This window comes from Podarcis cretensis (assembly GCF_951804945.1).
Source record: "Podarcis cretensis genome assembly, chromosome: 1".
NCBI classification, from domain to species: Eukaryota; Metazoa; Chordata; class Lepidosauria; order Squamata; family Lacertidae; genus Podarcis; species Podarcis cretensis.
Window position 1 is genome coordinate 32,740,104 of NC_137170.1, and position 288,358 is coordinate 33,028,461.

Sequence of the window (288,358 nt, forward strand, 5' to 3'; positions counted from 1 at the left end):
CCCACTTCTGGTTGTATGGAGGCTGCAGAGGCTGTGGCGGCGGACACCAGGCTACCACAGAAGAGGCAAGATGGCTGAAGCAGGACATCCGGGATGTCAAATAGAAGCCGGGCTGCTTCTGTAAATCTGGAGTGTCCCACTCCAAGTAGGACTGTTGGTTAGTATGTGATTGCACACCCACCTTTCTGCAGGAATTCTGGTTATACATGCAGAGTCTATATGTGCGTACAAGTTGTCAGTTGATATATGAGATGTTGGACCCTGTCACTGTGACCCTAAATCCTCTCCTTAATTTGTCCCCTGAGCAGAGCCAGATTGCAAGAGCTCAACGCTTTTCATGTAGTCTAGCGTTTACTTTGCTAATGCAAGCCACAGCTTGGAGTTGACACAGGTGATGATGTTTGCAAAGTCCTCAGTCCATTGGAAGGGAAGCAGGAACAATACAGAACCCACTTCTGCTACTTATAGATGGGGATCTGTGTGTACAATGTCTGTTTAGGGGATTGCCACACATTAAATGGCCTTGGACATTTCCCTTGACTACTTCACATATCAGTATTCTTCTTTGCCAATACGTCAGGAGAACACATTCTCCCTCAATCATCAAGCTAAAACCGATGGGATATTTGTACAGCATGCTTCTGCAATGGTGTAGACCTGCATGGTGCAACCGTACTAATCAGGCAGGGCATGATGGGAGTTGTAGTACAAAACCACCAGAGGGTGCCTGGTTGGCAAAGGTTGATCTTATCTGTAATTCTTTACCTGTGCCTTTGCTTCCATCATCCTTTACCACTGACTAAGCTAGATGAGGATGAAGAGCCTTGGAGTCCTGACAACATCCGGGGACCCAAAGTTGAAGAACACTGCTCACAAGCAACCATAAACAAGTATGCTCCATCATCTACAGTGGTACCTCGCAAGACGAATGCCTCGTAAAACGAAAAACTCGCAAAATGAAAGAGTTTTTCGTTTTTTGAGTTGCTTCGCAAGACTGATTTCCCTATGGGCTTGCTTCGTAAGACAAAAACGTCTTGCAAGTTTGTTTCCTTTGTCTTGCAAGTTTGTTTCCTTTTTCTTAAAACCGTGCATTCACTTCGAGGAGCAACTCATAGCCCGTGGTGTGGTAGCCTTTTTTGAGGTTTTTGAAGACTTTGGTGATTTTTGAAGCTTTTCCAAAGTCCGTGCTTCGCAAGATGAAAAAATCCAAGACCAAAAAACTAGCGGAACGAATTAATTTCGTCTTGCGAGGCACCACTGTATGTAGAAACCATTCAAATATTTGGAGATGGCTAACATATCACCTCTTAATTGTCTCTTCTCAAGTGCAACCATACCCAGCGTATTCCACCTTTCCTCATAGAACTTGGTCACCAAGCCCTTCACCATTGCCCTTCTCTGGACACATTCTATTTTTTTTTTTTTTAATAAAGATTTTTATTGATTTCCAATTTTTTAACATAAACAAAAACAACATAAAAACAAACACAAAAAACTCATATTTTCTTAACCTTATTTCCATAACCCTCTTTTCCCGGACTTCCCCATACCTTTCCCTTTTTGCATCCTTAATTTAGAACCATTATTCAGCAACCCTTCTTAACCAATTAAATATAAATTCATTCTCTTTTTCGATTCCACCCTAAAATTAAACACAATTTTCTGCTGCAATTCTACGTCTTCTTTTCCCTCAGCATTTTAGCACTCCTCAATTTTGTAATAATTCTTAAGATACATCTTAAATTTCTTCCAATCTTCTTCCACAGTCTCTTTCTCTTGGTCGCGGATTCTGCCGGTCATTTCTTCCAGTCCCATAAAGTCAATCACTTTCGCCTGCCATTCCTCCAGCGTGGGTAGCTCTTGTGTCTTCCAATACTTTGCTAGAAGAATCCTTGCTGCCGTAGTAGCGTACAAAAAGAAATTCTTATCCTTCTTCGGCACCAACTGGCCGACCATACCCAAGAGAAATGCCTCTGGTTTCTTGTTAAAGGTGCACTTAAGCACTTTCTTAATTTCATTATAAATCATTTCCCAGAAGGCCTTAATCTTTGGGCAGGTCCACCAGAGGTGGAAAAAGGTACCTTCAGTCTCTTTACATTTCCAACATTTGTTATTGGGCAAATGATAAATCTTCGCAAGCTTGACTGGGGTCATGTACCACCTGTAAATCATTTTCATAATGTTTTCTCGTAAGGCATTACATGCCGTAAATTTAATACCTGTGGTCCATAACTGCTCCCAGTCAGCAAACATAATGTCATGACCTATGTCCTGTGCCCATTTAACCATAGCAGACTTCACTGTCTCATCTAATGTATTCCACTTCAACAGCAAGTTGTACATTCTTGATAAATTCTTAGTATTGGGTTCTAACAGTTCTGTTTCTAATTTCGATTTCTCCACCTGGAAACCAATTTTCCTGTCTTGTTTGAAAGCCTCCATTATTTGAAAATAATGGAGCCAATCTCGTACCTTGGACTTTATTTTCTCATAACTTTGTAGTTTAAATTCACCACCTTCTTGTTCTAAAATTTCAGAATATTTCGGCCAATTGGTTCTCATATTAAGTTTCTTTACCTCCTTGGCCTCCATAGGTGAAAGCCACCTGGGAGTTCTATTTTCCAATAAATCTTTGTACCGTATCCAAACATTATATAGTGCTTTCCTGACAATGTGATTTTTAAAACCCTTATACACTTTAACCTTGTCATACCAGATATATGCATGCCAACCAAAGTTATTATCAAATCCTTCCAAATCTAGAATGTCTGCATTTTCAAGAAGTAGCCAATCTTTTAACCAGCAGAAAGCTGCCGATTCATAGTAGAGTCTTAAGTCCGGCAGGGCAAACCCCCCTCTTTCTTTAGAATCGGTAAGTATCTTAAACTTAATTCTGGGCTTTTTGCCCTGCCAGACAAATTTAGATATATCTTTCTGCCACTTCTTGAAACAGTCCAGTTTATCAACAATTTGTAATGTCTGAAACAAAAATAACATTCTAGGCAATACATTCATTTTGATTACTGCAATTCGACCTAACAAGGAAAGCTTCAGGTTTGACCATGTTTCTAAATCTTTCTTTATCTCAGTCCAGCACTTATCATAGTTGTCCTTAAATAAGTTTACATTCTTAGATGTCATGTTAATCCCCAGGTATTTTACACTCTTTGCCACCACTAACCCAGTTTCCTCTTGGAATCTATCCCTTTCAACATTTGTTAAGTTTTTTTCCAGTACCTTAGTTTTTTGTTTGTTCAACTTAAATCCTGCGACCTGGCCGAATACTTGAATTAGTTCTAGAGCTCTTTTGGTACTAGTGTCTGGCTCTTGCAAGGTCAATACTAAGTCATCTGCAAAGGCCTTTAATTTGTAATGTCTGGCTCCGACCTGAATCCCTTTTACCAGCTGGTCCCCCCTAATCATATTTAACAGGACCTCCAGGACCGATATAAAAAGTAGTGGGGATATTGGGCACCCCTGACGTGTCCCTTTTTCTATAGGTAATTCATCCATAACCACATTATTTACAATTAGCTTTGCCTTTTGCTCAGAATAAATTGCACTTATACCATTTTCAAACCTTTAGCCTACCCCCATCCCGTGGAGATTCTTTTTCATAAATTTCCAAGATATATTGTCAAAGGCTTTCTCCGCGTCCACAAAAATTAAAACTGCCTTCGTATTAATGTTCACTGTCAACATTTCTATAATGTCAATTATATTCCTTACATTGGTAGATATATGCCTACCCGGGAGAAAGCCTGCCTGATCTTTATGGATCTCCTCCACCAGCACCTTCTTTAATCTTTTTGCCAAAATGTCTGCAAAAATTTTGTAATCTCTGGACACATTCTAGAGTTTCATACAATAACCTTTTTTGAGTCCTTGTGGGAGAAGGCAGGATGAAAATAAAAGTGTGTCATAAGAAGGACAGCCCCACCCCCCACCCCCAAAAGAAAACAAACCCAAGAAGCTTGTGGATTCAGCATTTGTTCCTTAATGACTCAAAGTAACAGTAAGTTACGCACTGTAGACGTCTAGTAAAAACTATAAAATGACATTTCCCCCTGCTTGCATAGTTTAATTTTGCTGCAAGGCAAGAAGCTTGCTCTAAAAGAGGCTGACAATATTTAAAAAACGGTTTCCCACTAATAATGTGAATTTCTGTTCATCCCAGAAGGGCAGAGCTATGTGAGAGCATTCCCATGGGAAACATTGCAAAACTGAGTGTACCAGCTAGAAACCGTCTGGAGGGGAGAACAGTGGAAATTGAAATCCATAGAATCAGCATGGTGGCTGCCTTGGAATAACTTATTATAGACTCTGAGCGTCTGCTGCATCCCCTGGAGCAAAGAGAAAAGAAGCAAAGGAGAGAAAAACAAGTGTCTAGGTAAGTGGCAGCTTCATGAGTTTGCTCAGACTTTGAAAAACTCTTTGAAAATGGAAATCCAGCCCCAAGGACTCTTGTTTCTTAACCTGCAGCCCAGACACCCGCCATCTCCCACAAGCTGTACTCTTTGAGGCTGGGTAACAAGACGCACAAGAGAATCATAAATATTTGCACACCACTTGGCCATTCGCAGCATCTCTCTGCGAGGCAGGTCAGTATTATTGTTCCCAAATGGCTGGCTGTGGGCTGAAAGAGAGTGGCTCCTCACAAAGGCATGTACGTGAGATCAATGCTGAGATTGGATTTGAACGGAGGCATAAAGCTCCTAAGTAGATACTTACTTTTGTCCATGTGAAATGGCTGAAAAACAGGCAAGAGGGAGGGGGGAATCCATACAAACAAATTTTCCCAAATACCTTGAAAACTTGGGACATCTTCCCTAACAAATCCAGCATCTTCTTCCTGCAAAAAACCAAAAAAAACCACCAACCTCATATTTCTACTCAAAAGTGTCTATTTTTGTGACTTACATATGTGCCTGTCAAGTTACTGTTATTGATTATCAGGGATGCGGGTGGCACTGTGGTCTAAAACACTGAGCCTCTTGGGCTTGCCGATCGGAAGGTCAGCGGTTCAAATCCCTGCAACAGGGTGAGCTCCCGTTGCTCTGTCCCAGCTCCTGTCAACCTAGCAGTTTGAAAGCATACCAGTGCTAGTAGATAAATAGGTACCACTGCAGCAGGAAGGTAAATGGTGTTTCCATGCGCTTTGGTTTCCATCACAGTGTCCCGTTGCACCAGAAGTGGTTTAGTCATGCTCGCCACATGACCCGGAAAGCTGTCTGTGGACAAACACCAGCTCCCTCAGCCTGAAAACAAGATGAGTGCCGCAACCTCTTAGTCGCCTTTGATGGGACGTAACCATCCAGTGGTCCTTTACCTTTACCTTACCTTTATTGTTATTGATTATGTTAAATTTCACATACCACCTATTACCAAAATAGGGTTATAAGAGGTTTACAAAAATAAAAACTGATTTATGCACACATTAAAATATAAACATGCATAATCAAAACACACAGTAAAACAATACAATTAGAACAGTACAGCAATTAAAATCATGAAAAACTAACTGGAAGAATCACAATTCTGTCAACTCTTTCTGAGGAACAACCTTGGACCACTTTTCCAATTACTTTTGTTTCAATTAACTTACAAATACAGTGGTACCTCGGGTTACATAGGCTTCAGGTTACAGACTCCGCTAACCCAGAAATAGTACCTCGGGTTAAGAACTTTGCCTCAGGATGAGAACAGAAATCGTGCTCCGGTGGCGCGGCGGCAGCAGGATGCCCCATTAGCTAAAGTGGTGCTTCAGGTTAAGAACAGTTTCATGTTAAGAACAGACCTCCGGAACAAATTAAGTACTTAACCCAAGGTACCACTGTAAAGTTGCCCCACCCTGAAGGCATCATCCAGCTGGACAGGTTCATTCTACTACTTTCGCATCAAGATTTCCCGTCCGCTTTAGAACCCTGCAAATTCAAGGTTCTAAATTATATGGGGAGCTTCCACAGGAAGAGGAATGCTCATCACAAGAAAAGGCAGAAATAAGATCTCAGCATCTCAAATTTGGGTAAGTTTCCACTTTACCAGTGTTGTATCTATCATTGCTTGTTTTAGCGCATATAAAATTCCCCATGGTATCAGAAGCTAGGCTAAAAATACAGGCCACACAATAATGTCCCTGGCTGCTTTAGAACTGGCGAAGTTGCAGATTTAAGTTTTCATTATCTATCTCTCACAGGAAGCCATCTTAACCCCATTTGAGCCAATTCAATTACAATTTTGTATTTTTGCTGAGAAGTGTCTTTCAGAATTATACCTGTATTAGAATATATTTTCATATATGTTGTCCAGGGTTTTTTTAAAATCTACTCCAGCTTTTTAAAATGGGGTGATATATCCTGACACTGACGTATAGTTAGTGTCATATAAATGATTAAATGGGTGTCATATAAGAACAGTAATATACAGTAGTAGTTAATCCAGTACCTTAATATTTAGTCCTACCTGTATTAACTGAATTTACTTCCCTGACAAAGGGACTCAAGGTTATATCAGCTCCTAATTGCTGCCACTTCAAAGCAGAAGCCAATTAGTTGTCTTTATGCTAATGACATGTATCTAAATATTTTTCTTCCTGACTATCGCTGTGCTAAATCTTCTGCAGATCAAAGACCTGTGTTTCAGAGTTCATTATTTTATAAATTCACTTCTATCTGATGAAAAGGACATGCCACTTAATAAAGGTTTTCCTTAAAGGTAAACCTGAAATGGCCTATAATGCTGTCAGATGGCAGGAGCTGTGGAGAGTAAATGTCCTCTCAGGTTTTTGCTTTTCGCATTTTCAGTGCTGAGGCAATCTGATATTGCCATCCTACCAGAAGGCAGTTTTGATATTGTTTGCCTTCTGTAGCTATGCAGATATCCTGAAACTGCAGTAATCATGTAAGGTAAATGCTTGGCTTCTTCCTTTATTAATATATTATATAGTGCAGTCAGTCCAGGAAGATACCATGTTCCATGGTATCAAAAGCTACAGAGAGACTGAGAAGGAGCAAGGTCACACTTCCCTTGTTTTGTTCTAAGTATAGGTGACCAAGGCTGACTCAGTCCCATGGCCAGACCTAAACCCAGATTAGAATGGGTCTAGTTAATCTGTATCACCCAAGAGTGCTTGCAGTTGCCCCCACCTCAAGCCTCTCCACCACCTTCTCTAGAAAGCGGATATCTGGGACTAGTTGGTAGTCTGTCCAAAACAATGGGTCCAGTTCTGGTGTCTTTAGGGGGGAGGGGGCATTTTGGTTTGTTTTTTCGTTCTTGTTTTTCACATGTATTTTGTGCTTTATATTGTATTTTTATGTTGTGAATGGCACCCTGAGATCTGTAAAGGACAAATTTAATAGAGGAGGAGGAGGAGGAGGAGGAGGAAGAAGACCACTCCCTCACATAGTGAAGCATTAACCATGCTCCAAGACCCAGCCAGTCAACCCCTCTCCATAACTGCACATTACATTTTATATGAATCTCAAGGAAAGGAAGAGGAGATAAGTCCTCATTAGCCTCTTCAGTGTTCAGATTCAGAAAGTTGAAATAAGAATTGTTGTGTACTGTCCATAGTTATTAATAGCCTCTCTCATAATGGTAGTGGCTCTGTATACCTGAAGGAGCATCTTCACTTCCATCATTCAGCACAGACACTGAGGTCCAACTCCAAGGGCCTTCTGGCGGTTCCTTCACTGCAAGAAGTGAAGTTACAGGGAACCAGGCAAAGGGCCTTCTCAGCAGTGGTGCCTGCCCTGTGGAACACCCTCCCATCAGATGTCGAGGAGATAAACAAGTACACTACTTTCCAAAGACATCTGAAAGCAGCCCTGGATCAGGAAGTTTTTAATGTTTGATATTTTGTTGGGTTTTTATTATGTTGGAAGTACAAGTAATATTATTATTACTTGGGATATAAGTAATATTATTATTTGATGTTGTTCTTGTTATGGTTTCTCAAAGGATCCTTGAACACAAGTGTTACCCTGCTCACAAACTGCAATACTCACAAAAATGGCGAGGGCAAAATAAACTCTCTAGCCCACAGAGTATGGAGTAGACAACATTGCCATATGTTACCATATGTTGTACATAATCACATGACTGACTCAACACAAGCACAGCATTGTGCACACTTACCAACAATATGGATGTCAGCAGTGCTTGGGCTGAACTAAGGCCTCAGAACATGTTATAAGAACAGCAACAATGCATGTGTAAATAGCACTACACCAATTGTGCAAAAGTTCCCAGTAAACATAGCATAGATATCCACAATAACTGGTTAGTGGTCTCAGAGTCCTTCTTTGTAGAAGGAAATAAGAGAATCAACAGGCAGTGGCAGATACTGATTTATATTGAGCATTATGGTGGGTTTTGTCCTAGCAATAAAGCTGAAATATCTGACCTCTGAACTCAGCTAGGATATCAGAGACACTTGAGGATACTGAAATAATAAGTGAGGTAAAAATAACAGTTGTTTGTTTTCCTCTCCAACAATACTGCTGCTGTTACACTCACAAAATGAGAGATGAGAATGGCATTGACAGGTCAAGGCAAAAAACAGGTCAAGACCTTTATTCTTCTGGGACAGCTTTTGAAACCACAATTCATAGGAAGAGTTGAGCAATAGCTGCCGATCAGCTGCTGGGTCACGTTCGACATCTTGTTGTTAATATATAAACTACTGAACAGCTCAGGAACAGGTTACCTGAAAGACCTTCCCCTGCATAGACCTGTAAGATCACTTAGATCATATGGAAAAATACTGCTTGTGACTCTACACCCTGTTGTTGTTGTTGTTGTTGTTGTTGTTTAGTCGTTTAGCCGTGTCCGACTCTTTGTGACCCCCTGGACCAGAGCATGCCAGGCACTTCTGTCTTCCACTGCCTCCCGCTGTTTGGTCAAACTCATGCTGGCAGGTTCGAGAACACTGTCCAACCATCTCATCCTCTGTCGTCCCCTTCTCCTTGTGCCCTCCATCTTTCCCAACATCAGGGTCTTTTCCAGGGAGTCTTCTCTTCTCATGAGGTGGCCAAAGTATTGGAGCCTCAGCTTCATGATCTGTCCTTCCAGTGAGCACTCAGGGCTGATTTCCTTCAGAATGGAGAGGTTTGATCTTCTTGCAGTCCATGGGACTCTCAAGAGTCTCCTCCAGCACCGTAATTCAAAAGCATCAATTCTTCGGCAATCAGCCTTCTTTATGGTCCAGCTCTCACCTCCATACATCACTACTGGGAAAACCATAGCTTTACAGAATATCATATGGCAGTGACCTAAAAGGCATTTTCTGTGGCAACCAGCCCCTCCCATCCCATCCCGCCCAGCCCCCCCCCCCAGGCTTTCCTTGATCCATAAGACTGGACCCTGTTTTCTGTCTTTGAATCTTCTGAAGTTCTGTTTTATTCACTTTAATCTGTTTTTATATTGCTGTTTTACTAGTTTGAGGTTCTGTTTTTCTTTTAACATTTTAATGATGCATTGCTTTTTAGCCAGTGCATCACTTAGAGATTTTCAAAATATTAAGAGTTTTGTAAATTAAATAAAGCAGATTTCCTAGATGAAATATTGTCTGTGTTTAAGCCTGAAAGTCTTCAAGGCGTTCTGTAGTGCCATCAGCTCCTTCTCCCACTGACCTGCAACCAACTCATTATTCCAGCTCTTTTGAGGTAGCTGTGCAGAAAGCTTCCTTCTGTTTTTCATTTGTTTGTCTTTTCCTCTCCCTTCTTCTACTGAAAAGCTCAGCCGGCATCCCTCCTCCTATCTATCCCTTTATCTTGTTTCTGTAATTTCAAGTTGTACTCCAAATTACCGGTTTTTTAATCTAAGAGAGTGTCTCCCTCCTGAGATGGGGACTTGTCGATGAGAGATCTCTTTTATCTGTCCCGAGTTTGCTTTGTGTGCTGCTGCCTATTAGGAGCCGATGAAAACAGAAAGTTATCAAAGGGAAACATGCTGCTTTGTCTGACACAGATCTAAGATACTGACACAGCTGAGCCAGGCTGACACCCAGGGCTTCCTGCCTCCCTTTCTTCATGCTAGTCTTCACCTTGGCAGGCTGCCCCAGATGACTTCATACAGACAGGAAGGGAAGCTGCTTACAGATCCCAGTCTTTTTAGAAGCCAGGGCGCAGGGGCCAGTTGCTTGAATCATTCTTCTTCCCTTGATCTGCTTTGGTTTTAGCCTCACTCACCAAAGAACATTAGGTGAAGGCAGTTGGCACGTGCTGTCCATTGCAGCATTTCACCAGTTCTTCTCCTGTGAATGACAGCTCTGGAATCTAAACTACTTTCTCCCCAGAAAAGGGACATCAATCATGTGTGTAAGCTTTCTGGCATTCCATGTTCTTTGTGTATATCACTCAGATTAAAATACGAGGGAGCTGCAGGCTTTTCAACTCAGACACAGATCTTGTTTTATTTTTTAACCCCAGCTATATCGCTTTGCCTCTCACGAGCAAAAGCTCTGAATTTTTATTTCTTTTATTTCTCGTCTGCCAGAAGAAGAAGCCTCAGAGCCAGGGCAGTGGTGGTGGGATGGTGACGAGTGGTCAGAGGGAGAAGAGGGAACAGACTGGAAGGAGGACAAACAGAAGGAAGGAACAGGATGTCAACCATTCCTCAGCATCCTGCGAGCCTATGACACCTTGTAGCAAGGTTTCTCTACTCTCAAGCATTACAGTGGTACCTCTGGATGCGAACGGGATCCATTCCGGAGCCCCGTTCGCATCCTGAAGGGAACGCAACCTGCATCTGCGCATGCGTGGGTCGCAATTCGCTGCTTCTGTGCATGCGCATGATGTCATTTTGAGTGTCTGCGCATGTGCGAGAGGCAAAACCCAGAAGTAACGCGTTCTGTTACTTCTGGGTCACTGCAGAGCGCAACCCGAAAACGCTCAACCTGAAGCAACTTACAGGGTTGCTTTCAGATGTCTTCTAAAAGTCAGATACAGTCATACCTCAGATTACAGACGCTACAGGTTGCTTTTTGGGGGGGGGGGTTACGGACACGCCGAAACCTGGAAGTACCGGAACGGGTTACTTCCAGGTTTTGGCAGTCGCACATGCACGGAAGTGCTAAATCACACTTTGCCAATGCACAGAAGCACCGAATCACAACCCGGCATGTGCGCAGACGAGGCGCTGTGGGTTTGCGAACGTGCCTCCCACACGGATCACGTTCACAACCTGAGCGTCCACTGTAGTTGTTTATCGCTTTGACATCTGATGGGAGGGCGTTCCACAAGGCAGGCGCCACTACCGAGAAGGCCCTCTGCCTGGTTCCTGTAACTTCACTTCTCGCTGTGAAGGAACCGCCAGAAGGCCCTTGGAGCTGGACCTCAGTGTCCGGGCTGAACGACGGGGGTGGAGACGCTCCTTCAGGTATTCTTGTCACACCACAAGCCTGCAGTTGTGACTAATGCACTGATAATGCTCAAAGCATATTAGGTGATACCCAATGTTAGTCATATTCAGAGTAGAGCCATGGACTTTAGTGCATTGATTTTTATGAGTCTGCTCTGACTAGAACTTAAATATTACCCATTGCTTTTCTTTCGTCACCTGAAAAACTCTGTTGGAATATGGAAATACCAAGATGTCATTTAGAAAGCATAGAGAATCATCATTCCACAAGAACATACATTCCTTAGCCTGAGAAACTATGAGGAACAATCACAACTGTGAACCAGTAGTTGATCCTCATATATATACCCCACAATTCAGTCTTCCTTTGAGTACTTAGGAACCCACTGAGAGAACTGGAGAACACAGACAGCTCTGATCACTAGAGCTTTATTTTAATCTGTAGTATTACCATTAATTAGCTAATCATGCTGATTAATCAATTAATATTTTCAGCTTACTACACCAGATAATTAATTGTCAGCATCATTTGATTTGCAGCGCTCACTCTTCAGCCAGCAGATAAGATGAATGAATACATTTCCCAATCTAGTTAAATCAAGCATATTTCACTGTGCTCCTCTGCATGATCAATCAGCAGAATAGCTGATTTTCTTCTTAACTGCAGTTGTGTGGAAATATCCTTGACTTGTCATACTCATTCCACTAATGAATGAAACCTGTGGCGGGGTGGGGGAGCAATTCGTTTATTGCTTCGCTTGTCTTGTGTGTCCAAATGCTTTCTTGCATTTTTAACGAGGTGAAGAGGTGGGTAAGTGGAAGGTAAAAACAGAGGTTCTCGTGAGCTGTGAAACACACTGGCCAGATAAACCCTGCCAAAATGAATCAGAGGCATCCCAGCAAAGCCTTTGAGGATGCCTCCTATTCTTGTTCTGCAGGTATAATGGAGTTTGGACATCAAACAATGCCGAGAGGGTCTTGCACTGCGCTCCTCCATTCTGTCCATCACCACAGAACCTCAAACAACATTCTATCTTAATTTCAAAACCCGCTGGAGAGAGAAGAACTACAGAGAAAGAAGTGTGGGCAAGAGGTGGGGGGAATGCTTTTTCAATCAATATTTTCCTTTCACAGGCGGCCAGAGTAGAAGTGCCTCATTATCATAGGGATGGATTCGCCATTGCTGTAGCAAAATAGAGTCTTTCGAAGCACAGCCACCTGCCCTCTTCCTTTCTACTTCCCACCCTGCCTCCTTGCTGCTTCTCTTTCCACCACAGCCTGCAGTCAAGAGGAACAGCAGAGGCTCAGCCTGTGGCACTGCCATCTCTCTGGAGACCAGAGGCAGAGGATTTACACACAGAGAAGCCAATTACCAGCCGCCATTCAAGCCTCCACTGCTGTAAAACCAGGAAAGTCGTTATTGCCTCTTTCCCAAAGGACCGAGGCCATGACCTTTCTGTGTAAAAACTTCCAGGAGCAGGAGCAGCTGCCGAGTGCCAGTGACTGGCTGGCTGTAAGCAGACTGAAGCTCTCCATAGCTACCAAAAAATAGGGGGGGCATGTGGTCATTCTGCATATTATTATTTTTCTGTTTGTTAAATGTGTATCCAGCCTGTGCATCAAGTATGACTCAAAGCAGTAGTAAATACTTCTGAAAACCAGCTCCTGGAAACCAGAGGAGGGGAGACTGTGCTTGTGCTCAGGCACAAGGTGCAGATTCCCACAGACCTCTGGTTGGTCACTGTAAGAACAGAAGGCTGGATGAGATGAACAATTGGCTGGATCCAGTAGGCTCTTCGTGCGACAGCTAGTTCCTCTCCATAGCTCATATTCCCTAAACATCTGCCCCAACATACCTATCCACCCACCCCCACAAATATTCATGAAACCCATTCATCCAGCCTGGGCAACTTTGGACCACTCATTATCCCTCCATGTAATCTGGCAGGGGGTTGGACTCGATGGCCCTTGTGGTCTCTTCCAACTCTATGATTCTATGATTCTATGATTCTATGATTCTATGATTCTAATCTTATCTCCCAGGGTTGCTGTGAAGATAAAGGGGAGGGTATGTGGAAAGGTGAAGCTCCTTAGAGGAAAAGTGAGATATAGAAATGCAACTACAGTGGAACCTTGGTTCTCGAACAGCTTAGTTGACGAACTAATCGGCTCCCAAACACCAAAAACCTGGAAGTAAGTGTTCCGGGGGGTTTTGGAAACCAAATGTCCGACGCGGCTTCCTCATGAGTGCAGGAAGCTCTTGCAACCAATCAAAAGATGCACCTTGGTTTTTGAACAGTTTCAGGAGTTGAACGGACTCCCGGAATGGATTAAGTTTGAGAACCAAGGTTCCACTGTATTTAATAATAGTGTTTAGCCAGTCTGTGATGGAAACAAAACCAGTTATGCAACCAACATTAAAGAAATACACCACATAAGGAAATTAATGTGCCTCTCATTTGTGTTATATTTTCCGCTCAAAGAACTTGAGTTATATGTTTATGTCATTCTGGCCTTTATTAGTTCCGTATTATAGACTCCTCTTATCATGAGTCACAAGGTTCTAGCAAACAACCTCCCAGATTACACACTACACTCTACACTGGAGACTAAGAAAGATGAAGTTCAAGAGCTAAAAGCCTGCACTTAGTGCCAAGGGCCTCTCATACTCTCCCCATCTCTTCTAAAAGCCTGTGTGATTAGGGAGTGAAGCACTTCATAAGGAAGGCGAGGAGATGACAGTAATTTCAGCTTCCTTCTTACAAGCTCACCAAGAGCCAATTAATTGCACAGATGAATCTATTTCCACTGGAGAGGTTGTCATCTCAGGGGTTATGTCAGCCATAGATGTGATCTGTGACCAGCAGTTAATATTGGCCGTAATGAGAGGCCAACTTCTTCTTTGAATCTAAGCATCTGTGTCCTCGTAAGAAGAGCCCTGCTGGATCAGACCAAAGGCCCATCTAGTCACAGAACCATAGAATCGTAGATTTGGAAGGGATCCCAAGGGTCATCTAGTCCAACACCCTACAAGGCAGGAATCTCAATTTAAGTATCCATGGCAGACGACCATCCAACCTCTGCTTAAAAACCTCCTAGGAAGGAGAGTCCACCACTTCCCGAGGGAGACTGTTCCACCGTCGAACAGCTCTTACTGTCAGAAAGTCCCGTCCCCCCGAATGTTTAGTTGGAATCTCCTTTCTTGTAACTTGAAGTCAGTGGTTCGAGTCCTACCCTCCGGAGGAGAAAACAAGCTGTCTTCCATTGACAGCCCTTTAGATATCTGACTCCTTCTGTTCTCACAGTGACCAAATAGATGTCTATGGGGTAACCCACATGCAGGTTCTGAGCACTCTCCCCAATCGTGCTTCCCAACAACTGGCCTTCAGAGGTAAACTACCTCTGATCTTGGAGGTGATACACAGCTATCATGATTAGAATCCATTGATTGCCTTAGCCTCTATTAATTTGTCTAATATCCTTTTAAAGGCATCCAAATTGGTGGGCATCACATGGAGGTGGGGGCTTGATTTGGCTGCATTTCATGCAGTAGGGCATGAAGTCTGTATTGGACTTTACCATGCATGTCAAAACAATACTAATTCCAGAACACCCACTCACACCCCTGCAACATTCAAGAGGTTTTTTTCCTGGAACTTCCATGTGATATGAATAACTGAGGCTTATATCTTATAAGAGCATATTTAGTCCTTGTTTGAGGTGAGAGGTGGAGCCTCTCATTTACTGACTGATCCTACTGGGTGTTACAAATACTATATTTTATGTTATAGTATTTTAAAAGTTATTTTGTTAGTCGTGCTGTTTGGGCCTAAACATAGTTGTTCAGAAGTTTCACTGCAGCCTTAATTGGGCCAGTTGCACTGTGGTCTAAACCACTGAGGCTCTTGGGCTTGCCGATCAGAAGGTTGGCGGTTCGAATCCCCGTGACAGGGTGAGCTCCCGTTACTCCATCCCTGCTCCTACCCACCTAGCAGTTCAAAAGCATGTCAAAGTGCAAGTAGATAAATAGGTACCACTCTGGCGGGAAGGTAAACGGTGTTTCCGTGCACTGATCTGGTTCGCCAGAAGCAGCTTAGTCATGCTGGCCACATGACCCGGAAGCTGTCTGCGGACAAACACTGGCTCCCTCGGCCAGTAAAGCGAGATGAGCGCTGCAAACCCAGAGTCGTCCGCAACTGGACTTAACAGTCAGGGGTCCCTTTACCTTTACAATGCAACAAAAGTGATGCTTATGGTTTCGATTCTATACACACCATTAAACTCAGTGGGATTGACTTCTGACAAGTCACAAACATGGTTGTGCTGTTACTTCCAAGATGCAGAATTAGGCTCAAGTCTGAGGCATACTTAGGCACATGACTGAAACACATGGCAGCACATTGTTAAACTATGGAACTCACTGGCCACCAACTTGGATAGCTTTAAAAGAATGCTATGCATACTTTCTTAAGGTAATTCCTTTTAAAATCCACAGGACCTCTGTGTAAATACACTTATTAAGGGCTATTAAATTCTATTTCATTGCTTTCAGTAGCACTTAGTCAGGAGCTAAGGAAGAGGGAAGGTTAGACAACATGTCCACTGAGATCACTTCCAGCCCTGTGATTCCACATGGTTTTAAACTGAGTGAGATCAAGACTGTGGCTGTTCTTCATGTTTACACTTTCAGGGCCTCACCTGAGCTGGCAAAGAGACCCCTGGGAAAACAGCTGTGGAAAAAATATATTCAGCTCCATCTCCCCATGTCTTTTCCCTGATCTCCCTGCCAGATCCTGGGCCAAGGAAGAGAGCCGAGTGAGCCCTAAACACTAATCTAAGCAGACATCTGTCACATACTGTGGAGTGTAATAGGGGATCAGTGTGTAAAAAGGATGCCCATTGCCCTGTACTCCATGGGACGCTCCTGCCAAAAGGAATCAAGCCAGGAAGATGCTGGAAGCATAATTCATTTTTGTTTATTTGCTGCACGTCAAATATAATAAAAAGAAGAAAAACTGCAGCTGAGAAAAACAAGAGAATCTTAATGCAAAAACCCTCTGAATAGCAGCTTCTCTAAAAGACACAATGACTTCCTGACTGCATTCATCGTCCCTCCATTAACTTTCTAAACAGCCTGGAGCTTTTACCTCTCCTGCATAAATAACAGAACAGTGACCTAGAATCCTAATGGGAAGAAGTTTGGATAATGTGACACTTTCAGCCTGTTTTAGACTCTCTCAAGGACCATTTCCCATTCACCCCATTATCATACAACCTTCCTTGGATCTCAACACACTATTCCTCTCTCTTCCTCCTTTATTTAATGTGTGACCTCTTTCAGACAAAAGGAAGTACTTCTTCACTCAGTGCATAGTTAAACTGTGGATGGCATTCACTCCCCTAAGGTGTAGCAATGGCCACCAACTTGCCTCCAGAAATCCAATGTCCTGTGTCTTGAGAGTGAACAGCAGAGCCAGCAAGATGAAGTTAAAGAGCCCATCACCAAAAAGTTATGTGTTCCAGGTATCCTCTGCGCCCACATCTCTGCAGTTCAAACACTGCCCAGAATCCAGTTCTCACTTTGGCATTTGGGCTGTTTGTTCCCATCACCTTCCATTCAATCTCACTCTCCTGACTGCTTGCAGTTGGGTGGTTCGTGGTTTGTGTGCTCCTTACTCCCTTTTCCCTCAGGGCTGCTGCTCTTTTCACCTCCCCAGGCCAAAGAGGGGCAGCAGCTGTGCCTCAGGGGATTGCAGGTCTTTTAACTGGCCAGAGGCAGAGAATGACACCTTGGGTACAGAAGCAGTTCCTTTTGTGTCCTTAATCTGCTGCCAATCAGGGTTTCTGGATGACTCCTAGGGCCTAGTTGCAGTGGAGGGATGGAGAGACTGCGGCTGTCCAGATTTGTCTTGTTTTTAGCACAGCAGGGATGAAGAACCCACCCTCCAGTTAATGTTGGACTGCAATTCCCATCATCCCTGACCATTGGAGCCCAACACCATCTGAAGGGCAGTCAGTTGTACAGTACTGAAAACAAAGCAAATTCTATATGCATCTCACCCTTAAAGTGCTGCATTTGTTTGTGTTTGGGTGGGGAAGGGCCCCTTTATATCCTGAGGGAATGCGGGGCCTATGAATTGGATTAGGAGGCTCTTATCTCTCTCTCTCTCTCTCGCCCATACCTAGCCTGCCTGTTTTAAGTAGCATGACAAATGGGGATGAATGTGAATTAGGTAAGCTTCTGGGCTGCTAAATCAGAAGCAAGCAGGCAAGCTCCTGGGTGTGGGTGGTTTGTATTGTTTTTTAAAAAACAAAACTCTTCCCTCTTCGCTCTACACCTCTCTCGCCCCCCCCTCCCCAAACTCCTGCATTTTAATCTCTTTTTACTGTTTTCATTTCCTCCTTTGCTGGGGCTTGTGTTTTTAAGTACCATCCTGTGAGGGATTTCGCAGGTGACACTCGAACTAAATCTTATTCCATCCCTATGAAGGGAGAGATTTATTGGGCCAAGTCTGACAGCAATGTGAGGAGCAGCTGGGGCTGTTTGAAATTCATCTCTTCCCCCGTCAGCTCAATGAGAGTTCAGTGTGATGGGGATAAATTGTATGTTGTGTTTTCCCCCCCAATTAGTCTCCACTCAGCCACAAACTACCTCAATAAATAAAAAACACCCACAACTGAACGTTTAACGCCAGGGAACCATCTCTGTCCACGTCGTCCTGGATGGGCTGTGGCAATAAAATACCACCTCATTACAGTGAAACTGGGAAGGCAACAAAATGGCAGTGAGGAAAGGCAAGGCTGGCTTGTCAGGAAACATCCAGGTGACAAGTCTCATTTAAGGGATTAGATGGGCTATTGGCGCTTAATCCTCACGGAGTGCTTGCCCCATGCTGCTATCCCACTTGTCCACAAGATGGCTGGCGCCACAACATGTGCGCTCAATTTTGGACCTGAGATCAGATTGTGGAATATCTGCACTAATAATTTAAACCCATGTCAAGCTTGGAAAAATAAGAAGGTGCCTTATGCTGAATCAGGCCCATCTAGATCGGTATTGTCTACACCAGCCTTTCTCAACCTTGGTTCCCCAGATGATGTTGGACCACAACTCCCAGCATCCCTGACCACTGGTCCTGCTAGCTAGGGATGATGGGAGTTGTAGTCCAACATCATCTGGGGAACCAAGGTTGACTGACTGACTGACTGCAGCTCTCTGGGATTTCAAACTGGGAGTCTCTCCCAGCATTGCTTGGGAGATACCATGGATCTAGCTATCAACACAAGTCAGGTATCTGGAAACATAACAAATTTAAATCAATGAGCCTGCAGAATAAATCCTCCAGTTTTCAAATAATGCCTACAAGAGGGGGGCATGTTGTTAAGTTTGTTCCAAGCCTTAAATAAAAGGTGTGTGAGCACTTGCTACCTACAAAACCAGTGCTGGATTTATGTATAAGCTAAACAAGCTATAGCTTAGGGTCCCACTCTCTTGCCCCCCCCCAAAAAAAATAAAGAAAAAAACTGGATGTACATTTCCAAAATATAAGATTAAAAAACAAATAAAATAAAAGCTACATAGTTTTGTGATGTGTAGGCTCCTATGATGTAAGTAATGGCCCCCACCTGCTCCCTAAAATATCACTGGTTTGCTCATTTCTATATACAGGGTGCCTACGTTCTGCATGGACTGGTTGCATGGCAACATGTGCAAATGGCTTTAGATACCTATTAGGTCCATAAATTACCATATAGCATATATTCAACACAAAAAACAGCAACAATTTTTTGTTGACAAAGGACAGCTGGACATATAAAGGGCCCCATTACCTTCAGTAGCTTAGGGCCTCATCAAACCTAAATCCTGCCCTGTACAAAGCCAAAAGGCTTCTGACTCTTCACTTGATCAGGTCAGCAGGAACCATGCAAATTCTCTGCTAGCAACCAATGGCAATACAGGCAACACAAGAACTTCCTGCTGGATCAGGCCAGTGGCCTGCCTAGTCCATCTTCCTGCTCTTACAGTGGCCAACCAGATGCCTGTGGGAAACCTGTAAACAGGATCTGAGCACAACAGCAAGTAGTACACCTCCACGGTCAATTGTAAAAATGCAGACGTGCCATTTGAGCTGGTAAATATGGTTGGGAAAACAAAAGGGAATTATTCTGCCCCTTTTTAGTGTTATGTTCAGGGTCCAAAATGCCCAGTAATGGAAAAGGACTAAACTGCAATATGGACAAAAGTATAGACAAAAATACTTTTGACTGGAGCCCCCAAGCACCCTACGAGCACCTGTCAGTCCCGGATCAAATCATTCGAAAATCAGCATCTAAGCTTGGCGTCAACATGTCCTGTTACTGTCTAGAGACCTCATGCAGTTGTTTAACCATGAGCTTATGTCATGGTGCTATAGTCTCCCTAGAGAGGGAGGCATAGACAAAGCCTAAGGCAGGGAAAGCATATTTGTTTCCACTAGTGCATCTGTTTGGGCACAGGAGTCTTTCTGTCACCAGAAATTGTCCAACATCCTTTATGTTAAAGGATGCTAGTTATAGGAAAGGGTCGTTTTAGGGCATCAAATGCCTGTATATTATGGCTGCCACTTATTTCCACATTTCACATAACATGGTGGATAGATGACTCTTGTTTTAAACAACACAGATCCAAGGCATTTTATTTTAAATCTGGCAACGTTATCCAACAGAAACAGCATATGTCTGGATTGAATGTCCGGCTATTTCTATGACCATTCAGCTGCATTCTGACAAGAATGGCTTCCTGCACGCGACAATGGCAGACCCAGATGGTGGCAAACCCAAATTCACAAAAATCAGGAGCCCCAGGTGACCTCAATGGTTGGGAGTGCCTTTTATCAGCTTTGGCTAGAAGGACAGCTATGGCCATTTCTCAGCCAGGATAGCTTGACCACTGTCATCCATGTGATGGTGGTCTCCCAAGTCGCCATGTTATATTGGTCTCAACCAGGGCCAGAGCCTTCTCAGTACTGGCCCCAACTTGGTGGAACGCTCTGTCACAAGAGACTAGGGCCCTGCGGGACTTGAAATCTTTCCGCAGGGCCTGCAAGACAGAGCTGTTCCACCTGGCCTTTGGTTTGGACTCAGTCTGACCCTTATGTTTCTCTCCCCTTATGGTTTTGATCTATGGGCTACTATTAAAATGAGGCTGCATTTTAAATTACATTGCAACCTGTATTTTAAATTGGGTTTTTCCCCCCTGTTATATTTTTACTGTAATTTTACTGGTGTTAGCTGCCCTGAGCCCAGCTCTGGCTGGGGAGGGCGGGGTATAAATAAAATTTATTATTGTTATTTGTTGTTGTTGTTGTTGTTATAATATACCCAGTCACTGTGTTTTGCACAGTGCCTCTTGCCAATGCCATGTTATCAGGTCTGTGGGGTATATGGGGTGTTGGGGAGGGGTAAGGGGTAATACCTCTGGTAGGGGACAAGTCATGCTCCTTCTGGGATATTTTCCTTCCTTTGGTTCTCATCCTGTATTCACTCTCTCACCTGTGGCTCCTAGAAGCTGTCAGCATGTGACAGCGGCCACACCCTGGGAAATGGCTTTGATTGGCTGGCTAAACCAAGTGAGGGTAGCCAATGAGTAAGAAAACAGGAAAGGTGGAAGAATGGCCAAGCTGAGAAGTGTCTAGCATAAGCGCAATCCAGACCAATCACTTAAAAGCCTTCAAGCCCCCTCATTTTTGACAAAGTTCCCACACTTAGAAAAGGATGCTGTGATCACCAAGACCAAGCATGGGTTTCACAAAAGCAAGTCATCGCCCGCTATTTAACTCTGATGTACCCTTTCCGTCCTCCATTTTTGTTTCTTAAAAATTATGTTGCCCAAAGGTGGTTGTAAAAAATTGGCACAGATGACTAGACCACATTATTCAACTAATTTTCCCACCCTGCTATTATCAGTTGTAAATAATATGGTCTCAAAAGGTCTTTCAAATACAAAATTAATAGCCTGGGCTACAATTCTCCTACACACACTTTCTTGGGAGTTAAGTCCATTTAACACAGTGGGGCTTACTGCTTTGCAGATTGTGTGTAGGGCTGGGATGCCAGAAATTTCCCAAAGGAACAGAGCTATCATGCGGGTCCCCGTGCATGGGCTGAAGGCACACGATGAAGCAAACTTTCTGAAGCTAAGCAAGTCTGAGTATCCATGAAAGACAAGCATGTGTTTGACATCTTGATAGAAGAAACACAGAAAAAAATAATGGAATAATTAAATGCCAAAAGAGTAAGAGGAAAGGACTGACAACAGTGATAAGTAATTCTATGTGCGTTTACCAGAGAGAATATGCAATAAATCTTTCAACAGAAGGCTATGCAGCATCCACCAAGCTTTTTTTAAAAAAGGCACATGCTAGCTCCCAGCCAAGGTAATCTATAATTATCACCCAGGGGATTTCTTGTAACTTCTTCTGAATACCAGGCCACTTGTAAGAGGAAGATAGGGAACTAGGTGGCCTACGTGACATCCCATCTCTGCATCTCCAGTGTGCAATGCTAGTAGCCAAGCAAAAAAGGAGGGGCTCTAAGGACCACAACCTCTTTTGGTATGTCTAGATGCAGGTTATTCTATGTGGCAATGGTGGGAAAAATTTATAGCAGGGAGAGATTTGATTGCTGCACCATCTGCTTAGGGCCTCGGGGAAACACATTTGGATAAAGTCAATTGCATGAGAAATTAGTCAGTTGCCTATGCTGGATGAGGTTGCACATGCCCTGAAGGAGCAGGTTTGCAGTCTGGGGCTCAGGTAGCCTCAGTGACTGGGAGCACCTTTCACCAGCTGTGACTGGTACAACAGCTTCAATCATTCCTGGACTATGAAAGCTTGGCAGCAGTAGTTCATGCGCTGGTTACTTCAAGGCTGGATTACTATGCACTTGATTCAAAAGCTGCCACATTGCTGCAGAATGCTGCAGCATGATTGCTGATAGGAGACCCTGTTGGCAAATCATGCCTGTGCTCAGAGACCTGCACTGGTTGCTGATTTGCTACCAGCCCAGGTTCAAGGTGTTACTATTGGTATATAAGGGACGCAGGTGGCGCTGTGGGTTAAACCACAGAGCCTAGGACTTGCCGATCAGAAGGTCGCGGTTCAAATCCCCGTGACAGGGTGAGTTCCCGTTGCTCAGTCCCAGCTCCTGCCAACCTAGCAGTTCGAAAGCACGTCAAAGTGCAAGTAGATAAATAGGTACCACTCTGGCGGGAAGGTAAACGGCATTTCTGTGTGCTGCTCTGGTTCACCAGAAGCGGCTTAGTCATGCTGGCCACATGACCCGGAAACTGTACACTGGCTCCCTCGGCCAATAAAGTGAGATGAGCGCCACAACCCCAGAGTCAGTCACGACTGGACCTAATGGTCAGGGGTCCCTTTACCTTTACCTATTGGTATATAAAGACCTGAGCAACTTGGGATCAGATTACCTGTGAGATCACTTTACCCCGTCTGATCGCTTCAATCTATAGAACTGACATTGTTACAGGTACCACATAATATTCATTCCTCATCTGTAAGAATTCAATCCCACACTTTGGAACTCCCTGCCTATTGCTATCAAGCAGGCACCTTCACTGCACTCTTCTCGGCACCGGCTAAAAACATTCTTGTTTCAAAAAGCCTGTCCAGGTGCTTAGGAAATTGAGATAATTTTAATCTGGTTTAGTACTTTTTGTATGTTTTAAAGCAAGGTTGTAATTTTTTTTCTTGATTTTATCTTATCTTTTTATAAACTACTTTGAGGGGTTTTTTTGGGGGGGGGTTACACATGATGTATAAATTTTATGAAACATATAAATAAAATATTAAGATGTGTGTTATGGATTTGTTCCCAGGGGAAGATGCAAAACTCTGCAAGCCGGTGCAGAGAAGGCACAGTATCCCTGGGAAGACAGATTCATATGCTACCCTCCAACATTACATGTTGGGGCTGGGAGTGGGACTCAGTAGGATCAAGGGTTGGGGCTCATATTGTGGGGGGCAGCCATGAGGTGTCAGATTACTCAGCCTCTTTCTCTTTCCTGGTCCCAGTGAAATAAAATACAGAAATAGATAACAGCTCACTTGGGAGTCCAGATGTCAATTTTATAGCAGCTGTTCTGCCACTGCAGCAAACAGATGAACTTACAGAGCCTCCGGCGCAGAGTTTACAGACATGGATAATCATTCTAGAGTAATTACCAGTTTGCTCCCCCAGAGGAATTCACCTGTGAGAAGTCGCTGGGAACTAATTACTCCAATTACTCCCTTGATGCAGGCAGCCTCAGTGAGTGAGAAGGTGCTGCTGGTACTAGCTCAAAGCCACCTTCTTTCCAGAGCTGCAAAAGGCTTCTTCATGTTGAATCCTAAATCTCTCTGCCCATCTATAAGAACTATATGGCTTTCCAGTACCTATATTGTAGCACAGCCCTAAGCAATGCAGATTTTGCTGTTGTGTAGGCATTTCCTGACCCCCAAGCTTTCCGCTGCGCATACTCTTCTGCTGCACCAACTATAACACAAGTTACACTCTTACATGCCTGGGGCATGCCCTCCAATATTTCTCCGATGAAAATGTTGTTTTACTATTTATACTCCGCCCATCTAACTGGGTTGCCCCAGCCAACCCAAGTGGCTTCCAACATACCGTATAGAAGAAGAAGAAGAGGAGGAGGAGGAGGAGGAGTTTGGATTTGATATCCCGCTTTATCACTACCCGAAGGAGTCTCAAAGCGGCTAACATTCTCCTTTCCCTTCCTCCCCCACAACAAACACTCTGGGAGGTGAGTGAGGCTGAGAGACTTCAGAGAAGTGTAACTAGCCCAAGGTCACCCAGCAGCTGCATGTGGAGGAGCGGAGACGCGAACCCGGTTCACCAGATTACAAGACTACTGCTCTTAACCACTATACCACACTGGCTCTCTTAATCATAAACACATGATTAATTATTTTAAAAAACTTCTCTGTACAAAGCTCCTTCAGAGGTCTTCTAAAGGTTGTACAGTTACTTATCTCCTTTTTATTTTATTTATTCCAAAGTTACAATACACTTTTGTCCACTGCCATACGATCACAGAATGATCACTCCAATCCTCAGTCCTCAGTTACATATCTCCTTGGCTCAGGGGTTGCATAACTCAATACTCTCCGACATTTCTCTGATGAAAATAGGTACATCCTAAGGAAAAGCGGGACATTCTGGGATCAAATCAGAAACCGGGCCAGCTTCTGTAAATCTGGGACTGTCCCTGGAAAATAGGGACACTGAGGGTCTGCTGGGAGTAAACCCAGTTAGTTTACAAAATTACAGAAACCACCTGGAATAACTGCAAATGGGCATTGCACTATTAAGGGTCCAGGCATATGTGCCATTGCCAGAACAAAGCATGTAAAAAGACAATTTCACACTGCTATGAAATCAATTAAAAGCTGGATTCCCTAAGGCTGCTCTGTGTGGTTTCAGGGGCCGAGTGAAAGGAGTTTGGTAGAAAGCCAAAAACCCCAAGTAAATGTTCTGTCTCCTGTTTGCTTCCAAGGATTTGAACTCTTGTTTGGTCTGATCTTGCAGGGTTGCTTTTATGTTATTTGCAAGAGGCGTTTCCCAGCTTGAAACCAGAGACACCTTCCTCTGTGGAAAGATGGCACTAGTAGGTGCATTTCTTAAAGAGGAAGAAGCGCCTCCATATGCCTTTTTGGGGTGATGCCCTGAATTTGTCTTGCCTTAAAGAATAAAAATGTCATTTTTTAAAAAAAGTCTATTTCTGCTCTCCCACCCTGGATTTTCACAATACCATTGTTTTCACTTAGGCATGAAATACATCGGATCATTTTTTTTTAAAAAAGTTTTTGTTTCTGGTCCTCGTAGTAGGTATAATCTTGAGAAAAAGAGACTGTATTCTTTTTTAATGTAAGAGTTCCCCCTATTTTATTTCCAAACATCATGGCCTTGAAGTATCTCTTAATACTAATGCTTACAGTGCAATCCTATGCACACAGTGGGCCCACCACTTACCTGAGGGTTTGGTGTCAGAGGACTGCAATCAAAGGCAAAATCACACAACGCCAGGAACCCTCAGACCTTTAAAGACATAGAATCGTAGAATTGTAGAGTTGGAAGGTATTAAGTAGTGAGTGGACATAGCAGACGACACAGAGATTTCTCCAAGTAATTCTTTATAAGTAAGCTGGAAATGAACTGAATTGCAAACAGCTCAGCCGGCCTGCTTTTATAGGCAGCCGGCTGTCAACACTGCAACAACAACCCCGGGTTTCCTGCCTAAATTAACTTATGTGGACTTGAGTGAAAACTATATACACAATACCCCTGGTGGCCAGGGTGAGAACTTCAATACATAACAGAAGGGACCCCAAGGGTCATCTAGTCCAACCCCCTACAATGCAGGAATCTCAGCTAAAGTATCCATATGCTGAAGAATGGTTGGGCCTAAGAAACTCTCAGAAACCAGATTTTTTGCAGATTTGTTTAAACTGAATCATTGTGGAAAGTTGTGTGGGATTAGGCTGCAATTTTATGCACGCTCACCTGTGAGCGAAGCTCAACGAACACAACACAGTAAGACTTATTTCTGAGTAAAGGACATCGGATCCGCATTTTTTTTTCCTTGGTGCTGAATTTTGGGCAAAGTAAAAAACCACAGCAGAAAGGAATAGGCTGAGCTGAATAGCCCCACATTCACCAGACTTCAGTCGAGGGCCTTGGGGGTCACTTTCGGCACCCCTTGCAGAGCTAGCCTTTGCCCTGCAGACTTTGTGTCCATCTGGTTCTCTGTGGCATGAAATACAGCAAGACTGTGAGAAGAGCACCAGGGGAAACAGACCAAAGTTAAAGCAAGTCCATACCTAGAGGCCTTTTTCAGTTCTTCTCTTTGGGACACAGGCAGGCAGAAGCAGTGCTGGGGCAGCCCAGTTCTCCCTCCTTCACCCTCCTCCCTTTAAAAATAACTTTGCTTACAGGGCAGTGAGACTACAGACAACCACCAACGCTAGTTTTCTCAGAGGCACTCCCCGTTTATGGAAATTTGGGCTTCAAATCTCCTTTAAGTACCAAACCACGCCCCTGCATACAGGCAACAGCTTCCCATACTTCTAAGATCTGAAATTTATTTATTGGTTTCATAAAAATTATACACAGCTCAATTGTAAAAACAACCACCACCACCTCAGAGCAGTTTACAAAAAAGATTTTTTTAAATTACAACACAACTTCTAAACATACGGAAGTGAAAATACTAAAACTGATTAAAATCACCTCAACTTTCTAAGCAGCTAGATAGACTTGTCTAAACAAGAATGTTTTAAGCAGGGGACAAAAAGAGTACAGTGAAGGCACCTGCTTGATTTCAATAAGCGGGGAGTTCCAAACTGCAGGTGCTGCCACACTAAATGATGCGATGGCACATGTGGCATAAGGCAATCTCGAAGGTAAACTGATCCAATGCTGTTAAGGACTGCAACCATGTTAATAGCCTGTTAAGAGCCTATGGAAAATGTACCATTTCCCCAAAAGGACAAATCCACTTACTAAAGGAAGCCAGCCAAGTGTATTGCCAACTACACAATATAGCTCCGCTCCCTATTGGGCACATAAATGTAGGAGGAAGCAGCACAGCATGTTGTTCCTTAGACTGGGCTGAGCTGTACAAATGCTGCGCTGAAAACAGTATTTCCACTCCCAATAGCTGTTAACAGGCAGACATACGTAGCTCTCTTTTCTTGTATATACAGAAAAATTATCTAGGAGCAGGAGAGGAAATGGAAGTAAGAGAACTGTGCATTTAAAAAACCAGCAGCAAGCATTTATCAATCCCGCACTACAAGAGTGCCACCTGCTGGGTCCGATCAGATTCTACTTGTGAAAATTTTTTACCATTTGGTATCAACGACAAAAACAATTATAGGAATTCGACAATGAAGAACTATGTAAGATTTTAGAGCAAGAGTAGCTACCCTGTGGCACTTCAGATACTGTTGGACTCCAAAATCCCATCAACCCCAGCCCAATCAATGATGAAGGGTGAGGGCAGTTGCTGGCGTCCGTCTGCCTCGGGAGACAATAGTGTGTGCCTTCAGTGGCAAAGTCAAACTGAAGTGACCTCTCTGGGGCACAAGTCTGGGCAGGGCTTATGGAGGTCCTGGGCTGCCCAGATGACGACCCCTCTCTAGGGCTCCAAAGGAAAGTAGAGCAATATGTTTGGCACCAGTCTGGCTGCAGGCATTGCAGGAAGGAGGCATGCAAGAGGCCATCCAACTATCTTAGGGTCTCCACTCCAGACTTGTGTAGGATTTACTAGTTAGCCTTTTTGTCTCCTGAAAAAGTCCCACAAGGCAGAGGAAGCTGAGGATCAGTTTCCTTTCTCCTAGATAGGCTACCTTCCCAAGCTGACGAGCCTCCTCACTTCCCTCTACAGCACGTGCAGAAACCGCCTTCTTGACCATTGGACCCGCTTTTGGTCTCATCCGCTCAATCTGCCGGATCCTGCATTTGCCTGCAGGGCAAGTCCTAACTCACCAAGGGACTGAGGCTCATTGGCTACCCTAACTTGGTTTAGCTGGCCAGTTGAAGCCATTTCTGGGGTGCAGCCACCGCCACATGCCGACATGTTCTAGTGGAGAGCTGAGTGCAGGGTGGGGACCAAAGATGGACAAACTACCCCAGAAGGAGCGTGATGTTGTCTTGCACCAGAGGTACTACCCCTTTCCTAACACCCCATCCACCCCAGGCTTGTAATCCAACAATATTAGAGGGCCACGCGTTGGCTACCTTGTACAGTCGTACCTTGGCTCCTGAACGCCGCAAACCTGGAAGTGATTGTTCCAGTTTGTGAACGTTCTTTGGAACCCGAACGTCCGATGGGGCTTCCGCAGCTTCTGAAGCCATGATTTGGTTTTAGAAGTAGAACGGACTTCCGCTCGACTTTCAAGGTATGACTATATAGGAACTCACTGTGAAGGACAACTCAACCCAGCTCACCCTTTTGCAAATGGGCACTAATTAGTCAGAAGTTATATGGAAATATTCTATGCTTCATGAATATCTAAACATTGCTGTCCTTAGGCTTCTCAGTCACGTCCCCTGACCTGCTCAAGCATTTAGCATAGAAGATTATTGATAGTTGTAGGACAGGGATGGAGAAATTCAGGCAGGAGCCAAGTGCAGTCCCCCAGGCCTCTCTAGCTGACCTTCAGGCCTCTGCCCAGACCACACTCCCCTGCCAAGGCACACTCCTCCTTCCCAGGCCACATCTCTCACTGGTTCATCCTTTGCAGCATCATGGAATGTTTGTGCCTGGCTGGAAGGCATCTGTGAACTCCAACTATGCTTTTTGCTTGCTTTGGATGGAGAACAGAAAGGTGGGTGGGTGGGTGGGTGGGTGTGTAGAAAACTAAGCTGCTGTAGAAAGGTAAAATCCATGTTTGTTCCTTTGCCCACTTTTGCCTTTGTACTCACCCACTACTGGCATGGAAAGTTGCTCAAAAGAAAAAGCAGCAGAAAAATGTCCTCCACTTCTGTTCTAGAACAATGGGGGGGTTTGCTCATGCACACAGGGAGCATTTTAAAAGGAGAAATATGTAGCACACTTCCCTCCCAGGAAGAAGTAAAGCAGAATATGTATTCAGTTCTCAATGTCATTATTGTTCAGAAACCACATGTGCGAATGTTTCCAAACTGACAGGAGCTTTGTGGGTGACTCAGGGTACCAGCAAGGGGTGCACATGGCACAGAAGGGTTTAAAAAAGAAGGACCACCCATTTCTGGATTGTGCATTATTATTTCCCAGAGTCACTGAAACAAAAGCACACATTTTTACTGTGGGAAATAGTCAAAGTTTGAGAGCTACAAATTTCACACATCAGTGCCACATCATGGCTGCCCACCTTCTTCTATGTGGGCTGGGATGTGCCAGGAAAGATAAGCATGTATGCCCTTCCTTCCTCCCAAATTGTGCTTGCCTTGGCTGCTCCTATTGCCTCTGCCAGTTTCAACGTGGCTCAGAAAGCAGGCAAAGAGGAAGATTCCCATAACCTGGGTCTGGTTAATCTACATCATGTCAGAAGACCACATGTCTCCAAATTGGGCCCTGCGCTCTAAATTACCATATCTCTAAATCTGGTTTTGGGAGTTTAGAATTCCTCTATCATAATACACTGCAACAGTTTTTATTTCCATTTTTGAGGTTTTAATGACTTTCTTCCACTTGTATCACACATTAACAGGCAGGAGATTTTGCAGCTTTATGCTGTGCAACATAGAACGTGCATTATGCCTAGGAGTGGAGTGGCTGAATCCAGCTCACTAACAGAGTGCACACCTTTCAAGACATTCGTCTATTGTTTGTTGATCTGTTTTCGCTGCCTTGCTGAAGACTCCTCCTTGTACTTCTCGGTTTTCCTGGAATATGTCACTGTCAGCACAAGATATGCATTTGTTTTATTTGCCATCTGATGCCTCTACAATATTACTATTCTTGAGCCAGTCACTGCCACCTTTTTTGAGGACTCTGGAGGGTGATGCTAGGGTTTTTGTTTCCTTTGTATTCCTTTCCTGAAAGAATTTTTTTTAAACAAAATAAAGAACAAAACAGGGTGCACACCTGGATCTGGGCGTAATTCACTGCCCTTAAGATTGTGGCTCATAATCACATTAAAGAAATAAGGCACATTTCACAGTCCACCTACAGCAGCATTAGAGATCCCAGAGACTCCCCTTCTCTACCACCACCAAGTTTATCTGTCCTATTCACTAAGAAGAAGAAAAGCATATATTTCATTATGGGCAACTCAGGAGCCCAACAAAAAACCAGCACCTTATGCCCATCATCCTCCCTGCCTTTTTCCACTCCTCCAGCGGCTGAGACTTTGCAAAGTTGGTCTCCAACTCTGGAAACCAAGAAAATAAAAAAAGAGAAAAATAACTACTTGAGAGAGGTTGCATTTCCCACTGATGAGATGACAGCAACTTCCAACAGCAGACTGGCAAGGGTCGTGACTAGCCTCAGGCATCCACCAGCGTCAGTCCATCGTGCAAGGCACGTTTCCACATGTAGTAAGTGGAACGTGCCGTCAAGGGGAAATGAGCTCTGAACTCTTTGTACGTTGGGAAGGTCTTTGACTCAAAGCGCTGCTGGAGAAACAGCTTGGCCTGGGCTTTGAACTGAGCCGTGGCAATCACATCCATCACAAACATGCTGTTGTTCTCTGCCATTTGGTAGCCTGGTATCACAGCGCTGTAGGGCTTGGGAGGCTGCTTGTCTACGAGCACTAGAGCACTCTCCTTTTGCTGCAGTGGGCGCAGTTCAAGTTCTGCCTTCCCACTAGTCTCAGCGGTTTTCTTTTCAAAGTTTTCGGAAAGCCCGTTTAAGGTAAGGCCGTGCTTCTTGGTTGCTTGGCTGCCGCTTCTCCTCCAAAACCAATAGGCTGTGGAAGAAAGGCTTGGGTAGCGCAGGCGGAACTTGCAGAAGGGCATTTTCCACTGACAGACACGTTTCTTGGCCAAGTGGCGAAGGTGCTTTTGCCAGATGTGTAGAGATGGGTTGATGCGCATGATAATACGGGACCCTGGATGGTGTCCATTGATCATCTTCTCACTAGGGAGGCTCCCTGGCTTGAATGGCAGGAATGGCTTCTTGTTCATAAGGGGGTTCTGGTTGACGGAAACAGGCTGGGAAGGCATGAAGCTGGGGTTCTCGTTGATGGCCTTTCTTCTCCAGTTGTAGTAGGTGGACCTGGAGATGCCAGGAAAGCAGCACTTGAAGCTCCTGTAGGGCAGAACAGTATTCATGGAAATGCACCTCTCCAGGTAGGACTTGGCTCCTTGCATGGAAGTCCCATTTTGGTTGGAATTCAAGAGCAGGCTTTTGGGCCCTAGGCCGCCTTCAGACTTTATTGCACCGTATTTGCCTGCAGGGAGATTCTCCTGTTTGTGCACCTGAGGATCCTTTGGCAGCACAACTTCCGCAGGGGAAGAGGCCCTGCCATTTGTCCCATTTTGCATCTCGTGCTTCCAGGCATAGTAAGTGGAGCGAGAGATTTCTGGGAACATTTGTCGGAAGTGCTGAAGAGGGACCACCTTGCCCTCTCGGAAGCAGGACTGCAGGAACTGTTTGGCCGCAAATCTGGCAGCCGCCTTCTTCCTATGCTCTTGAGACTGGCGCTTCCATCGATAGAAAGTACTTTTGGTGATGCATAGGTTCGAATGAGTCACCTGGGGATCCCTAGGCAGCAGCTCCAAGGTATTCACCGGTTGCACGGGAGGCTCTGGAGCTGGGCTTGTGGCTTCCAGCTCCTCGAGGCCGACCACAGGCACAAAGTACTGAGCTCTGAACAGCTGGGACGAGAGCTGCTGCCCTGACCACATGATATGCAGCGTGGAAACTTGCAAGCCGCACCCCCTGGGTCGGATCAGTCGGTTGAAGTACGGCCGGATCTTTAGGTTGCTCATTGGGTATATGGAATAGATGTTGCACTGCAGCACCGACGCCAGGGCATACATGTGCCACATGTTGGCAAAAGTGCCAGGGAAGCAGGTGGCTTTGATGTCCGCATCAAAAATGGCCTCTAGGATGGCCAAGGGCAAGTTAGTCATCTCAGGGGATTCCTCCGTGCAAAGGGAGTAGCGAGCTGCCTGCAACATCACTTTGGAATCGATCATGCCGTGCAGGTAATACTGCTTGTGCAGCAACATCTCCACCGCTGTGCGCACCTGCAGCTCCAGGCTTAGGCTGGTGTTCCCCCACAGCAGCACGCTGGCAGCCTCAAACAGGTGATTCCCTTCGCCTTTGCAAACCAAAGGCAGCATATTGCAGGGAGCATCTTCTGGGTAGAGGCTTTTGGCAACCCGGTCAACTTCCAGCTCTTCCTGGAACGGCCTCTCACGGTAGCCAGGTAAGGAGAACGAGGACAAAGTCCTCTCGGCTTCTAGGGTTGCGCTGGTGAGTCCCTCCAGCCCAAAGCATTCGGCCGCCTCTTGCAGTTCCTGAAGCACAGACTGCACCAGCTGGTGTCGCTGGATCATCCTGAAAACCACAGAAGAGTTCAGACAATGACGCTGTCACACATTCAGCATTTCCCCATGCACTTTCTTTGGCATTTGGCCTCAGTTACCAAGACTATTGTATTCTAGTTAAAAATAAATGGGTCAGTGAGCCTGGCTGTTAACCAGGAGGTTGGTGGTTCAAGCCCACCCAGGTATAGCTGTGGCAGGATTCCTGCATAGCAGGGGGTTGGACTAGATGACCCTCAAGGTCCCTTACAACTCCACAATTCTGTACTCTATGCTTCTATGAAATCAGGTCTTGCAGCAGCCCCAAAATCTGGCCCCCAGTGATCTAAAGCCAACGTTTCCCTGAGAGTCCCTCCTTCTAGTTTTGTTCCTGACCTTTAGATTTTTCTTACTGGCAGGCAATCAAGGGGAAACTTTTTAACTGGTCCAGGAATTATGGAAAGCAAATGATTTTTGAAACTGCTTACTGGCTTGATTTTTCCTGCCTTGAAACCCTGAAAAGGCCTCTTGCTAAGCTGCACACACTGGGAAAATCAGAAATTATGCCTCAGCCAGCCAGCCAGCTTATTGTAGTGTGCTCAGAAGTGTTTCTATTCCTCTAGGGCTGTTTTCATCCTTTATACAAATTTATTAAATAATCATCATCCTTTGCCACCAAGTACTCAATAAAAAGAATAAAAGGTTGCTACCATGCTTGTGAGTATAATGAATGCTTTAAAAGAGTGAAGGGTAACTCATGGGATATTTTTTTCAGATCACTTTTAAGTTTTCTCTTTATTTCACCTGAACTGCATAATAAACACACTCTTAATTTATACTGCAGGCAAACAAAAAATGCCTGGCTGGGTAGAGAACACAACCCATACTGGAAAGCAGAGCAAAGAAAAATACAATGGGTGGAGTCTATATGTAGCCCACAATTACCATATAGGCTGTTTTTTCAGTTTCACTTAAGTGATTATAGGGCGACTGTGATCATGAAAAATCCACCCACAGGAAGGGGAAGTCTTTAGTTAGTAGGCTATTCAGGAGCCTCCATATGAAGTTTTTGTTGTGAACTCACCTGGCTTATTCCCTTATTTTTTCAGAGGGTCCTATTCTTTAATTGCTCCTGTGGTGGTGCATTGTGGTTACTAAGGCTTTCATCATGTGTCACGTCACAAATTAAAAAGAAAATTTTCCAAAAACATCTTTTTTTTTGGGGGGGGGAGCACAGCTCTGGGGTCAGTGCACCCATTTGTTCCACCCTGCCTACAGGGCTGCCTTCACATCTGAGTTTGTGTTTTAGTTACTTAATTACTCACTGCACCTTTTAATTGCTAATCTGTTTAGAACAGCAAGCCTTCTTTCAAGAGACAACCTCAGACTGTACTACTATATTCCAGGCTTTTTACAAGCTGCAGAAGCCTATTTTCATATGACGCTATATTTCACACTCCCAGTCTCCTCCGTCTCAGATATTCTTAGGCCCTAGCACCCAGCATAGAAGATCAAAATATTTGCATAGCAGATCCTTTTTCCTTCTGCTGAAAATAATGAAGAGAAACAGGACTTTGTGCTAGGCAGTAACAACCTTTATTTATATTTACCAGAAGCAGCACTAAAATCTGCATTCAGACAGCAACAGAATAGGGTCTCAAAGGTGTCCTGGAAAATATATATTCACAAAGGCTGGTTTGGGGACAAAAGTCTTGTCACATGCAACATACAGCAAGCTTCTAGGACAGTAATGGGGAACCTGTAGCCCCCCAGATGTTCTCAGACTCCAACTCCCATTGGCCTCAGACAGTATGGCCAATGTTAAGTAACAGTAACCTCCGGAGGGCGACAGGTTCGTCATCATAGCTCCAGGACAAAAGGCACAGGGAACCCTAGAACAGGGGTCAGCAAACTTTTTCAGCAGGGGGCCAGTCCACTGTCCCTCAGACATTGTGGGGGGCCGGACTATATTGCAGGGTGGGGGGTGAACAAATTCCTATGCCCCACAAATAACCTAGAGATGCATTTTAAATAAAAGCACACATTCTACTCATGTAAAAACATGCTGATTCCCAGACCGTCCGTGGGCCGGATTTAGAAGGCGATTGGGCCGGATCTGGCCCCTGGGCCTTAGTTTGCCTTAGAACCTACTTACAGCTTCATGTCACAATACTGCCATGTTTTTTAGGGTCACATCAATTCAAACTCATAGTTGACAGTATAGCTTCCAATATTATGCAAAATCCTGGATATCTGTAAATTTTATCCAGTTCTTCCCAGTACAGAGGGACATTATTCTGTTTCCATGCAGGCCCACTTTGGGGGTAATTTAAAGCTTCTCTATTCATCCTGAATCTCTTAGGGCATTAATTAAAGCAGGCTTCCTCAACCTCAGCCCTCCAGATGTTTTTGGCCTACAACTCCCATGATCCCTAGCTAGCAGGACCAGTGGTCAGGGATGATGGGAATTGTAGTCTCAAAACATCTGGAGGGCCGAAGTGGACGAAGCCGGAATTGAAGCATAGTCACAGAAGGCTATACAAATCCTAAGGTTCTTTTAAAAGTTCATTATTACAGTAGCTTGGTAAGAGTGGTGAATGCAGCAGCCCCAAAAGCAGGATGCAACAACACCTGACTCCCCTGTCAAGTGTGTAATACAGTGATACCTCGGGTTACATACGCTTCAGGTTACATATGCTTCAGGTTACAGACTTCGCTAACCCAGAAATAGTGCTTCAGGTTAAGAACTTTGCTTCAGGATGAGTACATAAATCGTGCTCCGGCGGCACGGCAGCAGCAGCAGGAGGCCCCATTAGCTAAAGTGGTGCTTCAGGTTAAGAACAGTTTCAGGCTAAGTACGGACCTCTGGAACGAATTAAGTACTGAACCCGAGGTACCACTGTATACAATCGACCCTTCAGACATTAAATAGCAGCACGACTGGCAGCACAAGGCACACACATTCTGTTCATGGTGGATGTCTTCTTCATTTATCAGGCCCCCCTCCTCCCTAAAAGGCATTTCAAGTGCCAATAGCAGGGAATCAAACATCTCTCTCTCTTAGGAAAAGATGGCACTCAAATATATTGCAATGTTTTAACCCCAGGGATCCAACCAGGGGTGCCATTTAGGATGGCTGTATATCCTTCTCTACCCTTTTGTATTTCCAACTACCCTTCATTATTTCTCAAAAGCATGCCTATATCAAGTCAGCTGACTAGTTCTTTTATGCACTGAACAATCTAACCATTTATAACAGCCTCTGCAGTAGGTATATGTGCTAAAAGTATAAATCCCTTTGCCTAAAAAACACCCCAAATTACCATTTCACCCATGCTGATAATATTGCTGTAGTTGTCATGAGGTATGGCTGGCCTGCCAATCAGACTGGTCAAATATTATCAGCTGAAAATCATTATTTGACTGCAGCTCATGATGCCTGGAGGATTGGTCTGCGGCCTACTTTCCAAAAATGCCTTTTAAAAAAACATTTGGTTTTGAATAGTGGCTGCTAGCTGGCCTTTAAAAAATAGTTTTGTAATTGAAGGCCGACACTGATGTTCTAGGATAAGTGAAAGAGAAGACCTGTGTTGTCAATCATCACACATGTATAAACTCCTCACCTAACATTAAGGTTTTATTTATTAAAATAACTACTTAACAGAAGTTTTCATGCTGATGCTTGACGAGTGAACTAACCAAATATTTTACTTTCTTGTCAGATACTCAATACTTTCTTAAATATAGAAGATATAAAAAACACAATGAATACACTTAAAAGTGCTTTTTTGTTTTGTTTAATGTTGAACATATCCAAGGATGAAATTTGAAACTATAGCATTAGTCTCAATTTCACTTTCCTTCCTCCCTTCTATGGAAATGGTACCATTTCCAGCTAATACTGGTGAACTAGACACCTTCCTACTTTTAGTCTACAATATTTCAGGCCTTTAAAATAATTTCCATTGTCTGGGCCTTTTAGTTTTTTAATGTATATTTTTTATTTTATTTTTTGGAGAGGAGATATCACAATTTTTAGATTTTTAGTTTCGCCTGTATGCTTTATCCTGTGTTCACTTTATTTTTTACTTTTTTATTGTCAGCTGCCAAGAAAACTTCATGTTATGCGGTAGCATCCAAAGCTAAAAATAAGTACATTTCAGAATACTTGAGCACTATTGCTGACATTACTTTTTGACCTGGTCATAGTATTGAAGAATAGCCATGCTAAATCTTTCACTGCAAAAAGGCAATGCCTGCAGCATCTTCGAGGACTATGTTTTATTCATTAGAAGTGTGAACTGAGAAAGTTGATTTAGTTTACCCCTTACTTTTCTTCAACCCACCAGTTTATATAACTCACTTTTGCTAACTCACATAAACAGCAAAACAGAATTGTGCCAATGGAACCTACTGCCACAACAACCCCTCTGTATATTTTCCCCAAAATTACTTTATCACATACAGCGACATTAGGATGTGCTTGCTCAGGAGTCCCATCCAATTCTGTGGGACTAAGACAGCAAGCCTAACCCCATTTACCTGGGAGTAAGCCCTACTGAAGTCAATAGGACTACGTTTAGAGTAGACATGGTTAGGTTTGCAGCATTAAATTTTTTGGGGGGTGGGGTATGGCAGCTCATCTGCTGATTTGGCATGAAAGGTGAAGAGACAGTACAAAACAGTATAATGAATTAAATTAAGAGAAAAAGAGAAAACATTTCGAGTCCCAACGTTTCTCTGAGTGCACGCAAGCATTCTAAGTTGGAACCCAAAAAAGTATAGCGCAGGTGTTAAGAGTTATTCTTGCTGGATCCCACCAGATTTTCATCAACAGCACAAAAGTCAGATCGCGGCCAGCCAGGGCCTTGGAAAACTCCATGTTTCCTTCCAGTCCAAGGACAATCTTAAATGAGGTCATGAGTGAAGCCCAGCCAAAGAACTAAGCGCTGTGCCCCCTCTGCCGGCCAGTCTCGCTCGTCCTAAAGTACCGCGGAGAAGCCATCTTTCCAAAGATGGTGGACGCACAGGAATAAACTTGGGAATGAGCTTGATGAGCGGTTGTTACCCAGTTAAAGATACATAAGGGCACCAATAAAAAGGGGGTGGAGGAAGGAAAGGAAAAACATGCTCCTTCAAACAAGAACAGGGTTTTCTATTAAAAAAAGAACCTACAGGAAATTGCCCAGGGCTTAACCCCAAGACGGATTCCCTGCTCTGCTGAAGAGATAATGGGAGGTTTGTGGGGCGGGACCTAGCAGAGGGCAGCCAAAAGTTGCCTCAGGAGATCCTCTGTTAACAAAAGACTATCTTTGGAGAGAGAAGTTGAAAGAGGGAGTGCGCGGGGTGGGGGGGAGAGAGATTTGGATCAGCAAACCAAAGACGTGGAGCAAATGGAGGCGACTCTGAATTAAGCAGCTGTATATAGAAAGGGGAGGTAATAACGCGCAGCGCAACTCTGTGCATGTTTACTCTGCCGAGTTCATGGGACCTGCTTCCTAAGGTTGCAGGATATTTCCCTAGGTTTGCAGCCCTCATTATATAACCTGGCTGGTGCTCAAGCCTTCCTTGGGTTTGAGTTTGCACTGGCCTACTTTACTGGAATTCAGCGGAGTCTTTTGGAGGGGTTTAGCGTTCTCTCCAGAAACCGGTTTGCAGACTTCGGAAGTTCCCTCCAACTCACCTTTGCTTGTTGGGCAAAGCCCTGGTGTTGACCCCAACCCGTCCTAAGCAGCTCCTGCTCCTTCCTCCTCTCTCTGCAAAGCTGTTTCCTGGACATTTAAATCCTGGAGCAGGAAGCGTAGCGAGCTCCCCTTTCTCAGCTGTGAGCCTGTGTCCCACATTCAGACTAGAACTGGTTTCAAATCTGGAGTGAACCAATTGGAGTGATTGACTTGTGTGAAAGGATCTCGGCTCCACCCCTCCCCCTCCCCACCAGGAAATAGTCCATCCCCAAGTGTTCTTGTCTATAAGATGAAAGGAGTGCAGATGTAAGGGGTCACTTCCAAAGTTAAAGTGATCCTTGCGATTATCGAAGACACTTAAAGAGACAAGCACTTCCACTGTTAAAATATCACAATTATTTTCAGAACCTGAGCAAAAAAAAGCCGGGAGGGAAGCCAAAATGCAAAGGTAGAAATTATGCTCATAGGTAGAAACCATGTAAAGGGAAATTGGTTTGGACACAATATTTGTACTTGCTCATACTGTATTGTTTCTGCAAATATATAAGAAAGGGAGAAGCAAAGAATCATAACTTTATTGTGTACCTGACTCAAAACACAGATGCACAGGATAACAAAACTGATTGCATTCTGGTTGAAGAAGTGAAAACAAATTGGCAACAGCCTTGCATTTCTAGGAAAGGCATGATGAGTCCACCTAAATTGTATTTTTGCTCTGATTCATCATATTTCTTTATAAAATGCAAACCTAGAATCATTTCAAAATAGCTGTAGTTGCTCTAGCTTCACTTAAAGTGGTAATTCAGCAATGCAACAGAACCAATATAGCCAGGGTCTACTCTAACCCTAACTCTGGGTTTCTCTTTTTGCAAAGTCTGTTTTGAAAAGGTCTGACCCAGTTTAAGACTTTCCTGCACCATCATATCAAATAGCTTAAGTCCATCCAGAGTTTTCACAGCTATGGAGGGATTTGAAGTTAGGCCTTTCTGGTTCTAGTTATGAAAATAATAATATGCACTCTTACTGGACTCCTGGCCCTGAACCCTTATACTGCAGCTAGTTCCTTAACTTTTCTTGGGAATAACTAGAGATTTGGTTGCTGAGACATAAGAATCTGCCTGTCACAGAGCTGCCTGTAAGCATTTTGAGGCATAGAACAAATGCTAAAATTGGACTACCTGGGGGGGGGGTCGTTTCAATCATAGCATATAATCATTATTCTGAAAATGTTATTGGTATGGAAAGGCTTAAGAGTGCTGGAAGAAATTTGTGAGGAAGAACATCACTTGGTTATCACATAACAGATTGGATGATGAGGGTCTTACCTAAATTATTACTGAGATCCCATGTAGTATAGAAAACAAAATATAGTATTGGCTTGTGTTCAGATCCTTGCACAGCCTTGGTCTTACAAGGTCACTTTGAACAAATCTGTATAAGATCTAGGAATGTAAAATATTAATGCCCAACTCTGCTGTGCAGGTGGACAAAATAAGGATTGTAAAACTCTTTGAAATGGAAAATAAAGCAAATCCATTTGAAATCAGAAGTGCAGTGCTTTAAAATCAGTAGAGACAGAACCTTATAGGATTTGAACAGTTTGGTCAGTGAAACATTATTGATAGAGAACACTTTTCATTATCATAATTATTAATAATAAAAATGTTTGTTGCAGCAGTGCCTACACAAGGACTCAGTGTGCTATGCAGTTCACACACAGAGATTACTAAGTGTTCAGAGGCAAGGATAGCGCTGAGTCAGCTAGGTTGGTAATTAACATAGGTGCTGGAAAAGACACAAAAGAGACTCTCTGAGTCATTCTGTTATGCGGATTGCTAGATACATGAGGAACTCAATGAATAAACAAGTAGCACTTTTTGTCACTGGTCTTTCATCCATTAGATTTGAGATAAGCATATTCTGTCTCTTGATTTTGAGGTATGGGGGTTGCATGGTGACGAAACATAGTCTGCTTATCAACCAACTAGATGTTTTGTATGCATTTGTGGTACAGTATGTTTTTCTTGAGAAAGCACATCGCTCTTCAACAAATTTTGGTGCACAATCCCTCAGCGTGACTTGATTTCCTGTTCTGGATCTCGCTCAAACCTTCTCTTAAGAATAGAATATTGCTTTCTACAACATAAACGCATACTTACCAATTCCTTACATGTCACAAACACATACTAAGCATACTACAAAATATGTAGTTACACATACTGACTAATTTGTTCTGCTTTGATAGTAGCAAGGATCCTTAGCAGGGCACTGGAGCCTCAACCCTCTGTACAGTGGTACCTCCGGTTAAGTACCGTACTTAATTTGTTCCGGAGGTCCGTACTTATCCTGAAACTTTTCTTAACCTAAAGCACCACTTTAGATAATGGGGCCTCCTGCTGCTGCTGCCGTGCCGCCGGAGCACAATTTCTGTTCTCATCCTGAAGCAAAGTTCTTAACCTGAAGCACTATTTCTGGGTTAGCGGAGTCTGTAACCTGAAGCGTATGTAACCTGAAGCGTATGTAACCCGAGGTATCACTGTACAGGAAATTCCTCTGACATCAAAGATTTTGCAGAGTGCCTCCAAATCTCCAGGTTTATCGTTACCGTTTTAAGGGCTTAGAACCTTGCTTTAAAAGGGATAAGAGAGCTGAGTTTTTCAGAAATTCTACTGCAATAATAACTTGTCTGCTTTCTCTGCACATGTGCAGAATCCCACTAGGAGTTACACACAACAGATAACAAAAATGAGAACAGAGCTGACCAATACAGGGCATCAACACTTAGGCTTCAGTGTTGACACTAGAAACTCTGCTTTCACCTCAGGTAGAGCAGGGACTGGGTGGTTTCAAGTCCCCCCCCCCCCCCCCGCAACCTACTTTTCCATAACTAGTAAGAGGTGGATGGAGGATTTGGGAAGGAATCAGGAAGATGAGGAAAGTTTTCCCTTCATCTCTCCCTCCCCTCCCTACTGTAGAAGATTAGGGTTGGTAAAATATATGAGATAAGTTTCACTTCCTCCATGGACTCATTGTGTGGCATTCACCAAGTACAGCACAGCCTTTGTTCTTCATCTGTGAATAGTGTCCTGCTCACCAGTAGAGGAAGAATTCTATGGCACCTTGAAACTAATGGCAGCTATTATTATGCAAGACTGGAAATAATTTACAAACTAGAAATGCAATATATATATAAACAATTATATAAATATATAGCTAAGTATTTGCCAGCAGCAACCTGTAGAAAAATTGCAAGAGTCATAGACCAGAGCAGGCTTCCTCAACCTCGGCCCTCCAGATGTTTTTGGCCTACAACTCCCATGATCCCTAGCTAGCAGGACCAGTGGTCAGGGATTATGGGAATTGTAGTCTCAAAACATCTGGAGGGCCGAGGTTGAGGAAGCCTGGACTAGAACAAGCTCAATGTTGATGTCAGTCATTGCTCCTGGTTGTTTGACAGAATAGAATAAATATAATTAATCAGTCCTGATTTAAATCATTTAAAATTTGAACATGCTGAGGATAGTGCAGGAAATTTTGGAAAATAATTAAGGGATTTGGATGGCCAGAGGAATAAACTCTCCATTGCAAACATTACATTACATACAAATATTGCAGCCAGTTTGCAGCAAATCCATCAGTGGGACACAATATCTGAGGAGGTCAAATGGGACTCCCCCCCCCAAAAAAAATATTCATTTTATAACACAAATAAAAAACACAAACAGTAAAGACAAACAATACAAAAAATTCTTGTCATATCCTTATTTTTCTAAACATTGTTAAGTGGGCTTCCCCAAGTCCCACCTATCTGATTTTCATTTTACTTCATCTTTAGCAGTTTATATATTATAATTTCTAACCATCTTTTTTTTTAATCACACTTAAAATAACTTCACATTTTATCACTTATAAATAATACTATTTTAAAATACACTATCTTCTACTTCTAACCCTACAGCATTTATCCACTTCCAAAGCTATTCTAAGGTTTAAATATTAACATATTTTTTCAAATATTCCTTAAACTTCTTCCAATCTTCTTCCACCGCCTTTTCTCTCTGGTCTCGGAGTCTCCCGGTCAGTTCGGCAAGTTCCATATGGTCCATCATCTTCATCTGCCATTCTTTGATAGTTGGTAAATCTTGTTTCTTCCAATTCTTCGCTAACAATATTCTCGCCACTATTGTGGCATATAGAAAAGAAATAACATCCTTTCTGGAGATTTCAACCCCCACTATACCAAGTAAAAAGGCTTCTGGTTTTTTAATAAATGTGTTTTTCAACACTTTTTTCAATTCATTAAAAATCCTTTCCCAGGAGTCTTTTACCTTGGGGCACGTCCACCACATGTGGTAAAAGGTTCCTTCTTTTTCTCTACACTTCCAGCATTTATTATCATGAGAATGATACATTTTTGCTAACTTCACTGGTGTTATATACCATCTGTACATCATTTTCATCAAATTTTCTCTTAATACATTACAAGCTGTAAATTTGATTCCCTTTTTCCACAATTTCTCCCAATCCACCATCATGATATTGTGCCCCACATCCCTGGCCCATTCAATCATTACAGATTTCACTTGTTCATCTTTCGTATGCCATTCCAGCAATAAATTATACATCTTAGATAGGTTTTTGCCATTCCTTAAAACAATTCAATTTATCAATGATAGGAAGTACTTGGAACAAAAATAACAACTTAGGCAATACATTCATCTTCATCTCAGAAATTCGGCCCAGCAAAGATAGTTTCAACCTTGTCCAGATATCCAAATCTCTCTTGATATCTTTCCATAACTTTTCATAGTTATCTTTGTACAAATTCAATTTTTTTGCAGTCATATTTACACCCAGATAGTTCACTTTTTTCACAAACTTCAGCCCTGTGGTTTCCTCTAAATTAAGTTTTTCAGGTATCGTTAATTTTTTTCTAAAACTTTGGTTTTATTCTTATTCAATTTGAAACCTGCAACTTGTCCGAACTCTTGAATTATTTTCAGTACTTTGATTGCACTGGTCTCAGGGTCCTGTAAAGTCATACCAAATCAGCAGCAAAGGCTTTTAATTTATATTGTTTAGTTCCAACTACTATGCCTTTAACTTCCTCATCTTTCCTTATCATATTCAACAAATGGGACTTATTTGGTCCAGTGGGCGCAGGGACACCAGGCAGGGTTGTTTTTTTATTATTATTTCCCACAGTTTTTGGCTCTCTGCAGAAATGCAGGAACCGTTAAAGGGCTGGGGCTCTGCCAAGCAGTCTAGGCGAGACAGGTACAGGAGCCTGAGAGAACAAAACATTGGCAATGCAAATAGATGGAAGGGAGTCAGCATATCCAGCTGGCCCTGCCTGCCTACCCCAACTTCCCCTGAACCTTCTACTGGGGTTTCTCCCTTCTTCCAACCACCTCCCACTAGTAACTGCCTTTTTTCCCCTCAGCCACCCTGTCCATTTGTGACATCACAGGAAGTTTGTAGCCAGCGGCAACTGCTGGAGATGCATCTGCACAGCCTCCCATCCTGGTACTGGAAAGGGGAATGTCATGAACGTTACTTAGATGTATTTAGAAATACATTGATTTAGAAGTAGAAGATGGCTTGCTTAAGCTCTGCTGTCCCCTTCATTGCTGCTTTCGGGGAAAGCTTCATCGGCTTCTGACATCCATGAAAGGCAAACACAGATACGGTGAGAGGAATATTCCAGCCCTCGTTCAACAGTATCATCCGGCCACCTCCACTGGCCAGCCTGCCAACCTCTGCTGGCTTCCACCCATGAATATCCAGTGGTTCATTCACCCAGAGCCTGGAGGGCAGCCTACACCGCTATCTGAACATGCAATTCCCAGGCATACCGTATCTGGTGGGTGACCTATGTCCACTCTCCATTCATACTTACACCAGCATCAATCCACAAATATCCGCACAGCTTTTGTCAACAGCCTTCTGAAGGTGAATTTCAATCAGCTTACATACACAAACTTCAGCCTCCTTCAGCCCTGCGGCATCCCGGGCATCCACATGCTAATCACAGCTTCCACCCACCAACAACTACCAGCTTCTGCCAGGTCCATCGCCAGCTTCCAACCATAGATATCTGCTGCTTTCAAGCCACGGTCCTGCTCAGCAGGTACACTTGCGTTCTCGTTGCTCCACAGCATCTCATTGACGGATGATGGCCTCCTTCCATTTGCCACTTTGCCTCCATGTGGAAGGAGACCACCAAGTACTGAATAACACAGCTGTTGTCCACTGTGTCCTCTTCAAGCTTTTGCCTTGGGTTTCCCCTTGGACCACTTTTGTATATCCACTGAGTTGCCATGTGCTTTTATGACATCACAGGGCGTCCACAGCCAATCACAGCAGCTGGAGAGGCACCATCATCATCACCTCCTCAGGCCTCACAATGGTGGGTGCAGCTCAGCAGCCATTTCCCCTTTGCTTGTTAGTATGTACAGCTCACTCCTTATCTGTAATGACACCAGAGGAAGGCATGCCATAAATTGTGGGGGGTCATTTTTCATCCTGGCAGCTGCATTTCCTTGGGTCAGATTTTCCATGTATGGGGGCCAACTCCTAAGGGCCAAGGTCCCTTCACCTCCCCCCCCCAAATATTGATTAGTTGATTAGTTGCATCAGGTGTGCTTGAGAAAACACCTGTTTTCGTGCTGTTGTGAGGGATTCTATTCAAGGGGTTGAATACAGTGAATGCTTGGGTTGCGAACGTGATCCGTGCAGGAGGCACGTTCGCAACCCACAGTGTTCGCAACCCACAGCACCACATCTTTGCATGTGCGGGTTGCGATTCAGTGCTTCTGCGCGTGCGCAAAGAAGTAACCTGTTCTGGTACTTCCAGATTCGGCGTGGTGCACAACCCGAAAACGCGTAACCCGAAGCGTCTGTAACCCGAGGTATAACTGTAATAGACTGGAGACAGGGGCGTATGAAGGGGGCGGGTCGCCCCTAGTACCACTCTGGGGGGGTGACAAGATGGCCCACTGCCCCCCCCCAGCTGTAGAGCGGCCAAGGGGGTGCGCGCAGTCAGCATAGATGCCGCTCATGCAGTGTCTGTACGGGCTGCCCCCCACGTGTTCCATTCATACAGGTGCCCATACGGGCTGCTGCTTGCAAGGCGACCGTACAGCTGCCGCACGTGCACCGCCTGCCAGTTCTCCCCACCCCTCAGTGTCCCACCCCAGATGCCAGAGACGGTTCCTCCGCCACTGACTGGAGAAGCCAGTATAAGTTGCAATTCAGCTGAATTTGGGGGAACCACTTGAAGCATCTGCTGTGTTGAGCTATTTAATAAAATAAAAAGGGACTTGTTTTAAAATAATTAATAATTATTTCTTCCCATTGGAGGCTATCCTGAGTATTAAAGAAGTATATATAAGCCAAATGACTCTCCAAAACCAATGACATGGTTGCACCTGCGTTATGTGAAAACAGTTGTTTACTATAATATAAACTTCAGATAAAGATTTGGTAGTGATAATAGAAATTTAAGTTATAACCCAATAAAGTTTAACACTGTTATTACCTCAGCTTCTTATGGGTAGCTGTAAACATCTCCACTGTTGTGGATTTGGCATTGATAACACGTGTCTACTCAGAAGCAAATCCTACTGAATTCAATGGGGCTTAAAGATAAAGGTAGAGGGACCCCTGACCATTACCATTATGTCCTGTGACTGACGACTCTGGGGTTGCGGCGCTCATCTCGCTTTACTGGCCAAGGGAGCTGGCATACAGCTTCCGGGTCACGTGGCCAGCATGACTAAGCCGCTTCTGGCGAACCAGAGCAGCGCACGGAAACGCAATTTACCTTCCCGCCAGAGTGGTACCTACCGTATTTATCTACTTACACTTCGTGCTTTCGAATTGCTAGGTTGGCAGGGTCAATGGGACTTACTCTTCAGTAATTGGGAAATAGCACTGCAGAATAAAGTTGCAATCTATACATGCTTATATGTGGATAAACCTGCAATTCTAAATACAGTTCTTGGGGAGAGTAAGCTCTTTTGAGTGAAATGGGACTTTTGTCTGTTTAGGATTGCAGTGTTTCTCAAACAGCATGAGGTTGTAGATAGATCAAATTAATGCTTTTGGTTTAATCAGCATACCTTCCCCCTGACTAGATAATTGAATCAGTCATTTATTTACTTCAGCATGATTGTTCAGTGCAGCACAGAGATCAAAAACCTGTTTGGAAAGGAAACTCATCGATTGCGTGCTGAAAAATTGCCCTGTCTTTCTAGCAAAGGCGGAAGGTTGCAGCTAGATAAAGTATAGAAAGCTAAAGGGTTCTTGGTGAATTACTGATAGACTGGCTGCTTCTCATTACAAAGTTTCAGGCACATCCATGTAAGAAATGACATTCAACCTATGTATAGATTGTCGTGTGTGACAATTCCCACAACTCTGCATGTATGGAGAGAAGGGTGTGAAAATGATTTCAGAAGGCTTTGGTTTGATCTCTTTCTGCTTCTGCCTGCTTCTTGGAAGAACTATATGCAGGGAGTTCGATATTGTGAAGCCATCTTTCTCAGACTTTTTAAACCTGTTCTGCCTTCTCCCCACCTCCTGCCCATTCAGCACCAACTATTTAGTCCACAACAGAGCAGACAGAAATTATTGTATACAGTCATGTGTATGTAAGTTGCTGTATTAGTGTGAATTGGGGCACTAACTCAATGGAGGCATTAGAACAGGTGTCAGCAAACTTTTTCAGCAAGGGGCCAGTACACTGTTCCTTAGACCTTGTGGAGGGCCGGACTATATTTTGAAAAATAATAATAATGAGCAAATTCCTATGTCCCACAAATAACCCAGAGATGCATTTTAAACAAAAGCACACATTCTACTCATGTAAAAACACCAGGCAGGCCCCACAAATAACCCAGAGATGCATTTTAAATAAAAGGGCACATTCTACTCATATAAAAACACAATGATTCCTGGACCGTCTGCGAGCCGGATTTAGAAGGCGATTGGGCCAGGTCCAGCCCCAGGCCTTAGGTTGCCTACGCATGCATTAGAAAGACCTAGTAGATTCAGTGGGATACAGGATTTTAGAGTGTATGACTAAGATCAGTGAGGCCTAAATTCAAACCCCCTACTCAGCCGTGAAACTTACTTAGGCTGGCCACTGTTTTTCACCTTAAATTTGTTGTGAAAGGGAGCACCATACAGGCATGTCCAAAGTCCGTTTTGGGGGCCTAATCCAGCCTGTCAGTCGATTTAATCCAGCCCCCGTGGCAGTATATGTCCTGAGGTAAAATCCTAAAAAAAGCACAAAACTCCAATCCTAAAAAAAGCATGTTCACTTCATCAAATGTGGCCCTCTTTGAAAAAAGTTTGGGCACCCCTGATTGTATGTAGCATTGAGCCATCTTGAGGAAAGGCAAGATTTAAAAAATAGATAAATACCTGACCTATTTAAACCACACTCTAGAAAGCATTACTAGAACACAGCAGTACAGATGGGATGATAAGATAAACTGTACATATTCAGTGCTAAAGGACATTCAACCCATTTCTGTCTTAGCCGGTAAAGATTTTTCTGATGTGGGAAGTGACACAATACAGTATGGAGTGAAAATTAAGTGTTCACAGAATCAGTTATCTGGCATGAAATAGTAAACTGCATCTGACGTGAGGCAGATTATTTTTCTGTCAGTCCCATAAAGATCCAACCCCCCCCCCCACACACACACACACCCAGCCTGCAATGTGGGGCTTATTTATGCTGCAGAGAGCTGTTTGCAAAGCAAATATCCTCGAGATGACTCAAGAGAACATGCTTAGCAGATTTCTGCAGTTAGACCAACGCACTCACCCTTCCCTCAGAGTCACTTGTCATAAAATTGTAGAACTGTAGAGTTGGAAGGGATCTCGAGGGCCATCTAGTCCAACACATTACAATGCAGGAATCTCATCTAGGCTGTATTCAAGCTATGTCTTGAAGGCACGTTTGAATCACATGCTTTCCCTCAAATAATTCTGGGAACTGTGGTTTGTTAAGATTTGCTAGGAATTTTAACTCTGTAAAAGATAAACCAGAGTGCCCAGAATTCATTGAGGGAATTCCTTCATTTGATGAGTCAACCCCTGGGCATGAACAACGTCCCTCCAGTAGGTCTTCTTGGATGGATTTTTTTTTTCATACTCCGTGAAATTATAACAGTGTGTTGTCCTTTTCCACCTTGAAGATGTGTGGTCAGTATGTTTTCATTGTTGTTTATGTGTTAAAATGTATCCCAATAAACATTTAGCCATTGCAAATTCAAAATGAGAAAGCAACATATGTTCTTCCAAATTTCCCAATAATATTTTGATTAGAAGGGCAATAGTAGATCTGATGTACAGAGCGATCCTTTAAGACAACACCATTAACAAAAGTGTTGTCTATGTATGGGCTACTACCCCCCACCCCACATTTTCTTTCTCTCTCCTCTCTCCCCCCCCCCACTTCTCTCTCCCCCCAACCTCACCACCATGCATAGGACAGCAATGTCTCACATCAAATGTTACTGACACATAGAAAGGACTGAAAGGACTGAAAACAGAGACTTTATATGTACAGTGGTACCTCAGGTTACATACGCTTCAGGTTACAGACTCCGCTAACCCAGAAATAGTGCTTCAGGTTAAGAACTTTGCTTCAGGATGAGAACAGAAATCGTGCTCTGGCGGCGCAGCGGCAGGAGGAGGCCCCATTAGCTAAAGTGGTGCTTCAGGTTAAGAACAGTTTCAGGTTAAGAACAGACCTCCGGAACGAATTAAGTACTTAACCCGAGGTACCTCTGTACCTTTGTTATCTATGAATATCTTTTAATAACAACACTTTTTTTAAGTCCGTGTGATTTGATGTTTTTATGCCATCACATTACGAGCTGGTAATGCATATGTAATAATGTGCAGAACTCTGGAACCAACGAGGCACTAGATTATTACGTTAAAAGAAAGGGGGGGGACCCAACTGTGATTATAGGACAAAAATAATGTGTGTTTGATAAGGAGTCATATAAGCTTTTATATTCAGCTCGATCTAGGCTAAGTACACACCATATATTTAAAGTGCATTTTCCCTCCCAAAGAATCATAGGAAGTATAGTTTAAGAGTGCTGGGAATTGTATCATTTTGGGGGGTAAACAACAGTTCTCAAGATTCTCAGGAGGGGTGTGCGAATCCTGCATGCTTTAATGTGCTTTAAATGTACTCCCTAATCCTGTAAGAGGTGGGGCATCCTCAGCAGCTTGCAGAATTGAGCATTTAAGTGGAATAGTTCACGTCCACAACATACATTTAAAGGACTTTTAAAGGTCATGGCTTCACCCCAATAATCCTGGGAATGGCAATTTGTTAAAAGTTGCTTGGAACTGTAGCTTGGTGAGGGGTAAACAGTTCCCGATAGTCTTGTGGGGGAGCCATGTGCTTTAATTGTATGGTGTGGGTGTTAGAGAGACGGGAGGGGAGGAATTGGTTGAATAGTGACTTTTGCAGCATACTAATTTGCACAATGTCACGACACAAAACTATAATAGGGCATTATGACACCAGATTCAAGAAAGGTGAAGGAGCCTCTCTGAACAGCTATTGTGTTTAGTTCCACCCTTTGTTACCTGAGGAGATATTGACAAATCAGAGGGCTCAAAGTCTGGACAAAGCTGCTGAAATGCTGATGTGAGTGATTTATAGCAAAAGATTGAATTAGTTTATTTAGCCTATCTGTGTCTAAATGATGACTGAAAGGGAAGGAAAAGAGAATTTCTGGAAGGCGTAAATCTTTAAAGCGGCTAGGAGAATTTATTACGAGTGAGCAATATACAGTTCATGGAGTATAACAAAGAAACAAAAAACAACAACCAGTGACTGAATTTTAGAATAAAGACAAGCGTGAGTTGAGAAATCAGATATCCCAATGAAAAAGGCGGAACAAAGGAGGAAAAACTCATTTTTACAGTAAAAAAAGATTTGATTTTGCAGCCTTCAAAGCACTTTTTTAGGATCCAATTGCTTATTTTTAAAGTGGGGTAAATTACAGTACTAGTCCTCGCACTGCAGAGAACTGTTTGAAAATGATATGCTGGTTTTCACTAATATTTTATTCTATGAAAGCCTCTAGTATATTTACATTTGCATCTGATAACATCTTACTGATATTAGCTCTACTTCCCAGGTTTCGTTCCCCTCAGCACAGGTACCAAACACTAGTAAACAATTCAGAAGTCCTCTTCTCCCCACCCCCACCACTTCCTCCTGCTCCACTTTTAGAATGGGTTCTTATATTTTCTGAAATTGTTTTTTTTTTAATCTGATTGTGCACACAGCAACATAAACATCAAACAGATTCTAGAGCCTATTCCTTGTTCAATTTGTGCATCACTTTGATAGTATTAAACAAAGTCATCTTTTAATACATTTTCCCTTCCTCCCTTCAGATTTTGCACACTCTTGCACAATTAACAATGTAAAAATAATAAAAAGCACATATTTAGCATTATTTATGTTTTTAAAAAATAAGGTGCTCTTCCCATGGGGAAAGCAATTTTTTATTGGGAGTGTGTAACTGCCTTGCCTGGTTTCAGGGTGTGAAAGTTCTGAACATCAGTTTTTTCTACTGTGAAATGGGTATCTTGTAGTGCCCACAGCAACTTTCCAAATGTGCTCCTGGGCTCAAAAAGGTTGGACAGAGAGGAAAGGTGCTTCCAGACAACCTGTTTATTGAGCATTCATCCTGATTTGTTTGCAGGGAGATAAGATGACATTAGCTATTTACTGAGCACTCATTTTTCGCAATACGTTTAATCTTTTGGGGAAGCAGGTTTGTTGCACAAGAGCTGCCAATCAGCTATAATTGTGCCCCCTGAAATTGTTGGTATGTGATTGAATCCCACCCCAAAATAGCTATAGTCTGGACACACTGCAGTCAGAGAATGAGAAAGATTATCAAAGAAAGAAGTTTTTTCCCTTTTCTGGGATGAGATTCTTACCACATTTTTAAAGTGGTAACAGTTCATCACAAGATTGTATAATTGATCAACACAGCTACCTGCAGTTTTGGACTGTCATGGCGACTGTCGTGATCACAGAATTGTAGAGTTGGATGGGACTCACAAGGGTCATCTAGTCCAACCCCCTGCAGTGCAGGAACGACGAGCTCCTGCACTTCAAATTTCACCACTGCGCCACTAATGCCAATGCAGGATTAATGTACATTACCGGAACTCTTGCATTACATTGTTTGGGGTTCCTGTTTTGGAAGAAAAGTGGAATATAAATTTAAAAGTAAATAAAATATTTATTTGTTTTATTGAAAATATGTTAACCTGCCCTACCATGCAAGGCAAAATAAAAACTAACAGAACGTAAACAGAAACCATAAATGAGAGCAGATGAATGACGCAGAATCAGTAACCAAACAAGATGGCAACAGCAACAAAGGTTCAAAGTCAAGATCAAAGTGTTTCCCCTCCGAATTGCTCCAGCTGTTTTGCCCTCCTATATGCCCATAAAAGCTGAGAGGACTCAGCAGGATCACAGCTCTGCATGGGGTTGGGCACTTCTTTCCCCCCTTTGCCTTTCCTGTGCTATCAGCAGCTCCATCCGAAAACGCTGTGGAAACCTGGGAACGCACTCCTTTCACATTTCCCACTGTTCAAAGGGCAGGGCACTTTTCAGATGGGTTCCAAAATGATAACAGATTGTTCTGTTTGCTGGACTGTTATAAGAATTTTAGTGTCAAAGTGGGAAACCTCCCCATTGTCTCTTTCCTCACAAATCTTGTCCTCAGAAATCCTGTCTTAAGGGCACATTCAAGATATGAACAGGGTGTGAGCCTGTGACCTGTGACCTAGCTGCCTTGCTTCTCAATATTCTCTGGTTGGCCTCTGTTATTCTCTCCTACCGATAGAGAACATAAAAAGACTACTCTATATGGGCTCTTGGGTACCCCATAAGGGGAAAAGAGCAGTTTTTTTCTTATAACATGGACCAATAGAATATTTTACTGGACGAAGCTGATGAAATGAGCTCCCCTAGAAAAACCTATGCAGTAGGGATAGTTTAGGTGGTAGAGCATGAGACTCTTAATCTCATGGTTGTGGGTTCAAGCCCCACATCAAGCCCCTTCCTGCATTACAGTTCCCTGTGTATATCACTGCATACAAAACAATCTACTCGGAAGACAGAGAAATCTTGAGAAACAAGTCCACTAGTTGAAAGACAGTGATACTTTGGTGTTTTCTAGGGACAAAAGAACCAAAGCATAATGCATCGGCCCTGCCCCACTTCTGAAATCTCTTCATAGAATCATAGAACTGTAGAATTCAAGGGACTCTGAGGGGCATCTAGTCCAACCCTCTGCAGTGCAGGAACCCACCAATCTTCTGGTTAACAGCCAGACACACAGACCCCTTGCTCAACAAGATGTGCAGCACTAACTGGAGATCCAGAGTGGTATATTGAGATGGGAATGCTTGATGAGGACTGGGAAGACTTAAGTTGAAATCGCCACTCAGCCATTAAGCTTGTTGGTGGTTGACTTTGCGCTTGGCACTCTCTCAACCTAACCTACCTCCCAGGTTGTTGTGATGATAAAATGAGCCTATACATTGCTTTCAGCTCCTTTGAGAAAAAAGGTGGGGTATAAATGAGCAAGGACACTGAATAGGTGAAGAACAATAAATGCATTTTTCAGCATTTAGTTCTAGACAATTGGTTTCAGTGCAATAAACACACAGTTCTTATCCATTTAACTTGCAAGCAATTAATTCCTTCTGAAATGTGCTTCTTCTGCAGCGATATCGCATTATTTAAATACTCAAGCTAGTGTTTAGTCGGTGGAAAAATGAGGTTTTTCTCCACAGGTAGTGTATCCATTGCTGTCGCAATTTCTCTGTACAGCAGGACTGCTAGTTTTGTTTTTTGTTTTTTTTATATATATATATTTATTAAGATTTTTAAATACAAATACAGAAATAATAAACAATATAACATAGTTTCATAACTTCTTTGGACTCCCTCGCGTCTCCCGCTCCCACTTACATCATTGTAAATTTTGCCAGCAATTTATCATCTTGTTTAGATTCTTGTATCCCATTCATTTGAATATAATCTAATAATTCTCCAAAAGGTTTATATTTTCCTCAATCTCACTTATCGTCCTAATTCCGCCTAATTTGGTGGTGCTCAATTATTTATGATCTAGCATCCTCCTTAACATTCAACCAAATTACAGTATTTTTGTAAATAAATCTTAAATTTCTTCCAATCTTCTTCAGCTCTCTCCTCTCCGAGGTAGTTTTGTTAGCTATTGTCTAAGAGGCATCCTTTGTGTTATTGTCTACATATAGACAGGCACATAACTCCTACCCACCGTACTCCTACACACATCCATTCTTTTTGTGACTCAATTTGAAAATATATATATATATTCAGCAATTTTAGTGAGTGCTTGCGTTTTCCTCAGAGTGCTATAATGTACTTTTCTACATGGTGGCAGCGCCACATAGAGAAGAAAAATAGCAACTATGCTGTGTGAAAGAGACATACGATATCATCCAAACCGTGAGCTTATGTAGCCATGTTCTGGTACTGTGTAGTTATGAAAATGTTCCTTTTGTCATATATATAGCATATTGAACTAGTTTTCTGAATGCTCCAATACATTTTTGCTGTTCTGACCAGTAGACAAAGCAAAAGAGATAAAGGTTCCCGTGGTGCTCTCATTGCGAGAAAAAGATCGGATGCTTTAGCCTTGCCGTATGGTGTGTCCTTTGGTGACGGAGATGGGCAAGCAGGGGGAAGGGCGTTGTGTTGTAAAATATGTAAACGTTTCGGTTCTGTGCCGGGCTCCAAGGGTCTAGGACACCAGTTCTTGGGGGAGGAGGAGGAAGCTGAAAGAGAGGCTCAGAAAATGCGCCTGTCCTTTGTTCTTGGATTTGGATGTGTCAGGAGGGGCCATGGAAATTTTTGGAACTTAGACACTAAATGGAGCTCACAGCAGGTGCTTCATCTGGCATGAAGAGGACAAAAGGACGGGTGGGGAAGTGTTTGGAGTGGACAATTGCAGCTCAGCATGTCCTGAGTGTGTCAAATCCCTCAGCTTCCATGGAGCTGATGCCTCATCCATAGTGGTCCAGTTTTTTCACAACAAGGCTGTGCATATCAAAGGGGCCTGATCTCCCGAAAGGGATGAGGGAGTACAAAAGAGCTGGGTCAGAATGGCAGCTCAGATGGGAGGTGCTTCATTTGCAGGAGGTAATAAGGACAAGGCAGGCCGCAACTCAAAACATGCTTTCAAATGGTCACAGAAAATCACGCACTAAGTTACCCCAGAGCCGTTATTGTACAATATACATTTAGTAATAGAAGGTAGAGACATGTGTGAAGACTTTTTCTCCCAATTTATGCAGACCAGTTAACTCCACCTACTCACAAACTGATTGCCACTTTAATACGTTTGTTATGTGGTTATTGAATCCTCACAGAACCCTGTTGGTTCATGAAGTGAAGCCATATTGGGTTGGTGGTTGAAGACCAATTATATTTTTGTCAGTCTCCCCAACATTTTGGGGTAATCCTGGGCTCATGTTTCACATAAAATCCATAATTCTGTTCCATCCAATAATTGGAGCATATTAAATGCATAAATACGTGTTATTATCACCTCTTTCAGATGCAGGATTGAGGCTGAGAGAATGTGCCCCTGGTTCACAGCTCAATCTCATAACCATAATACAACCCTATTTATCTGTTCTAATCTATAATTTATCTATCAGCTTAATCATTGAAAGGACTATTTGTATATTTTATTTATTTCTTAAATTTTATATACCACTTGATCGTTTACAAAAGCGCTTTCAAAGTTCACACAGATGCTCCTTGGGAGATTTTGAACAAGAGTGAATTATAATTGCAATAAAACTCTTAATAGAGAAATGTCTGAGGAGAAAGAATTGAGAACTTTCGAAAACAATGCAGGAGATAGTAATGATAGCAAGATATAAAGTGTGTGTGTGTGTACACACATCTGAGTCTCCAGCAAGAAAAACTTGTGTAAGCCAAGCACAGCTATAAACCACTCCCATGTTCTTATTTGCCTCAGCATTTATTTATAAAACTTAAATCTGAGCTATTGGAAAGAGGTCAAGTGACTGTAGGCATTATGTTAATCTGTTTCTTTGTTTTTTGTTTTAATGATGAGACATAGAGCAACAACATCAGAAACTGAAAGGAGCAAGGTCAGAAAAGAGAATTGTTGCAGAAGTAAAACTGCTTCTTGTGTGAGAAAAGAAGGCTGGCTTCTAGCACAGGCTGAAAGTGGGGAAAGCAAAGACAAGTTGTAAAGAGGAAACGAGGTCCCTAAATCCAGTTGTGTAGTCTAGTAGCCATTATTCCTGTATCTTATTTGGGCTTGTCTACACCAGAGTAACGGGACACAGGTGGCGCTGTGGGTTAAACCACAGAGCCTAGGACTTGCCGATCGAAAGGTCGACGGTTTGAATCCCTGCGACAGGGTGAGCTCCCGTTGCTCGGTCCCTGTTCCTCCCAACCTAGCAGTTTGAAAGCACGTCAAAGTGCAAGTAGATAAATAGGTACCGCCCCAGCGGGAAGGTAAACGGCGTTTCCGCGCGTTGCTCTGGTTCGCCAGAAGCAGCTTAGTCATGCTGGCCACATGACCCAGAAGCTGTATGCCGGCTCCCTCGGCCAATAAAGCGAGATGAGCGCCGCAACCCCAGAGTCGGCCACGACTGGACCTAATAGTCAGGGTCCCTTTACCTTTACCTTTTACACCAGAGTAAAATGTGGATACTCATCTCAGTGTTCTCCTGGACTAGATGACCATAATGATCCCTACCAGCTCTATGATTCTGTGATTTTATGGTGGAATCTACACACATATAAAAAACTCTGCGAAAATGTTTTTTAAGGAAAATTTTGAAAAACACATTGAATTTTATGTAGCTCACTGTCGCCATCTAGTGTCACATTTGTATATTGCACTTTACAACACATTTTAAAACGTTTTATTTGCAGCTGTATGTCCTATGTGCAGCAAAATGCAGCAAGGTTGTTTTCCTCTGCTGTGTTTCAAGTCACATTTGCACATGGCTGTACACACCACAGACAGGGTGGGGATGTTTTCACCCGATGCACATTATCAGTTTAGTTTCCTTGCCCCTCCAAACCACCACGCCCAACTCATTTTCATGAAGTGGTCATCTGCACAATGGCTGCCTCAAATGGACACGCCTCAGTTTAGCTGCAAAGGGAATGTGGATTAAAGGCTCCCCCACACTTCTGCTTGTCCTATGATTTCCAGGCATGGGTTCAAGAGATTTTTCAACAGGTTTTCCCAGGGATAGCAGCGAGACAAATGAAAAACCTCTCAGACCTGTGCCTGGAAATCGTGGGGCAAACGCAAGTGTAGATGAGTCTCAAAAAACCACAATATAGTTCTGCATAATGTGTAACGTTCTGTGTACATGGATTCAAAGGCCATCGGTGGGAGCGCCCTGGAGCCAGAGTAGATGGCAATGTGCACACAGCCATTGATTGGGAAATGAAATCACAACAGAACAAGACTGTGAGGGTGGGCGCAAGTTTCCACTAACTTATCTGTGCAAAAAGAAGCTGGGGTGGGGTGGGGTTATGTATTTGCAGCAGTGACTCAGCTGGGAAAGAAAGGCAACTCGCTGTTTGTTGCTGGGATCTTATTATCAACCAAACCCCCATTGGTTTCGTCCATTGTTTTTTGTACCGTTCTTAAAACTATTTTTAGCTCTTTTATGGCATGTCTGTAAATCAACTTTTGGTGCTTGCCAGTGTAATGAGGGCCTAAAATATTACTGCAAAAGAAAAACACCATTCCCAGGTAATGCGACAAAGCTGCTTTTCAGAGTCGCATGCATATGACAAAAATTAACAAATATATAGTGCTGTTAGATGGGAGCTTGGCTCAGCTTGGATAATTTATTTCTATATACTAGAAATGTGTGGCGAGAGTAGAACAGTATGCTGAGTTGTGACTTGCTCTGCAGTATTTTTGCTCTCTTTAAATGTTCCACTTGCCACATACTGAGTAAACTGTTGGGGAACAACAGCAAACATTTTTGCTTCAAAGGCAGCATTTTTCTCCTTGTGAAATGTGCCTTATCTAATGGGTTCAAGTGTGAAATACCTTAGGCTGCTGTTATCAAGCACAAATCTCACTCCCGCTTCAAAGTGATAGGAACAAAGTCTCCCCTGGGCAGCTTCTAAAACCCACAACTGGATTTTGCTGTGGGTTTTGGATGCTGCAGTAAACAGCTAGAAGTGTACTCCATCTAATTAAAACTTTTACTAAAGTGCTTTCAGGGCTTAATTTCAGCCAAAGCTCCTACGGAAAAACTCTTTTAGATTTTACCTCTTTTAGATTTTAGAAGTCAGCTGTAAATAGGTAGAGGTCTCTGCGCATGTTCAAAGTGAATTATCCTCATCACAGATCTAGAATTAGGAAAAAGGGCTTTTAGGTCAGATGGTACACTTTCCAAGCAGCCTTGAGAAATTGAATATGCATTTGTGAATTGACTAAATGTTTGTCAATTTGGCAGAAATGCCAAAACCAATAAAATAACTGGCATTTCTGAGGAATTACAAGCAAGGGCGTCCACAGGAATTTTTACAGGGTGGCAGAAGGCAGTAAGCACTCCAAATAAATAAGTAAGGGGGGGGGGGTTAACCAGAGTTAGAAATATCATACTCCTCTCTTTGTTTTCACCTTTTGTTTTTGGGTAGGCACACTAATGTCTAATCACAGCTGCACTAAAATCTGGGATATCTGATTGTTTTCTCTGGGTCAGCAATTATTTCTCTTCCAGGGAAAAGCAAACAGAAATACAAATGAACCAATAAGTTCTTTATCCAGACAACGGGTGTGTCACTCCAACTCCTCTTTGTCTAACTTCTCATCTCCTTTCCTAAATGTCAATCATTGCTATAACTTCATTCATTGGCTAAAAAAAAACTGAAGTGATTAGGCTAGTTTTTTTAAAAAAACACCAAATGAACAGAATAGTACCTGCATATGTTTGCCTCGTCATCTGGGTTCTACAAAGGCTAGATATTTGCTGTTTATTCATTTATTTGTAATAAAAGGGAGGTGGAACCCATGGATTAGGGTTCATCAGGGCAGGAAGCCTTCCCCCTTGTGGGTGACAATAACTGGAAGCTGTAACGACAAAATGAAATAAGTATAATGTAGCAGCACTTTTATATGTGTTTTAGAGAAACAGATTTCATAGGGATTTACACCAGCGAACTGCATTGCATCAGTGACTAATGGGATCAAGAAATGTTATGAAAGAGATTGGGGTTGCGATAAAAAGCTAACTTAGAATATTAAGAACATAGGAACAGCCTACTAGATCAGTCTAGTGCAGTATCATGTTTTTACAATGGCCAAATAGACGCCTGTTGGAAACCTGCACGCAGGACCCAGGAACAAGTGCCCTCTGCCCTCCTGTTGTTTCCAGCAACTGGTGTTCAGACACTACTGCCTCTGACTGTTAGGGCACAGCCATCATGGCCAGTAGCCACTGATATCCTTTTCCATTTTTTCCATTTTTTCCATCCCTTTTTCAGGCCATCTTAAGTTTGTGGCCATCACTGCCTCCTGTAGTGTTCCATAGTTTAATTATGCACTATGCAAAGAAGCACTTTATTTCATCTGCCCTGAAACTTAAAACAGGATGTGCTGTAGCACTAATTAAAAGTAGAACACAGAAAACAAATATCATACCAAGCTACTACTGAGCCGTTTACTTCAGTATTGTTGACACCGATTGGCACTGTGTTATGCTGTAGGAGAGCTGCAATAAAATGCTGGTTTATCCCCTAACAATTTAACTACAAGTAAGAACGCTCTCTGTGCCCAAAGGATGCATGCTGATAACAAGTCCTGGCATTTGAAGAGAACCCTTCCATTTCGATAAAAAAACACACATTTTATTCTGGGCTCGTATCCTAGATTTTGAATGTTATGCTGTCCATGTACGTTTAGGATGGTGGAAGGTGCTCTACTTTTTCTACTTTTTCTCTCTCCCAACAGGCAGCCAAGCAAGAAAGCCACACGGGGCTCCCTTTTCCTGTTCCCAGTGTCGTCCATGGAATCTTCCATGTGCGGGGCAAGAGCGGCGAGAGCACATTGCAATCAATGTAAATAAAGTTCATATAAAACAGCACCAGCTCTCTGTGTACATATTTATACGTGCATACTTGGATAATAAAAACAGTGTTAGAGACTTTTTTCGGTTGCAGCGCTTTGAGATAAACACGCAGTTCTTAAAAGTTATTTTAGCAATCGGTGAGTGCAGAAAGGGTAGACAGGTTTAAAGGAAGGGATAAGGTAAAGGTAAAGGTACCCCTGCCCGTACGGGCCAGTCTTGACAAACTCTAGGGTTGTGCGCTCATCTCACTCTAGAGGCCGGGAGCTAGCGCTGTCCAGAGACACTTCCGGGTCACGTGGCCAGCGTGACGAAGCTGCTCTGGTGAGCCAGCGCAGCACACTGAACGCCGTTTACCTTCCCGCTAGTAAGCGGTACCTATTTATCTACTTGCACTTAAGGGTTCTTTGGAACTGCTAGGTGGGCAGGAGCTGGGACCGAACGACGGGAGCTCACCCCGCCGCGGGGATTCGAACCGCCGACCATGCTATGGGCAAGTCCTAGGCGCTGAGGTTTTACCCACAGCGCCACCCGCGTACCTGCTGCTGGCAAATACAGGTTTAAAGGAAGAATCTAGTGAAAGTTTTTAAGCAGCGAAAGTTCGTTTTGGAAACTCGGCGATCCTGTCTCTTCCTAATCCACATCATAAGGCTGTTCTATGTACTTCCACCACTTCTGCCCCGCACATGAAGAATCCTAAAATGTGCAACCGGGAACCGGACGTATAGGTTAAATTATGCAGCGAGGTCTCCCTCTAGCCTCCGCTACCTGTTTCGTTTCTAATGGAACCACCAGCAGAGACCGCGGTGAACAGGGTTTGCCGTAGAGATAGGGAAAAACGCACGCGCGCCTAGACACACGGACCTGTTTGACTTGTTGCTCTCGCTCTCGCTCTCTTTGGTTGAGGAGGAGCCATACTTTGAGCTCCTCCCTTGTCTCCAGCCGCGCTCCGCCTTCCCGTTTTCCGAGCCGCTCTAGCCGCCCTGGCCCCACCTCTGTCTCACCGAGCGTGACGGATGCTCCCTCTTTGCTTGAGCGGCCTTTGTCGCTGCTGTCGGCGTGTCGCCCGCGCGCAGTCATGAATAGTCAAGAAGGGTAATGAATATTCACCAGCTCCTCGAGCCCCGGCGAGCCAGAGCATAGCGGAGCGCGCGAGGGGGTGGGTGCTCGGACGTGGCTGGCCGGGACTTTGCCCCTGGGGAGACACTTCTGGTCCGGGCGCAGCTCGCTCATGGCTCCCAGGGCAGCAGCGCCGGGAAGCGCCCGGTGAGCGCGGCGGGGCGCGGTGAGGGCACCGGGCGGAGGGTTTGGGGTGCTGGGCGCAGGTGTGAGGGGATCGTGACCCCCCATTTATTAGGAATCAGGCTGCAGAAAAGGAGCGGAGGCTGCAGAGGGGCGAAAATCTCCCCATAAACTGCAGGGTCCTCACGCCCAGGTACTCTGGCTTTGTTTTTGTTTTTTGTTTAGAGATTTCTGTACAGTACCACCAAAATATTTATATATATATATATATATATATATATATGCATATATGTGTGTGCGCGTGTTTGTATTTTTTTGGCGTGGCAGCAGCTAGACTTCGGAACTCCCTGCCTATTGATATCAGGCAGGTGGTTTCACTCCTGTTTTGGGGGTCTGCTTAAAACATTTTTGCATAGGCAGGCCTACCCAATATATGTAGGGCGTTGGATGTGTGTTTTAATCTGTTTTTAGTTCATTTTAATTTAGTTTTGAAAGTTTTAAATTGTTGCTTTTAACTGTTTTTATCAACAATTTTATTGTTTAGTTCATTTTCGTAAACTGCTTTGAGAGTTCTTTTTTTCTTTTGCAGTTGAGCGGTGTATATATGAAGTAAATAGTGCACAATAAACAAAATGATTAAAATAAAATCCACATCAAGTTATGTAAACAGGATGATTAAAAACACCATAAAGGTGATGCAACCCATTTTTAAGTAAAAGCCCAGCAAAAAAGTTGGGTTTCTGTCTGGTGTCTGAAAGAATACAAAGGGCGGTTGCAGGTTGTCCCCCTTTTGGGGTGGGATTGAGTCGCATACCAGTAAATTCAGGTTGCACAATTGTATCTGATTGGGAGGTCTTGCAGACCAAATCCGCTTCCTCAGAAGATCAGACTTTTGTGATAAGGACAGTAAATGAGGAAAATGGACTAGGAAGCTTGAGATAACTTGCTCTAATGCAACGTCATATCGGCCCCCTGCAAACAGATCAGAGTGAATGCTCATTAAACATTGCTTAATCTCCCTGCAAACAAATCAGAATGAATGCTCAATAAATGCCCATCTGGAAGTACATGTCGGAACTATCCCTGAGTTTGCCAAATTCCCCCTTAAAACCATCTGAGTGGGTGGTCATCACCACACTCCTGAGGCAGTAGTACACTTCAGGTGCTCAGTGTGCTTCAGGTACATTCTTTCCTTGTAATGTTTAAAACAGCCCTGTAAGGTAGGTCAGTGCTATTATCTCAATGTTGCATATGGAGCTGTAGAGGCTGAGAATCTATTGCCTAGTAAATCTGTGACCAATGTCGACTGAAACTTCCTGGTTCATAGCTCAGTCTGTTAGCTGCCACACTACACTGCACTACACCTGTCAGTATGCATTGAAGGATGTGATATGGTACCAACATGTTTGAGATTACCAAAGGGTGGCTTGAGGGTGTTAAGGGGTGCATTAAGTGCTTTCAAATCTAGGTGAGGAATTATGGGGCACCTCTGGTTTGAAGGGTATCTAGGAGGTTCAAATAGTATAATGGTAAATGCTAGGAATGCACACGGTACCCAAGACAGCTTAATGTAGATTATTTGCCCATTAAGCATGCTTTATAACCACTTAGGTGTGCTCATAATTATGTATAAATGTAGTAAGCAGTAGCTTTCACTGGAGTTTTCTTACAGGTGAAATAGATATTCTGTTTGCGAGCACTTAACTGTGAATGATGGTGGTAATCATCCCAGATAAAAATATAGGGCCTGATTCAATTAAATAGTCACACCAGCAGGAGCCACACAACAAGGCTCATTAGTACAATCGGGCTTCCCCCTTCTCCCTCCCACCCCGGCCAGATTGCTTCTGCAGGGCCAGAAGAACCCCCAGAATAACAGCAGGCAGGAAAAGGAAACATGGTTCTACCTGACAAGCGGAAATGTTTTCCCAGACAGAATGATTGCAATAGTGCAATGTTGAATTGCGCCCACAGACTCCAAGGATATCATTGGTCTCATTCAAATTCAATACCTGCTCTTTACCAGCAGGTCCCAGCATGGGTTACAGCAATTTAAAATTCAGAATTAAACAGCTAAAATAGAGTGGGACCTGAAAATATACATCTCAGATGTCAAAGACCAAGGCAAAGAGGATACATCTTCAGCATTTTCCGAAAGCTGTACAGTGGTACCTCGGGTTAAGAACTTAATTCCTTCCGGAGGTCCGTTCTTAACCTGAAACTGTTCTTAACCTGAAGCACCACTTTAGCTAATGGGGCCTCCCGCTGCCACTGCGCCGCTGCTCCGTGATTTCTGTTCTCATCCTGAAGCAAAGTTCTTAACCCGAGGTACTATTTCTGGGTTAGCAGAGTTTGTAACCTGAAGCATCTGTAACCTGAGGTACCACTGTATAGTGAAGAAGCAGGAAGAGGAGACAAGAGTTAGGAAGAAAAGATGGAAAGGAAATTAGGAAAGAGATACGCTTTGGGGTGGAGTTCTGGGGCTATCGTATGACTGCTATGAAACCTAATCATGTTTAGGTTTAGAAGACTTGTAGGTGAGATGCAGAATGGAACATCAGGCTAATGCAAGGAGAGAATGAGATCCCTTAGTAAGGCCACAGGGCAACCACTGAAAATAACGAAACAGAAACAAGAACTCGGGACATAATGGTGGTATTCACAGGACAGTCACTCCCATGTGCTTAGGAAAGAGGAGCTGAAAATAATATTTAAAAAGCAAAGGAATCAAGCTTAGGTATTCATCCTTTGATATCTCCCATGAAGAGTTGTGCATCTCTCAGCAAAACCCTCCCAGTGAACTATCAGAAAGTAACAGTGTCATTTTAACTTACAGCTCGAGCACAGTTTGGCTTATCTATTTATTTCAGCTACTTGAAAGAAAGCTGAAGTTCTTCTAGTTTCAGTAGTGTAAGTAGAATAAAACTAGTAAAGGTGGCAAATCTGTTCGGAACATTTCCTTAGATGCTGGTGCTGCAGGTTTCTTGCAGTCGGAAGTAGGAAAAGTGTGTGATGCAGGGAGGGAGTTGCGGCAAAGAAGTTTAATTTATGAAAAACTTAATTTAAGCTTCAACAAATTAGTTGAAAGATCAAGTCATGCAACAGGTTATCTTTTCCCAAGGAGAAACAAATAATTCCCCCATTGATCCCTGCATTTGCTTAGGAAGACGGCTGTGTGGTGCTCTTTTTGTTACTGTGAAGAATTATAGATTTTTCACACATTTTTCATTTATTGCATTTCTATCCCACCTTTTTATTCATGGGGCTCCAGGTGGGATACACGGCTTTCCTCCTCATTTGTTCCCCACAACAACACTGTGAGAGGTAGTGACTGGCCCAAGATCACCCAGTAAGAGCTTCATGGCTGAGTGGGAATTCGAACTCTGCTCTCCCAAGTCCTAGTCCAACACTCTAACCACCACACACTGTCTCTTCCCAACATACTATGCACTAAGCTCCTGAAAGAAGGATAGCATACACATCAGATGGTTAAAAATCCACATGGCTCTTCCTTGTCTGAATCTACCCTTAGATTCCTTCCTGGTATGGAATCAGGACCCACACAATGAGCTCTGGATTTCTTTTCTAGAGCACTTTAGTGCATTTCCAACTGAGGATACACCTCTGGCCTTCAAAAAAAAAGATCCATGCTAACAGAGAACATTCTTCATTATTGCCATAGGTTACTATTGGAGTATCGGGGTGAAATCTCTCCCATTCCTGTTTTCAGAGGGCGATCCCAGAATTTCATTTGGTTATAGTCAGTCTGAACTGAGCAGACCTTTGTGTGTGGCTTGCGTGCTAGCTTGATAACCTGGCTGTTCTCGAATCTGTTCCTTCCAGGCCTCGGCCCCAGCTGGACCGGCAGTTTCTCCAGCGTTTTCTGAAGATCCAAGAAATTTTATTTCCTGCATGCTGCTCCAAGAATGTACTGATGTTCCTAACCTTGCTCATGGTTGCTCTGTTGGGTAAGTGAGTCGATGGCTAAGAAGGATGATATCAAGCGAGTCCTTTTGTGATGTGCCAGGACTCTTGTTGATGTATATGGGAGCACCCTTGGAGTTCATCCTTTTTCTCTTCACCACCCTTTACCTCCCCTAGAGCAGCTGGTCATTTACCAGGTGGGACTGATTCCCAGCCAGTATTATGGAGTTCTGGGGAACAAAGACTTCCGTGGATTCCAGCAAGTGACAGCAGTTGCACTGATTCTTATTCTACTGAACTCTATGGTAAGTGAAACCTCTTTTTCTTACAAGGAGACAAGAGCACATGCAATGCAATTTGTCATGGATGCTTTAGTGGAGATTCCTGCATTGTACTAGGTTGGACTAGATGACCCTTGAGGTCCCCCCACCTCTAAAATTCTATGATCCTGTGATACTGCCTTGCTCTGCACATGTGTATCCTGAGGGCCAAACGACATGTTAGCTAACGGCTAATCACACTTTTTCAAGGCTTGCTTATCACTGTCACTTTTATTTTGTTTATTTATTTTATTTCAACTGTTAAAGGTCTTCATTTTACTATAAATAACGTGTGTGTGTTTTTTTGTAATGTTTCCATCGTGTGATAAATTTGGGCTGCTTTATTACCTCACAAAAGTGGCTATCCCCAGGGATGGTGTAGTTAAGCCAGGACAGTCAAGTCACTGATTCTAGCCATAGCAATTCAAAAGTTTCTAAGGCACATCTTCACCTTGCGAACTGCCCTAAGATCTTGTGATAAAGGGTGACATAAAATAAAACAACAACAACAAGAGAGTAACTTTCTAACTCTTCCCTCGCAGTTTCTAAGCTGCAATGGAAAAAGCTAATCTGGCTTGGGCCTCTCAGCACTGTTTTCTGACCACTCTCTGTTCTGGAAGGTTCTGTTTACTGTAAACCCGTCTGGACTGTTAGCTGTTGTGAAGAGCTTTTTATGTCAGCAGTCGGACAAGGGGGGATTCATCTAATGCTTTAAATCAGTTGCTTTGAGCAGAGGATGTCTTCAGACTAGAAGTCTTTATTTGGGTCAGTGTGTTCATGCAATCCATGGTTGGGGAATCTCTGGGCTGCGAGCTAAATTAGCCCCACCAGTTTCACATGCCCATTCCATTTGTTATGGATGGGGCTTATATCTCACGCTGTTTAAATTTGGTGCAAGCCTGCTGGGATTGGCTCCGCTCAGGAACGTGGGAACATACCCACTTGATGTCATATGACATCGTAAGTGCAGTTGTTGGACCACAAGAGTAGCCATAAATGCTTTTCTTGCCTTATTCTCATCTTGTCTCCCCATTGTGAGTCTCACTTCTCTCTCTTCTCAGCTGAAGAGCTTTGACCAGTTCATCCGCAACCTGATGTATGTGAGCTGGAGGAAGACTCTCACAGAATACCTCCATGGCTACTACTTTCAGGGCCAGGTGTATTATACCTTGAATATTCTGCATGAGGAAATCGATAATCCGTAGGTGGCCGGACATGATTCGAACTCCTCCTGGCACCTTCTAGCATATTTTGTACACCATCTGCCTTGATGAGGGCTGGCTTTGTTGCTCCGCATATATGTTGACCTTCTTTGTTTTTCTCTCCCTAGGGCAGAGCTTTCCAAACTGTGTCACGACACGTTAGACACCTGCACAGAATTTTGCTTAATCGGTTGCCATTAATTTGATTTTAATTAATTTTTATAATGAAATATTTTTAGAATGTGTGATTATTTGATTGTTTGATTATTTGATTATTGTTAGCCACCCTGAGCCCGGCTTCGGCTGGGGAGGGCAGGATATAAAATTTATTATTATTATTATTATTATTATTATTATTATTATTATTATTAGTGTGTCGGATGCAATGTGTAGGTGTGTCACGGGAATGCTCCCCATGCTCCTCCCAGGGCTGGAAAGGGGTTAGTTTAACCCAGGCATCCCTAAACTTGGCCCTCCAGATATTTTTGGGACTACAGTTCCCATCATCCCTGACCACTGGTCCTGTTAGCTAGGGGTGATGGGAGTTGTAGTCCCAAAAACATCTGGAGGGCCAAGTTTGGGGGTGCCTGGTTTAACCTCCCGTTTGCTAGGAAAATTGAATTACTGAGTCGCAAAATGATGCATGTCTAAAAAGTGTGTCACCAAAATGAAAAGTTTGGAAAACTCTGCTCTAGGGAGCCATGGGCTTTTCTTTAGATGCGCAGGGAAGTAGTTTGAATATCCAGCCAGATGGGCGGGGCATAAATAATAAAATTATTATAATTATTATGATGATGATTACATTTTGAATACATGCTCTGTGCTCCAGGCACTGGGTTTTAGCCAGTGTTAGTCCTGCTCAGAGTAGACCAACTGAAATTCATGGATGCAACTAACATTGGCCCATTAATTTTAAAGGGTCTACTCTGAGTAAGGCATAGTTGGCTGCAACCCACCAGGCAGGACTCAAAGCAGTAGTTGTGTTAGCAGAAGTCGGCGCAGTGTGTCCCACTAGTGCTACAGAGCTCCTCCCACTGAATGTCCTAACCATTGGCATGAGTGGGGGTTCAGGAGAGCCCCCGGAACAGCACCTAGGGTGGGAGTGGGGGCGGGAATCAGTCTGGCAATTGGAAATGCTTGGCCTGACAGACTGACCCCCCTAGCACAATGCTGAATTCCACCCACTATATTTAAAACTGAAATGCAAACTGCAACAAACAAATGTGGGGTGGGGTTTTTTATCCATATCTAATTGGAGATGAGAAGGGACGTGGGTTAAACCGCAGAGCCTAGGACTTGCCGATCAGAAGGTCGGCGGTTCGAATCCCCGCGACGGGGTGAGCTCCTGTTGCTCGGTCCCAGCTCCTGCCCACCTAGCAGTCAAAGTGCAAGTAGATAAATAGGTACTGCTTTGGCAGGAAGGTAAACAGCATTTCCGTGCACTGCTCTGGTTCGCCAAAAGCTGCTTAGTCATGCTGGCCACATGACCCGAAAGCTGTACGCCGGCTCCCTCGGCCAATAAAGTGAGATGAGTGCCGCAACCCCAGAGTCGGCCACAACTGGACCTAATGGTCAGGGGTACCTTTACCTTTACCTTTAGTTGGAGATGTGTAAAGAGGCTAACAATAGCAAGATGTGAAAGGGCTCCAGTTATTTAAACTATTTAAATTTAAACTGCTTTAGAGGAATGTTTCCCTGTGTTGCTTTAGTTTGTGGTTTTTGAAACACTAGAATCACATTAGGACGCTAATCCCTCGAGATTCTAGTGCCCTCGATAAGTTTTGGACCACATCTCCCATCAGGCCAGGTGAACATGGATGATGGGATTTGTGACCTTGCAACAACTGGACGGCACCAGGTTAGGGGAGGCTGTTGTTTTATAAGACAAAATGGATCTGCTTGTGAGAAGAAAATTGAAGAGTACTGGTAACTGGATTAAAGTACAATTTGATTAAAGTATAGGCTATCTGGCATTGTGGTGTGATCCTTGGGTTGCAGCACAATTAGCATTTGCCTTGTTCATAGTATGGAACAACTATAGGTGCAATTCTGTAGCTGTTTAGATAACTCGCAAGAGATGTTTAAGGTTGGAGTTGCAAAGGGGAAGCTACAAACACAATAATGACTTTATTTGACTTGACGTTGTGCAACAGGAATTCTAAAAATGCAGCTTTTGGTTCCTGAAAATAACCAGCAGTTGAATTACTCCAATTCTTGGGTAATGTCAACTCAGCAGTGATTGCAGCAAACTGATACAAAAAACAAGCACTTGTATAGAGCACTGGAATCAGTGCTCTGCTGGAGGACTCTAATATTTTAATATTTGAGGAAGGAGAAGATGGAGTGTCCCAACAAGAGGTTTTATAAGATAAGGCTGGGAGGCTCCCCATTGGAGCTGTTGTAACATCTGATTTCTTGCATGCAGGAGGAGGTTGCACTGACTGACTTTGAGATCCCTTCTGACTCTGTGATTTTGTGCCAGTAACCAAGCTGGTATTTTTGCCAGCTGTTGTTTAGCATTGATTTGCAAGCTAATAATTAAAAAAGAAAATACTTCACCAGCCTTAAAACTGCATAACTACCCAGCTCTGATTCTGTGTGGACGAACTGTTCTGTTCCTAACATGTTAACTTTTCTTATGCTTTGCTCTTTCTGTCATAGCAGTCGATGCAAATTTAAATATCCTTTTTATCGTGCAGGGATCAAAGAATCAGCCAGGATGTGGAGAGGTTCTGCAAGCAGCTGAGCTCCATGGCCAGTAAGCTCATCATCTCTCCCTTCACGCTTGCTTACTACACCTATCAGTGCTTTTACAGGTAGGGGCAGTCTTCACCTAGGGAAGAGGGATGGCCACATGCTCAGAGGCTGCCCTAACTTTTCTCCCAACTGGAGTACAGCATAGATGAGCCTCTAATATATTAGAAGGCAGCCTTCTGCTGACAGTTTCTCTAATCTCTCTCCATTTCTCTTGCCTAGCACTGGCTGGATGGGCCCAGTGAGTATTTTTGGATATTTTATCATGGGCACAATTGTTAACAAGATCCTAATGAGCCCCATTGTTTCAAAGCTGGTGCAGCAGGAGAAGCTGGAAGGTGATTTCAGGTGAGTTTATTCAGCAGGTCTCATGATCCGTTTGACCCTGAAAATAGCTATAGTCTGAAATGATGTGTTCGCCACTGTTCTTTTCTCGTTTGCTGGTTGTGATTTGTGTTAAGAGAATCCTTTATAGAAGTCTTCTTAGGATATGAACTTCCTGATGGCTCACAAATGGAATGCACATTGCAAACCAGATAGGCTGCTGCTGAGGATGAGGTTGTTCATACACATAAACCTGGCTGTTAAGTCCTTTGCTGTCTCTTGCGATAGTAGAGTTCTGTGTCTGCTCTCCAGCCTAAGTGATGTATATGGTTTGGGGAAGGGGCCTTGGCTCAGCGGTAGAGCCTCTGATTTATATGCAGAAGGCCCCAGGTTCAATCCCTGGCATCTCCAGGTAGAGCCAGGATAGATCCTGTGTCTGAAACCCTGGAGAGCTGCTACCAGTCAGTGGTGATAATATTGAGTTCAGTGGACCAGTGGCCTGAGTCATTCTAAGGCAGAAATAAGAATGGGTTTTGCAGAGACGCTGATTACGCAATCTGAAAAAAATGATCATTGAAGCAAGTGTTTTCTGAATTTAACAGGTTTAAACATATGCAGCTACGGGTGAATGCCGAATCTGCTGCTTTTTACAGGTAAGTAAGTGGACATCTCAATTTTTAGTATATCTTTTCTGTGACGCCTTTGGTTCCTGCGAGTATTGCACGGTTTGTGTTGAAGTGTATCCCACAAACATCTCGAATAATTAGCATTTCTTCCCATCTCCTGTTCCCAGTTGGGTTCCACCTTGGTGGTGTTCAGGTTTGTTTGTTTGTTTGTTTGTTTGTTTGTTTGTTGTTTTACGTGTAAGATTGTTGTTGTCGTTTAGTCGTTTAGTCTTGTCCAACTCTTTGTGACCCCATGGACCAGAGCACGCCAGGCACTCCTGTCTTCCACTGCTTCCCACAGTTTGGTCAGACTTATGTTTGTAGCTTTCAGAACACTGTCCAACCATCTCGCCCTCTGTCGTCCCTTTCTCCTTGTGCCCTCCATCTTTCCCAACATCAGGGTCTTTTCCAGGGAGTCTTCTCTTCTCATGAGGTGGCCAAAGTATTGGAGCCTCAGCTTCACAATCTGTCCTTCCAGTGAGCACTCAGGGCTGATTTCCTTCAGAATGGAGAGGTTTGTTCTTCTTGCAGTCCATGGGACTCTCAAGAGTCTCCTCCAGCACCATAATTCAAAAGCATCAATTCTTCGGCGATCAGCCTTCTTTATGGTCCAGCTCTCACTTCCATACATCACTACTGGGAAAAAGTGTAAGATTAGTATTCATCATTACATAGTTCACTTTGATAATTTGGCTAGATAGCAGGATGTCTATCCATTCTGTTCTCTATTCTCCACACACACACACACACCAGTTCACCCATTGTTGTTGTTTGTCGCTTACTTGGCTCACAGAACACCCCACAGTTATGAAAGCAAGAAGAGGAGGAATAACACCAGCAGAATTGCGGCGGGGTGGGGAGAGAAAGGCAAGCAGGAAAAAACAGAAGGAAAACAACACACGCCATGGCTGCTTTTTGCCACATGAGGTCACTGTTGTCGTTGGAAATCTCACAAGAGTTCAGAAAGTGTGGATTAGGTGTATCAGTTGGTTGTCTCCTCTTCACCACTTTCCTGGGAGAAGTTGTATTCACGCAGCAACCCATCACCACCACCCGTTTGTCATCCTCTAAATGCGCACACATGCATCTTACCCCCAGGTCCGTGGGAATGATCACTGTCCAGACTGACTGTGCGCTACTGTCCTGCTTTTCAGAGCTGGGGAAGTTGAGCACATGAGAACCAACCGCAGGCTGCAAACCCTCCTGCAGACCCAGAGGGAGCTGATAGGCAAGGAGCTGTGGTTGTACAGTAAGCAGAACTGGTTTCCTTCATCCCCTCCTTCACTCCTTACACAGGGAAGGAAGCTTCTAGATTTCTGCCATGCAGAAAAGACATTTGGGAAGTGACTGTTCAAATGGGAACAGAGAACAAGTTGATGAACCGATGAGGGAGAAAATGGGTTCTACTGGAATCCAGACCAAAATGGGGTCATTCTGGGCCTTCACAGGAGTGCCTAAATAGGCCAAACAACAAGGCCTTGAGACTGAACTCTGGGAAGGAATAGTAGCAGCAAGGAAGTAGGCCAAGCAGCACTTGGGCCTCGTGGATTTTGCTATCTCAGGCTCTGTCTGCCAGAGAAGCTGTCTAAACATTTTGTTATTGGGTACTGAGTGCTGAACTGAAATAGATTGACGTTCTAATTGACAGTTATTATCTTGAGTAGCACTGTTAACTGGCTTTGTTTCCAGAGCATATGTTCCTGATAAACTTTTAAAACATAACACAAAAAACTGTGTAGATGTAATAATGGAATACTGAATGGTTTCGTTTATGTAAAATATGTAGGGATTTATGATATGCAAAATGAACCATGGAAAGAGAAGGGAAGTCATTGATATTTTAAGGATGTTTAAATGAGTATTCTAAATTGTAAAACAGAAAATTTAGCAAGAATTTTGTACATATCTACATATACCATATTTTTCGCTCTATTGGACAAGGTTTTTCCCCTCCAAAAATTGAGGGGAAATGTGTGTGCGTCCTATGGAGCGAATGCAGGCTTGTTCCATAGCCGTGCGCAACCCCTCCGGCAGGGAGAGGCTGCAGGGGCTATGGCTTCTTTAGCCCTGCGCAGCGTCTCCCAGCAAGGAGAGGCTGCACGGGGCTAAAGGGGAAGCCAAAGCAGCGAGCGGGATCCATCCCGCTCACTGCCTTGCCTTCTTCCATAGCTGCACGCAACCCCTCCGGCAGGGAGAGGTTGTGTGCAGCCTGTACGTTGCTCTTTGGGGCTGGGGGGGGGGAATATTTTTTTTTCTTGATTTCCCCCCCTAAAAACTGGGTGCGCCCTATGGTCCGGTGCGCCCTATGGTGCGAAAAATACGGTATATGTTTAAAAAAAACAAAAAACTGTGTAGATGGAGGTCCTAGATTAACTGATCTGCCGGCATTACCACTGTATTGTCTTTTTCCCACTTAGTTGGAATCAACACTTTTGACTATCTGGGCAGTATCCTGAGTTATGTGGTGATTGCCATTCCCATTTTCAATGGAGTTTACGCTGATCTGGATCCAGCAGGACTGAGCTCTTTGGTTAGCAAGGTAAGCTTTTTGCAGCGGCATAGCTCGGTGCTAGAGCACATAATGTTTTGAATGCAGAAGGTCCCAGGTCTGATATTCCTACACACTGACCTGTGGTGTCCTGTAGGCTGTAGTGCCAGGAGTAATATTTCCTCCGTGATCTTACTGGTCTACAGGGAAGAAATTGGTCCTTCATTTAACTTGGCCCTGAGTTGTTCAGAGCTTTAAACGTTAGTAACAAGAGCTTAAGTGTAGCCTGATAGCTGATCGGCAGTCAGTGACGTTCCCTCAGTCCAGGTGGAATATGTGGGAGCTCAGGTGTTCTAGCCACCTCTGTGTTGTTGCTGCCCCGTCTAACACTGCAAACTGTTATGCTTTCCTGGCATGGGGCTTTTGACCACATAATAGCCTTAAACGGCTCAGGACCGCAATACCTCAAGAACCGCCTCTCCTCGTATGAACCAACCCAGACCCTGCAATCATCATCTGAGGCCCTTCTTTGTGTGCCTCCTTTGTGAGAGGTCCGGAGGATGGCAACACAAGAACAGGCCTTTGCAATGGTGGCTCCCCGCTTGTGGAATGCTCTCCCCCCAGGGTAGCACACCTGGAGCCTTTATTATTATTATTATTATTATTATTATTATTATTATTATTATGGAATGCTCTCCCCCCAGGGTAGCACACCTGGAGCCATTATTATTATTATTATTATTATTATTATTTAATCTTTATTAATTTAAACGCAGGTGGGACGCAGGTGGCGCTGTGGGTTAAAGCCTCAGCGCCTAGGGCTTGCCGATCGAAAGGTCAGCGGTTCGAATCCCTGCGGCGGGGTGTGCTCCCGCTGCTCGGTCCCAGTGCCTGCCAACCTAGCAGTTCGAAAGCACCCCCGGGTGCAAGTAGATAAATAGGGACCGCTTACCAGCGGGAAGGTAAACGGCGTTTCCGTGTGCGGCTCTGGCTCGCCAGAGCAGCGATGTCACGCTGGCCACGTGACCCGGAAGTGTCTCCGGACAGCGCTGGCCCCTGGCCTCTTAAGTGAGATGGGCGCACAACCCCAGAGTCTGTCAAGACTGGTCCGTACGGGCAGGGGTACCTTTACCTTTACCTAATTTAAAATAAATACATTTATGAAAAAAACAGACGAACAAATAAATAAACAAACATACATACAATCAAACAAACAAATAATAGAAGAATCAAACAAACAACCATGCTATAAGAAACAACAAGATTAATATAACTGTCATCATTTATACTCCTGGTACTGGTATAGTACTCCTGGTACTATAAAACTTATAGAGAAGAAAATTAAAAATGACTTCCAATTAATCTCACTGTACTTTATCTATCCATGACCTTACACCGCACAGTTACATATTTCTTAGATAGTTTCTTTTTACCTCCCTACAAACTTATATTTATACAATACAATACAAGGATCAGGGAAGCTCACCTGGAGCCTTTCTTACATATCTTTTGGCGTCAGGCAAAACGATTGTTTTCGCTTGTTGCTATGTTATGTATTGTTGTGTTTTTTATATTGTAACCGGCCCTGTGACCCTCGGATGAATGGCGGCATAGAAATTTAAGAAATAGTAAATAATAAGTAGTAATTGGAAGTGACGAAGAGCAAGTCAGTCCTAAGACAGGGCCAGACCACCATAAAGAGAGAACAAATGTGATACCTCGAGCGCTACTGGTGGCGGTTTTATTGGTCTTTTGGGGAGATGGCACTGTTTTTAGGGATGCTGTCCCTTGATATCCCAAGTAGAAGCTAGGAAGGAGACCAGCAAGAGCACACAACTCTGCCACAGGGTGTGTGTTGCGCCAGCACCCTAAAACACTGCACACCGCCATACATAGGTGCATACACAGAAGCACACACAATCTGCACTCCACATTTTTAAGGAGTTTAGTCCACATGTTGAATTTTAAATTCACCATGCAATGCAGTCATTCACATAGATGCCTGCACCTGTGTATAGCGTAATGTGTGAATAGCCTTCCTGCTGGGAGTTTGCAGGTACAGGGCAGCAAGCTTATCGTGCAGAGAGTTAAGGCAGCAAATTTATTGCTTCATCTGTCGTGGCATGAGATCCTTCCCTCTGTAAACAAGATGCAGCCTAATTCAGGCCTGGGAGCGAGCCTGCCATAACAGAATCCATTTAGCCCAACCAAACAGTCAGGAACTAATCGCAGAGGGATAAAAATAGTTGAGCCTGGCATTCCTCACTGTGCAGCAAGAGGCTTCTTTAGAACAGGTCTGGCAGCCTCATGGGAGCAAAGGTGGACCTTGGCAAGATCAGCCTGAAGCCAGATTGGAAAAGCTGTAGGCTGTTGTTTATATGTGTATATATATGTGTGTGTGTGTGCGTGCGTGTAAGTGTATATATGAGGGACGCAGGTGGCGCTGTTGGTTAAACCACAGAGCCTAGGACTTGCCGATCAGATCGGCGGTTCGAATCCCCGCGACACGGTGAGCTCCCATTCCTCGGTCCCTGCTCCCGCCAACCTAGCAGTTCGAAAGCACATCAAAGTGCAAGTAGATAAATAGGTACCGCTCCGGCAGGAAGGTAAATGGCGTTTCCGTACGCTGCTCTGGTTCGCCAGAAGCGGCTTAGTCATGCTGGCCACATGACCTGGAAGCTGTACGCTGGCTCCCTCGGCCAGTAAAGCGAGACGAGCGCCGCAACCCCAGAGTCGGCCACGACTGGACCTAATGGTCAGGGGTCCCTTTACCTATGTGTGTATGTATATGTATATATATATATGTGTGTGTGTATACACACACACACACACACACACACACACATATATATATACACATATACATTTGCTTCTTCCTTGCTGGCTTACTCAGCAAGCCCTTTGTAGCTGAGCTCATGCATGCGTACTTGCTGGTGAGTGGGCCAGATACCAGAATCCCTGCTCCCTGGGGCAGCTGTGTTTCCGTGTTACTCGTTTGCAATAAATCAACAAACCTGAGAATCTCAGTGCTTCTCTTTTTGCCTTTACCCTCCTAACTGTGGTCAGTGTTTGCTGAAAGCTTAGAAGACAACAGGAGGCTTTTGCAGGTCGCTTGAACAGATTCCTGCCATTACCCTCACCACCTACCCACCCCAAGTTTTATTTTCCTTTACCAAAAATGGCTATCAGACTGCTAAGGTTTTGCAAAAGTTTTGACCCACGTAATTGCTTTTGCAAAATGATCAGTCCACCTCAGGGATCAGATAATGGTTAATTCTGCTACCAGCCAGGGAGACAAACCACTCCCCCAGCTGATTTTGAGGCATGAAAATGTGGGAGCTCCTTCTTGTATGTTTTTGATTCCCAGCCCTTGCTAATGCTTGGCTTGTGTGTGATTTGTCTTGCAGAATGCCTTTGTCTCTCTTTACCTCATTGGCTGCTTTAGCCAGCTCATTGACCTCTCCACCACCGTGTCTGACGTAGCTGGCTATACACACAGGTAAGTCCTCTTGCCTGCTTGAGGGGCACCTATGTCATAATAGTGAGGGCCTGTGTGTGTTAAAAAAAGAGCATGAGCATCTGCTTCTTATGGATCCATCAAAGGTAATAAACAATGCAGGAGACTCCTGTGTCCCAGTATGGGTGCACTAAGTCGGTCTCTTTTCAGAGGCATCCTTTCAAAAGAAACAAACAAGGAATCTCCTTTCCCCGTTAGGCATAGAATGTCAAATATATTTTGTTGTAATCTTTGTGTCTGCTGCAGTGGAGAGAATCTGAATTTTTCCTCTCAGATCAATTAGCAGGTATTTCAGCCCATGTGACATTTGTGTCCAGACTATGTACGTTAGGTGACCATTACTATCCTGCAAACAATAATTCACTGCTTACCAGGTTTTAGTAATATGTTAATAAACCTTTTTCTTTTCCCTTGTGGATATTAGGCTTCTGGTTCTTGTCATTCAGGCTAGTTTGCTGCTTTGGGGCATCACTGCTACTCCTTTATTAGCAACTTTCTTGTGGGTTTTTTTTTTTTTTTTTTTTTGTAGAATTGGGGAGTTGCTGGAGATGCTGCTGAAACTTTCCAGGAAGCAAAATGACTGTGACTCGCCAGGCAAATGGGAATTCAACAGGTGAGTATCTCTAGCTAACATCAAGCGTGGGACGACAGTTTTCCTGTTTTTGCTATGGTGTTTCTTGTACCACCGAGTGGTGGACCCAAAAAAAAGGCAGTCAAACACCTTGGCCACTGAGCTGTGATGTTTCCTTCTACTTACGTTTCCTCCTTTCTTGTGGTGGGGGCACTGATGCCATCAGCGTTTCCAAAGAGGAGGTGGTCTCAAGCGACACAGCTTTCCTCCTGGAGAAAATCTCTCTCTCTGCTCCCTCTGAGAAGCTGCTCATTAAGGATCTAAACCTGAGAGTCACGCAGGGGAACAATCTACTGATCACCGGGAACACAGGGACAGGGAAGACATCTTTGCTGCGTGTCCTCGGTGGCCTTTGGGAGAGCAAGCAGGGTGAGTTCATCAGCCTCCCTGAAACATTCCTTTGGTGAAAGGGGGCCCTTGCAGCAGATTGGAGGGTAGAACTCTGTTTTCCCATAGGTTTGTGAGGCAAATGCTGGATTTGGACGGTTCAGGAACCCAGATGTAGTCTCTTTCGTGCTTGAGTTCTTAGTGATATTGCCCTCCCCAGTGCAGACTTAATGGTGGCCTCGGCCCAGTATACCTGAAGGAGTGTCTCCACCCCCATCGTCCAACCCAGACACTGAGGTCCAGTGCCAAGGGCCTTCTGGCGGTTGCCTCGCTGTGGGAACCAGGCAGAGGGCCTTCTCAATAGTGGCACCCACTCTGTGGAACACCCTCCCATCAGATATCAAAGAAATAAGCAACTATTTGACGTTTAGAAGACATCTGAAGGCAACCCTGTTTAGGGAAGTTTTTAATGACTGATGTTTTAATGTATTTTTAATCTTTTGTTGGAAGCCGCCCAGAGTGGCTGGAGAAACCCAGCCAGATGGGCGGGGTATAAATATTTATTTATTTGTTTGTTTGTTTGTTTGTTTGTTTGTTTATTCATTCATTCATTCATTCATTCATGGCCACTGCCATAGATGTTGCATGGCACTGCAGAACTAGGCAAACTACTGCCCCTTAGCCCCCATCTCTCTCTTCCCCTCTGCCACCCCAATATGGGGATTTATACTAGCCTGCTATGCAAGGTTGTTGTAGGAAGTATTGAGATAGTGGCCTTGGCACATTCAAATTGTGGCTTATTAAGCCAGGTTGTGCATGAGCTCCATGCACCCGCCCACAGCTCCTTCATGCAAGTGGCAATATGAGCCAGACATGGGTTCATATTACAGGCAGACTGGGAAGCTACAATTAATGGCTTTCAAGCGAACCAAGCTGTGAAGCCAAGGTTTAAAGTTAGCTTACAAATCCTCCCTGGTTTGAAAGCTATTAACCATAGTTCCTGGTTTGCATATAATGGGAGGTTCTGGTTTCCTGTTGTTTCTTGGCTTGCTTCACCACTTGCACGAAGGGAGGAACAAAGCAAGAGTGAAGGGGCTTTAATGCAGGTGCACAGAGCTGGTTTATATTCTGGTTTATTAGGCCAGGGTATGATTGCGCAGACTAGATCAAATCCAAGTGTTCATTTCAAGTTTGTTACCGAAGTGTTGGCTCATAGACTTATGTCTCTGTGATTCCTTCTGCTGGGTCTCTGCAGGGGACGTCCACATGCTGACTTGCTTTGGCCCCCATGGGGTGGTTATCCTGCCACAGCGGCCATTCTTCACAGATGGGACCCTGCGGGAACAGGTAAGTCACCTCGGTGCCAGATTCCCAGGGTGGGGGGGTGGTCCTTTGCTCACCCACAGACTAGTTTGGTAACAGTGGCAATTCTAAAAACAACAACAACCAAACCTGTTACAATTGCTGCAAGCTGAGTTGCCAGGAAATGGCCTGCCTTAATTCATTACATGGGGCCAGAGTCCTATTAATGTTTATTAGAAAGCTCTTATCAGAGAGAGTATTGTGGCTGCTTCCATCTTCGTACGACTGCGGTGGAGACTCTCATTTGGAGTATGTGTCTGGTTTATTTGATTTAGGTGATATACCCTCTGAAGGAAATCTATCCAGTTTCGGGTGAGTGGAAATGCACTGGAACTCTTGTGCCCAAATGGGCTCAGATTGCTTCAGCTTTTCCTGTGCTTCTGTTCTTCTCTGCAGTGTGTGTGTGTGTGTGTGTGTCCACGCTGCATGAATCAGCATTGCGCTTGCCTGGGTCGTCTTTCAGTAGCTTTATCTGTTTTCCTGCAAAACTTAGCTGAACCAGGATATTAATCGCAGGGGAGTGTTCGGTATGTGGAGTGGTGCAAAATGTACATTCTTGTGCTTACTCGGCATGGAGGCTGTGAAGCGAAAGGAACCTTTCCGTTTCTTATATGCGCCCATTAGGTCTTGCCCAAACTTCAGCTTGATCCGAGCAGTTTTCTGCTTGTCCCATGCTTTCTGGGCACAGATCCCAGAGGTTTTCTGTTTGCCCTGCCGTGCTTGCTTTCCCCAAGAAAAAAACCCCTTTACCGCTGAATTGCAGCAAACGTCAATCCGCAGAAAGGCGGTAAAAATCAGGTTTTCCTGGGGGAAAGCAGGACAAGCGGAAGGCTGGATGAGCCTCTAATGTAGCAGGATCAAATGAGTATTTTGCCTGTGCGAAGCAGTCCTAGCAATGATCAAATGGTGCCGCTGTGGTGGAGAAAGCTAACTTTGTTTGGGCTGTCTGAAAGTAAAACTAGCCTTTATTAGTGAAAATGAAGTTCTCAGACCAACTGGAGCCCCTAGGGAGACATGTTCTCTAAATAAAACAATATAAAGATGCATCTGTTCCCTGCTTCCAGATAGTCTGGAAGATCATCTGAATATAAACCAAATTAATATATGGTAAATAGAAGCTCACAGTTACTTTGTAGGTTGTCAGGCCTTCTGCTTTGCTTCTGTCTCAGTGATTACTAACTCCCCTATTTGGATTAAGTTGTTCCTCCAATAGATGCATCTTCAATTTTGCTAATTTCTTAGATCACTCCTGTTCTCCAATTGCCTACATCTTCATATTGGGATACCTAAATCAAAGGGTTGGTGTGATATAAATGCAATGCTAACAAATGTTTTAACCATGTTTCAAAGATAGTTTTAGATTCCATCTTAAAGAGGAATGCTGAATAAACCTGTTTGGTTTATGTTCATTAAAGGTTTTTAAGCAGATATTGGATGGTCACCTGTCAGGGATGTTGTAGTAGAAAATTTCCTGCATTGGCAGGGGGTTGGATTAGGTGATCTTCCTCCTCTCTGATTCTTTGTTGTTGCCAGTGTTGACACTCAGTATTATGGAGTGCCCTGCTGCTTGCCCCACACACCAACACCCATCTCAGTTTCCCTCTCCAAGATGACAACATCTTCCTGCTCCCAGTCTCAGTTTTCCTTAGGACTGCTATTCATCCCTGCCTCCGTTTCCCTTCCTCATAATTTCCCTCTTTGTGACCCAACATCTCCAAGACCACAGCATTTTCTTCCTGAGCTTCCAAACCTGCAAAAGAGTCATGGGGGAGGGGGGAAGAGACCCACCTACAGCTTCCCACCAAAAGAACTACAATATTTTTCTCCACCTCCACCTAACAGAAAAAGCCTGTTGAATTTGCAGTGTCCCAAGCACAGCGGAATGATGAGGAGTATGTGCCACATACTCTATATTACTTTATTTACACTTCAAAGCTGGTAGATTACAGAAAAACATCTTGCCTCTGCCGGAGCAGAGAAAGCAACCTCTCTCCTCTGAAGCACGGAGAGAAAAAAACTGTGAAAAACAGGAAACCAGTGTACGTCACATCCAGTCTCCTTTCCCATGGGAAAACCCAACAGCACAGACTGTGGAATGTAAACATTGTCTTGTGACAAGCATTTCGCTGCACAGTGAAGAGAGCAGAAACCAACATCCTCCCCCTTTCTGTGAACATCACTGGGCAGCGTGTTCGTACAATATCAGTACAAACCCAACTTCTGCACATAGGTACAGTGTTGATACAATCTTGGACAATACATCAGCAGGAATTTCATTACCTGGCATATAGGACACCGTTACGAGTCCCTTCTGAATACGTTCCCTAGCATGTTGCAACTTTAATTGCAAGTGTTTCGTGCTTTGCTTACAACCTTCAGAATTCAGCAAAGCCAAACATGCTTTCTTGTCCTGGTAAACCTGGATTGGACATTTGACAGGAATTTTCATGTCTTTGCACAATTGTAACAACCATTCACAATCCTTAAGTGAATAAGACAGTGCATTCAGTTCAGCTTCACAAGTACTTAAGCTAACTGTTGTTTGCTTCTTGCATGACCAATCAAATAGACCCTGATTGTACATATAGCAAACTCCAGACGTGCTTTTCCTGTCTGTAGTGTCACTTCCAAAACTTGCATCTGCAAATATCTCAAGACCACCAGATTTCTGATTGTTAAATCTCAGTCTGTAATGCATAGTGCCTTTCAAATAGCGCGCTACGCGTTTCAGAGCTTTCCAATCCTTAACAGTAGGATTGTTGACTTGTCTGCTTAGCAAATTACAGCTAACAGCAATGTCTGGTCTTGAACATCTGGCAATAAAATTTAGCTTGCCTAGCACACTTCTGTACAGTGTAGTGTCAGAAAATGCTTCTTCAGTGTCATCTATCTGATAACCTGTTGTCATCGGTGTGTCTATGGGGTTAGCATCCATCAGGTTTAGTTTGCTTAACACATCAGCAATTTTCCGTGACTGGTGTACTAGAATGTTACCATCTTGATCTCTCTCTATTTCAAGAGATAGGTAGTTGTTTACCTCACCAAGATCTTTCATGTCAAAGTGTTCTTTCAGTTGAGCTAGGGCGTTATTGTACATTGTGACATCATCCCAAAAGAATAAAAGATCAGCAACATAAAACAAACAATACAGTTTCTTTTGCCCCTCCTCTTTGACAAATACACATGGATCAGCTTTCCCTTGTTTAAAACCTAGAGAAAACAATACTTCAGTGAGTTTTGTGTGCCAACACCGTGCACTTTGTTTGAGACCATAAAGGGACTTTTTCAGAGCACAAACAAATCCCTGTTTTACCTGTACGCCATCAGGTGGAAGCATATAAAGTGATTCACCTAGAGATCCGTACAGAAAAGCTGTATTCACATCGTGGTGACTAATGTGTAGATTCTCCTCTGCAGCTAGCTTGAGCATAAGCCTAATGCTCTCATACCTCACTGTGGGTGAGTAGGTCTCGTGATAGTCTTCACCTGGTACCTGTGCAAAACCTCTGGCTACCAATCTGGCTTTGTGTCTGACTATCTTGCCATTTTGATCTGTCTTCGCTTTGAAGACCCATTTGCTTCCAAGCAGTTTCATTCCTGGAACTACTGGAACAAGGTCCCATGTTTTGTTCCTTTCTAAGGAATCAAGCTCAGCTTTCATGGCATTTAACCATGGCTCAGCTTCCTTTGAATCCAAATCCTGGATTTCTTGGAAACTTGAAGGTTCAAATACCTTCTTGGAGCTTTTAACAGCTGTTACTGCTATCTTAGCAAACTCATCAGCAAATCTCTTTGGAGGTCTGCCTTTTGTGGCTCTCTGTGACCTACGAATTAGCCTTAAGTCTTCAACACTCTCCTCTTCCTTCTTGGGAGAAAAGTGACCTGTTGTGAACAATGGTTCCTCCAATTCTTGATCAGAGCTTTCAGAGGGTCGCATAGAGGCTTTTGCACTCTTGAAATCCTCTGAATCACCCGATTCAGTTTCAGACTCAGAATCAGAACCTTCATCAGTGGGTGTGGGTTGCTGTGGCTGCTTTTGACTATCCTCAGTCTCATCACTGTCATCAGGATAACATTGGAAAATTCCCACATTCTCCCCCCACTTGGCATTGTACTCAACACTTCTTGTGAGCTTAATTGTCTTAGAGTCAGTCATCATTATTCTGTAAGAACCTTTCTGATAACCTAGAAAGATACCATGCAAACCACGCTTGTCTAACTTGGACTTTTGTGGTGAGTGAACCCACATGTCAGAACCAAAAATTCTCATGTGTTTGATGTATGGCTTCTTGCCAAACATCTTCTCATAGGGGGTACAACCAATCGCTGAAGATAACCTGCGATTATAACTGTAAGTAAAACACGAGAGAGCTTCGGCCCAATAACTCTCTGGAAGATTTGCATCATGCAGCAAGGTTTTTAACCCTTGAAGCAATGTTTGATTTGCCCTCTCGCAAAGTCCATTCTGCCATGGCGAGCGAGGACTAGACAAATCGTGTTGAATTCCTTTCTCAGTCAGAAAAGCTTCAAACTGCTGAGAAGTGAATTCCCCCCCCGCGATCAGTGAAAAGAATTTTTATCTTCTTACCATGCACATTTTCCAACCAAGCACAGAATTCCTTGAACCTTGGAAAAGCCTCTGATTTCTGCTTGAGATTATACACATAAATATATCTGGAAAATGCATCAATGAGAACCATGAAGTACCTGTTTCCACCCAAAGAGGATGCTAGTGGTCCAACCAAATCAGCATGAACAATTTGGTATGGTTCTGTAGCTTGCCTACTAGACACCTTACCTTTCGCAGCCATTTTCACCTTGTTTGCTGCGCATGCCTTGCACTTCATGTGGTACCTGCAGGGTTTAATAGTCATACCTTCAACCAAGGCAGGCATTTTAGATACTGCCTCAAAATTCAAATGACCAAATTTTCGGTGAAAATCATGAATACATCCTGCATGCAAACTTTTGTTAGAACCTGCAATGCAACAAGTGTCATCCTGCACAACATCATCATAATACAAAACATACAAACGATCAACATATTCAGCATGCAATACATAATCATTTTTCTTTGTGATGATGCACCTTTTGTTCTTAAAGGAAACGTCAATTTTCCGCTCATTCAGCTGTCCAACGCTGAGCAGATTATGTTTGGCATCTGGTACGTAAAGCACATCTTTTATCGATAAGTCCAAACTGTGAAGAACAACAGTTCCGTAGCCTTTACTGGGGATTGTGTGGTCATCCGCCTGGTGAATCGCACCTTCCTGCAGTGTAAAAGACACGAACAGTCGCTTATCGTTGCACATGTGGTGCGTTGCAGCCGAATCAACAACGAAGAAAGATCTAGACGTCTTCTGGACCTTTGCAACCTCTGGAGCGAAGCGTGAGACCATTGCCTTGTGCTGCGTTGTCCTGGACACCGGACCTTTGCCTTTGCTCTGGCCTTTTCCACGCGGTGAGCTTCCGCTGCGCTGCTCTGCCTTGGCCCTGGGATATTTGCATTCCCCCTTCATATGGCCTAGACGTCCACACGAGTAGCATTTCACTGCCTTCAAAGCTTTGGCGCCATCTGGTGGTTCCACTGTACTCTGGGATGACGTCTGTGAAGACTCCCCCTTACCCATGCAGCTGTCACCCTGGCGTTCTGCTTCATTCTGAATCATGGCAGTATCACAGGCTACTCTGAGCTGAGCATGTGGCTGATTGGCATCAGATTCCCCACTTGCATCAGCCAGCCTTCTGCAGCTAGCCATCATGACTCTGGCATTAGCCTTCTGCATCATCTCTGCTGCTTTAAACAAGCTGCTTTATACAAGCTGCGTCTCTGCTGCTTCAAGCCCCATTCCAAAGGCAAGTTCAAAAGTGCTTTCTTTCTGCTGCCTTAAATCAAGCTGCGTCACTGTTTTCTGCAGCTGCTTTATTCCAAAAGCACTTTTAAAAGTTACTTTCGGTTTCCCCCAGCATAGGAGCTTGTTCCTTTGAACCTTTGCCTGTGCCCGGCAAAATGGCCATAAAAGTTCAGAGTCCAGCCATAAAGCCATTAATTAGAAGCTGGCAGGCTGCCCGGAGCATGAGCACATACCTCATCAATCATCTTGACGCGCAGAGCAGATACCGTCCGATCCGTCCCTCTGCATTCCGATCCTTTTGCCGGCATTCAGATGATTGCGTCTTTCTGGGCCCATAACCAGGAATGTTGAATTTGCAGTGTCCCAAGCACAGCGGAATGATGAGGAGTACGTGCCACATACTCTATATTGCTTTATTTACACTTCAAAGCTGGTAGATTACAGAAAAACATCTTGCCTCTGCCGGAGCAGAGAAAGCAACCTCTCTCCTCTGAAGCACGGAAAGAAAAAAACTGTGAAAAACAGGAAACCAGTGTACGTCACATCCAGTCTCCTTTCCCGTGGGAAAACCCAAGAGCACAGACTGTGGAATGTAAACATTGTCTTGTGACAAGCATTTCGCTGCACAGTGAAAAGAGCAGAAACCAACAAGTTTTCCTTAGGACTGCTATTCATCCCTGCCTCCGTTTCCCTTCCTCATAATTTCCCTCTTTGTGACCCAACATCTCCAAGACCACAGCATTTTCTTCCTGAGCTTCCAAACCTGCAAAAGAGTCATGGGGGAGGGGGGAAGAGACCCACCTACAGCTTCCCACCAAAAGAACTACAATATTTTTCTCCACCTCCACCTAACAGAAAAAGCCTTCCGTGGTGTCAGGAAGAAAGAGGAGGATGAAAGTACTATTCCTAAAAGTTCTTCCCATAGGAGATAGACTTCTAGAGTAAGCTCAGAAGATGTCCGCATGGAGGACTTCCGGTTGGCGCCGGCGCTAATGGCGGCTCGCTCTCCGTTCTCCGGAGAGAGAGCTGCTCCGCGAGTTCGGGTCTGACCGCTACGGCGAAGCGGGGACCCCTAAAATCACAGGCGCGGAAGCCTGTGAGCAAGGAGACTCGGTGGGCATCGTTTGCGCCCCCTTTTACTGCGAAAGAGCCTTTTTAAAGGCTCCGGAGGAGCATCGGGGGAGCGCAGAGCTGAGAGTCGCTACCCAGCTCGTGGAGTGAAGCCGCATCGCCATTAGCGGAGAGCGCCAACTTCTTCCTGTTATTTGGACTGAAAGAGATTCCCGTGAGTAGGATTGGCAACCCTTTCGGGACTTTAAATTCAACTTCTTTTAAAATTTGGCCGAAAGTGGGGACGGTAAACAAAGGAAGTCTGCCTTCCCCAGATTGCATGACTGCTAAAGCAACGGACTTGGTAAGCTGCAATTGATATCTTTTAAGGGAAATTTAAAAAAAAAAAGGATTAACCCCAGCATTGACTTAAGTCCTCCCCCCTAGGGAGCAGGAACGGGGGGGGGGGTGAAAAAGAAAGGAAACCTGCAGGAAAACTTTTTAAGGGACAATCTACCGCAGACTCTATCTCTGGGAACGGACTGCCTGAGTGATACACTTTGACAGGGAGCTGTCAAAGACATTGCAAAGAGGAGACTTTATTTGCTACAATTTATTGAGACTTTGTAAAAATTATATGGTTGCAACTAAAAGACTGAGAGAAGTTTTTAGTAACTTTTCCCTCTGAGGGCCTTTGGATTCATTGTTTCTTTGCTATATTGAAGGTCTCAGCTCCCTCTAGAGGGCTGGAAGTAACAGTTGCAACACGATTGTTAGTCACTGGCTTTTTCCATTCAAACCTGTTCCTGTGAGAACGACCTTGGGACATGAGCGGCCCTGGAGACGAGATAGCAACAAGATCCAAGTCTAAGGCAGCACACAAGAAAAGGGGCTCTTTATCAGGACTATTGCCAACAGGCCCAGGTGGACAGGAAAAGGGAATAAGTGCATTCATGGAGTCAGTGACGCAGGCATTATTGAAGATAAATGAATCTTTAGAAAGATTGAATAAACAGAGTACAGAAAATACCAAGCAATTGGCAGATCTAACGGCAAAATTGGAATTGAACACGAAGAGCGTAACGTCTAATACACAGATTATACAACAGTTGGTAGAGGAGAACGCCACAATAAGGAAAATTGCAGAAGAGGCTAAATCTACTGCGGAATCTACACAGGAAAATTTAGTTCCTGTTTGTAGGAGGCTTGACCAGCATGAGGCGACCCTTTCTTTGTGGGACATGCAGCGTAAGGAGAAGAACTTAAGACTTAGGTTGGTTCCTGAGAGTGAGGGGGACAACCTAGTGGACTTTCTCACAAAAGAAATTTCAGACTTTTGGCAGGAAAATCTAGAGGGAACAGAATTTGAGATTACAACCGCCTTCAGATTGGGTAGAAGGCAAGGCAGGAAGATTCCAAGGGACTGCCTGATTACATTGAGGTCGAAAGAGGAGAGAGACAAGATACTTAGTTTGCATTACCAGAAAACACTCCAGATTCAAAACGTCTCTGTGCAAATCTACAGGGATATCCCAAAATACATTTTGGAGGTGAGAACTCAGTTCAAGACTCTGGTGGACCTGCTGAAGAAGAACAACATACCTTTCAGGTGGGAATTTCCACAGGGTTTGTCTTTCAACTTCCAAGGAAAGAAAGTCAAGATAAAAACTGTACAAGATAAAGAACAGTTCCTACACAAACACGGAGAAGACTTGGTGAAAGGGGTCCTCAACTCAACTGCAGATACAGACTTGGGGAATTTGACATTTGGACTCAAATCACCAACGGACGAAGAACAGCTGCAGGGTGCAGTTGGAGGTAACTAATTAACAATGTCTCTGAGAATTTTAACTTGGAACTGTAACGGACTGAACCTTCCCAGGAAAAGGCGTGAGGTTTTTCATATTTTGAAGAAAGAACAATTGGATCTGATTTGCTTACAAGAAACCCACGTGACAAGAGCACACAGAAGATTACTTATAAATAAAAGATTGGGACAAGAATTTATTTCATCAGATAAAGTTAAGAAAAGAGGAGTGGTGATATACGCAAAAGAGAAATTGGCTCCAAGACAGATTTTTAAAGATGAACAGGGTAGAATCTTGGCAATTGAGATACAGATCCAAGGAGAAAAAATTTTGATACTTGGAATCTATGCACCAAATGAAGGGAAGGCAGAATTTTATAAGAAATTACATGAGACATTAACAAATTATCTGGATTACAAGGTGATTTTATTAGGCGATATGAATGGGGTTGTCTCTACAAATATGGACAAAGCGCAAAGACAGGTGATCTCCAAGGACGGGAGACTACCTAAGACTTTTTTTGAAATGACTGACAACTTGGACTTGATCGACATTTGGAGAATAAGAAACCCCCTCGAGAGGGAGGGAACATTCTTTTCAGAATCACAGATGACCTGGACAAGAATAGATCAAATATGGATTACTAGTGGGATGGCTCCTAAGATAAAGAAAGTGGAAATCTGCCCAAAGACATGCTCCGACCACAATGCAGTAAAGATGGAAATGAAAACAACAACAGCTGGCTCTTTCAGATGGAGAATGAATGACACCCTATTTAAAGATCCAGAGGTGTACCAAAAGGCCCAAAAGACTTTGAAGGACTATTTTGAGATAAACCTAAGGACAGAAGTGGAGAAACGAGTGATCTGGGACGCAAGCAAGGCCGTGATGAGGGGTTTCTTGATACAGCAGAACTCCTTGAAAAGGAGGAAACAACAGGAGAAGAAAGATAAAATTTTGGAAAGGATAAAAGACAGTGAAAAGAAACTGAGATCCAACCCAAAGTCACATGAGATCTTGAGACAAATCAAATTGTATCAGAAGCAATATATGGAATTGATGAACCAGGAGATTGAATGGAAAATCAAACGAATGAGACAAAAGACATTTGAATCGGCAGATAAATGTGGGAAACTCCTGTCATGGCAATTGAAGAAGAGACTGAAATTGAACATAGTTACAAGTTTGGAGGTAGATGGAAAGAATATTTCGAAACCAAATGAGATCAGCAACTGTTTTCAGAGCTATTTCAGAAGATTGTATGCACAAGGGCCGGAAAACGAAAGAGACATTGAAGAATTTCTTAAGAAATATGGATTACAAAAAATTTCGCAACAAAGTACAGCGCTTTTAAATGAGAAAATAACTGAACAAGAAATTGAGGGTGCCATTCAAAACATGCAATTGGGGAAATCTCCAGGGCCAGATGGACTAACCTCCAGATATTACAAAGCCTTGAAAGACTGGATAATTCAGCCACTTAAGGAGGTTTGCAACGAGATATTAGAGGGGAAAAGGGCACCTGAGACGTGGAAAGAAGCTTTCATCACACTTATACCAAAGACTGAGGTTGATAAAAAACAGATCAAGAACTACCGCCCTATTTCATTACTTGATGTGGATTACAAAATTTTTGCAGACATTTTGGCAAGAAGACTAAAGAAGGTGCTGGTGGAGGAGATCCATAAAGACCAGGCAGGCTTTCTCCCGGGTAGGCATATATCTACCAATGTAAGGAATATAATTGACATTATAGAAATGCTGACAGTGAACATTAATACAAAAGCAGTTTTAATTTTTGTGGACGCGGAGAAAGCCTTTGACAATATATCTTGGAAATTTATGAAAAAGAATCTCCATGGGATGGGGGTAGGCCAAAGGTTTGAAAATGGTATAAGTGCAATTTATTCTGAGCAAAAGGCTAAGTTAATTGTAAATAATGTGGTTATGGATGAACTTCCTATAGAAAAAGGGACACGTCAGGGGTGCCCAATATCCCCATTACTTTTTATATCGGTCCTGGAGGTCCTGTTAAATATGATTAGGGGAGATCAGCTGGTAAAAGGGATTCAGGTCGGAGCCAGACATTACAAATTAAAGGCCTTTGCAGATGACTTAGTATTGACTTTGCAAGAGCCAGACACTAGTACTAAAAGAGCTTTGGAATTAATTCAAGTATTCGGCCAGGTCGCAGGATTCAAGTTGAATAAACAAAAAACCAAGGTATTGGAAAAGAACTTAACAAATGTTGAAAGGGATAGATTCCAAGAGGAAACTGGGTTAGTGGTGGCAAAGAGTGTAAAATACCTGGGGATTAACATGACATCTAAGAATGTGAACTTATTTAAGGACAACTATGATAAGTGCTGGACTGAGATAAAGAAAGATTTAGAAATATGGTCAAACCTGAAGCTTTCCTTGTTAGGTCGAATAGCAGTGATCAAAATGAATGTATTGCCTAGAATGTTATTTTTGTTTCAGACATTACAAATTGTTGATAAACTGGACTGTTTCAAGAAGTGGCAGAAAGACATATCTAAATTTGTCTGGCAGGGCAAAAAGCCCAGAATTAAGTTTAAGATACTTACTGATTCTAAAGAAAGAGGGGGGTTTGCCTTGCCGGACTTAAGACTTTACTATGAATCGGCAGCTTTCTGCTGGTTAAAAGATTGGCTACTTCTTGAGAATCCAGACATTCTAGATTTGGAAGGATTTGATAATAATTTTGGTTGGCATGCATACATCTGGTATGACAAGGTTAAAGTGTATAAGGGTTTTAAAAATCACATTGTCAGGAAAGCACTATATAATGTTTGGATACGGTACAAAGATTTATTGGAAAATAAAACTCCCAGGTGGCTTTCACCAATGGAGGCCAAGGAGGTAAAGAAACTCAATATGAGAACTAATTGGCCGAAATATTCTGAAATTTTAGAACAAGAAGGTGGTGAATTTAAATTACAAAGTTATGAGAAAATAAAGTCCAAGGTACGGGATTGGCTCCATTATTTTCAAATAATGGAGGCCTATAAACAAGACAGGAAAATTGGTTTCCAGGTAGAGAAATCGAAACTAGAAACAGAACTGTTAGAACCCAATACTAAGAATTTATCAAGAATGTATAACTTGCTGTTGAAGTGGAATACAATAGATGAGACAGTGAAGTCAGCTATGGTTAAATGGGCACAGGACTTAGGTCATGACATTATGTTTGCCGACTGGGAGAAGTTATGGACCACAGGTATTAAATTTACGGCATGTAATGCCTTACGAGAAAACATTATGAAAATGATTTATAGGTGGTACATGACCCCAGTCAAGCTTGCGAAGATTTATCATTTGCCCAATAACAAATGTTGGAAATGCAAAGAGACTGAAGGTACCTTCTTCCATCTTTGGTGGACCTGCCCAAAGATTAAAGCCTTCTGGGAGATGATTTATAATGAAATTAAGAAAGTGCTTAAGTGCACCTTTAACAAGAAACCAGAGGCATTTCTCTTGGGTATGGTCGGCCAGCTGGTGCCGAAGAAGGACAAGAATTTCTTTCTGTACGCCACTACGGCAGCAAGGATTCTTCTAGCAAAGTATTGGAAGACACAAGAGTTACCCACGCTGGAGGAATGGCAGGCGAAAGTGATTGACTTTATGGGACTGGCAGAAATGACCGGCAGAATCCGCGACCAAGAGAGAGAGACTGTGGAAGAAGATTGGAAGAAATTTAAGATGTATCTTAAGAATTATTATAAAACTGAGGAGTGTTAAAATGCTGAGGGAAAAGAAGACGTAGAATTGCAGCGATAATTGGGTTTAAATTTTAGGGTGGAGTAGAAAAAGAGGATGAATTTATATTTAATTGGGCAATAAAGGTTGTTGAATAATGGTACTAAATTAAGGATGCAAAAAGGGGAAGGTATGGGGAAGTCCGGGAAAAGAGGGTTATGAAAATAAGGTTAAGAAAATATGAGTTTGTTGTTTGTTTGTTATTATGTTGTTGTTTTTTTGTTTGTGATAAAAAATTGGAAATTAATAAAAATCATTTAAAAAAAAAAAAAAGAAGATGTCCGCATGAGCTGAAAGTCCATCCGTTAATTGGCTTCCTCCCATTGTTATGAACATTATGTGGTGATATATCCTATTGATAACTTGGGATGGGCTTCCACATGATATGTTTAGGTTTGGGCTATTAGCTTTTCAGATCTTCTAAAGCATGATCAAAGCAGCCAAACCAAGTGCAAAGAGCTCCCTGTCCCCTGATGACCCATCTTCAGAGTGACACCCCCCCCCCCACGGTCCTGTTATCATGAATGTAATTCCTTGCACAATAGGGTCTTCGGATGATGAAAGGATTCTGAGATTCCTGGAGCTGACTGGGTTGGTGAGTTACCGAGGGAATAAATGATGCACTTTCTGTCCCAATTTGGGGATAGAAAGTGGCTATAAAAGCTCAGCAAAGTGCACTGTAAATGTCTATGGATCATTCCTAAAAAGGATTGCCAGGAAGGCCCACTGTTTGACCATGGAAGTTTGGATCAGTCCAAAGAGTAATGTGGGCTCCATGAATTCTGAGATGAATGTAACTCTGAGTATGTTCTATCTTGTATTCCAAAGCCTGGGCAACTATATTAAAAACTGCTTCTAAATGTGAGCTCTGGCTCAAATTAAGCCCTGGTTTATGTACATTGTATGAGCAAAAGCAACAGAAGTTCTGGTGTCAATGATGATTATATAGAAGGCATGGGAGCAAAACAAAAAAATAAAACAAAAAATGACAAGATGACACTAATTACCAACTGGCAATGGGTGGGCAGGATTAAGACAGAAAATGTCCATATGGCTGTGTCCACCTGTTGACCAAGGCAGGAATAATTTGTTTTTCATCTTCTTTTTTATGCAGTCTGATTTGCTAGCAAGGACAGGTGGTTTGGACCAGCCAGTGGACTGGAACTGGTAAGGCTGCTTAGTGTGACAGTGGGGCTCCTGCTGTTTACTGTTGGTAGGTCTTGAGCTGCAAGGTTGTTCTAATCACAGATTGTTTTGCCTTTGCTGCAGGTATGACATTCTGTCTCCAGGGGAAATGCAGAGGCTCTCCTTTGCCCGACTTTTCTATCTCCAGCCTCAGTATGCAGGTGAGGAAGGTGTTTCTTTCTGAGTTCCTTAATTATGGGACTCCCTGCTTTGCTTTTTACCTTGACCACAGACAATCCCTGGATAGCCAATATTATGAGATGGAATATTGTGCAGAAGAAGGTAGCACAAGGGCCATTGGCTACCTGTTGACTACTGCCTGTGATCTCACTGGTGGCAGGCACCACAACTTCTAATCTAACCATCCCAATCTACCTCTTTTCCTCATCTTTGTAACTGGCTTATATTTTCTTGCTGGTTTAGAGGGTCAGAACTCTCCATTGTACCAGCCCAGTATGTAGAGAGTGTTCAGGTTGCCTTTTGTAATGGAAAACGACTGGTGAACAGCTATCAGTTTGCAAATTTGTCCTGCTTTATTCAGGAGGAGGAGACTTGGATGGTGCCATATTGAGGGGATTCCCGTATGGGTGTCATTGTTGTTTTTTGCTTGCAGTGCTAGATGAAGCTACCAGCGCACTCACAGAGGATGCAGAGGATGAGCTGTACAGGATCTGTGCACACCTGGGAATGACTCTGGTCAGCGTGGGACATCGCAAGAGCCTGGAAAAGGTAGGGTGGTGTGGAGCCAATCTGTCTGAGCAGAACTGCTGGGACAGATAAGGTTTTATTTTCACAGGGCCAGTGGTGTGTGTATGGATGGCAAAATCCCTCTTAAAGCCATAGCTCTCAGTTTCTGTACTTATTCTTTCATTTCAGTTTCACAGTTGGCGTCTGAACCTGTATGGAGAAGGTAAATGGGAGCTCAGCAGAATAAAGAAAGACCGAGCCACTCCCTGACTTGTCATGGACAACAGAATAAAAGAATGCAACTAAGGGCTCGGCTGGGTCACATACCAAAGTGCCTTGAAATGAACACACCTTTTACAGGAAGCATGGATCTGAAATATTTCAGGACTTCAAAGCCAGCAGGTGCATTAAGGCTTCTTTGACCCAAAGGTCTCCAGCTTATACTGTGAAGCGGGGATTTAAACGCCTCCCCACCCACCACCTTGCCTTTCTGTATAAATGGCTACCAGTCCATTGTTCTGACTGCTGCGTCTCCCGCTCAAGATCTCTCCCTGAAGGAAGAGGCCTTTGCTGCTTCCATCCTTGCAACTTGTTTAAGTGAAAACAACTTTGAATAACGTTGAAGCAGTGCTGGCAGTGAATGGAGCAGGACCCTTCTCATCTGAGACTGAGAAGGATGTATTTGTTTCAGTATTAGAGCTTCAGCCTCGTTGCCACAGCCAGGAGCCTCCGTGTGGGAAGATCTCTGTCTCTGTTGTGCTCAGGTTACTGCCTTGCTCTTGGTTGCCCACAAGTGTGAAAATACATGTCTGTTTTGGAAGTTTACCAGAAACGTGTATTATACACAGATTCCACCTTCACCCGATGAACCTATTTTTGTTTAAATAAGCGTTCATTAAGGAGCCTGAAAGTGCTGAGGATCTCAGCCCTTCATACCACAACAGTGTACTTCAGGCTTCCTCAACCTCGGCCCTCCAGTTGTTTTTGGCCTACAACTCCCATGATCCCTAGCTAGCAGGACCAGTGGTCAGGGATGATGGGAATTGTAGTCCCAAAACATCTGGAGGGCTGAGGTTGAGGAAGCCTGGTGTACTTCCTCCACATCTTTAGTTTCCATTTGAACCAGCAGAGCAGTTAGAAGGCATGTAATTGACAAGGCTTCAATACATTCAGTAATATTACATGCAGTAATTAATATCTGCAGCTGAGGCAGGTGTCCAGACGGACCTCACTAAAGTGTCTCGGGTGGAAATGCACATGTGTAGTGTCAGCCACTGATTACACAAAGACCAGAGCTGCTCTGGATACAGCTGTCTAGCAGAGAATCTGTGGGCTAATGCCAACCTCAAGGGCTACTTTCTTTGGACTGATTTTTTATTGGATAAGAATAATAAAAGGGAAGAGTGACATGAAAGACAAAGCTTGAAAACGTGTGTGTTTATCTTAAATTGTTTTGAAGTCCAGAATCTGGAAGAAGTCGTGGTAAGGCCCCAGATCTGCACAGCATCCAATTTTTCTATATACTTTTTTCTATTCATACATCCGTACTGCTGCCTCCTCTCTCATTTTAACTACCTGCCCAATGAATGCTTCAAGTGGCAAAAATCGAGTGTTTCCCCCCTCCCAGAACCTGGAGTAAAGTAGACAGACTTGCAGATCTGTTCCATTGTGAATTTTCTTCTTAACTTGAAGTTTATTTAGTTTGGAGATTATTCACTGTGGACTTCGGCTGCAAAGAAAGTAAAACCCCCAGCTTTCTGGTACAATACATAAGCCTTGGAATCCGTACACAGCTGGGAGACCTTCAGAGGGAGGGAGGGAGGGAAGAGACTTTGTGTCCAGCCTTAATAAGCACAATCTTTCCCTGTCTTGGAAAATGATGTTTTTTTGATGGTTGCTTTGGAATTCTTTCATTCACAGTGAATAAACTCCCTTCCTCTTCTGAAAGGGATAACGAGTGTGGAATCGCTGCTGCTTGCAATATACTCTCTTTCTGAGGCTGTTAAGAGAGCATTTGAGCTACCGCCCTTGCTGTTGCTTCTGAATCTGCTTGTGTCCCTCAATGATGTCTTTCACTGCCTCATGATCATCCAAGGTTGTCAGATCTCCCAGCTCATCTGCTTTGTTTTCTACAATCTTCTTCAAAACTCGCCTCATAATCTTCCCTGAGCGAGTCTTGGGCAGACGTTGAGTGACCTGAAGCAGAAAACGAGGGTTAGAGCAAGGCTGGGAAGTGTACATTGCTGACATTAACCTGAGAAAGTGAAATGCACTTGAAATCACACACACACACACACACACACACACACACGTGTACGTACATTTGCGTCTGGAACTCTGCTGCAGCCATGCTCCTCCCACTAGTTCCTCAGGGCAATCCCTCAACCCTCATCTTGCTCATTGCCCTTAGGAAGGAATCCTAGCTTTTAGAGCAACAGCAATTTGGCCAGCTCATAGAAGGCAGTACAGTCGTAACTTGAATCTTGAACACCCTGGAACTCGGACGTTTTGGTTCCCGAACGCTGCAAACCCGGAAGTGTTGTTGTGGTTTATGAACGTTGTTTTGGAACCCGAACGCCTGATGGAGCTTCCATGGCTTCTGATGGGCTGCAGAAGCCACAATTCAGTTTTTGAACATTTTGGAAGTTGAACGGACTTCCAGAATGGATTCCGTTCAACTTCCAAGATACGACTGTATTTGGAACTGAGGCAAATTAGGCTTTTAGGAGCTATCATGCTATGTGTCAGAGTGAGCCCAGGCTAGTGCAGTGCCAGACTTAATATTGGAAAGATCCAAATTCAAATCCCGACTTGGCCATGAACCATCCTTGGCCAGCCACTATCTCCAAGCCTTAACATAGTGCAAGGTTATTGTGAGAATTAAAAAAGGGGAGAGAGAAGTCAATAAATATCCATGCCACCCTAAGGTCCTAGGAGGAAGGGTGGGATATAAATTCAAGTATATGTAGTAAAACTTGCTCAAGGCAGTCTACACACATGTATTTGCTCTCATAACATGAAATGTATGCAGGGCATGTTGGAAGGGAACAGATGAATCCTAAAGGCACTCTTGGAACCCACAAGATCCTTAATGTGGCTATTGCTGCTGTACTAGAATGTTCTGAGGAAACCAACAGTGAGATTGGAAGGATCTGAATACTTTAGCCCATTTAAAAAAATATTTAGATATTAATGCAGTGGTTACACAGCTGGTTTGTATGCTTTTTACCTTAGATCCTGCCCTCAGCTGGATCCAGCCAACTCGTCCTGCTAGTGGAAGCCTGCACAAAGGCTTCTGTTAGTGCAACAGGGCTCACCCCCTCCTCCCCGTTGCACATGCACACCCAAATTGGCTCTTGGGTGGTCGAGGCAGCCCCCAAAACTCTGCACAGGGCGCTGAGAAGTGGGGGGTTGCTCCTCCTGGGAAGCTGAAATGTGTGCGCTGATGGAACAGTCACCTTAAATCCCTCCCTGAACATGCAGCACTATGTAGCGCAAAGTGATTGAAATGTGCGGAAGAGGAAAATCGCTCAGATTGTTACCTGAATATATTCCGGTGCTGCATACTTTGCAATTTCTTTTGAGACGAGCCCTCGAAGCTCAGAGGCCAGGCTCTCCTGAGAGAGATTAGAGACCTTCTTCAGCACAATGAAGGCATAGGCACCTGTGGAAAGAGGAAGCCAGGAGAAGGATGCGCCATCAGCAAGCGTAGAGGTGCCTGGCAAAGCAGACTCTGCTGCTTCTACTCCTGTCATAACCCTCTGCCATCTCTTGGTGTCAGTAAAATAGAAATGAAGAGCGCCTTCGGGTGTTACTTTTTGCAGCACGGCACCTCCTGCCAAGCAACTGCTGCTCATGTAGCAAAGGTAATGTCATAAACGCCACACACCAGTTTCCAGGGGGGAAAGTTTCAATGTGGATTCATGTGGCCGGGAGCTTCAGCAATTACTTCCATGCCAAAGTAAGAAGCATGCTGCAAGGAGGCTTCAATATGCAATCCCTTTTATTTGGTTTTGTGACTTTGTTTTAATTGCTGACCCAGTCTCTTTTGTTGATTTGTCTCATGCAATTTAAAATATATATATGCATGCCCCATTCCTGCCCTGTCCCATTCCACCCCCTTTCAGTCCTGTTTTGGGCATGTATGTTAGCAGGAGCACATGGTGCTGATCGTGTGCAAGAGGGCAGTTGCTTGTAAATAATAAAAATAAATAAATAATAAATGCATAGATAAATAATAAAAAGAAGAGTGGGGTATAATTATCTTCCTTATTTATTGATATTTATTATTTTGTGCTGTAAAAAAAAGTTCAGGCTTGTGCTACAAGATAAATTCGACAGCCTTATGTGCTCCGTACAATAAAATAGGCCTCTGCAGACATGCAGGTGGAAGTCTGGGAGCTTCTGGCTACTGTACATTCTTTTCCTGTGTTCTCGCCATCCTTCCCTGGCCCACAGCATGTATTTTCAACAGCTGGTCTCTGTCACTTCTCCCTGTCAAGGCTTGAATAAACTAGATCAGTGGTTCCCAAACTTTTTTTCCCACGGACCACTTGAAAATTAAGTAGGGCCTTCCCACCCCCCTTTTTTTTCCTGCCTGTTGCAGCAATTGTAACGTGCGGTGCTAGAAGCTGTGTGATTTTTAATTGCTTTTATTTATTATATGTTGTGTTGTATTGCAACTTGAATTCCATACAGAATTCAAGCTGCAGTACAGTAAAATACAGTACAGTGGTACCTCGGGCTACATACGCTTCAGGTTACAGACTCCACTAACCCAGAAATAGTGCTTCAGGTTAAGAACTTTGCTTCAGGATGAGAACAGAAATCGTGCTCTGGCGGCACAGCGGCAGCAGGAGGCCTCATTAGCTTAAGTGGTGCTTCAGGTTAAGAACAGTTTCAGGTTAAGAACGGACCTCCGGAACGAGTTAAGTACTTAACCCGAGATACCACTGTATGAGAAATAAAAACAGCAATATAAATTGCAACTGAAGAGCCTATGAATTTTTAATACAATGGTGTGCAGTCACCCATCTTCCACCACAAATCCACAGCCATGCCACGGAATGCTTGAATGTTCACAGACCACTGGTGGCCCCCGTCCCCCGTCCCCACAGGCTTGGAGCCCCAGGAATAGATATAAGCAGGCACTCATTCCAGCTACCATTAGAAGTTCCCGTGTGGATGCTATGAGTGAGATCCTTCTCTTTGCTCCTGTTTACCCTTCCCAATAATGCAGTAAAGGTGCAAAGAAAAATCCCACTGGAGAGCCACTCAAGGGGGCGCAAGCATTAGCAGCTAGACTTGAATTGCTCACCTTCTCCTTTGATCTTGTGAGGAAATCCAATCACAGCTGATTCTGCCACTGCCCCATGCTTATTCTGAAACACAGGCAGGTCTGTGGTAAGATTCACTTAAAGCAGCAGTTCTCAACCTGTGGATCCCCAGATGATGTTGGACTACAACTCCCACTATCCCTGAGCTCTGGCCTTGCTCCTGACGGGTAAAAGGCTGTGATAGGCCCAGTCCCCACTTTACTATTTATCACTGTTAATACAGATCAGATACACCAGTTGTAAAAAGGGACCAAGTACCACCTCTGAATGTTTATGCTATAGGACAAAAATATAGGGTAAGTCAGAAAGAATATTAAGCTGAAGAAGAAGAAGAAGAAGAGTTTGGATTTGATATCCCGCTTTATCACTACCTGAAGGAGTCTCAAAGCGGCTAACATTCTCCTTTCCCTTCCTCCCCCACAACAAACACTCTGTGAGGTGAGTGAGGCTGAGAGACTTCAGAGAAGTGTGACTAGCCCAAGGTCACCCAGCAGCTGCATGTGGAGGAGCGGGGAATCAAACCCGGTTCACCAGATTACGAGTCCACCGCTCTTAACCACTACACCACACTGAAGATGCTCTTAAGCAAAGAATGCTACCGGGGAATGATGTACTGTGTGGCATGACATCTTCAGAAAATCAGTGTGGTCCAACTGTGAGAAGAGAAGCAATCATGGGTATACTTTGGTAACTAACAGTGCTGTGGCATCTCTTCTGAAGTCTTGTAGTTCAGGACCTTGTCTTCTAAGCCCATTTTAGCAGAACACTAAAGTCTCCCTGAGGTGACTTTGGTAAATTATTAGTTGAGGCATTTGAGATTCCAGTACCTGCTGGATTCTGTGAGTAGAAATCACAGATTCTGCAACTGGGATTCACTGTTTAGTTTACCAAATAAATAAAAATGGAGACATTCATTTACATCCTTCTGGTTATCAAATTTGTTTTGCCTTCGCAATTACTGTCATCCCCTCCCTGCCTTGCTCAGAATCAATGCTGGAGGAGCATTGGCAAAGTAAAAGGACTGGCAAGTTATCATACAACTTGCAGCAGTCAGTCCTGCAGCAGCTAGTATCAGCTGCCAGCTCATAGCACATGCCCATTTTCGTAGGCTGCTGCAAAGACATGGCAGAGACTACTGTGGCAACTGCTGCTTCTGTGAGACCTGGTAAACTCTCTATAGACATGACACAATTTCTTACCACAACGTCTTCTATCTCAGCCGTGCCCAGCCTGTGCCCACTGATGTTGATGACATCATCCAGACGGCCTGTCAACTGGTAGTATCCCTTGCTTGTCCTATACGCTCCATCCCCAGTGAAAAAATATCCTAGGAGGATCAAAACAAGACATCATTTTCACTTCTAACATGCAGAAGGCAATAGATTTTAAACTAGCTTGGGGGATCCTGGGGTTCTTCCATGGGGAGAGGAGCTGCTATTTACTTCTACAAATTTGTTCAGGCAATTGCTGATTGGGTGAATGGTGTTGTGTCCTTAGTTTGACTAAGAAGTTGTACCCCAGTTTTTTCTGGTTCCACAAAGCTCTTGAATACATATGCCCTAAAGAACCTTTTCTTCGAACCCATGGCAATAACCCTTCACTGCTCTCCTTTCCCCTTTCCCTCTCTACAATTCTGTACCTGGGTAAGGCGTCAGGTAGGTCTCCACGAACCTCTGGTGGTCATTGAAAATGGTCCTGGCCATGCCTGGCCATGGCTGAGAAATGCAAAGTGCTCCAGAGACATCATTCTCTGTTAAGAGTTTTCCCTTGAAAACAAGAAATATGGGGTTCTCTTTAAAAATAAATGAATGAATTACAATGTAATGTATTCTGCATATCTAGCTCATGCTGTGCAACCAAGGAAGCAGCTTGTAATTCAGCATTCCGGGGGTTTTGTTTTAAAAGCAAGCTTCTATGTCTGTGGACAAACATCTAGAAACACCTCCACAAAAATATACTTCTTATAAGAAGATTTGGGTTTTCTCGTTGCAGAGTGTGAATCTTCTTCGGCACTGGAGCCTAGTTATCGATTTCTCTTATTCTGTAGTAATTCTCTAATATTTTAAAATTCTTGAGCCTTTGCTAGTTCATTGATTCATTGATTCAAATTAGCCACATCTGTTTCCTCTTTAATTCAACCCTAGCTTCTGTTCGGTGGCCATGATTGTGACAAATAATACAGAAACTGCCTTGGCATAAATGATCAGAAATTCATCCGAAATCCCCCAAAGGATGCAAGAAATTGGGAGGAGATATTGTGCAGAGCAACTCTCAAAGTAGGAAAATCTGTAGGGAAGAAAAACTTGACGGTAGATTCCTGATCTCAAATTCTGCTTGATCCTTCCAAAAATCTTGACCTACAAGCCACATTAGACTGAGATTCTTGCTAATGTGTGTCTGTTAGTTTTTAATATTGATTGCTGTTTACATGACTGAGAATTTACATAAAAGTGGTTGATGATAGATAGGTAGATTAGATAGATAGGATTAAAATTTACTTTGTCATCCAAAAGGGAAGGTTTGATGCCAAAGAATGGTCTCATGGCCATGGCTGGAAGGATCTCATCACCTGGGTTTGAAGGTCGAGGAGCAATACAGATGCCTCCAGTTTCTAAACAAAACAAAACAAAACTTCAACACCCTTGAAATCTGGTCAGTAAGAGAATGCTAACAAGAAAACATTTCTACTTTGTATGATCTCCAGTTCTTTGGAGGCAAATATGCTTTTCCTGTGTTAAGAATGTCAAGAAAGGCCTGAGCCACTGGTCTTCATAAGGAGAAGACAAGTTTTTCTTTCTTTCTTTCTTTCTTTCTTTCTTTCTTTCTTTCTTTCTTTCATTTTATTCATTCATAAATGAATGAATGAATTTCAGGTTTATACATTTCAATAATTTTACAGTTACTTTAACATTTCAAAATTTAACTTACTTCCCCCTCTCTTTCCCATTCTTTCTGCAGTTCCTTAAATTTATTTTTAATATTTTCTGCATATCCAAATTAACTTAATTTGTTCCTTTATTCATCTACTTTAAATATATACTCTGTAGGCTATTACAATAATCCTGCCACTGTTCATAGCTGTTTACAATTTGTTTGTAAATATTCAATAAACCATTTCCATCCTTTTATAAAATGTTTGCTATCTTGGTTTCTTATTTTTCCAGTAAGTTTTGCCATTTCTGTATATTCCATAAGTTTTTGTATCCATTTTTCTTTTGCTGGGACAAGTTTCTTGATTGATTGAATACATCCCTATATGCAAATAACTGAAACTGCACGGGTTCTCTTCAGATCCTACTTAACAAGTTGTGTAAAATGATAGTCTTCCTACCTGTCTGCCACCAGGTATCCACTACAGGGCACCGTCCATCTCCGACAACTTTGAAGTACCACTCCCATGCTTCTGTGTTGATAGGTTCTCCCACTGCAAGAGGAAGAAAAGAAGCAAACAGCTTGTAAGAAAGAAGCACCTGCAAGCTTTAGACGTCACAACACCCTGTCCAATGGAATAAATTAAATCTCTTGTCAGCCAGTCCTTTTTGCATTCCCTTATATATTCTCTGTGAAGCAGCAGTGGTATATAAATATATTTGGATCTGTCTGATCATTTCCACATTCCACCCAGCAGAGCTGTTGTGTAATTTTAGGCTCTGGACTTGAATCGTCTTGGGTGAGGAGCTCTTTAGAGGGCCATGTGGATTACTGCAGGTACTTCAAAGTGTGATAAGCCAGCTCCAATGTGTCTGCCTTGGACTTCTGCCCCAAAGTCCTGACCTGATGGCACCACAGATTCCATGAATCCACCTCCTGCGAAATATTCAACCAAATTTGTAAACTTGGTTATTCTTTTATGTGGCTTTGCCATGAATGCAAATTTCCAGTGCGATAGCTACCTGATCCAAGGATTTTGAGGGAAGATCTGTCATATTTCTTTACCCAATCATCCCCGTATCTAAGCAGTAGGCGAATAGCTGTAGGGGCTCCATAGAATTGATTTATCTTTAACCTCTCCACAGTTTCCCAGTAACGTCCTGAAATAAAAAGATGAAACCAGTTACCTCAGGAAGTGGTCATTATCCCCTGTGTTTGAATTAGCCATGCTTTGTTGTATTTTTCAAGCATGTGAAGCCCAACTTGACATAAACAAGCATGATTCTAAACGGGCCAATTGGCCTCTCTTTAACTTGACAACCTCTTCTTTATCTAATCCATGATCCCTGGGCTGCATCCGGCCCACCACCATCTAGTTCTCCCTATCTAGGTCAATCGTTCAATTTTTGTTTTACTGACCACTCCAACTGTGACCCACCTAAAAAAAAAATTCTTTAAAAAATACCACAGAAGCTTTTATTCATGAGCACTCCCATGGTTGGGTGGACACATGGACAGGCTACTCAGGTGAGGCAAGGAGGAATCTGGTGAAGAAGAGGGAACAGGAGGACAGAGATGCAGGTGGTTGCCCAGGCAAGCGGCCCAGGTGAGCCACAGAGGACTTTTTTGGAGTGTTGTTGTAAAGGGAGCAGGTTGTCCAAATGTAAAGGGAGGGGGAAGAGTTGGCAATGGGGTGAGGCTTGGCAGGGCATGGAGGGCAAGCAAGGTTGGTGAGGGAAGGAAGATGGGATACAACCTCTGGTAGTATATGTATGCAGAGTGACTCATTACTCCTTTTTCTTACGAATGAAATGGAGCAAAAATGTTTACAACACCTTGATTAATGTATTTATTGGCAAGGGTAGAGCTAAGAAGTGGGGTTTTACAAAGGCAACTTCACTTTAAGGCAACAGCCTTGTCCACAGCCATTTATTGTGTCTACTGTTTTGTTTTTTACCTGGATTAGGGTACACTGGAGTGCTCTCAAAAAGGACTGTGGTTCCTCCGTTGCACAAAGGGCCATATACCACATAGCTGTGCCCTGTGATCCAGCCAATGTCTGCAATGCAGCCAAATACATCTCCATCATGGTAGTCAAACACATACTGCAGGAAAGCAAGCAATGTAAGAAATGAGAACAGCTTCCTCCCCACCCAACGAATTTACATAACTTCTATTGGGTAAAAGTTATCTATAGTTGGGGTACTGTTTCCGTGCTGGAAAACTTGCCAACATTCATACTTCCTGTTTTTCTTCCCTTTAATATCTCTGGCCAGACATGTTTAGAGTAAAATGAACTTTTCTAATACGGTGCCAAGAGACAGATACTTCTTTTTAAAAAGCACTGTGTGAACATGCCCAGTGGGAAGCAATGTCATAGAACAACAAAATGGAAAAACCAAATGTTTGGGTGCAGTGGTGTTCATAGCAATTATCAGTCTCAGTAGTGGCAAAAGTGGCTTAGCCTGCTGGCTATGCTTGTTTTATCCAGAGTTGTAACACCCTCGGTGCTTTAAAATGATTCGACCAAGTCCTTCCATCCTTTACATAGCTTGCAATTACAATTAGAAATTCAACAAATGCTCTCCAGGCCTGGAGGAGACATTCTTGCTTCCTCTGCTGAACAAATGCTGGGTATGCATGGCTTGCCACAGAAACCAGCTCTATCAACAGCAGGGTTTGAGCCTAATTAGGCCTGGCTCATGAGGCCATTTCCCCCAAACCACACTCATCTGCCTCATGCCTGCCATCATATGCGACAGGCATGGGGCATCTAGAGAGATGACTGCAACCTTAACATCGTGTTCCTGTTTGTCCCTTGCTGTAACCAGCAATCATAATTTCAGAGCTTGTTGTAATTTCTGTTGCTCAGTCTCCTGGCTATAAATGTGGCTGGCTTTTTAATACTGCCCTGGAGCAAAATAGAGTTATAGCATATTCAGCGACAACTGGACTGCATGGCTGATGATCCACTTGGCAAAACTTATTTTTATTGGGTCCATTTCTTGTAGTTTCACTTTCTGTCTTCTTTTAAACCAGATCATTATCAAATGCATCCTCTCTAGGTTTTTTGGCTGTTGCTTCTGCAGCTGTTATGTAAAACAATACCCTGTGCCCTCTCCTCTCCCCACTCTCTGAGCTTATTGTTATTGGGGTTGCTGTAGCAATGTCACCCTCCTGGTGACAGATGAGGATTCCAGAGGAGCAGATTTGAGGAGTGTGGGTCAGCATGTTTGCAATGGAAACTTGCCATTCTCTGGGTTGCTTCATTGTGAAGACACCACCAAGAGTGCTGCTTCCAGCAGGGAGAAAAAAAGCAGAAATCCACTGCAATCCGATCTTGTGGTTTTCAAAGGCATTTGGAAGCTCTGTGACCAATATTCCAACTTTTTTTTTTTCCTTTCCAGGAAAATGTAGGTTTGAACACTGGATGAATGCTTAACCCTTTCCCTATGAGCCATTTTTCTGAGCAAAACTATTCCCCTCCGTTTTATGAGAACCTGCCAAGGCAGAAGCAGCTGGGGAGGGGGGATTTTATTTGCAATAGTAGCCTATGAAAAAATGGATTGAGTATTCCTTCCCCAGCACAGCGCCTGAAATCAAATTTATAGCCACTAATGTCTGCATTGGTCCGTATAGTTAAAGCTATGGTTTTCCCAGTAGTGATGTATGGAAGTGAGAGCTGGACCATAAAGAAGGCTGATCGCCGAAGAATTGATGCTTTTGAATTATGGTGCTGGAGGAGACTCTTGAGAGTCCCATGGACTGCAAGAAGATCAAACCTCTCCATTCTGAAGGAAATCAGCCCTGAGTGCTCACTGGAAGGACAGATTGTGAAGCTGAGGCTCCAGTACTTTGGCCACCTCATGAGAAGAGAAGACTCCCTGGAGAAGACCCTGATGTTGGGAAAGATGGAGGGCACAAGGAGAAGGGGGCGACAGAGGACGAGATGGTTGGATAGTGTTTTCGAGGTTACCAGCATGAGTCTGACCAAGCTGCGGGGGGCAGTGGAGGACAGGAGTGCCTGGCGTTCTCTGGTCCATGGGGTCACGAAGAGTCGGACACGACTAAACGACTAAACAACAACAACAATGTCTGCATTTCCTTTTAAAAATAATACATTAGGAGATGGATGAACCAAATCACAGAGTAGCCTCAAAGTAACACAGCGGCGTAGCGTGGGTTGTCAGCACCCGGGGAAAGGCAAGTAATTTGCGCCCCCTAACCCGGGGCAAGGCAAGTAATTTGCGCCCCTAACCCCTAACCTGCCGCCGCTGCCAGCTTCTTCTTGCTGCTGCCTGGGCTGGTAGGATGTGGTTCTCTCCCGCTGCGCTGGGCGGCCGCTGCACTGTCCCTCCCCCAGATAGTCCCTCCCTCCCTCTCTCTCCGCTCCGCTCCGCACCGCAACACACGCCTGGCACCCTCCCCCTCCACAGTGGGCGGCGACCCGGCAGCTCGGATCGGATTCGCACAGCCAACACTGCAGTGAGAGAGAGTGAGTGAGCCAGGTAGGGGCAGAGAGCTGCGAGCGCGCCCCCCCCAATGTTGCGCCCGGTGCGGCTGGCCCCCCCTGCACCCCCCACGCTACGCCACTGAAGTAACATATTGCACAGATGCCTTCTCCTATGTCCTGTGCCAAAGAATTGCAGCTAGAAGTGGTAAAAATGTAACTTCTGATGATGAATTCACTTGATTCTCAGTCCGAACTGATCATATTTAATCAGTATTAAATCCCATTATCGGTTATATTAATGTGTAAACCTGGGATCAGGCTTCCAGAGAAAGGCTACACTCCTATGCACACTTACTTGGGAATAGGCCCCGCTGAATACCGTGAGAATGACTTTTGATAGACATGTCTAGATCTGATCTATACTTTTGCAATTCTCTACACACTAACCTGGCAGTCAGCTCCACTGAATGCAGTGGGATTTAGAGTGCATCTGTAAAGGGGGCTTAATACTGCAAACAGGCTATTGGTTAGAGTGTGGTGCTGATAATGCCAAGGTTTGATCCCCAAATTGGACATCTGCATATTCCTGCAGTGCAGGGGGTTGGACTAGATGATTCTCGGGGTCCCTTCCAACACTACAATTCTATGATGCTACGATTCTAATTGCAAACAGGTCATTGGCAACCGTTTAAAAAACTAAATAGATTTTCCCTAGAAAAGGTAACTCTACAGTCGGGATAATTGTTCAGTTGTTTGCTTTAGGTGGGGTTGTACTGCCCCTGAAAGAGCACATTTGTAGTCTGAGGATGCTCCTGGCTCCATCTTTGTCACTGGAGGCCCAGGTGGCTAGGAGTGTCTTTTACCAGCTTTGACTGGTAAAACAGATATGGCTGTTTCTGGACCGTGAAATTCTGATCACTGACATTGGTAACCTCCAGGCAGGCTTACTGCAATGCGCTCCTTGTGGGGCTCTCCCTTGAGGTTGGTCCAGAAGCTGTAGCTGGTGGGAAATGCAAGAGCTTAACTGCTCTTTGGGCAGGATATTACCAACATGTTACCCTGCTGTCGAAATAAATGCACTGGCTGACAGGGCTACTGTCAGTTCAAGGTCTTGGTTTTGGTGTATAATGTCCTATACAGATATGTGAAATGTTGCCTCATTCCTTATATACCTGAGTCAATCATTGTGAGGGCTGCCTATATATACCAACTTATTAGGAGGTCCACATCACACCATATAAGAACGGAGTTAATAATAATAATAATAATAATAATAATAATAATATTTTTTTATTTATACCCTGCCCTTCCCATTTCAAAAACAGGGCTCAGGGCAGCTAACAACAAACTTAATTATAAAAGCAGCTTAAAATACAGTATAAAAACATGAATAACAATAAAATTCAAAAATCAATTTAGGGGAAATAAGCATTACATAATCCCCAGGGCTAGCTGGCTGAACTTGGGCCAGTGAGGAGCCCTACTTGGGCCAGTGAGGAGACCAGGGGAGACCAGGGGAGAATTAGCTGTGGGTAATCTTCATAAAAGGGCAGGGGGAGGAAAGGGAAATAAAATATCAGGCTGAATTCAAATTAAAGACCAAGCAGAACAGCTCTGTCTTACAGGCCCGATGGAAGGAGGTTAAATCCTGAAGGGCCCTAGTCTCATGGGACAGAGCATTCCACCAGGTGGTGTTCCATTGGTGTTATGGCACCTACCCTTTGAAAATCCATACCCTAAAACATTAGACAGGTAATGTCTCTGTTGCCTTTTTGGCACCTACTGAAGACTTTCATCATCCAAGAAGCCTTTTAAGCATAGCTCTTTCCCAGTCTGCATCTGTACAGAAATTGATTTGAGCTCTGTAAGCCAAATAAACACGTTCCCCGAAGCGTCTGCACAGCTTTCATCGTGGTGAGACACCAGTTTTGATTGAGGCTGCTCGCTGTGCCTGGCTTTGGGTCTCTGTCACCTTAGCTGCTGTCGAGCCTGTGACCAGTCAGATTCTCCCTTAGTGAGGAGTAAATTATAGCCGGCAGCTCCTGAGCGGCTCTCCGGTAGCAGATGCATAGAAGGAAATATGACATGGCAGGTTAGCAGGGTTTAATTGTCCTCTGTGAAGTTATGGGATATCTCTGCTCTGTACATTTGTGCGTACTCACCTTGTGCGTGATGGCAGCGTACAGCAAATAACCTGCCTGGGTGTGGACCAGTCCTTTGGGTTTTCCAGTACTTCCTGAAGTGTAGAGGAGGAACAGTAAATCTTCACTCTCCAAGGCAGCAGGCTCACAGGTCACGTCCTCCTTCATCATCTCCTGTCACAGGAAGCAGAGAAGCTCTCTCAATAGGCTCTCTTCACAGCCCCCAGGCCTCCTTCACTTCCCCCTGCACCAAGGGCCAAATTAAGAAGGAAGCTTAGTGGGACTGGGCCCACCTTTTCCGCACACACATCTCCACTGCCCCAAGCCTTTGGGGTATTTTTAAGCACATCTCAAATTCTCATGGCTGAAGAAAGAAGCTTGGCAGTATATTAGCTCCACAAGTATAGCCTCCATTGCTCCTACTGATATGGGTAGGAACATAGGAAGCTGCCTTATGTAGTCAGACCATTGGGCCATTGTCTACACACTAACTGGCCAGATGCTCTGCCGCTAAGCTATGGCCCATCCCCATAAAAATGATGAAAAGAGACCCCATGTCTTCTATATGCTTTTAAAAGCAGGTGTTATTGCAACTTACATATTTAGCATCTTGTCTAGTTTGACACTACCACACCATTTCCACCTTATTGTTCTATTTCTGTAGAAACAAATCGAGCTTTTCTTTGGGGAGGGGCGGGGAATTTTAATCAGGTAACTGCAAGCAGGATTAAATACCCCTCCCCTGCTGCTAAAATCTCACTCCAAAGGGTGAAGCTGCTATCGGCATCTTTTTTTAAAAAAAAGTTGATCCTAGTGCAGATTCCTAAAGATTCCCCTGCATCTTCCTCAATAACATCTCAATAATGGATATAAGAAGACTTAAATAGTGGGTTTCCTCCCCCCAGATGTTTGACAGCAGCTTCAGAAATGTATTATATGTAGGAACCATCAGTCATGGAGGCCCTGCTCACATGTCTGCCAGTAGGATATATGAGCTCATGAGAGGCAGGGCCTTTTGTGTGCTGGTCCCATCCTCACAGAATGCTCTTCCATAGCAAGTTTACCTGGCTCCCTTCCTTATTATTCTTAAATGGGCCTTAAACCTTTCAGTCTTTCAATTTATGCTGGTTTTCTATTACATATTCTACTGTTCTAGTTTTCACTGTTACTGAAATCCTAATATGTATGTATTTCAAATTTTATATTAATGTTGATGTTGCAGCTAATTGAATCTTAGAAATATACCTTACTTTTTATTTTATTTTATTGTAAACTGCTTTGAGAAGGTTTAGAATATTTTCAGGGCAGCATTAAAACATTTTAAATAAATGAATGTATGAAATTGCAGGTGAGCACTGTGAATGACCACTCCCGCCATGCTGTTATGTGCTGGCGGGAAGGAGGAGAAGAAGAGAGGCATGAGAGGAGCAGGTGGCCCCAGTGCTTATCTATAGCTTATGGCATACATAAACTATGGCTTATGGAGCCAACAATGATGTTCAAATATAGCCTATGAGTGGGGCATTGGTTCTCACCTCCTCCAGCAGTATATCCAGGCCTGACATGGGCACCTTCTTATCAGTCCTCCTTGAAACAAAAACCCGCTTCACCTTTGGACACAATTCAAGAGCCTCGTCCACTGTCTGCTTTAGCTCAACCAACTTGCCCCCTCGCAAGCCTTGGTTCACTGTGATCACTGTTTCAGACTGAGCTGGAGAAGATGAAAGAAAACAATACAGATGCAACATACTGTACCCTTTCCCCCTGCATGGGACACGGGTGGTGCTGTGGTCTAAACCACGGGGCCTCTTGGCCTTGCCAATCAGAAGGTCGGCGGTTCGAATCCCTGCAACGGGGTGAGCTTCCGTTGCTCTGTCCCAGCTCCTGCCAATCTAGCAGTTTGAAAACACACCAGTGCAAGTAGATAAATAGGTACCGCTATGGCGGGAAGGTAAATGGCGTTTCCGCGGGCTCTAGTTTCCATCATGGTGTTCCATTGCAGTTTAGTCATGCTGGTCACATGACCCAGAAAGCTGTCTGTGGACAAATGCCAGCTCCCTCAGCCTGAAAGTAAGATAAGCACCACAACCCCATAGTCACCTTTGACTGGACTTAACTGTCCAGGGGTTCTTTACTACTTCTTCTTCTTCTTTACCCTTTCCCCCCAGCTCAAGTATATAGAGGGAGTGAATTCCTTCCTCTAGAAAATCCCTTCCTAATGCTGGTAGGGATTCCTTCACAAATGTGCTTTGCTATAAAGTAATTCCACAGCCTGCCATGAGCTCTGCAGTGCTTTTGGGATCAGGCTTGGGTTGGGAGATTCAACGCAGGAGAAGGGAGGGAAAGAGTGTCATGATTAAAATGATATTTTTTTTAAAGACACCCCTTTCCATACTTTTCTTTCCATCAAGACTGGAGGACAGAGTGCTCTAATACATAAGGACTTTTGGTAAGAGAACATTAACGGCAGAAATATTTGCATATAAATCACTATTTCTGCACACTCAGTTGGTCCCTGAGGCTGTATATAAAGTTAGTAAAAGAAAAATGAAGAAAAGGACGTGTGCAGTCCTCAGCGAAGGTGGCTCTTACCATCATGGATCCTGTCAGCCAATGCAACGGAACTGAATCCAGCAAATACCACTGTGTGTATTGCTCCAATTCGGGCACAGGCTAACATACTTGCCACAGCCATCGGACACGGGGGCATGTAAATGGTGACTCGGTCACCTTTCTTCACTCCATGTCGCTTCAAGGTGTTCCCAAGGCGGCATGTCATCTCTAGCAATTCTCTGTCCAAAGAAAACACCTGGTTGTTTAGATACCGTCTTTAAAAAAAAAGCAAACAAACCCCACCAATCTCTTCTGAATCATGTTAAGGACAATAACTACAGAGCACCACATGTATGAGCTTTAGCACTGACTCCCTTGTATCTTCCATCAAAAGTAAAAGGAATAAGGAAGATATGGAAGGCTAATGTCATACTGGGCTAGAGGGAACTTTTTTTCCCTTAGTATAAAATGGAAGAAGAAGAAGAAGAAGAAGAAGAAGAAGAAGAAGAAGAAGAAGAAGAAGAAGAAGAGTAGTAGTAGTAGTAGTTTGGATTTGATATCCCGCTTTATCACTACCTGAAGGTGTCCCAAAGCGGCTAACATTCTCTTTTCCCTTCCTCCCCCACAACAAACACTCTGTGAGGTGAGTGAGGCTGAGAGACTTCAGAGAAGTGTGACTGGCCCAAGGTCACCCAGCAGCTGCAGGTGGAGGAGCGGAGACGCGAACCCGGTTCCCCAGATTACGAGACTACCACTCTTAACCACTACACCACACTGCAGTAACCCTGCTCTGATGGCAGCTGGAGTCTAGCAACATCTGGAGGGCCACCAAAGCCGTCTTTCCTATTGGGCTTAGTGGCGCGTTACACCAGGGCACCAGCCTCTCAGGGGTGCCCCAGTGAGTGGAGGAGCTGTGCAGCTTTGCCAGTGGCCTCCCCTTTCCCTGCACGCCCACCAGCTATGCCCCATAAACCATATAGCTGGCAGGCGGGCAGCTTGCCTCCCAAGCCTCCGCGGAAGGAGAGTGATCCCTGCAGAGGCTTGGGAAAAGGTCGACAACTCTGGGAAAGGGGGGGGGGGGCGCCGAAGGGCTCTTTGCACCACGGCACTGGATATGCTTAAGACGGCCATGAGGGCCACAGGTTGCCCATCCCTAAAAAGTATCACTTTATATACTGAAATTTGAGCTCTGATATTAAGACACAGCATTGCAATATTAAGAACAGCATTGCAACTTGCAGGCTGAGCTTAACATTAAGGAATGAGAACTATAAACTGACTGCATTGTGACATTTTCTCCAAATGAATGATGTCCACACATATTAGAAAACCGAATAGTTTTTAAATGCAGTGCAAAAAGGCAAGCAATTACCTGTATGTAATCCGTTCCTCTTGCCCAGGCTCATCTTTCTCCCAGATCAGGGCAACTTTATTGGGGGCTTTGTGGACATGTCTATCCAAACAGTTGACTAAAAGAGAAGGTGCTCATTAATGACAGGCTCAGGTGTCTGCAGTTTACCCCATGTTATGGAGAAAGTGGATAGTTAATAATAATAATAATAATAATAATAATAATAATAATAATAATAGTGTCATTATTGCCCCAGGCACTCTGAGTGGTTTCCTGCATATACAAAAGCATAATAAATATTATTAACACATAAAAGTACTGGAATTATCGATATTAAGTATTCCATAAATGTACAAGAACAGACTGGCCATCATCAGATTGCTGAGTGACAATTTTGCCGCTGATTTGTAACAAATTGTACAGTAGATTGTGCAGGTAGCACTTGCCCCGTGTCAACTACACTGCCTAAGGTCAATTGCACAACCTATTATCAATACGCAGAAGTCAAAGCTGTACATCCCAAGTTAATTATTTGCACAGCCCAAAACACATCAGTTGCACAACCTTTGTAGATTGTACATCCTGTAATAGATTAGCTGTACAGCTTGTATTATTTCGTTTCACAACTCATACTACATTAGTTGCTCATTTTGACCATCTGAAATTGTAGCGGAAAGTAAGGTTCAATGCCACCAGTCCATTACATTTCAAAAACGCTTCTGTTTACTAGACACTCAGATTCATTTCTTAATCCCCAGTCTCTCTATAGCAGTTATTAAGGCAATGAACACAGCTGAATAATCAGCTATTTGGTACAATGTGAGACACTTTGGCGCTCAGCAAATCATAGCTAGCGTTCCACAGTTTATGTTAATCGTGGTGTGGGTTACTGCTCACCGAGTCTCCATTTCTGCCACTTTACAATCTCCTTTTTCTTAGTTATTTTAAATATATATATATATTCTACCCTTCAACAGAGTCAGTGTGGTGTAGCGTTTAGTGTGTTGGATGAGGACCTGGGAGACCATTGTCAGTCAGGATATAGAATCCTGGGCACTTGATACGGCACCAGGCTAGACTATTTTGCAAATCGCTTTGAGGGGTTTTTTTCCCTTTAAAAAACAACAACAAGTAAGCGGTATATAAATTTAATGAAATAAATAAATAATAGATAGTGTGGCAACTCAAAAGAATTGGGCAATATCTTGTCCCAGAAGAATTCTTAAACAAAGATGTGGTCGATGGTTGCACCCTAAATCTTTGAACGCTAAAACGGAAAATATATTTGGTGTACAATAGGCAACAGAACAGCCACATACTTGAACAAATAAACAATTTTATCCATTAGTGTGCTTTGGGAAGCCAGATATTTCCCACCACACATTTTACATGGTGTGTTCCACATGCTTGCATGATGCTTCCACTCATTATTTGATTATATTGTGGTTCTCTTCTAGTCAGTCTGAGCCCCCTGGACTCAAATTTGGTGTGACTGGAATGTGAACGTTTGAACCCCAGCATGTTAAACTTGCAGGGTGCAAAAACCAGGCACACTGCAATAAGCTTTGGACAGAACTTTTACCTCAAAGTCAGTAGATTATGATCTAATCTATAAGAAATAAAATAATTCCCAGATCTGGAACAAAGCAACAAGGCAATGAATCTCAGCTTAAGGCCTGTTATTGTTTTTCTGTACATTATATTATTATCGTCACATTTATTTTTATCCTATTCTTTCCCCAAAGAGGCCAGGACAGCATGGAGAGCTTCCCCCAATCTCTTCTCACAACAACCCTGTGGTGTAAGCCAGTCTGAGAAATGGTAGCTACCCAGCGTGAGCTTCAAGGTTGAGGAGGTATTCGAATGCACATCACAGCTCCATGCAATGCCCCACACCAGCTTCCTTCAAGTGTTTTGCCACCTTGAATGCAATGTTTATACTGGATAATAAAAAAGAATCCAGTCTATGGAAGTTAGAATTCTTCCCCTACAGGCGGGGGGGGGGGGAGAACAGCAGGTTTTCTCCTTACCTGCTACATTTAGCTGCCCTCCAAGGAACCAGGTCAGGTGGCCCTGCTGCAGGTTACAGTTATTGACAGAATGAAAAGGATTGATCCACAGAAGCCGGCTTCTCCCTAGTGCTCCCCAGAATTCATCTGTTTGTTCCACAGATACCTGGTACAACCCGTGGTGGTCCTTTGGTCCAGGAAAAGAGGTGGCCTCTGGCATGTATGCAGTTAGTGCCCCTTTGCTCCACGCTCTGAATATGTAAGAGGACAATTTGCCTCCAGGGGCAATTTCTGCGAAACAGTTTCTAGCAAACAGCCAGGCCATGATCCCGGGGTAGAAGAGAAACCCCTGTCCCTCAGCCAAGCCAAGCTTCTTCTTCTCTAAGCATAAATCCTAGGTTTGGAAAACGTGGCGTCTTTTCCCTCCCACGGAGAGATGTAGGCTCATTCGCTCCTTGGTCACCAAACCGTAAATCCACGTTGAGAAAGAGAGTTCAACAGAGCGTTCCACTCTCTCCCTGAAAAAGAAACAACCAACCACACATCTCCTGCTCCTCTTCCAAAGAAAATATGCAAAGGAAATTCAATCTCTTTGAAGGGAGGAGTAGGAGGTGGGGTTTAGGAATGTCCAACTGGAATAACCTTCATGCTAATCTGAATCTCCTCCTGTACTGAAGCCAGTTATGGCTGTTAGTTGTATGCATAGCCACAGTTTATCCAGACTGGACTGTGTTGGCTCACACTGTGTTGCATTCCTCTTCTAGTAACTACTCTGCAATAGATACGGGGAAAAAATAATCTGCTTGTGAAGTACAGCATGCACTGGGGTATGTAACATGTAGATTGCAGTGTGCCAGTTCGTGATAAAAGGAAAAAGAGGCCCCTAGCCCAATTTATTCCTTACACTCCTGAACTTGCTTTTCCAGCACAAACATTAAAGACACCGGCAGATGTAGTTCCCCTGCTGCAATAGCTTTGGTGTTGTATTTTTCCAGGAAACCCAGGGGTTTATTGGAAATTTATCACAGCTTTCTAAATGACAAGACCAATGCAGGCATGTTTCCCTGAAATGATAGTTCGCTTACAACCACCGAACATTCCCAGCAATGTGTTGGATGCAAGTGGCACAACAATGAACAGGCCCACTGCTCCGATGTGAACAATCATGTGACCTAGGACAGTTCCCACAATCCCTTGTGCAGGAGATCCACAGAAGATGGGCAGGGATTCCTTGCCAGATGTAGAAAAGGGTTCCCTGGCTCTAGAAAGTATGAAAGTCTTAACTGTTGCCATTCCAGCAGTTATATTTGTATCTTTGCTACAGGCTTCTTCTTTTTCCTCACGTGCAGGCAAAACCCGATTTACACTCAGGTTATGTTCCTGAACCCTGCACCCGTTCCACCTCTACCCCATTATGCCCCCTTTCCCTGCCACTTCCAGGTCGCAGTGATGCGTGCATGCGTGGTCGCGCTTAAATCAGATGTGCGTACTCTTTTTTCTCATGTCCTTTTGCCCATTCTGCCTTCTCCATATCCTGTAGAGAACCGCTGATGATTTTAGGGTTATTCTGCAGGCATATTAGAATTATTTTCCAGGAGGGCATACAACTTTGTGTGACATGCAACTTTGTGTGGCTCGTTGTTTCAAATGGCACTTGTATAGAATGACAAATTTTGACAAGAAGGAGCAATATTTGAAAGCCTCTTAAAAACAATTCTATTGATTGTTCTCTATTGTTTTTAAAGGCTTTTTATGTTGCCCTATACCTCAGGTGGCGCTGTGGGTTAAACCACAGAGCCTAGGGCTTGCCGATCAGAAGGTCGGTGGTTCGAATCCCCGCAATGGGGTGAGCTCCCGTTGCTCGGTCCCTGCTCCTGCCAACCTAGCAGTTTGAAAGCACATCAAAGTGCAAGTAGATAAGTAGGTACCGCTCTGGCGGGAAGGTAAACGGCATTTCCGTGCGCTGCTCTGGTTCGCCAGAAGCGGCTTGGTCATGCTGGCCACATGACCCAGAAGCTGTACGCCGGCTCCCTCGGCCAATAAAGCGAGATGAGCGCTGCAACCCCAGAGTCGGCCACGACTGGACCTAATGGTCAGGGGTCCTTTAGCTTTACCTTACACCTCCCTGTAAATATGTGGTTCTTTCAATTATTTCTGCTGCAGTCTTCTCTGCTCACTTATCCAGGACGAATAAGTCCCACTGAATTCAACTGTGCTTTCTTTTGAATAGTCACATATAGGATTGTGCTATATGCACTGATACGCTGATGTATTGCATTTTTTTGCTCCCCAAACCTTCATAACTATGGGCCTGGGCCAACCTAGATCCGTGGTTAGGCAAAGAATCATGGACATAGAGAGACAACAGCACTGTACAAGCGTCTCCGATTATAAAATCATAGAAAACGGGAGATATGTAGCCACTCCAGCAACATATCTCTATTTCCTCACATCCAGAAATGCAAGAAGGGCTTTTACTCGTGCTAGAAGCTTGGCCTTGCCCTCACCGGTTCTGGAAGGCTCCTATGGAAGAGTCCTGTACACCCAGAGACTTTGCGCCTGCCCATTAGGGGAAATAGGAAGCCCCGAACATATATTTTTTAGATGTCCTTTTTATGTTGAGATTCATAGAGACACCATTGATCCTTTCCTGAAGAGGCTCACCGATCTTTCAGACAAGACTAAACTTAATTTTCTCCTCTTAGGCAAAGATCACAAGATGACCTGGCTAGTAGCCAGATTCTGTGCCCAGATTTGTAGGCACAGATCATCCTCTAGAATAAAATAGCTTACTAGGGAAATGCTGAAGCTGCCCTTTGGGGTGCCTCAGGGTCAATTTTTATGGTAGCCCAAACCTCAGTACACGCAGGTGGCGCTGTAGGGACGCAGGTGGCGCTGTGGGTTAAAGCCTCAGCGCCTAGGACTTGCCGATCGAAAGGTCGGCGGTTCGAATCCCTGCGGCGGGGTGCGCTCCCGCTGCTCGGTCCCAGCGCCTGCCAGCCTAGCAGTTCGAAAGCACCTCCGGGTGCAAGTAGATAAATAGGGACCGCTTACCAGCGGGAAGGTAAACGGCGTTTCCGTGTGCGGCTCTGGCTCGCCATAGCAGCGATGTCACGCTGGCCACGTGACCCGGAAGTGTCTCAGGACAGCGCTGGCCCCTGGCCTCTTAAGTGAGATGGGCGCACAACCCCAGAGTCTGTCAAGACTGGCCCGTACGGGCAGGGGTACCTTTACCTTTTAAACCTCAGTTGTACGGGTGTATGTATATATCTCAATTTTAACTCATGAGCTACTGCTGCAATCTGCACCAACTGTATATTTTATCTTTATGAATGCTTTTTTTATTGTGTTATGTTATGTGAGCTGGTCTTTAACCATAATAAATTATCTTATCTTATTGAATTTTTGTGTTTTTGCACTGGAAGCTGTCTTAGGGGCCCTGACTCTTCACTTTCTATTCCAATCCCTCTGTGTTTAATTTAATGCTATTTTTTAAAATGAAAATAAGATAATAGGTTTACATTATGGTTTTCAACATTCTCAGCCTTATAAGGATGTAAACTTAGTAGTTTCAAGCGCAAGACAAGGTGCCTTGCAGTCACATCCCAACTCCAGCATTTGCTGCCAATTCCCAGACGGCCTTAGGCAGCTTCTTGTTTTCCACAGCTTCAATTTTTTCTGCAAGTGCCAAAGCAGCTAAACCAGTTTCTCTCTGCTACTGTACAAGTCACATAGGCTCTGCAAAGTTACAACCCCTTCTTGCAGCAGAACAAATCAAGGACAAACGAATAAACACTGGATAACATTTTACATCTAGCAGATGCATTATGGTACCTGTTGTGAACCACAAAAGAGCACCCCACTCCCCATTAGGGAAGAAGGAGCGAGTGAAGATCTACATCAGGAACAAAGGGGTGGGAATAAAGATTTACATCAGGACCAGCTGCCCCTATGGATCCTGCCACCTGAGGCAGTCGCCTCACTTTGCCTCATAGGCGGGCCAGTCCTTAGCAGATGTAAAAAGGGCGTTCATACCTTTAATCTCGATGCAAGAAACTGAGGTTTGGAAAGCAGGTTCTTCACAGGACTTGAGGAACAGGAGAAATTACTTCCGTTAAACATTTCTTTGTGGGACACCAGATTTTGGCATCACACAGGGTGCCACTGTCCTTGGGGTTCGATTTTATCCTGCATGCTGTTTAACATCTACATGAAACCACTTAATGGGGTCATCCAGAGTTTGCGAGTACATTGTCAGCAATTTGCTGATGTCACACAGCTCTGCTTTTCCTTTACATCTGCAGGTGTGGCAGCGGATATGCTGGAGCATTTTCATGCCTTGGTAATGGACTGGATGAGAGCCAATAAACTGAAGCTCAACCCAGATGAGACTGAGGCACTGTTATTGGGTGGTTCCCTAGACTGGATAAACAGGAGGTTATCTGCATTTGATGGGGTTACATTCCCTCTGAAGGAGTGGGTATACAGCTGGGGGGGGGGCAATTTGTGAGTCCTGTGGTGTTTCTTGAGGTGCAAGACAGTTTATGTATATAACTCCCATCTTGGCCTGATTGCACTGGCTGCCAATTAGTTACCAGGCCCCATTCAAAGTACTGTCTTTGACCTATAAAGCCTTAAACAGCTCAGGACCACAATATCTCAATACCTCAAGGACTGCCTCTCTCCATATGAATCAACCCGCACCCTGCAATTATCATCAGAGGCCCTTCTTCATGTGCCTCATTCACAAGAGGTCCAGAGGGCAGCAACAAGAGAACAGGCCTTTTTTGTAGTGGCCCCCCCGGGATGCTCAACTGGCAAAAACATTCCTCTTCTCCCAGACCTTTGGCTAATTAAACAATTTATTACCTTTTAAACTGGGAGGGTGTGTGTGTGTTTGTTATTATGTAAAACTCCCTGTGATCTTTAGATTAAGAGCAATGTATAAAGAACAATAATAATAACAAATTCTGTTCCGCTAAAAGTTACCTCAAGTGGCTACAACAAAGCAGGCAATTCCAACTTTCCCACATAAACAACCCTTTTTTCATGCCATCCATCGCAGCGTTTGGTTGGAAACCCTTTGCGAACTCATGCAAGAGAAAGTGTTGCCCTCTGGTGGACACATGAAAGGAAGCTTTTTTGGTTTGGGGTTTACATTCCAAGAGGAGAAGCTGGCCTAGTGCTGCCATGAGCCTCTCTGAGACAGCCTCCTGTCACACTGCCTCTGACAGTGGAGGTAAAACATAGCCTCATGCTGCAGTGTATGTTTAAAAATGATATTGTGGCTAGCAGCTTTGATATTTTTATCACTTATTAAATGTGTATACCACCTTATAACGACAGGTCTGAGGGTGTTTACAACATAAAACCACAATATAAAACCACAAAATACATAATAAAAACAAAAACAGCCCAATAATTCCCCCTCCCCAACACATTTTCAAAGGGCGTTGGATGTCAATCAGCCAGAGGCCTGGTTAAAGAGGAACATTTTTGCCTGGCACTTAAGGTGTATCATGAAGGCGAACCTGGTCCTTTTTTACATATAAATCTTATAAAAAGAAGGTGCATATTCTTCTAAATAAATGCAAGGCAGGAGACGTTAAAAAGAACACTTGATGCCAGGTCAGACATGCAGTTCAGATCAATAGTGAAGAGCAGAAGGTTAATTGGTGCTGTCTTCATTCTTTCTTGTACTTTATTTGGCTCTCACTTACCTGAATTTGCACCTCTAACCAATCTTTGATTTATAATTATAATGTTAATCTGTTTGTATATATGTGACTGTTATATGCACATAAGTTAAAATAAGGAGACGAAAGATGGAGGGGTTAGAATGGAGTAGTTCTGGAATCAGAAAGTCTGTTGCTCGGATTTTGTTTCTTCAATGAATCACTCAAAAATATGCCTTTATTAAGCTACCCTCTTTCCAGCCCTTGGTCCTTTTCCTTTGCAATAGGAAAATAATCATTCAGACCCAGCTTAGAGAGATGCTACAAGAATTACTGAGATAATGTATTTGACCACTTCCGAATGTTCAAGGTGCTAAGTGTTGGAGTGAGAATACTCCGGTGGGATGTCAAGTGAAGAAGCAATCTGTCCCCTTAGCCTTTGTCTGGGGGTTGCTTTTATAATATTTTATTTATTTATTGAATGTATAGCCCCCACTTCCTCCCCTAGGGGGCCATGGGCAACATAATGGGCAGTCTACCTGTTGAGTGCAGTCTGAGACCAGAAAAAGCTATCAGTTCTGCAGTTTAAGTGTGAACATAGGTTGCTGCGACTTTTAGTTGCAGTTGTCTGAACATAAAGAATCATTGGGTACAGTTGATCTTTGGAGATCAGATGCAGGATTAGTAGTTATGCAGCCTGGTTTAGGGATCTAGTTGTTCTTAATATACGCTGCTTCATACATTTGTAAATAACATGTAAGATCTCATATATTTTCAGCGCTTACCAACTCTCTCATTCCAAGGAAACTGAGTCATGTAATGCTGATTCTTGATTTATCGTGGTTCTAGTTCAGGGCATAACAATATTTTTTGGAGGAGGTATAGCTAAGTTAGGCAGGATTCATGGCTCTCCATAGTCTGAGTACTTGTCCCAAGACAACACCAGGCAAAGGATACTTCAAATAATTGTGTTCAGTTGTTTGGTCTTTGTTAATTCTCTGTATCTCCACTGTCGCAGCCCAACATATTACACAAGGAATAGAAATAACAATGGTCCATAGCCTATTATGCTTAGTTTATTACAGAGCTATATGAATATTGTTTATGTCTTCCACATTGTTGATACTAATGAAAGGAGGTCACTCAGTAGCACAAAATATGTACATGAAGTAAATGTGAAGGGTAACTATGAGTTTGACCAAACTGCGGGAGGCAGTGGAAGACAGGAGTGCCTGGTGTGCTCTGGTCCATGGGGTCACGAAGAGTCAGACACGACTAAACAACTAAACAAACTACTACTACTACTACTACTACTACTACTACTACTATGGGGGTTCTGGCACTAAGTACCTTTGTGTTTTTATATTTATTATATTTCTCTGCTTGTTTTTCCAGTTTTTCCTGCTATGCTTGCAGGCAGCCCCACATCAGAATATCTAGTCTCTAGTGTATGTAGAGTTTGGACATCCATTTTACATGCAAACCCTTTAAGGTAAAAGGTAAAGATAAAGAACCCCGGATGGTTAAGTCCAGTCAAAGGCGACTATGGGGTGCGGTGCTCATCTTGCTTTCAGGCCAAGGAAGCCAGCATTTTTCCACAGACAGCTTTCCGGGTCATGTGGCCAGCATGACTAAACCACTTCTGGTGCAACAGGACACTGTGATGAGTGCCACAGCACATGGAAATGCCATTTACCATCCTGCCACAGTGGTACCTATTTATCTACTTGTACTGGCATGCTTTCAAACTGCTAGGTTGGCAGAAGCTGGGACAGAGCAATGGGAGCTCACCCCATCGCGGGGATTTGAACTGCCAACCTTCCAATCAGCAAGCCCAAGAGACTCAGTGGTGTAGACCCCAGTGCCACCCGCATCCCGCAGACCCCTCAGGACATGTGCACAACCACATTAGTTTTGCTCATCTTTAGTTCGGTTTTATTCTGATTTATATCTTTACAGAAAATGGCACAAAAAAATCACAGGTTTCAAATGACTAGTTGTTACAACTTTGTATCTTAAACACCTCAAATACCAACTTTTCTCACCATATATACATTATTTACATACTGAGTGCTATAATCTAAGACGCCAAAGAACTGGGACATAGGCAGAATGGGGTTATGTGGGGAGGAAAGATCAATCATAACCAAAACAACAACTTCAGGTAAAAACAGCTCTTGCTGGAAACAAGGACAGGGAAAGGGAACGTGACACTTGCTGTCCAGGGGCCTTCACAGAAAAAAGGATAGGAGAGCAATGTTGTCATGGAACTGAGGCAATTTCTTATGGCATTGTGTACATGACTTCATCTCAGTGCCTGAGTCAATTGCCTATGAAGGTAACGGGATATGTGAATTTTCTTTTTTTGGGACACCAAGATGTCCATTAGTGCTTTATTTCATGCTACTTACATCGGACAAATTGTTCAGCTAATATTTTTGCTGCACATGAGTAGCATTGGGGAAGTGCACCCAAGCAGTCTGCCCCAGATAGGCTATTTCACACATCATTTGATGACTGCAGCATCAAGCAATGACGTGCATGTGTGAATGAGCAATCACCAATGAAGTCAGTTCTTACTTTCATCTGAGAGCCAAGCGCTGACCTAAGCACATCTCTCGGACTCTTAGTATTCTAAAACGCAGGTGAAAAACTTACCGGTAATGTCCCTCCCCTATAAATTTGGCTACTGGTAGGATGGCTGTGATTCTCCACTTATTATTGACTTCTATTGGAGAAACATGAACCAACTGTTTAGACTCCAGCCCTGACTTAAACTGAGGCAAGGTTCACAAGGGCAAAGCCCTGGCTGATATTAAATGCTACATGTAACTCCTAGAATATGTGATGTGACACGAGTGTATTCAGAGTGCATTTTTCTCACCATCACCTAACCCTATTAGATCTCACAACCCATATTGGACTGAGGAGGCAAGGCTTCCACCTCAGACAATATAAAATACCCGAGCAACCATAGTATACCTCTCTTTTCAGTAATTAATTGCTCCTTTTCCATTTCAGAACAAATAAGGCCTCCTTTAGGAAAGACTTTTATGGAAGAGTCAAACGACTGTAAGAATCAACTCAATGCCATAGGTAATAATTTTAACAGAATTTTCCTTGAACAATCTGGGCTAAAACAGAAAACGGTATAGCCACCTGAGGAGAGCAGGTCAGGATTTTGGAATGCAGCAGTCTGGGTGCCATAAACAAGTCACAACAGGGGTGTATATTCTCCACGGAAAATTCACATTGCACTGGAAGGGTGCCTGGGCCTCTTTAATCAACTACAATGTTGATACCGCAGTGAGAAAGAGACTTGATCTGAGGTAGGGTTGCCACCTTGCCAGTTTTAAATTTGGCCTGACTTTTGGAGAAAGGAGTGGCTGGCTTCCTTTATTTTTTTAAAAAAACCTTGGCCTCAGTGCTAAGCAATGGGCAGTTCAAAACATGTATACATTAACATATAAAAAGAAAAGGTAATTCTTCTTCTGAAAAAGCTAACAACCTGACTGAGACAAGGAGAAAGAGACTGCCTGTCGTATATACAGTGAAATGACAGAAATACTTCTTTTTAGGATGAGGATGAGAATGGGACAACAGAGGTTGAATAAGGGGGAAAGCGGGGAAAGACCCAACGTCGCTTTAATGGCTGGTGTTGAGGAAAAAAACCCTAGCTTGATTTACCTCTCCGACTAAGACGGTACATGATTCCCACCTCCCTTTTCCTTGAAATGCGGGGACGTAGAGCGAGAGTGCTCCTGAGGACAGGGATTGCAGGGGCAATATGCTCCCGAGGGAAACCAGTCTCTATAGACACACCTGACGGAACGTGGCCTTAGCCGTGGCTTCCTGGAATGTACAGAGACCAAGTGGGGCCTACCTCCATGTGTGTAGGGGCTGCAGGAGGGGCCCCTGTTAGTCTGAGAGGAGGTTGTAGCTCCTAGAGGAGTCAATCTTAGAGAGGATGGCTGATTCCTATCATCCCCTTCCTTCTAAATCAGCTTATCTTCCTCTTGTGATAAATCTGACTTTTCCATTTGCCGTTCATCCTCCGCTGTGGCTGCCTCTTCCTCTTTCTCTGGCTTCCTGACTGACGTAGGAGGATCTCCAGGGATGGTCCCCAGGACTTTGGTGCTGTGCTCCTGAGCTTTGGCCCTGAGGGCAGCAATGCTGTTCTCTCTCAGTTCCTCCTGGGAAATGGTGGTTTTGGAGTCAGGGCCCCTTTCTTCCTTGTCACTCTTGTCAAGCTTGGGCAGAGCCTGGCGTTCCACCTCTGGCTTCCTTCCTGCCTCAGCCGCTGCTTCCAGAGATTTTTTGTGCATCCCTAAAAAGAATTGTTGGTATTCGGGTTTAGAAAAGCGCCTGGGCATGGGAAAGCCATCTTGAACTGAAAACAGTAAAGATAAAGAGAGGCCAGAATTAAGGAAAAGCAGAAAGCCTTGCTTCAAACAGCAGTCACACAGAGAGCTCAATGCTCTGGGCCCTGCATGAGGGGGACCTCAGGCCAGTTCTCTAACAGAGACAGGCCAAAACTAGGTCAGAAACTGGGGCCAGTGCTGCAATGAGGCATGACTACACCATAATGCCAAGTCTGTGCATTTTTGATGGGATGGGGCATCCTGTTTGGGACAAGTTGTCCACAAGCAGGGACAGCAGTAGAGTTGGGAAAGGAAGTTGCACTTATTGAGAAATGCACAAAATGCTGTTACTACAGAAGACACATTCTAGGATATCAAAGTGGCAGGAGCTGTCCACTCCAGCCTAGCGGGTGAGCGAGGAAGAACCCAGAGATACAGGGCCACCTAACTCTATTGGACTGGGTAATTCTCCGCTAACAGAGATAAAATGGTGCTAATGTGCTTCTCACAATAACTCTGTATGTGAAGAAGGCCCTGGTGGCGGGACTCTGGTTCTGCTATCACCTACAGGGCTGAGAAGAACGCTACTGATTTCTTCTCACACATCCTTTGCAGCCCTTTTCCCTCTCTCTCTCTCTCTCTTTCGACTCTGGGTTTCACATAGTAGCCAGAAGTATGAAGCAGCTTATTTGTAAGAAACCATAAGTTAACTTTATTTGTAGCATTAGTTTGAAAAAGCAGAAGAGAAGAGCCAAGCAAAGAACAGGAGTGCAAGAGGAAATTTGCTAAACCCACTTTGAGGGCTACTAGTTTAGATAGTTTCCAAAACATATTGGACAAATATCAAGGACATCTTCAAATGCATTTTATCTCTGAATATCATAAACTAGGCAGCGAGAAGGGCTATTGACTTCAAGGCCTGTTTGCAAATTTCCTAGAAGCAACTACTATAGGACAGAATGTTAGACTAGAAGTGTCTTTGGTCTGTTCCAGCAGAGCTCTTAATATCTGCATATATACAACCCTTTGCTCTATTTATTATTGTATGATCTGCTATAGGCAACTGCCCACTATGCTTCCTCTTTATGCATCTGATAGAACAGACTCTTGCATATGAAGACTCATGCCACAATAAAGTTGTGGGGTTTTGTTTAAGGAACCACAACCATTATCATAAGTCTACATCCTCAGCCAGCAAGCCAGCATGAACATCTGGGAGGGGCATGAAAACTCCTGATACATCACAGCATGGGCAAGGAGAACTCACCACAAAATAGCTGTTGGAGTGCGGTATAAGCACCAGGCCTAAGAATAAGGAGTTTGAAGTCCATAAAGTATAATAGCGTAATTTCCCCTTGGAAATAATGCACTATTGGTAATCATACCTTAGACCCTGGGGATCAAATCCCTAGATGACCAAATTTTAGCCAAGAGGTTGGGGAATTTGTGGTTTCCAAATGTTGTTGGACTCTTAACTCTCATCAGCTCCAGCCAGCATGGCCCATGGTCAGGTATTATAAGAGTTGCAGTCCAGCAAAATCTGGTGGGAAACAAGTTCTCCATCTCTGTATTAGACAAACTTGATACTCGTAGCAGTAATCTCTGTGTTTACCTATATACTTCCCTGGTCCAACTGCTTTATTGCCTTCATCACTGACAGGACCCTACCAGAAACGCTAGACAAAATAGGTCCATTCCCAAGGTTAATCTCTTACCCAACAGCCAAGGAGCGCAGGATTCCATTATGCCATCCTTGGCCGATTTGAGGATGGATTCTGGCAGTGGGATGGAGTGACGTACCATTGCACCATACAGCCCATATTCTGCCATTACGCTGCTTCTGCCCCAGCATTTCTCCCTCTTCCGCCATTTGGCCCTTCGGTTCTGAAACCAAACCTGCAAAGAGGAGAATTTTTAAGTTAAAAATGTTTTTTATAATTTTCAGTGGAGATGACTCCCAGGTAAGTGTGTATAGGGACTACAGTGCAATCCTAGGCACGGGTACTTAGAAGACGAACTCCCAGTATGTACAGGACTGCAGCCTTAAGGCACAAACCACTCTTGGCACTGCCTATGCCAGAGCTTGATGGAGTAGCAGAACCACTGCCATATTCACAGCCAAAAGCAGGGAGGGCAAGATTATTGAGCCATTGTGGGACACTGATGGCTGATAAGCCCTAAGTGGGGTTTGAATTGCTCTGTTGGCCTAGTTTCAGAATACTGCAAATGCAATATAGAATATTTACCTTCACATACAAATATAAACATGTGTTAGTGTGGGATTTTTTTTTTACTTCCAGATAGATAGCTCCTAGTGTTCTTCCAGATAGGGGTTAATTTGCAAGGTGTTATTAGGCTATCATAGTTATCTGTTTGTTTGTTTTTGACTTATTGGATTTCCCAAAAAACGGGTAGACCCAGATTAAATGGAGAGGAGGAGGAGGAGGAATGGGCTGGCATTTTGCTGCCAACGACATCATGCAGATGCTGTTAAAAAAAGTGCATGCATGAGAAGCACTGATCCCACAACTTTTTTTTTTTTTTTGAAGCACACGTAATATTAATTAATCTTTGCTCTTGCATTGTAGCTTACATAACTGCAATCAACTTTCCACACTACTGGAGCTCCTGCACTTTCCCCGAATGCTCAACCCACTATGTTCCATCTATACTAGCAGTATGATGCAGAATGGGTGAAGGTTCAAATCACTTGAGTTACTATTGGAGGGGAGGAGATTCCAAGTGATCCTTTAAAAACAATAAACTTCATCAAAAAAAAGTTTGGACACCACTCTTTTAAGTGTGGGGGTTTTTTTATAACTACCCATTAAATACCACAAAACAAAGCGTAATGTTTATTTCGAATCAGGAGTATACAATGGAAAAAATTAATTAGGGGGGAAAACACATTGCTAAAATGCCAGTGGCCATAAAGCCTTTTTCTTTTTCTTTTGTACATTATCATAATAGTGCTAATTCATTTACACAGTACTTTGTTTTGAACAATCCAGCTAGAAAAGTGATGTAGGTGTAATTAAAAGACCAATTAAAATGTTAAATGTTTTATAAAATTGTGTCCACCACAAAGGTATGCTGAGCTGTGATAGGGTTTTACCTTCCCACACCAAGCAGGCAATTAATGCTACTCTTCCATCTTAGAAAAAGGAAAAGATGGAAGAGCAACACTAATGGTATCTATATCTTTGGAGAATGCATTGCTCTTCTGCACACAGACTGTCTGCAATAATAAAACAAATGGAAGATGCTCTGGGGAAAATGCAGGAGGTTTGCAAATTGTGGACGAGATCACAGAGACACATCCATGTTGTAAAATTTGAGTGAACAAGGTGAGGCAATTTTACCCTTACCAAAAAAAAACCCTAGTATGGAAGCAGCCCAAGTACCATATTTTTCCATGTATACGACTATGTTTTTTGCTGTTGCTTCTTTAGTCCAAAATAGGGGGTTGTCTTATACACAGGGGTTGTGTTATACATGGAAAAACACAGTATATCTGTGCCACTCAAAAAATCAGAGATTAAGCTAAGAGCAACCTTATACAATGTTAGGAAACCTGAGTTATTACATATAGAAGCCCTGTGTCTTAGTTACACATTTAAGCATGACCAAGAGATTGGCAGACTTGTAACTAGAGGCCTGTCTGCTTCCTCAGACCTGCCCCTCCTGTATCCTCTCCTGACTCCCCACTCACTACTTGCTGTCTTGTATTGCAGATGCCCCCATTGCAACCAATGGAAACGAAGCAAGAGTGAAGGACTTGCAACATACATGCCAAAGCTAAGCCAAGACAGAAATCAGCTGAGCTGCTGCTGGCATTGCAAGAACAGAGTTGGTGTGTGTGGGTCCAGCTCCTTTAACCTGCTGTTGCTCTGGCAGTAACAGGCACCTTTTGCCTGCAATGCCTGTCACCCCGACCCTTAAGATCAGCTAATCCGGCTAGTGTAAAATGTCAGGCCTAAACTGGGCCATGATGAGGACAACTTTCCTACTGGTACAACTAACTAACTGTTCTCACATCAGGAACATGTGCCAAGGAGTCCTCATCAGCGGCAGACTTTGGGCTTTAAAGCAGCTCCTTGGATTCAGCTATACAGCTGCAGATATGAAGTTTTAAGTCTGTTATTATACAAATGTGACACTAATGGCAAATTATATAGATATATAAAATAGAGAGCCTGGCATGCTCTGGTCCATGGGGTCACGAAGAGTCGGACATGACTAAACGACTAAACAACAACAGCAACATATATATATATATATATATATATATATATATATATATATATATATAAAAATAAAAGCATTTTCACAACTTTTTTTGCATGTGTGTAGATTCCACCATTGTGCAATGCCAAAATTTGGCATATACCCCTGCCTCTCACCTTCTATTGTTTGTCATTGTTGCAGCACCCTCTTGGCTCAGCAGCCAGTGCGGGCGAACTGGTCGCACTCCCCTAAATCCACCTCTGTCCTCACCATAAGATTAACCCTGCTGGATCAAACCAACAAAGGCCCATGTAGTAGTATCCTGCTTCCTACAGTGGCCAACCTGATGCCTCTTGCGAAGTCTATAAGCAGGACCTGAGGATAGTATTCTCTTCCTACTCACTGTGAAATACATTACTAGTATTCAGAGGCATGGCATCTCTGATCCTGGAGGTAATATATAGACATCTTTACTATTGGCCACTATGTGATTGTACACCATGTAGGTTTGTGCCCATTTGGCTATTAATGGATGTAACCAGCAGAACAAGAAGGGGGCATGTTCCCCTTTCCCCAGCCCAAAGCATGCATGCGCACACACAAAATAGCCCAGTTTGCACACAGGAAGCAAAGTATGAACACATGAATGTGCAACTGCATGGAGTGAAAATTGTGGCCACTTTGTTCCCCGCCGCCTGGCCACACTGCTGCGCAATATCTGAATGCTACATCATAGTTTGACTTAGCATTACTGATGACCCAGGTCTTGTGGTTGCCTTCCCCAGACAAACCATGAACAGTAAATTAAGAACAAACTTTAGTTACAGATTGTGGTTTGTTTGGAGTGAGTAAAACCACAGACCTGGATTTGGGCATAATGCTAAACCAAACAGCAGGGCCAGAAGAGGAGTGGTTTTATCTCTGGGCACCAGACCAACGTCTTCCCAGAGCCATTTCACAAACCCAGTGTTAAGAGGTAGGAGCAAGGCTCCTTACCTCCACTGTGTCGTTGAACATAATCACATATTTTCTGGGATAGAAGGGAATGGATGAAAGAAAAAAGTGGCACAAGGGGGCATCATTTGAGTGGGGAGGTGAATGTGCCCACTACAGCAAACACTGGACTGCCCAGCCAGATGATCACAACGCACCTCTATGACCCTGCACATGTGTTCTCCCTAGGAACCCGTTTGCTGTGCGCCATGGGTCATCCTCAACCTCATACAAAGTCTCAGAACTGCTCCCCAAATTAGAGAGAATGGGCCCAGAGATACTTCTACCCGCTGCTTCCCACGATACCCTTCAGTTCAACTCATAGGCACCCATGCTGTGACATTGCCTGACATGATGGCACTGTCTTTGCCACTAACTACTGCCTCGTAAGGGACACGGGTGACGCTGTGGGTTAAACCACAGAGCCTAGGACTTGCTGATCAGAAGGCTGGCAGTTCAAATCCCCACGACAGGGTGAGCTCCTGTTGCTCGGTCCCTGCTCCTGCCAACCTAGCAATTCAAAAGTACATCAAAGTGCAAGTAGATAAATAGGTATCGCTCCAGCAGGAAGGTAAATGGCGTTTCCGTGCGCTGCTTCCGTTCGCCAGAAGTGGCTTAGTCATGCTGGCTCCCTCGGCGAATAAAGCGAGATGAGCGCCCCAACCCCAGAGTTGATCACGACTGGACCTAATGATCAGGGGTCCCTTTACCTTTACCGCCTCGTATATTATAGCGATCACTTGATGCTACGGTCCTGGGGTTGGTTCGTCCTCATTCCAATGGCCTCCCCTCCACACACCCACTCCCAAACATCACCCCAGGCCCAGGCAGAGATTGGGTGAGGCTGCACATCTCTCTCTCTCTTTTTTTTTTAATAATATTTATTAAAAATTTTCCAGAATAAAAAGGAAAGATAGCAAGAAAGAAAGAAAAAACAAATATGATTTACACTTGGTTTCAGTGGCATCTTTCCCAGACTTCCCCCCCTCCCCCTCTTGTATTCCATTTCCCTTAAATTGATTCCACAGATTCTTACCCCAAATTTTAAAACCTTATTTGTAATTTTAAATAACCCATTTATTCCAAATTAATTTATCTTATTTATCTTAATGAACCATTTCTCCTTATATTTTATATAATTCCCTAAGATCGACCCCATTTCCCTTCCACGAATTCCCCTATTTTCAAACAACAAACATGAAAAAAGTAAAGAAAGAAATAATATATAATTTTACAGCCTTTGGATTCCAAATCTCCCCCCCCCCCCCCCGATTCCCCGGTTCCAATCCCCAAAGTTCATCCATTGTCTACTGCCAGCCTGGTGTATCCACGTCTATATCTCAACTCCACTTTGCCGTCTTTTGATAGCTTTTAATTTCAGAAAGTCCAATCTCGAAAAAACTCTCAGAAAAAGTCATTGTTCTTCCATCCAGACCTCTATGTTTAAGAGTCTAACTTAAATTCTATTTCTTGGTCCTTTTAAAGTCTGGATGTTCCAAATACTCCGGCTTCAAATTTGGTCCAGCTCTTATTCCTCAGGTTGCTTTTTCCTGTTCTGCTGCAGAAACCTTCTAATTCAGAAACTTCTTGTTCTCCACAGAGGCTTTTGTTATTCAGGAACATAACTTGCGTCAAGTCCCTTCCTTTCTTCAATAGATAAATCCATTGTCTCCTTTAGTATAGAACCTCTGTAGACAAAATAATGCTTCGTTTTTGCAGCTTTCCCAAGAGATAACAGATCCTGCTCAAATTCATAGTATTTTTCCACTTGCTGCTACTGTTGCAATGTCCCAGCCTCCCTCTAGAGGGAATATGGTAACTTAATTTCTTTCAAAATCAGACCCAAAAGTCAAATAACTTGTTGCCTTTATTTCCAATAATTTATGTCCAAATTGTAACAAATCTAACCAGCAAAGCCATCGTAACAAAGTTCTCTTTTATTTTCCTGCTTTGACAGCTACTTTGACAGCTGTCAAAGTTTCTGTGTCTCTTCACCAGTCTCTCATAGCGGATCGTTCCCGGTTCCCGGGGGGGGGGGGGAGGTTGCATTTTAGTTCCCACAAATCAGTCTTCTCCTCCAGCACAATTATTGTAATTTCCCTTCGTGAAGTTAAAATTTTTTTTCAGGTAAACAAGTTCATCTCTCGATCTTGGTTGTCAAATCCTTGCGTTGAGCCATCTACAACAGGGGGGGGGCAGACTTCCTTTTTGCACTCCCCCCGCTCGCTCCAAATTCAAAGATCAAATTTCCCTTTTAAGTCCAATCAATTTACTCACGGGTTGTTCCTTTTAGTCCAAATCCAAAATTTTCAAAGAAGAAGTCGTTGCTCTTCGCCGAATGGCATGCGGCTTCGCTGGGCAGGGGAAGCATTGGACTCACAGCACCACACCCCCCCGTCACCCGCTCCGCAGCCTTTAAAAAGGCTCCTTCGTGGGTCGGGGGGGCGCAAACGGTGCCCGCCGAGTCACCAAGTCCATGGGCATCTCCGCCCATGGTTTTTGAGGGTCCCCGCGTCGCCGGCACGGCAGGACCCGACCCCTACCCAGCCGACTCCCTCCGGAGCTCGGAGGGAGTCCGCCATTCGGCGATGGCGCCGACCCGGAAGTCCTGGTGAGGCTGCACATCTCAACCCTTTTTCTCCTTCTGGCTGGGCCTGCGCTTTCACTTTTTCTCGGCAGTGGCAGAAACCAGTGCCTGATGGCTCAGGAGCAGGGCTGTAATTGATTCCCCATTATTCTCTTTCTGTGATATTGGCTTTTCACTGTCGTGCCTGGGGTTTTCATTATTTAAGGGGCACCACTGAAGAGAGAGAGGGGGGGGCGCTCCTTTGGCTTTTGGTACGTCTTGTCTAAGCCGGAGCGCGCTATAGAGAGACTAATGGGCGTAGCCCGCCTTGAATTCCCAGTCCGAGGCGCACAAGCAGGCCCCGAAATTGGCAGCCGAGAGTGTCTCCTCGCCGCGGCGTGACCCGTGAGGCTGGTGGCAGAAATCTATTAGCGCTTGCTTGCTTGCTTGCTTGCTTGCTTGCTTGCGTCTCCCATTTCTCATTCCTCTTCTCTTCCCCTCCTTTCCCGCCACAGAGAGAGAGAAGCATCAGCTTCGAGATGAAAAATTGCTCGCGGCCTATTCAGGAGGAGGCAAAGGAAGAGTCAGCCCCAGGGGCAGCCCGGGCCTGATTGAAAAATAAGTTAATTTCAGTTTGAATCGATGGGCCTCAGGCACTGAAATATCACGGGAAATTAAAGCGGCTGCTCCCCGGGGATCGGCGCCATTGACCCGCGCTAATTAATGCCGTGGCGGTGAAGTTCCCGCTCGCTTCTCCACGGCGCAGGCGCCCCCTCCCTGCAGTGACACAGCCCCGCGCGCCCTCACGCCACCAGCTTTTTCTCATTTAACTAATTAGGCTGGGAAATTGGGTGTTAATTTGTTTAGGAATCTTTCTCTCTCTCTCTCTCTTTTTTTTTTTACTCTCTCTTCGCCGCCCCCCCTCCCCAATAGCTCTTCTTTTCTCTCTTTCCCTTGCCTCCCTCCCCTTTCCCTTTCCAGGGAAAGCAAATTCTGCCCCCGGCGGAATGGAAATGAATGGAGGATGGGGGGGTGGGCTCGCTGGCAGATGGATGCTCGGGGGTCACTCCGCAATCTTCTCCGACTTGATTGCTTGATTAGGTCGTTAGCACATTAAAAAAAAAATTGCTCGCCGTCTGGCGCTGGCCTGATGAGTGGGACGAGGCGGGAATCGCCTGGGTAATTTATCTTTTTATACGGCAAAGAATTTGATTTCAATCTGCAGATATATGGAGGCGCCTTTTGACACCTGTTTAACATTATAGAGCTGACAGCTTAACCCTCTGATGACTCCGCTGGGCGGACAGCAGAAACCAGCCAGAACAGAGCAGGGGGTCTCCTCTCCCCTACCATTCATACTGGGACCAGTTTTATTTATTATTATCTTTTGTGGGGAGGGGGGGGTTGGCTCCAGAAGAGCCCCTGTCAGGAAGGGGATGGTGCCAGAGGGGCTTTATAAGCGGAGAGGTGGGGAGCTGCGTGACGGCTGCTGCCAACAAATACCTCCCCCCTCCTCCACTGGTGGACCCCCTATGATTAGTTGCAGAAAAGACATTTTTCATATACAAATTTTAACTGCATCGTAAACTGGGAATTAATAAGGCTGCAGTCCCAAGCACAGTTTGTACTTGGGAGTTAAAACCCCCATCAAATCCAAAACTCCTCTTCTTCTTCATCATCATCATCATCATCATCATCCCCCCACACCCAGTATTTTTTTTCCATGTAATGCTTTCTCGCCCGTAGCAATGCCGTTGTGCTCTGGAGTCTGGACCTGCTTTAGGTAAATATAGGACAAGCACGATGCGATCCAGAAGTAACTCCCGCTGAATTCAATGGGACTTTCTCCCTAATACTTATGAAACCAGCCTTAGAAATCAGTGGACTTCACAAGTAGACGAGGAAGCAGTCACTTGGGGTACAGCTATTTAAAGGATGCCGATGGAGAGGTGAACCCCAGGATACTTGGGTGCAACTCTTAGATCTTGCGCAGAGGCAGCTTGAACTTGGAGGTGGCCGTGGAGGAGAAACTTTATCAATCAACCGGCAATTTGCTGCCTCTTAATAACATCCAAAAATGTGGCAGCAGAGAGGTGAACTGCCTCATTCAGTCAAATGGTGGGGTGCCCTCCTCCTGTCTGAGGTGGGAAACTGACAGGGATTTGCCATGGTGGATCTGTTTTATAAAGTGGAGCCTCTCTGGTGTGGAGGAAGGTGTCAGTTATTCAAAGCTTCTCTGATATATGCTGTTGGACAGAGAGCTGCTGCTTGCTTTTAGGGATTGCTGCTGCGACAGTTCTTTTGTTTTTCGTTTTGTCTTTGGAAAGGCGGCATATCCATTAAAGTCTAATCGAACCTTAAACTGGTGCGGCTTTCTAGGAAGGTATAAGGAAATGCTGGAGAGGGTATAGGATCTCAGGCAACCGTTTTTTCAGAGAGTTGAAACTGGTCTGAGACATACTGGTACTTTTGCTCCGTTCTCACCTCTTGTCAAACAGGTTTTGCAGGTTTGGGGAACAATGCAAAACCCTCCAAAATGGGTTTAGCAGAGGCAAAAGTGGACATGCACATTGTTGTTGTTGTTGCAGCATCTCTCTACATTGCATTTTACAAAGAACTGGTATAACAGATCCCTACATCAAGGGTCTTACAATCTAAAGTAGGCACAGGAAAATAACAGAGGAAGCGGGAAATGGAGGCATGGGTAGAATACTGTGATTACAGTACTTTAATTACACTTACTTTGGCTTAATTATAATAGCAGCCAGAGGAATGCTGCAAAATACACACTTTGAGCAGTGCCCCTCTTTCAAACTGCCATGGGGGAGAAGGGGAGAAGGGGAGTGATCTGTCTTCAGCTCTACCTAGTCTTGTCTGCCCATTTCATTCTCCTATTTCACGTTCAGAGAATATTTTCACTCCTAGGTACTAACACAGCAATATTATCGTTTATCAGGAGGTAATGTACCAGTGTCTGCTTATGATTTCATGGTGGTAAATCAGTTGCCTGCCAAGTGGTGAAGATTTTTTTAGAATCATATATCTGCACTTAGCCAAAAATCTAGAAAATCAGGGAACATGCACTTTACAGGTTGCCAAGATGTTAACAGCTGACCATCTTATCAAGGGGTTACATGCATAACTAAATTTTCATTTAGCAAATGTCATTTGCAGCCTTCTACACAGAGTTTAGGGACACGCACAGTATTTTTTATACTAGTGTCCTGTTCCAATGGATGCGGGTGGCGCTGTGGGTAAAAGCCTCAGCGCCTAGGACTTGCCGATCGAAAGGTCGGCGGTTCGAATCCCTGCGGCGGGGTGCGCTCCCGTCGTTCAGTCCCAGCGGCTGCCAACCTAGCAGTTCGAAAGCACCTCCGGGTGCAAGTAGATAAATAGGGACCGCTTACTAGCGGGAAGGTAAACGCCGTTCCATGTGCTGCGCTGGCTCACCAAATGCAGCTTCGTCACGCTGGCCACGTGACCTGGAAGTGTTTGCGGACAGCGCTGGCTCCCGGCCTATAGAGTGAGATGAGCGCACAACCCTAGAGTCTGTCAAGACTGGCCCGTACGGGCAGGGGTACCTTTACTTTTTACCTTTACCTGTTCCAATGAGGGAAGTCTGAGTATGTAAGGAGGCTTCTATGAGCACAGCCACAGTACAGATGTTCATCTGGGGGTGCATTTGAACCTGAATTTTGATGCCTTCCACTGAATTGGCTGGATGTGTCTTTGGGGGTGCAGTTGGGAATGCCTATCCAACACCACTAGTTGTTGCATGTGACTAGAGAGGTATTGTAGCCATGAGGCCTGAAACTCCACCTCTTTTGTTGACCACCAGCATTACGCTTTCCATGGTCTTTGAAGACACTCGAACTCAGGACGCGAGGGAGAAACATGCTAGGAGAAGGCACCCTTGGCAAATCTACACCGTGATCAACTCCTGCCCGGCAGCCAATGTCCCCACTGTGGAAGGACGTGTGGGTCCAGAATTGGCCTCCACAGTCACTTACAGACTCGTTGTTAAAACCGTGTTTATGGAAGACAATCTTACTTGGCTACGAGTCATCGCCAAAGAAGAAGAAGAAACAACTCCATTAAATCTCTACAGTACAATGGAAATGTGTGGTCAAAGTTAATGTAGAATAGATATGCATTTCTGAAAAACAGGGCAAAGATGCTTTAACTTGTGAAAATGCCTCCTCATCCAGCCCTCCCTTAGCAGCCTTGCTGCTTCTACTCATTTTATCTTGCCTTCCATGTAATTTATTTCCTTGTCCACCAGATGGCTCTTGTGCAATGAGATTTCATACTGTCTATTATACTTCCTTCCCATGTCCTTTAATGTACAAATCCAGACCTCTGCAGCTCTCTCCCTTTGCAGACAACAAATGGTACGTTGACAGAATGGGCCAGATATGCCATGATACTTAATTTTGGATAGACAAAGATAAAGACAAGGACTGGCCGCCTGAGAAACAGTTTCTATTCAAATGCGATTTTGGTTTTAAACCCAGTGTAAGGTAGTCTCTATGGGAGTATATTATATTTAATTATGGGGTATCAGAGTTTTTAGGGGGCTAACCAGGCTGGGATAGCTGGGATAGCAGGCTTGTTGGTTTCTGAATGACTGATGTAGATTTTCTGTTTCGTTGTTCTGTATGGGACAATGACAATAAAGATTATCGTATTGTATCGTATCGTATCGTAGTGCCTGCTGCCTCTATAGCACATAAGGACTACAGATTTTCAGATTCGCTGTTTTGAGGCCATTTCCTATTTGAAAGTTACCATTTATCTGAGAGGCATGGTGAACATCTGGCCCTCCAGATGTTGCTGACATCCAACTCCCATCAACCCCAGCAAGTATGGCCAATGATCAGGGAAGATGGGAGTTGTAGTTCAGGAACAGCTGGAGGACCAAAGGTCGCTCACATCTGGCTTACACTGTGTGAAGGGAAATAAACCTATTTATGTACGGTTTCTCCCCCCCCCCCCCATCCCTGAGACTCTCAGAGTGTGTGAAAATAAACTGGGGATTATAATCTGGTTTCAAATACCACCCACACATAATAGGTTGCTATAGAGCAACATGATCTAGACTACAGTTGTGCTGCAATCAGAACGCAAGAAATAACTCACCTCCAGACTTTCAGCACATACCTGAACTTTATATTTTTTGCTGTGAAAGGACTCTGTCACCCTACCACAACAAATACACTTTAAAAAGCAGGAGTTTTGTGCATCTTGGAAAGTGATGGAGAAATGCACCGAAAAGTGTGGAGCGAACAAATGACTAACAAGAAGACGTTTAAGCATTGTACAAGGATATTGGGATGAATGCAGGATGGACACTCTTTGTTATATAACCTCCCTACAAACAAATCAGAGCAAATGCTCAAAAAGTCTGGATATAATCTAACCTCTGCATAAGCATTATGCAAGGAAAACAGGGTGGAGTGTTCAGTAAATAAGATGCTTATTCAACAGAGTTTTACTCAGAGTAGCCCCATTGAAATTAATGACCATGGCTATGTTAAGTCCATTGATTTCAATAGGTCTGGTCTGAATAAAATTCAGTTCGATACTACCCTGTGCCTCCTTCCCAATCCAAAATGGACTTTATATAGACACATCACTTCCCCGACCCGTTCCTTAATTGTGACCAACAACACGATCCTGTTCGCATCTACTCAGAAGTAATACCAGTGAGTTCCATGGGACTTACTTTAGTGGCTTACAAGTAACAAGTTTCCGTCAGATTATTCTGCTAGGAATTATCTGCTGAAAAGTTGTAACAAACAACAAACTTCATTGGACAACCAATGTATGCTTGCCTTTCAGCTGTAAAATGTCCACTAGAGGGCCACATGTGCACATAGTCATACATGAGGTTGCTGCTCCATAAACAACAGCTGGAATATGCAACATCAACTCAGTAGGAAGAAGGGGGATAACTTAGAACACTCATCCTTTGGCACACATCTTCCAAAAGAGGAAGAACAAGCAGAATCAGAACTTCAACTCCCTGTACAATCTATTTTGGACTGAGCTGCTGGCTTACTAGAGTCTTTAAAGGCTGTCAGAATCTCTCTCTCTCTCTCTCTCTCTCTTTCTCTCCCCCCCCCCCCCCCCCCGCCCACAGAACAGGACTTTAGAGAATCTTTGCCTGCCCCATCAAAGTGCAGCCCTTTAAACCAGCTGTTATTTTTTTTAAAAAATTAAGTATTGTGACTTGGTGATTAAAAACCTTTGTCAAGCCCCTCTTCAGTGCAACTTTAAAGTGCAAAAACTATAGCAGCTCCAAGATCTGGTCTATTTTCAAAATCCAAAAAGTCTATTCCTCTGGGGTTGCAAATTCTGCCTTTTGCAACTGGGAAACTTTTTGGGGGGTTGTTGTTTTTTTACAGCTCCCAGCACCATTCACAATTATGTTAAAAGTTGATTGGAAAGAAAGAAAAAATCTCACCTCGAGCAACTTAAAAACTATTGCAAGAGTGTAAAAAGGAACTAGTAAAAATCCTGGAGTGTAAATTGTGAAATCTGATTTTTTTTACATGAAGAACACTTGCTGAACAATCAGTTCATTCCATAGAGGGTTAAATGAATGGAAACACACTATAAGACAACTGCAAACAACAACAACACCCCACAATTACACCTGCATTATTGCCATCGGTACTGCAAGGCAGGTAAAAACGGGCCCTTGATAAATAAACCAAGGTGAAGGCATCTTCATTCAACACATTTTCTCACCAGCAAGAAGAAACCAAAATCTGGGAACTGCAAAATTGTTTGAGGAGCCCTCCAGTCTGAACAGCCCCCAAACACACACACCCCAAATCACTGTGCAGAAACAAATAAAGACCATTAAGTGCAAACATGAAGGCAAGATTCCCCATTAAGTCCTTCAGATGGACATCCCCAGCCTGAGTGTGGCACCAGCAGGCATCTTCTAGTGGTAGGTAAACAGGAGGACTTCCTTCTGCAAGAACTGCAGCAGTTCCTGGTGCCCCCACCACTGCTTTAGATAGAGTCTCTATTCTTCTGGTTGTTCATCAGTGGGCGGTAGTGATAAAAGATCTCCATGGAATGTTTCCAATGCCCATAGGAGCAAGAGAAGTGCTTGAAGCAGAGCTGACCTCTGTAGAAGAAGGGACTTGATTAAGACTTCAGACCTGATACACCCTGGCATCTTCCACGTATGGACTAGTTGGAACTTGTACTGGAAACATGGTTGTTTTGATTTCCACAAACCCAGCACTCACTGCTTTCAGATGGCTGGCTGGTTGTTGGAAGGACACAGACAGATCCAATATGTGCTTGTCGACTTGCATGCACCACACCACACCACACCACTAAACAGGCCCCTGAAGAGAAGCCTTGGCATTCAACATCCCATCAGCAGCTAGCATGAGGACCATTTTGTCAAGCCTCTGGGTTGGGCTGCCCATGAAATTGCTGCGTGCCAGGACCAATGGAACCACCTGCACTTCTTTGCAGCACATTCTGTGGCTGGACATCTTGATACAGTACTCACTCAGCCCACAGGACTCGGCACAACACAGGAGCAATATTGGAGCAGAGCATTCACAGACGTCTCCAGTTCAAACACTGGATAGGCATAGCCTTTCAGCACATTACCTTTGGGAGAGTAGCAGGGGTGCTTGTTATCCTTACCAGGCCACTCCACTCCACTCTCACAGGCCAAGTGCACAGAAGGGGATGATCAGACCCTCCAAAGAGCACTTTACAAGAGTACATTGGATTCTTGTAGGATCAGGGTGGGAGCTGCTCGCTCCTCGTGCAGGATGCCTTGTTCACCTCTGCTGTCTGCTCATGAAGCCTAGCTTCTCTTTCAGTATTGAACAGCAAGTCCTCTGTGGAGCCTAGCAGGTTCCAGGAAGGGTAAGTAGATGCCCTCTGCTTGGGCATGCTGGTTTTGGTGGCGATGACTGTAGCAAAAGTAACTTGATCTTGATCTAGGTTGGATCCTGCTCCGTTGAAGGAATCCCTAGTAATGCCACCAGCAGGCAGGAATAGTAGAGGTGGGAAGACTTTAAATCAAACCTGAGCCAGAGCTGAATCCAGAGTCAGAGGGACTGCTGGAGCGTTAATACACGAGTGAATGTCTTCTGTCCAGGTGGGAACCCCTCAAAGGGGGTTGGAAGCATGTTCAGAATAGGCTAGGCTGCAGCATCTGAAACTTGGGTGCTCCATGATCTGCCCTGCTCTGGCAGGTTGAGAGAGACTGCTTATATTGAGTCCATAGCTGTCAATGTTTCCTTGTTTTAAAGGAAAATTCCCTTATTCTGAATAGGATTCCTCACAAGAAAAGGGAAAAGTTGACAGCTATGATTGAGTCGCAGCATAAGACCCTGCAAAGCCTCTAAATATGTTTCTTTGTGAATCCTGTACTGGCTTTTTATTGTGAAACATAAATGTCAAAAATAGATTTTACACATTACAGGAAACTGTACGTGTTGAAGTTAATTTGAAGCGTAAGAGGCTGCAGCAGCCTGTTGCTCAACCTATCTGGAAGTAAGTTGCTTGAGATGACTCTGAGCACTTCCTTGCCCTCAATGCAAGACATGAAGAACTATTTTCTTCTGTCAGTTATGGGAAAAATATGAGCTCAGCTTGGACTTTTGTCTTCAGATAGGTAGGTGGTTCCTAAACCTTCCTATGAGCACAGACCTGAACTGGTTTAGAAATTTCCTGTTCTAAGTTTTGTTGCAGAAAGCTGCTATGCTCTTATAAACCAGGAACTATTTTATGGCTACCTATTCAAATGCAATGTCGAGATTATTGGAACTGTTTATGGTGGCATCACTTTCTATGACTCTATTAAAAGGGATATGAAGTTAAATGAGCACAGTAAAGGTGGCACACACCTTGCATACCTGATCACAAGATGGATAGCTGGCATTGCCCCTGCTGCCTGCCAGAAACTTGCAGAGGAATGCTACTACAAGGAAAGAGGATTGTTCTGCAATGTATGGGGACTTTTCTTGCTAGTGGCCTCGCTAATTGCTAAGCTATCTGATAACTTCTTTCTGAAAATACTTATTGATACCACTGCTGTAGGCTAGATACACCTAAATCTTCCCTGTTCCACTTCTAGCTGACATATCGCACAAACAAAATTGATCATATCAATGTGACACATATGTGAGGTCATCAGAATGTTTAAAAACAACAATATTCTAGGTTTTTTCTGTAAAGCACAGTACTATGTATTGCTGCCTTCCTTTGCCATCATTTAAAAACCTGGATGGGAAATAATGGTATTCATATTAGCCTTAGACCCAGGGCCAACAAGGGGGGGCTGGTACGAATTACTGGGCCCCAGCAGTCTGGAAGGGGGCCTCTGAGCCCGACTATCTGCATATGTTTTTTGTAATTCTGAACAATATATATATGTATATATTTCATGTACAATGCATCCTCAAGTCTGAATAATGGCTTGCGAACTTATGCCATGAATCAAGCATGTCTGACTCTATACAAACATTCACTTCTGCGCTTTGACAGTATGGCAATGCTGTCTCATCCTATTATGCGCAGTTGCATTTACATGTTTTCTTAAGGGAACATTGTACAAATGCAACAAAGCTGTTTTGTGATACTCATTGTGTTATGTTACACATGCAAGTTTAATGTTTAAAGTGTATGGCTAGTTCAGCAACGACTGTGTGGGTGCTTATATTATTGATATTAGTCATTACGATCTTAATAGTCTCAACAGGTACAAAAATTATCGTATTTATTATTAACATAAAAACAAGATCACACATTTATTTTATATCCTGTGTACAGATTTTTAATCCATCTGCCCTTGCTGTTGTGGGGGGGGGTGGATATTTTTTACTGCGGCCCAAACTCACTCTCAGCAACCTTGCTCAGATCAATTAAGATTATCCAGAAGGGGGGGAGGGAGCTATTTATGGCTATAATGCCGGAAAATGTGTCTTTCTTCCTAACATGAAAGTGGACTTTTAATCCTTAACTGTTGAGCAAAATAGTAATAGTATTCAATGAGTAATAACATACAAACAAATAGATGAAAAGCAACAGATGCATGATGGAAAGGCTGCAAAACAGATAATTCAGAGTCCTCTCTGCACATGTACAGACATTTCCCCCAAAGCTAGTAGTCTCTGCTGTAGTAGTTGAAGGTAATTCTGTTTGCTGAAAAACTGTGGTCAAGAGAACCCAAATCTCTTCATTGGAGACTTAAAACTGGGGAAGTTGTGATAAGCCGGTATGACAAAATCTGTTATCTGTACAATCTGTGCTCAGTTCCTAGAGCAAACAGTTCTGGGAATGAGAGCTTGGAGTATGAAGGAAAAGGTATAATACTTTAGGTATGCAAATGGGAAAACTCTGGGCAACAGTGAGGAGTAGCTACAGTGAGTGATGTTGCTACCAAACCATCCAGACAGTACTGTGAATTTGAACCACTGGGGTAGAGCATGATGGAGACACTCACTAGTATCCTGAGATCTCAAACGCCATTAGCGTGGGGAAACAGAAGCTGTTTCCTCAGTCCCTTCTCTCATATCACTGGAGGATAGTGGCAGATAGATTTCTAGATTTCTCCACTTTCCGCTCCAAATAATTGAGGCTGCTAGCTTGGCAGCATGAAAAGGAGGCTTGACCAACTGATTACAGTGGTACCTCGGGTTACATACGCTTCAGGTTACATACGCTTCAGGTTAGAGACTCCGCTAACCCAGAAATAGTGCTTCAAGTTAAGAACTTTGTTTCAGGATGAGAACAAAAATCGTGCTCTGGCGGCACAGCAGCAGCAGGAAGCCCCATTAGCTAAAGTGGTGCTTCAGGTTAAGAACAGTTTCAGGTTAAGAACGGACCTCCAGAATGAATTAAGTACTTAACCTGAGGTACCACTGTATTCAGAATTCTGGGAAAGCAAGAACCGGTTCCATGACACAGTGCTGAGCTGGCCATTCTGTGACTTTTGCTAAGATGAGACCTAGCAGGACAAGACTGCATGATCCTATCAGTGACAGCGGGCTGGGAAGCATGGCCATCACTCACAATGCGGGGGTGCCCAGACGCTCATGCCTTTTTCACAGAGCAAAATCATTTTCACTGAGCTGAGTCCATCCAAAAACATGTGCAATAATTAAATTATCTTTTTTTTAAAAAAAAATAATCACTACATCTTCTGCACATTCAGTATGCATTATCCAATCATGTGTACCAACTATTAAAATACACAGGATATCAAATACTTAATATCAAGTATGAAACAGTACCTTTATCAAGATGGAATAGAATGTCTGGAGACGCATGTGGCTCAAACACTACAAGTTTTAGGGGAGCTGCAAAGACTGTTTTATTTTGCCAGGTCTTGTGCCTGTTAGTTTTATTTAATTGCTTCTCACTGTTGTTGTTGTTTTGTATTTTATTGGTTTTTAAATTGCAAACCACTTTGAAGGCTTTTTGGTGGGAAAACAAATATTAAATATTAATAAAAAGGAAATGCTGAAAGCAAAATGTGGGGTTTATATATTATATACTGAACTGCAAATAGCCATTGGATACCTGACAAAAGGATTCACAATAACATATTTGCATGGAAATGGAGCGGCCATCAACTGCTTTATTTAATATATGGAGAATGCACACTATGATCACATGTAATAGGTATCATGAGAAGTATCATAAGAAGATAGACTTTTCTGTGCTGTACAACCATATGCTAGATAACATCTAAGGAACATGGCACTATGTTTGCATTTCCTGGAATCATCCTTCCTTCTGCCACATTGGGCATCTTCCTACTTACGTCCTTTACACCTATTTTATAAACCTTATGTTATCAACCATTTGTTCAGTGCCTTTACAATACAGCCAGTGTAATTCACTGAGAGAATTCAGTTCATTTAAGAACTCGCTGTTAAGAGTTGCATTTCTTTCCTCTCCTAACTCTCACTTTCATTCGGTTTTTCCTGCTGCAATTCTTTCCCCACTTCTACCTATATTTTTTTTCCTGTTCATATCCTGAGAAGCAATGAAATAATTAACATTCACAAGAAAGTACCATGATCGGATGTTAGACATCCGTGTTACAATAACAGAACAGGGGAGATAACTATAATTTTGCTTGGAAATGTTTTCAAAGTGTCTCTGGCCAACATCACTTTATGGCTCTACATTCAAATTTTTCACCAGGATCATTAAAGAGGCTATAGCTAATGAAGACTTAATGTCTTGAGAATTTACTCTCATCCCTTCCTCTGATGTGGTCTAAGGTGAGATCTAGGGAAGCAAAATGCTTCTGACAAATAGGAGATTGCTCTGTTTTCTCCTCATCATCAGCCAGTGATAGAGTATCACAAAGCACTGAGTTGCAAGAGATGGTGAAAGGGTCAGCATCCTCTCTTGCCAATAAAGAGACTCACATTAATTGAACTGAAGGTGAAATGATGGGAAAGATGCTTGCATCTCCTTTGCCAATGTCCACCCACCCCGGTCTTCCAGAATCCTTAATTTATTCTTTTCCCCACTCTAAGGAGAATTAATGAGGCTTGATTTACAATTAATTCCCTGAACTGATTCTCAGTGTAAAACAAACTTATTTGGAAGTGACATAAACAACTAACCACTCTGAAACTTGCCTTTTTTTGGTGGGGCGGGTGTGTGTGACAGAATGCATGAAGTTGAAACAGAAAATTAAATTTGAATACAGCATCATATATTTCACAATGCATTCCTTCTCATTGGATAAGCCATTACAACACTGATTGTGTCTTTTTAGTCTCCTTTTCTTTGGCTCATTCCCTGGACCCTGAACATGCTATAAAAGGCACTGGGTGTATTAGTTTCATGTGTGTGAATCTCGGACAATACATTCCAACCATAGCTTCTGACTTTTAAAAGTTCCATAGCCACCGTTTCTCTCCTTCACACCTCTGCAATATGAGGATACCACGTGTTGGCTTTTATTCCATGGTGGGTACCATTGTCTCCTATGCAAGGGTCCTGAGGTAAGTACAGTACTCAGGGTTCAGAAAGGGGGCTCCCTGTTGGCCACAACACTAAGTTCTGGCACACGGGCACCAACACAGCTGCATTGCTTGGAGTATTCTGTTGACTATCTGTGTGAGAGCATTGTTCCCACAGTGCAGCCATAAAGGACCACAATGCTGGGCAGGACCATATGAACAGTCCATCCCGCAGGAGCTGCATGAACTGCTCTGAGCTCTATGGAGCAGAAGCAGCGGGAAATGTAGCACAATAATGCATTGCGATTAAAATGATGCCTATTCGCATACTTTTGCTTAAGCTTGCGTGCATTTGTCTGGTCGCCCAGTTAAACTGGAATCTCCTGCCCCCAATATGATACCTGCTGTTATCCTAGAACCTACCCTTCTTCTCAGATTCCTTGCTAACTCAGTGGTATAGCACCTGCTGCAGATGCACACACAAGTTCAACACCAAGGCATCTCCAGGTAGAAATGGTGAAGTCCCCGCATGAAATTCTGAAGAGGTGCTCCCAGTCACTGTAGACCAAGGAAAGAGAACTAGTGGTCCCTTGTTGGGCTACCATTCCCATCATCTCTGACCCTTGGTCATGCTGGCTGAGGCTGATGGGAGTTGGAGTCCAACTATGTCAAGAGGGCTAGAAAGGCACCATCTCTGGCACTGTGCTCAATGGACCAGTGGTCGGACTCAGTATAAGATGGATGCCTAATTCGGGCTGCCATGCTATTTTGTGCATGAGCACATGTGGTGGCCATGCTTGTGTGCAGGCAGCAAAAACGTCTTTGCAAAAGTAATAAAATTCAATTAATACTTTTTAAAAAGCTTACAAAATGGTATGGTCAATAGTAAGGGACGGGAGTGATGGCCAGTACAGGCTACCTGCAATTACATGGAAGCACTAGTCAATGGGCCCCTATGATATTCCTATAACCACAGTCCCAGAGGTATATATCTGTCTATATCTCTAGCTTATTTGCTTGTTTTACTATCTCAACTGACATTCCAGCCATACAACACCCAAAGCAGCTAACATCAACCATAGTACTGCAATGTTTAAAAGAAAGTATTATATAAAACTCAGTAAGTCAATTGAAATATTATTTAGCATTTATATATCAATAAGTCAATTAAAATAGTATTTAGCATTTTCAGCTTCCAAACTGACCCACTCTCATTAAACAGATCTTCACCTGTCATCTCAAGCCTCAGGAAAGTTGGGCATAGACAGGTTTCCCAATGGAGGAGAGGGTGCCACCACCAAGAAGGCCTGGCCCTGTTTCCCGGGCAGCCTGTTGTCTTTTGATCAGCAAATAGGGGTGCATGTCACCCCATGTGGATGTCAAACCAGTATACATAAGGAAGGAGTTCTAAAGAACACTGGAAGTGCTAGCTGGGTAAAATGTGCTTTCCCCAGCAACACAATTTTCCCATTTTAAAGCTAGGAACAAGCAGTTTCTCCCCAGTAACTGTGCTAGGTGAAAGAACAACAAATGAATAACTGCAAGGCACTCTTAGCACTAAGTAAAACGTGCAGTGGAAAGGCTCTTGGAAATGTGGCTGTGCGTGCAGAATTTTTCACGTGGTCTTCTGGGTCACAGTCACAGGTTAGCAATTAGGGGAGGGGACGACAATAAGTTTTAGAAATTTAAGCAATATCCCTGAGTAAAGGAAGTGCACAAGGCACAATGTGATCTCTGATATAAGCCAATATTAGTTGTATGTCGCCTATGACCCTCAAGGACAGGAGTCTCCAGTCCCATTTGAAGCCACGAGAGGAACCAACCTGGCACACTGCAATCATACACACTTTATGTCTTGTTACCACAAAGATTGACAAATTGGAAAGAGTTCAGCAGAGAGCAACCAAATGATTAAGGAGCTGGAGAGAAGGTGATTTATGGTGCATAATTTAAGTAAACAGTTTTATAGTGTCGACGGGGAGGGGGTGCTATAGGAAGGTGAAAGCCCAAGTGATGTTGGGGGGGGAGGGTTAGGAGAAGAGTATGCAAATATCCGAAGCAAGGAAACCCAATGAAGTCGCAATTAATGTGACAAAATATTAAAAGATGGTAGGTAAGGGCTGATGCTGTGCTAGTATCGAAGGGGGGGGGACGACTCATGAAATAATGAGTGGTTTCCAGCAGGAACTCTCAACAGGATTCTGCCAGCTTTGGCTCAGATTATTAACCCGCACCATGTTTTATGAATGCCATATTAGTTCATAATTTCCTGATGTTGTCACCACTCATTTGCAAGCGAACAAGTGAGAAGCGGCCAAAGTTCAGTAGTGGCACACATGCATTGCACACAGGTCACGGTCTCAGTCTCTTGCATTTCCAGTTAAAAAGCAGATCAGGTAGCAGGTAACAGGAAAAGGCTTCTACCTGAGACAGGCAGACAACACTGGGCTAGATGGACAAACTGCCTGGCCTGCTATAAGGCAGTTTCCTATGTTTCAGCGCTATTGATGCTTGAGTCCTCTGATCTGTGGTAAGACATGAAGTGCTGTATACTGTCATTGGTACAACCGTATCCTGTACCAGGGAAGTAGCACAGATGCATTCTGTTTTGCTGCCTACATCAGTCGCAACCTCACTGAAAGCCCTTCCACCATATCTCTAGCATAGAGCAGTGTACCCATGAAAGGTGACTGAGCAACTGAAATGCTTTTTAGCTTGTAGCAAACATTAGCTGCCCCACTCTTGCCATGTAAGAGTTGTGCGTCACATGACATCTCAGTGCAGGACCACTCTGCCACACACCACACTGTACTGGCATAACACCCAGGATCAGCTGAGGCAGTCAGCAGCACAGCACAGGTCATGACTTTGCAATGATTTGCCAGCAGAGGGGCTCATATAGGATTAAGCTTTAAGGCTGCAATTTTTAGAAGGGTAGGTCCACAGTTAAGCACTAGCAGAATGCACAACTTAAAGAAATCAGTACAATCAGGCAATAGATTTGTTAGCAGAAACAAACAAACAAACAAAACCCCACGCCAAAACCGATAGTGGGCAGTTCTCACAGTGTTACAAATTTTAGCTTCCTTAAGGCTACTGCGGTTGGCAGTCACTAATAGTGACTTTTGCTAATAAACCATTATTTGGTTCAGCTTTAGGGAGCAATCCTCAGCCCTAGGACACAATCTACACACCATTACAGTGAATAACAAAACACTTCTTGATTTTACTAGAAATGAATCTAACTCATAAAATTATTTTCCAAATAATAAATACGTGGCATGTTCAGTTCAGGTCCAGTTTTCTGTTAGATGGTAAATTTATGTTGGGCTTTGTTATATTAAGATTGTTTCTTAATATACAAAACAGAGACTTTCTACTTTAAAAAAGAATGTCGGGAAAAGAGTTCTACCCTAGCCTTCTCCACAACAGTGCATTTTTAAAAAAAAATCTACGGGAATTTTATTTTATTGTATGGAGAAGCATTCAGTCACGTGAGCTTCCACTTACCAGGTTTCCAGCAATCCTTTGCTTGGGACACAATTGTGCTTGGCTTCCTTTTTTTAACCATTTCCTTCCTCATAGATAGATCCTGAGCCCTCATAGATCCTGAGTACTCATGCCACTTCAACAAGGATACTTCTAGCCTTCTTCCCACACTACACTTCCCTTCTCAGGATTTTTCTAGCTTACATGTCTCCCTGTATAATACATCTTACTATAAACTCGGGAGCAAACAATGCAACCTGAGACACACAAAAACCATACCAATTGAGGGTTATTTTCTCATGCACAGTTGATATTTAGCTCTTGAGGATCTGGGTTGCAAGAAAACTGTTTAGGGTTGACACTCTATTTCTGTCTAAAAAGATACATTGTCCTTTCTGAAGAAACTAAAGAACATGAAAAGGAAAATTAGTATCATGGGGGGTCTCATAACAGTACAATTACCTGTATCCTGTCTTCAGGAAGTTCTGTTTTCATTGCCAGCATCTCCCTCGCATAGACATCAGGATAATGGGCCTCATTGAATGCTTTTTCCAGTTCCTCCAGTTGATAGGATGTGAAAATTGTCCTGAAGGAAACAAAACTAACTGATGAAAAAGTAAAAATGAAACTAAATGTTGGACTAACCTAAACGGGTGAAGGACCAAAGGGAAAGCTTAGAGAGTGGGCAAAATATATTTGATTATTGATTTATTGCATTTACATCCCATCTTGTTCCTCCAACTAGCTCAAGGTGGCAAACTTGGTTCTCCCTCTCCCACAACAACTCTGGGACCATGTACCCAGTGAGCTACATGGTCAAGTTGGGTCTTAAACCTTGGTTCCCCAGGTTGGGTCCCAACACTCTAACTACTACACCATGTTGCCTCCTATATGTATCTACAGATGGATAGCCAAAAGCCATAGGAAGTAAAGGTACATAGAGAGAGAGAGAAAGTTCACCATGGTTATGATAAGCAAAGGTAAGCACTTTGCTGTCGAACCCTACCCACATTTTGTCTGCTGCATCCTTCTTCACTCAGTGGGGTACTCTCAAGTAAGTGTGCATAAAATGGCTAGCTTCAAGTCCAATTTATTGAAATGGAAGAATTAACTATGTCTCCAAAGCCCTCCAGCTGAATTGAAAGCGAAGGCCTATCCATAAAGTATATTAACAAATCAAAGTGGGAGACAAAAGCAAATCTCTCAACACATGGAGAATGGGGCTATTATTCAGAAGGAGGCAAAGGGTGAGGGTACTTAAACAAAAATAAGTGTGGCACTTGATTTTTTTTAAAAAAAAAACTTTGATACGGTAAATGGGTAGTCTTAGATTCCTGTTTCTGTTCATTGTCAAGAAAGACATCACAAAAACAAACCCATTTGTAGCAGAAGCTACTCAAAAGATTTAAATTAGGGGAAAGCACCACCTCATAGAAAGTCACAGGAGGGGGGGGGACAAGAAGTAGCACCCCCAAACACCAGCTCAGCTTCTACAGCCCAAAAATGTGGAGTCCCTATAAATTTATTTTTCATATCAGTATCCCCACCAATAATTCAGAGTGGCATACATTATTATCATCTATACCATCCCACTGTATATATGCTATGGGTTTTTTTATTGTAAATAGAATGCTATTGGAGATAGAATCAGTCTTTGCTTCTCTGGGCTGTGAGCCTAACCACCCTCACTAGGACGTAAGTTCATTTGCAGGCAATAGTGCTTGCTATCAAATAAATGTGTTTTAGACTGGATTCAGTTTCTCACATATATATCTTAACTATAGAGTGTCGAAATATATGTACATCTCTATTGGTAATCACACATGTTAAGAATTAAACTACTTGTTGTTATGTTCTTCAGACTATCATTTTGCCTTTCTTTTTTAAATAAAAATAAAAATAAAGGTAATCTTTTGCTATATGTTAGCAAAATAACAATAAGGATGCTGGCTTGCTGATTTGGTTAGTTGCTATTACAATAACAACTAAACTGATAAGAGTTATGGATCTTTAAAAAAATTACTTCCATATTATTATTAGCAGTACTTCTGTGAAATGTAACACTAAAGCAGAACCCTAACAAAATCTGGCAAATTCACTACATTCAAACCCAACAGTGTGAATCCAGATGGTGACTCTTAATTCTGTAAGATGTAGTTGTCAGTGTCAGAAGACATGCTTTAAGTTGAAAAGACTTTGTTTTGCTTGTCAATACCTATAGGGAGTGGCTTCATGTGGAAAGTTGGATTTTCTGGCAAAATGCAAGTTTTAAAGAATAAAAACCATTATTTGCTTTTCTTTATTTCTTTTTTGCAATGCAGCATTCATATCAGCATTTTCAGGTGCAAATATTATTTCAACACCAGTGCACAGCATGCTATGTTTGGCATTTAAATTGATGGGTAACAACACCGTCCCCTCTTTTATAATGTTGAAAGTGCCCAGCCTTTCTCACATCTGCCAGTCTTCCTTTTTTAAATAAATGACCTGAGCACCATATAGATTCCCTAACATTTTACAACCTAAGTACCACTAGTGCCGTCAGCAGTTCAGCTGTGCTGTGCTGTGAACAGCATAGTAAGTAGGACTTCCACCTCTTCAAAACAACGAATTTCATACCAAGGACACACTTTTCCCACGTTTATCTATTCCAAAGTCCTCCTCACAGACAGGCGCACTCCCAAAACGATTGTCTGGGACTGGAAACAAACGGAAGCACAACTGGAGTTGAAGAAAGATGCCTGCAGAGCAGACAGGTTCCTTTCATGCTCCTGTTGTGCCGCAAATCTGAATGAGCATTAGGCTATCCGCACCAATTTCTGATGCATGGCAGCCCTCTGGTTCTGTGATTAATCTACCAAGGAAGCAGTCTGCATTACAATATTGTAGTTCATTTCTCTCTCTCTCTCTCTTTCTCTGTGTGTGTGTGTGTGTGTACACACAGATGCAAGCAAGCCCAAATAAATATGAAATAAACACCTGCACCCCTGAAGAAATATAGCATCCAGAGGAGAAAGAAATCCAAGTCACTTAGTAAAAATAAAATAAAATGTAGTCTTCGAATTTCCAATGCTCTCAAATCACCTCCAAGCATTTTAAATCTAACGCACTGTATCGGATCAGTAACAGTGTTAACAAAAAGACCTTGTTAATACAAAGGACATATTCTACGATCAAGCGTTTGTATTACTGTAGTTCTTTAACTGGTGGAGTTTGGGGTGTCTCCCCCCCCCAAACGGAATCACAGCCAATGCGAATACAGCAAACTCGTTTAACCATTCGATATCCTTCTCTCGAGGCAATTTGAAGACTATTTCTTTGGGGAAATTGCTGGGGGGGGGGAAGGGGGAGACAACACAACTCTCCCACTTTTCTTGCAGGATAGTTTTCCTGTCAAAAATAAATGGCAGAATGCGTCTTTCTGAAATGCATACTTAAATTTCGTTTTTTTTCAAAAGTCACCTTAGTCCACTTTGTACCAACAAACCTCAGTAACAGAGACATTTCTAGTGTCTCTCCGTTTTGCAACTACTTGTTGGAGAAGTATTTAATTATAGGTGAATTCATTGTTGTTGTTGTTGTTTAAAAAAACCAAATATACTGGACAAGGTAAATACTGTACACCTATTGGAAGAAGAAAAAGCCACTCCTGAAATCACTAAGAAATTCAACACTTGATTCCAGCTCTTTTCTGGATCCAGAAAGGAAACGTGCTTCGATTTTAACCTGGATCTAAACGGCGAACCAACCCACTCCCTTGTATCAGTCCAGTTCATCTGGGAAGTTCTTGTCCCCCATCTGCTTTGACCTCATCAGTCAAACGGAAGCATCCGCTTTGCCACGGCAATTGCACTGCTTAAGGAAATATTGAACCCTTAATTTGCCCTTTTCGTCATTCTAGCCAACCTTTCACGGGAAAGTTCTCGTAATCCACAGGCACTCCGCCGCTTAGCAAAATTGATCTAATTATTTCCCCAAACCGGGTCCGAACAGATGCATTGCTGTCCCATTGTCCTGAATATCAGGAATAACAGGATTGCCACTGGCTCGCTTGGGAATATTTTCCTGGCCACCCCTGCAGTCCTACCAGAGACGAACGCAGCTACTTCTGGAAAGAGGACCGCGTCCCCCTTTCCTGGGGGCAAAATGACAAGTTGCCCCTCTTGAGACTGTGACAGATCTGGGAAGGGAGGTTAGACTTCCACAAAAGACCTCTTCACTTTCCTTTCCTCTCTCCCACATCTCCTGTTTGCAAACTGTCCTGTCAGCTTGCGGAACATTTCGAATACTTTATTGCTAGTCACGGAAATTGCAGCAGCATTCTTTGCTGAAGGAGGAGGAATATAAATTCATCGCACAAACCGCCCTTGATCTCCCGTGTTGTTGTTGTTGTTTTCCTGAGCAGATGCCAGCCATATCATTTTATAGGATGCATTTCATAATAACATCTCTCTCTCTCTCTCTCACACACACACACACACACAACCACCAGGAGATTCCGGTTGGGTCAAAGCACTGCTTTTTAAAGGGTCCCAACACATGCAAAAAAAAAAAAAAATCCCTAATTTATTTCGTTTTTTAAAAGAGAGAAAGAAACAGCCCAAGAGATCCTTGGAGAATGAGGAATGCAGAGAGAGGTCTCCGAGGACAGCTTCCCCCGCCCCACCCCGTGGCTGCGTCTTTTATGACAATGGACCACTAGGCAAGGAAGACGGATTACAACAATGGGGCGAAGGAGAACTGCGGCTCACGGGGAGAAGGGAAAGTGCCACCGTGCAGCCGGTCGGATCAGCCAGGGCGACCTCCCCCCCCCCCGCCTCTCTTGGGTCGGAGGTTTCAAGACAAAACAGCACCCAAAGGCAGAACAAATGCCTTGAGAAGCGCGGCCTCCTCCTTGAGCTGCGCCTCGGGTCCATCCGAGGAGATGCTGGTGGAGGAGACAGAGGACTCCGTTGGGATGGAGGAGGACCCAGAGAAGGGCGCAACTCTCCTTGGCGCATCTCTGCCGCTCCCTTCTCTGTCGTCGTCCCCCCAGCCCCATACCCACCCGCCTGCACAAGCTGATGGGGGGCTCGATCCTGACACCCTGGATCCTGAGGCCCAAAGGTAGAGACTGGGAGGGCAGGCCAGGCAATTATGGTGGGGGTGGGGAGATCCTCCCTCTCCGCCTCGCAGGGCTCCCGAGCAGCGTCCGCCTTACCTGTGCCGCCTCTTCTTCCGCTTCTTGCTCTGGCTTAACGAGGATTTGGACATCTTTCTGTCGCTGGACGAAACATCCTCGGAATCTGGGGACACAGAAAGGCGGCAGCGATGGGGACCAGAGCTCCTGGAAGGTGTGGGTGTGTTCGGGTGAGTCTCCCCTCCCGGCTCCCCGAGACGCTCCGGGGTGCGAGGCGAGGGAGTCTCGCACTCAGACCTCGCTTCGGATTTCCCCGGATCGGGGGATCGGGGCGCTGGTCTCGTGCGATCGACTCAGGTTTCGTTCCCTGGCCGGATTCCCCCTGGCAGCGCTTTGCATCCCGAGGACGCCTCGCTCTCCGCGCGCTCTTGGCTCCTCTTTTCTCCCTTCCAAACTCGAAGGCCAGTTTCGTTTCCAAGCCTTACGCGACATTTCTCCCCCTTCGAAATGTCAATTTTTTAAAAAAGAAAAAAAGTATTTATGAATTTAAAAAGTCGATGGCGCATCGCCCCAAAGCTTGCAATTTGGGGGATCCTACTAAATCTTATCGCTCCTATATTTAAAAGACAGGGCAAGGAAAAAATGGACTTTGAACCAGGGGAAGGGTATTTATATATTAGACACTCTACAATAACAACTTTTGCCGTTTCTCCTAATTTTTACCCGTTTAAAATTATTCTGCATTATTATTACTATTATTCGTTTGGAAACCGGCCATTGCTTTTCCTATTATTTCCTTTTATTCCCTTGGCGCTTATGGTAACAAATCGGGACCTTGGGCCCCGACCGCGCTACCTTCAACAGCGCCGGCCCCCGCGTTTCGATCCCATCCCTTCAAAAGGATGGAAACCAGCGGCCGGTCCTGTGTTCGAAAGCCGGCCCCTCTCCCTGCCTCCGGAGGCCCCCGCCCCCTTCTCCTGGGCCCCCGTCGATTATCTTTCCTTATGCTTTTATAAGGACCGCCGTCTGGGGAAGGAGCTGATGGACCACTTTCTCAAAAAGCCGCGATCTGGAAGAAGCGGAGATCGCTGGCGATGGGAAGGCAAGAAGAGCCTGTGTTGGCCCGAAGGGGGTGGGGTGGGGACAGACCACCCCTTCAGAGCTGGGAGTCTCCCTGCTGGGTCAGCTGTGTGGGGCTTCCCAGCCTGGAGGGCTCCCACACGGGGTTGCAGCCGCGGCCTCCGGCTTTCCTGAGGCTGGATCTCTCTCTCTCTGTCTCTCCCGGCTGCCCCCTTCCTCGCCCGCCCCCCGGCTCTGCCTCTACCTGAGCTGGCCGTCTGGCTGGTGTCGAGCTGCGCGGGGCCTCGGCCCAGCGGCTGCAGGTGGACGCCGGGCGGGTCGGCCAGCACCTCCAGGAAGGTGGGCTGCGCGTAGAAGCCGGGCAGGCTGCCGGCGCCGAGCAAGCCCATGCCCATGCCGCCCACCCCGGCGGGGCTGAGCACGGAGCGGGCCGCCAGCAGGTGGCCGGCGGGCAACGAGTCCAGGGCCGCGCGAGGGTGCGAAGGCGGCTCCTTGTTCAAGCCCAGAATCTCCTGGATGCCGAAGCCGGTGCAGCGAGGCGCCGCGGGGCCCGAGACGGGCTTGGCCCCCGCGGCTACGGAGCCCACCGGGGCCCCTGCCGACCCTGGGGGGCCCGAGGCTGTGGGCGGCGGCGGAGGAGGAGCAGGCGGCGCGCCGTCGGGGGCTTTGAGTTTGGCGGGCAGGCTGTGGGCGAGCGCGTCGCCCGCTTTGCCCGTCATGCTGCGACTGGTCCCTGGTGCCCGCTCCGGGGAATGCTCGGGAGCCCCCGCCTCAGGCCCCTTTTATACGCCCAGCCTGGAGCCCGAGCGGGGTCAGAGCCCAGCAGCCAATCACAGGGACCAGCCGCGATTAGGAATTCCAAAAAGCCAAATATGGGGGGGGGGGGCCGGGGGAGGTGAGGAGACAGAGAGGAGGAGGAGGAGGAGGGGGAAGACCCGTCGCGGGGGGGGGGGGAGAGAGAGGGAGGGCGGCCTGGGGCGCGCGGGCAGCTGCGCGCAGAGCTAGAGCCTAAGCGGCAGGTAAGACGCCCGCACGGCTGCCAGCAACGGAGGGCAGTTTGTTGGGTGTCGCTCTGGAGGGGTCAGAAGGGAGAACTCGCCGCGGCCGCTTGAAGAAGCTCTGGATGTGACAGGTGGGTGGGAGACCCCGCAGCACCCGAGAGGCGACTCTGAGGCAGAGCGGAAAGGGGTTTGGCTGCCCTGTCCAAGAGCAGGGCCCTTGCGCGCGCGCCCAGGGTGAGAGGAGAAAGGGCGGGAAGGAGGGAGCCCCGCGTAGTGCTGACAGGAGGGCGGGCGGGCGAGCGAGCGAGCGCTGCAGAGGCATTTTCCTGGAACATGGTCAGCAGGCTCAGAAGGCTGCAGCCCTCGCGTGAGAAGTGGGGTGGAGGCCGCGGGGAGCGGAGGAGAAGGGAAGGCGCAACGAGAGGAGCCGACGCCTAGGAAGCGTTTCGTTGCCTTGGTTTGACCGCGCGAATAGAGGCGAGGCGAGCGCGGCGCGTCTTATACAAGTCACGGCGACAGTTCCCTCGCCCAGTTCACCAATGAAATCATCCCAGTTCCTTAGAGGGTTATTCAAATCCGAATTCACACCTCTTCTTCTTCTTCTTTTTTTTTTTAAAAAAAGAACGAATCGCCGCGTAGGCAGGCAGGTGGGCTGATCGGAGACTTTGCAGTTTGTTGTACAAACTTTGGCAGCAACGGGTGCCTTTTCCCAGTTATCAGTTTCGCAATTTGGATTTGGAGAAAACAACTGGGAAAAGATATCGAAATGTGGAAAGAATGATTTCCATATCGAAATATGGAAATAATCTTGTGGTGTGTTTAATTATACGTTGAATAGTGGCAGATAATAATAAATATATATAAAAAAAACAGTTTGGAAATTCGTTCACAGGAATCACTGCAGCAAACCGGATTTGTGGTGGCATGGAAAATGTGCATACTTCGCGCTGTTTTCAATAGGTGCTACAACTATAATGTAAGATGAAATATACAGGTGCCATTTTGAATGAATGCGAATGAGAAGTCAATGTGGAACAGAGGGCGAAAGCAATTCAGTACTAGCGCCCATCTAAAAAATAAGGGCTGCTTCTTGTCTTGCAGTAATTAGCCGTCCATAATGCAAATTTAATGCTATCCTTTTAATACTAACATTGTTGAAGGTGGATTCTTGGAAGCAAAACGAATAACCTAAGTTGAAAGAAATCATATGAACCAAACTAAAAGCAAACTATAGTTTACTTTTATCGACTATAGATCAAAGGTCTCCATTCAACTTTTGAAGTAAAAGCTTTGTACATTCAAAATTGATTTCACCCAGAAAATTTTACTAAATCATTGTTTAGCAAAAAAGTAAGTTTCTCAAGTGACATTTTAAAATTTTGCACCTGTTTCCAAGGATGTGATATTTTGTATTGTGAAAATTAAAGTTCATCTCCTGTGCTGAATCAAATCTTATTTAGAATTGCATACAGTTTTTAAAATAACTGACATATACTTCTTTTAAAAAATAAATTTATATCGCTATCCATTCATTTTATATTAGTGGAGGAGGTGAAAGTGAGTCACAGTAAAATATCCAATTTTCTAATTGGTTGTGTGTTCAAATATTCAGCCAAGTAAATTAATAATAAGATTTGATTTGGAAACACAAACACATCTTGTTTGTTTCTGACCTAAAAGTAAAGATTAGTTGAAAGTTATCCATGAGCACAGGAGATAATCAGATTTGAACTGAAATTATATAGTCTAACACCTCACCCATTCTTCAGATATAGTAAACCCCTACATATAGTAAAGGAAAGAATCTTCAGGGGACAGGGGACATTGCAGAATATAAATGATCTTTTTGTTTTCTAGCTTCTCTGATGAAGCTCCTGATTTTCTGGTATATCCAGCTGCTGCCTTTTGTTTTATGCTTAAATTATATAAACTGCTCAGGAAATGAGTTTTGTTTTGTTTTTTTGTTTTGTTTACATTTTCCAAAGTTTTCCTCAAAACAACTTCATGCAACACAACATTCCTGTGTTGATAGAATCTTTGTGTAGAATCTTTGGCGATCACTCATAGCCCAGTAAGATTGTCTTCCATAACCATGGTATTAACAGTGAGTCTTTAAGTAACTGTGGAGGCCAATTCTGGATCCATATGTCCTTCCACAGTGGGGACATAGGTTTCTAGGCTGGAGCTGAACATGGTGAAGGTTTGCCAGATGTGCCTTCCTCTTAGCACGTTTCTCCTTTTTGTCCTGAGTTAGAGTGTCTTCAAAGTCCGTAACACCTTTGGTAAAGGCTGTTCTCGAATTGGAGTGCTCGCAGGCCAGTGTTTCCCAATTGTTGGTGTTTATACTACCTTTTTTAAGAATTGCCTTAAGTGAGTCTTTAAACCTCTTTTGTTGACAGCTAGCATTATGCTTTCCATTTTTAAGTTTGGAATAGAGTAGTTGCTTTGGAAGACGATAACCAGGCATCTGAACAACATGACCAGACGAAGTTGATTTTGAAGAATCATTGCTTTGACACTGGTGATCTTTGCTTCTTCTTCCCCTAGTACACTAACACAAGTGTGTCATAAGATAGATCAATCCTAGAACTTGATGCGAGAGCATGTGATACAGCCACCTGACTGAAATGAGTGTCTTCTCAGTACCTGAGTGAGAGATTGCCTAGGAATTCCATGATGTGGGAAATAAATGTTCTGAATAAATAAATTTAAGAAACCACACATGTGAGCATGAGGTGAGACAAAAAAATTACTACTGGAATTCCTACATAGTTCCTGCTGGTCTAACATTTACCAGGCATCACTCACATGTTTTCATGGTTGGATCTACAACCATAAGATCTAGATATGCATTTTTTAAACAAAAATTAAATAGAAACTAAGATTCCCAGGACTATAAATAGGGTGCCACATTTTGTTGGAACACTAAATAGTTTTCTAGATAGCTGACAGAATCCTCTCAATAGCTTGGTATTTTCTTTGATTCATATGCTTGATCTGTTACAAAAAATCTTATTGTTTTGCTAACGAAAGTGTTTTTGCATATAATAAGTCACATAAGTTTGATGTGTGGCTTTCCTTATAAGAAATCTGGGGGGGGGGGGAATCTCTGCCTAAGAGCTGAATCTGGAATCCTACTGTCAAACAGCAATCCAGAATAACAATAAAGTGTATCTTGGCAACTGCTTTACACTCTCACATGTGCCATTCCAGGTATGTTCAGCAAGGCCACCTGTTAAAAACAATGTTCTTTATAATAACAGATTTAAGTAACAGTGCCATCTACTGGCAGCTAAATAAATAATCACACCATGCACCCCTAAGCACTTTATTGTTGCCCAGCTAACTTTGAATTCACCAAGACAGCTGGGTGTTGTTGTATTAATGCCATAGCTAGTTTATATATCACTGCTAAGAAGGGCCTTAATGAAAGTACTTTGTAAGAATTATTTTGTGGTGGTAGAATAAATACAATGGCCAGAATCTAACACAATGGGCTTTCCATGAGCTTAAGAACATTTCACTCTGTGTTGGAATGGGCTGTGAACAGTAGAATACAAATTTTTGGTTCTTCTTATCACCCACTATATATCTAATTTAGGAAGAGAACTGTTGCTCTTTGGTGACAAGAAGCTCAGTGTTTCTTTGGAATCTAAAAAGCAAAAAGTATAGTTTCTATCTAGGAAGCCATTGCTTTCCAAGCTTCAAAAGGCATTTAAAAAACAACCATATATGATATCTAGCCATGCCCTGGATGCCTGCATATCTCAGCAGAGACACGCGGCCACATTTGCCACTCACTTGCTTTTGGCACTTGATAGCAACATGAATTTGTTAATTCATTCACTCTGATTCAGATGAGAACCTGTGCATTATCCTGAGCCAGCTGACACCTAAAGATTTAAAAAAAGCATTTGTTCCCACTAGGCAGTATAATGGCATTCTGATGGAAGTACTGTGGGGGAGAGGGAAAGGGAGAAGGCTGTAATATGGCACAATACAACCAACCTTCTTAACAGTAGTAAACTTTGGGCTTAAACCAGAACTCTGGTGTCTCACTAAAGGAGACAAATATTTCATGATGCTTTAGTAGACAGACTCCAGGTGGGGAAAGTATATGGATCCTTTAATTACCGAATGGCTATGGAGACTGGCTTATTTGCGACATTTGTATGCCGCCCCGTGACATAAAGTTATCTGGGCGGCTTATAATAAATAAGTAAGAATACAACTGAATACAAAGCAAGACCTAACACCATAAAATCAGAAGCAACATAAATACCGCAAAGACAAAACTCGCCACATCCCCACAGTTAAATAAGAGTTTTGAAAACCAAACTATGCAAGTTATTTATAAGGACTTGGTAAACAGAAAAGTCTTCAGCTGCCATCAAAGTTAGCACAAAAATGGCACCAGGTAAAGCTCGTTGAGAAGGCTGTTCCGTAACTCGGATGCCGCTGCCTAAAAGGCCCTTTCTCTGATAGCCATCTATTTCACTTCATTTGTCAGGGACACTTAGCATGGCCACTGAAAGGAATCTTAAGGTTCAGTGAGTACATATGGGAGTGGGAGACGGTAGTCTTTCAGAAATCCTGGTCCCAAGTCCTTCAGAACCTTAAAGGTGAAACAAGCACTTTAAATTGAACCTGGATACTTCATTACAACCACCCTGTCATAAGAGCATAAGAAGAGCTTGCTGGATCAGGCAGATGGCCCTTCCTGTCCAGCATCCTGCTTTCACAGTGGCCAACCAGATGTCTGTGGTAAACCCACGATCATGGCTCAAGCCAGTGGCGTAGCGTGGGTTGTCAGCACCCGGGGCAAGGAAAGTAATTTGCGCCCCCTAACCCTGAGTGAGCCAGGTAGGGGCAGAGAGCTGTGAGTGCAAGTGCCCCCCCCCAGATGTTGCGCCTGGTGCGGCCGGCCCCCCTGCACCCCCCACGCTACGCCACTGGCTCAAGCACAAGAGCCCCCGCCCCTCCTGTGGTTTCCAGCAACTGGTATTCAGAAGCATTGCTGCCTCCAACTGTGGAGGCTGAGCAGAGCCATGATGGCCTGTAGCCTTCGATATCTCTTTCCTCCATGAATTTGTCTAATCCTCTTTTAAAGCCATCTTAGGTTGGTGGCCAACACTGCCTCCTGTGGAAGCGAGTTCCATAGTCTTGTGCGAAGAAGAAGTACTTTTTTTTATCTTCCCTGAATCTTCCAACATACAGCTTCTTTGGGTGTCCAGGAGTTCTAGTATGGTAAGCTGGCATGTGAAATCAGCCACATTGCAAATTGTGTGAGATACTTGTTGGTACACTGGTGATTTGTGCTTTTGTCACCTGACTTTGTGCATATTTGTTTGTATTTCTATAAACACTCGAATTACGTTTTTAAAGTAATTTATTTTATTCATTATGGAGAATCATCCCAGATATGCTTGTTGTTTCCTTTTCTTAGTTTCCATATACAAAAAAACACACCCTCACACAACTCTCTTGTAGAAGGTCTTCATGTTCACTAGGTGGCACTGTCTCTGTGTGGTGTGGGACCCACCTGAATACTAAGGCAAAATGCTCTATGTACCTGGGGTATCAGAGGACCTCAGCCTGGGAACAGAAACTAGTTTTATAACAGGACACCTTGTGGAACAGATAACTGAAGTCTCTTATCTGATGGTGAATTTGAGAAGCATATGTACCTGCACACACGTTTTGTTAGAAGAACTGGCCATCACCACTGTTTGTGTCCCTTAAATCTGTGAATATTTTAATATAATCTGTTTTCAGCTATCGTTATAACAGATATAAAAATGACTTGACACTGTTACTTAATTAGAATGTGCTGCAACATTGCCAGAGCAACATTCATCTAAGCCAAATATTCTGTCTCAGATGCTTGGGAGGTGAAAGAAGGGGGGGGGGGGACCTATTACCTGCCAAGAGGAAATATCTCTTTGGGATCTCATTAGCTGCAACCCAGGCGATGATAAGAAATTAACTGAATATTTTAAAAAGTCTTTCATCTCAACCAACAGGAATAGAGTTCCAGCTGCTTTCATGGTATTTGGCCAATATCAAAGTGTCAAGGAAGAACACATTCTAAAATACAGATTATTGAACAATTTATACAATCATCATATCCATGTGTAAAATTATTTTGAAAACAGCCACGCAGTTTTCCTGGATGTAAACACTAAGTACATGATCCAGTGGAAAATTAAGCACTCCTTTGATTTCAATAGGAAAGGGAGAAGTACATGAGCAACTCTTCCACTAAACTCTCTGGGAAGTAAAAGTAAAGGGACCCCTGACCGTTAGGTCCAGTCGCGGACGACTCTGGGGTTGCGGCGCTCATCTCGCTTTACTGGCCGAGGGAGCTGGCGTACAGCTTCCAGGTCATGTGGCCAGGATGACTAAGCCGCTTCTGGCGAACCAGAGCAGCGCACGGAAACGCCATTTACCTTCCCGCTGGAGCGGTACCTATTTATCTACTTGCACTTTGACATGCTTTCAAACTGCTAGGTTGGCAGGAGCTGGGACAGAGCAATGGGAGCTCACCCCGTCGCAGGGATTCGAACTGCTGACCTTCTGATCGGCAAGTCCTAGGCTCTGGTTTAACCCACAGCGCCTGACTGGAAGGCTGGAGGCGGGGCGTTACTGACCTATTGCCCTAATGCCAATGAACAATAGCCTGCATATATATATATTCTCCCCAATATAAATGTGTAACGCAAATTGTTAGGGCATTTTCACTAGTGTCTTTAAACCCACTTCAATTATTACTCACAAATACTTCACAATATCAAAAGCTGATTCATGTGTCTCCTTCGAGCAGCACATTCCCATGCTTGTTTAGCCATTGTTACTCTCCTGCTCAGCGTATAATGAATACAGAAGCCTTTATTATAATGGTAGAGGCAAAATGAAAAAATATCCTTTCCCAAAATATGGCTCAATAGCAGTTGATAGAAGACCAGTTGTAGCACTGAATGTCTTCACAGGTGACACAAAAAGAACACAAAAGTTGATATGTGAATTCGCAGAACAAAAACTGGACTCTGTGCATTCAGAAATGAATCACTGCAATCCACAGGTGTACTCAAATTGTGCAAGAGAGGCTAAAAATAATTATGAATAACACTTGAACACAAATTGCTCTTTGACTTACCTATAAATAGAAGTAACAGTGCCTCACCACTGCAAAGATAGCCACAAACACTTCAGAATAAAAAGCGAGATATTGTTGATTAATTGCAACTTTAAATATCTCTCGTTGTTGTTCTAAGGTTTATATGGATTGTATTCATGGCCAGGATTTTAAAAACTGTAAAACAAGTTCTGTTAGTCCAAAGACGTTTTAGATTTGTTTTTATCAAACAGCACTACCTGACCTCCCAATATGCTGCATGGCAATGCTTTAAAAACAAAGTTTTCATGCATGCTTTTAGAAGTTTGTGGTATTGCTCAAAAGCAAAAAATCCCATGGGGCCAGTTGAAGTTCCTGATGTGAGCCTAAACAGCTATTTGGATCTTAGCCAGTAATTTTTCCCACCATAACAAGAGCAACTTCCCCCCTAATGCTGGAGTGATGCGAGTCCTTTGTTCACAATATAGCATGAACACTGCAGAAATGCAGTTGTAGGGGCACCGTGCAGCTTATATGCTTCATTATTATTTAGTACAGTGGTACCTCGGGTTACAGACGCTTCAGCTTACAGACGCTTCAGGTTACAGACTCTGCTAACCCAGAAATAGTACCTTGGGTTAAGAACTTTGTTTCAGGATGAGAACAGAAATCGCACAGCGGCAGGCCCCATTAGCTAAAGTGGTACCTCAGGTTAAGAGCAGTTTCAGGTTAAGAACAGACCTCCAGAACAAATTAATTTCTTAACCCGAGGTACCACTGCATAAGTATTTTTATACTAGCCTTCAGTCACATTCTAAGGGCAGTTTACAAAAGAAAGAAAACAATTAAAATGTGAACAAAAAACACCAGAATAAACAAAAAGCCAAGATGATGATAATAATAATAATAATAATAATAATAATAATAATAATAATAATAATGGAGATGTAATGGCACAAAATAGCTGGATTACAATTGTATCTAAAAAGCTCTGATTTGGCATAAAGCAGTTTCCTGTGCTCTATGTTCCTTATAATAGTTTTACCACATATCCTTGTGGCATGTTTTTTTTAAAAAATCAATTTTAAAAGAACTTCAATATTACATGGGCAAGGGTCAGGGAAGGCTATGGGTGGAATTCAGTGTTGCGCTGTCACAAACATTCTGCCTGCAAAAGCATTTCAGCTTGCCAGAAAGAACTGTCTCACTCCCTTCCTCCATGCACTGTTCTAAGGGTTTTCTCTACCCCCGAACCAATTTCAGGGGCACAGGAGACACACAGGGGCCAAAGAGGCAGAAAAGCCCCACTGGGCAAGCAGAAACCCATGAACAGGACTGCCACTGACAAAGTTCGGTCAATCTCACCCTATGTCTACTTATTAATGATATCACAGATGCTTTCCAATATGTGTTGGTGCAAAACTGACAAATGTTCATCATAGCATATGGTAGGTACTTGTGCTTCTGCTGGGAAATAACATATATTGCACTTAATAAGACTAAAGACATCGCTGAGTGGACATTAATCATAACCAAAAGTACAGAGCATTCATCCAAAGGAGAATCAACATTAACTTGTTAAAATATTTTGCTGTTTTGTCCCTCTGAAACTAACACACGCCAAAGAAAAGCTTGTCACGACTTTTTACCAACTCCCTATTCATATCCACCTACAAATTCTTAATAACATCTCCTGTAATTTGTGAGCTCTTTTATGAAAGCTAAAATAATCCTAGAGGCAAACGGTCATGACTTATTGTCCAAGCAACTGACTGTAATAAGTACGGTATGTGCAGTACATGTGATATAATGTTGCTATGCAGGACAATAAGCAGATGTTTGCGAATGTTTTAAAATTCTCACCTTCTGTGACCACAAAACTAATTTAGATCCTTAGTTAAATCCTAAACATGTTCCCTGCCAGCCGCCAAAAAAATACCCACTCTCTTCAGTTGGATTTATTGCCAGGTAAGTGTGTTTCTGATTGCACCCTTAAACTACCACCTATTACTATGCAGCAGTAATATCCAGTGTCACATAAATATTAATTTGGAAATCTGTTAATTTGATTCAATTATATAATTTCTATACCGCTTAATATTTTAAAAATATGTCTAAGTGGTATACCAAAAAAACTGAAGCAACAACAGGCAACTTAAACAAAATATTACAAAAATACACAGCTACATATAAAAATGTTACATTAATACAAAGTTACTAATATACAGAGATCAATTCATTTTCCTTCTTGCACACCCTCTCTCTTACCCTCCAAGTTTTATGGACCTAAGATCATATTCTATCTATTGGTTTCCTTTGTTTCTCAGCTGCATGTTAAGGCTACATATTATATTTCAGCACCTGAAATTATCTGAATTTGCTTTATAGATCAAAGTATAATTATTTTTGTTTTATATTGCACATTTGTTTCTGTATGTGTTCTCAGGCTTAATGATGCAGAGCTAGAGGATGTCTACCATGGTCTTTAAATTCCTCATAAATTGGTAGCTTCAATGTTTGGTCATGAAGATGGTACTTTTAATCACCCTTTGAACTGGTGCCTGCAATAACAAATCAAACAATTCAATGTATAACATATGACTTTGTGGAAGACATCCAAGACATCAGATGACACAAAGGGGTTCTGTCTCGTTTTCACAAGATTATCCCGTTTTCTTCTGGATGATATGAAACTAACTATACGATTGGCTCCTATTATCCTTGATGAAGAGATCTGAACCTTTAAAAACAGAAGCAACCTTTCATACGGAGCAAGTACCTGCAGACTTTGCTATGGTCAGTGTGGCTATGTGCATACCCTGTTTCAATGAGCTTGTGTGAGATACTTGCTTGTGTAAGTTATTTGCTTGATGGCACACAACTTGGCATTGTATCTGAGATTTCACCTCAATGGTGCTTTAAAAAATAATCTTAAGAAATTATTAAGAAAATATTTGGAATTAGCTAATTAACAAACATTATACGTAGACAAAAGGAGGAAAACGTATCACTACCCTTAGCAGAAATGTATTAATTGCTATTGTGATAAATGCATTAATTACCAGAAAACGTATTTTAGACAACAGCCACTGAAACATCCTATTTTTGTTATTTAACCATTTGCAGTATATCTCTTTCTTTGAACATTTGTGATATATATACTTATTCTCTCTTTTTGGAAATAAAAATTATTACAAAAATAAAAATAGTTTCTAGTCCTCATAGTGTATAATGTTTAAGTTGGAAATGAGATTGGAGGCTGTTAAGGGATCTGGGAAGAATTTCAATTGAACAAAGAATCAGGATTCATGCCGTACTCACCTATTCTCTCTCCATATCCACTATATTTCTTCTCACTGAAACTGTTTATATCCAAATTCCATGCTCTTCTTCTTCCTTCACTGGCCACTACCATCCCATTCCTAACTAGAAAACTCTAAAACTCTGGACTCTTATTAGACTCTGACTAAAATGTTCTTCTAGTAAAGGCTTACATGCATGACTCAAAACAAATGCTCTCCCCACCCTTGGAACCACAGCATTTCCCTTTTTAGTACTTCAGAAGCAAACACTTCCTCCTATATGTTGTTCTTTATAATGCAAGGTTTTGAAGAGCAGAAACTGCTGAAGTGCACAGCACAGTTAATAGTTAATGACTGTGCAAGGAAACAAGAACATTTCCCATTCTGCAGGAACTTGAGCTGTAACAGAGAATACTACTTATTTGTTCATTTTCAGCTCTTATCTTCATTATGGAATTTTAGGAGCCAATCTAGCTGAATCCTTATGCTCTCCTGATGGTTTATTCAAAGGTCCATCTGGGTCATATTAATTACTATCCTTCTCCTCCCAATACTATACATCTCAAGTAGCTTCTAAAAGGGTTTTTAAAGACAGGTTCAAACTATAAAAGGTAGGTGCACCTATCTTGAATTCTGATTTCCAAACTACATTCTGATTACATTTTTTGCTTATGTTCTCTTTAATAATGGCTAGAAACACAATGGCAATTGAAACAGCACTGAAACTGTATGCTTTCAGAAGCATATCCTTCAACAATGAGATCAAATAGTATAGCAAAATGTCCAGTGACAACAATGCCTTCTTATTAGGCATCCACAATTCAGCAAAGAAACAGAAGAATTAAAATCCAAAATTATACTACTCTTCCCTACAGTGGTGCTAAGGAGCTACGGGTATAAAGGTGATTCTTTAAAATAAATGGTTACACATCCCAAAGGGCTATTGAGTTAGAAAAGGGTTTACCTAGCAAATAAGAGTTCAGACTGAAAAGAGCTTAGGATGGCTTGAGTAAGTGTGCTACAACAAACAACAACAACAATAATCAAGAGCTAAGCAGTACTATGTCTTCCATAGCAAAGGATGCTAACGGAAGAAACCAAGCTGCAGGTACTCTCAGTTTACTGAAGAATTCGGTTCTCTACATACTTCAGAATGTTGACACTAAAGAGATGGCAAATGGCAAATGGTTCATATTAGTCATTAACATTCCTGTTACTTTATAGGTGAGGAATTGAGATGGAAGGGTCAGGAGCATAGCTCAGCAGCAGAATGGATGTTTTGCAAGAAAGAGATCTTAGGTTCAATTCCTGGCACTTCCCTCTTGGGAAATGGGAAACACTTCCAGGAGAGCTAATATCACTCAGAGCAACAGGGGCTAGATGGACAAATAAACCTGATATGGCAGAAGGTAGGCTCCCTGTTTTCCATGGTTACCCAGCGAATTCAGTGCTGAGCGAGGATGGAACCTGAAGACCAGCTGTAGACCTCTAGCCACAGAGGGTCATAAAAACTCAAAAGTACCAATTCCTTTGGATTTTCCTGACTCCTGGATGACAAGGACTCACAAAGCAAACATGACACAGGTGAGAAAAGTAATTGGAAGGAATATATGTGAAGAGATGTCATGAGAAAAGAATGATCTTTGGGTTTAGGTTTCTCTCTTGGGCATAATATCCAATCAGCACCTTTAGAAGTCTCAGTCTTAGTTGGGTTATACCACTTTCACACAAGGAGGGAACGGGAGTCCCATTTCAACTGTATACTTTCTTCAGGGAGATTTTAATTTGTGTAAATGAGTGTTTTTAATTTGGCATACTACGCTTTATCTCTATTATCATCTCATTTGATTTTAAACCCAGTTTCACCCTCCTGACTGAATTCCATTTGATACATTAGGAGTAATTCTCTTCCCAAAGGGTTAGACGTTTTCTCTCAACATAAAAGTCGCTTATTTTGGATAAAGAGACGATTAGATTTATCTTTAATATTTTAATGGCAGTCGGGATTATTGGGTGGGCAGCCCCGGTTTCGTTTGTTGGTGAGGGATTAGACTCTAATAAACTATTCAGATTGAGATTTTCTCCCTGTTTTTTCCCCAGAAAGTACTTGTATTTATGTTTTTTTTAAAAAAAACCACACTTATTTTTAAGTCATAAATTCCATTTGCTGGTTCCTATTAGTATTAAATCAAGTTGATTACATTCGTAGTGACTATCTGCACATATATCTTTTTAATTTTAACATGCACAGCATAAAATCTTTAATGATGCCATTGCAGAGACCTCCAACATGCATTCCTGTTAAAACAGATGAAAACTACGATCTACTCTAGAACCACAGGGATAAAGTGTGGATGGAGAAGAGCCAGAAGTGAGCAGTTTCCCAAACTGCCTACCCAAGCTTTAGGCTGAATTCTTACATAACTTTTTTTCTGACGTGAGAAGTAATATCCATGTGTGTAGCAGGGGCACTGTTATGTTTCTAATTTACATCTGATAGCTATGTCCTGAAGCCACAACTAGCAAAGGTAGTAGAACAACTAGCCTTCAGCTTGCTGGAGACAGACAATAGCCTCTAAAAGAGCCGGAGTTGTGTTACTTGCTCTGAACACACACATTTCTTTTCTTTTTTGAAGTGTCATCTCTGGTCAATTTTTTTCCAGGTTTTTGAAGCACTGAAAATACCTGTGGTGATTGTGGGGTAAATATACATAACAGAGGTACATACCTCTGAAGAAGAAAAGCATATTCTGCCTGCAGCCTAGAGGAAAAAACTAGTTCTATCAACATATAAAGACTATGCAAAACTTCATAACATGTCCACAAGGTGTGTTCTCAAACCCATGTTTACCGAGGAAACATACCTGTGGGGAGGAGGTACAGGAGGGTTGGAGGAGAACCAACAGGCAGGAGCTAACTCATTTAACACATACACAAACACTCCCAGGAACACATTTCCTCTTCTGTAGGTTTTATTCCTATAAAGATTTCATATGCCCTGATGTCACTACGCTGCATATCAGGGCAAAAATTGTACAAAAGTGTGTGTGGGGGGGTGTTGGTGTCTGTTCAGGGGGTCTCTTTGGTGAAATGCCAACAGGTCTGAGGTGTTCTGATACACCCGAGTGTTTAATATGTTCTAGTTCACATTCCCTTAAAAAACTGCACAATCTGGCAAATCGAAAGGGATCTCTTCTCTAAAACCGGTACGAGATGAAAGCCAGTGCCCTGAGGTCAAAACCCAACATGCCTTCTCTGCCTTTCTCGGATTGGTTTTTTTTGTTAAGGCTAATCGGAAACTTGGTAATAGAATAAAATGTCAGTAAAGTAGAAATCAATAAAGTGCTAATACTCCGGGACTTTCACTGCTAGGCCAACCCTCGTCCCTCCTTCCTCTTCCCTTCCCTTCCTCCCTCTCCCCCCATCCCCTCGCCAGCCACCCGCCTCATCTTGCCCCTTTGATTTCAGTCCCTTCTCTAATCCCCACCTCATCAGCTCTCGGGAAGGGTTGATCTGCAGCAGAAAATCCCTCATTCGGGGCAAAATCAGCTTAATTTGCAGCAATTTGTAGCAGGTCTTTGCTGGGATTTGAGTCTCAAATTATCCTGGCGGGTGGGGGCAGCAGGCCGCGCAATATGGGCCGCGATTTCTCTAGTCCTCCCGGTTTGCAGAGATTTGTCTGGGGAATAATTACAGCTGCTACGCCGGCCCGGGGTCCCCTCCCTGGGCTCGGAGATCCCCAACCCCAACGGCAGGGCCTGGCACCAGGATAGCAGCCAAACACGGAGCCCTCGGATTAGCAGCTCGAATGGCAAATGCAAAGCAACAATTAATAGTCTTGGAGGGAAGGGGCAGGCAAGCAGGCAGGCTGGTCTTGCTCCTGGGCTTATAATGGAGACGCGAGGAAAGGGAAGGAGAAAAGAAGGGGACCTTGTGGCCTCAGGCCTAGAGATCAGAGAGGGGGACTTTCTTCTAATGCAGCTAATTACAGCCATAGTGTTGCTGCTTTGCCTGGCAACTCGTCATGGGATCCCCCACAGCACCCCTACAATAGGGCACCCCCAACAAGTATGGCCTGCACATATAGCCTCAAATTGAAAGGTTCCCACATCTTGACAACTAGTCATGGGACCCCCCCACAGCACCCCTACAATAGGACGCCCTGAACAAATATAGCCTGCACGCACAGTGGTACCTTGGTTCTCAAACGGCTTGGTACTCAAACAACTTGGAACCCAAACACTGCAAACACCGGAAGTAAGTGTTCCGGTTTACAAACTTTTTTTGGAAGCCGAACGTGCTCCTTTCTGAGTGCCATACTTCCGTTTTGAGTGCCACACTTCCATTTTGAGTATTATGCTGAGGTCTGTCTGTTTTTGCTATTTGTTTTGTGTTTTTGTTTCTGCAGCTCTTTTTTGTTTTGTTTTTTGTGACTGTGTGGAGTCCAGTTCAGCTACCGATTGATTGAATGTGTGACTGCATTACATTGTTTATTGCTTTCATTTTATGGATCAGTGGTCTCATTAGATAGTAAAATGCATGTTAAATTGCTGCTTTAGGGTTTTTTTTAAAAAAAGTCTGGAACGGATTAATCCATTTTGCATTACTTTCTATGGGAAAGTGTGCTTTGGTTTTGGAACGGACTTCTGGAACGGATTAAGTTTGAGAACCAAGGTACCACTGTATAGCCTCAAATTGGAAAGTTCCCACAACTTGGCAACTCGTCCTGGAACCCCCCACAGCACCTCTACAATAGGGCACCCCAAACAAGTACAGTGGTACCTCGGGTTAAGTACTTAATTCGTTCCAGAGGTCTGTTCTTAACCTGAAAGTGTTCTTAACCTGAAGCACCACTTTAGCTAATGGGGCCTCCTGCTGCCGCCACGCCGCCGGAGCACAATTTCTGTTCTCATCCTGAAGCAAAGTTCTTAACCCGAGGAACTATTTCTGGGTTAGCAGAGTCAGTAACCTGAATCGTATGTAACCTAAAGCGTATGTAACCCGAGGTACCACTGTATAGCCTGCAAGCATAGCCTCAAACAGAAAAGTTCCCACATCTTAAAACCCCACCCTACGAGGCCATGTCACCTCACCTGTAGCAGAACAGTCTCATAGTGCCAAAGGAGCTTTTTAATAGAAAGGGATGGGCACGAACAAGACGGATTGTTTTGAGAGGTTTCCTCCAAGTCACTGATCTAGGGGCTTCCAATCCATGTTCTTTGTGCCATAAGACTTGCCTTGAGCAAGTCACTATCTCTGAGTCTAACCTACTTCACAGGGTGGTTATGCAGATAAAAGGGGAAGGAGAGCCGTATATGAAACCTTGAGATCCTATGGGGGAAAGGGGGGATATAAATTAAATAAAGAAACCTCCACAAAACCCCTGCCCACCTACTGAAGTATCCCAAATGCCCCATTTGGAAATGATTGAAGAAGGTACACTAAATCAAGTCAGTTCAAACATGCCTGTGCCAATGGCATGACCTTTTCACACAATTGCAGGCAGTGTGTCCCAAGTAGCTACTTTCCTCAAAGCATCACTTCTCTATTTGCTTTCCTTTAAATGTCCTGGAGGGGCGCAGGTGGCGCTGTGGGTTAAACCACAGAGCCTAGTGCTTGCCGATCAGAAGGTTGGCGGTTCAAATCCCCGCGACGGGGTGAGCTCCCGTTGCTCGGTCCCTGCTCCTGCCAACCTAGCAGTTCAAAAGCACGTCAAAGTGCAAGTAGATAAATAGGTACCGCTCTGGCGGGAAGGTAAACGGCATTTCCATGCACTGCTCTGGTTTGCCAGAAGCGGCTTAGTCATGCTGGCCACATGACCCAGAAGCTGTGCGCCAGCTCCCTCGGCCAATAAAGCGAGATGAGCGCCGCAACCCCAGAGTCGGTCACAACTGGACCTAATGGTCAGGGGTCCCTTTACCTTTACCTAAATGTCCTGGAACTTTGTGGTGCCTGGCAGTAAGTGTGAAGCATACACAGAAAATGTCCAGGTACAATACAATAGCTTCACCTTGCCATAAAAGTGCACCCACATATTTATGATAAGGCGGCATGAGGATGATGTTAGACTACAGCTCGCAAAAACTGACTATGGGGTGTGCTGGCTGGGGCTGAAAGGAATGGAGTCCCATAGCACCTGGGGGGCCACAGAACTGCCATCCCCGTTACAAGGTTTTGCCTTCTACTCACTGCTGCCCATGCCTCTTCTCTGTTGTTCAGCAGCACAACATAACTGGAGGTGCACCATTCTTTTAACTTCTCTTGTTTCAGCCATCTGAAAAATGAGCCAAGCAGCAAAATCCATTGCCTCCCTCCCAGAGACAGAGCCCTGAACGGTTGCTTGTTGTATGTGGCTGGACGGCATAACTAGCTATTATCTGGATGTCCTATCCCCTGTTGCTTATTGACCCATATTTCATGAGAGCAATACAGCAACTAAGAATTAAAACTGTGTAACAAGATAATGACTGGGTTGCCAGAGATTGTGGAGAAACCGTAGGTCCAACACAGGAACATTTGAGCAAACATATTCACCATATTAAAGGAATTGGGTATTTATGATAAATCCTCATCCCAGTCTTTATCTTATGCTTTCATTCATTCTATATTACGAGGGGGGGGGGACGGGACTTAAAAAGTAGAGATTGAGTATAACCACTCTGTTGGAATTTGAACTCTTAAGTCCCCAGGTTCAAAACCAAGACTGAGAGAAGAACTACGTATTCTAGACCATGAATTGGGAATCTGTGCCTTTTCCATAACCGCCATTATTTGAGACTATTGGTCATGCTGACTGGGGCTGATGGAAATTGGAGTGGGAAAGTATCTGGAGTGCCATATGTATCATTTTAAGGAATGTTGTTATATGATCCCACTTAGCTGCCCTACTCAGCACCTGGGCAGGCACTTTCAGCATGAACAGCAGTTTTCAAGGGAAGCCCCATGTAGAGCTCATTGCAGTAGTCCAGCCATGAGGTCATCAGATTGGATTACTGAGGCCAGCCTACCAAAGTTCAAGAAGAGCCATAACTGGCGAGCCAGCCATAACTGGATATAGGCACTCTTTGTCACTGACAAATCTGCAGTTAGCCAGCCACTCGGTTGTTGTTGTTGTTTAGTCGTTTAGTCATGTCCGACTCTTCGTGACCCCATGGACCAGAGCACACCAGGCACTCCTTTCTTCCACTGCCTCCCGCAGTTTGGTCAAACTCATGCTGGTAGCTTCGAGAACACTGTCCAACCATCTCATCTTCTGTCGTCCCCTTCTCCTTGTGCCCTCCATCTTTCCCAACATCAGGGTCTTTTCCAGGGAGTCTTCTCTTCTCATGAGGTGGCCAAAGTATTGGAGCCTCAGCTTCACGATCTGTCCTTCCAGTCAGCTCTCAGGGCTGATTTCCTTAAGAATGGATAGGTTTGATCTTCTTGCAGTCTATGGGACTCTCAAGAGTCTCCTCCAGCACCATAATTCAAAAGCATCAATTCTTTGCCGATCAGCCTTCTTCATGGTTACCTTGCCCTAAAAGGGGATACTAGCAATTGGGCAGTAGTTGTCCAACACTGCAAGGGCTGGTGAGCCCGCCTCTTAAGGACGGGCCACACCTTCACTTCTTCGAAGGTGACAGGCATTACTCCTTCCTGCACTGCAGCATTAATCAGTCATGGATCTGCCCAGCTAGCTCTTATAAGGCCATGATGGGCAAGAATCCAGAGGACACATGGCTGGCTAATCTCTGTGCTTGTCCTCCTGTCCACATCATCAGGACACAAATGCTAAAACTGCTCCCATAAAATGTGACCAGATGGCATTCTGGACACCTTGACAAGATCTGCAGTAACCGTGGCTTCAATTTCAGAGCAAATACCAGCGATTTTACCTTTGGAAAATTGTTACAGCAGGCTTCTGAACGGGTAGCTGTACCAAATCCTGCCTGGCTTAATGGGCCTGGAGACAACCCTAAAAAACTCTGCTGGACAGTTCACTGAGGATGCAATGGTGGTAGAAAAGTAAGCTTTCTTTACCACCACCATATGGTAGGTTCAATTACACACTCTAAGCTGTGTTTGGTCATATTCACTTGTGTCACTTGCACTCTAGTCATCTACCAGTCTGTTTATGTCCCAGAGCTCCTTGGAAAACCAGGGAGCTTTCTAGACCCCACTGCACTGGAGAAAGCCCTTGAGAACAAGCAATACTGTTCACAGCCCTTTCCAGAGCAAAACCAAGGCGTCGGCAGGAGTTACACACACCCATGCCAACAGAAAGCCCTCCCTCCCAAAAAGCATTCAGGAATCCCTTGGGAGTCCATAAGCCTCAAGGGACAAACCATCTGAATTGGTCACTCCTGGAAAGACTAGTTGCTGCCAATCCAATCCTTTTATTTTTATAGACAGATGATAGATACATGTAGATAGATAGATAGATAGATAGATAGATAGATAGATAGATAGAGGTACCTTGGGTTAAGAACTTAATTCGTTCCGGAGGTCCTTTCTTAACCTGAAACCAGTGGCGTAGTGTGGGGGGTGCAGGGGGGGCCAGCCGCACCGGGCGCAACATCTGGGGGTTAGGGTTAGGGGGCGCAAATCCACGGGTTAGGGGGCGCAAATTACTTGCCTTGCCCCGGGTGCTGACAACCCAACGCTACGCCACTGCTGAAACTGTTCTTAACCTGAGGCACCACTTTAGCTAATGGGGTCTCCTGCTGCCATCACGCCGCTGCCACGCGATTTCTGTTCTCATCCTGAAGCAAAATTCTTAACCCAAGGTATTATATCTGGGTTAGCGGAGTCTGTAACCTGAAGTGTCTGTAACCTGATGCATCTGTAACCTGAGGTACCACTGTAGAGATAGATGATAGATGATAGATTGATAGATAGATGATAGATAGATAGATAGATAGATAGATAGATAGATAGATAGATGATAGATAGATAGATAGATGATAGATAGATAGATGATAGATAGATAGATAGATAGATAGATAGATAGATAGATGATAGATAGATAGATAGATAGATAGATAGATAGATGATAGATGATAGAGATATAGATAGATGATAGATATAGATAGATAGATGATAGATAGATAGATAGATAGATAGATAGATAGATGATAGATAGATAGATAGATAGATAGATGATAGATGATAGATAGATAGATAGATAGATAGATAGATGATTAGATAGATAGATAGATAGATAGATAGATAGATAGATAGATGATTGATAGATAGATATAGATATAGATAGATATTTCAGCTCCAGCTCCCTCAAATGAGTGGTCTCTATACCCCCTGCACTTGCATTTTATTGTCTAAACTCCGGCACGCGCATTTTCAGCATCCTGAGTCCAACTGAGCCCCTCAACCTTACTCCCCAAACCTGCACGAATGAGCTTCTGTTTGCCCTCTTGGCCTCCCATAGCTGCTGCTTTTGCCCTAAACTGATCAGCAACAACAGAGTTTGGGTTTGTCTCTTAACCTTTACTTTTATTTTCAGTCACATCTCACACACCATGTGAGGGCAGGGCATGAAGGTGACATCCTTCCCTGTTTGTAACCTCCCACCCCCCAGCATAGTGCCTCCGAAGTTCCATTTAGATAGCATGGCTCTTATAGCCATGAATTTGCCTGTCCCTTTTGCCCTAGTCCTCTGGAATTCTTGATTCTTTTGGGATCCCACATAGCTCTCTAAGGCCTCCTCTCTCTCTCTCTCTCTCTCTCTCTCTCTCTCTCTCTCTCTCTCTTCCTCCTTACTCTGGCTATTTATTTTCTCAGTTTTTACTATCGCAGGAATTTTACTAGTCGCAGGAAAAGTAGATTTCTGTCCAGTCTCTATCCTTAGTTATCTTGTTGACATTGCCTCTTGCCTGTTCCTCTGAATTTCACACAAAGGCAGAACTTGTAATATCTTCATCTAAACCTCTAAACCTCTCCCTGAGCTACTTCTATCTCCTTTGCCTCCCAGATGTGCAACTTTGGGACTGCATTTGACTCCTTCCTTTCTGTCTCCTCCTACATTTAAGCAGTCACCAAATCCTGCAGCTTCTTCATTTTCTTCATCTCTAAGATCTGCCCTTCTCTCCCAATGCTATGGATAAAATGCTTATCCATGCTGTTGACATCTCTTGTCTAGACGATTGTCACCTCCTCCTTGTCAGCCTTCCCTTCTGCCGCATCTCCTTCTTCATTCAGTTCACAATGCCTCTGCTAAAATCATCTTTCTTTCTTGTCACTTCTATGATCTCATCACCCTCTTCACACTCTCTGTCACTCTCTGCATCAATTTTAAGATCCTACTAGTTCTTACTTTTAAAGCTCTCCATTTTTCTTCCCACTGTACCTTTCCCCTGCCTTCTCTTTGCCCTTTATAACCATTTATTTCATAAGCACAAACCAGCATATATTATGGTTCTCCCCCTTTACTTTTTCCTCACAACAAGCCTGTGAGGTAGGTTAGTCTGAGAGACAGTGACTGGTCCAAGGTCAACCCAGTGGGCTTCATGGCTGAGCCGGAAACTGAAACTTGGGTCCTAGACCAGTGCTCTAACCCAGTGTTTCCCAACCTTAGGCCTCCAGCTGTTTTTGAACTACAACTCCCATCATCCCTGACTAGCAAGACCAGTGGCAAGGGATGATGGGAATTGTAGTCCAAAAACAGCTGGAGGCCCAAGGTTGGGAAACACTGCTCTAACCACTACACTGCACTGCCTCTACTTGGCTAAATTCCTGGTTATTTAGTGCTACCTGACTCTCCTAGCTCATGTCCCAAGCTCCACTACCCATTTTTCAATCCCAGCACTCACTTCCCCAGCCAGTTTGTTCTGTCCAATATAGATTGTATGGCCTCTGGGCTGTGATTTGTATCATTTGGGCAGATGGGTGTCCCTAGCACACTGTGGGTGCAATTCCTAGTTAGGAAGAGAAGGAAGAGAGAATTATTGTTGAGAAGAGGAAACCAGGGCAGCTGAAAGCTCTTATTGGTCAGATGCTCTTCAGAGATCTGTAATTAACATAGGTGCATCAAAAAGACCATCAAGGGTTTAGGTCATAAGCAAGAGAAAGTGAAGAGATGTATGTTTATAGGAGACGAAACTAAAAAGAAAATGGGAAAAAGGTGAAGGGAAGAGCAAACAAGAGAACATCTAAGGGAGAAGGAAAATGGAGCGGGGAGATGGAGGGAGGGAGAGATTGAAGGGGGCCAGAGACTGTATTTTCTATAATTATTGTGGATTGGCTCGGATTAAGGGCAACTAGCTATCTCTTGGTTTTTCCTTTTTATATAACAACTAATCTCCTTCTAATCAGTTATTATTAAATTATATTCCATTTTTAATTCATTCACAGATCACTGGTGGCACAATTCGGACATCTGGACAGATAATTGAATAGAGATAATTTATGTAAATGAGGAACAGTTGTGTACAGAGGTGGGGGAGGGGAGAGTCCAGCTTTTACAAGGCCACTGACCTAATCAGAAATCTCTTGGAGCTGTCCCTGTTCTCGGTTAGGTTCAAGGTCAAGATGGTCTTTGTACTAAGTTACTGGCAGGAAAAGAAGCACAGAATGTGGTGCTAAAGGTCACTCCATCTTGGTTCCACACAGGCTGAGAAGTTTTGGGTGCCACCGTGCCCTAAACGGCAAATCACCCCTAAAATTTTATATATTATCCCTGTATATTGAGCAGGTGAAAGTATCTGGTAGTTATCACTACAGATAAAAAATACAACACTTATAATGAATAATTAAAAGGGGCTTTTTAACCTGCCTTTTGAAACTCCTTACGGAGGTACTGCAAGTAAATAGGGCTTTACTATTCTGAACTGAAATATGTGTATTTTTACTTGTTTATATTGTATAAAGCTAAGTTGGTAGAGCATGAGAATCTTAATCTCAAGGTCGTGGGTTTGAGCCCCAAGTAGGGCAAAAGGTTCCTGCATTGCAGGGGTTGGACTAGATGACCCTCGTGGTTCCTTCCAATTCTACAGTTCTTTGATGCATATTTTCTGTGTGAAGCATAAAGTTAACTTGAAGTCCTAGCAAGTGCCCCAAGGCATAAAGGTAAAGGTAAAGGTAAAGGGACCCCTGACCATTAGGTCCAGTCGTGGATGACTCTGGGGTTGCAGCGCTCATCTCGCTTTACTGGCCAAGGGAGCCGGCGTACAGCTTCCGGGTCATGTGGCCAGCATGACTAAGCCGCTTCTGGCGAACCAGAGCAGCGCACGGAAACGCCGTTTACCTTCCCGCCGGAGTGGTACCTATTTATCTACTTGCACTTTGATGTGCTTTTGAACTGCTAGGTTGGCAGGAGCAGGGACCAAGCAACGGGAGCTCACCCCGTCGCAGGGATTCGAACCGCCGACCTTCTGATCGGCAAGTCCTAGGCTCTGTGGTTTAACCCTCAGCGCCACCTGCATCCCATGCCCCAAGGCATAGACATCCATTATTGTATGTGTACAGGAAGCCACATCTCTCTCTAAGGGCAGGAAATTTAAAAGTTCCAAACCTTCTTGATCCTGTAACCTGAGGGGAGGGGCAAATGATTGACAAGGGGAGTCTATTTTGGCAGGTGGGGGGTGCGGGTGGCTCTGTGGTATAAACCACTGAGCCTCTTGGGCTTGCCAATCGAAAGTTTGGCAGTTCGAATCCGCTGGACGGGGTGAGCTCCCGTTGCTCTCTCCAGCTCCTGCCAACCTAGCAGTTCGAAAGCACACCAGTGCAAGTAGATAAATAGGTACCGCTGCAGCAGGAAGGCAAATGGCATTTCCGTGCGCTCTGGCTTCCGTCATGGTGTCCCATTGCACCAGAAGCAGTTTAGTCATGCTGGCCACATGACCCGGAAAGCTGTCTGTGGACAAACGCTGGCTCCCTCAGCCTCAAAAACAAGATGAGCGCCGCACCCTATAGTTGCCTTTGACTGAACTTAACCGTTCAGGGGGCCTTTACCTTTTACCTTTATATTGGCAGGTAGCCATCCAAGAAGCCCAGCAGATCAAGGGGATCTCAGCATAATAACAGACACTCTGAAGCCAGGGAGGATTTAAGGAACAAAACTCATGAGTAGGGCTTCTACTGAGAGCCTGTTGAGTTTTAGGGACTGTGTAGACCAGGGATAGAAAACTGCATGTATCCAATTTTGTTGTGGTTATGCTCAAAAGGAAATATTTTGGGTCTCTCTAATTCTTCTGTGTAATGTCTTGTCCTTAAAACCCCTTCATTTTTTCAATTTAGTAAACATTTTGTTTCTTAAACCTGTGTGGTCTCAAGTTAAGGTAAACAGCCTACAACTGTAACCTTGAGCTACCTAAGGAGGTTTCAGAGAAACGAGACCCAGGAAACCTTTGGAGGCTGTTTGATAAGAGGCAGCTGGTAAATAATCAATCCCTTAACTGGTGGCAGCAAGTACCTCAAATGGGGGAATGGTGGGTGTAAGTTGTGGCCAGGTCTCTCTTCCCAAGGCAGCATAGGATCCAAGTGGTTGGCCCATGAGCAATCACAGGCACCAAGCTAACAATGCATGATTGAAGACAGGTCAGTCTGGGCATATAGGACTTCCCACCTGTGTATCTAGAAAATTGTGCATAAGGTCCCTTGATCCTACCTGGCTGTGCACAGCAAAGTATTTTCCCTTCAGTCACCTTGTGCTGAGGTCAATAGTTAAACTTTACAGTGCAACCCTATGCATGTTGACTCAGAAGCAAGTCCCACTATATTTTATAGGGTTAAGTATACAGAGGATTACAGCAGTCTAAAGGTTTCAGGTCCAATATGCACAGTAAGTTTGCCAGAAACAAACTGGATGCTGGGAACTGTCCATTTTGGTTTCTCGGTTTCTCATTTTTCCCAGCCTTAACTTTTCTCCACATGTCCACGTCAGTTTGTGATTTTTCTTTTTTTAAAAAAGGTGTCATCATGACAATTCATCAGTGTTTTGATATAAATTGCTCCTAATAGACACATTTGTGTATGCAATTTTGCCTAACATTTTTGCCAAACATCTATAGTATATTGAAGCTTTTTGTGTGTTGGTTTCACTATTATATGCATTTTTATGCACATTTTACCATGTGATATGCATTTTTTGGGGGGTCATATATTACTTGCCTGGAGACCTGCATTGCAAAATTTGGGAAAATGTTAATTTCGAAGGGTGGCTGCGTTTTTTGGTTTGTGTAATGTTTCAGAATAAGAAAGGGAGTGTGAATTAGGTCGCTCAACCTTTAAAGGTGAACTGACTCAAGTTTCTGGATCCTGGAAATGCCACATTCTGGAGAGCCAGTGTGGTGTAGTGGTTAAGAGCGGTAGTCTCGTAATCTGGTGAACCGGGTTCGCGTCTCCGCTCCTCCACATGCAGCTGCTGGGTGACCTTGGGCCAGTCACACTTCTCTGAAGTCTCTCAGCCCCACTCACCTCACAGAGTGTTTGTTGTGGGGGCGGAAGGGAAAGGAGAATGTTAGCCGCTTTGAGACTCCTGAAGGGGAGTGAAAGGCGGGATATCAAATCCAAACTCTTCTTCTTCTTCTGTTGGATCTTGCTGCTGGTGAATGGGGCAGGGAGAGTAAAACACTGCCATTGCTTTTGTAGGTCTAGCTTGTTCCATTCACCATCATTCCATCCTGTAACCCTCAGAATTCAAGTTCAAATTGCTTCTGCATGCAGAACTCAAGCCTTAGGAATTCTGCTGTGGTTTCCCTCTCTGATCATATATTATTTTGATAGCATAGAATTGCAGTCATTACTTTGAATGGTTAGCCTTTGACCTTGGGGTCATCTAGAGTGTTTCCTGTTAACACGGAGGATACAAGGTTTGTGAAACTGTTCTGCCGCAAACCAATAATCTCTAATTGCGAGGCAACAATATTGTTGCATCAAATAGGATGCAAGATGCGACAGGCATTTTTGAATGGTGGAAAGGGAAAGTTCATTTCATCAGGCAAAATAATTTCATTTGATAACTTTACAGAAGAAAAGAGAAGGAAGGGAAGATTTAGCATGCCTCTGAATACAAGTAACTGGGAGAGGGTTATTGCCCTCATGCCTTGAATGTGGGCTTCTCACAGATATCTGGTTGGCCACCAAGAGAAACAGGTTGCTGGACTAAATATACCTTTGATGCACAGGAATATAGCAACCTGTCTTACACTGAGTAAAACCATTGGTCCATTTAGCCCAGTACACTGCCTACACTGGCTGGCAGCAGCTCTCTGGGATATCAGATGGGGACAATTCCCAGCACTCCCTGAGTATGCAGGGGATTCAACCTGTGCCCTTCTGCTTTCAAAGCAGATGCTCTGCTCCGGAGTTAGAAGAAGAGTTTGGATTTGATATCCCACTTTATCACTACCCTAAGGAGTCTCAAAGTGGCTAACATTCTCCTTTCCCTTCCTCCCCCACAACAAACACTCTGTGAGGTGAGTGGGGCTGAGAGACTTCAGAGAAGTGTGACTAGCCCAAGGTCACCCAGCAGCTGCATGTGGAGGAGCGGGGAAGTGAACCTGGTTCACCAGATTACGAGTCCACCGCTCTTAACCACTATACCACACTGGTTATGATGCCAGTGTGTGGTCTGACTACATATAAGAGACCACCACCTTGATGAAGCTAAGCAGGACTGAGGCTTGTGGTCTGGTTAGTTCATAGATGGGTGGCTGCTTAGAAACTGCCCATATGATGCCTTGAGCCCCACAATGGAAGAAAGACGGGGTGCAAATGTATAATAAATCATGACCACAGAAGGACCTGGAACACCTCAACTATTTTCTCCGTTGCAACATAGGTGTTAAGGTTGGAATGTATGCACATCTATGGATTGGAAGAGGCTTACAGAAACATATAATTTCATTCTCAGGGGAGGAGGAAGAACATAAATACTTACACTCATGTCCAGAAGTCGTTAAGTACTCAGGGTTATGGCCTAGGATAAGGCCACAGACTTGCATAGTAGTCAAAATCACTTTCCGTTTTTCAGCCTGACATATTTTGCTAGAGTTTGGACAATAATCACAGCATGCAGGCCAAATTTCAGTTGCCAAATGTAATACAGAAATAGCACTTAAGAGGCTCTCTTTGCTGTCAGGATCATTGCGGACTTGTTACTGTGAATGGAAAGCAACAGGAAGTTAAGAGTCCAATATATTTCTAGTGTATGTTTCACAGAATCTAGTCTGGAGGCTAGAAATTCACTGAAGACAGGCAGAGAGCGAATCTTTGCTGCCAAAATTAAATCAGGCATCATCTGCACACACACCCACACCCCGCCCCGTTCAGCATAATCTGAAAATGGCAGAAATATTTGTTGTATTTCACACCAGCACAATCCAGACAGGAAAGAAAATATTCATTGAAAGTCACATTGAGGCATTTCTTTTCGGTTTAAAATGTACATCTTTGAGTTTGTGATTTTTCGATTTAAGATAGACGCTTTAGGGGCAACTTATTGTGAACAAACTACCTCATCCCTCTTCTTGGACTCCAGTGTAGGCCATAAACTTCATTTATATTTCATTTGTTTAATGATTTCATTCTCTCCCATTACAACCCTGTGGGTAGAAGAAAGTCTTGCTTCTATGGTTGTGTACACACCATACCTTTGAAGAACATTTAAAGTCCATCCTCCCCCCAAAAAAGGAATCACAGGAACTGTAGTTTGTTAAGGGCTCTGTGTGGTGTAAACTACAATTCCCATGATTCTTTGGGGGCATATTTAAATGTGTGGTGTATATGCAGCCTATGGCTTGGATCAATATGCCTATGAGCTATATCACAGTGGTAGAGCAACTTATTTGCATTCGGAAGACCCCAGATTCAATCCCCAACAACTTCAGATAGGGTTGGGAGAAAACCCTGTCTGAGCTGCTGCCAGTCAGTGTAGAGCAGGCTTCCTCAACCTCGGCCCTCCAGATGTTTTGAGACTACAATTCCCATCATCCCTGACCACTGGTCCTGCTAGCTAGGGATCATGGGAGTTGTAGGCCAGAAACATCTGGAGAGCCGAGGTTGAGGAAGCCTGGTGTAGAGAATACTGAGCCAAATGGACCAACTCTGCCTGATTCAGTATAAGGCAGCTTCCTATGTACTCGTTCTAGTTTTCGGAATCAATGCAGTTGGTGTGAATCACAGTTTTGTAACAATTGAGCTTATGTACAAATAAGGACTGCCGCACTAAAAAAGGACGAAAACCACTTGATCTTCCAAAGTACCCAAGACACATTCTCGTAGCCTGGAATACTCTGTACCCCAAGACACAACAAAGGTGTTCATCAACATGGCGTTTAAGCAATACCTAGAGCCAGTTCATTAAAACTGGTTGAATATTTACCAGGGGGCAATTTTAGCCTTCCACGTTGAGGAAAAATTAGTTTCTCAAGAGCTGGGCAACCAAAGAGTCCAAAACTATGATCTGAAAACTGGTTGCAACGAAAATAAAATATTTGTATTTCATCCAGGAATGCTTGAAGATGAACAGCAATGATCTGCTTGGTCACCTTGTTCAACAATGATATATTTGAAACTTGTATATCATTTGAAGGATCCAATTGTACAGTTGTTACATTGAAGACCCTTCTATCTGAGACTTACTTGATGCCACATTAATCACTGTACCATTCTTCGAAGTTTCCACTGCATCCACTTGCAGTACCAAAGGCCCTATATATATATTTTTTAAAATCTGCACTGAAAACTGGCTTGCCTCTTCATCACGAAGGGGAATTTCCAGGAAACGGTCAACTGTTTTCTTTTATTAATTTCATTACAGTCTCAATAATCACTCTTCAGATTACAAATGAGCGGGGGTGGTTTCTGGAACCATTTTATCACATGCTCTAAAGTACTTCCTCAAACAGGTCAGTGTAATTTCAGTCTTGTCAAGAGTTTAGACTGTGGCACTTCTATGGGTAGTATAATGGGGAAGCTGTACCACGGGGGAAGGGGCAAGGGGAGGAAATGCCCCTGCCCCAATTGCCATGCTAACACTCTTCGTCCCCAATGTGCTGGCAGAAGACTATGACACAGTGTGCTTCAAATCATGTCATTGGTCAGGCTGCAAACTTAAACAAGCTTAAAGGTAAAGGTAAAGGGACCCCTGACCATTAGGTCCAGTTGTGGCCGACTCTGGGGTTGCGGCGCTCATCTTGCTTTATTGGCCGAGGGAGCCAGCGTACAGCTTCCGGGTCATGTGGCCAGCATGACTAAGCCGCTTCTGGCGAACCAGAGCAGCGCACGGAAACGCCGTTTACCTTCCCACCGGAGTGGTACCTATTTATCTACTTGCACTTTAACGTGCTTTCGAACTGCTAGGTTAGCAGGAGCAGGGACCGAGCAACAGGAGCTCACCCCATCGGGGATTCGAACCGCCGACCTTCTGATTGGCAAGTCCTAGGCTCTGTGGTTTAACCCACAGCGCCACCCGCGTCCCTAAACAAGCTTACTCAGAGGCAAATAAAACTGAAACCTTTCTGAGCAAATATGCTTAGTACTGGAGCATTAATGTGAAACATAAATGTTTCCGTTTAGGATAGTTTAATAGATTTAAGAGAGCATTCACCTCAAGATTTACTTCATTCCTTCTTTGCTCACCTCTCTGCCACCTGCTGCCCCTCTAAACCCCGAGCAATTTCAAGAAGCATGGAAGTGTTATGGTGATGCTGGCCGCAGTTGGTTTTTTCTTGCAGCTGAAAATGAAGAATGAGAACAATAACATTTCTGCACACAAACAGCAAATTTTCAAAGGGTTCCATGAGTTACTGCAAAATATATTGCTATGTATTTGTTATTGCAGGCAAGGTAGGAACACATTGTCCCTCTGAAGTTCTCCCTAGATCTGGGCTGTACCTGTCCTTCTTCCAAACACAGTAGCTGCCAGAAGCTCAGTAAATTTAATCATCCTTTAGTACACCAAGGATATGCAACAAATGGGCCCGCTGGTATGTTTACATTGCCCAGTTAGTCCCTTAGCAACTCTTCAACAACTAAGTGTACAAACTTTTATTAAATTAGCATTCAGTTTCTTTTCAGGTCCTTAGGTGTTTTGTTATCACACTCACATGAAAAACAGATCTCCTTATTGCTTCCTCCTTTATTTTCCTTTGCATTGAATGTGAATATCTGCTACACACCGAACCCGACTGGATTGCATGGTAAAGTGTGTATCATATTTTATGCATGGTAATGTATACACATACATTTCAGAATTGATTGGCTACATTTTTGTTGTTGTTGTTCAGATATCACGCTGTCAGTGATTTCCCCCATGGTAACTACCGGTACTTCACTTCAGGGTTGTTCACACAACCTAGTTTAGTTACTAAGTATAGTTCAATCAGTACAGCATGAAACTCTTAATCTCAGGGTTTGCAGGGGGGTGGGACTAGATGACCCTTCCAATTCTACAATTCTAGGATTCTACTACTAAGGTCACAATGCAGGGCTGCCCTGCCCACGAGTTGAGGCCTCTGGGTCGTTGTATGCTCACCCTGAACTGCCAAGGCAACAGAAGTAGTTATTGCTCCATGCTGGGAAGCAAGTGAGAATAAACTGCTACAGATAACATTGTAAAAGTCTCTTTTGGTCGGCGTTATTATTGCTCTACTTTTGGTTATTGCAGCCTCTCTGTCCCTTACCATTCAACAGCAGTATTTCTGCACAGCCCACTAAATGATAACAGGCCCCACTCACTGTGCCACAAGATCTTATTTTTGAGATTGCAAATTCTTCCTGTTATTGCACGGCACCAGTAGCATGCTCTATAGGGCTCCTTGCTACCTGCCTGTTCTGTATTCGTCTGTACTTCTTTCGGAAGGAGTCGCTCCCTGGTGTGCTCTGTAGTTTCATTGTTGTGGCTGCTTTAAACTTAATCCGGATAGTTAACTCTCATTTTATTTTGCAGTGTGCTCCCGCCCCCCTTTCTAACAAAGCTTGTCACGCTCTGTTTAATTGAATTGCATTATATATGCTTTGTTAAAGGCTCTTCTCTTTCTGAAGTGCTGCTCGCTTTATTGGCCCCCTCCGGTAGAGTGACAGCGGCCTCCCCCCTTAAGCTTCTCCCTCTTGGGCTATCAACAAGCCCTCCACTTTTCCTCCTGGTGGCTTTCTACAGACAGACCCCCCCTTTCCTCCCCACCAATCTCCTTATTACTAACCCCCCCCTTTTTTTTTTTAGGCTCTGACTCACAGACACCATTAGTAGCTCCCCTTTTCCCCTCCCCTCCCATAATCTATCTACATATTAAAATGAGTTTGTCCCTGATTTACATGCGTAAGAAGGGATGTAATAATGAGGACGTAGATTAGAAGATTTAGCACAATCGTTTGTGTAGATTGTGTCCCATCAAAGGGCAGCCTCTGACGAGCCGAGATTAAGGAGCAAACAGCTGCCGCTGGAATTCAGTCCATTTGTTTGTTTGCTGTTTTCTCTCTTGACTCCAGCAAACAGTCTCATTAACATGCAAGTGATTTGCTCCTTAAGCCTCCCCCCACCACCCACCTCCTGTGTATTATTGGGGGAGTTGCTGACAAGAGCTTTGGAGAGACCAGGCATGGCCCACTTCTGAGAGATCGGCATGCAAATCAAGATTAAAATGGGCAGTAATTAAAACATAAAGAGAGGGGGCAGGACACCTTTGGGGAGGGGGAGGTCTTGAGGTTGGGGATCTCAAGGCAACGGAGGGCGGGGTGAGGACCTAACAAGATCCGCTGCCCCCTTAGATTTATCTCACACGTGCCTAGAGCCTTCTCATCTCTCGCCAGCAAAATGTATAGCTTCCTGTCAACATCATTTACCATATTTGTGGGTTTCAGTGGCCTTCTTGCAGACTTGGTCCATATGGCCTTTGACAGGGAGGGCTTCCGTGTCCAGTTCCCACTTGTTGAAATCTGTGCTTCCTCCGCAGTCCAGGTTGCCCTTTTAAACTGCACTTACATGCAAAGCGTGGGATTAGACCATATTCCTGGATGTTCCTTTGGGAAAGTAGCAGGGCTTAGTTTCTTTGGGAACTGTTTTCAGTGCCAGGGATCAGATGCTAAAGAAAGATTCTGGGCACATGCAAAGTACCTTTCAGGGGATGCAAGGCCCTGGAGAGCCACTGCCAGTCAGTGTAGGAAATTTTGAACTAGATGGACCAATGGTCAGACTCAGTATATGTTTCCAATGTACTGAGTGGCTGTAACTTGCACACCTGTGATTGGAGTCAAGTCAGAGGGTCTGGCTTCCAGGCATACTTGAGCCCTGGATCTTATTATTTTACAAATTAAGCACTAAACTGTGGTATGAAACTGCAGCATTGCATATATCCGCATGACAGGGGTGAGAGGAGTAGGGAGAACATCATAGTATTTGTGTCAGATCCCAAGGATATTGGGCTCAGCATGCTTTCTGTTACTGAGAAAACTAAAGCCGGGCCGGCTGATGATATCCCAAGAGTGGCTTGCTAGATGCTCAGAGAGGCTGGAATATTTCTAATGCCCAGGTCCAGAAAAGGAAGACTTGTTCATGATCTGAGATGCCTCTTTTGTTTTCCTCCCTTGCTTGTCAATGGCTAGCTGATATTTTAGGGCTAACACAATCCTTACTCAGTTACCTTTGATAGATAATCTTGACCCAGTGAACAGTGGGATCTGGTGGGCCACTGAGCTAGAACACAAATGATGTGCTTGGGCTGGGGGCTCAATGTGGATGTTACTTGCTTTTGGCAGAACTGATGCTTCTTTACAGACTAGCACTGTTCGACTGGGTACTTGCTGCTCCTTCATGCTCAGTGTGTATCATTTGCAAATAAATAGTTACTGTACTGAAAATTTCCATCCTCTTCTATGTGAGCTTTTAATTACCTATTAAACAGCTGCATAATTATCTTAACCATCTTTTGCTTTGTCTAGCCATACGTTTGCACCCCGTCTCCCGGTTTCCTCCCTTCTACTCCCACACTTCCCCCAAGTGCTCTCATACTGACAGTTTTGGTATTGTCTCAAAAAAAGATCCCTGCAAAAGCAAGATCAGCTCTATTCAGTATATCTGATCCAGTCCCAGTGAGGTTTGTATTTGGCACCAAATTTAAAAGGCACTGCAAGTCCTGCTTGCTAATCAGCAATAGTGAGAGCACTTAAAGGTTCCTAATTCTTACTTTTGCAGCCATGATCTCACCTGTGCCTCACCTGACATCATGTAAGAGGGACATGGCTTGGAGAAAATGGCTTAACAGGCCAAATTAGTACCCCTGCTGTGGGCCAGAATCCCCCCACTGCTGCCTTAAAAAACTTAACAGTGTGACAGTTTTAATTTGCTGGGGAGCTGGTAGTTTAACCTCCAACCAAATTGTATTATGATCATTTATTGAATTTATATCCCACCCTTCATCCCAAAATGGTTCACTTTGCATGTAATGCTAAGCTAAAACACAGCTTACGGTGACCCCACAAGCATGTGGTACCCTAGAGAGGAGATTACGGCCACTTTTTTCCTTCTCCTTGCTGGGCTGGTACAAGCTTAGATATAGTTTGTCATCTGAACCTGGACTTGTGGCTTGTCACCTCAAGACAAACCATAAGTTGTCAACCAAGAACAAACCTTGGTGACTGGCTGCCCCACCTCCAAATAAACTAAAAAAAAAAGTAGTTTATTTTTTTGTTACTATTTTGTTAATGTTGTTAATATTGTTTTATAGATGATGAATGCTGTACTACATTGTGAATCCTATAATATGACTTTTGTTGTATTTGTGCTGCTTAGCCTTTTTCTTAGTTGTTTTCTTAAGTGATTTATAGATTGCAATTGCTTTACCGATGATGTGAAATAGTTTTACTGATGATTTGTTAATTATTCTATTTGATGTATGCTGTATTTGTGATGTTCTATTATATTGTTGTTATTTATTGTTTGTAAGCCGCTTTGCAATTCACTTGAATGAAAGGTGTCTTAGGAATATAATAAATCAAACTATTATTCCCTGGACCCACCCGGTCCACCTCCTCCTTCTAACACTTATCAGTCATATGGGGATCCAAAATTCACCAGTTCTTTTTGAAGTTGACAAAAGGGGTCTGGGTGAGCTTTCTGTCTCTCATTCAAGTCGTCATAGGAGGTTCTAGATGCTGAAACTGTCAAATTGGGTATAAATACTGAAATTTTGTGTCCATAATCACTACCTCATGACAAAGTCTCTCACCCCTTACAGTTCTTCCTTTGGAAACAGCTCCCTTATGAAGGCTTAAGGGTGGGGCAAGGCAGGTGAAAAAAGCAATTGCCTGACCGACAGAAGGAAGTCTCTCCCCCCTCACGATCAGGGTTCAAAATTAGCAGGGTGCCAGGCGCATTTGCACCTAAATATTCTCCATTTGCGAGCACCTCCAAAAGTGTGGGTGCCATTTTTTGCACTTGGCTGACACTCAAGGATTGCTGAAATGTATGTGCTTTGAAACCTTGAAGTATATTTTAAGGATAGACAATATGCTAAGGAGTTTAATGATAAAGGGTATAGTGTTTTGAAAACTAAAGTAGGGTACCCATATTTTTAATGTAAACACCACATTAAACATGTATTAACAATTTCTGCTAAAAATGTGTCACTAATGTGAATTGAATATTAATTCATATTTATCAAAAGAATTAATAAAATGTTGCCGCCACACACCCCCAAGTGGCGACTAGACATTCTGTTTTGGTGCCCACAACCCAGGTCCCAGAAGCCATTTGGCTCCTAGCTTTTCTATCCCAGTTTCTAACACTGCTCACAGTTTTTCCTCTGGAGTTTCCTTATGAATGCTCCTTATGACAGTGGGTAATATCTTCTGCCTTGAAAGAAGTGGAAGCATGATTTCTCCTGTAGGACCTTCCTAGACCCAAATTCTCTTAATCTATCCTTTGTTCTCTTAATGGCCCACAACCCAAACACAGGAAGCTAGGTGGGTTTAATTTGCTTCTAACACTTGCTGGGCCCAGGGAATACAGGTGTCTGGCACCCACAAACTCATAATGGTACAATGGGAGAATTCTGCTCTGCCCCACAGCAATTAAGCTATGTGTTACTAGAAGGTTGTATCTTATATCCCAGGCTGTTTAACAACTATATGAAGCTGCGGGGAGAGGTCATAGGGGTTTTGGAATTCTGTGCCATATGTATGCTGACGACACCAATCACCAGGCTGAAGCTGAATCCTGATAAGATGAAAACTCTGAGGAATGGCTGGTCAAGTTATTTTGGCCCCGAGACAGAATATGGGAATTGACTGTGTTAAATGAAAGGGTGGTGTTGTGCAGTTTTTATTGTAATTATTTGTATGTCTTAAAGAAAATATAGAGAGAGAGAGGGAGGGAGGGAGAGTTTTAATTCTATTAATGTGTAATTGTTATCAAATGGTTGTTTTTCTGTTTTTTTGTGATTCTTGTTTTTATTGGTCAGGGGTCCTGTCAAGGGAAAAGGCAGAATATAAATATAAATATAGCATTAGTATTAGTATTAGTAATAGTAATACTAATACCCCACTGTGCATTTGCTTTCCTTGGCAGTAAAATTACAGCAATAATAAATTTAATAATTAACCTTTTAATGATCATTCATGACACCTAAAATCAGTTGCCCAAGGCAGCCACTTCAACCTGCCTAATGATAGGGCTGGGTGTAGGACATTACAAGGCATTGCATTCAAACAGTTTCTTTCTGAGATCATTCTTGACCTAGGGCTTCTTCAGTAAATGGGATGATTTTTACTACTATTGCTATGATGTCACAAATTGACATCCTGTGTACTCTATTCTGTTATCTGGGGATTCTGATCTAATCTTGATCATCACTAATGCAGTGCAAATCCAACGCACCGGGTGATAATCTGGCTACACAAAAATGGATTTTGAGACATAATCAAAGCCTTTCATTTTAATGTGGGTTTTTTTGTTTGTTTGTTTGTTTTGCAATATATGTGATTTAAATTGATTCTATTTTCTCTTGAGCTGTTCTTCACTAGCTGCTTAAGAAGTTTACAAGAGCATTTATGAAACACCTTATTTGGGTTTGTTCTCCTGTTTTTTCTACTCAGGGTAGAACTTGATGCAAACCAACTATATAATGAAGAATTTGGATGCCTGGCAAGAAACCATTTCCAGTGCCTAGGAATGGTTTTTCTCTTTCTTTGAAATCCTGTATCCTTTTAAAAACAAAAACTGCGGCAACATAATTTTAATTGTCTTTCAAAGAATGTCTTTGACCTAAGTGAAAAAGAGGCAAAGATACAAAAAGAACAAGCTAAAAGGGAGCTTGTTGACTCGTTCCTGGTGGCACTTTGATACTGTAAGCTGTCTTGTGATCCTCAGATGAAGGGCAGTATACAGATTAAATAAATAAGTAGTCAAAACTCCCAAGTCCATAGATCGAATGCAAACCATTCATGACTCTGCTTATGGTTTTCCCCCCAAGGTAGCATTTACTGCACTCATGAATGAAGGTTCCTCATGTCTGCCTGAATTGCCTAAGTTCAGATTTTGAAAACCTAACGTGGCGGTGTAGGGAAACATTGCTGGATGGGTGATGATAACCACAAACATATGAACATAGGACACTACCTTATACCAGGTCACACCACTGGTCCATTTAGTTCAGTTTTGTCAACACTGACTGGCAATGGTTCTTCAAGCTTCCAGGCAGGAGTCTTTCTCACCCTGCCTTGGCACACCAGGGACTGAGCAAAACCATGCGTTCAACCACACAAGCCAAGCGAGACCCTGAACATCCAGTTGCCCAGACTGGGCAGACTGGACTACAACTATAGGGCAGATATGCCTTACAGGTTCACCTTTTGGTGGCATCTCAGTGAGGGCACAAGAAGTCCTACCACAGCATCACAGCATCACCATCAGAGAAGGACGACTCAGCCAATGCATCTTCTCCCAACTGCCTTACGTTGCATCCAGAGACTCTGGGGGGTTGAAGGAAGGAAGTGTGGGGTGGTGGTGGCCGACCGAAGGGGTCTGTGTGCCTTTAAGAAGTTCCTGGCTGTCCTGGTGTCTGTGGTGCAGTGAGGCAGGGAATGCGCTGCTGATACTAACCAAGTTTGCCAGCCATGCTTTTCTCATGGCTCCCACACAATGGCCCGTTTTTTGCCCACCTGCCGATAATGCTTAATTAGGCGAGGAGTTGATTAATTTGAGGTAATTGACAGCTAATTACGGTCCTGAGGGCTCATTAATTTGACGTCTTGTCTCAGTGAATTGGCTGAAGGGGGTCAGGTGATGTGCGATCTCCCCTCCCCCCTTCCTTCTCGTGCTTGTGTCTACTTGTTCCTCTCAAGCACGGTAGAACTGCGGGAATTCACCTGCATGCATTGCTGGAGAACAGTTCCGTGGAGGGGGGGGGAGAGGCATAAAGCTTACTAGAGGGGAAAAATAAGTGTTGTGGGGCAGGAGGGACACAAATTGAGGGAAGCAGGAAGCAGTCCCCAAAGAGATTTTAACTTATTGGCCTCAGCTCATTGACTCTGTTCTTGCTTGCTTTGGAGATTACAAGAGAATTACGTAGGGATGTACCTGAGCTTGGAATGAAGGAGCACTGGAATGTCTACAAGGCACAGTCACAGCTGGATCAAAACAGATGCTCTCCAAACTAGGGCAAAGGGACACCGGTGAGGACATAAATCATGTTAATAGGGGAGTACATCTCATATAGGTACACTGAAGAGCAGCCTTGTATTCTTTTCTGCATCAAGATATACAAGTTGCAGAGATGGTGCTCTTCATGTGAGGCTGGTAGGCATTCTACTGGTGCCTTCAAGATGTTTTGCATTACAATTCCCACCATTGACAGCCAGCACAGCCATGCTAGCCTGGATTGATGGGAGTTGCAGGCCAAAATTTATGGAGGGCATCAGATTTGTAAAGCTAGACTATAGACTGTAGCCAATGATAGCTTATGCCATAAAAAGTGTTATTCTTTAAGGTGCCTCAAGACCCTTGATGCTTTTTCTAAATATAGTGATACAAGAGAAACCATTAAGCCTGCCATTCTGACCTTCTTATTTGGTGGCACAATCTCACAGAAGGGTTTCATATGCTTCTTATTCTCCAGGTTAGACTGCAACAGCCTTATGCTCAAGGCATATTTCATGACGACCCTCTCCAATCCTATTCTTGAACCCTTAAAGGGCCTGATTTTAAAATGCTGCTACAATGTTGGTTTCTGTGGTTCTGATTTTGAAGTGGTTTGTAAGGAAAACAAGGGAAACATTACATCAGAATTGAGAGCTGGACCATAAAGAAGGCTGATTGCTGAAGAATTGATGCTTTTGAATTATGGCGCCGGAGGAGACTCTTGAGAGTCCCATGGACTGCAAAAAGATCAAACCTATCCATTCTTAAGGAAATCAGCCCTGAGTGCTCACTGGAAGGACAGATCGTGAAGCTGAGGCTCCAATACTTTGGCCACCTCATGAGAAAAGAATACTCCCTGGAAAAGACCCTGATGTTGGGAAAGATGGAGGGCACAAGGAGAAGGGGACAACAGAAGACGAGATGGTTGGACGGTGTTCTCAAAGCTACTAACAGCCACAGACAGAAAGTCTCTACAGAGGGTGGTGAATACAGCATATGATATCATGGGCTGTCCCTTGAGTCCACTAGATGACATCACAAGGGATTGTTGCCTTAGGAGAGCAAGAAAAATTCTCAGGGATGACTCACACCCCAGCCATCACCTCTTTAATCTACCCTTGGGCAGGAGATATAGAACTATAATCAGCCATAAAGGTAAAGGGACCCCTGACCATTAGGTCCAGTTGTGGCCGAATCTGGGGTTGCGGTGCTCATCTCCTTTATTGGCCCAGGGAGCCGGCATACAGCTCCCAGGTCATGTGGCCAGCATGACTAAGCTGCTTCTGGCAAACCAGAGCAGCGCACGGAAATGCCGTTTACCTAGGCTCTGTGGTTTAACTCACAGCGCCACTCGCGTCCCATAATCAGCCATACCAACAGGCCAAAAAATAGCTTCTATCCGTGGGCTGTTAGGCTGTTGAATGGAAAATAACATAGCAAAATTGACTTGCGAGGTGGTGTGTTGTTCAATAAGCACACAGAGTGCAACAAGACTGAGTGTTTTTTTGGGAGGGGAGGGAGGCTCGTTTCATTTCATTGTACACAGGTTGTACAATGATAATAAATGTATTATTATTATTACTAACATGAGTTTGACCAAACTGCGGGAGGCAGTGGAAGACAGGAGTACCTGGTGTGCTCTGGTCCATGGGGTCATGACTAAACGACTAAACAACAAAAAATCAGTGATCATGGTTTTCATCCAGCTGCCTAGTGAAGGTGCAAAGTAGGACCATCAGCTCACCAGCTTCCCACAGAACAATTGACAGAAGCTTGATCCCAGAATGCCACAAGGAGAATTAAGAACTTCAGAAAATTTGAGCAAGTGATCCAAGCCACAAGTTGAAGGATAAGGCAAGGAGCAAATGAAAATGCCCACTAGTTAAAATACAGTAGTCTGGATGAATTGTTTAAAATACATGATCAAAACTAAATTGAAAATAAAATAATACAATTTTCCATATCTACAAAACCAGTTGTGGGGTGGGTGGGTGTGCGCGCATGCGCATTTTGCGGGGGGTGGGGAGATGCTATCAAATTCATTCTGGTTGCTCCAAATGAGATGTCATCAATGTGTTCTATAATTATAGCAAGATGTTCTTATGCTTATAAGAAAAGCTAACAGCAAAAATGATTAACAAACTTCTAAGTAGATTACAATACGTTGTTATTGATATAAATTACATTTCTGCTGCCTTTGTTCAGCTAAGAGATCCAGGTCATTCTCAGTCTTCTGGAATTCCACTGGCTGCACACTTCCAGGGTCAAAGCAGCAAGTTTCACCTTTCTAGTTTGTTCCTTGTACCCTTCCTCCGTGCAAATAGCACATGTGCTAGGCATAGCTGTCAACTTTCAGATTTGAAAATAAGGGATCAACAGCCTCACCTGTTCCAGGAACAGTCTACGGGATATCTAACAATCCGGGATAGCAGCAGGAAGCAGTGGGAAACGGTGCTGGAATAATGGAATTTCCCACAAAAAAAGGGAAGGTTGACAGCTATGGTCCTAGGAGCTACATATTTGCTAAACTTTAGATTTACTGGATATAATAAAACAGTAAATCCAAACCATCCTAAACATACTATTTCCTCTTCCTTCTTCCCAGAGCACCTTTAAGTTTCAAAAAGGACATATTTTCCTATGACATCACACAACCCTTAGCAGCCTCCCAAATCTCCTGTGTTTGTCCACTCCTCAGATTGGGGAGCAGGGGAGGATAGCTTTTTGTAGTCCCATCCTTCCCACCCCTGCTTGGCTTTCCTTGGGGATGCAATACTCCATAGCATTGACTGTTGCAATGAAATAATGTGCCAGGATGCGGTCTGAGGCAATGCAAAATAACTACATTGCTGAAGCTAAGCAGGTCTGTGTCTGCTTTGTGCCTAGAATGGGAACCTCCTGGAAATAGTATGTATGCTGCTGCCTGTTTCAGAATGGAGGAAAGACAGCATATTGTGGGATATTTAAAATGAACTCAAAAACCAACAGTTCATGTTTTGCCAGACAGGTGCATGATAGGAGCTGAAGATTTCCCTGTAAGTTTCCCTGAGTTTCCCTGTAAGTTTGCAAGAGAGAACTCTGTGAGAGACACTCCCGCTGTGCTCTGACAGGAACTATATATATTCTCTTACCTGCCTGGGCACGTTCTCTTTTTCATCTCTTCCTCATCGCTTTCCACCAAGTAAGAAATGTGAGAATATCTGCTGAGTCTGAGCTCCAATGTTCAGACTCCATTTTAAACTAGACTAAAGTATAATTTTGTAACTGAATTACCATTTTAAACCTGCCCGAACAAAGCTGATGAATCTGTTACTCTTCAGCAAGTATTCTGAGTAAATGTTATTTTTACCTTTTACAAGACTATCTGTATGATTATTGTTTTAAGGGGAAGAACCAAGAAAATGCAGTCTGCCTTAAGGCACCCTGGATTACTTAAATTAAAAGGCAAAAACTAGCCTATTTAAGCTTCCCTTTTAAGCTACAAAGGGATGGCACTCTGTTGAACTCACAAACGTGAGGAAGGATAATATCTAATAAAGATATCCTCACCTAGCATCTATTCACATCCCAGCAGATATAAAGGTATGATAAAAATGAAGACACAGATGCTCAAGCTCCCGCCTTTGATGCAACCTGATGCATGTGGCTAAAGGTTTTACTTTAATTTTATTTTTAAAGTGAAGGTGTGAGGGCAGTTCAGGAGGCAAATATGAATGCCTGGGCAATGGAGATGACAAGCTGCTGACAACCTGGAAACTAGACGTTCTTGACTCATGGCATTTCCAAATATAATCCAGGAGCTGAGCATTAAGTGTGCAAAAGCAGATTGCTTACAAATTGATATTATATAGTCCCTTTAAATGGCTCTGCAGCTATATTTTTGTGGACGTTGGCATATGTTGATCTTTACCCACATATATTTTTGGTGTCCAATCTTAAAAAACCTGTGAGTCATGCTACATAATGGTTGATGATTAATGGTTCCTAGAACTAAAAAGAAAAGAAAAGAAAAGAAAAGCATGGACAGGCTTTTGTGTCCTTTACATGAGAAGACTCAACATTTTGAACTAATGTAACCCAAAATCTATGCCAGGCTCCATTTTGCAACCTAAACATTTTCTGTTATTTTGTACATCTCATTGGGACATATGCAGGATATGATTAATAAGCAACAATAGTACATATTTTGAAAAATAATATTGCATATAATTTGCATAATTTATTTGACTTCAGCTAGTGTTAAGAAATGCAGAGCAATGCGCTGGCAATCTTAGTTCCTCCTGTTTTCCTCCTGTTTTCTGTGATTGAAAACATAAGAAGAGCTATGCTGGATCAGACCAAATGCCTACTCTATCCAACCAGATGGCTGTAAGCAGGACCCAAGTACAACAGTGCTCTCCCTATTTGCAATTCCCAGCAACTGGTATTCAGAAGGATAACACCTCCAATATTTGATTGATTGATTACATTTATATATCACACTTTTTTTCCAAGGAGCTTGTCAATATTCTTCTTAAACTATGGTGACCAGAAGCAGACACTGTACCCCAGGTGAGGTCTGACCAAAGCAGACTAGAGTGGGCACATTACTTCCCTTGACCTGGACAGTTATACTTGTGTTGATTTTATTGATTTAACATACAGTAATCATAATATAAAAACTAATAAAATTTTTGAAAAGTGATGACCAGAATAATACACATTATTCCAAGCGTGGTCTCACCATAGGCAGTTTTATTTTTCAATCCCTTTCCTAATGGTCCCTAACATGCATTTCACCTTTTTCACAGCTGCATCCCTTTCTATCTGTGTATACTGAATCACATTTGCCATTTTAATACCCTTAAGTGTATTGGCAACATTCACACATTTTAAACATAATGGATAGAAACTTTATCTGTAAAAATATTTCAGATAAATATAGCCAAGATTATCAGGATGCCAAAACTCTGAGCTGCGTAGCATCATGGACTACGGCGACATCCTAATCCAGGTTATCATAAGGTGCTCATGTATCCTACTTCACAAAGGAGGAGTCCTCTATATGAAATGATGTTTTTAATGATTATCTTTCTAGCAGATAAATGGTTCCTAGAACTAAAAAGAAAGTAAGATGGGAGAATGGAAGGTCTTGAAATTTGTCAATCAATAGTTAACACCTGGATAGCAGATTAAAGTTAAATTGGTCACTATGGTGAGATGTACTGTACCTCTATTAAAATGACAGCAATTATTCCCGAATTTGTATTTATTCAAAGAAATTAGCATATGCAGTGTTTATACAAATCTGTTTCTTTCTTTCTTTTTTGGTCCTCCTCTGTGATGATGCATTTCCTCTTTCTTGGCAAATTGTAAGTGACCATGTTACATAATGCTTAAAATTCTACAAGGAAGGCTCAAGCAGTATGTGGACCGAGAACTCCCAGAAGTGCAAGCTGGATTTAGAAGAGCCAGAGGAACCAGAGACGACCAAATTGCAAACATGCGCTGGATTATGGAGAAAGCTAGAGAGTTCCAGAAAGACATCTACTTCTGCTTCATTGACTATGCAAAAGCCTTTGACTGTGTCGACCACGGCAAACTATGGCAAGTTCTTAAAGAAATGGGAGTGCCTGATCAACTCATCTGTCTCCTGAGAAATCTCTATGTGGGACAAGAAGCTACAGTTAGAACTGGATATGGAACAACTGATTGGTTCAAAATTGGGAAAGGAGTACAACAAGGCTGTATTTTGTCTCCCTGCTTATTTAACTTATATGCAGAATTCATCATGTGAAAGGCTGGGCTGGATGAATCCCTAGCCGGAATTAAGATTGCCGGAAGAAATATCAACAACCTCAGATATGCAGACGACACAACCTTGATGGCAGAAAGTGAGGAGGAATTAAAGAACCTTTTAATGAGGGTGAAAGAGGAGAGCGCAAAATATGGTCTGAAGCTCAACATCAAAAAAACGAAGATCATGGCCACTGGTCCCATCACCTCCTGGCAAATAGAAGGGGAAGAAATGGAGGCAGTGAGAGATTTTACTTTCTTGGGCTCCATGATCACTGCAGATGGTGACAGCAGCCACAAAATTAAAAGACGCCTGCTTCTTGGGAGAAAAGCAATGACAGGCCTAGACAGCATCTTGAGAAGTAGAGACATCACCTTGCCAACAAAGGTTCGTATAGTTAAAGCTATGGTTTTCCCAGTAGTGATGTATGGAAGTGAGAGCTGGACCATAAAGAAGGCTGATCGCCAAAGAATTGATGCTTTTGAATTATGGTGCTGGAGGAGACTCTTGAGAGTCCCATGGACTGCAAGAAGATCAAACCTATCCATTCTTAAGGAAATCAGCCCTGAGTGCTCACTGGAAGGACAGATTGTGAAGCTGAGGCTCCAGTACTTTGGCCACCTCATGAGAAGAGAAGACTCCCTGGAGAAGACCCTGATGTTGGGAAAGATGGAGGGCACAAGGAGAAGGGGACGACAGAGGACGAGATGGTTGGATAGTGTTTTTGAGGTTACCAGCATGAGTTTGACCAAACTGTGGGAGGCAGTGGAGGTCCATGGGGTCACGAAGAGTCGGACACGACTAAACGACTAAACAACAACAACATTACATAATAAATAACAATTAAAGCTGCTCATGTGATGGAGGTTAAAATCTCTTGCTACCTGCAAGGCATTATGTTACCCTCATGCCCATTTCACATCTTGGAAATATGTGTTAAGTATAAGTAGACTGATTGTATTCATCACGAAGAAACCAGAACCGAATCAAGTAGTTCTGCAGTGCTCAGACTTTGAGGCTGAATACTTTGGAGTCTAACACAACCCACCCAAGGCTCACTTGGACAAACCTCATTTCTGTTCTCTTGTTGGGACTGAGAGCGGGATCAAGACTAAGGAAGCTAACATTTTTCCTCCACTGAAATCAATGGGAATTCAGGTACATCACCACTAATTTATCTCATTGATTTCAATGGGGCCAGGGAGGTTCAAATATACACCTTTAGGCGCCAGGTGAACCAGGCCTTTGGCTGATTGACATCTGATGCCCTTTTAGAATGTGTTGCGGAAAGGGGGATTATTGGGTTGTCTTTGTTTTTCTTATGTATTTTGTGTTGTGTTTTTTTATATTGGAATTTTATGTTGTGAACCACCCTGAATCTATGGGTATAGGGTGGTATACAAATTTAATAAATAATAATAACAACAACTAGTAACTAATAACATCTGGATCCAACCCTATTAAGAACAGGAACGTGGCGTTCAGCTCGGTCGAGGCGCTTCCTCTCACCTTAGCCAGTTGGTTGAGGTGGTGGAGTCTCCAGGTGTAATGGCCGCGGCTGCTGGTTGGCGAAGGCCTTGCTTGAGCCCGTTAATTAGCACAGTAACGGTGCCTGGGCTCCATTAGCCCGTCCATGTGGTAGGATCCCCTCCCTCCCCACCCACCCGCCCGCCTTTTCCCTTAATGAGAGCTGGGAGAGGGACACTCACAAAACAGTGCCTCAGAATAATATTCTGCTTTGTCCCTGCCGGTAACAAGAGCTGACAGGATCACTACGTCCATTTCTCTTCTAATTAGCACACTTCCAGCTCGGCCTGAGCCAGCAGCCGGAGAAAAGCGATCGGACAACCGTACCGAATCACAAACACAAAGAGGCCCATTCCCCATAATTAGGTGAGACAATCCCTCAGTCTTTTCTCGGCTGGAGCTTGCCCATAAGACTCTCGCTGTTTTGGTAAGTCCCAGCAACACAAGTTACACGTCTCCCCGGGACACTAATAAGCCCCTAATTGTCTTCCGCTTCACACGGCTCTTACCATAGGCCTGACTTTGGCAGGGGGGGGGCAGCAAATTCTCCTAACAAGCAACAGCCAGTGCGGCCTGCACGACCAATGCAACAAGAGCTGCCACAGACTGGAAGGGGGGGAAAGCAAGGGAAGTGGACAGGCAATGAGAAAACAGCCTCCGACTACTACCTCATAGGGACCCAAAGGGAAGGACGCCAGGAGGTCTCACGTCAGCTAGTAATTGCCAGGGGCAAAGCCTGTCCTTGACCCGTCCTATTCTTCCTCTACTGTCCACATTCCTCTTCTCCTCACGCTTCTATCGCAGCCTTTCTCCTCTCTTTCCTTCCTGCCAATCAGTTTGCCGTCGGCGATTCCACGCTCACCTGGGTCACTGGACTTCAGACCAGTTTTGGGGAAAGGCTTATTCCTTGTGAAGTGATCAGCTGAAACAGTAACGCTGACTCAGGACGCACATGCAGTCAGTGGGGCAAATTTCCATGTGAATCTCTCATGCGCTCACATTACACCGTTCGCCACCGCTTGCCATTCCCAGCTATTCTAAGTCTGGGACTCATGGAAAAGGAATTAGGAGAGTAAAAAGCCTAGAGAGATATATGGACTGGGAACTAAGGAATGGCTGATGGTTACATTGGAAGCTTCACACAAACAGCAGGGTTCCTAAACTTGAATGCAAATATATAACGTCCCAGCATGCTTTCAGGTGACTCTGTAGCCATGAGAACTATTCTCTTGCCTTTTTCTCAAGTTACTGGGTTCCTTCTCTCTACTTACTCTGTATTCTGCATTCCATAGTGCAATCACAACTGTGCAGTTTTCCAGAAAGAATATAATTGCTTTTAATGGATTCACAACAGAGAGTGATGTTCAATTGACCTTGGCATAGGTGACGGGAAAGGAAATAGAAGGTAATATACTTAACAGGATAGGCTCAGAAATGGACTTACCTTCCAATCTTTTTCATTCGCAGCATTTTAAATGATGGTCCAGCAAACAGAGGCACTAGCTTAATCTCCCCAGGAAGGCAAGCATATATAACCTAGTAAATATTTGAAAAATGAAAAATTGTGTGCCATAAGGACTACTAATTTGATATTCTTTAACCTAATGTTTCCTCCCTTTCATCTATGTCCCTTGTGCACGTGTGTGCATTTTGAAAAACTAATGACAATAGTAATGAAGTACAGTGGTACTTCGGGTTAAGTACTTAATTCGTTCCGGAGGTCCGTTCTTAACCTGAAACTGTTCTTAACCTGAAGCACCACTTTAGCTAATGGGGCCTCCTGCTGCTGCCACGCCGCTGGAACACGATTTCTGTTCTCATCCTGAAGCAAACTTCTTAACCTGAAGCACTATTTCTGGGTTAACGGAGTCTGTAACCTGAAGCGTATGTAACCCGAGGTACCACTGTAATTAAAAAACTGAAAAAATCATCCTGTTTAGTAAAGGTGATAGGAACAGCTTTTTTAAATTGGCCTTTTGGGGGCACTATTTCAGAGCAATGTTGATAACACTGTCCACAAACAGCTAGTCACATACCTGAATTTGTTTGATTCAATACTAGGTACTTGTTTGGAACACCAACTGGAAGAAGGACTATTCTACAAGAAACAGATGAACACTAGCAGCAAACATGGGCTGCTGAATTTTTATACGTTCATATTCCCTGGATCTGAATGGCACAAAAAACATCTAAGATGCTCAAATACTGAGAAGTTTAGGACTTTTCTTTTCCACTTCCTCTGACAACAAACAGCTTTTTGGGGGACTGGTGAAGTAAGAACGATTTATTCAACAGTGAATGTTTAGGTATAGCAGAATCACCTTTTCTGTTTTGCTTTCTCTCAGCTAGTGTCTGTAACAGAGACAGCAGGAAGCTCCAGTGTCTTGTTCGCCAGGGAGCAGTGCTGGAAGAGTCAGCATGGAGGTCAGGGGTCAGCAACACAAACCGATCAACAACAACAAAAGCCTCATTCTGCATGGAAGTCAGTTGACTGGAGTCAACTGCTCCGATCACAGCACTGGGCCAAAGAACAATGCAAAACGGGTTATTGTTTTTAATCTGTTTATTGCATTAGCTGCTCTGATCACGCTGTGACGCTGGGTTACCAATGATAAAGTGAAAGGAAGTATGGAATGCAATGCCTTGGGGTCCCCAGCAAGGTCAAAATACTTTCAGCTGTGAAACATGGGAACTAATTGCACATTTTACATGACTTTTCACTTTCTCTGCCGCTACACATGGCTCTAGTGCCCAAGCTGGATAATCACCAGTTTTCAGATGACATATTTTCTGAACTTTACTTAGAACAAAACCACTGAAGTGCCAAAATGGTGATGCATAGAAATGTCTGGAGTCACATCCTGGAAACAGTTTGATGAGATTTTACACACACACACACACACACCATTTTAAACTGTGGGTAGAATAGAATAGAATAGAATAGAATAGAATAGAATAGAAGACTTTGTAGAGTTGAAAGGGGCCACAAGTGCCACCTAGTCTAAGCCTCTGCAATGCAGGAATCTTGCCCACTGTAGGGCTCAAATCCATGACCCTGAGATTAAGAGTCTCACACTCTACTAAATGATATTCCATTTTAATGGAGTCTAGATGTTCACCCTGCTGCTATCTTCAGGGTGCCACTAGAATTATGCAGAGCAGGGACTGGCAGCAGCTAAATACAGATCTATTAGTAGATTGCTGGATAATTTTAAAGTAGGTCAGTTGTTTGTGAAAACAAAAAGGGCTCCCTCCACCCTAAATTAAGGTGTTAGATAGCTGATGTATAAATCTACATCTTAATTATCTGTACAGTTGTTGTTTAGTCGTTTAGTCGTGTCCGACTCTTCGTGACCCCATGGACCAGAGCACGCCAGGCACTTCTGTCTTCCACTGCCTCCCGCAGTTTGGTCAAACTCACCCTGGTAGCTTCGAGAACACTGTCCAACCACCTCGTCCTCTGTCGTCCCCTTCTCCTTGTGCCCTCCATCTTTCCCAATATCAGGGTCTTTTCCAGGGAGTCTTCTCTTCTCATGAGGTGGCCAAAGTATTGGAGCCTCAGCTTCATGATCTGTCCTTCCAGTGAGCACTCAGGGCTGATTTTCTTCAGAATGGAGTAGTTTGATCTTCTTGCAGTCCATGGGACTCTCAAGTCTCCTCCAGCACCATAATTCAAAAGCATCAATTCTTTGGCAATCAGCCTTCTTTATGGTCCAGCTCTCACTTCCATACATCACTACTGGGAAAACCATAGCTTTAACTATACGGACCTTGGTCGGCAAGGTGATGTATCTCCTTTACTACCTATGTCCTAAGACCTAGCAGGCATGGCCTCCCACTGTGGGGTAGATCTGTGATATTAGCTACCTGGCAGTTGTGTCACTGCTGCTTACTAGGAGTGGGAAGGGGGAGAGCAGGGCAGTGCAGATGCATGGGAGGAAACACCGGATTGACTTTGCTGACCTCTCCAACCCCCTCTCTCTGTGAGTACCAATGACAAACCTGCTAGGAAACTAGTGTTGCAGCTCCACTGCCGCTGGAGAAGCCATTTCATCCTTCATCTTGCCCATCTGCCATGCTTGCTGTGGCTGATGGGAGTTGTAGTTCAGCAACATCTCAAGGGCCAAAGATTTTCCACACCTGGCTTATTTAATATAACATTCTGCTTCACACCCTGACTCGATCATATTCCTATGAGAAACTCACCAGCCAGGGCATGGAGGAAACAGCTCTCTTCCACTGTTGTTCCACAGCAACTGGCAGGAGAAGACCCCTAGGAAGCTGTCACACAAAAGTCTGCCATGTTCTGCGCTTGCAACATCAGAACCTAGTGCTTCAGGATATTAAGGGCTGCTAAAAGATTTAATAGGATCAACAGGGTACACTTGAATGTAACATTTTTCTCTTTGAATGTCTCCTATTCTCCAAGCTTATTAAGGTATGGAAATGCACAGCTAAGGCTTTCAATTAACTCTATCCTTTAGTAACACCATGCAGCTATGATTACTGAATAATATTTAAAACCAGATTAAATTGAATTGCTAATTAGATAACCTCCCCGTTATTACAAAGCTACACTTTCCATTGTGGACCATAGGAGATTCAAGTCAACCCGAAGGAAGACTCCTTCCGTAATTATCTCAAAACACTCCAACATTTGCCAGACTTAATTAATACAAAATGACTTCGCTCTAAATGTATGAAAGCAAGTGAATTGGGCATCCTGAAAGACCAGAATCCATCTTGCTCTATTTATTATTTGGATGTTAAAATACAAAAGAAACTTGAGACTGTACTCAAAATTTCATACGGTTGTTATAAAGGATATTTAGGGATGTAGACTGAGAGAGCGCAAGTCTTACTCTTTATAAAGTAACTAAATTCTGATTTTCAAGTCTCAAACTCAGGTGAACTTTAACTGTGACATTTTAATTGTACTCTCTTCCTATGGTTTTATATAACCAATTCCAAATATGAAACTTTTGTCACTAGAGGCCCAAGTGACCTCAATGGCTAGAAGCGTGTTTCAGAAGCTTCATCTAGTAAGACAGTTAGTACTGCTTCCAGACCAGGATATCCTGACCAGGGTTAACCATGTATGGTAACTCCAGATGACTTACCACACTGAGCTTTATGTGGGGCTGCCCAGAATCTGTAGCTAGTGCAACATCCTGGTGCAGAGTATCGCTTTCATACTATGCTGCTGCTGAAAGAATTGCCCCGGCTGCCAATTCACTACTGGCCTAAGTTTAATGTGCTGATTTTGGTATTCAAAGCCCTATTTAGCTTGGGATCAGGATACCTGAAAAATTATCTCACCCCTTATACCATCAGTTGATCACTGCTCTGCAGCTGAGGGCCTTCTGCAGATACATTGCATAGAACAGACCTCCTGATACGATGGTAGGAACCTGTACTTTAGAACTCTCTCCCTATACTTGACGGGCAGCGTTAGAAACTCAGATATATAAGCTAGATGCCAAATAGCTCCTTAAACCAGGGTTACAGTTTCCAAAATGGAATGCCTGGTTGCCATTTTTTCGGCCAGATGGCTCAAAAGTCGTATTTTTCAATATGACTTTTAGGTTCCTGAAATTAATTCTGTTTGTGCAGATAAAATATAGCAGGTAGAATTCTACAGAAAGTGTTGCTAGTGTGAGAAAACAGTCAAGAGCCAAGGCTCCCCAGGCATGCACTTCCAGATGGTGGAGACGTCAGGTGCCATTCTGGCGACGGGGCATCTTCACTTGGATGCAAGTGCCTGATAAAGGGACCCCTGACCATTAGGTCCAGTCGTGGCCGACTCTGGGGTTGCGGCGCTCATCTCGCTTTATTGGCCGAGGAAGCCGGCGCACAGCTTCTGGGTCATGTGGCCAGCATGACTAAGCTGCTTCTGGCGAACCAGAGCAGCGCATGGAAACGCCGTTTACCTTCCTGCCGGAGCAGTACCTATTTATCTACTTGCACTTTGGATTCGAACCACCAGCCTTCTGATCGGCAAGTCCTAGGCTCTGTGGTTTAACCCACAGCGCCACCCACATGTGCCTGGCACCTGGCAAATTTCCAGTGTTGCATATGGGCACCATTTCTATTTTCTTTTTAGCATCTGTTGAAGACCTTTCTTCTCCCAACAAGCATTTGAGGTTGAGATTTCTATCCCTGTAATTATAATTAGACTTCCCAACAAGCATTTGAGGTTGAGATTTCTATCCCTGTAATTATACTTAGACTTGTTTTTAAGATACATTTTTATTGTTAAATTGGCTCAGGCTACTCTATGGGAAGCAATTCATTAATGAAATATATAAGTAATTCCCAGCTGGGGCATACATAGAATCAAACTGATATTTGGCTAAAAATCACTGGTGAAACAAATTTCCTTATTTCACATGCTTTTGAAAATGCATTGTTTAATCTTTATTTATTTTAAGAACATGGAGCTATAACATACAGGTTACTTGTTCAAGACAACCCGATCAAGTATTACTACTATTTATAAAAATACATTCCCATCATATCCAAGACTCAAAAATATAAATATATAAATATCCCAACACTAGGGCATATACAGATTACTGCCCTATCTATGAAGGATAAAAGTTTCCAGAATAAAAAAGAAATGCTTTTTAACAACTAATTTTAAAAATGGTGATTCGTGACTAGGCTGGTAATGTGAAGTTACCCTAGGTGTTGCCTAAACTTTTCAGTTTCACAAGCTCAAAAATGTGTTTCAAGAACCTTCACAATAAAAACAAATATACAGAGCATGATGAAACTGGAGCTAAACATTTTCACATCCCATTGCTTTCAATGGGAGAGTTCAGAACTCTCTGTCCCAACGTAACTTCAACATGTACACAAAAACCCATTTTGTGATGTTTACTATATACATATGAAAAGCCACAAATATATAAAATAGATGCAAGAATTTCAATATTCCTAAACAAATATAAACATTAGGTCAACATGAAAAACATTTCATCAACATTTCTCTGGCCAACAACACAGTTTCTCTTGCTTCCAATCTCATTGTTCACCATTATATGCAGTTTTGCTCCCACAGCAATGCAACCTCATATTTGAGCCCCAGTCGTGCATATTGTGACCATATGTGACCATTACTTAAACAAGTGAAGATTTTGCTAAACTTCTTATGCTTTGAAAAGTCCCTCTTGTTATTGGATAGACAGATACCCAAGGATTTACAGCTGAAACTGGCAGGTGCCCTGCAACAGAGATCTCTCACTTGTGTACTGTACAAAGTGCCTTAACACAGAATTGCTTGCAGGATCATGTGAAGTTGCATATATATAGTTAGTTCATTATAGTTTATTCGTACAGCTCCAAGCTTACCCTGTATCACCTGCAAATTGAAAAGGACACTCTAAGGTCTCTGTGCTGAAATATTTCAATGTATATCCAGTGCTCACAACATAAATGCTTTGTTCTGCCCTGGGGAAAAGTGAAATCTATATAGAGTTTTCAGTAGAATATTCAGGCCACACCCAAAGTTAAGCTCTCTTGAATCCCACTTATTTCAGAATGAGAGAGGTTCAATCTCCCCACTGAGATGCATGGGACTTAAAACTGCTTGCTTCTGGCTGGATTATCCTCAAATGTTTAACTAGCAACTTCATAATACAATATCCTAACCATGCATCTTGTGGACAAGCAATTTATTGCTTGTGGGTGGGTGGGGGAGATGTGATTCAAGTGATACAATAATGACATCTCTCCAATATGTTTCTTTGTAAGAGAAACCGATTTTGAAGAACCATCTTCTGGGTATTAACGATTGGAGGATATTTTCTTTCATTATTTAGAAAGGCCCCTTCCACATTTCCCACCCTAAGAGACAAATATATATTCAAACAAACATACATCCATTAATTCATATTACATGTTGACATGTGGCTCCCAATCCCACTCAGCACCTGAGGCTATGTGAGCTTTGGGAAGAGGAAACCGCATCATCTTATCTGCAATGTTTGTGGCCAATACATACAGCTAACTTGGAAGGAAATCAAACATGTTTTGCATTCTTGAGATTAGCCAAAATGTAATAAATAAATAAATAAAAAATAGTTTTCATTCAGGACCACACTTGTGGTGGCTTCTTCCGTGTGGCATTATTCATGTTGAGTTCTTGTCCCAAAAGGAAAAGAGGGGCATGCACGTGCATGCAGACATATACTTGTATATGCCGTGTGATGTACAGGCCTGTGTCACAGAACCAGGTAATAAAAAGCAACTCTGCTTTTATTTTAAAAAATATGCTCTTGCCAATTGCGGATGAATGAATGTATCCATTTGGACACAACTGGCATAAAATTATTCTAGCAAAACGTGTAGGGGTAGTAAAGAGGCAGGCAGGTCAAATTGTTCTGCTGGGGAACTGTTGTCTGTCCTTGCCAAAATAACCTGGATGTGTCTCTTCAGAAAAGAGGTGAGGCAAGAGAGCATTTCTGTAAGCATCAGGCATTTGGGGAAATTCTGGTTGTCTTCCAGCAGCCAGGTGTATTTCTTTCCAAACTCCATATTCAGCTACTTTTTGGGTTTTTCCAGGATGTTCAGAAATTTCCCTCGAGTCATTTCTCTTGCTGAAATCACAAGAAAGAAAGGGGGAAAAGGCTTAACATAAAACAAGTAGAGCTGGATAATTTACAATATTTAACCCCACTTGTGAAATTCATTTAAAATGGCATTCTGGTGCCAAGAGGTAGCAAAAAAGATATAAAGTGAAGCAATAAATCTGTGCTGCGGTTCTGAGTTCCTAGCAGTCTGGAATTGCAGGCCAAGCACTGAAAACGTCAAAGCTCAGCTGTAATACTCACAAGCTGTCTCATTTCTTACTACACCCACTTCCTTTATTTCCTCTGCGGCTAGCTTCAGGTTCCCCCTTTCAGTTTTCCTGCTATATCCATCTATGAATAGTATAATCTAGAGTGCTATTGCTCCTCCTCAGGGCATCTCTTCCTGGATGCTATAACCCTTCAGAGATTATGGACCTCTGTCTCCCTCCATTTCAAGATTACTTGTCCCTGGCTGCTTATGATCTTAAACATAAATGAGACAGCACTTCCACTCTCCCTTCGCAGTGATAGTCCCTGGATGCTATAACGTAAATGGAGTTTATATTCCCTCAAAGTAGTTCATCTATGGATGGTGTGTTAAAGTAGAGTTTACAGAGCTGTGCTCTACCCTCTCACGCTGTATTGTCATTCCCTGAGTGCTTAATACAGCAAGGCAAAGTATATATATGCTTCCCTGTGTGTCATCAATCTCTGTGAAAAGCATCACAGAGCTTTTACACAGCTACTTTCCTCCAGAAACATTTCTGACTTGGAGTTCCAAGGTTTTAGCTGCAGGTGTCCCAAAGACCAAAATTTCAAAGAGAAAATACACAAACACTTTCCCTTGCATGCTGTCTCCCCATTCTTAAGTAATAAGTAAAATGCCCATTCATTGTGGTGGATAGGTTATATGCAGACAGAGGGCTAATATATTGCAAAGTCTCCTAGGCATCAAAATTCCCTGTGAGATCCTTTACTATGAAGGCCAGACCACCCAATCTTGAGAGCGGAGGGAAGATTTTGGCTGCAAGGGCAGAACCGCCCCTTATGTGGGGGGTTACATTCTGGGCCCCTGTGCACATAAGTGAAATGTGTTTAAGTGGGGAGCACCCTAGGGCTCATGGCTTGCAAGGAGACCCTCCCCAGAGCACAAAAAGGATGTCTTCTTCGGGCTTTGAGGGTCTTCTCGCGATCCACCTGCCTCTTCCAGGTTCCTGGCCCTGAGGTCGTGCGCAAGTAGATCGCACACAAGTGGGGAGTTTCCTGTATTATTGCATCAATTCAATGTGGCATCTTGGGGTTGTGGTGGACAGCTTAGTGAAAACACTGGTTCAATCTATGGCAGCTGTGGAAACTCCATGTCGTAAGACTGAAAATAAAACTGCTAATACTGTAGTGTACAAATCTAAGCTGCAACCACACTTCAATATTGTGTACAATTTTGTACAAACAGAAGGAAGCACTCCTTCAAACACTTGACTGTTAAGCTAAGCTACTCGCTAACTTAGATGGCTTTAAAAGGGGCTCAAACTGACCAATGGGGCTTGTAAATTCCCTTTCACTTAGAAGCATCTTTACCTACAACTGACATCAGGTGTAGGGCAGATGACACTTCTGTGGGCCAGAGGTTCTCCACTACTGATCTAGAACATGTATATAATAATACCCTTAAGTCAGGTCCAATTCACAGGACTGTAATTAAGTAAGGTGCAGGTTGAGTGAATATTGATTTAAAAATGGCCATGTGATTGTTTTCCCACACCAGAAACCCAACTTTACTGCACCATCCAAATACTTATTAAATGTGCCGAAGTGATGTTGGTGGTGTTGAGGGGCCCTGAAGCAATCACATAACCACAATGAACACAGAAAATAGAAAACATGAAACCATATTCACTCAACCAACATTTAGTTGCAGAAAAACAGTCAACTATATTGAACCTTGCTGTGTAACCTGAAGATTATCATTTCCTATTTCAAATTTTGCCACGATTACACCATATATGTGAAGTTCAGAGACTTAAAAAGTGCAGTGAGACACTCGGGGGGGGGGGCTTTTCCCCCTAATTTGTATAAAGGGGATAAACCCTAATAACTTAAAAACATCATCACTGGAAGTTTGAGGTTCAAGAAAGTTGGCTTTGAATTAAATCTCATGCCCTGCTCTTGCTCGAGTAATGTCAAACTGCAGCATTATCAACTGATGGAGTGGAAGTTTTCCACAGCCCCAGTCCCATATAGGAGATATACGAATGTGTGACAACTAGGCGCCCCTGAAGAGGGCTGCACCCTATAAATCAGGCTGCGAGCACTGACTAGTTCTGCGCTCCAAGTGAAATTACTGTGAGTTGGGGGCTGCTCCTGAGCACGTGCCCTCCTGTTCGCTTGTCATCGGAGATGTTAACATTTCTGATTAATTCACAGACCTCTCATTTTATTCTTCATTCCTTTATCCTTGCTATCCTGCTCTGCCGCAGCTTAAAGATTCTTACCGACCTGCTACAATAATCACCACCCGGCTCGCCCTCCCCCCCCCCCCCACCTGGTGAAATTGTTTAGTGATGCCAACCGCGCTTTTAATTTGCAAGACATCAGACACAGAGGTAATTTATACCAACATCTGTTCATTTCTGACTTCTGAAACAAACTCGCACATGCTGCTACGAAATCCCATTAGGAGCAGGAGACAGCCTTCTGCTATTCTGTATTCCTCTTCTCAATACACACTTAGGAGTCAACTAGGCTTTAAATTTTAAAAGCTATAATACAAAACTAAGGTAAGGTCCTTATAGCCATCAAATAAGCAAGGGCCATCCAAATTGTGCAGAGAAGTTTCTGCATTTTGCTACTTTCTTTGGGTGTGCTGATTGTCTAGCAGCTGATCTACCCAGACACGCACTCCTTCCTTCGCAGTATATCGCTGGTAATAGGCAAATTCAGACAGGATAGTGCTCTTTCCCAATATTTTGCGCACTCTTCCCTCTGGGTTGCCCCCCTCTCTGTAGTTTACCCCACTTTGGGAAGGAAACCCAAAAATGTTTCTTATGCTAAATGATTCTTTTTGTTTAGCGTTGGTCCAGTTCAACATTTCCCCCCACCTCATTAAAAATCTAATTCCAGATATGCTTATTTTGGTTGAGAAACAAGGAAGAGAAGAAAGTGCAGTCAACATCCTAAATGCAATTGTTGTCAGGGAAACTTACAGTATTAGTTGTCGCTACTGACTACCCATGGGAACGAGGGAAGCCAGTTACGTAGTAGAGGTACGTTTTCAAATAAAACAGATAAACAAAATTATACTAGATTACATTGGAATATTTTAAAAAATATACTTAATCCAAGGGACTTGCCTACTGGAGGTGGGGCATCATACAATTTTTTATCATTCCAGCAAAAAACCAAAGCATGAAAGAAAAGCATGAATTGCCCTATCCAGGCAAAATTTACTTTCTCTATCACTACAATAGAAAACCAACAATGGATACAACTGCAATAGCTCGATTACAAATTAATCTCCTCAGTTAGATGGGGAAGTGGGGGCTCTAAAGACCACAGAAAACAACAATTTAGGATGTAATCGGCCTAGGTTACAATAAAGCTGAGTATTTCAACAAATCCGCCCTTTCCTGGGACTACCTAGGAAACAGCCATTGGGTTGCTATAAATAACAGAAGCTCTTGAACCAGGAATTAAATTTTCTGCCTTAGAATAGATGGATCTCAAACCAGGTAGTGGACAGAAGAGGCCGAATCCAAAAACGGAAGCTTAATTTCCCAGTTGCTAAGGAGGGTGGAGCACAGTTTAATATAATCTCCTCTTTGGAACTTCAATCCCTCAATCCTGTATTTAGCCTTGTTGCCTTGGTCTCCCTTCGCACTACAACTGTCCCCAAACTGCCTCCCGCAGTAAATTTTGTGGCTGTTGGTTGAAGCGATTCAGTAGTACAGATTGATTTCTTGCAAGTGAGGAGATGAGGGATTACCAAAAGCAGCCCTGGTTAACAAGATTGGGTGCAGAATCTCCTGCGAGAGCAGCCCACTCTGCCAGCGCTTTGCATCCTTTCACTATGACATATGGGTTTCATTACACAAAGATTTTCCCGATTTTAACTTTGAGGAGATTACATTAGAAACTCAGGGCTATCTTTACATCTGTAGCAATTTAAAGGTTAAGTAACATTTTTAATCAAATGACAAAGACTCATAATGTTTGGCCTTCGGTCCAAAGTGGAAACTGCAGCTAGGATGTTCCTTCCAATGGCAATTTAATTAGAAAAGAACCCTCTGCTGGAGATTGGGGCTCATTGGTCCCCAACATCTCATAAAGGGCATTCTCATGCATATAGTATCTCTGTGCCACACTGTCATAAGCTCTGGATAGCCAGGAAATAATGGAGGATTTACTATGATAAAACCAATGAAACCAGTGACTTACATTTATGTAAGCAGCTATCATTCTGAAGGATCCTTAACGGGAAAGGGGAGATGGCTTGTTTTTGCATAAAGATGCCCAATGTGTTCAGATAGAACAATTTGCATTTCATTTAAGGGAAGGACCATAGCTCAGTGGAAGCATAGCTGTTTTGCATAAGGAAGGTTCTGGGTTCAATCCCTGGTATCCTGAAACCCCAGGAGAGCTGCTGCCAGTTAAGAGTAGACAGCACCGAGCAAGACAGACCAATGGACTAACTTGGTATAAGGTAGCCTCCTTGATGCAATTAGCAACAATCAACACCGCCAATGCCATTTTATGCACTCGTATACACAGTTCACAGCTGTAACTAAGGGCAGCTCTATAAAAATACTTCTAACTTCTCAACTGCTTTTCACTGATGTGCTATGTTCACCATGTTATAAGAAACACGGCTTTGCAAGCAGACTTATATGTAAAATCACAAACCATTAGCATAGAAATTGCATGTTAAGGGACCTTAAGTGAAGAGTTCTGTTTTCATAAGAGCCTTGCCCTGTAAGTTTGTTAAGGGCAGAATAGTAGTTGAAACATGCAACTTATGCCAAAGAAACTGAATGCAGACATGGAGATTAAAATATAATTGTGTGTGCTGTTTTGCGGTTCTATACAACCTTCCTGTTGGGTTGAAATAAACGACAGACGAGTGGGCAAAGCTTCCCTTCACCTTCCATTCATGGATGGAATGTTGTTTACATATACTGGCTTCACTTCATCATTGCAGATCTATAATTTTACTTTCTAGTTCCAGAATACAGTGTTCACGTATCAAATATATTGTTTGGTTGTTGCCAGTGCTATTTTTCTAGAAAAAGAGGTTATGGAACTCACCCTTGTTCGCTTACAATGCCAATGGCACCCTCATAAGAGGTGCCGGAACTGAGTTCCAGAGAGTTCTGGATGAAACAAAAAAGGCCTGGTTGTTTCTGTTCAACTATTTATTTGTGCTTTTATCTTGTGAACTGCCCTGAGATCTTTCATTGAAGACGGGTATATGAATCTAATAAACAAACAAACAAACAAATAAAAGATGAATTATGAGTCATATCTGGAACATGTTATTTATAGCACTGGACTTCTAACTGATGAAGAGAAGCTGATTGTGCTGGTAATATTTGCTCTACGTATTTCAAATCTTGATCATGAAATACTGTGACTTAACAATCGGCTGTATCCAAAACTGTCCATGCGCAAGTGGACATTCTACTTGCATAATGTGATTTTGCCTTCTCTTCCCCCGCTGCATGGATGGATTAGGACTACCTGAAAAGATGTTCAGAATTTCAAAGGAATTTCTCTATTGTAATAGGTTCTCCTTCAGGGATTTTCTCTTTCTGGCCCCTTTACAAGAAAGGAATAAAAACTCTTACGGTACTCAAAGCCAATTGGACCACCATGGGCTTCAGTAGACTGTGTAGGAATAGGCTGTGCTGTTGCATCTAATAAACACAATCAAGGTAAAAGCCAAGAACATAAAACTACTACTATCAAATTCACTAAGTGCTATTTTGTTTCAACCAACCTAAATATGAAGATGAATGTATTGGGAGCACCTCCCACTTCCAAGAAACTGACAGCAGCCAGCTTGACCTCCTTGACCCATGATCTCCATGACACTAAGTGTAGGGAAAGAGTTACATCTCCTCGCCTTGAAGCCAATAAAACCGCTCTTGATTATAATTTAGATAAGAGCCACTGGATTGAATAATAATGACTGAAACTCCCTTGGCTGTTTCACCTTGAGACGTCCATCACTGGGTTAAACATGATGCTAATTGCATTTGGATTGATTAATTTCTCTCACTCCTGTCTATTCGAATAATGCTTAACAAAATAATCACAGTACCCAGAGCCAAATCTTCTCCGTCAAAGGAATGAAGCCATCAGAACCAGCAGAGATGAAAGAAATGAAGATGACCCGTAATTACTGCTACGGTGATATCATTACCATATTATAGAAAATGAGTGTGGCGAAGGGGGAGAGCGGGGGCTGTGATTATTATTTATTTTTTAATGGAAGCTTACATCCCAAGAATGCAGATCTGACATAGTAGAGCATGTAGATATACAGGGTGCGAGGGGAGGGGGTTTCTTATCTATTAAATTGCAAAATGGAGTGATCACCAAACCTTCAGATACATTACATGCTATGAGGTGGCTACTCCAGTCTTTCATTGAAATAGTTCTTTGTATTTGAATAGCATAGAGATGGGATGCCTGCCTCCCTAGTGAAGTCTTAGACACCCACAGCAGAAACAGTATTTAACTGTGACGCTAAAACCATCCTTTTATTTTAAACTTGCTTGTTACTGGTGGCCTTGTTCTGAGGCTCCAAGTGCCAAATCCAGCTGTGATCAAAGGAAAGCTTCTTTTGAAGGGCACAGTTATTCCCAATACACTAATCTAAATCAATAAATGAACTGCTAACTGAATCAGGTTATATATTCATTTCTCAGCAACACTGTAGGATAGCTTTAAATGGTTTATTGCTGTGGCTTCAAATGGCATCAATAGAATACATTGCCTGGAAGAATTTGAATGAGAAAGCAACATTTTCAGCCTGCTTTTTCCTTAAATACCCTCTCATTTGAGAAAACAAAATAGCTTGGCAATTGTATAGAAGCTTCAACCACCTGTGCTCTGCAATTCTAATTGTAGTTTATACAGTTCAGTTCTCCCACTGCTGGTTATGTCTGCCCTGTGGTTTCAGGAAAAGGAGAAAAAGTAGGAACCAAGCAGCTTAAAATATTTATTCTGGCATAAGGCCAACTGTGTGTGAGAGCACACATACAAGCATCACATGCAAAACCAGCCAATATCAAAGACAAGTAGTTAAATTATGAGGCTAATAAACTATAAAATATTACTTAAAGTTACAAAAAGAGAGCCTCCAGGTATAGAAAAAGACTGAGCAGTCATCACATAAATATATCACATGGTGTCTCATATTACCAATATCCATTCTTTCCATATAATGTTAATCATAAACTTAATTACTAATCCTACACTCAACACATTTACTAATACAAAAACCCCTTCTTGGGTCGGGTCCAGTTTTCTTGACTCTGCAGGATTAGTTGAGTCCAATGATAGACATTTTCCTTGGTGGGATCCTTAACCCTGCAGGAATCCCTCCAAATGCTAACCACAGTTATCAACCCCTTATCAAACTATTAAAGAGGACAAAGTAGATCATCATAGTCTCCACCTCTCATCATGACTTGTTAGAGAAAGAGAAAAAGGTGAGAGAGCTCCCAATGCTGGTTGAAGTATGCTGGGATAGTAGGGGACAACTTTAACCTTACAAATCTGGCATAAACACCTGGTAGGGGGGCAGTGGGGATGAGCGTGCTGCCTCTGCTCCCTGTCAAATCCCAATGCGTGGAAGAAGACTTTGTGATACAGGGAGCCATTTTCTTACACGTGGCATGTGAAGGTAAGCAGGATGGTGAGTGGTCTGGAAGTCAAGGCCTATGATTAATGGTTGAAGGAGATGGATATGTTTAGCTTGGAGAAGTGAAGATTAAGCAGAGGGGACTGCATGGTTGTAGCCCTCATATCTGAAGGGGTGTCATGCAGAAGGTGAAACAGACTTCTGCGTTACTTCCACTGGAACCAACGGGTAGTAACTGCAAGGAAGCAGATTTCAACTGAACTTTAGGAGAAACTCCCTAATGGTAAGAGGTGTTCAGCAGTGGCACAGGCTGCTTCAAAGGGTGGACTCTCCTTCACTGGAGGTATTTAAGCAGCGGCTGTCAGGTATGTTGTAGCTGAACACCCTGTATTGCAGATGATGCAATGACCAGGCAGACTAGATGACCACCTAGTCTATGATTCTATGCGTTGTTGTTTCTAAAAATCATCATCCATGATTTTCAACACTGGCATTCCGATTGTGAAATTCTTTGTATTGAATACAGCAACAGATGAACAATCAGAGAATGGTTGGTAGGTGTAGTCGTGGATCAAACATCGAAGCTCAAATGCAATACCAGTTTGGAGGGGTAAAGAGCTGTCACTGGGTACCCAGTCAGACTCTTTTCCTGCTGCTGGCATGATCACTCTCACATCCCTGCCAAGAAAGGAAGGGAGAAAGAGAGAAATAAGTGCGTAGCGTCCCAAAGCTCCACAAAGTTTCCCAGCTGACTGCTCCGGGTGCATTCACTCACTCAGACAGAGAAACTCCAGAGACTGGGGGTCATCAAAGCACATTGTGTTTGCTTGGGTGGAGAAACACTAGTGAGTGCAATGCTGAGTTCCATCTGTAGCACATTCTAAGACCCCCTTTACACACATAATTCTTTGGGTGTTTGTCGCTTCCTCTGCAGTTGCATACACACAGTCCTAGATATCTAATTACTTCAGCAAATGTGATTTGGCCTCCTGGAGGAGTGTTTACAAGCCACATAAATGACAGACCTTGCCAAGGGGATGAAAGTTGTTTGTGCAGTTTGTAAACAGACCTGGAAGCCAATCCACACGGGGAGAAGTGATATGCATAGTCGTCACTTTCCTTTTTTCCTTCTCAGTGTGCCTAGTGTGGTGGCAGCTGCCAGACCTGGGAGGGAAGGATACAAAAAGGAAGGAGGTTGCAGGAAGTGTAGAAAGGCAGGTTTACTTGATACACAGATGCCATCACAAGGATACGCTCTGCCAGCATTACCCTCAGCAAGGCAAGAGGCAAACTTTTATTTTATTTGCACAGAAAATGTGGCAGCAAGAGGAAAGATGTTGGTCAAAATTATCGGAGATCATGAGAGAAAAACAGGTAATCAGGTAGGACACAAATTGCATCCTCATCAATACAGCCTTTCATAGATGTTGCCTACAGGTTTTAAAATAGAACTTAGGAATCGTGAGAAATTAGCTTCTATGTAAAAGTGAAAATGGAAATTCTCATGAACCCTAATTCTATGTCTGGTATCGCTGGACCACTCACGCTATAACTGAGTAAAGCAGGCAGTGTTCCACTAGCTCCGTTGAGACCTACATTTAAAAAAAATAAAAAATTCACACTCCTCTAAACAGCTATTAGAAAAATAAAAAAGAAGGCTCAGCTTATTCTGTTAAATCCAAAAAGATGAGCTTCAAATTCTGTGGGACAATGAACAGACTATCTATTAAAAAGCCAAATGACAGCTTGGCCTGCTACCCAGAAACATCCGTCACCCAGGCACTTTCAGCTGGGATTTGGGCTGAATGACGTTTACTGTAGGTTAATAATTAGTTTTTAGCATAAGAGTCCAGTGTGGTCGTTCTCTCCCCAGGAGAGGAAAACAGGCTGAGCGATTTTTAGATTATATGTTCTGATAAGACACAGGCTCCTGACTCCCCATATGCAGTATAGGCCACCTGCTCTATGAAGCTGCCACAAGGGACCTCCTTGAAAAGGTTTAATAATAGTGCTCAAAGCCTGAGCTGAATTTACATCCTATATTGCAAAATAAAATCATGTAGACAAAATCCCATCAAAAGATACACACTAAAGCCAATCTCTATAAACAAATTTACACACACACACACACACACACACACACACACACTATAACGGGAGTGTTATAGTGGCTAACTGCACTGCAAAAATTATCAGCAAAACTGGATGCATAAAGCACATACATATATGTATTTAAGGGTCACCAACGTGCACCAGTATCTCCTGCAGTGCCTGCAAAAGGTCTCAGTAAATACCCCCTCAAAAATTCACAATACACGCAAGATTGATAGGAGCTGAGCAGGACAAGCAATTTGTATGGGCTTAGCCTACACTGAACATACCTCATCAAGCATGCCCACATTTCAGTGGATGCCAGGATTGTATACCCATTATCCCAACCATTAAGAATAGAGGAGAGTTGCAAAGGGCTTCTCTCTGTGAGTGTGATGAAAGCTGTGGATTCCCTGCAAAGAAGTCCTATCGTAAGGCAGATAGAGGGTTCTAAAAAGAGCTGGTTGAAAGCCGTATGTTCAACCAAGTCAAAGTTCAATTAAATCTGGGATGGGATTCATTTAATGAACTCCACCAGTGGAAGTCCTGTGCAAGGGCTTCTTGTTTGCACAACAGGGCGTTCCCTCCTTGCCCCAGCAACAACTTCTCATAACAAAAATGCAGCCTACTAAATATTTTTCTCAAATCTAACTGATGCTTAGGCCCACAAGCACAAGTGAATATAGCATGTTTCCTTGTTTATTCATATTCCATGACCCAAGACTAGTTTTTGTTTTTTCAAACATGTTTTTTAAAAGGTTTCAACAGATACTTCTTCTGTTTTAATCTGCTCAACAGAACAGAATGCATTTCCTTACTTCATACTAAATCTACCATAGGCATGCAATATTTTCGCCCAAAGCTTTATTAGCATACACACTGTACTCCATGTGACAACCATCCAGTTTGTTTTATTGCTAGCACTTTTCATCATGGATCTTATGGCTGCACCTCTTTTCAAATTAGGTTCACACCCAAATTTCTTTGGATAACACACATGGCATTAGAATTAGTTTCAGATATGGACACATTCAGAAAAGAATCTAGAATCTTTGGCAATCTGGAATCAATTAAATTGTTTACTAATCTAGCCTAGCTAAGCAAATGCTCCCTCTGGTTTTAAATTACTAATAGCCTGGAGTTTGGTGCAAAACTCTGGAACTCATGCAGTGTTGTCTATACATTCGGTATTCATATATACTTTTTGTTACAATTCTTTTTTTTTTTTAAATATTTTATTAAGGGTTTTCATGTTTTACAGTGTAAGTGTAATGCCTCGTATTTTTTTCCCCCATGTAACATTTTTACAAATCCATTTCATTTGTTGAGGCATTAGGGGGAGAAGAAAAAAGAAAAGAAAAAAAAAGAAAGGCGGGGTGGAGGGAGGGGAGATGGATGGGGGTGGGGTCGGGTAGCGGTGTTTCTATTATGTTTAATGTATGTAGTTTGGTGTCAGCGTGCTTGTGTTGTTCACTTGTGTTCCTTTGGTGGTGAGAGAGGTTGGGGTTGGCCTAGGATGTGATTGTTTGTTTGTGATTGGCTGTGGTGATCTTTGTTTTCATGTGTGAGTGAGGTGGGTGGGTGTTTTGGATCAGGTTAGCCATATTGATTTGTATGCTGTTGGTGGATTATTGTCATTGTCCTGTTGGGCTGTGTATGTGATAAAGGGGAGCCATACCGGGGTGAAGGTGTCTTCTTCTGTTTGTCCCCGTGTCAGTTTCAGTTTATTAGTTAATTTTTCTAGTAGGGCTGTTTCCCATGCTATTTGGTACCATTGGTCCATGCTTACTCCTGACAGGTCTCTCCAGTGTCTGGTTATGGTGTTTCTGGCTGCTGAAAGTAGGTGGGTTATGAATTCTTTGTGGTGTAAATGGGCATTGTTGTCTTGGAAGATGTTTAGTAGGGCCAATTCTGGGGTGAAGTCTAATTAGCATTTTTAGTAACTTGTAAGAGTTCCTAGTTGTTGGGGGTTTCCTTCGGAGGAAGGTTGCCCATGGGGTTGTAGGGTGGATATCTTTCAGGGATATACCTTTCATATTTAGATTGAGGTCCCCTCCTAGGATTGCTTCCCCTTCAGAGAAGGAGAGGAATTTGTTTAATGTCTTCTGGAAGAATTCTAATTGTTTCGCGTTTGGGGCATATATGGAGCCAATTGTCAGTTTGATTTTACCATCTAGTGTCCCTTTAGCGAAAATGAATCTGCCTTTTTTGTCCCTGAGGACGGTTGTGGCAGTGAAGTTCAGGTCTCTACTGAGTATTATGGCTACACCGCGAGCTTTCCCTGAGCCTCGTGCGACCCACTGCTGACTGAAGCGGGGGTCGCTCAGGAGTTTGCTGCCTTCGGGTGGGTTGTGTATTTCTTGTAGGAAGGTGATGTGTGGTTTCATGGTGTTTATGTATGAGGTGATGTGTTTTCTTTTGATGGGGTTTCCCAGCCCCCTCACGTTTAATGTAATTGCTTTTAGGTTAGCCATCTTGCTTATCTATTATGTGGGGCGATTCCCTGCCAACCCGTTCGGGTTGTCTTGTGTCTCTCTCTTCGTGTTGTTTAAAGAACCAGTGGGGTTGCGCTGACCTAGGGTGTGGTGGGTGGGGGGCTAATGGGATTAGATTAAGATTTGGGTTAAAGAGTACGGGGTAGGTTGTGGAGAGTTTCCTATATGTAGTCATATAGGTGTTTGTTTGGGGTATGTTGGGCCATCTGGCATTTAGCCGGTTGGTCCTAGGTCTCAGCTGGTGTGGAGGGCCGTGTTCAAGGACAGGCCATCCCCCCTGTTGTTTGCGAGAGGGGGAGATCAGTGAGACAGTGTGAAGTGACTTTGTAACGTCACTGTCAAGTATAAGGTTCATGAGCAATGTTGCCAATGTTATGAGCAACATTGTTGGTGTGTTGGGGTGTGGGTGTGGGTGCTGGTACGCTCTGGTGCCACCATAGTGCTGGTTGGGTATCAGATTTCAGCCTGATTGTGGGTTGTGTTATTGAGGTTGGAGGAGTTGTTTTTCCTTAGTATGGAGTATGGGAATGTTGAAGGTGTGGGTGGTGGGGAATGTGGTTGAGGTCGTCGGGACTGGTGTTGGGGTGGGGATTTCTGTGGGGGTGTGGGGCTGGGGGGATGTTGATGGTGTTAACTAAATCTATGTTTGGGGGGGGAGAGAGGGGGAACGGGGGGGGGGGGAAATCACCAGTCCTTCAGTTTGTGGTTTTTTCCTGGTTGCTTCATTCAGCTGCGGTTGTTGTTGTTGTAGGGTTGTCCATCTGCGATGAATTGGTTTGGTTAATCTTGGTCTGGTTTCTTGTGTCGTATGGCCGGCGGGGTGGTTCTGATCATGATGCTTGTCTGTATTGGTTTGCGTTGTTGTGCCGCTTCTGTTGTTTCTTTTTCTTCTGTACCGTCGTCCAGTTGTTTGCTGTTGTTTCCTCGTGGTTGGGGCCGTCACTTGGTGGGTTTGTCGGTTGCCATTCCGGTGGGAGGTCAAGTTCAAGGTTCTTTAGTAGTTGCAGGGCCTCAGGTATGTTGGTGGCCGTGTGTTGTGTTGTATTGGTTGTTACAATGAGACGGAAGGGGAAGCCCCATCGGTATTTGATCCCTGCTTGTTGGAGACGCTGGGTGCATGGGCGCAGGCTTTTCCTCCGGTTTAGGGTATCCTGAGATAGGTCCTGTAGGGCCAGAATGGGAGTTTCTCCATATCGAAGGTTGGTTGAGTTTCTGAGGTTGTTCCATACCTCTTCCTTCTTTTTGTTGCGCGTGAAGCATACAATGATGTCTCTTGGGGGGGTGCTGGGTTTTGGCATAGGTTTTAGGGCTCTGTGAGCCCTCTCCAAGTCATCTGCCTCAAGTTTCAGGCCTGGGATTGTGTTTTTCAGCCAGCGTACAATTAGGTCTGCTGGGCTTTTCTCCTCTGTTTTTTCAGGAAAGTTGCGGAAGCGGATGTTACAGCGTCTATTGCGATCTTCAAGGTCGGCTTGCTTAATTTTCATCTCTCTGTGTTCTGCTTCCATTTGGTTTACCAGTTCGTCCAGTTTCTTGTTCACACGTGCGTTCTCCTCCTGGTATTGCTCTATTATTCTTTCTTGCATTTGGTTCTTGTTCTCTAGAGCTTCAACTTTGGAGGTTAGATTGTTGATTAGTACCTGCATGGGAGCCATTGTGGCCTTCAGTGTTTCTTCTAATCGTGCTTCTAATCTTGCTTCCATTTCCCTCAGATCTCGTTTCGTTACTGGGTGGTCATCATCTTGAAGGGGAGTTACGGTATTAGCATTGTTTGCCATCTCCCTGGTTGGTGTCATCTCAGTCTCCCTAATGGTTTTGGTTTGAGGTTGGCTTGGCGTCCTCTTGGAGTAGGGCATGTGGTGGTTAGGAGTTGTGGCAGTGGTGATTCCTGGGTATTGTTGGGTTACTGGGCTGATCAGGCGTTGCTGGTGGCTTTTACAGAGCGTTTGGATTAGGTGGTCATTTGTGTCACTTCTAGCCTGTGTTTTAAGAACTTCTCTAGAGTTTCTGTGGTTGCCTCAGCGATGCCGCCAAAGCGGGGGGTGGGGGTGGGTGGGTGTAGAGATGGGTAGACTAATGGACAGACAGTTCATATAAAGGGGGGGTTAGCAGGTAGAGATGCAAGAGATTAGAGGGGTGGGGCCGGGGGAAATATGTGTTTAGGAGGGGGTTGTATATACCCAAAAGGGGTATTGGGGTCCAGTTAAGGTGGAAGTTGGGGTCAGAAACAGAGGCAGACAAATAGGCTTATATATAAAGGGTGGAGGGAGAAAAAGGAAGAAGAAGAAAGAAAGAAGAAGGGGGGAGACGGGGGGGAGGGGAGATTGGAGTAAAAGAGAAGAGAGAGAGAGAGACAAAAAGAGAGTTGAAAGAGAGAGGAGAGATAGTACAGTAATATCAGCGGTATTAGATTGCAGCAGTAGTTTTAGCTATAGCATGAGAGGGGCAAAGTATGATATGGTGATATGAATGTGTGTAAGTGTTTCCTTTAGGGGAAGGGGGGGATGGAGAGAGGGAGGAGGGAGAGAAAAGGAGAGGGGGAGGGGGAAGGGTGGGAAAAGGAAGGAGAAGAAAAGGGAGGGTGACCTGTGGCAATGGTGTGGGGGGAAAGTCTTATTTTAAAAGAGGGGGTGGGGGAAAGGGCTCCCCCCTCAAAAACAAACTGACGAACAGGCTAAAAAGGGGGAGTTGATTTTAAAAAATAAAGGGGATAGAAAGCAAAATTGGGGATGGAAAGTGAAAGGTGGGATAAAAGGAAAAACTAAGGGGGGGTGAAGGGAGAGAGAGAGAGAGAGAGAGGAGAGTGAAAAGGGAGAGAAAAATAAACGGGGGTAGTAATAGCAGTGATATGGAATAGCAGTGATATGGAGGAAATTCTTGTTTTAAAAGAGAGTGGTGGTCGTAGCTGGGGGAGAAAGATTCCCCCCCTCAAGAACAAGCTAACAAATAGAATAGAAAGGGCTTTAAAAGGGGGGGGGATTGTGTGTGTGTGTGTGTGTGTGTGTGTGTGTTTTAAAAAAACTGTTTCCCCCTAATTATTATTATTATTATTTGTTTGTAAAAAAAAAAAAAAAGTAAGGGTGGGTGCTGCAGCAGTGGCCCCTCTTTTAAAAAGAAAAATGATAAAAGTAGGTATATGGGGGGGGGAGAAAAAAGAATTATTATTATTTTTTTTAAAAAAGGGGGGAGGGGTTAAAAAGGATTTTTTTTAAAAAAAAAAGGGGGGGAAAGGGTAGTTTCTTCCTTTCTGCGATCTTTGTCATGCGGCTTTCCTCTGTTTTCCTTGCCGCTAGAGGGGCTGGAGGGGTAGGTTCCCGTCGGCTCAGCCACGTGTTTTTTCTGAGCCTTTTTGTGCTCACCTACCTCTCCTCTTCTTTCCCGTCGGCAGAAATGGGAGCAGCAGAGGTAAAGTTGGGGCTCCTTTTTCTTTCTTTCTTATTCTTCTTCTTTCCCCCTTTTCTTTTTCTCCCTCTCTGCGTTAGCTCCACTGTCCTCCTGGTTTTGGAGCTCCTCTCGGCTGTTTGGGGGGGGGGGTCGGGTGCCTTTCCGGCTCAATTAAGGTTGGGGGGCTCCTTTGATAGACGCCCCAGGCACCCCCAATTCCTCTCCGCTGGCAGTGCTGGCGGCAGCAGTCCTGGGTGTCCGGGAGTCGGCCAGACAGAGCCTTTTACTCTGGCTGGCTTCAGGAGCTCTTTTCTGCTGTTGCAGCTGCCATGTTGCCTCGCCGGAAGTCCCCTTTTTTGTTACAATTCTAAGTTACCATTCCAGAACTCTTAGAAACACAACCAGGGTAGAATTACATAATGTGCTTGTACAACCAATTTTTACAGAAGGGAATATTTTGTGTATACATTCCTTTTTACATTCACAGTACTTGAATATTTAATTATATTTCTATAGCACCCACATTGTACCAAAAAAGGGCCAATATCCTTTTCATCTATTTAGAATTTGAAAAGAGGGAAGTGAAGGCAACATAATAAAGGGCAGCAAATTAACCACCCTGAGATCTTCAGATGAAGGGTAGTATGCAAATTTAATAATAATAAATAAGATGGGAAAACTCAGACAAAATGTACACATGTATACACAGAATAACAACCATATGGGAAGGGGGGGAAAGCACAGTACAGGTTCGTATTTTAATGGTTACAGTGTTTGGAATTTTATTTCTGTACTGTACTATAATCTTTCTGAGTGTTTTCCTGGGGGTTTTCCATCATTTGGGGGTCAAACTTCTATGGTCAGGAATGAATTAGAAATTTCCCCACAGGAATCAATTGTAATTGTGGACTCGTTATGTGAACGCTCACCTAACAAATGATTTCTTGGGAATGCACTGAGTTCAGATAGCATGCATTCCATAGAAGAGGGCTACAAGTGAGAAAAGATGGAGAGTAGCAGAAGTGAAAATCTTTAACATACAAAGTAGGAACATAAAACTGAGGCCAAGAAACTGAGTTGGAGTGCAAAGAGGGGGGAAACAGGAGCAGGAGCATGAATACTTGTCATCAAAACTTCACATGGAATGTTCTGGGGCCTGTGGAGAGAAGCCAGAAGACAATGAGACTTTGCCAAAACAAAATGCAGAGTAAACCAGGTGAGCAGAGCAGCAGAATGCAAAACAAGACTGGAAAATGGGAAGATTGGGGAATAGCATGCTGCAGTAAATCAAGGTGAAAGAATGAAAGGGCACAATTCAATGGAGTTAAGCACTCTTAAAGAGCACTGGTTTTTCAGTGTGCTTCACCCATGTTCAACTGAAGCCAAAGGCTTTAGAAGTAGAAGGACAGAGAAAAAAGTGAAGATTAGAACTGTCTAGAGAAGAAGATACAGCTTGGATAAAAGACAAATAATAAAAATTAAAGATGGAGCTCCAAGTAGAAGATGTTGCAGTAACCTAATCTGGGAGGTTATCAGAGTATGAATAACCACATGCAGCCTCTGCTCAGAAGGGGCCACAGGTGGTGAATGTTGCTATGTGCTACTGACATCGCTTAGATCTCCAGTGGCAGAGCTGAAGGAAGCACAGCCCAATCCAAGAAAATGAAAAGCAAAAAAGGATGACCAGCCATAGCTACAGTTCAGTTGAGAGAGCACAAATCTGCTTTTAATCCATGCACAGTAGGAAAGGCATTTGCTTTGGCCACGTCTTACGTAAGTACTCCAGAATTCCTTCTTTAGGGGAACATTTATTGACATATATTTATATTCTGCGCTTCAATCTCAAAGGGTTCATAAAAGTGGCTAACGATTAAAACAAATAAACACATCTAACCATTGCATTTCAAACAGCAGAACAGAAACAAACACATAAAACCAGAGCCAGCAAGATCCTGTCTCAGATCAGAAGTTGGTAGGACTGGGGTGGGAGTGGGGAGTTGGTGGGACCTGAACATCTCCATGACGGTCTGAACTGTTTGGGGCATTAAAGATCAAGACTAACACCAAGTTATTTCAAAATGTTATGAGTCCTTAACTCATAACCGAGCTTCCTTAACATCCAAACACATGTAGAGTACAAGTAGTTGATTCTGCAAATATGTTATGCCCAAATGAGCAATTACCACAGTGAAGGGATGGTGAATTAGATGGGCAAGTTTTCTTATAGCCCAACATGGCTATCTTCTACTTTTTCTAGGAAAAGTTATGCTCTATCACTAGGAAGTATACCAGTGTCAAAATCCATGAGATGAGATTTGAGAGAGAGAGAGAGAGAGAGAGAGAGAGAGAGTTTGTGTGCACTATTTTCTACCATTCTTACCAAATAGCTTCAATATCTGTTTTCATACATGATTTGCAACCAATAAAGAGGAGAGGTGGACTTGGATTACAAAATTTGAAGAGATATGGTTGGCTTTAAGCAGAAAGGTGCAAACATAATTTTGAAGCAACATCTGAAAAAGTATACATTTCACTACACTTTGAGAAACCATCTCACTTTGCTACACAACATATACCGGCATAAATGCCAAAGATTAGATGATTACTTATGTTAATCAACCATCCCTGAGAACTGCAATAACTGTAAAAGCCAAATCCCTATGTAATTATTAAAAAAAAAAAAAAAAAAAAAACAGCACACATTCACTGAATTAAATACTACTAACACAGCTACTCTAACAGCTAGATTATAGCTCTCATAAACAGTGTGGGCAGAATAGCCTTCTCCCTCAGAGCAGTAGCCATTCAGTGGGCTCAACCTACTGATTAATGGGAGTAATTCAGGCTGATTAAGCAGGCATTTCATTGAAATAAGAAGCAAACATCTCCAGCTATTGAAAGGCTCTTCTGAGAAGTCTCAGAATCATAGAACTGTAGAGTTGGAAGGGCTTCCAAGGGCTATCTAGTCCACCCCCTGCAATGCAATGCAGGGCTGCAGGAATGGGACAGGAAGAGAGAATTGTTTCTGAACAGTCCACATTGAAGCAGAGATTTGCTAGAAAAGGATATCACAAGGCAAACCTTCAAGTAAAACTGAAGCTGTGGAGACCATAGTGCAGTGGTACCTCTGGTTACGAACGCTTTTGGTTATGAACGTGTCAGGTTACAAGCTCCGCTAACCTGGAAGCAGCTGCTCCTGGTTGCAAACTTTGCCCCAGGATGCGAACGGAAATCGCGTGCCAGAGGCGCGCATGCAGCAGGAAGCCCCATTAGCGAAAAAGCGCCTCAGGATAAGGACGGTTTCAGCTTAAGAACGGATATCCGGAACGAACTAAGTTTGTAATCAGAGGTACCACTGTACTGCTGGGAAAAGAGTACAAAATTCTGATAAAGAGCATATAAAATGGCAGAAATTCTAAACAGAAGAAACTCTTCAGCCAATCCATCAGAGAGCATCTGTCTTCCCCCCAAAATTAAAAAATGAATCACACTTAGTCAACATTTACATTCTTGAAACAGAAGGACAGCAATTGGATAGCACTGGAGAAGACTCTTTAACCCTCTTTACCATCATGATCATATGTAGGAAACAACTTTATGTAAATTAATTCTACTTAAATGCTTGAGGGGAGGATTTGTGTGAGCACTGAAATCCAAGCACAGATGAAATACTTAAATCCTTAGCATCCTTGGCAGAATCTTTTTATTGTCTCAGTGAAGCCATTAGCATGTGTTCCAGAAAACTCTGCACATCTCAATACCAGTATGAATTTATATTGTACTTGAGTGTCCACAGGGCGCTTCACATAATATCCAACAGCCCTAACAGCTATGTCAATATTATTATCCTGTTATTTGCTAAGGGTGAGAGGTAGTAACTTGCAAAAGGCTGCCTAATGCATTTTGGGCAAGGCCAAATTTGGAATGGAGATTTCTAGTATAGGGGTCAGTTTCATAGCAACTACTGTGCTATACAACCTCTTCTATATATCTTAGTAAATGAAAGTCTCCCATTACGCTGCTTTGGTTAAGTAATACTCTCTCTATCATTTGGTGCTCAGAATCCAGCTGTTGCTCCCCAAAGTGGCAAAAGTAAGTTTCTGCTTTTCCAACTCTGGCAAAAGCAAGTTTGCCTTGAATCTTTACAAGACTGAGCTTTATTCTGTAGGAAACCACAGCTGCGCTTGCTCAAAACAATTCACTTCAGCTCTTCATGATGCAATCAAAAAATGAAAATTTTAAAGAGCTACAATGGAATAAAGGAAAAGTACAGTAAGTTGCATTGTGAAAAATGACGCCAGTTCTAAAATCTGTTGTAGACTCAAGTGCCGAACGACTTTCTTGGCATGCTGACTTGTATGGAGATAAAAATCCCAGTAATGTAAAAAGCCTTTAGGTCAAATCCCATCCTCTCCATGGAAAAGAGGGGATCTCTATAAAAGTACAGTGGTACCTTGGGTTAAGTACTTAATTCGTTCCGGAGGTCCGTTCTTAACCTGAAACTGTTTTTAACCTGAAGCACCACTTTAGCTAATGGGGCCTCCTGCTGCCGCCACGCCGCAAGAGCATGATTTCTGTTCTCATCCTGAAGCAAACTTCTTAACCTGAAGCACTATTTCTGGGTTAGTGGAGTCTGTAACCTGAAGCGTCTGTAACCTGAGGTACCACTGTAGTTGGTTCACTACCATTCCCCTCTCTTTTCCCAGGGGACACCAACAGCCTTCATATACCGTATTTTTCGCCCTAGAGGACACACTTTTTCCCCTCCAAAAATGAAGGGGAAATCTGTGTGCGTCCTATGGGGCGAATACAGGCTTTTGCTGAAGCTTGGAGAGTGAGAGGGGTCGGTGCGCACCGACCCTTCTCGCTCTCCAGGCTTCAGGAAGCTATCAGCAAGCCTGGGGAGCCCGCAGGAGTTCCCGCAGGGCTTCCTAGGCGCCCCTCGCGCTGGGCAGACATCGGCCAGCCCCACAAGCTCAGGGGACAGCGGGGAGGCGCAGCGCCGCCATCCAGCTGTTCCCCGACCTGGTTTTTTTGGGGGGAAATAAAGGAAAACATTTTTTCCTTTATTTCCTCCCAAAAAAACTAGGTGCATCCTATGGGACGGAGCATCCTATGGGACGGAAAATACGGTATATGCTGTTTATATTCATGCATTCAGAGCGCTTTCCATCTACCTAGCACAAGTGTAAAGTTATTTTACAAGTTCAAACAAACCAAGACTTATGCAATGTATGGAGTGTTAAACTCAGACCACTTTGCTGTAATCTTTTGGCAAAGAGATCCTAAAATTAAAGAAGCTGCCTTGAACTTAATATTATCCTGTCTAAAAGGTGCTAGAATATGGTGACTTCCTACAGTTCTGGCAACAAGTCAACGGCAAGTATAATGAAGAGTAGAGAGCTTTTTAACAGAGGGAAAGTTTTGTCTGCTTCTTGAGGCATAGAGTTCTGATTTAACTGTTGTGCAAACCTCTTCACTAGTAAGTTCATTATTTTTGACCTACAGAGCAATCTAGAAACCAGGAACAACTGGTATCAGTGCCACCCTCTTAATAGTCAGATTCAATCTAAGGCAAACCTAGAAAAGAAAAAAAACTTGGGTTCAAGGTCCTTATGGAGCTTGTGTAGACATAAAATTACAGTATTTCTCTTGGGTGTTTCATCTGTCCTTGTGTCTGCATGTTGTTGTCTTAACTGCATCTTCTTGGTAGTCTTTCTATTTCAGGGAACGTAAGACATCTCTTGTCTAATATTACTTTTTAGATCTCATTCTAGGAGACAGCAGATCATAGTCTGAAGAAGCTACAGTTTTACCACTTTAAGGAACAACAACAAAAAAATCTAGTACAGAAACAAGGAGAGCACTATAGACAAACAAAAGCAAATCTAAAGGTGAGCGAACCCCCAAGACAGGCAACCATTATTAGCGTGTCGATAGCACACTTGTTAAAAATGTATATTTTAATTTTCTGTATTGCTAAAGGTCCCAATTTGCCCAGGGATCTAGCTAAGCTACCATTTTCTACCACGACAGAGTCTAATCTTTATTTAATGGATTTAGCATCTATCTTCACTAGAGTGGTCTCCAAGGGAAAGGGGAGGGAAGAATGAAGGGGCCTAGAAGAGACGATCAGAGCCCCCTCCCCTTCTCTTCATCCATCCGGCGCTCATGTTTGTGTTCAAAATTCAATTACCTCCTTATTGATACTTCACAGAGATATTTAAGCTGCAAACATGAAGCCCTGATTTCCCAGGGGGCCATGCCCCTCTCTATTTCACTGCTCTGCTTCCCCCTGGGTGAATTCCTGAGGCGTCCATATTAATAGGTAATCAGTCACAATTCATTTATTAAACAGCTAGCAAGGTTTATCAGCCTGTCCTGATTAGCCGGAAGAAGCCACTGAATTCCTAATTTATTTATGGAAATCTAAGTGTCTTTTTGAATTCCATTCAGGAGACAGGGTGCTAAGGGTATGGCAGGCTGAATTCTAACAGGGAAGCAGCAGGCAGCATGCGGCTCATCCTGAGAAATGCACTGCAACAGTGACCCTCAGCATGGTCAATGGATTAGGGTTAAGGAACCTTCTTGCATAAGATTCATTAGGTTACTCATCACTAACCAGGCATTATTACACTTATTAGGCGCTTAAGCCCAAATATCTAATAAACAAATTAGCTGGCAATTGCTCCTTACGTTGAGTTAAGAAACTCACTGCATCCTAAAGATGATCTTTTTAAAGAAGTATTTTTAAAAGTTTGCACACTTGCAGATTAAGAATGTGAAGCTAGTACAAGTGTTTTAAAAATGTTGTACAGGACTCCTCTAGAACAGGGCTTCCCAAACTTGGGTCTCTAGCTGCTTTTGGACAACAATTCCCATCATCCCTGACCACTGGTCCTGCTAGCTAGGGATGATTCGAGTTGTAGTCCAAGTTGGAGACCCAAATTTGGGAAACCCTAGTTTTAAAAATATTGTGTGCCATGTGGAACATAGGAAACTGTCACATACCAAGACCACTGGGTCCATCCTGCTTAGTACTGTCTATAGTTCATTGGCAACAGCTCTTCAGGGTTTCAGGTTTGATCCTGCTGGGCGTGGGGTGGGGGAATACTATTAAGGTATGTAGAAGAAGTATTAAATCCCCCAGGGAAAAGCAGAGTGCAGCAACTGAATTCCAGCAGTGAATGCAGCTTCCTATAGAAAGGTTACTGGCTCAAGAAATATATTCTATGGAGTTAAACTCCTATCACCACCTATCACCACCTCCTCTTATAATTATATCATGATCAGACACTTTTTGACCCTTCCATAGGTCAAAAATCATAGAACTTTAAATAACTTTTCAGAACTGTCTGCATTGGTGTTGCCAGATGTGCCATACTTTGTGCAACTTTCCTTATTTTAGGAAAGGTTGTTGCTGAATTCAAAACAGCTTGGTCTAATAGAAGTCAACCAGTGCCCAGATATCTACATGCTGCACAGAAAACGATGAATGTGTAACCATCAGTGCTAACTGGCAGTTATCTTGGGAGCTTTAAGTGGAACCAATCTGAAGTATTTGATCTTGCAGAACCAACATATAAATAAGACCTATTCTGCCAGCAGATGCACTTTTAGTGAACACAGCAGCGAAAGTTATTCAGAACAGGCACGATGTTTAAAACAACCAAGTCTGAGGCTACCACATTAAAGGTCTTATTTGTACAAACAGAAATTGATTTTAAAATTGATTTACTTAAACCAGAGCAAAATACTGAGAAAGCATGCTTGTATAAACCTAATTATATGGGTTGCATTTGACCTGAATATATATTGACAATACATGAACTATGATGATGCACATCTAAATTAGCTTTAAGAACACCCACAAATATAATTTCATAAGGTTTTTCACTTAACAAAAACTATAGAAAGTGTAGCGCTCTGTGTGTGGGGGGGAGGATAGATAATTTGCACGTGTATATTAATGAGGAACAGCACAAGCCCAGATGAGACCTGGGCTTTAGAGACCTTGCTAAGGAAACTTGGCAACCATAGGAAAGTAGCTGTTAACAGTGTACAGGTCATATAAGGAAAGAAGGAGGGGTTTATTCTGGTTGACATGCTGGAGCAATAGAATGCACTCCCTTCATTATCGCTGCCACCCCACAAGTAAACCTTGATAAATGTGGTCAAGATTGCTGATGCAGGCATCAGGTACACTAGGCAGAACAAAATGCCATGAGCCTCCTGAAGAATGCATGTAACTAATTGCTATTTGAGTGTGCTCATTAATTTTATATTACAATTAACAAATCCAAGCATATCTATAATGCATATACAATGAAAGATTATTACTAGGAGCAGCATGAGAAAATTAGCAGAAAAGATTGAAAATTTCTTCTCCATAGTGTCTCTTAGTAATTAATTTGGAACTTGATTGCTGTGACGTCAAAAACGAGACATTCCTACTTCTTTTTCTAAAGCTCATGCTGTCAGTACTTCAGCTAAGAATTCTTTTTTTTTTTATAATAATTTTTATTAACTTTCCAATTTTAAAACAAAGCAACAACAACATCATAAAAGCATCAACCAATACAAACAAACACACAAATATAGATTCTTAACCTCCTTTTCATAAGCCTCCTTTCTCGGACTTCCCCATACCTCACCCTTTTTGCATCCTTATTTTACAGTTTTTCAGCAACCCTTTTAGCCAATTAAATTTAAATTTATTAAATTTCTCAATTTCACCTTAAGTCATCAAACATTTTCAGCTGTAATTCTGCATCTTCCTTCCCCTTGACATTTTAACACTGATCAATATTATAACAGTTCTTAAGGTAAGCTTTAAACTTCTTCCAGTCTTCCTCCACCGTCTCTTTCTCTTGGTCGTACTTCAGCTAAGAATTCACACTTTGTAGCTATAATGTTCGCCATTCGCTTATCCACAGAAGTTCCAAGGAACCAAGAGCTCTCTCTCATTAAATACATATGGCACAAATCTGCTGAACAAGGCTGTTTCAGAGACATATGTAAGTGCAAAACATTTGTATCTTTAAAGCTGACTATATTCAATATTCTTTGTAATGATGTATCAACATATGAACATTCTTCCTACAGGCAGAAATATCAGTAGGGAGCTACATATGAAGTGGACCAAGATCTGTAAGCAAACTTTGCCACAGCTGCAATTCTAGTCCAACACTGTGCAATGTAATGCAGGGCCGCAGGAATGGGACAGGAGGAAAGAACTGTTTCTGAACTGTCTGCATTGAAGCAGGGGTTTTCTAGAAAAGGATATCACAAGCCAAATTTTCAAGTAAAACTGATCCTGTGGAGACTGCACTACTGCTTAGAAAAGAATACAAAATTCTGAAAAATAGTATAAAATGGCAGAAATTTTAAACAGAATAATTTCTTCAACATACCACAGGACTGGGCTGATGACACTCAAGGCTCTATTTTGTATTGATGTCAAAGACCTTGCCAACTCAGGAGAGAACCATTGAGGGCCCTACAGATGATCTCAGTGACTGAGCAGAGATATAAGGGTTTAGGTGGTCCTTAAAGAACCCTGCACCTAAGCTGTTCAGGGCTTTGTAAATTAATACAAGAACCTGGAACCTGGCTGAGTAGTAGACGGGCAGCCAGATATTAGCATCACATGCTGTCAGCCAGAGGCCTCCAGCAGCAACCCAACAGCCACATTGTGCACTAGCTTTAGTTTCTGAAGCAGGACCAAGGGTAGCCCCACAACGAGCACGGTGCAGTAATCCAGCCTTCAACTTACCAACACATGGACTACAGTGGTCAGGCTACCTCTGTCCAGCAATGGCTATAGCTAGTGAACCAGATAAAGCCAGTAAAAGGCCCGCAAGGCCATTTTGGCTAAGCCACATGCACCTTCACCATATCTAATGTTATACTATATTATGTCAGTTGTAGGGCAGGTAGATGTGGCTGGGTGAAAGAAAGGTTGCAAGCCCAAACCATCAGCTGATCATCACATGGGCAAAAACATGTCACCTGACATCTTTGACACCAGCTGCTGGTCAAACTTTGCCTATTGTGGGTGGTAAGGATCCGGCCTACCCCCATATGCTGATGCCAATGAACAAACTAACTGCATCACTGCGTGTGACCCTTCTTTCCACTAGAGTTCAGCTGAACTTAGAAAAGAGAAGGATCCATGTTACTGTATGCTCCACCCACTGCAACTTGACCGACAGATGAGGACAAGCAACAGGGGTGCTAAGGACTATTGCAATTATCGCTAATTGAAAACTTTTTGTGGAAGGGGGGATTATTGGGTTGTCTTTGTTTTTATTATGTATATTTCTGTTTTTCATATTGTGATTTTATGTTGTGAACTGCCCTGAGGTCTACAGGTATAGGGCAGCATACACATTTTAATTATTATTATTATTATTATTATTATTATTATTATTATTAATAGGACTACAAGGACAGTAGAGTCCTGCAAACCTTTCACAGTACCACTCACTCTAAAAGATATAAATCCACCAGATTACCAAGAAAATGAGAAACATTTTAAGTCCACTTTTAAGTGTAGTTATGGGAGCAGAGCAATTAAAAATCACTTTTGAGCCGTTCACAGGCCTGCACCAGCCACAAGTGCTTGCTAGCATTAAACATGGTGCAGAGTCCCCAGAGAGCTATCACACTTCAATTACTATCACTAACATTAGTCATTACCGAGGCTGGCTCAAGCCCCCAGGGAAGGCAGCTTGTGATGACAATACCCAGCTTCTCCCTGTAAAGCAATTCATTAGGCAAAGGAGAACAGCTGGGGCAGGCACGTGCAGGTCTGAAGAGGGCCCGCCCCACTGGGACCTCTGGCTCAAGACTCTCCGGTTGGTAAGAGAGGGACCCACCCCAAGCCACGACAGCTGTAGAGTCCTCAGGGGACACTCCACGTTTAATCATTGCTCCTTAAGCTCAAGGAAGGCATTTGATTGAGAATTTAAACTAATGGCACTCCAGCTTGCTAGAGGTTATATCAGGCATCTGATAGGGGCTTGATGACATTTTTATCTTGTTCTAGCGTACTGGAGTTAATGAGGCACTTAGATCTTGTCACAGAGCTCTGGCCCAGCTATATTACATTCGATATATACAGACCCTGCAAGGCTGCGGTGACTAGGAATGCAAAAAAGGAATGCAATTGATCTCTGTAAAGGCCTCGTATTCAGAAGAGGAGGAACTGTTTCCGGGAAGCTGAGAAAACAACAACAGGTTCTTCTCTAAAGAAACCATAGAAATCTCAGCTAGTAAGATTGCTGAATTTGCTAAGAAAATGAGGGTCGGACCTACTTCTGAGTAAACAATGACAGGGTTGTGCTGTAGGATTAATTTACATTAATTTATATCCATGTGCATCCCAGTTAATCTCTGCTAAGTGCTATATGCCACAGCTGAACATCACATGGGAAGCCATTAGGAATCAAGCATTTCCACATACTTTGCATAGCTTACTTAATCAAATGAGGTTGTCCTAAGTTTTTCCCAGGAAACTAGGAGGGGGCAGAAGGGAAGATGTATTAAAACAGAGCTACATGAAGTGCTCTTTTTTCTAGAAAATAGGTGCCAGAGCTCACCATCAACTTCTTCCTTGTTCTCTTAGAATGGCACTGGTGCCCATCTGAAAGGTGCCAGAACTGAGCTCCTGTAAGTTCCAGCTGAAAAAAGCCCCTTGCTACATGATTGTTTAAATAACTACAGTTGTGACTGCAATGCATCGGGGTCCAACAAGTTCTGTGTTCAGAATGATTCTTTTGAAATTCTGGACACATTCAAATCTTCTAAGAAAGTTAGTATTATGCTAAAGAATACTACATTGGCATTTGGAGCTGAACTGGTTGTCTGCCTTGGTTGGCACCCAATGCTTCAAGATTATTTGCTTTTTGTCATTAAAAACTAAAGTAGGAAATAAAAATGTAGGCAGGGATTTGAAAAAGGCAGGTTACATATTATATTGCTACTTATTTGCAAATTTCCTGTTTGCCTTGTCAAGTATTACACATGTTGCACAGATGGTAAATTGAAGTAAGGAGCACAGCTTACACAAGGCATATTGCAAGTCCATGATAGAGGCAGGTGTTAAACCCAGACCCAAGTCCAGTGGGCAAGGAATTGGACAACACCAGCTGTCTCACCTTATAATTACAAGCTGTCTTATCTTATAAGTTTATAATCACAACTTAGTAAAATGTAAGTCTTCTACTTTTGAAAATTATAATGTAAAAATTAAGTTGCAAGTTTATTTATCTATATATACCCTGCAGTATGATATAAAGAAGCAAGTGTGACAAAGGATGATAGTTGATTCCTAGTTCAAGATAGAAGTTTTTCCAATGTGGAAAAGTTGTACAGTGGAACCTCGGTTTTCGAGCGTAATCCCTTCCGGAAGTCCATTCGACCTCCGAAACGTTCAAAAACCAAGGTTTGACTGTAGTCCTATCTTGGTCAAAATAAGCCAGGCCTGAATTAAACATACAGTGGTACCTCAGGTTAAGTACTTAATTCGTTCTGGAGGTCCATACTTAACCTGAAACTGTTCTTAACCTGAAGAACCACTTTAGCTAATGGGGCCTCCTGCTGCCACCGCGCCGCCAGAGCACGATTTCTGTTCTCATCCTGAAGCAAAGTGGAGTTAGTGGAGTCTGTAACCTGAAGCATATGTAACCTGAAGTGTATGTAACCCGAGGTACCACTGTATTGTTGATGGTGAAGTATGTAAACTTTTGAAAACTAAAAAACATTTTTTTAAAAAGGCCAAGCCTGCTTTCAGACACAGACTCCATATTCTAAGTTTCTAACACTTTAGAAACAGTCTGGTGTATGTGTACCAATAACTTCATTAAATAAAACAGTACAAAATATTTGAGCATGTTCGCATGTTACATTCAATTAGTGTACAATCTGTGTACACAAATAGTTTTTTAAATAATGCAGCAGAGCACAGTCTGTGTACACAATAGTTTAGCTGTACAGAACATGTGTAGAGATAATTGGTACCCTTGTTCAGTGAAATGTGTGAACAAGCCTAGAGAGACATGCACACAACAGCCAACTGTTACAATTTGCCAGGTGTTTGTTTTCTATCCTGCCCATAGTGGCAAACCAATTAGTTTAGATCATGGCTTATTATTATTATTATTATTATTATTATTATTAAATTTATATGCCACCCTTCCTCTGTAGATCTCAAGGTGGTTGACAACATAAAAATACAAAATAAACAGCAATGTGTGCAAATCTAGACAGAGGGACACTCAAGAACTAGAAACTTCCCATGAATTTGTATAAAGTTGGGTTTGCAAGACTCAGATGAAGTGTGCTTATCTATATATTTAAGGTCAAGTGCATGCACATATCAGATTTTGATAGCTATTTAAATATAATTGCACTCAGTATAAATGGGGAACCGTGCCCTTGTAATTCCAGAAGATGCCACGCAAGTGCCACAGGCTTTAAAGTTAGCATCCACTTACATGAACAAAAGGAAGTGAGCTATCGAACAGTCCTTTGTACCCAAACACTTCCCGAAAAGGCTTTATTTTAAGTTTTCATTCTCCACAGTCTGAATCTGTTTGGCAGGCATATATATCAGAAGTGCTGGAACCGGCTCACATTCTGGGTATTTGACAAGTGAATGAGACATTCCACAAAGATATCATGAATAATCTTCCAGTGTCTGAAATGCATTTTGCTATACCAAATACCTAATAGTCCATATACTAAAAGACAAGCCACACAAAAATGCCTTTGTCAAAAAAAATCTACAGCTTATCAAACTACTTTACTTGAAGTAAAGAGAGTAAACAAGAAATACCTGGCACATTTATTGACATTTAAAAGAATACTCTCTCTTTGCCCCCACACCTCTTCCTATGGGCAACAAAAAGTCATCAACAGCTGGAGATTATTAGGATGTAATTAACTGCCTCAAAAGAAATAGTTAATCTAGAAACGCTGGTGAGGCAGGTAAAGACAGTGTTTATTATGGTACATGCAACTAATCTGTACATATGCACAGCACTATCATTTATAATATTGTTAGTCGACTGCTCCACATTTTAGCATGAAGCAGCTATCTGTCCATTTCCCTTTCCTTCCAAACAAATACTGGATAATTCACTCACTTATTCATTAGCTAAGAGCAAGAAGGAAAGAGAGAGAGAGAGGGTGAGTGACCAATATCTAAGCTCAATTTCCATCCCAATTATTACAACCTAATCTCTTGGTGAGTTAATGCAAAGCGAAGGATGAACACTACACTGCCACTAGTAGCAAAGTGTGTTCCTTCCCCAAGAGAGGCCTGTAAAACAGGACAGTCACTGACAGCAGTACAATTACTGACACAGATACAGACTTTATGGACATGTTTATATCCGCTGTAAATCCACACTCTCTCTCCACTCCGATTCACAAGTCATAAAGAAATTGCAGATAATGAAAAAGTTGGTGAAATTTACAGCATGTCGGAAACCTCAGACAGCCAGAAGAAATTAAAGAGCTGACTGGGGATAAATCACACAGGTACAATTAAAACTTCCCATAGCTCCTTCACTTCTAAAACTGGCATACAATCCAATAGCGATGATAAAAAGTTGAGGTCATGATCTGTGAACTGCAGATAGTTAAGAATATTACATGTCAAAATTAGCCCATTCAAGGGTCTTGTGTGCATCCTAATTTTAAATTGGTATTTGGGTGGCTCTTTTTAGAAACTGAAATACTCACACATAAAAAACAAAAAAACAAAACAGTGAGTAAACAAGCCAAGCTGCGTGATGAGCAGCAAAGACAAAGGTGAATGTCTTGTTCCTCTGCATGTGAACAGCACACGAGTGTGTGTCAAAAGAGACCTAGAATGATCAAAAAGAATGAAGTATGAAAAAAAAATATATCCCAGGCTGAGCACTGGGGTGAGTGCCTGTGAGGTCTAACATACATCTAGGAGTGCTGGAAACCTAAGTACTCTCCATAGCTGATTAGTTTCTCAGAAGCCTACAGCAGGGTGCCCAAACTTTTTTCAAAGAGGGCCAGATTTGATGAAGTGAACACGCGTGAGGGCCGACCAAAGTTGTTGAGCTTTTTTAGGGATTTTACCCTAGGACATATACTACCACGGGGGCCGAATTAAATTGACCAGCAGTCTAGATTGGGTCCCTGAAATGGACTTTGGGCCCCTGAAACAGATTCTGGACATGCCTGGCCCACAGTGCAGTCTATTTCCTTGCAAAAGCTGTTCCCAGCTAGCAACTGCAGGCTGGGAAAGTGCTGCTGTACTCAGGTCCTGCTTTTGTAGGCTTCCTACCAGCAACAACTTGATCTAGCAGCAGCTTCTTATTTCTTCTTACTACTAAATTATTTCTAGATTCCCACAACTATGTGTGGAAAGTAGGACTACAATCTTCTACCATCTCTCTGTGCTCTGATCCCATGTATACATACATGGAAATTTCTCTTGAAATGTGTAGGCAAGAGACCGATGTATATGTTTCCATGCCCCCAAGCCAATGAAGCCACGGCCTGCTACCAGAGACTTAAAAGGAGAAACCTGAAGTTTATATTGTTTGCCACATTACATACACATTTTGGAGTCAATATATCTTATCTGAGTACCAGATGAAACACAAGAAGCAAACCATAGAACCTGCAGAACATCCATGTTCATTCCAAAAGAAGCCAGCATCTTGGCAACAACACAACACAAAATAAGTACTGTACATGGGTTGGATGCACACTAAATTAGTTTAAATAAATGGAATGCAAGTCAAATCGTGACTAATTTGTTTTACGGATTTCAATGGGCCCCATGTTCAACTAACTTAGTCAGGATGCAACCCCATGTGGGCTTCTAGAATTCTCTTTCATGGCATACTAGCAAGCCACACCTTCCATACACAAAAGCCTACATAAACACAGTTATCAAGTTACAGGAGAACTTCCAAGCCCTCTGTTCATCATAAAGCACTCCCACTTTCAAACCAATGTCGAAATGCCAGCTTGTTATTTTCCTTGGAGACTAGGTATCAAACAGTAAGTAAGTTCTACAGTTTACGCAGTTACATGACCATGGTAGCAAAACATGGTAGCAAAACAAAACCAAAAACCAACAACTCTGAATTTTGATGTGGTTTATGATACTTTGTGCATATCAGGGAATACAAAATTAATATCAGATGAATTCATTAAGTGTAGGACAATCATAAAATATTTTAAAGTAAAATTTTACATGGTTGTCTAATCATTGCTGCAAATTATTTTAGCTAAAGTAATTCTGACTACATTCAAGAACAGATGGTAGCTTTGTATTTAATAAAGCCAATTCTCCGAGGTGAAACCAGCTCTTTCTGAACCATTGCTCTGCATATCACAACTGTTCTATTATTTAAACTTGAGGTTTGGTTGTATTTTATGCTGTACTACACAAATAGCAATAGTGGTACCTCGGGTTACAGGCGCTTCAGGTTACAGACTCTGCTAACCCAGAAAGACCTCCAGAACGACTTAAGTTCTTAACCCGAGGTACCACTGTACAAAAAATGCAGATCACCAGTCAAGTTCTAAATAGCTACACAATGTTGTATAAACTACTCGTCCAGATCAGTGGTTGTTAACCAGGGGGCTGCAGAGTTATCCCAAGGCGCAACATTTTTAAAAAGCATCATAAAACAAGAGATCAATACAAAATATAAACCAACTGTATTATACAGAAACAGCAGCCTGGATGCATTAAAATCATGCGGGACAGATTCTTCCATGGATCTCAGGATCTGCAGGAATCTTCCAGTCAGCAGGAGCCTCTTCAGCCCTGGCTTATGGAAAGGCTGGCCTTTCCTTCCAGACAGAAGTGATTGTGAGCCTGGGTAGTACCCTATGTGCCTGGCTTCTCTTCCATCCATTGGTATTTGCACAGCATGGCAGTGTTTTTGCTCCTCCTCTGAGGTGGGATGATGAAAATCAGAGGGGCTCTAGCAGGGCCGCCCCGTGATTTGGCGGGCAGCTTTTGAGTGCTGGAAAATGAAATATGCCAAGCACAATAGAAAGCTGTGGCAAGCTGAAGAAGCAACCCAGGGTCAATCCCCAGCATCTTCAAGTAGGACTGGGAGAAACCTATGGAGAGTTGCTCTCAGTCAATGTAGGCTAGACAACTCTGTCTTTGATGGACGAATGAGCTGTCTCAGTATAAGGCACCTTGCTATGTTCCCTACTGGTGCTGAGCTCATCCTTGGACCACACGATGGAATGGTAGTGCCTCTGAGATTGTACAGAGTGCCTGCACCCCAAATCAGAGGCTTTTATACCTATTGTTGCAGAGGGGAAGAGCTAAGCCTCCATGGTAAGTCCCAGATTCAGTCCTTGCCATCTCCACATTGGGAGAATGTCTCCTGCATGATACCCTGGAGAGTCCCCAATGCTACATTATGGCATGTTCAGCTAGATGAACATGGAGGGCAACACTAGAAAGTTTCAGAACCTATGACCCTGCTACATTTATCCATACATCTGATGGGAGGGTATAAGAAAGTTCTACATATGATCCTAGCAGGTTGTTTTTTAATGCAACGTAGACACAAGGTTCTTCTAGTCACACTCTGCTGCTTTCTGGAACAACTGATTTTAGCCATTTGCTCCCCGCCCTGCCCTAAATATACAAGTCTCAGCTTTGTCTTCACCCTCAAATTATTTTCTCAACACAATGAGCCTAACAGGGACTAGATAACTGGCTGCATTCCTGATGCTGCCTGTAGAGTGCAACTGGCTATCCGTGATCTAAAAAAATGTATCTGATCTGTTATTATGGCTCACCTAAAACTGTATGGCTGTATGGAAGCTATCAGTTGGTTGGCAGCCATCTCAATCAAGCATTACATACCTCTCAATAAGATCCAGCAATGGAATTTACTCCATCTCATGTACTGGAGTAGTCTAGGACCTAAACCAGGAATGCTCAGACTCTTGCACTCACTCTGTTCCAGATAGTTTGGGGAATAGAACCACACCTTACTACACAAAGTGACCACCTTATGACAGGTGAAACCCCACAATAGCATGACCAGAGTGGGAAGTGGGGAATGAGGAGAGAGAAGGGAGGCAGAATGTTGATCACAGTCTGCTGATGGACTAGAGACTAATATTCGGTGGCCTGGTCCCATCCCATCAGAAAAGCCACCAACAATCTTGACAGTGCTGAGCTTGTTGCAACATTGGTGCTATCAATGTAGAACAGCTTTAGCCAGCCAGATGCCCTCAGAGTTTTGGCACCATCTTAGTATAGGTATGCCCCAGGCCTTACAAGGCCAACACTGCATTTGAACCATGCTTATATAGAGGTAGCACTAACATTGCATGTGCGTTGTAACCATTTTTTATGAGCAATTTTTCAGTGCATAAACTAGGGGTCAGCAACCTTTTTCAGCCATGGGCCGGTCCACCATCCCTCAGACCATGTGGTGGGCCGGACTATATTTTGAAGAAAAAAATGAACGAATTCCTATGCCCCACAAATAACCCAGAAATGCATTTTAAATAAAAGCACACGTTCTACTCATGCAAAAACACCAGGCAGGCCCTGCAAATAACCCAGAGATGCATTTTAAATAAAAGGACACATTCTACTCATGTAAAAACACGCTGATTCCAGGACCGTCCGCGGGCCGGATTTAGAAGGCGATTGGGCCGCATCTGGCCCACGGGCCTTAGGTTGCCTACCCCTGGCATAGACTGTTACCGACAGATATCTGCCTTTGCAGAACAGAGCTTCTCTAATTTTTTCCTTTTTAGCATACCTCAAGTATAATCTGACAGAACTACCAGAGACCCAGCAAAAGTGCTTGGGGGGCTGGATTTTGCCTGTGGACAGCTAGCCGGCCAGCATTCTTGATGTGTATCAGGTTGACATACCCAAGAGGCCTTTTTGTGATGGCTTCTACAGAATGTCTTCTCTCATGAGGCCTGTTTATTCCCTTCTCTTGCTACCAAGTTGTAGGAGATGAATTGTCTTCTCTCTGCTATTGCTATTTGTTTTAGGATTTTTAGTGTTTTTATTTTGTAAGCCAGCGGGAGAACTTTATTGAAAGGTGGTATATAAATGCTATGTAAAGAGTTATGATCCTCCAAACAAGTTATTTAATGGTAACATTTGAATAATCAAATCTCATCTCATCTTATTAAACTATTCATGAGCTTCAGGCACCTGAATGCAATCACTCTGCTTAATCCTTTGCACGAATGAACAAACCAGGAAGATGCATTTAACTGTGATTTCATATTATATATAAACCAGGAAACTATGGTTAATGGCTGCTGAACAAGCCAGGATATGGAAGCCATAACTTAAAAGTTCTGTCCTATCCTGTCTTTCTACAGCTTCCTGAATCAGATGTTAACAAGAAATCATGGTTTAATCTGCTCTCTGGCTTGGGCAAAGGGAGGAACAAAGCAGTTGGAGGTAGGTGTCTGAAGCTTGTGCATATCTCTGCTTATTAAACTAAGATTTGATTGTGCCATTACCTAACTGTACAGAGGATCCTAATGAGCAGGATAGTACCACAATAAGTTACAAACTAAGTTACTAAGGTAATTTTCTTATGGCTTGCTTTCGGTGGTCATATACAATACGCAGGAACATTCTAAATGTCAGAGCAGCAAAGAAAGGCAACAGTTTTATAATGAGAAATATTAGTACATGGAACTATAAATTTATAGCTTAAAAACCAATTGAACTCCAGAATTACCTAAATAAATTGTCTCCTCAGCAAAATATCAAATCTAATCTCAAGAGAGAGCAGTGACTGACCATGAAAATTATAACGCCTAAACCTGCAAACTGCTAATGAATAATAAAAAAAAGTCAGTAGAAATTTCTCTATCAACCTTTCCACAAAAATAAGGGACCATCAACATTACTACATGGAGACAATCTTTCTGATATCATTTTTCAGTACAATATAATAATTCAGTGATTAACACTCCCACCGCGCAAAAGAACTCAATCCAAATCTAAAAAGCTACAAAAACATCACGGAGAACCAATTATCTCTAGGTAGCATTTTGCTGCCACCTAGAGGATACTGAAAGATAGCTTTTGTTGTGACTCTCATAAACTGATTCCAATAATTATTTATTTCAGCGCCTGCCAACCTAGCAGTTCGAAAGCACCTCCGTGTGCAAGTAGATAAATAGGGACCGCTTACCAGCGGGAAGGTAAACGGCGTTTCCGTGTGCGGCTCTGGCTCACCAGATGCAGCTTTGTCACGCTGGCCACGTGACCCGGAAGTGTCTCCGGACAGCGCTGGCCCCTGGCCTCTTGAGTGAGATGGGCGCACAACCCCAGAGTCTGTCAAGACTGGCCCGTACGGGCAGGGGCACCTTTACCTTTACCTTACTTAATCCTAATAGAGTAATTTCATCTTCAAGTAAGAAGTGTTCCAAAGTACTCTGAATTCATACTTCAGTTATCTTATGGGGTTACTATTACAAAACATCAGAAAGGTTCACAGAAGAAACAGGAGAAACATCCCACCTAAATCATTGAGGCACACAATCGTTGTAGGAACCCAGCAACTGCTTGTAGAGATATTCTACTACTGATGCAGCCACGCCAAACTCTTAATTTTTCAGGAGACTAACAGCGCAATATCATACATGCTTGGCTATTGTATTATTTCTCACAAGTGAAATATTGAATATGTTCTTACTGAATATGTAAAGTTTGGCTCTATAAGAAAATTAAGCAACAGACCTACAGTTTTTAAACATAATACACCTTAGCAACTATCTACTTACATTCGTCTAGTCCCAGTTGGTATGCTAGATTCTGCAGACCTCTCACTTTCTCCATTAGATTAGCTGTGGTGAGACTCCCCAACTCTTAAAAAAGAAGAAGTGTGGCTTAAGATGTGCCATGAAATAAATTCCTAGCAAAGACTCTTCATGTTGCTTCTTTAGTATCGTCACTATTCTATTATACAAAATGTATTTGGCACACCATTGTCCAAATATGTCTAAGGTTACAGCTCTTCTCTTTCTTTTTCACATAGTGTTGCTCTAGTCCATTTAATTGGCTACAAACTGCTCTCGCCACATCCTTAAGCTTAGCTTGCATGACTAGAGCTGGTTTAAAGACTATGTAGACAAAAAATTGTTATAGATATACAAATCCAACATCCAGTCCTACATCTAGCCTGATCTGAAGCATCTATGTAAGACGCTTATTGAAGAAAAATTAAAAATGCCCTGCAACCTGCTGGTGAAGTATGTGTAACAAATTTAATAATACTGTAGTAATAATTAACCATGAAATTTAAAATGGTTATACAGAAAAATTGAAACATATACTTCAAAGAAGGGTTTTATCACTCCCAGAATGTTGTATCATCATCATCAACAACAACTACTACTATTCTGGAAACTAGTATTACATACAGAAATTCACTAGTGGTTTAATACTCGTGTGTATTTCAAGGACTTGGAGAATACCTTGCATGATGTTCTCCAAGTCCTTGAAATACACATCTTGCATGATGTTCTCCAAGTCTGAGGTTCAATGAATGGATCCAGAATCACAGATACATGATGAACATTGGCTGGTCACACCCTTGGCCAAAGCCTTTAATCTTCCCTTCAAGCTTTCCCTCCCAGCATGGAAAGGTCTGCTGTGAATGAGGTGTGTGCAGGGACACTGGGGTGGGCTTATGTGTGCACCCCTGTCCCCCCCATCACAATCTTTTGCCCACATACATTCAGATGAATGCTTGAGAAGAGCTTAAAAAGATAAAAAACAAATATTTAACTATTTGTGTAGTTTTAAAGACAAACTATACTGGGCTTGTTAATTCCAGTCATTTGAAGTGCTCAAACACTGACAGGAACTCACCTTTTAACATGTCAATATCATCATTTTCTAATTCAGCCATCCATTTGGGAGGAGAACTGGTGATGGGCTATTTAAAAAAAAATACACACACATATATAGAAAAATTGTGATTACCTGTGTCTTTGATAAACAGAAACTGGGAAATATTTCTAATATCTGGAACCAGCTGATAGAAAATAGGCTCAGCTGCCAAATTGCATAAAATTCCACTCTACTTTGATACAGAGCATGTGTTTTCTATGGGGCTTACTCTCAGGTAAGTGGAATTAAGGTTGCAGTATTAGTTGTAGAGTTTTTGAATAACCACACACATTTTTTATTTTACCATTTACCATTGCTGAGGCTGTCAGAATGAAGGAAGGAGCCAGAAACCCTTCTATCATGCCGGAATACAAAACCAGATCAAAATCTACTCCCCAACAGCATTTTGCATTACATAGCAATTGTTAATTACATTGGAGTTTAGCTGCTGGAAGCAGAACTGGAAGCAGAACGAAGCTAATTTTTCTTTGAAAAACAGGATCAAAATGTAAATAAGAAATATTAGCAAATATTGTTTTTGCAAAATATTCCCATTGTAAGCATAGAAGTACAATTCAAATAAGATTATATCAGCACTGGCACATGCAGACTACACAGAATCACCAGTCAAGTTCTAAATAGCTACACAATGTTGTATAAACTACAAAAAAATACTACAATTTTAATGTAGCAGACAGAACAAAACTCAGCATGCAGTGTCCAGACACCAATAGATTCCTAACTGAGAAGTATGAAAATTATTACATTTTACATTTCCATGACACTTACATAGAATATAACTATCATCAACCACTTTATGACCCACTGGTCAGATTCCTATTTTATGACACCCTAAAAATCCAGCCTTTTTTTTTTAAAGTTCTCATGGTTGCAAATATTAAAAAAAATATAATGCAAAACTTGCTTTTCTAAAAAAATAAAAGAAGCAGGCTGAAAAAAAGACATAAAGTATCATGAGTTTAAGAGATCGATTTTTATTTTTTTTAAAAAAAAGGAGTTTCAAAAAAGGCCATTTCAGTTGTCCTTGAATATGGCAGGTTGCTAAGCTTCCAGTGAAGAAACACAACCAAAATTTGCAAGTTGCAGAGATAGCCCAAGACACTTTGGTGCCTCAGGCAGAGAAGGCCAACAACTCCACAAAACAGTGTAAAAACTATAATAAGTGAAAAACATACCAATTTGCTCTACTTTAATGGAGACCTAAAATCTGCTGGTTTACTCTGGCTAATGGATGGGTCAGCTCTGTCAAGTTAGCTACAACATCCAAGTCTAGAATTAGTTCTTAGTCAGCTTTTTGCATGAAATGGGATATCTTTGCCTGCTTGGGGAATATATCAGGTTTCTGAACAACACAGTGGGAATAACACTGGGAGATAAACTGGTGGGCCTAGGTGAATAATGGTTAGACTTAAGTCCTACTGAATTTATGGGGGCTTGCTTCTGAGCAGATATGTTTAGTATTGAATTGTCAATCCAAGTGAGAAATTACTTACACTTTTAAAAGAAGCTGCAAATTCAGCAACACCTGGTACTGGAGACAAAACAGAAGCAGTTACTGGACTACAACTTTCTCTACAACTTCAAGGGCAATTTATGATTTCTGTTGCTAACTCCACCAGTTAAATTGCTAGAGATATTCAGCATAAAATGATTATTCATTTGTACCATGTATTACTTCACATTCATGTTGAATTCTGTGACTGTGCAAATGCAACACTAATTATTTGCTTCTGTAACATTTGCAGCTCAGTAGTAATTTGAATGATTTCTCTTTGGTCCATCATCGAAACACACACCTGGAGCCCTTGAGTGTAATCCTATACACATATCCTGCACTTCTCTCTACTGAGAAGTAAAGTTCACAGTAAGTATGGCTTACTCCCAGCTAATTCTGCATAGGACTGCAGCCTTAAACTGGATTGGCTATAATAAAGTGCTTACTCACAATTAGCCAATATGTATTTTTAAAGCCACTTTGAAAACACAAATACTGAAAGGATAGAAAACACAATAGTTGAAATGTATTAGTTCAACTAAACATTTGTTATGTTTGCTAAACAAAAGTGTATGAGCATGCCTATGTAAATGAATGTGCATGTGCACAGAAGCGACTGGCACAGTACCAGGCAACTGCCCTCCCAACAGCAGTGCTGTTGCTGCTAACTGGGGCAGTGTGAGAGTAAGACACAGTAGTGATAGGGGCTACACAAGCAAAACAGTGGGAGTTCTGGACTGGATCTGCCAACATGCCCACACAGCCCCAACTTGCTGCCGCCATGTCCATGTAACCAGGAATGATGCTACTATTGGGAGCTATTGAGTACCACTCTATGGTGCATTTTTGAAGACTGTTCTGAGACAGGTTTATGTTCAACATGCAGACACTGTCAGTAACATCCTAACAGCAGGTTGTAAGTCAGAGCAATAGCACAGTCGCCAAAGATCCTCCATGCCTTTTCACATTTCCCACTTGAGTGCAACTTACATTGTTCAGGCCAGAGGTCCGGTGAAGCCCGGTCCAACTTTTCAAAGCTCAGCAGGGAGGCTTCCAAGTCTGTGCCTAGAAGAACAACCAAAATACTTCCAATCATTGTGGGACTCAAAGCCAAGACTGAGATTACGAGTTTCATGATCTACTGACTGAGCCTGATATCACTGGGACCGTGGGCATTCAAGACACGAGGCACACTGCCACTGTTCTATGCCTCTTTAGAGCCTGACTGGATGAACAGAGCATCAAATGTGAATATAAACCCTAACAGTTATTTCCAGATCTGAGGAAAAAGTCTGAGGAATTCGCTTAAGTAGCATTTCAGCTCTAACTGGAGCAGGTTTTCTGAGGATTAAAGTTACCCGCTGTATTCAGTGAGCATAGTTCCCATGCGACAGCTTCGGTCCACCCTATGCACATGTACTCATAATAATTTAATAATAATAATTAGTTATTTATACCCCGCCCACCCAGTGAGAGACAAGCAAGTGGACACAAATTATAGTATTAATATGCCAGTGGAAGAGAGACTCGCAAAACTGGAAAAACCTTCACCTTCTCCTCACCACCACCTCTTACCTTCCGTTGAGACCGCCATTTTGGCCCCTCACGTGACACCCGGCCGCCTGCACGCGGGAACCTAAACATATGACGCTTCCTTTTCGAACGAGCCAACCTTGCTCCGCCCCCTCCCTCCTGCACTCCTCCCACTAGGTCGTAATTTAGGAGAGAGAGAGAGAGAGAGAGCAGGGATGTGGGGGGGGGAAGAGCCATCCAATCAGATTCCGTCTAGAGGGGGCGTTGACGGCAACGTAGCCAATCGGAACCCGGAGCTGAAGGGGCGGGTCCGAGCCAGGTTCCAGCACTATCCCATTGGCTTGCTCAGGGAGAAAGGGGAGGAGAAAACGTCGGGACTCCTGTTTCCATTGGCCAAGCTCAAAGCTCGGGCGGGGTTCGATCGTTGAGCTGGAGGTGGGCGGGGTGCCTTTTGGCAGGTGGTCGCTGGCAGAATGGCGGCGGTGACGGCGGCTCGGGGGTCTCAGGGAGGGCGGCGCCTCTGGCTCGGGGTGAGACTGCATGCTGGAGGGGGAGCGGCCCCGAAAGAGACTTTTCCTCTTGGGGGTTTCGGGTCCGCGGGAGGCGGGAAGCGGGAGATCTTGTCCCTTCCTCCATTTCACCTGCCCTCCTGAATACTCCCAAGCACACATACGGGCGAGCGGGCAGGGGGATAATTTACACCCCCCTGGAATAGCCCCTGGAGCGGGATCGACTCTCGTCCCACCACACTCGCTCCGCCCCCCTTGCAAAAGGCGATGAAATCTGGCTGGCGAAGGGGATCGCTTCGCAGGAGCCAGCGAATTTCAGCCTTGAGTGGGTGGACGCGCTTGCTTTTTCACGTGCGAAGCGAGGGTACACTCGGGATTTCTGAAAGGCGAAGGTGCAGTCGCTCCCCTTTGCTTTCAGTTATCCCTGAGTGTGCATAAGCCGCCTCAGGACATCGCAAAGCGTGTTGTAGGATCAGACCGGGATCCATGCGGGCAGGAGCCCTTTGCAAGAAGAATCCCACGGAAAACTGGCTGGTGGGCTTATCTTCTGCCCACCTTGCTTTAGATTGTACTTTTCCAAAGTCTAAAGCACTGTTGAATGTATGCAGTGCACGCTGGTCTATGCCTATTTACCTGGAGGCTAGTTCTGCTAAATTCCTCCGTGGTAAGTGTGCATAGCCGCCTTGAACACACACCGCTCTGTGATTATGGGGCCAAGTACATGCAGGGATCCGTTCATATATGACAGTTCAACTCTCTAATTGCCTTGCAGAGTATTTGCTTGTTTATTTGTCAATTGCAACCCTGGGGCAACCCCAAAGCGACTTACAACCCGAGTAAACCTGTCTCAGTACAGAATTAACATATGTGTTGTTGATCTTAATTAACCACAAGTTGTGTTTGAAATGACTACTGAATTGGTTACTGCCCTCTACAAGTGTGTGACATGCTATAATTCCAAATGAAATGCACAATAGAAAATCTTGCAGGTTCCTTACTACAGTCTCATCTATGAAGCTTGAAAGAGACAGTGCAGAAGTTTGGAGAAGGGGAAGGAGCCATAAACCTTTTTGGCTTTCTTTGACAAATGGATACAGGGCCCTCGGCGGGAGTTCATGCAGGGGGGTACAGCTGTATCAGGCCCAGACTTTGAGTTCCTTTAAACATAAAATAATCTCTTGCCTTTGTAGAACAAAAGCAAAATGTTCAAGGAACGTTTGAAGGAATTGCTTTGTGAGATAGGAGCCTGCTCACTCATTGGCTAAAAGCTCTGAAAGGTAGGAAGAGCTGTGATTAATGAGTGCTATGGAGAAACGTAGTCGTACAAACCCAAGGGAATATTTGCAAATGGCTTAAAAGTAGATAGGAAGTTCCTTCTCCTGACAATTTTGAAGGAGCTTCCTGCAGCCAATCCGAATCCGTGCCTTGGTTTCCGAACATTTTGGAAGTCGAATGGATTCCGTTTGACTTCTGAAGTACCACTGTATATCCATATCTCAGGTGAGTATGAATTGTGGTTGAGAAGCTATGGATTATGTTGTCATCATATTTATTATGGACTTTTTAATTTACAATTTAAAAGATTTCAGATGAACAAAATAAAGTGAGAAAAAGGAAAAGAAAAGGTGCATAAAATACAAAAACCCCTATAATTCTATACATATATAACACAAAGGTCTATAAATGAAATTATTATTCCAATACATATACATTTATTTATAACCTACTATATTTTTATAAATGCTTTCCAAATAACAATATTTGTCTATATGCAGTCTATGTCTATAAGCTCTCCATTTGTATTTTGCAATAGTTGTCATCTCTTCTATCAATATCAGTATTTTAGCAGTAGTGAGGGTGCAGAGAATCTATTTATGTTGACCAGTTGTCAAATTCCAAGTCGTAGATAGATAATTTAAAATAATATTATCCTCTGACAATGCTAGCTTTCCCCCTCAAAGGTAATATTTATACAGTCTAGTACTTTCCCCCGAAACCTCATAAGCATAAATGTATGTTTCAAATAAGAATTATTCTTATTACATCTCATATTTATCATGAATGTCTAAAAACTGAAGGCTTGCATGGATTGAAACAAGCTTCTCTACCCTTTCCTTTTGGGTGGGATTCAACTAATGAGTTTCATCAGCAGAAGCTCTGGGCAAGGACTTTCCTTCCCGTACACCACTCGATGCCACCTGAAATTGGCTTGTGGAGGGGGGAGGGGTTCAAGAGAACTCCTGCAACAGTGCACAGGGGAGCAGAGGGGGGATAATTTTGTCTGGCAAGCCAAAATGCTTGCCCTAACAGAACAATCACCGTAGCATGATGTTGAATTCCTTCCACAGAAATGCATCTTGCGCCTGCATTTGTGGGTTGTTCTCTGTCTGCAACTCAGGATTTGCTTGTCCTTTGTGTACAGGAATTGTAATGATCTGATACTGTACATAGTCTTACAAAAAAGTCTTCCTGTTACATCGTTTCTAAATATAATTTTGGGGGACTAGATATAGGAACATTTTGTCTTAAACATTTCATTCATCGTTCTAAAGGAAATGACTTCATAATCCATTCCCCGCAACCTAGATTTTTTCTATTTATTTAGGGAGAAAGCCAAAAGAAAAAAGAGACTTTGGGAAAAACAGAAAAACATTCTCCCCCGCCCCTGAATTTTCCCAGTCTTTTTTCAGGGCCTTCATTTCTCCATGTTTGTCAGGCATATTAATACTTATTTGTGGCCCCAGTTCAGTCTTTGGCGCTCTACTCCACCTGCAAAAGAGAACACAAATTTGCATATGACACAAAGCAATAGTAAATTATGGCAGTTTGAAAATGAATACGTCGACTGTTCCTGGCACAGCCTTGGGTGAATTTAGGGTAGCTGAATTTCTTCACAGAAAATTGTAGCTGTGCTGCTCAGTAAGTTCTGTGTTCCTGTTTTTTCCATCTTATAGATCCAGAGGAAGGCAAATTGGCATTTTTCATCCTCCTATTCATCTTCAGTGGTGAGTTGGTTTCTTCCAAAATAAAGTTTCAGTTGCAAGCATATTGGCTTTAAACAATCTCGTGGATTGCAAATTCTCAACCCACTTTTCTGGCAGTATTCATTAACTTTGGTTGCAGATAAATGTGGATAAATGACTGCAGCTCCGTGAAGAGAATTAGAGGGAGAGAAAGGAAAAAAGAATTGATACTTAATCCTTATGTTAAGTATGTGGAAGAGTTTAGCTTGATTGGTATTTCAGCATTCAGGTAAACTCTGGCACTGACCAACCCTTTGTATTCTGCAGCCAACAACCAAGCTGTTCATTGATGGCAAATTTGTTGATTCCAAAAGTAATGAATGGATTGATATTCACAACCCAGTAAGTAAACTTCCTTTTTCTTTTGTGCTTCTCTTCTTTGAGGCAGGAAAGGGTTGGATTGTGCAGTTGACCAGTGTAAGAAGGAAGGGGCACTCAGGAGCAACACTTTAAAATGGAATTGCTTAAGTAGTCTGAATTCCAAAGCTGTCTTTAGCTTGAAATTTAAAACGTCTTTCTGCATGAGCTGTCATGTGGTCCAGTTTTTCACCGACAGAGGAATAAAGTTGTTTGGCTGGAACTTAAAGCAGTTACCTTAGAGCAGTGACAAGGACATGTGGTCCTCTGGATGTCGCTGAACTACAACTCCCATCATCCCTGACTATTGACCATTCTGACTGGGGCTGATGAGAGTTGACAGTAACATCCAGAAGGCTATGAGTTCCCCATCCCTGGCTTAAGATTTCAGACACTAAGTGTAGGTACATAATCACTGACATTATTTTGCTTAATGTACTCCTGAGTCCTCCTAGTGGGGCAAACTACAACGGATTTTATGTGGAGGCTAGTCTGGCAACTTTAAAGCCGTGTGTCCCTGTGGTGATATCGCCCCTTTTAAGACTGGTTTGTGGGAATGGGTTAGAACCTCAAAAATAATGAGCTTGCATACAGATGTCTCCTGTTAAGGCTTCAAGGACAGTGTCACAAGGTACAGTAAGTGGGGTGGAAGAGGTAAACACCAATGGTCTAAGTTCCCATAAAACCTGGATTGGTGGGATCTCTCCACAGCCAGCCAGCGGTCAGCATTTACTTGGGCTTTTGACAGCATCTTGCTCAGACTATTGAGATTTAAATGTAAGCGTTTATGTTAATTAGCTGAAGTTTGTGCTCAATGTTTTCTTACTTTCTGAGCTATTTTAATCTGTGTAATTATTGGGAGTTTTTCTCTCTTGTAGAGTTTTGTTCTAGTAAAGTCGACCAAGGCAGATTGGGCCCAGTTAGCGGACCCCCAACAGTCTGTGTATGATTTAATGAAATTTGGTCTGGTCTGATTTCCTGAACCCTTTAATTTTCACCACGTTTTTCAGAGCAAGGGTCATCTACCACAGTCCCTAAAATAAATCCCTGATTGTCAGGCATGAGTTCATGTGCTGTTAGCAAAGCATGCTGCATTCCCTTTTCCTCCCCTGCAGACCTATTCAGAGACCTATTCAGAGAGCTGAGACTCAAAAGTTTGCCATTCACCCCCATCTTGGATTCTCAAGGAATCCCATTTCTATATATTAGAGATGATACCCTTCCTTGATTAGTGCCTTCAAAGAAGAAGGTTCATAATTGGGTAAGCATTTTCTGTTTGCACAGGACATGCAAGTCTGTTGCAGCAGATTTGGAGCCATTTCACTTATTGTTTCCGGGTTCTGGTTGTCCCAACCCTTGTAATGGGTATTGAGTGGGTATTGTGCAAAGAAATAATAAAATTCCATCCCAGCTGTAATGGACTGCAGGAATGGCCACAGCATTCTACCACTCCCTGCACGTCAGGGGTCAGGATTGCTCTGTTTATCATGAATTTAAGGCCGTAAACTTAAATATCCTTACTTGAAAGAGTGACCCACTGAAATTGAGGTTGGGCTGGACTAGACTTTGCAGCTAGCTCCTAGAAGATAATAGTTGGCCCTGAAATTTAGCCACAATTTGTGGATTCCTATGTTAAGGCAATCCTGAGTCGGTGGCACATTTATAATGACCATTTTTGGGGTTTACTATTCTAACAGGCCACCAATGAAGTGGTTGGTCGTGTCCCCAAAGCTACACAAAGTGAGATGGAAGCAGCAGTGGCTTCGTGCAAGAAATCTCTACCGAGCTGGGCTGAGACATCCATTCTGAGTCGGCAACAAGTCTTCTTGCGATACCAACAGCTCATCAAAGACAATCTGGTGAGGAACTGGACTGACCAGATTGTGTGTGTTTTGAACAGTTATTTTTAAACTGTGGGTCCTGATAATGTTATTGATTTATTCTTGTAAAATGCTTTGTGGTGGGGAGGTTTCTTCAGTCAGGCGTTATACTAATTTTATTAAATAAATAAGTGCCCTTGGCTATAAAATGGGAATTAAGATAGCCTTCCCTACAAAATCGTTACAGAAATGAGCAAAATAATGTGTACAAGCCTCTTCTCACATTAAATAATTTTACCCTGTTCAGGAGGTGTATTATCTTGCTCTACATAGAGTTTGTAGGCTGCCTAGAAACAAGATGAAGTGGACTGTGGTCCTGAAAACCTATGCCAGAATAACATTGTTAGTCTTTAAGAATTTATTTATTTATTTATTTATTGCAAAAATGCATTTTATTCTCACTCTCAGTGGTCCAAATGACCCATCCACCAGCTGCGTACAGCCAGGAATAAGATGGGGGCAGGGTGGTGATTACTCATGTGCAGAGTGGCTTTTCCCTACTATTGCACTTGGCCTTCTGGTTCAGTAGATGAGCTTTATTTCCACCTTTGTTGAGTTTCCCTTTTCTCAGTTTCAGGAATTCTCATTACCTTTTCTTTTCTTTTTTTTAATCACCAGAAAGAAATTTCAAAACTGATCACCTTAGAGCAAGGGAAGACCCTGGCTGATGCTGAGGGAGATGTGTTTCGAGGCCTCCGTAAGCTGCCAGCACCTCTTGCTGTACATAGAAAATGGCTTTTCACGGGCTGAGGGAAGAGCAGAATACTTCTGAGTACTAGGCGTTCTAGGGCCTTGGGAGGATAGCCCCTTCTGTAACCTTTCAAGAAGGGATTCCGAATACTCTGTGAATTTTAAACAACACTTCTGCTTTTTTCGCTTTGTATATTTTGCTTTGTATATATAGAGTATATTCTGAAATGCTAAGCGCTTTGTTTTCCTTTCTGATATCTTTTTGATAATACTGACAGTATTCTTTTATGGTAGAATTATTATTATTATTATTATTATTATTATTATTATTTATTATTATTTCTTATTTGTACCCCACCCATCTGGCTGGGTTTCCCAGAGAGCCAGTGTGGTGTAGTGTTTAAGAGCGTGGACTCGTAACCTGGTGAACCGGGTTCGCTTCCCCGCTCCTCCACATGCAGCTGCTGGGTGACCTTGGGCTAGTCACACTTCTCTGAAGTCTCTCAGCCTCACTCACCTCACAGAGTGTTTGTTGTGGGGGAGGAAGGGAAAGGAGAATGTTAGCCGTTTTGAGACTCCTTCGGGTAGTGATAAAGCGGGATATCAAATCCAAACTCTTCTTCTTCTTCACTCTGGGCGGCTTTCAACAAAGATTAAAAATACATTAAAATGCCACACATTAAAAACTTCCCTGAACAGGTCTGCCTTCAGATGTCTTCTAAATGTTAGGTAGTTGTTTATCTCTTTGGCATCTGATGGGAAGGGCGTTCCACAAGACGGGCGCCACTACTGAGAAGGCCCTCTGTCTGGTTCCCTGTAGCTTTGCTTCTCGTAATGAGGGAACTGCCAGAAGGCCCTTGGTGCTGGACCTCAGCATCCGGGCAGAATGATGGGGGTGGAGACGCTCCTTCAGGTATACTGGGCTGAGGCCGTTTAGGGCTTTAAAGGTCAACACCAACACTTTGAATTGTTCTCAGAAACATACTGGGAGCCAATGTAGGTCTTAGCAGAGTTCCTGTCTCCATTTGGACATGAATCCACCTCACCCGTTAATTATCTGAATTGAAGTAATTCTCAAGCAGAATCCTATCCCTGTCGGAATGGGAAGTATTTCTGGATGGTAGTGAATGTATCGGTTATAGTGAAGGAGCTACAAAAGCTAGCCAGATCGTGAGGGCATTGGAAAGAGCATTTCCGGGGAGATTCGTAAACTGAGAAGTCCCTGTTCTTTGTTGCAGAGGTCGTTGAACATGCTTGTAGTGTGACATCCCTTATGCTGGGCGAGACCCTTCCCTCCATCACTAAAGATATGGACACTTACACCTACCGCTTGCCTCTGGGAGTGTGCGCAGGCATAGCACCTTTCAATTTCCCAGCCATGATTCCTCTCTGGATGTTTCCCATGGCCATGGTGTGCGGGAACACTTTCTTGATGAAGCCTTCCGAGCGGGTGCCGGGAGCCCTCATGTTTCTTGCAAAGCTGCTGCAGGATGCTGGAGCCCCCGATGGGACACTGAACATCATCCATGGACAACACGCAGGTAATTCCAGGGGAGGCTCGCCTGCCGCCATTCATTACAAAATGTTTAAGGCAAAAACATTCCTCTTATCCCAGGCCTTTGGCTAATTAAACAATCCATAAGCTGGGGAGGGGGTATTGCTTTTGTTTCTTACGGTGTTCTGCATTCTTGTGTTTTTGTATTGTAAACGGCCCTGTGTGACGATGTTTCTATTTTACTTAATATATGTAGGGAGAAATTTGGTTTATTTGTTTAGGTTATCGTTGTCACAGCACAAAGATGAAGCGCTCTTCGATGATGAGATATAATGAACAGTGTTTTGTTTTTCTTTTCTTTTTTCAGCCGTGAATTTTATTTGTGATCACCCTGATATCAAAGCAATCAGCTTTGTAGGATCTAATCAGGCTGGAGAATATATCTATGAAAGGGGTTCCAAGAACGGCAAGAGAGTGCAGGCCAATATGGTAAAACTCTGCAAAATGTACCACTTGACATCTCTGTTTATAGGATAGTTGTTGATGATCCTGGAAAAATCTATAATTTTAATGTCCTGAATTGTATTTCTGAAGTTTTGATGTTACAGTCGAAAACAACAAACTTCAAAGTCATTTTAAGCATGGTTAACACGAAACCTTTAAATACTCCATATATTAACACTTAATTATCTAGCAGAAGATCTCAAAAATGTAAAAAACTTTTTGTGACACCTTGCACCCTTTTTGGTTCTGATTTTACATTGGTGTAACAGCCACATTTTCCTTGAAGGTCTGGGACCATTTAAGCTGATGTTTACTGTTGCTTAATATATACATATATTCAGCTGCTTCTTCTTTTTTTTAAAAAAGTACATTTCATTCTAGGGAGCTAAGAACCATGGAGTAGTGATGCCGGATGCCAATAAGGAGAACACCCTGAATCAGTTGGTTGGAGCAGCTTTTGGAGCAGCTGGGCAACGTTGCATGGCATTATCCACAGCAGTCTTGGTGGGAGAGGCTCGGAATTGGTTGCCCGAACTGGTGGAGAGAGCCAAGAAGCTGCGAGTTAATGCAGGTGCCGATGCATTTGTTTTAATCCAATCCAAGTTCTGCAGATCTAGAAAAAGAATGGGCAACCTGTGGCCTCCCAGATGTTGTTGGGCTCCAGCTCCTATCATTCCTCACCATAGGTCATGCAGCAACACATGGAGAGCCACAGGTTGTCTAATCTAGAGCATTAGAATGTGTGTTGTTATGTGCTTGTTAAAGGCTCATTTTTGGAGCCGTGAAGATGATCAGTGCAACTTCTGTCCATTAAATTGTTTCTCTCAAGTGTCTAATAAATTTGCTGCTTTTTCGTAATGTAATAAGATCTCAGAACACTCATTGCATTTAACCTTATAATAAAAACCATGTTCACTTTATGGAACTTCACTGCCTTGTCACCAAAATTAAGAGTTGCATAGCTGGCTAGCTAATTACTTAGCTATGTTGAAAAGGATCAGAATATATGGCACTATTAAAATAAACCTGTGTCTAAAGGCTAAAGAGCACAGTTAGCCTTGGATGGGCTAAATATGTAGCAGTGTTACAAGGCTGCATCATGAGGACCATGTTTAATTTCCTATGTTGACATTGCTTGCTTTATTGCTTGATTTTTGTTAGGTGTTGAAAAAGAAGAGTTTAGGATTTGAGCAGGTTTTGTGTATTGTCATAGGAGACCAGCCTGGAGCAGATCTGGGGCCGCTGATCAGTCCCCAGGCCAAGGAGCGTGTCTGTCAACTGATTGACAGTGGAGCAAAGGAGGGGGCTAGCATCCTTCTTGATGGACGAAATATCAGAGTGAAAGGTTTTGAAAATGGCAACTTTGTTGGACCGACAATCCTTGCGAAGGTCAAGGTGAGCTGATGTACTGATCAGCAGGTGCAGATTAAAACACCTTAAAACTAAGGAAGACATGAACATTGAACCAGCATGTTCCAAGAGGTAGCCTTCCCTTTGGTCTTCAAAAGACTGGTGTTGGCCTACAGCTATATTTTATGCCATAGTGAAATGTTGCAAATGTCCTGATACCTGGCTATTGAAGTGAGCTGTGGCTAGAATGTGGAATGGTTGTCAAAAAGTGGTGAAGTTCAAGAATGATGCTTGGTGGATATATGGGAATCGATGGATAAGGAATAATAAAGGCTGGAATGCGGTGGAGATCCTTTCCCTGAATAAAAAAATGGCCCATTTTTGAATGCCTTAGATGTGACTGGCATTTGAACAATTGTGCAACATGGCATTTATTGGTGGTATCTGATGTTTCAGTGTGCCTTTCAAATGTTTATGTTTGCAAAGCATCTTGCAAGGGAATATGCTCTAAGATGGGATAAAATCTGTTTAATAAATGACTGGGGTCATTGTAGGGATCACAAGACTACAACACATTTTGCAACCTCACTTCATTCCGTCCTGCCAGTCCACTGTGAAGTTGTTGAGAGAAGAATCCATTTTTCCCCTCTTTCTATTGTTCATCTACATTTCTTGCCTACTGAGTATATTCAGACCTCACCATTCTTGCTTTTTGTTGGTTCCCTCCACAACCCCCTGCATTAGGTGGTGGTTCTTTTTTTGTACTTCTGCAAACCTTGGGTTCTCCCCTCCCAAGCTTAGTGATAGCCTCCTTCTTGTTTCTTAGTCTCCCCATCTGGTTACAATCCTGGCAGCAGTCACCATCCGAGTTCAATATTGGAGGGAGGGATGATAGCCTAGAGTGGTAGCCATTTCATCAAAAGGAACAGAAGGGTCCTTTGGGGTGATGACTTGTGAAGGAAAAGGATGTTTCTGTGTTAAGTGTCAGAAAAAAAGATTTCTGCAGAATCTGACATGCGGTACAATTAAAAGTTGCTTCTTTCTTGACAGCCCAATATGACCTGCTATAAGGAGGAAATCTTTGGACCAGTTCTAGTGGTTCTGGAAGCAGACAGTCTGAATGAAGCAATAGAAATAATCAATAAAAATCCTTATGGGAATGGAACAGCCATCTTTACCACCAATGGTGCCACTGCTCGGAAGTACTCTCACTTAGTAGATGTTGGGCAGGTATGTAAAGGTTGAGGTTCGTGCTGAACAGCTTAGGGTACTGTTTTAGCTCCATCATAGCTCCACGACAGAGCAGAAGCTCTACATCCAGACTGTCCCACATTCCATCTTTAGCATCTCTTAGTGAAAAGATGGATAGCAGGGTTGGGAAATTCCCTCTCCAACACTAAAGGTGCAAGAACCTTGTCCTCTTCCCTGTGTGGCCTTTCATACTGAGAGATCTCCATCTGAATGTAATGCACTTGCCCCATTTTCCCTTTGTGGAGCCATTTGCCATGCTACCAACGAGATACTGAGGGCTATTTTATTAATGAACCGAGGACCAAACTGATGCTGAATGCATTACTGCATTCAACATGCAAGTTTTTTAAAATGCAAAAGCTTTCTCTTTCTCTTCTTTTTTGGCCCTGAGGTTACAAAGTAAGAAACTGCTCAGTGCTTACCCAGTGAGACTACAGCAGAGCATTGATTTGAATCCAGGTTACCTTGAGCCTAGCCTGACTCTTTTTAGATTTATTTGTGCATTTTCTTTGATTTATAATAAAATTATCAATTTTGGCTTTGCTTTAGATTGGTGTAAATGTTCCAATTCCAGTGCCTTTGCCAATGTTCTCCTTCACTGGTTCTCGCGGGTCTTTCAGGGGGGACACCAATTTCTACGGCAAACAGGTAATCCATTACGGTTTTATAAACTTGTAAGAGATAGACAGAGGGAAGGCTTATCAGCATGCTGTATTTCTGACAAGAGAAAATGAGCAGGAACTTTCCAGGAACTGCAGCAAGCCAGGAGGAGCCAAGGAGGGAAGAAAAACTTGTAAGAGATAAACTTGTAAGAGATAGACAAAGGGAAGGCTTATCAGCATGCTGTATTTCTGACAAGAGAAAATGTGCAGGAAAATATATTTTGCCTTGTGGCAGGTGTGAAGAACCTATAGCACTCCAGATGTTGCTAGACGACAACTCTTAATTATTCCTGACCATGGGCCATGCTGCCTGGGGTTGATAAATTTGGAGTCCAACAAAGTCAAAAGGACTGCAGGTTCCCCTGCAGCCTTATAGTTAAAACTAAAACCAGCGACTCTGCAGCACAAACTGATATGAACATCTGACTCTTTGTCTCTTTCAGGGGGTACATTTCTACACACAGCTGAAGACAATCACTTCTCAGTGGAAGGAGGAAGATGCTACTGATGCCAAGCCTGCCGTCGTTATGCCAACCATGGGGAACTAAAGCACCTTGTTAAATATGCTCAAGATGCTGCTGAAAGTATTCTTCACCCACTGATGCAAGCTGCTCTTGGATATTCCCTGTTGCCATTGTTGCCCTAGAGATAACAAAGATTGCTTCATTTCAGGCTCTGCATTTAAAATCAAATTGGCCAGGGCCCTTTAACACAAAATTTAGATTTTTTTCATCTACATACTGGCTAACCCAAGGTATTTTCTTTAATTCTAGAGAAAATAATCTGTTGTGTGTAAACAGACAAAATCAGCTTCTCTTGTCCCACTCATGCAACCTAGTGCTGAGAACCCAGACTCTATTTTTCATGGGATGTTAGTGTTTAAGAATCAATTGCTGCAGTTACTGCTGTTTCTCTGTTCACAGCTGGTATGTCCTGCTGTCAGAATCTAATTCAGCTTTCCCCCGCAATAAACTTTGGATACTTCAGAGAAACAGATTTACTCATTACATGATTGAGCAGTAAATGTGCAGGTACTCAACTTTAATAAGTAGTCTCCAAGAATCTCACACACAGAAAATAGCTGTTGCAAAGAGACAGTGAAACCTTACCAGTGGGAGCTTTAGTTCCCATGATGCATGGAAACAGCATGCAAGCTGCTTTAAAACGGACAGATTTTCTACCTTAACACAGCAATGTGCCTATACGTTATTTATGCACTAAATATTTTTGGAACCAAAACATGTGTGATCTTTGCTTCTGGGGCTGCTAGACCATCATGGCATCAAAAATAATAAGCCTTCATAAAGATGCAATTGGTTCTATCAGTCTAGCTTTCAGGGGGCTATTACTTCCCATTGCACTAGTGCAAAGGAGAATTGTAGGTTCTAGGGCTATTTAAAGGCAGTCCTGTATAGTGGGAGTACATACAACTTGAGATGACATCTTGAACTGCACAGCAGTGTGATCTGCATAGGTTAGCTGTGAGTGATGCAGTCATGGGATGGGGAGGGATAAACTATGTGGCTTCATAGGGATGTTAAGTAGCATAAGAAAACTTGCTCAAAGTCCTTTCTTCCACTTTGAAACCATGCAGTGATTTTTTAAGTTGTCTAATGAAACAAATTGGACCCATTTGATATTCTGCCTTTTGTAACCAGCAAGCGCTTAAACTGAAAATGGTAATGAATAATTGAATTGATTAATACTCTGTATGTTGTGTCTTACGTTGGTGTTAATCATGAATAAATGGCTATTAAATTCAGAATCCTTCTGATTTTCTTCAGGAAAACAATCTAATAGCACAAATCCCCTTGAACCCATTCACTTCAGCAAGCTAAAACTTTGTATTGAATTAAGGCAAAAATCAGAAAGGTACGCCTTATCAAAAAGGGCTTTGAACAAAATGCCCTCCTTTTTTATTTCAGAATACAGTTATACAATACAAAGACTTTAAAATGAAACAAGTGTTACCAAGAAATAGGATTCCATCTTGCAAGAAAGCATTAGTGAATTTTTAAAAAAGAAAGTCAAGTTGTCTTGAAAGAATAATTGAAGTAGTAAATTGAAATGTGTAGAAAACATTTGAATTTCATCACTGCAGCATTATTTCCCTGATAGACCTGGAGCCCATGAAGAAAGGTGGCTTTCATTATATATTTTCTTGATTAGCAGCCATCTTAGTTGGATTGTGGTGGTATAACCTAAATATCTGGAAGGGATGATCCTTTACGAGGTGACTCTGATAGTGGTGCCTGCTGAGTGATGAACGCATAGACAGGAATTGTATCATCAGTGCTGTAATGGAAAGACAGTAAGAAAAGATCAGCATTAGCACATACATTCGTCCAGATAAGCCTAACAATTGCCCTCAGTGTATTACACTTTCCATCTCAATTGTACTCAAGATTTCAGCAGCAAATTTAACCCCTTTTCACATTTAGGCTATAGGCCCAAACACACCCACACTTTTAGGGATGTTTCCCCTAATAGAACTGTCTCTCCTGCTCAGAAAACGGTTCTGCTGTGTTTAGATCTTTGTGGGGGTGATCCTAGATCAGGGGTAAGCAAACCTTTTCAGCAGGGGGCCAGTCCACTGTCCCTCAGACCTTCTGGGGGGCCGGACTATATTTTGAAAAAAATAATAATGAACGAATTCCTGTGCCCCAGAAATAACCCAGAGATGCATTTTAAATAAAAGCACACATTCTACTCGTGTAAAAACACCAGGCAGGCCCCACAAATAACCCAGAGATGCATTTTAAATTAAAGGACACATTCTACTCATGTAAAAACATGCTGATTCCCAGACCACCAGCGGGCCGGATTTAGAAGGCGGTTGGGCTCGATCCAGCCCCCAGGCCTTAGTTTGCCTACCCATATCCTAGATAGTTGACAACAAAGGTCCTGGCCGATACTAAGGATGTCTTCCTGTGGGTAATGTCCTCAGCCATGCACATTGGAGACACTGTGCCCTTGTCTCCATTTTCAACCTGTTTTGCAGCCGTCTACCTTAGGCTAGCTGTTAGCTGGAACTCCAAAGAGTTCCCATTGTGTTGAGGGGTTACAAGGAGATTTCCTCAAACCTTGCAAATTTAGGGGTTAATTGTGTCTGCTACCTTTCCCCCAGGAACTTGAGATTGAGGATTTTCTGATTTTCCAGGGTTGCTCCCATGGAATCATAGAATCATAGAGTTGGAAGAGACCACAAGGGCCATCGAGTCCAACCCCCTGCCAAGCAGGAAACACCATCAGAGCACTCCCGACATATGGTTGTCAAGCCTCTGCTTAAAGACCTCCAAAGAAGGAGACTCCACCACACTCCTTGGCAGCAAATTCCACTGTCGAACAGCTCTTACTGTCAGGAAGTTCTTCCTAATGTTTAGGTGGAATCTTCTTTAATAATAATAATAATAATAATTTATTATTTATACCCCGCCCATCTGGCTGGGCCTCCCCAGCCACTCTGGGCGGCTTCCAAAAGAATATTAAAATACTATGATACATCAAACATTAAAAGCATCCCTGAACAGGGCTGCCTTCAGATGTCTTCTAAAAGTCTGGTAGTTGTTGTTCTCTTTGACATCTGGTGGGAGGGCATTCCACAAGGAGGGCGCCACTACCGAAAAGGCCCTCTGCCTGGTTCCCTGTAACTTGGCTTCTCGCAGTGAGGGAACCGCCAGAAGGCCCTCGGAGCTGGACCTCAGTGTCCGGGTAGAACGATGGGGGTGGAGACGCTCCTTCAGGTATACTGGACCGAGGCCGTTTAGGGCTTTAAAGGTCAGCACCAACACTTTGAATTGTGCTCGGAAACGTACTGGGAAACGTACACGTTCCAGTTTGTCCGTGTCCTCCTTGAACTGTGGCGCCCAGAACTGGACACAGTACTCCAGGTGAGGTCTGACCAGAGCAGAATACAGTGGCACTATTACTTCCCTTGATCTAGATGCTATACTCCTATTGATGCATCCCAGAATTGCATTGGCTTTTTTAGCTGCCGCGTCACACTGTTGGCTCATGTCAAGTTTGTGGTCAACCAAGACTCCTAGATCCTTTTCACATGTACTGCTCTCAAGCCAGGTGTCACCCATCTTGTATTTGTGCCTCTCATTTTTTTTGCCCAAGTGCAATACTTTACATTTCTCCCTATTAAAATTCATCTTGTTTGTTTTGGCCCAGTTCTCTAATCTGTCAAGGTCGTTTTGAAGTGTGATCCTGTCCTCTGGGGTGTTAGCCACCCCTCCCAGTTTGGTGCCATCTGCAAATTTGATCAGGATGGTCCATGTCCTCCTCAATGTCCTCAAAACAGCTAGGAGGTTGAGCTGTTTGGGGCACAGAAGTGGGAGCCTGCCTCTAGCTGCTTCCCCCCCCCTCTCCTTTCTCTGAAGGGACGAGACTATCAAGACCAAGTTGTGGCACTTGCCGTGATCTAATAATTGTAGCCTAATAGCTGCACAAACATCATGAAGAAGGAAAATCAGTTGCTGGACTTCCCCAAACCCCATGCAAGTCAACAAAGAGGTGATAGGTAGGCCAGATTGAAAACAGATAATAAACCCAGTTCCCCTGCAAGGGAAAAAGTATCTCTCAGTGTGTAAGAGAAAAAAAGAGTGTATACAGTGCCTTTAAAATGCCATGTTCTGGAACAGAGCATAGCAGTGGGGGATAAAGTAGCCCTGAGCTGTTTTTCTTTCTTTCTAAATGTTTATAGAGACGCATGACTCCATAGTAATAATAATAATAATAATAATAATAATAATAATAATAATAATAATTTATTATTTATACCCCGCCCACCTGGCTGGATTTCCCCAGCCACTCTGGGCGGCTTCCAACAAAATATTAAAATACAATAGTCCATCAAACATTAAAAGCTTCCCTAAACAGGGCTGCCTTCAGATGTCTTCTAAAAGTCTGGTAGTTGTTTTTGACATCTGGTGGGAGGGCACTCCACAAGGCGGGTGCCACTACCAAGAAGGCTCTCTGCCTGGTTCCCTGTAACTTGGCTTCTCACAGCAAGGGAACCGCCAGAAGGCCCTCGGGACCTCAGTGTCCGGGCAGAACGATGGGGGTGGAGACGCTCCTTCAGGTATACTGGACCGAGGCCGTATAGGGCTTTAAAGGTCAGCACCAACACTCCAACAACCAACTGTGCTCGGAAACATACTGGGAGCCAATGGAGGTCTTTCGAGACTGGTGTTATGTGGTCTCGGCAGCCACTCCCAGTCACCAGTCTAGCTGCCGCATTCTAAAGACAGTCTGCATTTTTATTATAAATGGTATTCTGTTCAATGGGGGGAAAGCATTTCTTATGATTTCCCTTGTTATAGTCTTTTACCCTCCTTTCCCATTTCCACCTCATAGCATTCTATCTTCTCTCAAGACAGAGTCATGTCCGTTTCTTTCTATACTCCCATTTCCTCTGCATCCCCATCTGTTACCCTCCCTCCCTCCTCCACAGGTCTCTCTGCATCCTATTGGACCTCTCTGTCTCTTTTTTCTCTAATTAGAGTCTCCATCTCCATCTCTCAGCAACCCTGCTTTTTTCTTCCTTTGTGGCCACCTTCCATATCTACCTTTCTTTCACTGTGTAAATTGCTGGAAGAGTGTTGCCTTTTGTCTGTTGATATCAAACTCAATGAAGGAGTCAGACATGCAGAACAACTAGCTACAACATGCTGGAAAAGATAATGCTAATTCCATCACATATATCCAAAAGGATAGAAAGTGAAGATGTAGTAATACAAGCATTCTATCTCCTACCTTATTTTCTGTGGCTTTTGGTTGGACCTAGTCTGTCTTACATGACACTGGCAGCATAGATCTTCCCATGCTGGCAGGGTAACATGGGAATCGCCCATGCAAGTACTAGCTACCATTGTCCTTTCCGGAAAGTGGGACAGTGCTACAAAAAGAACTACTAAGTCACTAGATAAATGCAAATTCTCTTACCCAGCGTTCTTTGGTTCTGCTAAATTTATTGTGTCTGGAGTTATGGGAACCAAAGCTTGACCATATTTCCTATAAAACAGAAATGACAGCAAAAATCATTCATTTCCCATTTCTGTCATTTTCCTTGTGATGAGAGTTGGATGAAAAGAAAGCAGACACTGCTGATCTGTTATCAAGCATTTTGTCTCTCCTCTGCCCAGAACTCCCAGAGTCAATGCTATTCTGTGACCCTGCAAAACCTTGAGGAAATCATTGACTCTGCAATGAATCTACACACCTGAACTTCTGTTCCATTTTCTCCTCCTGAATAGTAAGTTAGTTTGCACTTTATTTCAATACTATGTGTCAGAATGCGCTAGTAACTAAGGCTGTGAGCCTAACCATGTCTACTCAGAAGTCGGTCCCACTGAATTCAATGGAGCTCACTGCTACTTATTGCCAAATAAGTGGGATTCAGATCACTGCTTAAATTTTCAAAACTAGAGAAAATACTTCATAATTCTGCCATTTTAAATTTTAGTACTTCTTAATAAAGTCTGGATGCCCATTTCCCTCATTAGCTAGTTAGGACCTGTACAAGAAAAAGGAACACAGAAATATTTTTCCAAGCTACTCTTTCCTATTTGCATTCTTGCTCTAATACAGAGGATGACATCCAGTAGCATCCATCCTTTTCAACAGTGGAGGCAGGACTTGCAGAAGCTTCCATCTTCTGCTTGCAGGAGTTAACGTCTCTTTTTTGTCCTGAGTATGCTAGGAAAGCAGGGCAGCTAGAATTTCTCATTCTCAGGCCTAGTGGTTCTAATTCAATCAAAAGCAAAATATGGTATTTACTTTCTGCAAACCCCTTCTTCCAAAAAAATCTGGTTTAGCTAGTGAAAGTTCCAGTTTCAACATTTCCTCCCCCAACACCACCATAGGAGTGTTTCCAACTACCCGTCGGAAGCCCTGCAAGTTGCTGCAAGGAACTATGAGCGATCACGTGAAAGGGATGTTTCTAGGACCAAGCAGAAACTATCAAGCTCTCTTGTTATTTTTTGCTATTGCAAATTCTTTGTTAATGCCATCTTCTTATATTAGTACTGAAATGTTGTGTTTTTTATTTGTTATTTTTTGCTATTATGTTGTTTTATTATGTTGTTATGAAATTGTTCCTATGATGTTGACTTTTGTTGTAAGTCACTTTGAGCATGATTCTTTTTGTGGACCATTTCTCAAGGGTTTGGCGAACAAGTGCTGAACTGAAAAATAGGCAGCTACCCTAAGGATTCTATAGCCCTTGCTCACTGTAACATACAGGACTTTACCGTTGTTTAAGGCCATTCATTTTTGCAAAGAGTAGCCTCAGCACACTCTCCTTCTGTTCCCAGGTCAAATCAGAAATGTCCAGTTTTCCTTTCTGAATATTTGTCCTACAGAAAAAAAGATAAAATCAATAAATCAGTACCTTACGACCATAAACCTACAAATATATACCCTAAATGACTGTGTCCTAGATCAGCTGGTCACTGAACTGATGGAGGAGGAAGTGACCCTGGACTTAATCTTAAGGGGCATCCAAGAACTGGTGTGATTGGGAACAGTCATTGTGCCACTAATGAATCCAATATATGTGTAAAATGAACAACTGCCAAAGTTCAACGCATCACATTTGACTTCAAAAAGAAGCTTCTAAAAAATGAGGGGACTGTTAAAAAGGAATTTGAAAGGGAAAGTCAGGAAAGTCAAATCTTCTCAGAATGTTTTAGGATCATCCAAAACCTCAATAATAGCAGCTTAGATGAGGAAAGACACCACCAAGGTTCTCCTGGAGGTGCAGCCATAAAACTGCTAGCACGTTTGCAAAATGAAGGAAGGTCCTGTATGGTTTCAAATTAGATGGGGGACCATGTGTTGAGATTTCAGCACTGCGGGGGGCTGGGACTAGGTGACCCTCGGGATGCCTTCCAACTCCACAATTCTATGCTTCTTAGGCCAAGATGATGCCACTGCAATTAAGGAGCAACTTCAAGGAAGCTATTAGATTCAAGAAGGAATATTTCAGGGGGGAAATGGGCCAAATGAGAAAAAAAGGAAAACAAACTTCAGCCCAAAAAAATAAAAAGCAAGCAGATGGCAAGGAATGTCCCCAAATAAATAAATAAATTTAAAAATGCATTTACAGCTAACAATAAAAAGTATGTAAATTAAAAGTAGAAGCTAGCTAGGGAACAGCTGGACCTTTAGACTACAAGGGTGTCAAAGTGTGCAGATGGAAGAAAGGGAAATCACAGAAAAGCTTTTGCTGCGGAAGATGTAAGGCAAGCACTTGCACCTGAACTAACTTTCTCAGGAAAGGACTCTGAGGGACTAAGGCAAATAGTGGTGACAAGAGACAAAGGTATTATGGACAAAATAAAAATGATCACCTGATCCAGATGGCATCCGACTAAGAGTTCTTAAAGACCTCAAATTGCTGATGTTGTAACAAAGACTGGTACTGTATCTGTGTTTGAGGACTGGAAAGTGGTCAATGTAACACCAATGTTTAAGAAGGGATCCAGGAAATTACAGGCAGGTTAGTTGAACATCTGTTCCAGGAAAACTGGTGGAAAAGGTATTAAAAATAACATTATAGCATACAGAAGAACAAGCCTTGCTCAAGAAGATTCAGAGCTCTTTGAGAGCATCTAGAAGCATGTGAATAGGGGTGATCCAGTAGACACAGTGTGCTTGGACTTTCAAAAAGCTTTTGATAAAGTACCTCGTCAAAGACTCTTGGGTAAGCTTAACAGTCATGAGATAAGAGGACAGGTCCTCTTACAGATCAGTAACTGCTGGGGGGAAAACAGGAAGCAGAGAAGAGGAATAAATGGACAGTTCTTCAAATGGAGAGATGGAAGAAGCAGATTCCTGCAGGGATCTGTATTGGAAGCAGTGCTTTTTAAACTTATTCATCATGATTTGGAGTTGGGGTGACATCCAATAGTTCAGGCTGGCAAAAACAAACAGGACAAAGGGATTGTGAGGAACTCCAATAGGTTCTTCCTAAACTGGGTGAACAGACTTTAAAATGGCATATGCAATTCAAGCGTAAAGTAATACACACTGGGGCAAGAAGTCCTAACTTCACATATCTGCTTATGTGGTCTGAACCGGTGATGCCTAACCACAAGATAGATTTAGGATCATAACATTAAGAGCTGTTTTGACAATGGAATGGACTACCTCAGAAGGTGATGGACTCTCTTTCACTGGAGACTTTTAAACAGGGATTGGATGACTACCTGTCAGGGATTCCTTAGTTGTGTTTCCAGCATTACACAGGGTTAGATTAGATGATCCTTTAGATCCCTTTCAACTCTACAATTATATGGCTCTATCTCCTTACTCTTGTGCTGCAGTAAGCTTCTCTGTCTGGCTTCCAGGTTTCTCTCCAGGCAGTAATAATAATAATAATAATAATTTATTATTTGTACCCCGCCCATCTGGCTGGGTTTCCCCAGCCACTCTGGGTGGCAATGCCTCTCCTTGGGTATTTTGGCCAGGATGGAATGTGCCCTTAAATTCTGACAGTGCATTTTGCTTGTCAGAATAGAGGATAGAGAGGGTGTGTGGGGTGGGTGGCTAGGTGGGTGTGAAGAAACTAGCTTATTGTACAAAAGTAAAATTTTCATTTGTCACTCCACCCACTTTACCTTTGGCTCCACTCACTACTGGCATGTGGTCCCAGAAGGTTGCCAAGAAAGAAATGTGTTTCAGGCTAAAAAAGGATCCCTACCCCGGCCCTATCCTAAGACAGTCTAAATTGAGGTGTACTATTTCACAGGGATTCTTACACACATTCTGTTCCTGGCAGCCAGGGCCACCAGAAAGAAAACTTCTACAGTTCTACCACGTGTACCATTTCTCTGCTTCCAGAAGGTCCATTTGTACACTATTTGTGCTGTGCTCATTGTTGTTAAAGGTTCTGATTTTAGGGTATTCATCTTTCCCTGCATATGCTGCCATCATTTTTCTTTGATATGCATCTTGAGCCACCTGCTTGTAGCACTTTCTGCTGGTTATGATCTCCTGTTTCACCTGCTCCAGAGCATCTAAGAAGAACTTCTCCACCTCAGTCCTTTGGTCCAGGATATTTCTGGCCAGTTTCTTCACTCTGCTCATCTCTCGTTCCTTCATTTCCAGCAGCTGCTGCAGCTTTGCAATTTCTGTCTGGCCTGCCTGGTTCTGCATCAAAGCCTTCTGTTGGGTACTTTCAACTTCAGTTTTAAATTCTCGGGTCATATGATAAACAGCTTCTTCCAGTTTTTTCACCTTGTTTTGCAGGTCCTGGATCAGGGCTTTCTGCTGAGTAATTTGCCGTATCTTTTCCTGAACTAACAATTCATTGGTTTCCTTTAAAAATAAATAAATAAAATTACTTGCAAGGTAATACTGTTTGAAAGCTGTCTTTTGATCATCAAAGCTTTCAAACAATTAAAATTCTTGAATCTGTTTTAAACAAAATTGAAAACTTCAATGGATTACAGGCTAGATTAAAATTTGTCCTGCTTGCAACATTCACCAATCTCAGATAGGCAGATTAAAGAGTCCACTGCTGAGCAGCTTGCACACACCTTGTCTCCCTTCAACTCATGCTCAATCTGATAAAAACAAACTTAACATAAGCTTTCTCTTCCAGTTAATATGCAAAACTAGTGCATTTTGGAGGGAAACTACTATAGGTTTTAGGTTAGCCACAGGTAGTTGAAACGGACAGTGTTCAATTGGAATGACTAATTTATGTTTAAATCTAGAACTTTCACAATAGTGATGGGATTTGGACTAATGTTAAAACTATTCTGGCTCTGATATATGACTATAATAATAAATAATGGGTGGAATTCAATGCTGTGCTTCTTCTATCGTTCAGTCTGCACAAGCAGCAGCCTGCCAGATGGAACGATCCTGCCTCCCCCATGCACTGTTCTGGGGTTCTCCTGTCCGCCAGCTCAGAGCCAGTTTGGGATGGTTGGGAAGAGGGAGCCCAATCGCAAGTGGGTTGAGCTGCTTAGGTAAATCCCACCCACTGAATATATCCCAAAATCTCAAAATACCGAAGGAGAAAATATAGAACATGGTCTTCAGTGGACACCTATTCATGCATTACTGGTGTGTAAGGCATTTGCATGCTCAAGGCCCACAACATGACCCCACCCCTGAAATTACATCCCCAGGCTGCATAACCAATGTCCACATGTTGAATGGTATCTGAAAATGATTCCATATGCACAAGCTGCTGTTCAAATACAAGGATCCACGTAATCAGGACACTAACACAACCAGATGTACTATTGACATCTAGGTGCCACATGTAGGTGTAACAGCAGCTGCTCCCATGTTTGCATTCCTTTGAATGCAGATAAAGGCTAGATAAAGACTAGCCTGGGAACAAGTCATCAGCCCTGCCCCTGTTTCAACACGAGTGCCCTACATGCAAGTAACATGTGAATTGGTGTTAGAAGCCTTTTCATTACAGAACAGAACAAGAGCTTTAGCTTCCCAATATACCACCAAATGTTAAGTGATTTTGGCATAGATATGGAGAGGTGCTAGCTCTCATGAACCTGCACAAATAGAATTTCAAGGGATCTTATGTATAGGAGAATGAAAAAGGTAAGAAGTCATAAACTTAACCTTCTCCTGCAAGAGAAAGGCATTTTTCTCCTCCAATTTTTGCTTGGCTTTTTGTAACTCTTCTGTTTCCTTCATGTGGTATCCAAGAGCCTCATGAAGACGAACATTCTCTGAAAAAACAGCTTTTCCAGCAGCATCCAACTGCCTGAATAAATGTAAAGACTATTCAGCAGTTGGAATCACAAATTTCCTGTATTAATCACAATACGTCACAGTGCACAAGCTGTAGATACAAAACAAACAGATGGAGACAGCATTCATGGGTGTGTTAAGGCTGCTTTGGGTCCAGCATCATATTTACTTATCAGAAACAAAGCAGCCATGTGGATATCCTAGGAATTACCATACTTTAGCACCTTCACAATGGTTAAAGAACAGAGAAATCAAGTAAGTCTTACATAATGGCTTCATGGTGAGCCCTTTCTGCTAGCATATAAATCTTCTTCTCTGCTTCTCTTTCAAGTCGTTGCTGAAAGAAGCATAAACAGATATTTTGCAATGAAAACCAGGCATAAAGCAGCATTCACATTTCAAAAGTATGTGAAGGAAGTGTTTGCCCCTTCTGTGTTATAGAAAATAATAAAAGGTTGCACTGTGAAAGTTGAGGTTCAAAACAGACAGAGGCAGAATGGCAGAGATCCATAACTTTTCCTTAAAATCTGTACCTATTTCCTTATTTATTATTTCAGGCTGGGGGAAGATAACAGAACAAGCAAAATATTGCAAATCTGGAATCTGGATCAGTACAGTACTTTATATTTCTTCATTCCATACATATCTAGGTGGTTCAAAAAGTTGTCCATGCATAGACTGCAAGCCCCATATTGCTGCCCCAAAGCTGTTTGAACTGGTGGATTGAAGCAGACATCCTGTGCATTATCGCAAGGACTGTGCATGCTGAAACAACATATGCACCGTACTACTGCCCAGACACTATACCTTTTCTTCAAGGAACTTTTTCTCCAACATGCAGATTGTTTCCTGATGTTCTTTTTCTGTGATTTCCATAATTTCATTTAGCTAGGATTTTAAGAAATATTTAATTATTATTTTAACCATCTAATTGACAATTTAAACAAAACTCTCACAATATGCCACACGTTTTTCTTATATGTCCGTATTGCATGCCTTGAAACTCACAGTGCTTTCACCATCTGTTACCTGAAAATTTACCAGCTCACTTTTTCACATTTTTGCAAGTTTGCCTATCAGGTAACCAATGCTGTTTTCTAGAAAAATAGTTGCCAGTACTCACCGTGAAGTTGTTACAATAAGTACCACACTTTTTAACAACAACAACAGAGGTGCCAGTACTGCTTCCCCTTCAAAGTACACCGTGAAAAAAGCACTGCAGGTAACACTTACTTTGTGAGCAATGCTGATAGCACAGGCCTTGCATACCTTCTCACATTTTGACATAGCTTTTAATCTTTGTCAGAGTATATAATCCAAAATCTGCTACACACAAATCTTGAAAATATCTCAGTTGAAGTGCACATCACATTATATATGATAAGCTGAATAAATTGCTAAAAGGTCATCAAACTGCAAATGTAAACACTTGATTTTCTTACAAAAATCCAAGGAAAAAACTTTCTGTCTCATTCTAGTAACTTCTGAGCCTGTCTCTCAAAACTTCATTTCATTTTTCCAAATGACACTTTGGCAGTCCAGCACAGCTGCACTTTAGCATGGCAGTCTAGAGATCACCCAATGCACTTCGAACGCTTAGCAGAATAGATGCTAATAAACTTACATCTTCAAGTTGTTTTTCCAAAAGAGCTTTCTTTTTGCGAAAATCCATTATCATTTTCAGCTCAACTTGAATTAGGCCAATTTCTTTGGCCTTCTTGTTGAATTTTTCCTCCATCTCCTCCAACTGTTTGGTGTAATATTGTACCTGCAAATTAGAATTTTTTAGCAAGATAATAAAAAACCTAATGGTGCAATCCTACCCTAGGTATCTGCTGGCCTAATGGCCTTTGGAAGTGGAAGAACTCCTTTTCCACTGGTGGAATTGAACCTACAGAGGCAGAACAAGTTATCCACTGCCAGAACCCTGTTGTTACACTGATGGAAGACCCCATCAGCTGAAAAATTGCACCAGCAAAATCCCAGAGGTAGAGTTGCAGAGAAAAGGGTAGGGCATGGAGAAGAAGCATACTATCAGTGTTTGTAATTGCACACTCATATCCATGAACATGGAGGAAATCTATGTGAGGACACAAACTGGCTTAAGTTCTGATTGTCCCACTGATTACCATGGGAGGAAACAGAGAAAAATGAGCATACTGCATTAGGATCAGCTTGATGTGTAGCATGTTTTAAAATAATTCACATTAAAGAGCATCACTAAGGAAGAGCTACCAATAAAAAACTAAAATAACTTAACAAAATGAAGCTTTAAATGATGACCTTTTAGAACCAAATAATAGTATAACAATTCCAAGTCAGTTCTACCTCCAGTTGCATAAGCCAAATGTTGATGAGAACTCCATCTCTGACTCTAGGCATGCTTATTTAGAAATAAGTCACTGAGTTGAATGGAACTTAATCCCAGGTAAGGGTGTGTTGCCATGAGGTTGAGTATTAACATACTTTGGACTTAGTTTTCCAAATTTTTTCTGGCAAATCCTGCCCCCCAAAAACAGTTAAGGTAGGATTGCCATATTCCCAAAAGTGAAAATCCGGACAACGTTGTTGAGGTTTTTTCTTCTTGGGGGGAGGGGAGGAGAGGGGGGACAAAATTGTTAAGAACACACATGCACCCCAATTATGTTTTTAGACTTTTAAAATGATTTTAAAGCATTTCTTTTTTAAAAAGAAAGCTCTACTTGCCATACGTCCAGGTTTTCCCAGACATTTTGACGCTTCGGCAAAAATCCACCCGGATGCCATTTTCAGAGCCTGAACATATGACAGCCCTAGTTAAAGACTTAGTCACGACTTAAAGAGTTGAACCACTAGATGTTAGAAGATTAAATATATTTACTGTAAAACAGTCTTGTGCAACTTATCTATTGTCAGGTACAACCCAAAATGTGCTTAGTCTGGTTTTCAGTGTGTCATTGTACCAACAGAATCAAAAGACATGTCTATTCACCAGTTCATCGTTCTCTTCTTTGGCTTTTTGCTTCACCTCAATCAACTGCAGCTTTAGCTTCTCAATCTACATATTAAAAAAAGAAAATGAGGAAAAAAATCAATCATTTTATGGATTGGAAAAATCCAGTTCAGGGCTCACATGGTGGAATGGAAGAACAAAGAGCTTTCCCAAGGTGAGGGTGTGTGACCTAGCTAAGCCTGACAGGACAGCTTTATAGTTTTGGTCCCTCCACACATTAATGAGATTTAAGCATGTTAGTTATATGAGGGTGATTATTTCATACTTTCTCCATATCTTTTTTTGCAAAAGTGCTATAGTAGATAGGGTATTTGCTGTGAAAGTCTTACAGTAAGTGGGCTGAATAAGTAGGCTGTTAAATTGTAAAGGAAAGCCAAACTATACATACTGAATTACACTCCATATTAGTACTTTTGTACTATTGATTTTGAAGACCAATGGAAAACGAAAGGATAATAGTTTTGGCAAACGTTATCTGTTGCAAAGAAAGAAAATCTAAACAGTGTTGAGGAGAAACACTTTTCTCCTCATCTAGGTTGTTTTCCCCCTTAAAAAGCGTAGCAGTGGCGATTCCTCTGAAATTCTATGTCACGTCTCCATTCTGAAAGTACATGCCACATAACAGGTGTGGGGAACCTTTGGCACTCCAGATGTTCCTGAAGAGGTGGGTCCCAGCCTTTGGCCATTCTTCCTAGGGCTAAAAAGGCAACATCTGGAGGGTTAAAAGTTTCCCACACCAGTTTTAAGATTGCCTAATGAATACAACAGCAATCAGTTCCTTCATTTTTATTTTTATTTTGGTTGTGGGGGTTTTTTGTGTATACACACACGTATACAGTGCTTTTTTCTGGGAGGACGCAGGGGGACGCATACCCCTAAACATTTTGTGCATCTAAATTTGGCCTCATTGAGGGCAGTATTTCAATATGAGTAGGAAAATGAGAGTACCCCTAAACAAGTTTTTAGAAAAAGAGAGCACTGCATATATATCTGTGTATTAAAACCGTGGAACTAGACAGATTATTCTGAATTAGCTCGACAGGCTGCAAAGATCGTAGCCTTCAGCGTTAAGGGGTAGCAACTCTGCAAAAGGAGGAGGAAGTTCGCCTGCTGTTCCGCACCTACCAGATCTTCCTTCTCCAAGTCCTGCCTCTTGAGGTAGCCCATCACGTCCACCGTGTCCCTCTCCAGCCGCCGCTGCTGCCGCTCCAGCTCCTCGTTGTTCTGCGCGAGGCGGCGGGCGGCGGCGCGGTACTCCTTGCGGGAGAGCTCGGTCACCTCCAGCCTGGCCTCCCATAGCGACGCCGCAGCTTTAGCCCTGTCGGCCTCCGACTCCTCCTTCAGGGCCTTCACGTCGACCTTCTTGCCGCTGCCGCCGGGGCCGCCCTTCTTCCCCCTGAGGGAAGCGAGCGACACCGCGCCATAGAAGGGTCAAGGGGGTCCGGGCGACTCTCGCCCCCACCCGCCAGATTTGCCCGGAGAGGTGGGTCCCAGCGCCATCCCGCCCGCCCGCCCGTCCCCGTCTCCCTAGCTACCTACTTCCCTCCTTTCGCCGCTTTCGCCTTCCCTTTCCCCTTCATGTTTCCCCCTGGAAGCCACGCCGGTGTTTTCCCTCGCGGCGGCCCGTTGCTACGGCAACCGGGCGTCGCGGGAAGATGAGGACGAAGGCGCGCGCACGAGAGGGAGAGACGTCGCGCGCGGTGTGTTGACGTGACACGCGGCACCGGCGAGATGTGGAAGGTTGAGGGCTCTGACAAGGCGGTGAGTGGAGAGGTCTGGACGGGGCAGTGCGTGGAAGTTCTTTCCCCGCCGGCTCAGGGTCGCGCGCGGGCCCCGCCCTGGAGAGCTCCCCCTGCCCCGGCCTTCCCGGCTCTGGTCTCTCCTGCTTCGGCAGCATTTGCCCTGTCGATACTCCGGCGGAGTTCCGAGCGTTACATTCGGATGCGTGCACATCCGACACGCGTCTTTCGGTAGCAATCCGGAGCTTCTCGACTCGGAGAGACCATGCCTCCCGTTTCAATCTGTTGCATACAAACAAAGCAAAGCCACTTTGCCCGAGGAAATACATAGTTGTTTCCAAGCATCAGCTGAACGTGTCATTTCACTACTTACAAAATTGGTTTGCTCAATGGGTTAAGTCTTGGAAAGAGTGTTGCTTTTATTCTCCAATTCTAGTTATGCCAGTGCCTCCTGAAATCGAGGTGTGGTATTCTAGGGGTGCTGTGATAAAGCGCATTTCAAGCAGTCGCACCATCTATTGCTGCGCTGTGGCAGTGCCCGCTCCGATCAGCACAGTGTGACATAAGAAGATGAGTCAAAAATAGCTCTTTGTTTTCCCCTGTTCATGAATTGACTTTGTGCCTCCTCCCCACCCCCCACCCCATCGTTCTTTTGCAATGAACATGCATCTTGGTAAATTATTTTCTAATTCAGCAATGATTTTTATTGGAGCTTTTGCCCTACTGAAATAGCCCCTTGAACTTTCCTGGGGCGGAAAAAAAAAAACCAACCAAGGCATATTTTCTTGTTTGCCTTAGATAAATGATAAACCTAGGTTCACAGAAGGTGGTTGGCTTGAACTTTAACATGTAATTTCTTCTTGCTTAATAGCTGAGCATTTTTAGTTGCACTTGCAAATAAAGCCGAGGAATAGGTGAGTGAAGATAATAGTATTGTATTGGAGTTGCTTGGCTAGTTAAATTGCTTTGTGAGGAGGGGGACTTTGGGATTGAAAGAAACTGCCTAAATTTCAGGTCTTGGATTGAATATATAGTTGTCATGATTGCCATCAAATAAAAACTAAGAGATGCAATATTATGTTTCTTTGTATATACTGTAATGTAATTAATGTGCCTGGCGCTTTACAAATACAAGATAACTGGTCCTATCCATCCCTGAGGGGGCTTACATTCTAAGCAATTGACCACAGATAAAATGGAGGGAAATACAGGCAGGAGTAAGCAGGGGAAGACTCTGTATTTATTTCAGTTACACATTCTTTGGGTTTGTAGTAATTGGAGATTGTGCTAAAGGCTTTATGGAAAAGATGGGTTTTGTGGAGGGATTTGAAAGAAGTAAGAAAGGTGGTATAACAAAGGTACACTGTATAAGTGCAGCTGGATTCATTGTTCCCAGATTTCTAAGGACTCCAACTCAACCTAATTGCTTTCTAACCATTGTTGCTCAGCCCTGAACCATTTATACAGATTATACTAAGATTTCAGCATCACATGTTCTAAATCTATTATGAAAGCCACTGCAGCTTGACAGCTAAGAACACAAAGTGTTGTTGTTGTTTAGTCGTTTAGTCGTGTCCGACTCTTCGTGACCCCATGGACCAGAGAACGCCAGGCACTCCTGTCCTCCACTGCCCCCCGCAGCTTGGTCAGACTCATGCTGGTAACCTCAAAAACACTATCCAACCATCTCGTCCTCTGTCGTCCCCTTCTCTTTGTGCCCTCCATCTTTCCCAACATCAGGGTCTTGTCCAGGGAGTCTTCTCTTCTCATGAGGTGGCCAAAGTACTGGAGCCTCAGCTTCACAATCTGTCCTTCCAGTGAGCACTCAGGGCTGATTTCCTTCAGAATGGAGAGGTTTGATCTTCTTGCAGTCCATGGGACTCTCAAGAGTCTCCTCCAGCACCATAATTCAAAAGCATAAGAACACAAAGTACATGAAGCTTATATGTGATTTGCTCATCAGTTGGACTATTGTTTATCTGTGTAGGGGTACTAGCCTAGTATGATGGCAAGTAATGAATGAGCTACAATTTCCAAATACCATTCAGTATTGCTTCATATATTACATAACGTATTTTTCCGTGTAGAAGACTGCCCCATTTATAATACACCCCTACTTTTGGGGACCACAGTTTCTAAAATGGGCATATGCACTATCTGTGTATAAGACACCCCCAGATTTTTAACCTTATTTTAAAGTAAAAAAACCTAGTCTTATACACAGAAAAGTACGGTAATTATCCTGCCTTCCTTTGAAGTGCACAGAGTGGCACTTCACAGGGTAGTTGCAAGAATAAATTAGATGTTTGGTGGAACCATAATTAATTACGTATGTCACAGTGGCTTGTGAAATCAGTTCAGCACAAAGAGTGTTGAGCCCATGTTCAACTATTGATCATTATAATGGCTATGCAGATATTTTAATCTAGGTCTTCCTAGATTAGCATTCTGTTAACTACACCACACTTGCTCTGTGGTATCATATAGTACAGGAGCTTCTCCTTTAGATTTTTGCAGTGAGATATTTTTACAGACATTCTTCTTCTTTGGCGATCACTCGTAGCCAAACCATCCTAAATATCTTTGTAGAAGCTTACAAATAGTTTGGCCTATCATTCAACATCTGAAAAACCGAAGTGCTGCACCAACAAGTACAAAATAACCCTTCTGCAGCGCCATAAATCCAACTCAGTGGTGTAACGTTTTACAGACAGTCCTGTACATGTCTACTGAGAAGTAAACTGCATTGAGTTCAATGTGACTTACTCCCAGGTAAGTGAATATAGGATTGCGGGCTTAGATATTCACTGGAGGGAAGTAAACATCTCAGTAAATGTGCTTAGGATTCCTCTGTATGCCAGATTCCATACTTATTAGCAGGCTCAGTGGTTGCTAAGAAAACTTGAACTGTGAGTTCTTTTTTTTTTTATAATAATTTTTATTAATTTTCCACACAAATAATAAAGAACAATATAAAACAGTATAACTTCAAGCTCATCGGTTCATGCCCTTTTTTCTTTGACTTCCCCATACCTCCCCAACCCTGCATCCTTATTTAATAATTCTTTAGCAACCCTTAGGTCCATTGTCTTAATTCCCTTTCATCAAAAATTTCTTAAGTTTTTTATTTACTGCTGCAATTCTTTACTTCTTACCCCCTGACATCTTAACATTCCTCAATTTTACAATTATTTTTAAGATATATTTTGAATTTCTTCCAGTCCTCTTCCATTGTCTCTTTCCCCTGGTCCCGGATTCTGCCCGTCATCTCGGCCAGTCCCATAAAGTCGATCACCTTTGTTTGCCATTCTTCCAGAGTGGGTAGTTCTTGCGTCTTCCAATACTTTGCCAATAGAATTCTTGCTGCTGTAGTGGCATACATAAAGAAAATCCTATCCTTCCTTGGCACCATTTGGCCCACCATGCCCAAGAGGAAAGCCTCTGGTTTCTTAGGAAAAGTCCACTTAAGGACCTTCTTAATTTCATTATAGATCATTTCCCAGAAAGCTTTAACCTTTGGGCAGGTCCACCAAAGGTGGTAGAAAGTGCCTTCAGTCTCATTACATTTCCAACACTTATTATTAGGCAAATGATATATTTTTGCAAGCTTGACTGGGGTCATGTACCATCGGTAGATCATTTTCATAATATTTTCTTTTAAGGCATTACATGCAGTAAATTTAATACCGGTGGTCCATAACTGCTCCCAGTCAGCAAACATAATATCATGACCGATATCTTGTGCCCATTTAATCATAGCTGATTTCACCATTTCATCCTGTGTATTCCATTTTAACAGCAAGTTATACATTTTTGATAAGTTCTTAGTATTGGGTTCCAACAATTCTGTTTCTAGTTTTGACTTCTCTTTCTGAAATCCTATTTTCCTGTCCTGTTTAAACGTCTCATTTATCTGATGGTAATGCAACCAGTCTCGAACCTTAGGCTTTAGTTTCTCATAACTCTGAAGTTTCACCCTTTCGCCATCGTATTCTAAAATCTCATGATATTTTGGCCATTTAGAATCCATATTAAGTTTTTTTACTTCCCTAGCTTCCATTGGTGACACCCACCTAGGGGTTTTACTTTCCAACAAATCTTTGTATCTAATCCAAACGTTATACAATGCTTTCCTTACAATATGGTTTTTAAAGCTTTTATACACCTTTACCTTGTCGTACCATAAGTATGCATGCCAACCAAAACTATTGTCGTACCCTTCCAGATCCAAAATGTCAGTGTTCTCAAGAAGTAGCCAGTGTTTCAACCAGCAGAAAGCTGCTGATTCGTAATAAAGTCTTAAGTCCGGCAGGGCAAACCCCCCTCTATCCTTTGCATCAGTTAAAATCTTAAATTTAATTCTGGGCTTTTTGCCCTGCCAGACAAATTTTGATATGTCTTTCTGCCACTTCTTGAAACAGTCCATCTTGTCCACAATCTGCAACGTCTGGAATAAGAACAGCATTCTAGGCAATACATTCATCTTAATAGTAGCAATTCGGCCTAACAAGGAAAGTTTCAACCTTGACCATATTTCCAGATCCTTTTTAACTTCTGACCAACATTTTTCATAATTATCCTTAAATAAGTTCACATTCTTGGATGTTAAGTTTACCCCCAGGTATTTTACCCTTTTTGTTATTTCCAAGCCTGTTTCATTCTGAAAACTCTCTCTTTCTTCCATTGTTAAATTTTTTTCCAACACTTTCGTTTTTTGTCTATTCAATTTAAAACCTGCTACTCGACCAAATATATCAATTAGTTCTAATACTCTTTTAGTACTAGTGTCTGGCTGTTGCAAAGTCAATACCAGATCGTCTGCAAATGCTCTTAATTTGTAATGTCTAACTCCGACCTGAACTCCTTTAACCAACTGGTCCTTTCTGATCATGTTTAACAAAACCTCCAGGACTGATATAAAAAGCAAAGGGGATATTGGGCAACCCTGTCGTGTACCTTTTTCTATAGGTATTTCTTCTGTTACCACGTTATTTACAATTAATTTGGCCTTTTGTTGAGAATATATTGCACCTATACCGTTTTCAAAACCTTGGCCTAACCCCATCCCTTGGAGATTCTTTTTCATAAAGGTCCAACAAATGTTGTCAAAGGCTTTCTCCGCGTCCACAAAAATCAAAACTGCTTTCCTGTTAATATCAACGTCCAGCAGCTCCAAAATGTCTATAATGTTTCTCACATTGTCTGACATATGTCTACCTGGGAGAAAGCCTGTTTGGTCCTTATGAATCTCTTCTGCTAACACTCTTTTCAATCTTTTTGCCAAAATGTCTGCAAAAATTTTGTAATCCACATTGAGTAAAGATATAGGGCGGTAGTTTTTAACCTGGTTCTTCTCAGTCTCTGTTTTCGGTATAAGTGAGATGAAAGCCTCTTTCCACGATTCAGGTGCCTTTTTCCCCTTCAAAATTTCATTGCAAACTTCCTTCAATGGTTGTATCAGCCATTCTTTCAGCATTTTGTAGTATTTGGCCGTCAGGCCATCTGGTCCTGGTGATTTTCCCAATTTCATGTTTTGAATGGCACCCTCTATTTCTTGTTCTGTTATTTCCTCATTTAAGATCCTTTTACTTTGTTCTGAAATTTTTGGTAGACCGTATTTTCTGATGAATTCTTCTATTTCTTGTTCGTTGATTGGCCCTTGTGCATACAATTTCTTAAAAAAACTTTGAAAACAATTGTTGATCTCATTGGGTTTGTGGATAATTTTTCCATCCATTTCTAGACTTGTTACAGTATTCATTTTCTGCCTTTTTTTCAGTTGCCATGACAGAAGTTTCCCACATTTATCCGCTGATTCAAAAGTTCTTTGTCTCATTTGCTTTATCTTCCATTCTATTTGTTGGTTCATAAGCTCCATGTACTGCATCTGATAAAACTTTATTTCTCTCAAAATCTCATGGGACTTTGGTTTAGACCTCAACTTCTTCTCTCCTTCTTTTATTTTTTCTAAATTTTTTTCCTTCTTCTCATTTTGTTGCTTCCTCTTTATAGAATTTTGTTGAATTAGGAAACCTCGCATCACGGCTTTGCTTGCGTCCCAGATTATTCTTTTTTCCACATCTGTTTTCCTGTTGATCTCAAAGTAATCTTTTAATGTTTTAAGGGCCTTCTTGTGGATCTCTTCATCCTTAAATAGGGTGTCATTCATTCTCCATCTAAAGGATCCAGTTGTTGTTAGTTTCATCTCCATCTTCACCGCGTTATGGTCGGAGCACGTTTTTGGACATATTTCTACTTTTTTTGTTCTTGGCGCCAGACTGCTAGAAATCCAAATTTGGTCTATTCTTGTCCATGTCATTTTTGCTTCAGAGAAGAAAGTTCCCTCCCTCTCTAGAGGATTCTTTGTTCTCCAAATATCAATCAAGTCCATTGTTTCAGTCATTTCGAAAAAGATCTTTGGTAGTCTCCCTTCTTTTGAAATCACTTGTCTCTGTGCTTTGTCCATATTTGTTGAGACAACTCCATTCATATCTCCCATCATTAGGATTTTATAATCTAAAAAGTCAACTAATGTCTCATGCAACTTCCTGAAGAATTCGGCCTTCCCTTCATTTGGGGCATAAACTCCCACAATTAGTATCTTTTCTCCTTGGATTTGTATTTCAATTGCCAGGTATCTTCCTTGTTCATCTTTAAATATCAATTTTGGAACCAACTTTTCCTTTGCATAGATCACCACACCTCTTTTCTTTACTTTGTCTGATGAGATAAATTCTTGACCAAGTCTCTTATTTATCAGTAATTTCCTGTGTATCCTGGCAATATGGGTTTCTTGCAAACATATTATATCTAATTGTTCTTTCTTCAAAATGTGAAAAACCTGTCGTCTTTTCCGAGGAAGGTTCAAACCGTTACAGTTCCAACTAAGGAGTTGCAGAGACATTTTGTATTTAAGTATTTAAGTAGCTGTTCCTCCAACTGCTCCAAGCTTCTGCTCTTCCTCCGATGGTGGTGGTAAAAGTCCAAATGACAAATTTGCTATATCAGGCGGTTCCCTCTCCTCCACGGTTCCTTTCTGCAAATCCTCCAGGTATCTCTCCAGAAATTGTTCTTTGTCCTGAATTGTTTTTATTTTAATCTTCCTTCCTTTAAAGTTAAAGGACAATCCTTGTGGAAACTCCCATCTGAATGGTATGGTGTTCTTCTTCAGCAGATCTGCTAGGCTTTTATAATATGTTCTCACCTCTAAAATGTATTTGGGGATGTCCTTAAAAATCTGTATCTGACAATTTTGGATCACCAATGCCTTCTGATAATGCAGATTCAATATTTTATCTCTTTCTTCTTTTGATCTCAGTGTAATTAAACAATCCCTTGGTTTTTTATCCTGCTTTCTACCCAATCGAAAAGCTGATGTTATCTCAAATTCATCCTCTTCCTCCCATTCCTCCTGCCAAAAAGTTATAATGTTCTCTGTAAGAAATTTCACAAGGTTGTCCCCTTCCCCTTCAGGCACCAATCTAAGTTTTAAGTTCTTCTCTTTACGTTGAAGTTCCAGTAAGGAGAGGGCTGCATCATGCTCATTCACTTTTTTAATAATAGGCCCGAACTTTTCCCTTGTCTCTTCAGCCGTTATTTTTGCACTTTCTGCAATCTTTCGTGTTTCTGAATTTTCCTGAATTAATCTATTTATAGAATCTGTGTTAGATTTAACACTAGCTGTATTCACATCCAATCTTGTTGTCAACTCAGTTAGTTTTTTAGAGTTCTCTGTCGATAGCTTTGTCAGTGCTTCCAGGGATTGATTTATTTTAAGTAGTGCCTGAGTCATAGGATCCATGGAAGCTGGTGTTTTTTCCTGTGCAGCTGAGACAGTTCCTGATATAGAGCCCCTTTTCTTGTGAGATTGTTTTGCTTTCAGCCTTGTTACTATCTCTTCTGTAGGGGCACTCATATCCTCAAGGTCGTTTTCACAGAGTTGATTTCCAAGTGGAAAATCCCACTGTTACTTTTCCCAGTGCAACAGTTTCACTTGAGACCCTCTAGAGGGAGCATTCAATTGTATCCAAGTGGCAAGGATAAAGAGAAACAAAGAAGCAAGGAAGTATAACAGTAGCCAAAAGTTTCCAATATCCAAGCTGTAACGTCTCTATCTTCTATGTGGCCAAAATGCAACAGAATAATTCTAAGGTCCGGTAACTTTGTTACAAGCAAACCCCCGCTTCTCAAAGTTTGACAGTCCACGTCCCGGTGCCTTATTTGGGCAGCCCGACCCAGGGGGATTTGACGATGGAAGATCTTAATTTTCCAATAATTTTCCAGCAGGTTAACAGCGTTCCAGTCCCTTCCCCCCTCCTCCTGCCAATCTGGGGGGAAGTTTTAAGTCCGATGTCAGTTTGACAGCTTAAAAAAATAGAAAGGTTCCCTTTAAATGCAGCTTGATTTTCGTTGCTTTATCTCTTCTGCAGTTCCGGGGAGGCAGACTTCCTTAATTTATGCCTTTCCCGTTTTCAGCCGAATTTCTTATTTAATGTCCCGTTACTTTTCCAATCTTACTCACGGGTGCTGTGGTCAAATTCCAATTGCAGGAAGGAATCGGCGCTCTCCGCTTATGGCGACGCGGCTTCACTCCGCTAGCTGGGTGACGACTCTCAGCACCGCGCTTACCCCGATGCCGCTCAGAAGCCTTTAAAAAGGCTCCCTCACAGTGCCGGGGGGCGCAAAAGGTGCCCACCGAATCTCCTTTGTTCACAGGCTCCGCGCCTGTGATTTTAGGGGTCCCCCGCTTGCCGTAGCGGGTAAGACCCGAACTAACGAAGCAGTCCTGCCTCGGAGCTCGAGGCTCGGACCGCCATTAAGCGCTGGCGCCGACCGGAAGTCTCTGAACTGTGAGTTCTAAATCCAGTCTTGGTTACAACATGAATGAGACCTAACCTTCTATCAAGACTTGCTTAACATTAAGCTGTATTATGCATCTGACTACTTTAGTTATTATGCCTTTAACAAGGAGGAAAACACAAAGTAGAGCAGGTGGGTATTTATTAGAAAATACCCAAGTTTTTAATAAATACTGGCTAGCATAATTTTGCATTTTTATTTCCTTTTTGGGCTTGTTCTGCTGGAACAAGTTTATTCACTATTATGCCTCCAGTTCTAGGATAACAATCTATGTTTTTATTTCAACATCCCATGTGACAACATCCCAAGCTTTATATTTGAATAGGGAAACTACTGGTGGTGCAAAATAACAGTTTACTCAACAGGGATGTTAATGGATATTCTCTCAAATTGGTGTTGGTTATTGGTAAAGTTGAATAAAGGATTTCATTTGTTTGCTACTGCATTTAAAACTTGGTTGGAATTTGATTTAGACAATCAATCTGCTCCTAAGTTGCTGAAGCTGTCTTTTTAATATAAATTCTGGGTTCATGTGGCTTGAGATGTTCATTGTAAAATGAAAGTTTAGGTTTCAGATTGTTAGACCAATTTTTTGCCATTTTGTTATGGCGAAGTATAGCCTAGAATGATATTCTTATGCTGCATATCGAGAAGTTTTCAGCAAACTTGTTCTTAGCCCTAATTTTATGTTAAGAGGGGACTTTATTATGGGATTTCTCTCCAAGAATACTTTCTACTGCTCTTGGAACAAAACATACTGATTTGAATCTCAATGGAAAACAACATAACTGCTGAGGGAGAGAAGTTTAAAGATTCATTTTAGGTTTTGTAACTATTCATAAAATTGAGGGATCAAAATGTGAGAGTGGAGCTATGGAATGATAAGGAAATTAAAAAAAGGCAGAGGGCAAATGAGGTTTCTGAGCGGGAGGGGCAGCAAATTGAAACAGGCATAAGGGTAGAAGCAGGAGAAGGTGACAAGTCCAGTGATAATGGATTCAGATGCCAAGTTCTAACCACATGTCGGTGGACAGATATAATTAGTAGACTGGGTGTGCAAATAGTGAGGTGGTGTACTATGCTGAAAAGCTGGTGCATAAAGTAGTTTGAGGCTTTTTAGAAATAAGAGCATGTCACAGCTAAGTATGGACAAAATCAACCAAGAGTCTTGTGGCACCTAAACAACTAACACGTTTATTTTGACATAATTTTCTGTGGGCCAGAGTCCACATCATCAGATGCTCTGTAAGGACTTGCATTTTCCCTGAATTTCTTTTTGGCAAGTTCTGCATAGGCTCTAAAACTCAACACTCTACTAAAATAGGTAAAATGCAGTTGGCTACATTAGGTTGACTTTTTAAATTTTTAGTTTGAAAGTCTCAGTGTGATGCATTGCATCCCTCTTTTTCTTCTTCCTCCCCCCTTTTCCAAATAAACTTTATTTCTGTTCTTTGACATTTTGTTTCATGAGCTGAAAATAGTATTCCGTTGGAATTTCTCCTTAAAGACTTCCATATGTTAGACTGCACGGTTATTAAGCTAGCTCTTGTATTTCAAAATTACCTCATAGAGTTCTATGGTGTCCTCTAAGATTTGGAAAAGTAAAACTAAAGCTCATTTTTCCTAGAATATGGCTGGATCCCTCTTTGTAGGATTTACCCCCTCGTCTCCCCACCCCTCCATTGCTGGATAATCTGGGAGATTTAGTATGACTAGTGGCAACCTATCAGAATTCATCTTTGGGGAAAGCCTTATACGTTCCCTACTTTCTGGGTTCTTGTGAGATTCTTTTGTGCTATAATCAGACACAGCATTGGACGGGAACATTAGTCTAAAAACAATTTGCACCTGATTTGAAAGTAAAAGTTAATACACAAACAAAAAATATATACTGAAAGATAAATTTGAGTACAAGGAAAGAAAACTGCATCTAATTCTAATCCCCCCTCCCATTCTGCCTCTCTAATAACTACAAAACTGTAGTGGAATGGTGTGTTTTACCCTCCCTGATTTTTAAGCGCTGCCATCAGGAGAAGATGAGATTCCCATTGTCTGTTGTTTTGAATTACATTTGTGTTCTTTGTCTGCCCAAGCCTGCTAGTGTTATTAGTGAGGACACAGAAGTCTTGGCCTGAACACAGCTTAGCTGAGTTGAATAGATTCATGTCAATGGCTTAATTTGGCATTTGGCACAGTTTCAACATTATCTTGAAGCTGTTCAACCAGATACTCTGTGAGGGAGGAGGAGCATAGCTTGCATTTTTATGAAATTGTCTGGAACATTAGAATGCATCTCGAACTGTTCCGTAGACTCAAAAGATGCAGCCCCTAATGGTGAGAATCAGATTCTTGAAGTGTTTTTGTAGCATGAGCTGTGGTTGGGGCGGCTTTTTAGGATGTTGAAAGTCTCCTGTGTGTAAGAGGTTTGGTGTAACTAATTATGCTATTGGTTAACAACTCTGCTGCAGGAGCTTCTACAACTCTGCAAATCCTGATTTGTACAGCGGCTGTCCAAGGCTCCCAAGCACAATGGTACTTTCCTGGGCTGCAGTCATTGCTATGTTTGCGCTTTCCTCCATTTACTGCCTAGTTTCTCACCACGGCCCAGAGCTGTGGTTTCAGGACCTCTTCCCTTCTAAAGTGTGCCCTGCAAACACCAGCATGGACGACACGTTATATGGCATTATGTTTGATGCAGGAAGCACAGGGACACGGATTCACATTTACACCTTTGTACAGAGAAGCCCAGGTAAGATCACATGAGAAGGTTCTAAGCCTATGCCGTGGGGACCTTATATTGTGAATATATTGTATGCTTTTGCTAATTCTGATACCAATGATCTTACTCACCCTCTAAAAGTTGGAGAACTAGCTTGAGTACTACTGTGACCAGCCATTGAAACTTTATTCTGAGCTCTAGAGTTTCTTAATTCTTCATAAGCCTTTATTCTCAGAGCTTCTGTCTTGTTTTCTTTAACCTTTGATCAGTTTGTACATGTTTGCTTCTCTTCCTAGATAAAGTTCATTGTGGTTCAGTTGTACTGCTTAGTCATGCTTCTTT

At 43.0% G+C, this 288,358-nt stretch overlaps 8 protein-coding genes and 2 long non-coding RNA genes across 26 annotated transcripts in view; 4 read left to right on the forward strand and 6 right to left on the reverse strand.

Annotated features, from left to right (window-relative positions):
* Nucleotides 1–29,966: 29,966 nt before the first annotated feature.
* Nucleotides 29,967–57,497, reverse strand: VRTN (vertebrae development associated). Of its 6 annotated transcripts, none has more exons than XM_079971961.1 (3): nt 57,476–57,497; nt 44,119–44,533; nt 29,967–32,413 (listed from the first exon to the last, which is right to left on the reverse strand). In XM_079971961.1, exon 3 carries the CDS (start codon nt 32,410–32,412, stop codon nt 30,394–30,396), a length of 2,019 nt encoding a protein of 672 aa, XP_079828087.1. In that variant the 5' UTR covers nt 32,413; nt 44,119–44,533; nt 57,476–57,497; the 3' UTR covers nt 29,967–30,393. The 6 variants fall into 6 exon arrangements, 4 of the variants coding, with proteins under 4 accessions (XP_079828087.1, XP_079828086.1, XP_079828084.1 ...); XM_079971960.1 differs by lacking the exon at nt 57,476–57,497 and adding an exon at nt 47,902–48,171; XR_013837677.1 differs by lacking the exons at nt 29,967–32,413; nt 57,476–57,497 and adding exons at nt 42,706–43,093; nt 47,902–48,173.
* On the forward strand, nt 49,580–59,288 carry LOC307214434. The gene is made up of 2 exons (XR_013838084.1): nt 49,580–49,749; nt 59,159–59,288. It is a non-coding gene; the product is annotated as an uncharacterized lncRNA (long non-coding RNA).
* Nucleotides 59,289–60,176: 888 nt separating this feature from the next.
* On the forward strand, nt 60,177–94,049 carry ABCD4 (ATP binding cassette subfamily D member 4). Of its 7 annotated transcripts, none has more exons than XM_079972169.1 (20): nt 60,177–60,368; nt 64,359–64,483; nt 64,617–64,744; nt 65,821–65,960; nt 68,661–68,777; nt 68,938–69,063; nt 69,642–69,692; nt 70,859–70,953; nt 72,122–72,243; nt 75,600–75,691; nt 76,239–76,322; nt 76,507–76,709; nt 77,923–78,014; nt 78,305–78,341; nt 91,068–91,117; nt 91,637–91,689; nt 91,792–91,868; nt 92,321–92,436; nt 92,584–93,639; nt 93,688–94,049. In XM_079972169.1, exons 1-19 carry the CDS (start codon nt 60,352–60,354, stop codon nt 92,662–92,664), a joined length of 1,806 nt encoding a protein of 601 aa, XP_079828295.1. In that variant the 5' UTR covers nt 60,177–60,351; the 3' UTR covers nt 92,665–93,639; nt 93,688–94,049. The 7 variants fall into 7 exon arrangements, with proteins under 7 accessions (XP_079828295.1, XP_079828297.1, XP_079828298.1 ...); XM_079972168.1 differs by lacking the exon at nt 60,177–60,368 and adding an exon at nt 60,410–60,539; XM_079972173.1 differs by lacking the exon at nt 60,177–60,368 and having other exon boundaries at nt 64,622–64,744; nt 65,821–65,964.
* A 6-nt stretch (nt 94,050–94,055) lies between these two features.
* LOC307213833 (acetyl-coenzyme A synthetase 2-like, mitochondrial) lies at nt 94,056–113,776 on the reverse strand. The gene is made up of 14 exons (XM_079972064.1): nt 113,130–113,776; nt 111,121–111,217; nt 109,788–109,987; nt 108,731–108,906; nt 107,217–107,369; nt 102,559–102,706; nt 101,624–101,761; nt 101,062–101,154; nt 100,229–100,341; nt 99,370–99,496; nt 98,930–99,057; nt 97,712–97,775; nt 95,937–96,058; nt 94,056–94,590 (listed from the first exon to the last, which is right to left on the reverse strand). The coding sequence occupies exons 1-14, from the start codon at nt 113,431–113,433 to the stop codon at nt 94,414–94,416; spliced, it is 2,040 nt and encodes a 679-aa protein (XP_079828190.1). The 5' UTR covers nt 113,434–113,776; the 3' UTR covers nt 94,056–94,413.
* Nucleotides 113,777–120,705: 6,929 nt separating this feature from the next.
* On the reverse strand, nt 120,706–154,308 carry VSX2 (visual system homeobox 2; the record flags this gene model as incomplete). The annotated part of the gene is made up of 5 exons (XM_079972647.1): nt 120,706–123,173; nt 124,860–125,040; nt 147,853–147,976; nt 152,591–152,675; nt 153,834–154,308. 5 exons carry the CDS (start codon nt 154,306–154,308, stop codon nt 122,779–122,781), a joined length of 1,260 nt encoding a protein of 419 aa, XP_079828773.1. The 3' UTR covers nt 120,706–122,778.
* A 13,381-nt stretch (nt 154,309–167,689) lies between these two features.
* Nucleotides 167,690–200,215, reverse strand: LOC307214374. The gene is made up of 4 exons (XR_013838001.1): nt 199,547–200,215; nt 183,583–183,677; nt 180,881–181,100; nt 167,690–167,870 (listed from the first exon to the last, which is right to left on the reverse strand). It is a non-coding gene; the product is annotated as an uncharacterized lncRNA (long non-coding RNA).
* Nucleotides 200,216–205,271: 5,056 nt separating this feature from the next.
* Nucleotides 205,272–248,447, reverse strand: LIN52 (lin-52 DREAM MuvB core complex component). 3 transcript variants are annotated; one of them, XR_013837874.1, is made up of 7 exons: nt 248,290–248,445; nt 247,705–247,779; nt 246,713–246,750; nt 245,178–245,244; nt 244,088–244,171; nt 209,034–209,094; nt 205,272–207,478 (listed from the first exon to the last, which is right to left on the reverse strand). XR_013837874.1 is itself a non-coding variant. In XM_079973101.1 (6 exons), exons 1-6 carry the CDS (start codon nt 248,306–248,308, stop codon nt 207,423–207,425), a joined length of 339 nt encoding a protein of 112 aa, XP_079829227.1. In that variant the 5' UTR covers nt 248,309–248,444; the 3' UTR covers nt 205,272–207,422. The 3 variants fall into 3 exon arrangements, 1 of the variants encoding a protein (XP_079829227.1); XR_013837875.1 differs by lacking the exons at nt 205,272–207,478; nt 209,034–209,094 and adding exons at nt 209,515–212,535; nt 212,589–213,360 and having other exon boundaries at nt 248,290–248,447; XM_079973101.1 differs by lacking the exon at nt 209,034–209,094 and having other exon boundaries at nt 248,290–248,444.
* A 193-nt stretch (nt 248,448–248,640) lies between these two features.
* ALDH6A1 (aldehyde dehydrogenase 6 family member A1) lies at nt 248,641–261,733 on the forward strand. The gene is made up of 12 exons (XM_079972289.1): nt 248,641–248,777; nt 251,711–251,761; nt 252,047–252,121; nt 253,834–253,995; nt 254,635–254,713; nt 255,945–256,247; nt 256,569–256,690; nt 257,087–257,276; nt 257,919–258,100; nt 259,106–259,285; nt 259,856–259,954; nt 260,412–261,733. Exons 1-12 carry the CDS (start codon nt 248,721–248,723, stop codon nt 260,514–260,516), a joined length of 1,605 nt encoding a protein of 534 aa, XP_079828415.1. The 5' UTR covers nt 248,641–248,720; the 3' UTR covers nt 260,517–261,733.
* A 112-nt stretch (nt 261,734–261,845) lies between these two features.
* On the reverse strand, nt 261,846–276,354 carry BBOF1 (basal body orientation factor 1). 2 transcript variants are annotated; one of them, XM_079972302.1, is made up of 11 exons: nt 276,239–276,354; nt 275,825–276,095; nt 274,679–274,744; nt 273,332–273,475; nt 272,515–272,595; nt 271,974–272,044; nt 271,576–271,720; nt 269,801–270,294; nt 267,225–267,329; nt 265,918–265,986; nt 261,846–262,263 (listed from the first exon to the last, which is right to left on the reverse strand). In XM_079972302.1, exons 1-11 carry the CDS (start codon nt 276,277–276,279, stop codon nt 262,170–262,172), a joined length of 1,581 nt encoding a protein of 526 aa, XP_079828428.1. In that variant the 5' UTR covers nt 276,280–276,354; the 3' UTR covers nt 261,846–262,169. The 2 variants fall into 2 exon arrangements, with proteins under 2 accessions (XP_079828428.1, XP_079828429.1); XM_079972303.1 differs by lacking the exons at nt 261,846–262,263; nt 265,918–265,986; nt 267,225–267,329 and adding an exon at nt 268,380–268,501.
* A 12-nt stretch (nt 276,355–276,366) lies between these two features.
* The window catches only part of ENTPD5 (ectonucleoside triphosphate diphosphohydrolase 5 (inactive)), a 28,905-nt gene continuing 16,913 nt past the window's right edge, over nt 276,367–288,358 (forward strand). Inside the window, exons 1-2 of one of the 3 annotated variants that reach the window (XM_079972610.1) lie at nt 276,367–276,460; nt 287,766–288,046. In XM_079972610.1, the coding sequence (XP_079828736.1) occupies nt 287,827–288,046 (220 nt within the window). In that variant the 5' untranslated portion in view covers nt 276,367–276,460; nt 287,766–287,826. Of the gene's footprint in view, nt 276,461–277,274; nt 277,353–287,609; nt 287,632–287,765; nt 288,047–288,358 lie in introns of those variants that run through there. The other 2 variants (XM_079972611.1, XM_079972612.1) reach the window with 2 other exon arrangements.

Coding starts and splice junctions, on each gene's coding strand:
- LOC307213833 (XM_079972064.1), bottom strand. CDS start 113,433: ATGGCCTGGCTGTTTGCTAGAAACTGTTTCGCAGAAATTGCCCCTGGA. Junction 108,907..109,787: donor GGCTGACAGGATCCATGATG/GTAAGAGCCACC, acceptor CATCTTCTCCAG/CTCAGTCTGAAACAGTGATC. Junction 96,059..97,711: donor TCACAAGATCAAAGGAGAAG/GTGAGCAATTCA, acceptor CTCTTTCCACAG/GTGCCTATGCCTTCATTGTG.
- ABCD4 (XM_079972168.1), top strand. CDS start 60,505: ATGGCTCCCAGGGCAGCAGCGCCGGGAAGCGCCCG. Junction 69,693..70,858: donor GAATCTGCTGCTTTTTACAG/GTAAGTAAGTGG, acceptor CCTGCTTTTCAG/AGCTGGGGAAGTTGAGCACA. Junction 91,690..91,791: donor CAGCCAGTGGACTGGAACTG/GTAAGGCTGCTT, acceptor CCTTTGCTGCAG/GTATGACATTCTGTCTCCAG.
- LIN52 (XM_079973101.1), bottom strand. Junction 246,751..247,704: donor GGACCTCTGGCCTGAACAAT/GTAAGTTGCACT, acceptor TTTTGTCTCCAG/TACCAGGTGTTGCTGAATTT. Junction 245,245..246,712: donor TTGCAGCTTCTTTTAAAAGT/GTAAGTAATTTC, acceptor TTTTTTAAATAG/CCCATCACCAGTTCTCCTCC.
- ALDH6A1 (XM_079972289.1), top strand. CDS start 248,721: ATGGCGGCGGTGACGGCGGCTCGGGGGTCTCAGGGAGGGCGGCGCCTC. Junction 251,762..252,046: donor CCTCCTATTCATCTTCAGTG/GTGAGTTGGTTT, acceptor TGTATTCTGCAG/CCAACAACCAAGCTGTTCAT. Junction 257,277..257,918: donor GAAGCTGCGAGTTAATGCAG/GTGCCGATGCAT, acceptor GTATTGTCATAG/GAGACCAGCCTGGAGCAGAT.
- BBOF1 (XM_079972302.1), bottom strand. CDS start 276,279: ATGAAGGGGAAAGGGAAGGCGAAAGCGGCGAAAGGAGGGAA. Junction 271,721..271,973: donor GCTCACCATGAAGCCATTAT/GTAAGACTTACT, acceptor ACATTTATTCAG/GCAGTTGGATGCTGCTGGAA. Junction 262,264..265,917: donor GCAGAACCAAAGAACGCTGG/GTAAGAGAATTT, acceptor TTTCCATTACAG/CACTGATGATACAATTCCTG.
- VRTN (XM_079971959.1), bottom strand. CDS start 37,037: ATGCCAAATCAGCAGATGAGCTGCCATACCCCACCCCCCAAAAAATTT. Junction 32,414..36,921: donor TCAGTAGGGCTTACTCCCAG/GTAAATGGGGTT, acceptor TGTGGTTTTCAG/GATGATCCAGCGACACCAGC.